The sequence below is a fragment of the Schistocerca nitens genome, chromosome 1, assembly GCF_023898315.1.
Source record: "Schistocerca nitens isolate TAMUIC-IGC-003100 chromosome 1, iqSchNite1.1, whole genome shotgun sequence".
NCBI classification, from domain to species: Eukaryota; Metazoa; Arthropoda; class Insecta; order Orthoptera; family Acrididae; genus Schistocerca; species Schistocerca nitens.
Window position 1 is genome coordinate 1,179,138,024 of NC_064614.1, and position 288,358 is coordinate 1,179,426,381.

A 288,358-nucleotide genomic window follows, 5' to 3' on the forward strand; every position below is an offset into this window, starting at 1 on the left:
AGGGAAGCTGATGCATAAACTCTCAGTAAAGAAAAATGAAGTGACTGGACAAAGAAAAATCATCATAAATATCTAAGACAAAACATGCCTGAATAAAATTTCTGGCCAAAACTCTCCCAGATGCAACATGTGTCAGGCACAGAAATGCAATGAATAAAATAATTTGTTTGGCTCATAACTATTTTAGGTTACACAAAGATATAAATAAAATTTCGCCATGAGGTGTAACTTGTATTATTAATGGTTACCCATATGCATACATACAACTTTGCTAAGAGGTGTTACTTGTGCTATTAGTAGTAAGCGGTGCCAGAGTTTGTGTATACTGACTGAAGTTAGCAATTCCAGCTAAACATGTTATTCCACATTGTTCATGAGCCTTTTGCACCACTTATGGGTTCTGATGGAATGCCCCTTCCCTTCCATATGAGAAGTGAATGAGCAATGTGCTGCTTAAGAGAAATAAATATGTTATGAAATTTTGTTGCTTTAAAACTTGTGTAAAAGACATCCTAAATTTCATGTTTGTAAGACAGAGGTCATGTGTGTGTGTGGGTGGGTGTGTGTGTGTGTGATGTGCCATCCCCATGACATTACTGTGAAAATTTACAAAACTAGTGTGGCAATATAAAAAACAATTGTAACAACGAAAATATTGATAAAGGCCATAAAGACAATGTGTTGTGATTATTGTAGTGAAATATTGTAAAATAATATAGAAAAAGAACAATGAAAATTACAATTAATATGAAAACTATGTATTTCAAGGATAATCTGTGAACAAGGATAAAAATGAACAGACAGTCTTATAATGAGGAAGAAAGAGAAAAAAAAGCTAACTACTCTTCATTTTATTCTTGGTGATTCGTGATGAGAATGATATATATTTGTTACTAATACTGTAAGAAAAAGCATTCTTATGATAATAATAATTAATTCTATAAATGTGTAAACTTGTGTTTTCCTTTCAATAGTGTAGGAAAAGGGAACCCATAATTATTATTGAACAATTTGCAGTTTTCATAGATTGAGCTGATTTTGTTTCAAAGACACCATCACGGGCAAGCACATTATGGCGAGAACATAATTTTAAGTTTTTCATTACGCCACATGGCTTAAAAATAGGAACTCACTCGCTGAGAATTATCTCTTTAAGAGTTTCACTTGAAAGTGAATTAATATTTCATTGCAGAAACAGTTTTTGTGTTAGCCTAGGCCAGTCAGCATGGATCAGGTCTCACACAACCCACTACACACACACACACACACACACACACACACACACACACACACACACACACACACACAAAGAAAAAGAAAAAAGTTGTAACTGATATGTAAATAGAAAATAGCTTTCAAAGAATTTTAATCAGTTCTATAACAAGATCTCAATGCAAACCTCACAGAAAACCCAGAGTCTCTTCTCATTAACAGAACAATGAAGCTGGTTGAATTTTAATGTGCACAACATTTAGCTTCGCTACATTTCATGTCTAATATGTTAAACACAAACATGCCAGACTGCTTAAACTCACAGTGGAAAAGAAATTAACATTACTTGCACAACAATCAAAGCCTTTTATGTAACCATCAAGATTTTGGTGCACCTTCACACAGCATTTCGGCTTCGTGTTGCAGAGCGGCACTGCGCATCTGCAAACGACGAAAGGTACATGAAACATAATATTCTAATAATGATAGGTCCTCAGAAAACTAAAGTGTCTGGGGCCAAAGCGCCCAAGAAAAGTACATTTCTTTTTATTGAAAATAGCACAGCTCAATCAAGGTGGCTTCAATAGTGTTGTACTTTCTAATTTGCAACCTTTCATATCAGAGAACATCATTACGTGTTAGTAGAATTGAGTATTCTGCATTTACAACTACATTTACCATTGATACTGAGAATAAGTCATCTTAATTATTTCTTGTGCTACACAAACATTGACAGTAACCATATGTTAACAATCTTAAAGGGTTGGCTAATGTTTTTTACGTTAATATCCTATTTCTGACAAAATGAGAAAAGCTGCCAAAAATATTAATAATACTTTTGAAAGCAGGATTGGTATGCTGCCTGAATTTGTCAGTATATTTAGTTACATCTACAATGCACAACTAAACTGTCTGTTTTCTTTAATTGTCTGTAAACATATAAAACAAATATATCAACAAGAACATTTTTATTGAAATGTGGTGTTGGGCAAATGAATTTTCCTAAAATTATAAAAATTCTTAAACCTTCCAAATAATGTTACATTCATTCATGATATTCAACTATTTGTACAGTATCTAATGAGATACCCTAAGCAGATGGTAACAGAATTACAACAGCACTTGCATCATTGAGAGAGCAAACCACTTTTCTTTGATTGTTATGCACTATCACAATGCAAAAGGCCTGAGCCATTCTTCTTGGCACATATCTATGATATGTCCAAGTGTACTAGCTTCAGATTTTATACTAGGTTTTTTCATGCATATTATGGTGGGCCTTCCATGTTTAACAAATTTTCTCTATTTCTCTTGCCATAATAGAAGTACAAAATGATAAACCCTGCCTGACAAAAAAAGTGAAGCACCCAGAAGACATGATTTGGTGTCAGTGCAACTTTGTTGACATTCATAGCACTGCTGCATATGTAAATGATTAGAACAGCAATTCTATGTGACAGCTAGACTAGTCATCAGATTGCATTAGGGTTGTTCATGTCTAGTGTTGTTACCACACCTAGTTAGGGTAGAGAAAGGGTGTATCACATGTTGAATGACCACTGCAAAGGACATACAGATGCCGTATACTTATGTGAGACACCATTAGCAGCACCAGACAGAGTTTCATGGGGTCTACATTTGACCAGCTGGTCAAATCATGCAATATCCAGATTTGTGGGGCATTTGGAGATGACGGAGGCCTGATGTTGGACAGCACGGGAACACGACACGCTGCTAAAGGCACCATGTCATAGACTGCGCAGCCCCTCCCACTGGAGGTTCAAATTCTCCCTCGGGCATGGGTGTGTTAGCGTAAGTTAGTTTAAGTAGATGTGTAAGTCTAGGGACTGATGATCTCATCAGTTTGGTCCCTTATAAATTCACACACACACAAAATTGGCAATGTTTTGAGAGGTGCTATGACCAGGAAGCATGGATGACATCACATCACATTAAGAGAAGAATCAAGGTTCTGCTCTACCTCAGATGACCATCATCAATGACATAGAGCAAGGTCCCATTATTCCAATGTTTTAGAGAGGCACAGTGATGGTACTCCTGGTGTCATGGCATCGGAAGCCATTGGGCATGACTTCAGTTCAAGGTTGGTAGTGATTGAGGGAACTCTGATACCACAACGGTACATCATGGCCAACCAGGGCACTCACGTGTTCCCTCCCATGCTGTCGTTTTTCAACAGGACAATATTCATCCACACATGGCACATGTCTCTATGAACATCCTGCATGATGTTGAAGTACTCCTGTGGCCAACAAGATGGCCAGATCTGTCCCCAATAGAACGTTTGTGCAGATAGCTGTAATGCATTTTAACCTCTTCCCTCCCTCTGGAAAAAACTAATAATTCCAAAAGCAAGCACTGTGTCATCACTTTTACTTTTTTATGTGACTAACAACAATACTGAATATTTTGCCTTCTGAATTTCCATCATCAAATAATAACATTATGGTACACCGAAATGAAACCCAGTCATATTGCCATGCATGTTAACATGCCACTTCTGGGATTCAGGAAGATGCACCATGCCCGGTTCAGATCCACTCATTGGATTAATAACACGGGCCAAGGGCTACTGTGCCAGTCAGCCTGGATATGGATTTTACATGGTTGCCAGATGAAACTAGGTGAATACCATGGAGAGGAAGAAGAGGGGGGCAGGGCAGGGGAAGGAGGGAAAGCAACAGAAAGAACATCTGGCAATCCTCTACCACTAACATTGCCAAATCCATATTAACAGGCCTACCCCATGAAGACACAGGACAAGAGCAGGAAAAAGAAGAAAGAAAAGTACATAGAAATGAAATACAGAAAGTAGAAGTGACATTTAGTTAATAAACTGTAATAAATAACCATTTGGTGTGTTACAGCTGAAACTGATTATTAATAATATATTATCATATTGAGAAACAAAGACTTGTTAATAATTTTAGTTTATTACTATACCTTTTTAGTGCTAGCAAATCTCCCATTGCAGCATAAAAGAGTAATTTTATTATACTCATTTCATCTAATCCTGTTTGCAATTTTAGAGGGTGTTTTTTATTGACTATTGCATGTCCAAGTTGCTCATATGGATGAAATGTGTATTCTCTTAGAAGTTCCTGCAAAATGTCACAATAGTAAGTGGTTTGGGACTATTAATGCAAGATATTAACAATCTAGTATTTAACATAGCCAAGCAAAATTTCATGACCTAGAATCAGAAGATAGTATGTATAACTTATGAAATCTGTTCTATTACTGTTACATGTGGCTGCACTCACGTATCAGTAGTTTCATTATAATGAGTGATGGTGTGTAAGTAATCTATTGTACGTGCAACATCAGCTGCCCTTATGTGTCTGCCTGTTCAGGTACGCATAGCTGCATAGCTGACCATGCACCCCCTCCCCCTGTTCAACTGCCTCAAAGCATGATGTAGCAGAACACGCTGCATTGCTCCCAAGTGGTGCATACGGATATGTGGGCAGGAATGTGCATCTATGCATTATGTTATTGAAGTAACTACACAAAATGCAATGTGTAAATTATGCATATGTACAACATATCAACCAATAAAAGCATTTCCACAAATATGATCCAGATCCAAAGTCAAAGAGTACATAGTTTTATCAAAGAGTAACTATGTTTCCCTAATTCGTGTTATAGTCTTCAAATCAATAAATATCTTATACTACACACTTTCTAAGTGGCCAATGATTTTCCCCCAGGCTCACGCTACAGGCTATCTCCATACCAAATTTCATTGAAATGGTTTCAGTAGTTTAGCCACAGAAACATAAGAGAGACAGTTATTTTGCGTTTATAATTTTAGTATGGATGCTTTTTATGGGCATTAACATTTCTTTCTAAATATTCTTGAAGTTTCTGTCATAAATGTAATCAAAATAAAGCTCTGTCACAGCATTCCACATTTTATCTGCAGAAAAACATTGTAACATTCAGAACTACTTTTATTTATAAAACAATTATAATTTGACAGAAACTGAACATATTGAGTATCACATGACACATGTGTGCATTGTAAGACAAGTTTTGCTATTTTTATAACACTGTTAAGTTGTTATGTCCCCCTACCCCATGAACCATGGACCTTGCCCTTGGTGGGGAGGCTTGTGTGCCTCAGCAATACAGAAAGCTGTACCATATGTGCAACCACAACGGAGGGGTATCTGTTGAGAGGCCAGACAAATGTGTGGTTCCTGAAGAGGGGCAGCAGCCTTTTCTGTAGTTGCAGGGGCAACAGTCTGGATGATTGACTGATCTGGCCTTGTAACACTAACCACAACAGCCTTGCTGTGCTGGTACTGCGAACGGTTGAAAGCAAGGGGAAACTACAGCCATAATTTTTCCCGAGGGCATGCAGCTTTACTGTATGGTTAATGATTATTGCATCCTCTTGGGTAAAATATTCCGGAGGTAAAATAGTCCCCCATTCGGATCTCCGGGCAGGGACTACTCAAGAGGATGTCGTTATCAGGAGAAAGAAAACTGGCGTTCTACAGATCGGAGCATGGAAAGTCAGATCCCTTAATCGGGCAGGTAGGTTAGAAAATTTAAAAAGGGAAATGGATAGGTTAAAGATAGATATAGTGGGTTGGTTGGTTGTGTTGGGGAAGGAGACCAGACAGCGAGGTCATCGGTCTCATCGGGTTAGGGAAGGACAGGGAAGGAAGTCGGCCGTGCCCTTTGAAAGGAACCATCCCGGCATTTGCCTGGAGCGATTTAGGGAAATCACTAGATATAGTGGGAATTAGTGAGTTCGGTGTCAGGAGGAACAAGACTTTTGGTCAGGCGAATACAGGGTTATAAATACAAAGTCAAATAGGGGTAATGCAGGAGTAGGTTTAATAATGAATAAAAAATAGGAATGCAGGTAAGCTACTACAAACAGCATAGTGAACGCATTATTGTGGCCAAGATAGACATCAGGCCCACGCCTACTACAGTAGTACAAGTTTATATGCCAACTAGCTCTGCAGATGACAAAGAAATTGAAGAAATGTATGACGAAATAAAAGAAATTATTCAGATAGTGAAGGGAGACGAAAATTTAATAGTCATGGGTGACTGGAATTTGGTAGTAGGAAAAGGGAGAGAAGGAAACGTAGTAGGAGGATATGGATTGGGGCTAAGAAATGAAAGAGGAAACCGCCTGGTAGAATTTTGCACAGAGCACAACTTAATCATAGCTAACACTTGGTTCAAGAATCATAAAAGAAGATTGTATACATGGAAGAAACCTGGAGATACTGGCAGATTTCAGATAGATTATATAATGGTAAGACAGAGGTTTAGGAACCAGGTTTTAAATTGTAAGACATTTCCAGGGGCAGATGTGGACTCTGACCACAATCTATTGGTTATGAACTGTAGATTAAAACTGAAGAAAGTGCAAAAAGGTGGGAATTTAAGGAGATGGGACCTGGATAAACTGACTAAACCAGAGGTTGTACAGAGTTTCAGGGAGAGTGTAAGGGAACAAATGGCAGGAATGGGGGAAATAAATACAGTAGAAGAAGAATGGGTAGCTTTGAGGGATGAAGTAGTGAAGGCAGCAGAGGATCAAGTAGGTAAAAAGACGAGGGCTAGTAGAAATCCTTGTGTAACAGAAGAAATATTGAATTTAATTGATGAAAGAAGAAAATATAAAAATGCAGTAAATGAAGCAGGCAAAAAGGAATACAAACGTCTCAAAAATGAGATCGACAGGAAGTGCAAAATGGCTAAGCAGGGATGGCTAGAGGATAAATGTAAGGATGTAGAGGCTTATCTCACTAGGGGTAAGATAGATACTGCCTACAGGAAAATTAAAGAGACCTTTGGAGAAAAGATAACCACTTGTATGAATATTAAGAGCTCAGATGGCAACCCAGTTCTAAGCTAAGAAGGGAAAGCTGAAAGGTGGAAGGAGTATATAGAGGGTCTATACAAGAGCGATATACTTGAGGAGAATATTATGGAAATGGAAGAGGATGTAGATGAAGATGAAATGGGAGATATGATACTGCGTGAAGAGTTTGACAGAGCACTGAAAGACCTGAGTTGAAACAAGGCCCCGGGAGTCGACAACATTCCATTAGAACTACTGATGGCCTTGGGAGAGCCAGTCATGACAAAACACTACCATCTGGTGAGCAAGATGTATGAGACAGGCGAAATTTCCTCAGACTTCAAGAAGAATATAATAATTCCAATCCCAAAGAAAGCAGGTGTTGACAGATGTGAAAATTACCGAACTATCAGTTTAATAAGCCACGGCTGCAAAATACTAATGCAAATTCTTTACAGACTAATGGAAAAACTAGTAGAAGCCAACCTAGGGGAAGATCAGTTTGGACTCCATAGAAATATTGTGACACGTGAGGCACTACTGACCCTACGACTTATCTTAGAAGCTAGATTAAGGAAAGGTAAACCTACATTTCTAGCATTTGTAGACTTAGAGAAAGCTTTTGACAATGTTGACTGGAATACTCTCTTTCAAATTCTGAAGGTGGCAGGGGTAAAATACAGGGAGCAAAAGGCTATTTACAATTTGTATAGAAACAAAATGGCAGTTATAAGAGTTGAGGGGCATGAAAGGGAAGCAGTGGTTGGGAAGGGAGTGAGACAAGATTGTAGCCTCTCCCTGATGTTATTCAATCTGTATATTGAGCAAGCAGTGAAGGAAACAAAAGAAAAATTCGGAGTAGGTATTAAAATCCATGGAGAAGAAATAAAAACTTTGAGGTTCACCGATGACATTGTAATTCTGTCAGAGACAGCAAAAGACTTGGAAGAGCAGTTGAATGGAATGGATAGTGTCTTGAAAGGAGGATACAAGATGAACATCAACAAAAGCAAAGCGAGGATAATGGAATGTAGTCAAATTAAGTCAGGTCATGCTGAGGGTATTAGATTAGGAAATGAGATACTTAAAGTAGTAAAGGAGTTTTGCTATTTGGGGAGCAAAATAACTGATGATGGTCAAAGTAGAGAGGATATAAATTGTAGACTGGCAATGGCAAGGAAAGCATTTCTGAAGAAGAGAAATTTGTTAACGTCGAGTATAGATTTAAGTGTCAGGAAGTCGTTTCTGAAAGTATTTGTATGGAGTGTAGAAGAGAATAGAAGCTTTCAAAAGGTGGTGCTACAGAAGAATGCTGAAGATTAGATGGGTAGATCACATAACTAATAAGAAGGTGTTGAATAGCATTGGGGAGAAGAGAAGTTTGTGGCACAACTTGACTAGAAGAAGGGACTGGTTGGTAGGACATGTTCTGAGGCATCAAGGGATCACCGATTTGGTACTGGAGGGCAGTGTGGAGGGTAAAAATCGTAGAGGGAGACCAGGATATGAATACACCAAGCAGATTCTGAAAGATGTGGGTTGCATTAGGTACTGGGAGATGAAGAAGCTTGCACAGGATAGAGTAGCATGGAGAGCTGCATCAAACCAGTCTCTGGACTGAAGGCCACAACAACAACAACAAGTTGTTATGTTTACATGAGAGCAGGACACTCTTGTAAGTAGCATAAAAAGATACATAATTTTAATCACTGACAAATACAGTGGCATTTTGTTAGTCACATTTAAAACTGTATCACAAAGATTCAAAATTTTTCATGTTTAACTTGCCCAAGAGAAGGATAAAATTGAGCCATGGAACCAGGAGGAACTCTATGAAATATTGCTATACTCTGACTAAAATTAATTTATGGCTTACAATCTGCAGTGGTGGTGGTGGTGGGAGGCAGTGTTATTGTATCTACAAACCAAGTAACACAGTATGCGCGCGGAGTTGGGAGAAAGAGCTATGATTAGCTGATGGCTGGCCCCTACCATCTGACACACTGGAACAGCAGTCAGAAAGTTATTTTAATCAGAGTTTAACTTGTCTTGCTGACACACTAGCATGAAACTATTTTTAATCAATTACCATATTACAAGGGAATGTTCGGTCAAGTCAGGCACAGGGTATTTGCCCCATGTGGCAATTTCAGGAGGCATCAAAATCATATTCTTGAATAAGAAAAACCTTGTTTCATAAAGTGCCTAGCATCCAGCGCATGTTGGTCTATTGATAATTCATATGATTTTGAAATGCATTCCTGGTGGTTTTTGGACATTTTTGAACATATTCTACATTGATTTTTGAACGAATCATAAGATGATTTTTGAAAGTGTGCATGGGGTATGTGATGTCTCTGGCAAGGGAATACCAATCACATCAGAAATAAAAAAAACTTTCCCGCAGACAAACGGGGATGAGGCTATATGAGATGGATCAAATAAACCCAAATGAGTGAATGTCAAATGCTGTTCGTTTATGTGGTTGATTTGGTGTGTGAATGATAAGTGTTGCTATAATTATTAGTGAAATTCATAGATACAGACTGCCAGAGTGGAAATAAGTAACTAACAGGAATAACAGCTAAGAAAGATAACATATTATCTTCTTGGTGTATCCAAGAAAATGAAATTTTAACAGATAATTTTTGCCAGATTTCTACATTACCAAGGGCTTTTGTTAGAATGAGGAAGAAGAAGAAATATGGACATCATACACATTATATGGAAGAATAAGACAATTCCAAATTTGTATACGAATTTCGTACTACTACTACTTTTTGATCTCATGCTTGAGAAACTGGAGCATACGAATGAAATGTGAAACTATTTCCTAACATAAAACATTTTTCTTGTAGTTGGCCTAATAGGCATTTGATATTGGCACTTCATGAATTATGTTCTGTCATGGTATTTATGTAAATGAGGTAGATAAAAATAAACATTTGTGCCAAAACAGTCTCACTTATTTGGCATGTGTTACAATTGCTGCAGTATTAGAAAGGTCTATTTCATTTTATCTGCAGGCAGTTACAAAATACATGTAAGCAAATCAAGAAACCACACCAGTCTTGGGTACTATTCGTATTAACAGCTTTATTAGATAATGACATTTTGAGTTTTTATGTAGCAAAACGTTTGACGAACTTTGATGAGGTAATAGATTCCTTTGCAGAAAGGAAAGCACACCACATAAAGCTGTAGGAAGATTGGAGAGAAAAAAAAATGCTGGTACCTAAGGATTGAAGAAATATGTCCTGTCTTGCTTGTCTCTTGTCTTGACTAGTTTTATTTTTCCTATATTTAATTTTATGTCACATGAAAAGAAAGTTATCAGCTAATAAACAATAAAGAGTGCAAATTTTCTGAAGAGTTCCTTTTTTCCTGGCCACAAATAATCCCACCCAGTATTAGTTATGAGTTTTTTTTTTTAGAGGGGTAGGATGTAAAACCAGCTGACTGGGAGCTAGACAGGCACCATAGGACATTTTAATTTCCACTGTCCTGAATATAGGTTCAATGGCTTCCATTACAAAATATACATGTTTGAATTCCACAGAGCAAAATAAAGTGATGTGTGATAGGAGAATGATGTGTGAAGAGGCATGGCACTGCACTTTGGCACACTTTAGACAGAATAATGTGTCTTACATTTCCTCAAACATATATGTTTTATGTCTGTGTATCAAACTCTTCAGAGAGATGTGCACTACAAAATTAACATATTTTTGAAACATCTGTGGGGGTGCCACTATCAAGTTTTTGCCCCAGTTAGGAAATGTCTTAGATCTGGGGCTGGGTCAAGTCTAAAAAATATGGTTGAAATTTTGCACAATAATGTTTTCTAGTGAAGTGCTGAGAGAGACAAATGGAAAGGATTACAAATTGTTTGAATGAGCTATAAATGACTTTTCAGTAAGTTATTTTCTATTGATCACTACTAATTCTCTGTTTTGCAATGGTACACCCTCATCTGTCATTCTGTTAATATCAAATATACTCCCCTTGGTGAGCTTTTCAGAACTACATCCTGCCCTGAAGTGATGCATAATGTTCCTTCATTGAGAACAGCTGTGGAAAACCTAGCTACATTAACATGTCAAGAGGAGTGCATGGAATTAACTGTCCCATCATTGTAAAGAGAGTTCATTTTGTTAGGAATAGCTGCCACAGCTACATTCAAAAGACTTTTTGAACAAATTTTGTTCGGAGTAACAGGGCAAGATGATACTGTCCTACTCATTCTTATATGACTTCTGATATCAACGGAATAACAGCAACACCAAAAGCATAGATTCCCCTAGTAGTTATGAATGTATGAGTTGTTGTGCGAATGTGTGAGAGCTTTATTTCTGAGGAAAGACTTTGTCTGAAAGGTTAAATGTTTCAAGTACTATTTTCATTACGCCTGTCTGAGAAGAAATGCCTCCTCTATTTGATGATGAGTGATCCATTGTTTCCATATTGACATAATGTTTTTTTTCTTTGTTCAATGTTGTTTAGTTAAGATCACACATACAATAGTTGCATAAAATAGATAATTTGTTATTCAGGCTTTATTTCACTGAAATTTATTATGTTTATTGTGTTACACATATCTACTAATACTATAATTTATGATGACAATGGGTACCTGAAATAAATGTTCATCTCATTGCTGATCACAGCACAGCAGGCAATTCTAGTATACCATTGCACAAAACTGAATTTAATGAAGAGTGGTACTGCTGTTATCCTGTTCTGAGGTTCATTGATTTTTCTTCTTTTTTGTCATTTGTACAGAATTATGAGGATTCCAATGACTCAAACTGGTTGTAATAAATCATTTTAGAAGACAGCATTGTGTCATGCATTCTTCTGAGTATATATGTGCTGTTAAATTTTTTTCTGCTATTGAGTTGCATTAAAGTGTGTGAGCTCAATATTAACAATTTCCCACAAATGGTGACACTGTAAAAAGCCATGGATCATGAGAACCACATCATCTGTGAAATTACAATGCAAACTAAAACAGGTGCATCTCATTGGAAAACTTATTGCACAATGTGGACAGAGGGCTTACTGATCCTGTTCCTCAGGCATTTCTAGTCACCAGATGTATGCCAGAAAATTTATGTAATACACAGCCTGTGGACTATTTACTGATGAGCTACATCACATCTTCCATGCTGTATAGCAAAATTGTCTTTTTGCCATACATGCCTCAGCAGCCAGACCTGAGGTTCAAAATACTGGAACTTTCATTTTCTCCCTGTGCTGTATGTAATGATAATTTATAGTTTGTGCTTACCAATAGTGTTTCAGAGACTCAAAACTCTTTTGTTTCTGTTGTTGTTCAAGACATTCCCAAAGTGTGCAAGTAAGGATCACATGCTTCACCATGTTTGAAATGAAGACACCTATGCATTCAATAAGTGTTAAAAAGTGGGGTTGTTGGCTTCCTCTAAAAGCAATAATGACTGAATAAGAAGTTTCATGGGCACCCTTAAAACAACTGTGGTTCTGCTGTCTTTCACTATTAAATGTACTGTTGTTTCAAATAGTAGGTTGGTGCATAAGTTTGGAGGGTTTTTCTTTTGCAGATTGAATTTCCTTGTGCTATGGGTTTATTTATTGATTGTGCCAAGTGGAGAACTTGGAACATTTCTTACATATTATTCTGTTTGAGTTGTATAGAAGGACGACAGCAGTGGAGGCAGCGAGATACATTTGGATTATATATTGGGATAATGCTATTACACAGAGCATGGCAAGAAAATGTTTTCTCATTTTGAGGAGGATCATTTTGACATTAGTGACTCTCCATGTTCAGGAAATCACTCAGGGTTTGATGCAGATCATTTAAACACACTAATCCACCATGATCTACATCAGTCTATTCAAGAACTGGAAAATACAATGAACTGTGATCATTTCACCATCATGCGATATTTTCATGCAATGAGGAAGGTTCAAAGATTCAGTCTATAGGTACAGCAGGCTCAAAACCAAAGTTACAAAAATCAGTGATTTTCCTGCTTGCTCATCATCAATTGTCTCATGAATGACATCAACCATTATTGTCCTGTATTATTACTGGTAATAAGATAACCTGATGTCTTTACACAAACCAACAGAAAGGAAAGGAATGGTTGAGCCCAAACAAAGCAACAATTCCCAGTACAAATACCTGCATACATCCACAAAAGTTAATGTTATGCATCTGGTGGAACAGCAACAGAGTGCTTTACTATGAATAGCATCCCCAAGATATAAACATCACTGCTGACATTTATTGTCAATGACCAAGACACCTTCCAGATGCAGTACGAGAGTAACAACCAGGAAGATTGTGTGAAGTGATGTTACTCCACAATAACACACACCAACATTCTGCTGGATTGAAAAAAGCCACTATACAGGAGTTGGTTTGGGAAGTCATTCCACCACACAACTTTTTCATATGATCTTGTGCTCCAGATTTTCACCTTTTTCAATCCCTATCTAACAACCTTCAATGAATTTCCTTTCCAGATGAAAATGTGTTCTGAACATGGCTCAACAAGCTCTTCACCTCAAACCATGTAATTACTGCAGTCACAGTATCAAAAAGTTATGCCAGCTTTGGTAGACTGCTGTAAATAATGAAGGAGAATGCATTATTGATGACTAAAGTCTGTTATGTGTATCTATTGTGCTTATTAAACTTACTGAAAAATGCTATGGACTTATGCACCAGTAACACCAAATAACACTACAGACTTGCATTCTCAGTTGCATGTAGCTGATTAAATGTATAAAATTTGGTTGCACAAACTGGTAATGGCAATGCAGGAATAGTTGCTTCAGACATCACTAAAGGGCAGCAGCTCCCACTATCAGAACATATCTGGATACTCCAGTGTGACCTGAACACTCTCTAGCACAGTTCAAGAAACTATAGAAACAGTGCTAACCTATAACAGCCCAGCATCTGGTGGAATGTTCACCATGATGTCAACAAACAACTGAACAAGTGGTGATGGTATCATTTCCAATTCTGACAATGGGCAAGAAAGTGCATTTCTCCTTGCAGCTACACAAACAACAGCAGTTAGTGGGTGTAGGCATGATCAGTCACTTTGTGAAGAAGTTCCTATCCACCAATTGGTCTATTGCTTCATATAATACAGAAAAAGCTTCTGTCAAACCATCTAAAGAAGCTAAATTCACATCCACCATTGGAAATGTCAAGTTTTGATAACACATTACGGTGGACTTTCCTAATAGTTGATGTCATCAAACCCATTCTTGGTGTGATTTCTTGCACCATTTTAACACAGAGTTTTCCATCTGCCAAGCACATGTATTTATGAATGGTTTATGGATGTATAGGTTCTTGAAACAGCTCTCACACCCTAAACTGTACGTTTCTCCATGATCGGCAACTACACAATATATTCTGTGACACTTCTGCAGCAGGTGCAGTGACAAATAAGTTGGACTCTGATGGCTTGGCCCACAAGATCCAAACTTCTTTGACAGAGGAACTTCATATATTAGTGTGCACTTACAGTGATTTACATGAAAAGTTATCAGCCCTTAGAGAAATGAAAATAAACATTGTCAAGGAGAGCACAGTGTTATGTTCCTGTGAGAGGGGCAAAGAGCTGGAGAAGGCCGAAGCAGAAATTTTGAGAGTAAGTGAAAACATCTCTTAATCCCACCCTCTCTTTGCTACCTTGATCATAAATAGCAACTTGTACCTACCTCTTATGTCACACAAAACACGATCCATCACATTCCAACTGCTCTGGGACCACCGGTCACCTTCAAGGTTCCCAAGTTAGTGCTGCAGCAAACAATGAGTTTGATGAGTTACTAATTGAAGGGATTATCCACCACTTTGCCAGTCCTTGAGCATTGTGCTTACACCTTTTGAAGAAGGAGGATGTGCCTGGATACCTTGCAGTGACTATCATGCTTTGAATGCATGCACAACTTCAGACTGACAGCCTGTTCTCAACATACAGGACATTACACATACATTAGTGAGTGCCAAGATATTCAGCAAGATGGATTTCAAGAAGACGTACTGCCAGGTGTCTGTGGCACTGGCAGACACAACAAAAATGGCCATTTTCACACCATTTTGACTGCTTGAGCAGGCCTGCATACCATTCGGTCAAAAATGCTGCTCAGGTGTGACAGTGCTTTGCTGATAAACTGGCACATGGTGTGCCCTGCTGTTTTGCATATTTTGATGATTTACTAGTGTTCCCAAAATCTCCAGCACAACATAACAGACATTTACAAATGATTTTTGATAGGCTTTCAGATAAACAAAGACAAATATGCTCTTTGGCAGAAGAAAGTGAATTTCTGAGGTCACTTGGTTATTTCTTCTGTCATTGTACATTCACAGCATAAGGCTCACATGATTCAGTCTGCACCATTTACAGATACCTGCAAACACCTATGCCATTTTCTAGGTATGGCAAAAACTTCTATAGATGCCATCTACCTCATGCAGCAACCTCACTGGCAGCCCCTCAGTGTCATGTTGTCAGGACCAGATTTAAAAGAACAATGCCCTGTCACTAGGTACATGTAGTGTTGCATCTATTTGACAAGTTAAAATACAGTTTATGGGATTCCATCCTCTTATTGCACACCACTCATTCTGCACCTCTTGCACTTGATGAATGATAGACAAGCAGCAATAGTGGCAGCTCTTAACCTGAAAACTTTCATGCCTACTGCAGCAAGTCAAGAGATGTGTCTTCAGATTTCATAAGACTCCAGTGTCCTTGCCATCTCTGTACACTAGGGCCTCCAGATGTGTCATATGTTCTCATGTTATGTTACATATAGACTCTGTCAAAGCAGTGTTGTTAACACTGTAAATTACTCCGTATCCCATATTAACAAGGAATGAATGGACTGTAATGATATTAGTGAATCATAAGTCTATTACAGTGTCCTTGGAAGGTGTTGTGAATTGGCAGGAGCCAATTCACGGGGTTTGGAGGAAGCCGAAAGGCACGCGTTTAAGCTCACGCAGGCTGGCGTGAGGTCTGGAAAATGACAAGGAAATTATACTATCAAGAAAAGTACGTAGCTGCTGGAATACTTAACTTTAATCCATAATTGGTGAACATCGGTCTGACTGTACATGCATCCCAAGATAAATAACAAATGATAATGGTGCCTTGCTAGGTCGTAGCAAATGACGTAGCTGAAGGCTATGCTAACTATCATCTCGGCAAATGAGAGCGTAATTTGTCAGTGAACCATCACTAGCAAAGTCGGCTGTACAACTGGGGTGAGTGCTAGGAAGTCTCTCTAGACCTGCCGTGTGGCGGCGCTCGGTCTGCAATCACTGATAGTGGCGACACGCGGGTCCGACGTACACTAACGGACCACGGCCAATTTAAAGGCTACCACCTAGCAAGTGTGGTGTCTGGCGGTGACACCACAGAAGGGATTAAATAATCCTACTTGCTTCAGCAGATGATGCTTGAGGGCAGATCCCCTGCTATCACCTGACAGATTGCAAGATACAGTCACTGGCAAAACTATACTGTCACCAGACCAGACTGTCGGACATGCAACCAGCTTCTCCTTACTAGAGGTGGTAGAGTTGTACATCACAAATACCTCTTTATTCGAGGAGCTTTCCACTGTGGAAAGTGAAGAGGGACAGGGGAAGGCATGTGTGGCAACATGAGTAGTCAAAAGCAATCACTGAAGAACTGAAGTGTAGAATATGTTTCTTTATGATTCTATGGCTTTTGAACCTGGGATGTTGTGTATCAATTGCTTTCATTTGTTTCATATATTTATTACTGAGTTATAATAAAGTGTGTCTTCTTAATGCTAACAAATGCTTACTGTACTGACTGCAGATCAGTGTTTCCCACAGTACCATATTTTTGCAGCTCAGGTTTTCTGATTCAAAAAGTGCCTACTTTCACTACAATAATTTCTCATTTTGTTATTTATTCTATTTGGAAAATTTCATCTTCTCAAAACATTTTGGAGGGGTCTGGAAATTTTTGCATAAACAGAAACCATGTACCATCTATGATTTTTGCCACTTTCTAGTTTTATGATTTTTGTATTGTATTGTATTGTATTTATTGGTCCAGTAAATCTTACATGTACAGTCCAGCACATCAGATATTGGACAGGTCAAAGTATATCTTACAATTAAAACACTTTAGAAACTAGAAAATTATGTTCACAAAATTTTACAGCACTCCATATACTGGGCAAGTCAATGTGTAAGTTATAATTAGACCACATTAGAAACTTGAAGTTTACAACTGAATACACGTATATGCCAATATTAACGATTAAAGTATTTGCATGATCCTCACTTAAGCTCTAAGGATTTTTGAGGAACTCTTCTACACTATGAACTGACATGTACACTAGAGAATTACATTCACAGAATTTTACTTCATATACTGGGCAAGTCGGTATACAACTTATACTTGAACCCCATTAGAAACTTGAGAATTACATGTGAATGTATTTATAGGCCAATATTAATGGTTACAGTATTTGCATATCATCACTTAGACTCTCGAGGATTTTGGAGGAACTCTTCCACACTATAAAAGCATTGTGTCAACAGATATTCTTTTAATGCTGCTTTAAAATTTTTTACATCAGTCGTTACTTTAATTTCTCTTGGCAATTTATTGTAGATAATTTTTCCATGGTGTAATGTTCCTTTTTGGCACAAACTGGTTTTTGTATGGAATACATGAAAGTCAGTTTTCTGTCTTGTATTATGATGATGAACATTTTCATTTTTGGGGAGGGTACTAGGATTTGTTATTGTATATTTCTTTATAAACATTGCACTTTCAAATAGGAAAATACATGGAAGGGGAAGAATCCCCATCCTTTTAAATAATGGGCTACATGGTTTGTTCCTTTTTATTCCAGCCATGATTCTCACTATTCTTTTTTGCATCCTGAAGAGTTTTAGGCAGGATGGCGAGTTACCCCAAAAAGTGATCCCATATTTTAGGACAGAATGTATATTAGAATAGTAAACTGTCATTAGACAGTCCTTATGACAGCAGTTTTCTAGCACTCTCATTAAATAACACATGGTACTTAGCTTCTTTAATATGTTGTCAATGTGAGTTTCCCATCTAAGATTATCCTGTAGCCAGACCCCCAGAAATTTTGTATTAGGCACACTTGCAATATCCGTGTCTGACATCTGAATTCTTATATCCTCTTCAATGTTTCTCTTGACATTTTCATAAATACTTCATAAATAGACTTGATCAACAGTGCCACAGGTAGTCCCTGTTTAGCTACCTAAACATAAACACCATCATACAAGTCAGTCAGATTGTCAACATCTATGTGTCACTATCGGCCAGTCATCGAATAGCTTTCATTATGCAAATATTGTGTCATTAGTTCAAGAACACTTGGTCTATAAGAAATTTTGAAGATTATTATGTTTGTATGCTTTGTCATAATGAACTTTGTGATATGCTTCCAATGAATCTAGTTTTTAAGACAATGTTTAAGATGTGCAAATATAAACATTTAAAGATGGGGTGTACATAAAATGAATGTACTCTCAAAACTGCATGTTTCAAGGCATGTTGGCGTGGCATAACAGGAAAGAGGTGCTATTCAAATCAGTGCATAACCTCATAAACATTAACATCAAATATGTTATAAATCTGACATCAAAAATATTGAAAATGTTAATTGATATTCACCATATAGCAGAGATGCTGAGTTTCAGATAGGCACAACAAAAAGATTGTTGGAAAGTGAGCTTTCACCCAACAATGCCTTCATCAAAAATAGGGGGAGGGGTAGCAGGGTAAGGGTTTGGGACAGTAAACTGTGGCTTGTGGGAGCGTACAGGGATGATGTGGAGAGAGGGCAGAACAGCTAGGTACAGTTGGGAAGTCTGAGAGAGGGAGGGGAAATGGGGATAGTGGAAAAGGAGGCAGTAAAAAGGCTGAAGGTGCACTGGTGGAGTAGAGGGCTGTACAGTGCGGACATGGGAACAGAGAAGGAGCTAGATGGGTAAGGACAATGACTAACAAAGGTTGAGACCAGGAGGGCTATGGACACACAGGATATATTGCAGCATCAGTTCCCAACTGCACAGTTCAGAATATCTGGTGTTGGTGGATATGATCCAGAGGGCAGAGGCTGTGAACCAGTCATTGAAATGAAGAAAATTGTGTTGGGTGGCATGCTCAGCAGCAGGGTGGTTCACATGTTTGAAGGCCACAGTTTCTTGGTGGCCATTTATACTGACAGACAGCCTGATGGTTGTTATGCCCATGTAGAATGCAGCATAGTGGTTGCAGCATAGCTTGTAGATCACATGACGACCTTTGATGGGATAGGTGATACTTGTGACCAGAATGGAGTAGGTGGTGGTGGCAGGATATATGAGACAGGTCTTACATCTAGGTCTGATGCTTGTGACCAGACTGGAGTAGGTGGTGATGGGAGAATGTATGGGACAGGTCTTGCATTTAGTTCTATTGCAGGGATATCAGCCATGAGGCAAGGGGTTAGGAGCTCTTGAGTGGTTCTGAGTCATGAGGGGAATGCTCCCCTCTGGCCAGATGGTGGGACTTTGGGAGGTGGTGTGTGACGGAATGACAAGGCACAAGAGATCTGTCTTTGTACTAGCTTGGGAGGGTAATTATGGTCTGTGAAGACCTTAGTGAGACTCTTGTTATATTTTGAGAGGAACCTCTTGTCACTACAGATATGATACCCACAGATGGCTGGGCTGTATGGAAGGGAATTCTTGGTATGGAGTGGGTGGCAGCTGTCAAAGTGGAAATATATATGGACAGAGGTACTGATGTAGCCATTAGGGGGGGGGGGGGGGGAAGGTATTGGGGTTGTGGGGAATGTGGGGAGGGTGCTCTCACCCTCGATCCAGATCACACAGGTGTCATCAGTGAATCTGACCAGGTGAAGGGTCTAGGATTCTTGGCGTTTAGGAAGGATTCATCCAGATCTCCCATGTCTTACCTCTCCTGTCACCCACCACATTTCAAAGTCCCACCATCTGGCCTGAGAGGAGCATTCTCCTCATGACTCTGTATAACCTGTATAACCCATGGCTGGAGCAACTGAATCACATTCTCTGTGAATCACATCCTCTGCCAGGGTTCTGACTACCTCTCGTAGTGCCCTGAAATGGGGCATGTCTTACCCACTAACCTTCACATCCCTCCCACAGCAGTAATCCACTACCCACCAAAGCTAAACAGTATCCTCATCCATCCATACACAACCCCTGCTCCAAATCCCTTGCCTCAATGCTAATATCCCTGCAATAGAACTAAATGCAAGACCTGTCCTATGCATTCTCCCATCAACACCTACTCCAGTCTGGTCACAAGCATCATCTATCCCATCAAAGGCAGGGCTACCTGTGAAACAAGTCATGTAATCTACAAGCGAAGCTGCAACCACTGTGCTGCATTCTATGTGGGCATAACAACAAACAAGCTGTATGTCTGCATAAATGGCCACCAACAAACTGTGGCCAAGAAACAACTGGGCCATCCCTTTGCTGAGCACACCAGCCAACACCACATTCTTCATTACAATGACTGCTTTACAGCCTGTACCACATGTATTCTTCCCACCAAAACCAGCTGTTCTGAACTGTGCAGGTGGGAACCCTCCCTGAAATATGTCCTAAGTTCTCATAACCCTCCTGGCCTCAACTTTTGTTAGTCATTGTACTTATCCATCTAGCCCCTTCCCTGTTCCCAATCCAGCACTACACAGCCCTTTATTCCATAAGTGTACCCTCAGTCTTTTTACTTCTTCCTTTTCCATTATGCCCCTCCCCCTCCATCCTTCTGACCTCCCAGCTGCACCTAACTGTCCTACCCTCTCTCCACCTCATCCCTGTATGCTCCCACAAGCAGCACTCTACGATCCCTCACCCCTACCCTGCTATCCATCCCCCTCCCTGTCCCAGACTCCTCCTTACCCCCATCACACAGTTGCCTCTCCCATCATGCACTGCTGCTTACAGTCTGGCTTCAACAGGCAGACTGTGGTCATGTGTGAGTTAGTTGCATTTGCATGACTCTGTGTGTGTGTGTGTGTGTGTGTGTGTTGTCTACTTTCAATGAAGGTCTGGTTGACTGAAAGCTTATTCTTTCAGCATCTTTGCTATATGGTGAGTAGTAACTATCCTTTTCAATATTGTTACATTCCATTCTGTATTTTCCATTGTTTGATAGTTTTGACTTCATGTGTGATGTATTTCAGTACATATGCTTGTGTAGAGGAGTTGAGTTTATTTGTAATTTAGTTTCTTAGTATTTCATTATCCCATTTTCATTTCTGTTTAAACACATCACCCGATAATGACTTGTCAGATACTGGTAATGGAACAACTTATGTGACTGGATGTCGAAATACATAATAAAAAGTAATAAAAAAAACAAGGTCACTGTTTGCTTAATCTGGGTAACTTACAGATTATTATTTGTTGTTCCAAGACAATATATTGTTCCAGGACAAATTATCTATGAAACAGAATGTAGTAGTCATATTTACTCGAAGACTCTGATGGACAGGAATAAAAAAAAAGTGTGACCATGTAACTACATAAATTAGAATGGCTGTGTGAAAGACATTTTAACTATAAACAATTCATAAACATATTTTTGTGACCTTTCTAAACTCAGATCATAATTTAAGAGCAAGAGAAATAGCTGTATGTTACTTATCATTAAGCCTTAGATGCAGGTATTATGCTTCAGTATGGCATACACTTACTATGATCCTCATCTAAATCAAAGCAAGAGCTACACCAAAAGCAGTATCAAAGCTTTTCTACCAGCAGTTTTGCATTTGCATTTACTGTGTTGTTTGAAGAGGTGAACAAACAACGAAACCAGAAAAGAAAATGCCCTGTTACAACAGATGCTATTGTAATGTGCAATAAGCTGTTTGGACCACGTATATTCTCAAATTTAAGAGCTTATCCTTTTTTCAATCTTCCTTGAAATGTTTTAAACTCCAACTGTATAATATGTCATGCTAACACAATTAACCCCTGTGATTAAAAAAAATCATAAAATTACTGTACTACAAAAAGATGTATTTTTCTTTATGTGAATATATGTTATCATAATTGTTCTGTGCTATTGAGTGAATTTCACTTTCTGTAAATCTTTCTTGATTTAATGTTCTATGTTTCGATCTTAGTATGACTATAGCTTTACTGATGTACTTTGGAACAATGTTAATTGTGGCCAGTGGGTTGTATGTTGTCTGGCAGGAAGGAAGGAAGGAGAAATGTAAAGTTTTCTGGAGTTGTGTACAAATGGAATGAATTTCACTGACTGAACATTGTAATGATGGCAGCAAGGCATCTAGGATTATTAAAAATGTAAATTATGTATGAATCAATTTGTCGTCTATGTTATTTCAAGAAACACGTCAACCTATAGGATTTCCAGACCTACAAAAGAACCTGGCTTGCAGGCAGAAGAAATTCAAGCAACGGATTGAAGGAGATCCTTAAAAAACAAGATGAATATTTTTTCCTTTAAAACTGCCACCAGATCTGGCCAACAATGTTGTAACTCCATGAATATTTATTACAATTAATGGACTTCCAATTGTGTATAACAAAGGAGGTCATTAAAGTGGTGCCATTGTAACCAGGATACTTTCACATTTGTGTTTTTGACAGTATTTATGTTTCAGGTGATCAAATAGCATATAATTGTGTTGCAAAGTGAACCTATTTTAAACCAAATATAATTTGACATAGTACATGTGGGAAGTTTTGGAATGATACAGCACTATGGGCATACATGGTTGTAAAAGGATGAAGCATTATTACCAAAGTTGACACCACCTAACAAATCCAGGACAATAATAAGCTAAGTACCAATTAAAAGATTTATTTTTATATTTTCTCAGTGTAGTGTTGTGTGAACATTTTGACTGGTTTTTTCTTGCACTGATAATTTACGAACAAATTTTAAAAAAATGGATCGTGACCGAAACAATGAAATAAATATTCTGAGCCCACCAGCTTCAACTAGTGACTATAAACAGAACACAGCTGATAAATACATTTTTCAGGATATATTAAACAATAGTCCACCAAAACAGTTAAATGAAATCAGTGCAGACTTGGGATTTTTAGACAGTAGTGTGCTAGATTTGAGTTCAGATGATGAGAAACAAGAACAGTTGCACGAAAGTGAAACAATGCTGTGTGAAAAACCCAAACAGTTAAATTTATAAGATTTACTGCATTAATGTTATCAACAAAAAAAGTGAAAAACTGTCATCAACAGAAAAAAAATAGTGAAAAGCTTGCAAAGTTGATAGTCTTAGAATGTAATCTCATTAGAGCAGAGCTTAATGCACAAATTTCAAATGTTAGAAAAGACTTAGTTGGTGTATTTTCTCAACATAAAGCTACAGATGAACGTGTGAAAAAGTAGGTAGAGGCTTCAGAATCCAAAATACAATCTTCAGAGACAAACAAAGGGAAGTAGACAAGGACCTCAGACCTGAGATAGGTGCTGTTGAAGTTAGATGTAAAGATGCTCTTGGAGACACTAGTAAGCAAGCTGTAACCTTTATAAATAAGTTAAATGAAAAAATAGACAGTGTTGCCTTAGATGTAGATGAAAAAGTTCATAAGACAGCTGAGATAACAGATTCAAAGGTGTCAGACTTATATAGTGATGCCACTATTATAAAAAAACGAGAACAACAGTTACAAGATGGGCTTATCTAAAAACATTCTGTAATGTAGAACACCCAAGCTATCCTACTACGCCACTAGAGTGTTTCTCTAGTAACAAACATATTCATCCAGTTGATTTTATGCAACATTGCTCTGATAGTTTTCTCCCTGGTATGACTGATGAATTGAAAATTATGTTCATTAAAAGATCATTGGAAGGGGAAGCCTTGTCATGGGCCAACCAACTTGACTGTAGCAATTTATCCATCGATGAAATTGAAAAGTGTTTCTTGAAAAAGTTTTGGTCTGATACTGAACAGGCAAGGATAAAGGGTGAGTTTTTAAATGGTCCAATGTACAGGGAGCAGAGAGGGGGTATGAAAGAGTTTTGCAAATACCAGATCATGAAACTTGCACACTTAGACCAACCATTTGATGAATTAAGTCAAATAGATGCACTTAAGAGAAGGCTACCAGAAAGAATTGAAATTGGGTTAGTTTATAGGCCAGATGATTCCACAGACCAGTTCCTGAAATATGTAGAAAAGTTGGATAGGGCATATGACGGGTTTGATCAACATAGTACTGATTTCAGGAGGCCAAACTGGAGTAACCACAATCATGATAGAAATACTAATAATAATGACAATTTTAACCAAGGACATAACAACAACACCCTAGGGTGGAATGACAGGAATCCAAATAATTTTAGAAGTTATCTGGATGTGGGACCAAACTGTGGAGACCAACAGTTTTATGAGAATAGAAATTCTGGGAACAGAAGTGGTGATAGAAATTTAGAAAATATAGGTGGACAGTGGACAAATAATAAACAGCCCCTCACAACACACACATGTGAGAGATAATGATAGTAGATGTGATAGGCTAAACTGAAACCCTCTCTGTTGGCGGAAACATTAGTGAACAGTCATTTTTTGACGGTAAACAGAAACATAAAACCTACACAACTTTTATGTAAAATTCAGAGAGTTAACATCTACTTGTTTACTTTCTGAGTACAAAAGTACTCAGGAGGATGTTTTTCTGTTTGTTGTGAAAAAAGTTATTCGGTTATACCAAAAAGGTAAGGTATTGGAATTTTACAAAATGTACAAGTATATCAAATTATGTTGAACACCCTAAGTAACTAGTAAACATGAAAGTGTAAAAGGTTATATAATTATAGGAGTAATGAGATTAGTACACAGTGAATACACAATTTTTGGTAAATTTTGAGGAAGTATATGGGATATATGAAACTATTAGTGGAAAAGTACACCTGACAGATTTAGAATCATGAACTAGTTTTTAAGGTGTTTGTATAATGTAACAAGAGAAAATACAGTTGCCTAATGAAGTGTATTTGAAAGTAATGAAGTGATTGTAGGAAGTGTTACCTTTCTGACCCACTAAGTTAAAGTAATATGATTGTATACAGTAATAAGTTGTGCAAGCAATGCAATAATTACAAACAGTAAAATACTAAAACATGTAAATAGTGTAATGTCTGTTTCTTTTGTAAGAGGAAAAGCTATATCAGTTGTGAGGTCTGCTGCTACATAATGTTATTTTGTGAGGTTGATCTACTGTGTAATATGAAGGAGGTGATTTTTCTTAGGTGATTGTTATTACGAAGTATTTAGTGGAGTAATGAGCTGACATTATGTTGCTCCATTGAAGATATATTTGAAGCATTTAATGATGTATTAATGTATTACTGATCTGATGAGGAGAATGATGTTCAGTAGGTGTTGATTAGGGAACATGTTTTTTCTTACTTTGCAGAAAGTTTATGAAAGACACACATAGTCAGCAAGATTTGTAATGCAAGTTGTTTTTGATTTGAAGTAACAGATGCAAGTAAATACTCAGTTATATTTATGCAGGAAGGTTGATTCTATGTTAAGTGTGACATCTTTTGTAATTAGTCAACATGTCAGAAATCTGTACACTGAAAAGTGATTAAGCTTCTTGTTGGTAATTAATGTGAAGAATATGACTCTTGAAAACAGGAAGTAAACTGGAGAATGTTTTAGTGAATTAACAACAGTATCTATAACACTACATATTTGTACATTGTTGAAAGGTAATGAGAAGTGAAAACTGTTTATTTCTGAACTTTGTAAATTTTTTATACTTAACACTGAACCATATAAGGTAAGCCAGGATGACACATCTGAACACTTCATAGCTGATGTATTCAGTACTCAAAAGGCTATATGAATTGAATTACTTATTGTATCAGACTATACACTTGAGACATATAACTGTTTCATTACTATTTCTGAAAATCTAATGAGAGGTAGTAGTCATTTTGTTACTTTTCTGAAAACATGATGAGGCATATACTAAGTTTTTGAAACATTTTACCCCAGTTGGGAAACTATATACTGAACTTGTTTTGTGCTTGATGTGCACCAAGTGTTACAACCATACAGTGACTTATTGAAACATGTAATGATCAACATTTATCTGTACAGATTTCTAACTTTTAAGTGTTTCAACACAACCAGATCACACACAATGATTTGTAAATATCTTAGTGCTGTTACATATTTTCTTTGATGTTTTATTATTTATGTAACTAACTATGAGTATGGGTTGGTGATTCTTGAATAATACTAAGAGGTACAAAGACTACTTTGGGGGGGTGTAATGTTCAATAAGCTGTTTGGACCATGTATATTCTCAAATTTATGATCTTATACTTTTTTTGATTTTATTTGAAATGTTTTAAACTCCAACTGTATAATATGTCATGCTAACACAATTAACTCCTGTGTTTTAAAAAAAATTCATAAAATTACTGTACTACAAAAAGATGTATTCTTGTTTATGTGAATATATGTTGTTCTATTGTGCTGTTGAGTGAATTTCATTTTCTTTAAATATTTTTCGATTTAATATTTTATGTTTTGATCTTAGTATGACTATATCCTTACTGATGTACTTTGGAATGATGTTAACTGTGGGCAGATGGTTGTAAGTTGACTGGTGGGAAGGAAGGAAGGAGAAATGTAAAGTTTTCTGGAGTTGCGTACAAATGGAATATATTTCACTGAGTGAACATTGTAACTGATGGCAGGAAGGCATCTAGGATTATTAAAAATGAAAATTATGTACAGATCAATTTGTCATATATGTTATTTCAAGAAACATGTCAACCTATATGGTTTAAAGACCTACAAAAGAAACTGGCTTACATACAGAAGAAATTCAAGCAACGGATTGAAGGAGATCCTTAAAAAACAAGATGAGTATTTTTTCTTTAAAACTACCACTATACCTGGCCAACAATATTTTATCTCCATGAACTTTTATTACAATTAATGGTCTTCCAATTGTGTGTAACAAAGGAGGTTGTTAAACTATGTGTTCCCATGCCCATTTGTGTGCGTTTTTTCTTCTGATGAAGGACATTTGCAATAGCTGAAAAACATTCCGGAATCTACTTTTAAATGTGCCTCTCCATTGCTCAGTGGTTCCTCCATCTGTAGAACACCAATCTGTGGTGTAATTCAAGGAATGAGGTTTCAGGATGAAGTTGGTATCTCATGACAGAATCACAAGCTAAAGACAATTGCTGCCAGATGCAGCCACAAATGAGAGGTATCAGTGAAGACATGCCCTCAGAAGGTTCCATAAGCTGCTGCTGCTGGAACTCTACTTACCTCAGAGTGCAGCATCATTCAACCTGTTCTGTGGTAGCCAACTATGATAGCAGCTCTGTTGCAACTCAGATCCAGCAGTGAGCTAATATCATTAGTCAGGACTGTGTACTGAAGTTACAGTTAAATGTACATGGATACGTGACTGTCATTCATTAAGTTATAATCAGTTACCATAGTGTTCTGTGAAAATACTAAATACACACTGTCAACAAAACTAAATACATATTGTCATTCATGTGGACAGGTTGCCTCCAAGTTAAGTGTCATATACAAGGCGTGTTTTATAAGTAAGGTCCATTTGAACATAAGTATGCAATGAAAGGTTATTTCAAAAAAATAAATGTATTTTCAGAAAGTACATACCTCACTCTATTTTTCAAGAACGTTGCCACATTTGTTCAAACACGTATCATACCTCTCAACCAATTTTAAAATATCCTGTTCACAAAAACTCGCCACCTGCTCCATTAACCTAGAGTTCACTGCCATTTTCAAGTCGTTGTCATCATTGTGACGATTGCCACTGAGGTGTTGTTTGAGTTGGAGGAACAGATGGTAATCACTTGGCGCAAGATCAGGAGTGGGTGGTCTACAGCTTCCCAGCCAAAACTGTCCAATAAATCACAGGTCTGACTTGCAGTGTGAGGCCTTGTATTGTCATGGAGAAGGACAATTCCCTCTGTCAGCATGCCATGTCTTTTGTTTTGATTCGCTATGCATAGCTTTCTTGGGGTTTGGCAGTATGCTTCTGCATCAATAGTGGTTCCTCGTCCATGATGTCGACCAACAAAACACCATGCATATTCCAAAACACCAATGCATGCATATTCCAAAACACCAATGCCATGATTTTGCACTGGGACAGAGTCTGTTTGGCCTTCACCTTTACAGGCAAGTATGTGTGTCGCCATTCCATGCTCTGTTGTTTTGATTCAGGCATGATATACAAAGCCCATGTTTCGTCTCCAGTTACAATCTGACTCAAGAAGCCTTCACCTTCTTTGTGATAACGAGTCAAGAACTTTATTGCACACTCAAATCTTTGGTTTTTGTGGTCCTCTGTTAGGAGTTTCAAGACCCAGCAGGAGCTCAGTTTCCTAAACTTTAGGTGTTCAGAAACAATGTTGTAAAGCACTGACCTTGACACGTCAGGAAATTTGTTTGAGAGACCTGTTATTGTGAAGCGCCTGTTCTCACAAATCCTCGCTTCAACTGATGCCACCAAACCGTCTGTAATCAAAGAAGGGCGACTGGAGCGGTCCTCATCATGGACGTTGTCATGGCCATCTTTGAATTCTCATACCCACCTACGCAATTTGCTTTCATGCATAACAGTATCACCGTACCCTTTGCAAATCTGTCAATGAATTACTGCAGCAGACAGGTTCCTTGTTGACAAAAACTGTATCACTGAGCAAACCTCACATGTGGCGGGCGAGTTGATAGTCTTAAACATTTTGAAAGCACAGAACAGAACCATACAGGTTACCTACAGAGCAGAAACTGAGCACAGTTGTTCCCAAGGCAAGCTGGTACATGATGCATGTGCTCGTTGTGGTATGCACATGGTCTACTAGTGTCTACAACAAAATGAACCTCACTTAAAAAACATGTCTCATATTAAAGAGTCTTAGATGTGTCATACCTCCTGCTTGACCTCCTCCAGAAGTAAAACTATAGAACTGTCATCCCAGTCTATTCTAATTCATATTGATAATAAAACAGCAGGAGCAGCTTTGTCTTTGTTTTCAAAGTAGCTAGCAGCCTTCCTTCAAATTTACTTTTATGTGGAATAAGGACACATATCAGTAAGCCCTATAGTGACAGTTGACTGTTGACATAGAAAATCTTTGGTGACTTACTTGTCTTTCTTTAATGTATAAGGGATAGTTGTAAAGTTGTGTGTAGAAAAATGACAGTTTACATAATTAATTTTGGTTTCTTTGCAGGTACATGCCTATAGTCCTGGTGTACATTTAAATTTCTGTGTCACAGTACTGTTTGACACCATAGAGAAGCTACAATTAAAGTCCATTAATAAGGTGGAGTATTGTGCAACAATTTCTTTTCCTTCACTTTTAGGAGACCAAACTGTAACAACCCTTGCTAAGAAGGTGGAAGTTTATGGCAACAATACTTCTAGTGTGGTAAAGTAACTCTGTATGATGGAGGACAAAGTGGCAGACCACCTCTCCGTGAAGAGAACAGTAGGCCCTAGTGCTTCAAGACTGGTGTATCAGATTTAGGCAATAGAGAAAAATGTGAAAAACAGTCACTTATTATTGTTAAACATCTTTCATGACATCCCGAGTCCAAAAATGATCTCCACTTGTCAGGTTCCACAACTGCTTACAACCATTAAAAAAGCCTACTGAATCAAGGCACTGCTGGAAATGTTGCAGCTGTGTCTGACCAACCCACATGACTTCTTTAGCCACATAATCACTGAGGAAGGGCACTAGTTGTACCACAATGATCCTGAGACCAAGGAGAAAGAAGTGGAAACTTGTGGATTCCCAACTGCTGAAAAAATTAAGACTGAACCATCATCAGACTGGGTAATGCTGAGTCTTTTTTGGGGCATGTTATGTTCATGAGGGACAAATCATCACAGGAGCATACTATCAAAATTTCATGTTGAGGCTGTGGCCGTCAAGATGGAGCTTTACAGGGAGCTGTCCAAAGGATTGATTTTGCTCCTCAACAACATCCCAGCTCATTCTGCCAAGGATGCAGTTACACATGCCATTTATTCAGATTTTCAAACCTTTCCTCACATCCTGTATTCTCCTGGCATGGCGTCCAGCAACTTCTTCCACTTTCCTCAGCTGGAGAAACCATTACTTGACAGGAATTTCCAGAATGACAACAAGGTGATTGTCAAGTTGGTGCATTTCCTGACTGTCCGAAAAGGCAGATTCCTACAGTCCAGGTCTATGCTAAGTCACCCATCATTAGAGAGGGTGTGTCACTTTGAACAGTGAATATGTACAGAAAGACTAACACCATCACCAATTTCACAGTTGAGACTTTTTTTGTATTATTGTTATTATTATTACTATTATATTGAGACATCTACCTGCTCATATATATTGGTTCATTCCATATCCCTGAACATTCTTCTTCTTGATGAGCTCTACGGAACATGATGAATGAAGCAATGAATGAATGTAAGTGATTCAGAAACAGTTAAGTTCAGTAAACTTTAATGACAACCATGCAGTCATGTACACAGGCAAATCATGTATTGATAGCATGTAAATTTATACATTTCTTATATCTAAAAACAAAGATGATGTGACTTACCAAATGAAAGTGCTGGCAGGTTGATAGACACACAAACAAACACAAACATACACACAAAACTCAAGCTTTCGCAACCAAACGGTTGCTTCATCAGGAAAGAGGGAAGGAGAAGGAAAGACGAAAGGATGTGGGTTTTAAGGGAGAGGGTAAGGAGTCATTCCAATCCCGGGAGCGGAAAGACTTACCTTAGGGGGAAAAAAGGACTCTTTGCCTTTACAAATGTCTGCTTGTGTCTGTGTATGTGCGGATGGATATGTGTGTGTATGCGAGTGTATACCTGTCCTTTTTCCCCCTAAGGTAAGTCTTTCCACTCCCGGGGTTGGAATGATTTCTTACCCTTCTTCCTTAAAAGCCACATCCTTTCATCTTTCCCTCTCCTTCCCTCTTTCCTGGTGAAGCAACTGTTGGTTGCGAAAGCTTGAATTTTGTGTGTATGTTTGTGTTTGTTTGTGTGTCTATCAACCTGCCAGCACTTTCATTTTATACGTATTTTTATAGAAATTCTGCATGTGATCTACAGAACATGGAATTAACTACCTAACTAACTGGTAACAAAGTGTGTCAAAATCAGTATGACAGAGATAGATCCCCCAAAGATGTTCACACAACAAGACTGAAGAGAGTGAGAAGTATGAACAAAGGAATAGTGTGATTTTTCTTAGCTACAAATGTACACGTGGGAATAAGTACAGTTAATGGAAATAGGTTAATAATAGTAATTGGTACACTGAAGAATGATGTCATAATGTTTTCGAAAGAGTTCAAGAAAAATGGCCAAAGATTTGCTTGCTTTAGATTTTGTTCTGTCTCCTCAACATGTCAACTCACAGGATAAGCAAAACGATTGTGTTTCTTTTCCATATTCATCTTACAGCAGAGTTGTGGCTTCAAGTGATTTCTCTCTCCTGTCAGACATACTGCAACATTTCAAGCAGTAGTGAGATGATGGGCTTTCATTTAGGATGAGCAAGATAAACAACTTACAGTTTCTTTGAAAAGGACATGACTGATTTCATTCCTCATCTTTTTGCAATCTGAGCACATACTCTTCCTTCTTCCTTTCTTGTCAAAATTAAAAGACTCTATAAATGAGTATCATTTTCAGTTATCAAAAATGTTATGTATGCCAGTGAAGCATTCCTGAAAAGGACAGAGCCAAAATAGTCCCAACCTATTCTCTGCTGCTTCTTCATATTGCTGTTATTGAGTACAAAAAAGGACTGTTATAATATCGTAGCACCTTGTGTCTGGGGGCAATTCATAGCACATCATAAATGTATGCCTGCTTAGCATCACGATGAAAGTCCCACAACGCTGCCCCTCCTCTTGCTGCACAACATAATCACGACAGTAGTTTACATTTTCCTTTGCTCAAAGAAGGTATATGATGGCTTGCTGACTCTACGTTCAGTTTTACACAGACAAGCTGTTACAATAGAAGCTGAGAACACAGGGCTATACTGTAGGCATGTATATCTACATATCTGCAGATGAAAATGTATCAGTTGAGATGAAAAGGGGAAAAAACGTGAAATTTTAAGGATTAGCAGATATCTTGTAGTAGCCACCAGAAAGATCGCGGGAGGCGCACATTGGCACGGCGCGTCACGGGCGGTAGTTGCCGCGAGTAGAGTCCCGTCCACCAGAGGGCACGCGAGAATTGGGACGGGACCTCTGCCGGCGTAACAACAAGAACAACAACAACAACTCCAGCAGCATGGGCCGTGCCCAGTCAGTCAACATCGGGCATGCCTAGGACACAGTCCCGGTCTACGCTAAGTGAAGTGCGACGTAAACGTGAACAGTGTTACTACACAATTGGCGATGAGTAGGGTCGTTCTTTCGCGTGTTGCGTCATTGTTCTGGTTTCGCAGTTTCTCCACGGCATGGAGGATTTGGTGCAAGTTTTGGTTGCGCAGCAGACGGAACTCATGGCCACCATGAAACAAGTGCTTCCGGCGTTGCTCTCCACGCCGTCTGCTCAGGCGCAGTTCCCTCCTCCCTTTCCCCCGTATGACGAGGCGGCGGAGGATTGGGACGCATATGAACATCACCTTCGGCAGCATTTCCAGGCGTTTCATGTTGCCGATGCGGAGGTATGTCGTGCTCTCTTCTAGTCTTGGATATCTCCCTCGCTGTATCAAGTTTTGCGGCAGCTAGCGCCGTTGCAGGAACCCTCGTCCTTGTCTTTTGACGTATTGTGTTCGTTGCTGTCTTCATATTATCGCCGCCGCACGCATGTTGTGGCGGCTAGGGTCGAGTTCTATCAATGCAAGAAACAGCCCCATCAGTCTTACCGGGCATGGGCCGCTACCCTGCACGGTCTTAGTCGCAAGTGTCATTTTGTCACGGAGCAGTCGCGAGAGTCGTATGCCCACGTTATGGTACGCGACGTCATTGTTCGTTCGGCCCCTGATAGGGAGGTCCGGCAACGGGCCCTGCAGTTAGAAGACCCTTCCCTCGAGGAAGTTCTGTCCATTGCTCAATCGTATGAAGTCTCTCACGCGGCAGGTCAACAGCTGGAAGCGTGGTGCGACGTCGCGGAGGTTCAGGGTGGCGCGGCCACGTCCACTGTGTCCGGGGTGGACGATGTGCGAGCGGTACAATCCAGCCGTTACGGCCGCTCCCGCACGGCGCGTAAACAGAATTCCGGCCGCCGGCCCCTGTTGCTGTCCTGTGCGTCGTGCTATATACATCACGATCGGTCAGAGTGCCCCCAGCGTTGGGCCGTTTGTCGCAAATGTAATAAAAAAGGTCACATTGCTAAAGTTTGCCGCTCAGCCTCAAAGGCATCGAAGGAAGCAAGTACAGAGGACATGGACGTTGACATTCAGGAAGTTTCATCGGGCCAGGCTCCCGACGCATCGGCCCACAAACTCTTTATCGAGGTGTCGGTTCGGTCGCGCCGGTTACAACTGCAAGTAGATACGGGGGCGGCAGTTTCGTTGTTGAATGCACAAACTTATTCCGACCTTGGATCGCCCCTGTTGGCGCCAGTTTACCGGCGTCTACGCGGTTATGGTAAACAGTTCATTCCCCTACTGGGTCAATTCACTACCGACGTGACTTACAAATCAGGGCAGCGTTCTCTTCATGGCCGCCAGCAACACAAGCATGGGAACGTGTTCACATCGATTTTGCGGGCCCGTTTCTCAATGGCTTTTGGCTCATTGTCATTGATGCTTATTCCCGATTCCCATATGTGGTTCGCTGCTCCTCAACCACTTCAGAAGTTGCCATCCAGGCACTAGCAAAAATCTTTTCTGTGGAAGGTCTGCCAATCACCCTGGTCTCAGACAATGGACCGCAGTTTATTTGACCTTCCAGGATTTTTGTAGGCGCTTCGGTATTCGGCACGTTTGCTCTCCCCCCTTCCATCCACAATCGAATGGGGAAGCCGAGCGCATGGTGCGCACATTTAAGACGGAGGTGAAAAAGTATGTGCACGAATTTCCTGCAGAGGAAGCCTCGACGTTTTTCTTGACGGCATACCGGACCACACCAATGGGCGACCGCAGCCCCGCAGAGCTCCTCCATGGGCGTCAACCTAGGACTCTGCTGCACCTCCTCCAGCCTGGTCCTCGCCAGTCTTCACAAAACGAAGTACCTGGCTTTCCACTGGGTATGTCGGTCTGGGCCCGTGGGTTTGGTCGCAATCCACGTTGGATTCCGGTGGTGGTCCTGCGCCGAAATGGCCGCCGGCTCTATACCTTGCAGGCGGGGGATCGGGTGGTACGTCGTCACCAAAATCAGCTACGTCCACGTTCGGGCACCCACCCTCCGACCTCCCGGACACCGGCTTCCCCATTGCCGGCACCTGTATTGGTTTCACAGGGGACGTTACCTCCTCTCCCCGCTGTGACTCTGCTGCACTGCGATGGTTCTCAGCCTTGGCAGCCTCCACTAGCTCCAGCACCGGCATCGCCATCATTCGAGATGCCCCAGCGAGATCCGGCCCCCCTAGCAGGTTCGGTTTCTCAGGGGGCTAGTTCACCTGTGGTTGTCCCTTCCCCTTCGTCCCCACCACTGGGTCTTGCCCCTCCCGAGGTGGAACGGGATCCGGAGTTCGACAGCTTGTCACCCGTTCTGTCCCGAGCTCCGGTTGTGGGATGACGGGGGCCTCTTCGTGTGGGTCACTTCCAGCCGTATTCGAAGGTTCCAGCTCGAGGGTTGGCAGATCCCCTCGACTCCGGCCATCCAATGGATGTGGAGGTCATTGCTCCTGCCCGACGCTCCACCTTCCGACACAGTGGATCACAGTGGCTTCACCCCCCGAAGGAGGACGAGTGTAGTAGCCACCAGAAAGATCGCGGGAGGCGCACATTGGCACGGCGCGTCACAGGCGGTAGTTGCCGCGAGTAGAGTCCCGTCCACCAGAGGGCACGCGAGAATTGGGACGCGACCTCTGCCGGCGTAACAACAAGAACAACAACAACAACTCCAGCAGCACGGGCCGTGCCCAGTCAGTCAACATCGGGCATGCCTAGGACACAGTCCCGGTCTACGCTAAGTGAAGTGCGATGTAAACGTGAACAGTGTTACTACATATCTTCTCTAGAAGATACATGTAATATTATGACTTATTAAGCACTGTATATTGCGGTTAGAAATTGTTTCTCCAGTTGGAACATTTACTCAACAATGTGTCAAAGGGGGGAGATGAGATCTGCCTTAGTTCTGTCCTAGTTTGTTAAAAGTCGATTCTATTGTTTAATTTAAGTATGGTTTTGAGAAATTTCCCATGTTTATCTAGTTGAAAGCTGATACTGAGTTACACTGTATTCATATTACCCAAAATGTCACTTTAAAAGCATATTACGCTCAATTTTAATTATGCAAGTCAACCGTAAATAAACATAGGCATGAAAATAATGCAATAAATTAATTAACATGGTCTAATGCAAAGTTTTATAAGCAAACAAAATTGTTATAGATGACACCACAATTGAAAAAGCATTTTTATTAAATTTTGTTTCCTATTTCTTCAATTCAGGGAGAATTAACATGGCATTTTTGTAGGTTACTTTTGTTGCTATACAGCAGAAGTTTCTCAATCATTCTGTTTCTTTTTCTGTTTTGGATTTTTAATTTTCAGTGTAAATCCTAACATTTTTGATTTATGGATAACTGAAACATGTTTCCAAAGACACACTGTTAGCAGCTGCTAGGTAATTCACACAGTGTCACAGACTATTATGGAAAAAAGATGATGGGTGAAAAGATACTAGAAGAAATAAGCCGCATAACAGTAGAAAAGTTCCCTAAAATCCCACTCCAAATGAGGGCAGAAGCAGAAGAAATGAAAACCTTAACAAGAGCAACATTTGCTGAAGCACTAAAATCATCATCATCTGCTATTGTAAATATTAAAATGTCATCAGATGCCACAGCTAGTATAAACAATCAATCAGCATCATCCACTTCAAGTAAGAAAAGCAACAGAAACAAGAAACCTGTGGTACAACAGGATTTTTGGTATCCAGCCATAATGAAAACTCCAAGATAACAGTGTTAAACGAAAGGAGAAATACCACCAGTGCTCACTCCCCTGTTCTAAAGATTATGACTCTAAATGTGCAGTGCCTCAAGAACAAATATTGTGAACTTGAAATAGCAGTAAGTAGCACCCAACCTGATGTCTTGTGTATTACTGAACATTGGTGTAAGGACCAAGAAATTAGTAGTGTTCATATTAATCCATTTAAACTGGCAAATAACTATAGTAGGAAAATTGCAAAAGGTGGTGGAGTCGGTATTTACCTTAGACAAGAGTTAGAATTTAAAAAGAGATGTGAAGCAGAGAACTTAAGTATTGACAAGTTTTTTTGAAGCATGTGCTGTCCAGCTATATGGCCTGATGAAAAAAGTCATAGTCATAACAGTGTATAGGTCACCATGTGGAAACATAGAAGTCTTTTTTGTTAAATTAGAATTGTTGCTAAATACTATTTACAAAAAAGAAACTGAGTATTCTTTGTGGTGATTTCAATATTAATCTTCTAGTTTAAAGTCAACCGAAAAGGCAATTTTTGGACATATTAAAGAGTTTCAACATGTCACCACACATAAACAATTCAACTAGAATAACAAACACCTCCAATAGCCACATAGATAACATTTTCTCAAATATGTCAGAAACTGACATAGAGGTAACAAACATAGATTTAGGATTGTCTGACCACAATGCTCTCACCATTGAAATCCCTTTAAGGTCAAAGGAAGATAAAGGTGTAAATAATATTTACAAAAGAAACTTCTCTGTGGACAGCTGTCATCAGTTCATAAGTATCTTAGAAAATGAAAATTGGTTAGATGTTATGAAACAGTCAAGTACAGATGAGGCATATAGTGTATTTGCATCGATTTATATAATGAACTTTGAGATGTGTTTTCCAAAGAAACTGACCAGAATCAAGTCTACTGGATACGTACAGTCAAGTTCTTGGATGACTCTTGGAATTAAGAAATCATGTGAAAACATGAAAAAACTGAATTCAGAGTTGAGGGAGTGTACAAATATTGATTTTATAGAATATGTAAAGAGGTACAGGAAAATACACCGCAGAGTAATTGCAAATGCAAAGTTATTAAGTAATAATATGGAAATAAAACAGTCGAGAAATAAAACTAAAATAGCATGGGAAATTGTGAGAAAAGAAACCGGGGTACCTACCAAAGACAAGGAAATTATTCTAAAAGATGAGGAGAATAAAATAGTAGATAAATATGCCATGCCTAATTATATAAATAATTACTTTTTAAATGGACCCCAGACATTAAGCAGGAATCTTGGGGAGCAGATTAAGATGGAAGCACCCAAGGCAGCCAGCAGTATGATGGCAGTTCCAACAAACAAAAAGGAAGTTTTAAAAGTGATTAAAAGTCTGAAGTCCAAGATGTCAGCTGGAGTAGATCAGGTGCCAATAATATTAGTAAAGAAAACAGCTAATCAGATAGCGAAACCATTGGCGCACATAGCAAACTTGTCAATGGCTGAGGGCGTGTTTCCACAAAAACTGAAAATTTCTAAAGTCATTCCCCTGTTGAAAAAGGGTGATAAACTTAAAATAGAAAACTACAGACCTGTCTCACTCCTCTCAACTTTCTCTAAAGTTTTAGAAATACTAATGAAATATAGAGTCACACATTATCTTAATATGCACAATCTGATAAACAGTGATCAGCATAGATTTCAAGCTGGGAGAAGTACCGAAACAGCTGTACTAGAATACACAAAAGAAATAATCACTAAATTGGAAGAGGGAAATAATGTAGTTGGGATAAATCTAGATTTGTCAAAAGCCTTTGACACTGTTGACCACAGCATACTTTTGAAAAAGCTTGAAGCTATAGGTATCAGAGGACCGGTAAAAAAGTGGTTTGAGTCTTATCTGGAAAAGAGGATGCAGGTGGTTGAAATTACAGCACCAAATATTAATCAAAAAATTAAACTAAGATCAGATCCAAGGGAGGTCACAGTAGGAGTACCCCAAGGAAGTGTATTAGGCCCCTTGCTGTTCCTCATTTACATTAATGATATTCAGGTGTCAGAGAGAAAAGCTAGAATCATGTTATTTGCTGATGATACTAGTTTAATAGTTAGTGATATGAAGCAGTCATTGCACAGTACTTTGTACCATGTCCTACAATATATACAAAAATGGTTTAGTGCTAACAAGCTAACACTGAATGCAAAAAAAACTAATTATGTGCAATACGGAAAAATAATTGAACAGGACGACCTAAATCCCACCATGGAGGGCAAACAACTTGAAAGAGTACAGTGTGCAAAATTTCTGGGTATGCACATTGATGAGAAGATTAATTGGAAGGACCATGTGGTGAACTTAGCACTAAAACTAAATTCAGCATGTTTTGTGCTTAGAATAATTTCAAGAGTTTGTAGTAATGACTGTAACAGACTAGTATATTTTGGCTATTTTCAGTCCATTGCATCCTATGGGATAGTATTCTGGGGAAAAACAAATTGTCGTCTAAATGAGATTTTCAAATTACAAAAACGTGCTATTCGGATAATGACCCACAGTCCACCTCAAACACATTGTAGGCCCCTTTTTAAAGCATTGAAAATTTTAACAATTCCATCATTATACATTCTGAGATGTCTGTTGCTGATCAAAAGAAATCAGGACAAAATGAATACCAATGCAGACTTCCGTAATTTCGATACACGGCAATTTAAAGATCACCACATACAAGCTGTAACAAGGACCTGAAGCCAGAAACATGTATGTAATCAAGGCATCAAACTTTTTAATGCACTACCAAAACATATCAAAGAGCTGGAAAATGAGGATAAATTTAAAACTGTTCTAAAGAACCACATGCTTGACAAATGCTATTACAGCATAAGTGAATATCTCTGCGCAACTGTATAAAATATATGTTTAAGTTAATGTGACAAATGAAATTACATCAGTGCATAATAAATTATGTTATAAAAACACTTATTAGTTGTATATTGTATTAAACATAAGATAGATTAATATGAATTCAGCACAGATACAAATTTTGTAAAGATATTATATAGTTGTTAAAATGTATCCTGACAAATCCTATATCACAAATGTGATCATTGGGATGATGATAAATAAATAAATAAATATACTAAATGTGTGAGAAGATATGAAGGCAATTCAGAGAAAAGCAAAAGATTTGCATTCATTTCTTCTAACGTACAGAGTATAACATAAGTAACCAAAATTACACCTTGCAGCAGTTTTTGTTTCAAGTGTTGCATATAGAGGTCACTTCTGTAGCATGCTAAATCTATAGCTTCAAGTACTGTTTACAAACCATATCATAATTAAGAAAGTTTCTTACCTCACAAAATGTTCTACATTTTACACTGTTTCCATAGTGGTCAATAGGTGGAGCAAACATAGAAACACCCATGACATTTGGTACAACAAGTATCATTGCTCCACTCACACTTGATTTAGCTGGTAGTCCAACCTGGAATAAGAAACTGAGTGTACAAACTAACTTTGTAAATACAGGCTGCAACAAAACTAGCGTTATGCAGATAAACCTGAAATTGTGAGTAGACTATCCAAGTAAAATAGAGTTTAATTATATTTCACTGCAGCACACTTTCAGCACCTTATACTGTATATATTAAAAGCATCAGCATCATGTTACCAAAATGTATTGTCTGAATCTCTTAATCTTTCTGCCACTGTAGTCACACAATTTGCAGGGGAGTATATCATAATTATTAGTTTTCATTGTCATTCCATTAAGTATTTTTTTAATAAACATTTTACATCAATTAAAAATTTCTTGTAGCTGTAACAGGATTCTTAAGTACCTGACTTAATATTATAGTTGAGGCTGTGCGAATGGAGCTCAAATATAATGTATGGGTTATCAAGTGAAATTTGTGACTGGACTGATGATTTCTTGGTTGGGAAGATGCAGAATGTTATCTTGAATGGAGTCATTGATAGAGGTGTCAGTAACTTCAGGTGTGTCTCAGAGAAATATGTGACATTTACTGTTCATATTGTATATTAACAACCTTGCAGACCAAAGTAACCTAAGATTTTTGTATATTATGCAGTTAGGTGTAATGAATTACTGTTTTTAAAAATCTGTACAAATATTCAGTCTGATCTCAATAATATTCCAAAGTGGTACAAAGATTGGCATACTGCTTTAAGTGTAAAACTGTGCACTTCACAAAACAAAAACACATTGTATCCTATAACTACAATACTAGTGAGTCATAGTTGGAACTGGTCAACTCATACCTGGATGTAACAATTTGTAGGGGTATGAAATGGAATGATCATACAGGCTCAGTCATAAGTAAAGCATGTGGTGGACTTCAGTTCACTGGTAGAATAATAAAGAAATGCAATCAGTCTACAAAGAAGACTGCTTACAAAACACTCATGTAGGCCATCTTAGAATTTGGGAAATGATAGGATTCCACCAGGCTGGGTTTTCGAAGAAAATATAAAAAAGCATCCTAGAATGTTACTAAGCTATTTGAGAACCACACCAAATATAGGGCCAACAGGGGATACTGAGAGCAGTTTGAGTGTTCACGGGTATGTTTGATCCATGAGATACTGACATGGAGATTCTGAAGAAACTCAACTGGCAGACACTTGAAGACAGATGCAAAATGTTCCAAAAAACCCTATTTATGAAGTTTCAAGAACCAGCTTTAAGTGATAAATGTAGAAATATGCTATAACCCCCCTATATACTGCTCCCATAGGAATTACATAGACAAGGTTAATTGAGTTACAGTGCGCATGAGGTGTGTAAACAATTAGCATTGAAGTTATCCAATCAGATTGTTGCATGAGCAAATTCAAGCAGCCCACCAGAGACATTGACACCAAATCCGTGCTTCATTTGAGTTCCTCAAACTGAATAAATCAGCCATACCGAGACTGGACATGGGTCGGTAGTAAGGATGAAACTCAAGCGCAAGGCTGAGCAATCTCATGCCCATCATGATAACCATTGACACTAATTGTATCTGGCAGGCTGCTTTAGTTTGTGCACATAATGGCTTGACTGGCTAACTTCAATACTAGGTAATACAGAAGTGGAGCAACATATCAATTTTTTTCTGAGCAATTATTTCTCAGCACAACCTAACATGCAACATTTTTACAAGCTTATTTCTGACCACCCTGTATTAGCAAAAACCTCAAAGAGTTCTTGACCAATTGACTTCAAATTTTTTATAATATACTCTAACACATACTCAGATGAACATAGGTTATAATTTTTTAAGCAATGTACAGGTTTTCTGTTAAAACTAGCTGCGAGAAAGAAAGCACTATGCTCTGCTGTGGAAATGTGCAGTTTGGGCCAGTTTTAACTATGACAGTACAAGTAAAACATTTATACCATTAGACAAATCAATTCAGTTGTATATATCCGTTCTCTATATATACAGTTTTTCAGAAAAATGTGTACACAACAATCTGCTGTTTTGTTTGCTTCCATGCAGTAGGCTTCAACCAAAATCAGGAAAGTTGTATTTATGGCTAATTTTGTAGTCCTACCCATTTGAAGCTACTACCCTCACAGATGCAGCAGCTGGAGAGGTTTCTCATACCCCATATATCAATGTTCCCATACCATTCGCCCAACCATTTTAAGCAACTTCAGTTCCCAATCAAGGGTTTATTTGCACTAGTAACCAATAAGTTCAAAGTCAGAGAGAGGAGGAAGAGGAGATGGATAGAGATGTGGGGGGGGGGGGGGGGGAGACAGATGTAGTGGGATGGATGGTGATAAGAGGGGGAGAAGAAGATGGAAACAGAATGTGTGGGAGGAGTAGACGGGCAGGGAGAGGCGGGAGGAGATACTGGGCAGAGATGTGTGAGGAGGAGACAGAGTGAGAAAGGACAAGGTGGAGATGGACAGAGTGAGAGGGGAAGAGGAATTATGACATAAACACAGTTACCATACATATATTTTAGCAATTGTGAAGCATTGCTTGTCTGCTAGTCTACTAAAAAGTTCCCACAAATTCATCTGCTTTGCATGAAAATGTAATAACTTTCTGATGATATTCAGCTAGACTAACAAGAAGAGTCAAATTTTGAATTAATGTGACTTCTGTTAATTAATTCATACCCTAAGGCGCATTTGAATGTTTGTTGTTTGTTGTTACTCCTGTGTTTTCAAAGGCATAGGTCCCGAGTTCAAGTCTTTGTCCAGCACACAGTTTTAACTTGCCAGAAAGTTTCATGTCAGTGCACAAATCACAGAAGAGTGAAAATTTCAGTTATGAGAGGTATTTACACTGTTTTATCAGACTATATCACTTTTATAGTAATCTTACCCGAAGGCAATTGCATTTACTTTGCTTTCAGTTCACTGATTCGAACAGCAGAAGTTTTTTAATTTTATTGAGATAGAAAATGTTTCAGCTCATCTTTCCTGAGAGGAATTACATGCTGATATTTTAATCTACATCACTCCCCACACTTGAAATTCCAGGTCTGTGGCAAGTCAAACATGTGTGGAAATGCAAATTCAAAAAATCATCACTGCCCATGTAAATCTATTTGCCTTTAACTATTTTGGATATCACTTCTAAAGTTTGACTGCTAGTCACCGTACAGCTTCCTACCTCTGTAAGAGCTGTGCTTACACCTTCTCTTATGGACAGCTACTGTGCAAATAGCTTTTGATCTTTGCATTGTGAATGTCCCTTTCTGATCTCTCTATACAAAAAACAGTTCATATCATTCCATCTGTGGATGCACCTGGCCAACGATTATGCTGTCCCTTCCCTGGTTTGCCTATTCTTCCCTTCTCTAATACCTACACAAATATGGGTATGTCCCATCTTAAGTCTTTAACAGTATACGTAGTCTCCAACCCTTGTCATTATGCAACTCAATGATGAAGAGTCTCCAGAGGACATCCACTATATGCAGTTGATCCAAATGTATGTTTCCTGACGCCCTCTTTTGTACCTTTGTACCTTTATTTCTTCTAATGCCATAATTTACATATATTCTATTAAATCATCTAATAATGAGCTTTCTCTCTCATTGTTCCACCTACATTTGTTTTACCATTTATTACTAATACCATTCATGCATGCTTCTCCAAAAAGGTCTTCACCAGCCAATAAATACTCATTGTCAATGACTGTCCACCAGGGATCTATTGATTGTTACTAAATTACAATGCTCATCTTAAGTCTTTATTATTAAAACAGTGACATTTTGCTGATATCGATAACAATTTTAATAATGCAGTAATGACTGTTTACATATATGAAGTGTTCTTTTTTCTTCATTTCTATAGACAAATGCTCATTATTGTTTTAAAAAGTAGCTACCTAAGTTCTATAGAGAATAAGTCTAAGTTTTTAATTTTTATTTAATATTTCCAATAGTTATAGGACAGGACACTTCTACTTACTAACTCATAAATTCTTCAGTCTTATGCTTCATAACATACTATATTAATAGCTATAACCATTTTTATTCAACTTTCTTAAATCATTTATTCATTGGCACTCACTCATCAGAGATAACTTGAGTCTTTTGTATTATTTTCATTCATCAGCTGTTAAACAATACATTAGCACTCTTTTGTCAGAGATAACAATAAATAGTCTTAGCTATTGCAGCAAAATGATTGACTCACCAAATTTTTTGCTTTCTACTTGCATGTCAGTATGTCATACTCCACTTGGGGGATGGCTTCCTTTCCCGTCTTCTTCCTTCTGTGACACTGCTAACATGTCATTTACCTTAAGATTCATAACTGCATTTAAATGACTAAAAAATATTGTATGAAGTAAGTACATCAGAAGTCTGTATGTATTTGTTCACCTGCAGTATCCAACCTCCTTTATAAAATATAATATAAACCCAACCAATATTTTACAAAAGGGAAAGGAAAGGGCAAACTCCCTCATAGAAAATGTACTAATTAATCTTTCAATAAATAAATGAATTTTTTGCAGAACATTTGCTACATTTTACTGTATGTCTCTGTTAATGAGAGCACATAACCATGCTTTAAAAGAAATATTAAATTTTATGTTGCTTTTTTAATAACCATTGACATATATATAACTTCTCTCTCTCTCTCTCTCTCTTTCTCGGAGACATTCGCGTGGGAAAAATATATATCTAAAAAAAAGATGATGTAACTTACCAAACAAAAGTGTTGGTATGTTGATAGAGTCACTAACAAACACAAACACATACCCAAAATTCAAGCTTTTGCAAACCACGGTTGCTTCATCAGGAAAGAGGGAAGGAGAGGGAAAGATGAAAGGATGTGGGTTTTAAGGGAGAGGGTAAGGAGTCATTCCAATCCCGAGAGTGGAAAGACTTACCTAAGGGGGAAAAAAAGGACAAGTATACACTCGCACACACACACATATCCATCCGCACATATACAGACACAAGCAGACATATGTAAAGGCAAAGAGTTTGAGCAGAGATGTCAGTCAAGGCGGAAGTACCGAGGCAAATATGTTGTTGAATGACAGATGAGGTATGAGCGGCGGCAACTTGAAATTAGCAGAGGTTTAGGCCTGGTGGGTACTGGGAAGAGAGGATATATTGAAGGGCAAGTTCCCATCTCCGGAGTTCTGACAGGTTGGTGTTAGTGGGAAGTATCCAGATAACCAGGACGGTGTAACACTATGCCAAGATGTGCTGGCCGTGCACCGAGGCATGTTTAGCCACAGGGTGAGCCTCATTACCAACAAACACTGTCTGTCTGTGTCCATTCATGTGAATCGACAGTTTGTTGCTGGTCATTCCCACATAGAAAGCTTCACAGTGTAGGCAGGTCAGTTGGTAAATCACGTGGGTGCTTTCACACGTGGCTCTGCCTTTGATTGTGTACACCTTCCGGGTTACAGGATTGGAGTAGGTGGTGGTGGGAGGGTGCATGGGACAGGTCTTACACCAGGGGCAGTTACAAGGGTAGGAGCCAGAGGGTAGAGAAGGTGGTTTGGGGATTTCATAGAGATGAACCAAGAGGTTATGAAGGTTAGGTGGACGGCGGAAAGACACTCTTGGTGGAGTGAGGAGGATTTCATGAAGGATGGATCTCATTTCAGGGCAGGATTTGAGGAAGTCGTATCCCTGCTGGAGAGCCACGTCCAGAGTCTGATCCAGTCCCGGAAAGTATCCTGTCACAAGGGGGACCTGGGAGGTTCTGGGTTTGAGGGGATGAGGAAGTGGCTCTGGTTATTTGCTTCTGTACCAGGTCGGGAGGGTAGTTGCAGGATGCGAAAGCTGTTTTCAGGTTGTTGGTGTAATGGTTCAGGGATTCCGGACTGGAGCAGATTCTTTTGCCATGAAGACCTAGGCTGTAGGGAAGGGACCATTTGATGTGGAATGGGTGGCAGCTGTCATAATGGAGGTACTATTGCTTGTTGGTGGGTTTGATGTGGACGGACGTGTGAAGCTGGCCATTGGACAGATGGAGGTCAATGTCAAGGAAAGTGTCATGGGATTTGGAGTAGGACCAGGTGAATCTGATGGAACCAAAGGAGTTGAGGTTGGAAAGGAAATTCTGGAGTTCTTCTTCACTGTGAGTCCAGATCATGAAGATGTCATCAATAAATCTGTAGCAAACTTTGGGTTGGCAGGCCTGGGTAACCAAGAAGGTTCCTCTAAGCGACCCATAAATAGGTTGGCGTACGAGGGGGCCATCCTGGTACCCAAGGCTGTTCCCTTTAATTGTTGGTATGTCTGGCCTTCAAAAGTGAAGAAGTTGTGAGTCAGGATGAAGCTAAGGTAATGAGGAAAGAGGTTTAAGGGAGGGTGGCAGGTGATTGGCGTGAAAGGAAATGCTCCATTTCAGCGAGGCCCTGGATGTGCGGAATATTTGTGTATAAGGAAGTGGCATCAATGGTTACAAGGATGGTTTCAGGGGTAACAGATTTGGTAAGGATTCCAGGCGTTTGAGAAAGTGGTTGTTGTCTTTGATGAAGGATGGGAGACTGCATGTAATGGGTTGAAGGTGTTGATCTACGTAGGCAGAGATACGTTCTGTGGGGGCTTGGTAACCAGCTACAATGGGGCGGCCGGGATGATTGGGTTTGTGGATTTTTGGAAGAAGGTAGAAGGTTGGGGTGCGGGGTGTCGGTGGGGTCAGGAGGTTGATGGAGTCAGGTGAAAGGTTTTGCAGGGGGCCTAAGGTTCTGAGGATTCCTTGAAGCTCCGCCTGTACATCGGGAATGGGGTTACCTTGGCAAACTTTGTATGTGGTGTTGTCTGAAAGCTGACGCAGTCCCTCAGCCACATACTCCCGACGATCAAGTACCACGGTCGTGGAACCCTTGTCCGCTGGAAGAATGACGATGGATCGGTCAGCCTTCAGATCACGGATAGCCTGGGCTTCAGCTGTGGTGACGTTGGGAGTAGGATTAGGGTTTTTCAAGAAGGATTGAGAGGCAAGGCTGGAAGTGAGAAATTCCTGGAAGGTTTGGAGAGGGTGATTTTGAGGAAGAGGAGGTGGGTCCTGCTGTGACGGAGAACGGAACTGTTCCAGGCAGGGTTCAATTTGGATAGTGTCTTGGGGAGTTGGATCATTAGGAGTAGGATTAGGATTATTTTTCTTTGTGGCAAAGTGATATTTCCAGCAGAGAGTATGAGTGTAGGACAGCAAATCTTTGACGAGGGCTGTTTGGTTGAATCTGGGAGTAAGGCTGAAGGTGAGGCCTTTGGATAGGACACAAGTTTTGGATTGGGAGAGAGGTTTGGAGGGAAGGTTAACTACTGAATTAGGGTTTTGTGGTTCCAGATTGTGTTGATTAGAATTTTGAGGTTTTGGGGGGAGTGGAGCTGGAAGTGGGAGATTGAGTAGATTGGAGAGACTGGGTCTGTGTGCAATGAGAGGAGTTTGAGGTTTGCTGGAAAGGTTGTGGAGGGTGAGTGAGTTGCCTTTCCGGAGGTGGGAAACCAGGAGTTTGGATAGTTTTTTGAGGTGGAGGGTGGCATGCTGTTCTAATTTGCGGTTGGCCTGTAGGAGGATGCTCTGAACAGCTGGTGTGGATGTGGGAGAGGAAACATTGAGGACTTTTATTAAGGATAGGAGTTGACGGGTGTGTTCATTGGCTGAGTTGATGTGTAGGTGAAGGATTAGGTGGGTGAAGGCTACGGATTGTTCAGTTTGGAACTGGTATAGGGACTGTAGGGACTGATGGAAAGAAGGGCTACAGCCAGAGATGGGAACTTTAAGAGTGAGGCCTTTGGGGTAATGCCATATGTCAGACAAGCCTGAGAAAATAAAATATGGGAGCGTAATCTGGCTAGGGTGAAGGCATGTTTTAAGTGTGATGCCTTTGGGGTAATGCCATATGTCAGACAAGCCTGAGTAAATAATATATGGGAGCGTAATCTGGCTAGGGTGAAGGCATGTTTGTGGAGGGAATGTAAATAAAACTTAATGGGGTCGTTGTGGGGATGTTGTGAGGGTGACAAGGTGGTAGAAGGTGGAAAGTGTAACATGAGGCTGAAATGAAAATGAAAATAAAAATATATTGGGAGAGATAAAGGTGAACTAGAAAGCAACTGGAGATCTGGTGTGAAGAAAGTCGAAAGAGTGTTGGTTAAAGCTGAGCTACGCTGATCCTGTGGTGAACTTGGGTTGGTAAACAACGATGTGCACAAAGGTTAGGTGGTTGTGTTGCCTCCAAAACACGTTAAAGGATGGAGAAATTCGGGAAAATTTCGAAAAAACTGCGTGTAAATGTATTAAAAGGAGTGGTTTTGTGGTGGTGGATTATGAAAATGAGGCTAACAATTGTCTGACGAAGAAATAATGACGTTAAAACCTGTGGGAAGCGGCTAAAAATGATCAGTGATGTGGGAAAAATGGAAATGGAAATGGAAATAAAGCGAAAGTTGTTAGAACTAGCCGAAATGGTTGTTTAATAGGTAAATGGAACTGTTTGTGAACTGGGAACAGTGAATTTTATAGCAGCGGCAGTGTTGAAAGTGTAAAAAATTTTTTTTGTTATGGTTTGGAAGTAGGTTACATATTATTGAGTATATATAGGCAGGATAAAATTGTATGGTACATTACGGAAAAAAGAAGAAGGTGAATACAAAGTGAAACTACTTGCACAAACAAAAGGAGAAAGTAAGATGACAGAAAAGATTTCAAAATGCAACAGTGACAATAACAAACGTAATTGTTGGGTTCAAATTAATGATATGAATATAATAGATGGAAACATTCCACGTGGGAAAAATATATCTAAAAACAAAGATGATGTAACTTACCAAACGAAAGCATTGGTATGTTGATAGAGACACTAACAAACAGAAACACATACACAAAATTCAAGCTTTTGCAGCCCACGGTTGCTTCATCAGGAAAGAAGGAAGGAGAGGAAAAGATGAAAGGATGTGGGTTTATATATAGAGGGAAACATTCCACGTGGGAAAAATATATCTAAAAACAAAGATGAAGTGACTTACCAAACGAAAGCGCTGGCATGTCGATAGACACACAAACAAACACATACACACAAAATTCAAGCTTTCGCAACCAACGGTTGCTTCGTCAGGAAAGAGGGAAGGAGAGGGAAAGATGAAAGGATGTGGGTTTTAAGGGAGAGGGTAAGGAGTCATTCCAATCCCGGGAGCGGAAAGACTAACCTTATTGGGAGAAAACGACAGGTATACACTCGCACACACACACATATCCATCTGCACATACACAGACACAAGAAGACATTTGTATAGGCAAAGAGTTTGGGCAGAGATGTCAGTCGAGGCGAAAGTACAGAGGCAAAGATGTTGTTGAATGACAGGTGAGGTATGAGCGGCAGCAACTTGAAATTAGCGGAGGTTTGAGGCCTGGTGAGTAACGAGAAGAGAGGATATACTGAAGGGCAAGTTCCCATCTCCGGAGTTCTGACAGGTTGGTGCTAGTGGGAAGTATCCAGATAACCCGTAAGGTGTAACACTGTGCCAAGATGTGCTGGCCGTGCACCGAGGCATGTTTAGCCACAGGGTGAGCCTCATTACCAACAAACACTATCTGCCTGTGTCCATTAATGCGAATGGACAGTTTGTTGCTGGTCATTCCCACATAGAAAGCTTCATAGTGTAGGCAGGTTAGTTGGTAAATCACGTGGGTGCTTTCACATGTGGCTCTGCCTTTGAGCGTGTACACCTTCCGAGTTACACGACTGGAGTAGGTGGTGGTGGAAGGGTGCATGGGACAGGTTTTACACCAGGGGCAGTTACAAGGGTAGGAGCCAGAGGGTAGAGAAGGTGGTTTGGGTATTTCATAGAGATGAACTAAGAGGTTACGAAGGTTAGGTCGATGGCAGAAAGACACTCTTGGTGGAGTGGGGAGGATTTCATGAAGGATGGATCTCACTTCAGGGCAGGATTTGAGGAAGTCGTATCCCTGCTGGAGAGCCACGTTCAGAGTCTGATCCAGTCCCGGAAAGTATCCTGTCACAAGGGGAGGGGGGGGGGGGGAGGGGGGGGCACTTTTGGGGTTGTTCTGTGGGAGGTTCTGGGTTTGAGGGGATGAGGAAGTGGCTCTGGTTATTTGCTTCTGTACCAGGTCGGGAGGGTAGTTGCGGGATGCGAAAGCTGTTTTCAGGTTGTTGGTGTAATGGTTCAGGGATTCCAGACTGGAGCAGATTCTTTTGCCATGAAGACCTAGGCTGTAGGGTAGGGACCATTTGATGTGGAATGGGTGGCAGCTGTCATAATGGAGGTACTGTTGCTTGTTGGTGGGTTTGATGTGGACGGGCGTGTGAAGCTGGCCATTGGACAGATGGAGGTCAATGTCAAGGAAAGTGTCATGGGATTTGGAGTAGGACCAGGTGAATCTGATGGAACCAAAGGAGTTGAGGTTGGAAAGGAAATTCTGGAGTTCTTCTTCACTGTGAGTCCAGATCATGAAGATGTCATCAATAAATCTGCAGCAAACTTTGGGTTGCCAGACCTGGGTAACCAAGAAGGCTTCCTCTAAGTGAACCATAAATAGGTTGGCATACAAGGGGGCCATCCTGGTACCCAAGGCTGTTCCCTTTAATTGTTGGTATGTCTGGCCTTCAAAAGTGAAGAAGTTGTGAGTCAGGATGAAGCTAAGGTAATGAGGAAAGAGGTTTAAGGGAGGGTGGCAGGTGATTGGCGTGAAAGGAAATGCTCCATTTCAGCGAGGCCCTGGATGTGCGGAATATTTGTGTATAAGGAAGTGGCATCAATGGTTACAAGGATGGTTTCAGGGGTAACAGATTTGGTAAGGATTCCAGGCGTTTGAGAAAGTGGTTGTTGTCTTTGATGAAGGATGGGAGACTGCATGTAATGGGTTGAAGGTGTTGATCTACGTAGGCAGAGATACTTTCTGTGGGGGCTTGGTAACCAGCTACAATGGGGCGGCCGGGATGATTGGGTTTGTGAATTTTAGGAAGAAGGTAGAAGGTAGGGGTGCGGGGTGTCGGTGGGGTCAGGAGGTTGATGAAGTCAGGTGAAAGGTTTTGTAGGGGCCAAGGTTCTGAGGATTACTTGAAGTTCCACCTGGACATCAGGAATGGAATTACCTTGGCAACCTTTTTATGTAGTGTTGTTTTTGTTTTAAATATATGACTCATCAGTCTGTTAACTCTAGGATAGAACAGTGGGAGATAGTTTTAGGAAGTATAGTACTCGGTATAGTAGCTATGTATAATAACAACTAATGTTGTTGTTGTTGTGGTCTTCAGTCCTGAGACTGGTTTGATGCAGCTCTCCATGCTACTCTATCCTGTGCAAGCTTCTTCATCCCCCAGTACCTACTGCAAGCTACATCCTTCTGAATCTGCTTAGTGTATTCATCTCTTGGTCTCCCTCTACGATTTTTACCCTCCATGCTGCCCTCCAATACTAAATTGGTGATCCCTTGATGCCTCAGAACATGTCCTATCAACCGATCCCTTCTTCTGGTCAAGTTGTGCCACAATCTTCTCTTCTCCTCAATCCTTTTCAATACTTCCTCACTAGTTATGTGATCTACCCATCTAATCTTCAGCATTCTTCTGTAGCACCACATTTCGAAAGCTTCTATTCTCTTCTTGTCCAAACTATTTATCGTCCATGTTTCACTTCCATACATGGCTACACTCCATACAAATACTTTCAGAAATGACTTGCTGACACTTAAATCTATACTCGGTGTTAACAAATTTCTCTTCTTCAGAAACGCTTTCCTTGCTTTTGCCAGTCTACATATTATATCCTCTCTACTTCGACCATCATCAGTTATTTTGCTCCCCAAATAGCAAAACTCCTTTACTACTTTAAGTGTCTCATTTCCTAATCTAATTCCCTCAGCATCACCCGACTTAATTAGACTACATTCCATGATCCTCGTTTTGCTTTTGTTGATGTTCATCTTATATCCTCCTTTCAAGACGCTATCCATTCCATTCAACTGCTCTTCCAAGTCCTTTGCTGTCTCTGACAGAATAACAATGTCATCGGCGAACCTCAAAGTTTTTATATCTTCTCCATGGATTTTAATACCTACTCCAAATTTTTCTTTTGTTTCCTTTCCTGCTTGCTCAATATACAGACTGAATAACATCGGGGAGAGGCTACAACCCTGTCTTACTCCCTTCCCAACAACTGCTTCCCTTTCATGTCCCTCGACTCTTATAACTGCCATCTGGTTTCTGTACAAATTGTAAATAGCCTTTCGCTCCCTGTATTTTACCCCTGCCACCTTCAGAATTTGAAAGAGAGTATTCCAGTCAACATTGTCAAAAGCTTTCTCTAAGTCTACAAATGCTAGAAACGTTGGTTTGCCTTTCCTTAATCTTTCTTCTAAGATAAGTCGTAAGGTCAGTATTGCCTCACGTGTTCCAGTATTTCTACGGAATCCAAACTGATCTTCCCCGAGGTCGGCTTCTACTAGTTTTTCCATTCGTCTGTAAAGAATTTGCATTAGTATTTTGCAGCTGTGGTTTATTAAACTGACTGTTCGGTAATTTCACATCTGTCAACACCTGCTTTCTTTGGGATTGGAATTATTATATTCTTCTTGAAGTCTGAGGGTGTTTCGCCTGTTTCATACATCTTGCTCACCAGATGGTAGAGTTTTGTCAGGACTGGCTCTCCCAAGGCCGTCAGTAGTTCCAATGGAATGTTGTCTACTCCGGGGGCCTTGTTTCGACTCAGGTCTTTCAGTGCTCTGTCAAACTCTTCACGCAGTATCGTATCTCCCATGTCATCTTCATCTACATCCTCTTCCATTTCCATAATATTGTCCTCAAGTACATTGCCCTTGTATAGACCCTCTATATACTCCTTCCACCTTTCTGCTTTCCCTTCTTTGCTTAGAACTGGGTTTCCATCTGAGCTCTTGATGTTCATACAAATGGTTCTCTTATCTCCAAAGGTCTCTTTGATTTTCCTGTAGGCAGTATCTATCTTACCCCTAGTGAGATAAGCCTCTACATCCTTACATTTGTCGTCTAGCCATCCCCGTTTAGCCATTTTGCACTTCCTGTCGATCTCATTTTTGAGACGTTTGTATTCCTTTTTGCCTGCTTCATTTACTGCATTTTTATATTTTCTCCTTTCATCAATTAAATTCAATATTTCTTCTGTTACCCAAGGATTTCTACTAGCCCTCGTCTTTTTACCTACTTGATCCTCTGCTGCCTTCACTACTTCATCCCTCAAAGCTACCCATTCTTCTTCTACTGTATTTCTTTCCCCCATTCCTGTCAATTGTTCCCTTATGCTCTCCCTGAAACTCTGTAAAACTTCTGGTTCTTTCAGTTTATCCAGGTCCCATCTCCTTAAGTTCCCACCTTTTTGCAGTTTCTTCAGTTTTAATTTACAGGTCAAAACCAATAGATTGTGGTCAGAGTCCACATCTGCCCCTGGAAATGTCTTACATTTTAAAACCTGGTTCCTAAATCTCTGTCTTACCATTATATAATCTATCTGATACCTTTTAGTATCTCCAGGGTTGTTCCATGTATAAAACCTTCTTTCATGATTCTTAAACCAAGTGTTAGCTATGATTAAGTTATGCTCTGTGCAAAATTCTACCAGACGGCTTCCTCTTTCATTTCTCTCCCCCAATCCATATTTACCCACTACGTTTCCTTCTCTCCCTTTTCCTACTCTCGAATTCCAGTCACCCATGACTATTAAATTTTTGTCACCCTTCACTATCTGAATAATTTCTTACCCTTCACTATCTGAATAATTTCTTTTATCTCATCATACATTTCTTCAATTTCTTCGTCATCTGCAGAGCTAGTTGGCATATAAACTTGTACTACTGTAGTAGGTGTGGGCTTCGTAACTATCTTGGCCACATTAATGTGTTCACTATGCTGTTTGTAGTAGCTTACCCGCATTCCTATTTTCCTATTCATTATTAAACCTACTCCTGCATTACCCCTATTTGATTTTGTGTTTATAACCCTGTGGTCACCTGACCAGAAGTCTTGTTCCTCCTGCCACCGAACTTCACTAATTCCCACTATATCTAACTTTAACCTATCCATTTCCCTTTTTAGATTTTCTAACCTACCTGCCCGATTAAGTGATCTGACATGCCACGCTCCGATCCGTAGAATGCCAGTTTTCTTTCTCCAGATAACGACATCCTCTTGAGTAGTCCCCGCCCGGAGATCCAAATGGGGGACTATTTTACCTCTGGAATATTTTACCCAAGAGGACGCCATCATCATTTAATCATACAGTAAAGCAGGATGCCCTCGGAAAAAATTACGGCCGTAGTTTCCCTTTGCTTTCAGCCGTTCGCAGTACCAGCACAGCAAGGCCATTTTGGTTATTGTTACAGGACCAGATCAGTCAATCATCCAGACCGTTGTCCTTGCAACTACTGAAAAGGCTGCTGCCCCTCTTCAGGAACCACATGTTTGTCTGGCCTCTCAACAGATACCCCTCCATTGTGGTTGCACCTACGGTACGGCTATCTGTATCACTGAGGCACGCAAGCCTCCCCACCATCGGCAAGGTCAACTAATAGGTCATACAATACCATACAAATATATTTTATTGTCCTACAATGTACAAAAGGTGTCATCATAGACATCAATCAGAGTGAACCAACTGCCAGTCAAGAGAGCTATCTCAAGGCAGTGATATTGTTCCAGGTGACTCCACGGAGTTATGTCCCCACAAGGCTAAAGACAACAGGATAGAAGGAGTAGAAGAAACTGCTCCAGGGAAAATGAAATGTGGAATATTGAATCAGCTAACTCTGATACCCAATGGATGTCAATCTGGTGAACCTGCAAAGATTGCACATTATGCTGGGTTATCTGAATTTCTTTAATGCATCAGTATTATATTCAGTATTGTATAATCCCACTCCTTGACTGGTCTCTGGGTCTATTAAGAACTTCTTTTAAGGACACACCTTTCGGATGAGGTAGACCCAGCACTATGAAGGCTTCCCTCTAGCATAGCTAAATCTTGCTTATTTACTTCTTCATACCAGAATTAGGCTGTAAATCCTTAACTAATACCACCTCATCATATTAACAATATCTTTGTAGTATTCATCATACTCAGGATATTACACAGTGCTTGGGCATTATGATCGCAGCTCCAGCTATCATTTTTAATTCAGTTAGCCTAATAGCTGACTTCTAACAATTGAAAGTGCTGCTTACTTTATTCATCTCACAATTCAAAACTTCTCCTTTAGCATTTACTACACATTAAATAAGTAGATAATAAGACTATAGAGCCTTAAATAAGTAATAAAATAAGTAAAATCATAAAAATTCAACTTACTTCTCTAAAATCAACCTTAGGTCTTTCTCCAGTTCAACATCTGGTTAACTTGACACACACTGCATCCATAATGATCTTTAGGTGCCCTCAACACAATATACAATAGCCTCCTCCAGAGTCAGGAAAACAAATACACATGAAGTCTCTTCCTACTTTTCTGCCAAACCATTCACTTCTTACAAGTAAATACATCTCACCCACATAGTGTAGAAGGCAAGTCATTACACATCATCTATTACTAATAAACTTCATTGTCCCAACTGACAATAGTTCACATAATAATTGAGACATATATGTCCACAGATTACAGTTTATTTAAATACTCATTGACAGTTACAGTCCTATACTACAAAATTTAAATCCACTACAAAAACAGACATCTCTGCTGGCATGCATACTTCTGTGCCCAACAGCGAACTCCAGTCTTACATCTTCATCTGTGTACTCATTACAAGCTAAATATTTGTCATACATAGGTTTACAAACATCATATACTGCAGTAAGCTCGCTCAGATACCTAATCTCTCTTAAAGTCTCCATTGCAAGGACACAATGTCTTAAAAATGTTCTAGTATTTGGAATCCCATTCTAATTCTTCCCACAACTTCTGAAATTTCTTCTGGTGTTCTAGAGTACCACCCAAACAATTTGTGGTAGCATGATTAGACTCAAACTTCTCCTGTACTTTTTGTTCAAGGCGTTCCTGCACATGTTCCTCGGCACCAGTAAAAGTGTTCAGTGATCAATTACTTCATCAAATTCTCTACTTTGTTCTAACACCTCTACTCAGCTTTTCACATCTGAGATTTGAGTATGTGTACTCTCGAATTCACCTGTACATGTTCCTCAGTACCAGTAAAAGTGTTTCAGTGATTAATTACTTCATCAAATTCTCTACTTTGTTCTACACTCTACTTAGCTTTGCACATCTGAGATTTGAGTATGTGCTCTCGAATACATGAGTTGCAGATTCCTCTGTTTGTTTCATATTATCTTTTATTTCTTTAAACTATTCTTTAACCTCATTCCTGATTAACTTGCATTGTTTAATTATCTCCCTTTGTAACTCCTTAAGTAACTGTAATTAGGTCACATCTATAGTAGAAATTTAATTTACTTTTGTAGCTACAACCACTCCTTGTCTTTTTAAATTTGACAGCACTTTCCCTTGAGTTGTCATGCTATTAGACAACTCTTCTTTGATATTTTTAAAAATATTTCTTGTAAACTGTAGTAACCTGTAGTAGCTGGCATATTGTATATACAAAGATACATAACTTAACAGGATTTAAATAATGTTACTACGTTTTGACACCATTGCACAAAATGAGAGCAATGTGTTTTTACCACACTTCACAGAATAAATAACCAATGAAAAATTTTTCAGGTTGATACTGTTTCCAGTTCTCATATTCAGGCATACAATTAGGTGCAGTGCTCTGGCAATATGTCACACATGAGCTAAGTGATGTAGTGATGACCTGCTGTGTAGTCATCATGCAGGCAGCTGACCAAATGTTGCACTGTTAAGTGCAGCTCTGCTGTTGTCATGCTGGTTGACCACCACAGGGATAATGTCATAGATCATTGTTACAACTGTAGTCTCCAAATCACATTGCAGAATTTTTCCATGTCATTCATAAGATTCTTCTCTCTTAATTTGCTAAAGGTTACTCAAGCACGCAAATATCCTTTACTGCTGATCTCATTGCTATTGTCAACTAGCATTCTTCCTTCACTTATTTGTAGCAGTTAACACTTTTTTGGTCTTAATCAAATTAAACTTATTTCTTCTTGAATATTCAAATCAATTCAGGCAGTACTATTGCATGTAACTGTTTATTTCTTCTTAGTTATTGACTTGGATTGCACTGGGCAACATCTTCCTTTATTTTCATAAAATTCTTGAAAATTCCTTTTATTATTATGAAAGCTTTCTTCTTTTAGGGCCTCTAATTCATGTTTTGTGCTAGGTGTGTAGTGAAACATGTTTTCCATCCAGAAAAAACATATTTCATCTCTTCCTCACAATTACATGTTCATGTAAAAACTTTGTTTAGATAGTTAGTAAGTAGAGAACTTTCCACTGTGAACATGCTGGTTTGATGGATGTGCAGATTTGGAGTGAGATATGTGAGCCCAGAATGTCACCAAGGTGTGACAATGATTGAGCACCTCCACTTGCTGTAAAGGGGTCACTAATGCCTTGAAACTGTGGCTTGGTGGTGTTTTGGAAGAAAGATAATAAGAAGCATTGACAACAATGACATTGCTCAGAAAAACAGTTGAAAGAATCTTTTGAGAAATGTCATTCGATTCTATTTTGAGATTCTATTCGGTCCTGTTCTAAGAGTCATTTGGAGATGTTGTTCTGATATACTGATCAATAAGAAATCTGCCCACCCAACATTGTACATGTTATGTCAGAGCAAAAAAATACAGAAGAGTTACTGAAAGATATTTACATCATTTAATAGCTTGAATACTTTGAAGCTCTCTTCCAGCCCTTGACCCTCTGCAGACAGAGAAGAAGTCACATGGCAAGAGTTTGTTGCACTGCATAGCAAGTCCACTATATAAGGGAAATTCAAGAAAAGGTGACAGTACACGAAAATAATTAAGATAAAAAGTGCCCCGAATAGCATCAGGATGACAGGTTGTTTGGAAAGTAATATGTCTTCTGAGCTTAGTCAGCTGCAGAACAATGTAGTTGCATGCCATTTTGGCAGTAATGACAGGACACTAATAAGAGGTGCAAAGAGAAGTGAGTTTGATCAAAAATAAGAAGAATTTTCAAAAACTAACAGAAGAAAACTAACATTGCCTACAGCAATTGAGATAAACAGTGAAAAAAATATATAGAAAAGCACACACTTGAGTGTCACCCAAAGTAATTACAAAATTTAAGAAGAAATTATTTTCATTTTGTGAGAACCAAGGGAATTTGGAATGTCGAATGAAACTGAATAAAAAGATATACTTGACCATAGCAACAAGGTGAACACCAAGATATATTTCCAGGCTTGAGTGAAAACGTTTGGCAGGTGAGTTAAGAAGCAGTACACTGACTATATAGAAGAATTCTGAGTGCAGATTTTGGAGCTATGAGTGCAGGAGTGATTTCCAGGAGTGTTTCTGTAACAGCCAACCAACACAATGGCAGCACTTCTCCACCTCACAGTGTGGAGGTTGGTCAGCTGTAACTGTAAAGCCACTCATCACGACATCGCTTGCCTATTCACGATGCATCAGCAGTGCAGTACAGCTTGCTGTATGCCCATGTGTCTCAGTAAGTGAGCTGTAAACAGCTCCAACAAGCTAGTTTTGTTTTTTAGTGATCTGCTTGTGAAGTGTTGTAGATAATCATTGTACTGACTCCTTGTGTTACTTTCGAAACAAAATAACAGTATTCCAGTATTCTTGAGAGTATGTGTTGTTGCTGTTATTGTATGCCTGTCATTATACACAAAAGATGGATAGCAATCTGTCTGACATACGAAACAAATTGGAAGAACTGTTAAATAGTATTAAAGCCACTAAACAAGAGCTATATCATAGTATGGAAGCAAATAAACAAGAGTTATCTGATAATATGAAAACCAATAAATAGAAGAGGTATCTAAAGAAGTAGGTAAGATTTCTATCTATCTAAATAAAGTGATCTAAGGATTTTAAGCTGTAAATACAAAAGCACTATGATTTAGTCAGGAAGAAAATTCTAGAACAGTTTTAGGAGGTAAATTGAAAGGGGAATAATATAGAGGAACTATTGACCAAAGAATTCAAATAGATACATTGTCAAATCTCAGATATGGAAAACCGAGTAGAGGCAATAGACCAAAGTAAAGAATTTAGTGAAGTAAGTAGTGCCCCAAATACTTTGAATAGTTTGAAGGAGCACCTACGGGAGATAGCTGAACTAAAAGAACAAAAGAATGTTGTGCCTACTAGTCTCATCACCAATTCTTTGAGTGATATTGTTGTCACCAAAAGGAATTTATATGTTTAAATCAGATGTTTCTATACACCCAATAGCTTTTTTGTAACAATTTGATACAATTCTATAGTAAATGAAAGAAATGAAAATGATGATATAAACATTATGGAAATGAAAGTTGCTACTCACCATATAGCGGAGATGCTGAGTTGCAGATAGCCACAACAAAAAGACTGTCACAGATAAAGCTTTCAGCCATTAAGGCCTTTGTCAACAATAGATGACAGACACACAGACACAAACAAACACACACACACACACACAAAAGCGTGCGCACGCACCGACACCCACACACATACACACACACACACACACACACACACACACACACACACTCTCTCTCTCTCTCTCTCTCTCTCTCTCTCTCTCTCTCTCTCTCTCTCTCTCTCTCTCATGCAAATGCAACTCACACATATGACTGCAGTCATATGTGTGAGTTGCATTTGCATGACTGTGTGTGTGTGTGTGTGTGTGTGTGTGTGTGTGTGTGTGTGTGTGTGTGTGTGTCATACTGACTATTACATTTTCATCTCCCTTCACTACCTGAATAATTTCTTTTATCTCACCATACATTTCATAAACTTCTTCTTCATCATCTGCAGAGCTAGTTGGCATATTAACTTGTACTAGGCATGGGCTTCATGTCAATCTCATTACAAGCTAAATTATTTCTGACAGCAGTGAACAAGCCACCACAAGCTGTATATGATCTACTCTTTATGAACACTGTTAGATTTCAGCTGAGCTTTTCTCTAGCTCTAGCCAGTTTTCAGTACCTATAACAATTTGAGCTTTAACGCTTTCTGTTAGTGCTTAGAGCTCTGTTTCTTTCCCAACACAGTTATGACAATTTACAACTACAATACCAATTGTTGCTAAGTGTAACCTCCTTGTATGATTGCCTTGCACCATTTTAGACTGACACTCTTTCTGTAGTTTCCCAGATACTCTAACCTAAATGGCCACCCAATCACCTCCACACATCTGATTCCTGTGTGTAGTTGACCCCTGACATTTTAAGTGGAATCTGGAAACCCACCACCCTGCAGCACAAGTCAAGGAACCCCTGCCAACATGGTCGCAAAACTGTATGAGCCTCTGATTCTGGCCCTCCACTCAGCTCTGTACTGAAGATCCACATTCAGTCCTGTTGATGATACTACAGACCATGAGCTCTGCCTCCATCATGCAAGCAAGGCTGGCAGTCTTCACTACTTCAGCTAGCCATCCGAAACCAAAGAGCACGTCTATTGACCCAAGGCAATGCATATTGTTATTAATGATATGAGCCACCACCTGCAGTTGGCTGCATCCTGTGCTCTTTATGACAACCAGAAGATCCTCTTCCACATTTGTAATGATCCTCCTGGTATGCACACAGAGGGCACACTGGAGTACTTAACCCGCCATGGCAGTGGTATCCCTAAGCAGGTCCATTATGCACTTAATGTTGGAGCTCTCAACCGCCAATAATCCCACCCCCTGTGACTGCCCATATATAGCAGGCTGAAAGGCTTTCCGTGATAAAGGGCAAGAAAGTTTACTGGATAAAGACAGTGCACGAAACCTGTTTGTTAGATAAACTGGGGAGACCCTCCAATCACCACCCCAGAAAGTCTTCCACTGCCAGATACACCTTGGAATAGTCTCCCACTTGATCACAGGTGATTGGTGATCCTCAGTGTAGACAGTACCTAGGGCAGCCACAGTGGACTGATTGGGGCTGCCTGGAATGTGCTGAATGTCCCTTGGATACCCATGTTCGGCCCCTCACAGTGATGCCCATTGGCAGCAGCCTCATGCTGCATGACAGAAGCCGACAAGGCCTGGAGCTGTGAGCAAAGGATCACCAACTCAGCTCATATCTGAACACAGCAATCATAGTCCTTATACATAATGTTCATTCTATGATGCTATGTACTGTAACTGTAAAGATAATGTTTATATCAAACAATGGAAAATCCAGGATGGAATGTAACAAAGGGGCAGCTCATTTTGTAAGAGTGTGCTAAGGGTATGATGCAACGATTGGGGTGGCAATGATTAAAACAAAGGAATTTTTCATTTTGGCAGGATCTTCTAATAAAATGTCAATCCACAACTTTCTCCTCTAAATGCAAAATACTTCATTGGCGCCAACCTACATAGGGGGAAATGACCATTGTAATAAAACTGAAGTGTTCATTTTTCCCTGTGTTGTTTGAGAACAGAATGATAGACAAATAGCTCGAAAGTAGTTTGATGAACCATCTGCCAGGCACTTAATAGTGAATTGCGGAGTAGTCACATAGCCGTAGAACTTCAGGTGCTACCTGGTAATATATACTGAATACTGTTCTGGAAAGATGAAAAAGAATGTTTGATACATCAGGTACCATTCATTCATACTAAAAGTTTAGAAGTAGGTGAAGACCATCTAGAGAAGTGCATGGATGTTGGTAGTAACAAATAAAGTAACAAACATAGGAGAAATGCCATAATAACACACATATTAGATATTTACGTATGTATAACTTATAACACTGTGAGGATGGCAGGTCAAAACACATATTTGGAATAACTGGACAGAGTCACTATATTAGAATAGAAACTTCATCTTGTGAATGTAGAAGGAAAAGGGATCAGAGGCTGTGTATAGTGTTAAAGATTGAAGATGAGGTGTGCCCAATTTTGTTTAGTTATTGGAGAGTAAAGATTGGTGGACCCATGGAAGGGATGACCTACATCTAGGTCAGCTGAATCCACAAAATGAATGACTTGTACTGTTTCTTCTATGTAGAAGAGTGACAAGAGTGACAGTCACATTGGTGAGATTTAAAAAAATATTTGCCCAGTGTTACATAAAAGTTAGGGAAAATCTACAATGACATTTTTCAACCCTTTTGTGAATGCAATAATTTTTTAATGATCAAAGTATGTTGAATGCCTTTTTGTAGTTTTGCAGAATAGTAATTTGCTATCAGTTCTATTGAACTGTAATAGTTATTTGTGAGTATTCTAGGATTTATTAATATCTAAGTGTTACATCAACTTTTTTAAAAATTTGTTAGTATTTTGATGACATATTGGTAAATATTATTACCCCTTACTTACTTAATTTTTACCTCATTAGAAAGAGGAGATGTTTTTGTACTACAGAAGGTTTTATTTGTCATGCAGCCCCTCCATAGAAGGTTTAAAAAATGAGTTTGAAAAAACTACTTTCAAATATTCACAAATCATTGTTATAACAAGTATATTTTGTATACAAAACCTAGTATTATTTGTATAGAGGTTATTTTCTTTAATTTGATTATGAAATACAGTTTTTGTAAAAAAGTTATATTGGTTTTACACATAATAGCAATTGCATTTTCATTCCCACTAAATCTATTATCCATGAACTAAGCTAAAACCCTTTCTTCTTGCTGGGCATTTTTAATTCAGGTGAGTAAAATAAAACTATTCCAAAAAATATTCACAATGAAACTGACAGAGAGTTGAGCCTTGTTAATGAACATCACAGAAGATGAAATGGAAATGGCCACCATTAATATTGACGCAGCCATAAAGTTTCACATTGTTAACTTTGTTGGAAGTTTGACCAAATGTTTCTGGTCTTAAACTCTTGCACAAACTGTTTTGCACACATTTTCCAGGAATTGGAAAATGTGTGCAAAACAAAGTGTTTGGGACAGAGCATGCAGGAAGTGTGCATGTGTGGGCAGCTGACAGCAACCAATGGTGAATCAAAACAATACTTTCCAGCATTTTTTGTAAGAGGCAGTTCTCTTGTTCAATAATAAGAGCCAATTCGGCATCAATTGTATAAATATTTGCCAGACCAGCTTTAGTTTGTCCACCACTTATAACTACCTACTGTTTTTCTATCTTTCTTTAGCATTCTGGTCAAAACTGTAAATTCAGAATCCATCTATGGTAATGAAGAACTTTTTTGGAACAAATGTTAACACATGCAAATATCAGCATTTGCTTCAACGTACTCACTAGGTCATCATGCTTAACGTAGTAATGGCATTGCTGATCATTATAATTTTGCTTTACAAATGTATTTTGCTTAAATCAACCCAACTGCAATATGCCTACAAATTTCATTTTGTATTTGATAAAACTTTTACTTTATTCAGGTCTTGCAAATATTTGTTTCTAGACTTCTTGATGTCTTAGAAAAAAATAATCAAGACATGCCAAACTTGAACTGACGATTGCAGTTTTATTTTGTTCATGCCATCCGCATGAACTAATCTAATCTAATCTAGCATATGAAATCTTTTCAAGAGGATGACAGAACAGCAAGTTTCTTGTGAAACTCATTCGATCATGTTTGGCAAACTTTTGTGAGTTTTCTTAATTTAGCTTGTCATGCATTATCAAGAACTCTTAAGCCCTTTTTATGGCATGATTTGTTTCCACAAAAGGATTACAGCAGTACTTTTGCTACAACTCTGGGAGAGAAGCAAGGCATCATGATAAAAGCAGAGCACTGAATTGTTCCATGGTCATAAAAAGAGTGTAGATTCAGCAATCCTTTTGATCACACTGGAATTTGTTCAATGACTAGAGTCATTTTTATGATTAAAAAGAGACCTCACAGCACTTTGAACTGTTCAAGCAACTAATGGCTCAATATGGTAAGCCAGAGCCAACATCTGGATCCATCTAACCCACATAAAATAATTTTAAATAGGCACCCTTGTGCTATATAATTCTAAAGCTGCATAGTAATAAAACTACAGTGACACATGCTCGTGCTTTCAAAAGCCCATGCACGCAGCAGTGCTATGTCATCGGCAGACTCATGTGTGTTTGTGTGTGAGTGAGTGAGTGAGAGAGAGAGAGAGAGAGATCATTGTCATGGCCCAGCACAGGCCCCAGTCTATTTAAGGCTATTCAAGCTATGCTCAGCCTCAGATCTCTGTGTGTATTGGTACACCTCTTTGTCTACATAATTGGTTCCTGATGGATGTTCTTTAAATACTAATGCTTTTGTGGAATAAAGCTGTGTTCAGTCTACTAGTCATGTTGTACTTATACCTAACTACAGCACATTTGACGACAAATTTCTGCGCTGGTTGGTCCTCTGTTTAGTCTCACAATGGCTGATGGTATAACAGAGGACATTTTACTTTGGTTAGTCAAACAGCAAGAATTATTTGCCATGGCATTGCACCACCAATCACAGACACTGGACAATCAGACTCAGGTACTTCAATCATTGGTTTCTGTTTTGTCTAGTCAGCATGTGCTTCAGTCTGTGTCACCTGCTGTTTTGCCCTCTGTGACCCATTTGGTCAGTCCATCTCCTTTCTACATACAATGAGTCTGTTGTGGAATGGGATGCATACAAACGGCAACACTTTCAAGCTTTTGGGATTACTGAAACTACTTTATGTGATACCTTGTTCCTTGCATGGATATTCCCAAGAATGTATCAAGTCTTACATCAACTCACTTCTTTGCTGGTTCCATTTTTTTTAATTTTTTTTATTGTTTGACCAAATGTATGAATTTCTTTCAAAATACTACTGTAGGTGTACCCATGTTCTTGGATCTCTGGTTGAGTTTTACCACTGTAGTAAGAAACCACATTAATCCTATTGAGCATGGTTGTCATTGTCATTTTGTGTCCAATGTGCATAATGAGTTGTATGTTGTTGGTGAGTGAGTTGTATGGTGAGAGATGCTATCACTCATTTAGCTCTGGATCATGTGATGTGAGACCATGCCCTCCAGTGTGACAATCCATCCCTCTCCAAGGATTTAGCTGTTGCACATTCGTGCAAGGTGTCGTGAGGTGTGGATAATCAAATAACCAAATTAAATCATGGTGTGAGGCATCAGCAACCCAACTCTCTCCTCCACAACAAGCTTCAAATAATTTGCAGGGGGAGACATGGTCGCAGCAGTCTACAAATGATCACAGCATCAAGGTGGCTGGCCTCATTTCCAGCAGCAGCCACACCAAGAAAGTAAACAGGTCAGTAAACAGCAACATAAGCATTCACACTCCCATTCTATCCTTATTGTTTCATTAACCATGAGCACCTAGAATGCCCAAAATGGTGGACTACCTGTCATAATTGCAACAAGAAAGGTCACATTGCATATGTTTGTAATGCAAAAATTCAGCACAATGATCCTGATGCATATATGGATGTAAACATTGTAACAGCTACTTCTGTTGCACCAAACAAGCTTTTCATTGATGTTATGGCTTTTCATAAAGTTCTGCACATGCAAGTGGATACAGAAGCTGCAGTAATCTTGTTAAATTCACAAACTTATAGGGACTTGGGTTCCCATCCACTTCTCTCTGTGTCACAAAGTTAGCGAATTAGAATAAACAGAGTATTTCTGTTCTCAGCTAATTCTCTGCCCCAGGGACCTACATGTCAGTGGACTGGTCACTTACATTTCTTGTTGTAGATAATGTACACAATGAGAATCTTTTTGGATTAGACGCTTCTAAGCTGTTTCATTTTATCACTTCAGACTAAGTGAATTTAGTGTCTGAACAAGTGTTGTATGCACAGTTAGATGAATTATGTGCTGAGTTTTCCTCTTTGTGGTCCCCTTGATTGGGGTGAGCCAACAATTTTCAAGCACACATTATCATGAAACCTATTGCTTGGCCTTTTTTTTTTTTTTTTTTTTTTTTTTTTGCCCCCCTGGCCTGCTGGCCTGTCCAGTTCCAGGGGCACTCAGGGAACAAGTCAAAGTCGGTATGGTTCAGCCTATTGTATCAATTGAATGATCTACCCCATTAGTTATAGCAAAGACAATGTCAGTCTGGTTATGTCTCTGTGGTGATTTTAAAGTTTCTGTGAAAGCACATCTATAATAAATACACACCTGATACTGTGTCCAGACTGTGTCAGACTGTGTTAGATGCCTATTTACAACTCCCTTTAGATACACAGTCACAAAATATTTTAGTTGGACTGTACCAATACTTTTGGTTGCCTTTTGGAGTTGACAGTGCTCCCACAATTTTTCAATGTTTTTTGGAACAAAGTTATCAGGTGGTAAATATTTCACAAAAATTGACTTGTCAGATGCCTATTTACAACTCCCTTTAGATACACAGTCACAACATATGTTAGTTGGATTGTACCAATACTTGTGGTTGCTTTTTGGAGTTGACAGTTCTCCCACTATTTTTCAATGTTTTTTGGAACAACTTACAGTGTCTGTGCCAGATTGTGCAAACTATTTGGAAGATATTGTAGTTTCCAGTGCCTCCACTGAGGAACAGTTACAAAATCTCCATTCTCTTTTTTCTGTCTGAATTTTTTCATAAGGGTCTCAAACTGCCCAACTTGTTTCTGCTATTGTGGCACTTCCACACCCTATGTCAGTCAAAGAACTTTTCTAGGTAAAGTCGCCTACTACCACAAATTTTTGCCTGAGGCAGCAGCAGTCACACAGCCATACATGCACTGCTGCACAAAAGGACTCAGTTACGCTGGTCGCTTGTGAAACAATATTTACCATCGTTCAGACCCTGCTACAGTCTGTGTCCCGCTTAGTGACACACCAACTAAGCCTCCACATGGCCCTTGCTTTGGATGCTTGACAGTACAGGTTTGAGGCAGTACTGGCTCACAGATATCCTTTGTCTCCAAGCAGCCTATTTCTTATGCCTCAAAAATGCTAACTCCTGCTCAGACCAATGGTTTCCTTATTCAGTCCTTCTACACTTCTACCAGATAAAGTGGCACATCACATTCAGTGTTGGGCTCTTTTCCTGTTGCATTACAACAACAAGATTCATTTCTACTCTACAAAACAACTTACAAATGCTGATACTTCGTCTCACCCGCCGGCGGGTCCGGACACAGAATTTGATGAGGAGGAATTGCTTTGTTTCCTCATTGATGTTGCTGCACAGCAGACAGTTAATGGTTTTCCTGTACGTAGCACACAGATCACGAAGGCTATAGCTTTGGATCCCATTTTGCGGAAGGTCATAACATTTGTAAAACATGGTTGGCTGGATTCAGCACCTTCCTATGTGTCTGACCCCATCTATAATTATGACATCTTTTGACACTGATTCTCTGTTGTGGATGTTGTTCTGCTTTTAGACATGGATCAAATGGCCCCTCAGGTAGTGATCCCTTCAATGCTTCATTCTCCATTCATTACATGCAGATCATTGCGGTGTATCACACACTAAGGCACTGGCCCAACGACCTGTGTTTTGGCCTGGCTTTGATGGTGATGTTACCCACCTGGTTGCCTCCTGTTCACAGTGTGTAATGCACCAAGGAGCCCCCCAGGCATCACTGTCTCCTTGTCCAACTCTGTCACATGCACGGGACCATATACTTGTGGATTTCGCTGGCCCCTTTCTCAGCACTTATTGCCTGTTGGCATATTCATGTTTTCACATTTTCCATACATCATTTGTTGTATTTCCATATCCACTATTGCCAACATTGCAGCCTTGCCCAAAAATTTTTCACTCGAAGGCCTGCCCATAATGATAGTGTCCGATAATGGTCCACAATTCTCATCGCAAGAGTTTGCACCATTTTGCGATTCCTGTGGTGTCTGTAACATCCTTGCCCCATCATTCCATCTACAGTCTAATGAAGAGATGGAATACTAAGATGAAAAAGAATGTTGCCAACACTTTGTCCAATGTTGCCTTGGACTGGTTACTCTCCTCATATTGTTTCATGCTGTTTGGTGAGAAGAGTCCAGTGGAGCTACTCCACAGGGGTCAGCCAATGACATAGCTATGCATCTTGTGTCCTTCACCTGGACATCAATCAATGCAGTCACAACAGCTCTTCCCATTGGGTGTGGTTGTCTGGACGCAGGATTTTGGATGTCATAGTAAATCTATTCCAACTGTCATCAACAGAAGCACTGGGGACAGTGTCACTTTTAATGTCCACATGGAGGGTGACCTCTGCTCAAAGGACCATGATCAGTTTCACATTCACATGGACTGTTGGGAGCCCCTGATGTCACACCAATGCCTCTGAGACCATCCACATTGGGCATCACAACATTTGCTGCTGCCAGTTCTCCACTCACATGCAGGTGAGGGCACCCACCATCAGTAGCCAAACCAGCAGTTCCTCTACTGCTACAGAGTTCTGTCACCTGTTCCTCAGCAACTGCTGATACCAGTACCATCAGCACTGCTAGCAGCCATCACCAGAATCGATGCCTGAGGTTGATATGAAAACAGATCTGGTGTCACCGGTGTTGCTGTATGGTTTGGTATAGGATGTGTCTGTGCCTGAAACATTTCAGACAGCACCCTCCCACAGCAGCACAGCACCTTAGCCAGAGCCCATCAGATGAGGAGAATAGCATGGACATCTCAAGAATCCAAGGAATGCTGTGATGCATGCACATACTTTCAAAAGGCCATGCATGTGGCAGTACTACGTTGTCTGCAGAGGGTACCTTGGACTTTTGTGTGTGTGTGTGTGTGTGTGTGTGTGTGTGTGTGTGTGTGTCATTGTTATGTAAGACCACCGTCAGAGCCTGCCATAAGCCCCAGTCTTTTTAAGCCTAGCCAAGCTTCGCTCGGCCTCAGTTCTCTGTGTGTATTGCTACAGCTCTTTGTGTATGTAATGTTACTTAAATATTGTGTTCAAGTTGTTAATGCTTCCATGAAATAAAGCCACATTCAGTTTCCTGGTGATGTACTGATACCTCACTGCAACAAAACGAATTTTATTTATATTGCAGGCTTGATAACTATGTTGAATAGAAATTTCTCAGTGTGTCCTTTGACCCAAAGTTACTAATTTCCTGCTTATAATTAAAAACTGAGAACAGGCTATCATTCACCTACAGGTTTTTTTTATGTTAGGCACATCCATGAATACTGGTTTACAGTCACCAGACACACTTTGGCTAATATGTGTTAGGTTCAGAAGTTGGCAGCAGCGACCAACAATTATCATCTCAATACTCAGGCTTCCACAAACAGGTAAAAATTAGTACATTTTAGCCAGTGAGCTTCTAGAGACAAATGAATACATATGTGTCCACCATTTGCAGAAGTGCATTTGTACGGACATTTATGAGTAAGTGGTAGCTTGTTCTCCTTTTTTCTAGCTATTCTTAGTCACATAAGAAGACACATCTGCATAGAGAGTGACAATGATAGAGAAGTGTGGAGGGAATGGGGTTTGCTTTACAAAGTGCTGCTGAGGACCACAATAAATAAAATAGTATCACCACTAAAGTACGGCAATTATCACCACTAATGTTTAGCAAACCACAGTCTTGAGGGGAACATTTATTGATGTCCTGTGTTATTCACAGTTATACAACCAGGGGCAAGTGTTCTTAGTGGGATGATGCACAGACCCATTCAAAATTGCACCATCTCCCAATGTGATGCACTCTATAGTCACGTTGTGTCCACAGGACACTGGTTTTTATGGTAGTTATTGTTGGTAGGCTGACGACAACAATTAAAACACAGTGCATGTTTCCTAGTGGGTGTCCTAGATAAAAGTATACATGGATGCGTCTAGAATTCAGGGAGTACATTTATGCAATCAGCTATAGAAGAGTGGTAAACTAGTATTCTTTTGAATTATTTCCATTATCATAATTTACAGTGTCATAACAGAGAGTAAAAATATTAGCCAATATAGTAAATTAAAGCACCTGTAAATAAGAAACCTCTATCAAACATTAAATTTAAGAAAAGTTTGCAAATATCTGACAGAAGCTCATTTTTTACAAGCTCATTTTTTCAAGCAAACCTTATCTACAAGGTCTCCAAAATAAATGAAACCTCTTCTAGTAGAGAAACACATCCTCCTTCTAATGAAACAAAAATATCAAAAATAGGAAGTGATAATGTTTAGCAATATAACATCTAAGTGTGCACAAATTAGATTTTAAAAAGTGGTGACAACTTTTCATATTATTGGTTTCTAGAATACTCACAAATAAATTCTGCAGTTGGTAGTATTGACAGCAAGCAAGCTCTCTGTGAGACTATTAAAGGGCACTTGGAAGATTCTGTCTGGTCAAAAATTACTGCAGACACTAAAAGATTACTACATCATTGCAGTAGGTTTTCCCCAACCCTGATAACATGTGGCACAAAAATGGTCAATGAAGGCATTTGAATTTTAACACTGTGAGGAGCACAAAAATCATTTACATCTGATGTAAATATGTCATTTATATTACTACTAACTATACAGTTTATTTCAGTCAATGCTCACATAAATTGTTTAATGACTGTAACAGGTTTAACCCATTAGTCACAATCAATAAAATTATTATAAAAATAAGAAACAGTAAAGAAGATATTTGGTGAAATTGCATTAATAAAAAGATAAATACTTAACTACAATGCATAAAATTTTAAAAAAATGATACCGTAAACTCTTCTTAGTGAATGACAGCCTCAAGGAATGGAAGAAGTCCACCAAGAGGTCCCAGCTACAGGACTGTCTAAGAAGTGTTTATGGAATCACTTTTAAACTTTATGTAGTGTAGCTAAAATACAATTTGTTAGTCAGGGTGTATACGTGGACAAGGAAAAAAATCCCCAGATTTTTTCCCAGATTTCCCAGTTAAAATACACTTTCTCCCAGATGAAAACACACTTTTTCCATGTTAAGTGACAGTATATTTTCTTTTGGAACTGCAAAATTTATCAATCCTTTGAATGGTTTTGGTTTTGTACATGGGCGTAGAATTTCCCGGCACTTTAGAAAATGAAACTCAGGGAAAAAAGAGGCGTTTTGGAAATATCTTTGATGTGCAGCAACATGCATGCTGTGTATTTTCGTATTACAAAAGTATACATTGGAATTCCACCAGACACCATATGTTACTTTCCGAATCATTGAAATCAAAATTGCAGTGTGCTTTTGTAAGGCAGTCATAGATTATGTCATGTGATCTCACCAACCAATGACAGCAGATATTCAGAGCATAGGACATGTGATGTATTCAGCCAACAGCAACATAACTGTTAAGTAGCACAAACACACAAATACGGAAAGTTAATAGTTTAAATTGATATACATAGTGTTGCTACAACAAAAGCAAAGCTTTTATATATAATATTGGTCTCTAAGGTTAATAAGCTGCAAGAGAAGCTAAGCTTTTGCATATAATATTGATCTTTTTTGCGCATGTTACACTTTAAGATATATCACACAAATGTGCCAGTAAAATTTTTTAATAAAGACATAAATGTCGAATATTCAGCATTTGAAATTCTTCTAAATGGCTCGTCATCAAAGAGTTGATTTTTAAACAAGAGTCAAAACCTCTGTGATTGAAGAAATTCATGGTACATTCTCGCACATAGTTCAACTTATGTAAAAGGATATTTACTTTGAAAGTAACACTTTTCAAACTACCGTTCATAATATTTTCCCATGACCTGTTAGAAATAGGTTAGTTTCAGCAGTTGCCAGAGAGCGCAGATAACAGGCACCACCGTGCTTGCACAGCTATCATGACTTAGGAAGCCTGTAACGTGTGTACGTGTAAAATACTGAAAGATCATACATTGTGTCAGAAAAGAAACAAGGCATCAGAGGATACTCCAAGAGCATCAGAACTTCATGAAACATACTAAAATGTGCCCATATACTACAATGTGCACATTTAAAGTGCATACTTAAAGTGCACATTCGTATGTCCAGATTCCCATTGAAGTGGAGCAGATATTAAGCTTTTCATTGTGATTTCCGGGATGTAAATTTTCTTGGAGCACCGGCACTGCATTACATCATGTTTTGTTCTTTATTATGGCAAAATGTCATACGTGCTAGAAGATGTAAACGTGCACTTGAAATGCAGCGAACAGTTGAAACTAGCCAGTACTGTGGAATTAAACATTTCGTTTCAAATACATTGTCTGCCTCTACAGAAAAGGTTAATAAAAAGCAATTTTCTTTAGCAAACAGACAAAAATATCTTCATTGTTCAGCAAGGTGATTAATGCTTGACTGTCAGAAAGATGGAAGTAAAATAAAATCTGAAACTAATAACATATTTTAGCCTTCTGTAGTTATGTAAATGTATTTTAATTCACTTTATGGCTCCGGGCCACTGATATCCATTTTGTTTTCATTTGACGTGAGCGTAAACGAAGGGGAAACTGCAAGATCACTAAATTGTAAACAAGGATCACGTGGAGACTCTACACTTCCCCACTAAAACTCAGAATGCTCTGCACATCAACCCCGGATCTACGATATTTGCTTATCGGGTCGAATTTTCAAAAATATGTTCACCTTGTAGTGCACATCTTTCTGAAAAGTCTGAAACATAAAACATTTGTGTTTGAGGAAATGTAAGACATGTTATTTGGTCTCAAGTGTGCCAAAGTGCAGTGCCACACCTCTTCATACAGCATTCTTCTATTGCACATCACTGTATTTCGCTCTGTGGAACTGAAACGTGTATATTTTTTAATGGACGCCGTCAAACTATATTCAGAACAGTGTAAACTGAAATGTCCTGTGGTGCCTCTCCTGCTCCCAGTTGGTCAGTTTGACAGCCTGCTCCACCTACAAAAAATCTCACAATTAATAGCGAATGGGATTATTTATAATCGGGAGAACAAGAACTCTTCAGAAAATTTGCAGTCTTTATTGCATATTAGCTAATAACTTGCTGTTTTTTGCGGCATAAAATTAAATATAGGATACATAAAACCAATAAAAACAAGAGACAAGTAAAGAAAGTACACATTTCTTCAATCCTTAGCACCTAGACTTTTTTTCTCTCTAATCTTACTACAGCTTTACATGGAATGCTTTCCTTTCTGCAAAAGAATCTATTACCTCATCAAAGTTCGTCAAACGTTTTGCTACATGAAAAATCGAAATGTCACTATCTAATCCTGGAAAAGCTGTTAATACAAATAATATCCAAGACTGGTGTGGTTTCTCGACCTGATTATGTCTATTTTGTCACTGTCTGCTAGATAAAACAAAATTGGCCTTTCTAATATTGTAGCAATTTTGTAACACCAAATAAACGAGACTGTTTTGGCACAAATGGTCATTTTTATAACATGACAGAATATAATTCACAAAATATCGATATCAAATGCCTATATGGCCTACTACAAGCAAAAAGCTTTATGTTAGGAAATAGTTTCATATTTCATTCATAGACAACAGTTTCTCAAGCATGAGATTGAAAAGTAGTATTACAAAATTTTTATATAAATTTGGAATCTTACTCTTCCATAATTTGTGTGATGTCCCAGTTTCTTCTCCTTCCTCGTTCTAACAAACAATCTAGTCATCACCAATTCTGCAGCTATTCCTTGCATTGTCAACATTTGTTCACTAACCCTGCCAGAATCACAGGTTTAATTATCCCACGATTATTCTCTGGTTAGGCATTGTTACATGTTCGTACAATACATTTTCACTGTTACTTCCAGAATAGAACTTAAGCAACTGCTAGCCGGGGACTGTACAACTGGTCCTTACTAGTGTAGCGATCTGGTCTAAAATTTTCTGTCGAAGTTTCATTTTCTACCAAGAAGATAATACGTAATCTTTCTCATCTGTTATTCCTGTTAGTCATTTATTACCATTCTGGTAGTCTGAATCTATGGATTTTGCTAGTAATTATAACAATGCAGATCATTTGCTAACCCAATCAACCGCATAATCAGACAGTGATTGGCATTCATCCGTTCGGCTTTACTCCACTCACCTGATATAGACCCGTCCCCTTTCTTCTGCAGAAAGTTTATTTCTAGATGCGATTAGGATTAACCTGACAGAGACATCATGTACACTATGCACGCATCCAAAAATCAACTTATGATTCATTCAGAAATCAACTTAAAATGTGTTCAAAAACGTTCAAAAATCAACAGGGATGCGTTTCAAAATCGTATGGACAATTGATAGACCAATGTGCGCTGGGTGCTAGGCGCTTTGTAAGACAAGTTTTTTTTTTCCTCAAGAATATGATTTTGGCACCCCCTTTTCCTAGTAGCATCTAGCCGCTTGCACAGCAAACAGCCACATTCCTGTAGCCAGAAGCAGGAGAATCTACTACTCAAACGCGTCTGAACTGTGCATGCACATGAGCCCGCTCATTACTGCTAAAATGAATCTAATGTAAACAATTGTGACTTCACGCTCATTGGAGGCAATTTGTTTTTATTAAGCACTGCATAGTATTCCTAAAACCTGTGACACATTTTGCTGTTGGCAGATGCTTGCAGGGGCACTGTGTGTCGTTGTTGTATATGGCGCATTTCCTTTGCAATTTAAGTTATTTTCATTTTTTTCTTTCATTTGTGTTTTATTGTTGAAGTGTTATTCTGCAGTAGCAGGATACAGTAATATCCTTTGTTAGACTATTGGTTCTTACCATTAAAATTACAAAAAATTAACAGAAAACTAAAACAATGAAAAATTTCCGGAATTCTAAAAAATTACCGGGTTTTTCCGAGTTTTCTCCCAGATGAAAAAATTCCTGGGTTTTTCCTGGATCTACTGGTTGTCCTGGGTCGTATACACCCTGTTAATGTAATTTTGTTATGTGTCCACTTTACTGTTTCTTATTTTCATAGTGTTATTGATAATGAGTAGTTGGTTGAAACTGTTGTAGCCATCAAACAATTTATGTGAAGACGTAAACTTTAATTAATAATATGGCATATATGAATAAATTATGTCTAGTTACAATATTAAAGCTTTTTAAGCTTGGCCAAAATTGCCATACAGTTCACAACATATTTCAACCCTCCACTGAAAGCCACCTAAAACCTTGAATTTTTCTTTCTTTTCAGTTCAGATTTTGTAATTCTGTAGGATACAAGTGTGTAAAATTTCATTGAAACTGAAGGTGGCCAGCAGGGGTATGATTCCTAAAACTGGCCTGCTTATGTGGAATGACCTACAGGAAGGCATCTTAGTATCACTTATCAGCTTTCTGAGGGAACTGAAGTACTGAGTAACCCCTTTATGTTGGTTGGAACAGTATTATGTGGTGGAAAAACTAAAACCATAGCTTTTGCCTATATCTAAGGATCATCCTTGCTTGCACAGGATAGAGTAGCAAGGAGAGCTGAATCAAACCAGCTTCTGGACTGAAGACCACAACAACAACAACAACAGCAATGACCATCCTACTTAAGTAAATTTACACAGCATGGTTCAGAAAAAAAAGTAAAAATTTTAGGAGATAGCAGTATAATCTAATTTGAATAAAATGTTCTGTATAACACATGTCCACTTTCTATTGGTTACAGAGATAAATTATCATTGTGTGAAGTGGTGTCAAGTACTATCCATTGTATTCTTTAGTTTTTAGTTCAAGTTGTGAAGTTGCACTGCAATTAAATAATTTAATTTTTCAGCTGTGATTCTGCTTGTTACTTGTTGGGCAATTCTACCATGCTTTGTTGTATGCTACACATATTTACAAATGATGAGTTTGCTGATATGTCCTTGTGCAAGGATTTTGTAATGGAAATGCTACTGCTGTGTGAAGAGAATATAGCATACAATTTCCTACCCACAGAGTACCATATTCAGTATTGTTTTCCATAAACCATGCAAGACTGGTGTAGCAACCAGTGGTCATATCTCATTTGAACATGCAAATGAAGATTAGATTAAATTAGATTTACTTTCATTCCAATTGATCCATAGTGAGGAGGTCCTCCAGGATGTGGAACATGTCAGAAAAACAACAATACATGACAAATATTTACAACTAAAACAAATAAGCTAATGTACCATGCCACAGGTCCCAAGTGGAATGACCATCATTTTTTAATGAACACTATATGAAAGAGTCATTTTACAAATACTAATGCACTGAATTTAAAATAAAAAAGTTTTTTATTTATTTATAAGGTAATAAACATGTAATACAACTACTATAATACTTATTTAGAATGAACACATTACTGCACTGAAATGGTGCAGAAGTTAGATTGTACTTACACACACACACACACACACACACACACACACACACACACAAATTTTCAATGAAAACATTACTGCACTGAAATTGTGCAAAAGTTATATTGTATTTATATACAAATTAGTTGGTTTTACTGAGGAATTCATCAATGGAGTAGAAGGAGTTGGCCACCAATAAATCCTTTAGGCTTCTCTTAAACTGAATTTCATTGGTTGTTAAGCTTTTTATGGCTGCTGGCAAGTTATTGAAAATGTGTGTTCCTGAATAATGCACACTTTTTTGTGCAAGACAAAGTGACTTTAAATCCTTGTGAAGATTATTCTTATTTCTAGTATTGATTCCATGAATTGAGCTGTTGGTTTGAAAAAGTGATATATTTTTAATGACAAATTTCATTAAGGAATAAATATATTGGGAAGCAGTAGTTAGTATCCCTAGTTCCCTAAACAGGCTTCTGCAGGATGTTCTTGAGTTCACACCACATATAACTCTTACTGCACATTTTTGTGCCTGGAAAACTTTAGCTTGGCTTGATGAATTACCCCAAAAAATATTCCCATATGACATTATGGAATGAAAGTAAGCATAGTATGCCAGCTTTTTCATTTTTATATCCCCTATGTCTGACAAAATTCGCATTGCAAACAGAGATTTGTTAAGACGCTTCAGCAGTTCTGTGGTGTGCTCCTCCCAGTTGAATTTATTATCAAGCTGTAATCCCAAGAATTTAACACTGTCCACTTCTTCTATCTTCTTGTCATCGTATGTTAGACATATACTCGTGGGACACCCCTTACAAGTTCTGAACTGCATGTAGTGTGTTTTTTCAAAGTTTAGTGACAAATAATTGGCTAGGAACCAGTGATTAATGTCCACAAATATTTTATTGGCTGATCTTTCTAAGACTACATTTGATTTGCTATTTATTGCAATGTTTGTATAATCGGCAGACAAAACGAACTTGGCATCTGGTAATGTTACTGATGAAAGGTCATTGATAAACACAAGAAAAAGTAAGGGCCCCAAAATGGAACCTTGTGGGACCCCACATGTAATTAGTTCCCAGTTGGATGATGCCTGATAACTTGATACGTGTCTCTTTCCTAATAACACCCTTTGTTTCCTGCCAGAGATATAAGATTTGAACCATTCTGTAGCATTTCCTGTTACACTATAATATTCTAATTTACTTAAAAGGATATTGTGATTTACACAGTTAAATGCCTTTGACAGATCACAAAATATACCAGTTGCCTGCAATTTTTTGTCTAATGAATTAAGCACATTTTCACTGTAAGTGTAGATAGCCTTCTCAATATCAGAACCTTTTAGAAATCCAAACTGTGACTTTGACAGTATGTTATTTGAGATAAGATGGTTATAAAGCCAACTGTACATTACTTTTTCAAACATTTTTGAGAATGCTGGCAACAGTGAAATTGGATGGAAATTTGATGCTATTTCTTTATCTCCCTTCTTAAACAGTGACTTAACTTCATCATATTTCAGCCGTTCAGGAAATATTCCACTGATAAACGACTGGTTACACAGATAGCTTAATATGTTACTTAGCTCAGAATCACATTCTTTAATTAACTTTGTTGATATTTCATCATACCCACTAGATGTTTTTGATTTTAAAGATTTTATGATGGATGTTATTTCTGTTGGGGTAGTGAGGGTCAAATTCATATTATGGAAGTTACTTGAAATGTCTGGTCTGAGGTATTCCATAGCAGCATCTACCGAACCTGACAACCCCATCTTTTCAGTAACAGTTATAAAATGTTTGTTAAAAAGTTCTGCAAGACTATACACATCTGTCACCAATGTATCATTTACTCTTAATGCTATTTGTTCCTCTTCATGTCCGGTTCTACCGGTCTCCTCCTTCACTATATCCCATATTGTCTTTATTTTGTTATCTGATATGATTATCTTTTCCTTGTAATATATTTGCTTTGACATCTGTATTACAGTCTTTAATATTTTGCAGTATTTCTTATAATGCACTATAGCATAAACATTGGAAATGTTTTGGATTGACAGATACAGTTTTCTTTTTGTTTTACAAGATACCCCCATTCCTTGAGCAATCCATGGCTTCTTTGTAGACTTTGCTCTAACCGTGGTAAGTTTTGGGGGAAAGCAGTGTTCGAATAAGGTAAGCACTTTATTAGCAAAAGTGTTATATTTTTCATTCATGCCATGAGCACTGTAAATATCAGTCCAGTGAATGTCTCTGAGGAGTGTCCTAAAATAATCAATTTTTGGTTTACTGATTACCCTCTTGAGCTCAGATTTAACAGATTTTATATCCTGTTCAGTATTAACATTTAACAGAAGGAGCTGCATGTCATGGTCTGAGAGGCCATTGACTATTGGTTTTGTAATATAATTTTGTTCATTGGACTTATCTATAAAAATATTATCAATGACTGTTTGTGCGCAAGTGGCTGTCCTAGTGGGGAACTTTACAGTGGGAATTAAGTTGAATGATAGTGTTACTAACTCAAATAAATTCTTATTGGGAGAGTCTTTAAGGAAATCTACATTGAAATCACCAGCAACCACTATTTCTTTGTTTTTGGTTGTTAAATGGGTCAGTACAGCTTCAAGGTGGTTTACAAACAGATTAAAGTTACCTGCAGGTGCTCGATATACACTTAATATTATGAAGGATTTTTTGTGAAATTCTAATTCTGTTGCACATGTTTCCATATGCTGTTCTAGGCAAAATTTATGAATGTCTATGTTCTTAAATTTATGACAGTTCCTGATGAATGTGAACAGACCGTCTATGAAGTAGAAGACATAATTTATACATGAATTCATGAACAGGCATTCCATATATAGGAGCATGGTGCATATTACATATGCAGGTCTCTTTCCTTATTGTATACAGTAGATTAAACATCTTCAAGGAGTAGATTGAGGTAGACAGTTGGAATTTTGTCATTGTTGAAATGCAAATCATCATGTAATCCCATTATACTGTTTCCATGACACTCATTCCTCTCATTGGTGGTCAGATAAATATTCACACACCTTTGTGGGGACACATTTTCAAGAACAGAACTCCATAAAAGTCTGGTGTGGTATGATAAGCAGTAAGTTGACTGGGCCTGTTGTATTATTTCATCTAGAAGTTCTTGTGCATGAGCTTTCAGTATTATTTGAAGAGGTTCCTTTGCCAACATGGATAGGTATGTTCTCTCATGACAGAGACTCATGCATATTCAAGTCATCAGGTGACACATCACCTAAAATTAACATTCCCCGGAAGATATATTGTCAGAAATAGTCGTGATTCTAGAGCACCATGGTCCCCAACCTTACACCTCCAGATTTTTGCCTGTGGGGTTGGTTAAAAGTAAACAAAGAAAAAATAACCAAGATACAAACTGATCATTAAAAACAGTGCTGCTGTATAATTTTATAGTATTAATGACATGCCTCTTGTTTTCTTTGAATTAATAGTTATATTATATGCCTGACATTGTCTATTGCTGTAATGGCCAAATGACAATAAAATTATTATTATTATTATTATTATTATTATTATTATTATTATTATTATTATCATAAAATAATGGCAAATTGACCTCAGAAGAGCTGCAAGTGGTGTTATCAGGAGAATTCAAAATTGCACTGAAGCATGAGTCGGAATTTCTATAAATCAGCTTTGAACTTAATCATTTGCCTCTGCCTAAGACCAGCTGTGAGTATTATTTATTTCAATTACACTGTAATAGCTGCATCTCTGTAAAAAATCAAACTCACAAGGACCTTCTTGAGTGCAAGGTCAAAAAAGGCCAATGTTGTCTACAACGTTTGTCACCACACATATTGTCTACCATAAACCATAATATTGCTGCTAATGAGAACAGTTAGTGACACTGGAGGTATACAATGGGGAGCACAGCTTTAGGCTATGGAGCATAACTGAATGGTTTAATCAATGAGTAACTCATAATGGTCTAAAATGCTAGATGTGTTGACACAAATCGGACCAACAGCAATGATAAACAAAGCAAACATTGCACCACATCTGCTACAACAATTGCTGGAATTTACATTTCACCAGAAAGAAACATAAGGAATTTTGCATAGTGAGAAAGAAGTGGCAGATGAAAAATTAGTGTTTCTGCAAGATGAGTCAGTGTAAGGTGTTATGTTGCATACACGTGACTGTGCTGACAGTGTACATGAGGAGTGCAGTGACAATGATGTGCTTAGCAAGTGAAAGTGACACAGAAACAGATGTTGAGCCATGTAGTTCATCATCCTTGTCAGACAGGGAGCCACAAATACCATATCCAGTGGCACACCGTAAAAGACACCCATAGTCCAAGGAGCAGGTAGTAAACATACACAGAAGGCATGCCCAGCATAGTAAAGTAAGCAATTATGAATAGGTTTTGAATATGTCCACAGCAGTATGACTGTGTAGTGCATAAGAAAAACTATGGACATTCATGGGACAGTAAGGTGCACTTGTTACAAAAACTGATGTTTGTGTGTTACAAGGATACAATTAACAGGACATGCATGATAGTGACCTACTACACTATGCACATCAAATATCACAAAACACAGATTACAATGATTTCAAGGGAAGTGGTGGATGGTTACAAAACTTCAAACAGTGCTACAGAATTGGAATATGTAAGATGAAATTCTAACAAAGCATCAACTTGACGATGCACAGCAAAATGTGGAATCGGCTCAAAAATTTTAGATGAGATAAATTAGCTTATCACATCATTCAGTAAAGAATTTGTTTTCAGCTCTAACCAACTGCGATATGAAGAGGAAATGCATATGAAAGGAACCCTGGAAATTAGAGATACCAAGAGAGTTGTATCAAGATCAACTAACATCAATGCCTTAACATATTTATGTACAATTGTGCTCACTGTTAATCTGGATAGTAAATTGGCTAAAAAGTTAGTCATTATGGTTTGAGAAGTTGGAGGTACTCTGCTCCCTATGATTCTTTCTCATGTATGTGATTTTGCAAGTGCAGTAGGGAATATTTACATCACAGCAAGTAAGAGTGGTAAAATTGCTGTAACAGAACTAAAACTATGGTATGAGTACTGCTTTTGGCCGACAGTTGGTCAAAAAACTTTCTTTTACTTGATCCCTGGTCTGCAAATAAAAATCATACTCCTTTAGTGAAAACTACCCCTCCTGACAAGTGTGTGACATTGCAATTCATACCACCTGGAACCACTGAATAAATTCAGTTTCTGGATGTTTGTTTTTTCTGTGCCTGTAAAACATATTATCACACTGTCTGCCGCTATGCATTAAAGGAAGCCAGTTTCACAATAAGCTCCATGACAGACTGCTTCACATTTGGTTGCATGTCATCAAATTCCATCAGTTCTCATCAACCCATTACACCAACATGATTCTATACACATTCTTTAAGAGGCAATACCTCTCTGAACATCGTGCATGTTTTCTAAATTCCAAGTTCACCTTCATTCTTGATAGTATGAACCTTTGCGACCACTGTGACAGGACATTTTTCATTTGGTGTTTGTGATGCAAGGTTTTTGTTTCTTTTGAACATTTCTTAAATGCTGAAATGCAATACATACATCCCATAGAAGGTTGATTTCTGCACCTCCTGGACACTCATTTTCTGTTGCCCTCCTTATGCACATGGTGAGTCACTAGCAGCTAATATTTTTCCTGTTATAATTGTTAACACAACACTTTAAAACAAGCCTTACTAAATATTGAACTTGCAACCTAGCACTCAAGGTGTTCCTTGTCAGATATCTGTTATATGGACTGTTTAATTTGAATAATACTATACCACTACCTTCTAAAATATTTACTGCTCTGCCCTGTATATTGTTTGGAATATTGATTATCAGGTGAGAGATATTTCAATCCTATTCCTCGATAGATTGTGTGATGTACAACTTCCACTTGTTTTTAATGTTTTTGATTAGATCTGATTTTTATTTATTGTCGTTCCTGTTCTGATAGCATTTTTTCTTATTTCTTTAGAATGTCTGAGGTTTTTTTTGTCTGTCTGTGCATATACCATTGTACTAGAACATATTGCACTAAAATAAGCAGACATAAAAGTTGAACCTTATGAGTGGAGTTAAATAGCTACCAATCCTATGTATATGTTGAATTAGTCAAAAGCACATAAAAGTTATCAAACAATGGAAAGTCCAACTTGGAATATCAACAGTATTAGGAAAAGGATAAATTGGTATTCACCATAAAAATGACCCACTGAATTGCAGACAGGTACAATGAAAAGACTGTTACAAATTAATAGCTATTGGCCAGAACCATCTTCAGCAAAGAAACTACACATGCGCACATTCACACAAGTAAGCACACCTTGTACACATGAGACCACTTCCACCTGGAACTCTGACTGGAATTACACTGCATCTATCTACAGTCGGAGCTGCTGGTGGAAGGAGTCATGTGTGCATGAGGTGTGCTTGCAAGTGTGAATGTGTATGTGTGTTTTCTTTAATGAAGAAGACTTTGGCCAAAAGCTATTAATGTATAACAGCCTTTTCATTGCGCCTGTCTGCAATTCAATGGGTCATCTTTATGATGAGTAGCAATCTATCATTTTCCTAATATTATTGTGCATACAGGAAAAGTGTAATTAATATTAAACATTAGATTTTGCTTTCATGTACAGGCTGTTTCAAAGTCTTTGCAACAAAATATCTGTACTTCCCAGTGACATTAGGAGTCTTTAATAATTGACTATGCTGATGAGAGGTGTAAGGGCATAGACACTCTGCAGCACTCATATACAGTGTGTGTTTCCTGTAATCCAGTCATGAGCTCCATGTGAAAGGCAGTAAGATTAGCACCAAAAATATCTTTCTGCATTTAGAGACAGGTGCAGCACATCTGGTTAGTAGACCCTGGTGAAATCCAGTCTTCCAAAGCTGGCAAATTCAATAAAAATATTCCTGGAATCATCAAGATGTGTCATAAGTTATTTTGACTCTAATAAATGCTGTTCCCACGATGTGATCCATCATCCCTCAATGTTTGTTGCAAAGACTTTGAAACACCATGTATAATTAACTCCTTACTGTCAAATGTCATGAACCCACATTGTACCAACACTCTGCTAATAATTGGAAAGTTAGCTGTTTTTGAGCACTGGTACTGGTAAGTGCTAATTCTGTTTGATGCTATCAACACTTCTGGCAAGTGCTGCATCCTCCTGAGCACTTCAGGTACTTCTAAAAGTGCCACAATTTTTTACTTTTATCGTTCATCTACAAATTTATTCATATATTAAGGGTTAAATATCATTATTTCATAGAGCAATTCATTTTCTTTCCCTCTAACCTAAAACCCTTTAATTTTATGTTAAAATCATTCAACTTTCACAAATATGAAACCAAATTCAGTGTAAATACATCAGATGTATATCTAACTTTGGGAATTCTGCTGTTCATGATGTATACAGGTTGTTGAGAAATTCTTGTTACAAACTTGTAGAGCCTGTAGACAGGGGTATTACACAATATTTTGAATAGAAACCCATGTCGAGTAACATACCGTTTCCTTTCTATGATGGTTTCAATTCAGATATATAACACATCCATGTCTGCTGAGGGACAGATAAAAGTCTCAGAGTTGCTTGTCCCGGTATGCAGTAGGGTAGATAGGTGATGTGTACTATGTTAGATGATCGTCTGACATCACTTAATGTCTGCCTTGTTGTGAGAACTATTCAATGCCTGTGCAGAACTAATACAGTAATCATGGTTTGGTACATATTTTTGGAATACCAGAACACCGAAATATTCAGACATGCTCCTTGTTTTTGGTGAAGAGCTATTAGTCAACCATACCATAAATGTTTTCTGTAATGTAGCATGCCATCGCACATACTTTTTGCCCAAGTTATGTAGTGGCTCAGAGGAAGAGGTACCTTCACTGTGAGGAGGCAGTAGTGTGGTGCTTCATGGCCATGCCACATTCCTGAATTTGAAGAAGATGTACTTCATGATGTAGAAGTTAACCCACAATTAGTACTCAAACCATTGTGCATACAGTGGGTGTTAGTCACAGTATCGTCTGGGATGTTGTGTGTGAGCAACAATAACATCCACACCACTTACAAAGGGTACACGCTAAAGGTCCAGCTGATTTTCCATAGTGTGTAGCTTACTGCATGTTGTTACTGCACTGCTGCATTGACACACTCCTGTTTGCATGCTGAGTTCTGTTCATAGATGAATGTACTCTCACTTTGGACTATGTTCTGAATTTGCAATACAGCCATGTCTGGGCACACGGAAACCCTCATGACACACATGTTCAGAGGTTTCAGCAACAGTTTGGTATTACATGTGGACAGGCATTCTGGACAGTCGTGTGATTAGACCATACCTAGTTCCACTCACCTCCTTCCCCTCAAACTAACTGGTCCTGCAAACCTGATCTTTCTACAGAACATATTGGACCTGTTCTTGGAAGCTGTGCCACTGGATGTCCATCACGAAATGCGGTTTCAGCATGATGGTGCACCACTTAACTTCTCATGAGCATTTCAGAGATATCTCAACAGATATATGGTGAAGGATGGTTAGGCCAAGGTGGTCCAACTGTGTGGCTGCCCCAATCACTGGATTTAATTCCTGTAAACTACTACTTATGGGGTCATATGTAAAGTTTAATATACAAGATTCCTGCAGAGACAGAGAAAGATTTTCTGGCACATGTTGTAGCAATGGCACTAAAAACTGAAGAACACCAGGTGGGATGGAGGGTGTGTGCCAGAACATGCTTCGTAAGTACAATGCGTGTAACGATGTTGGTGGTTGCCACATTGAACCACTCTTGTAGTGCTGTTCTGTACGTACAGTATGCTGGGTTCTTTTTTGTTTTGGAATAATGTAAATATGTAATGTTTAAGTGGTAATATAAACAAATGTGCTTAAGTGATAAACGGATGTTTCGTTATGTCTCCATTGAACTTTATTGTACTGTGTCACACCTAATTCATTTCCTCAAGCAGAAGTGGGTGAGTTAAATCTCTGAATTGAAACATCAACACATACAAACTATTGGGTGTAACAATTTTTAGGGGTGAAAAACGGAACAATCACACAGGCTTATTTGTAGGTAAAGCAGGTAAAGACTTTGGTTCATTGGTAGGCTTCTGAGAAAATCTAATCTGTTTACACAGGCTACAAAACACTCATGCAACAGATCCTAGAATCACAAGCTGCGACATTGTCGGGAATAAAACAGTGACCCGTATATACAATAAGTTTCCTGTAATTTATGTCTATGGTCACATACTTTTTGTTAACAGATTACCATTTTCGGTCTATAATGACTATCATCAGATCTGCAGCAAAAATGGGAAAAAACATAAATACACTGGCAGATTGTCTACAGCTTAAAAACAATAAATATACAATAATGAAAAGTACTACTGACAAATATATGCATTTGTGCACTTTAAGTATGAAGAGGCATATTAGTTTATAAAAACAAAGTCCAATATACTGCAGCCATAGTGGCATTGTCAAATGTTAAATGCAAAATCATCATCAGCATCATCAAATATATATATAAATAACATCATATGCACGAGTCATGTTGTCAGTAGCACTACTATTCAAAACAAGCTGCTGTACAGTAACCAAAAGATGTTTGTGTTGTAAGTTCCCCAGATGTTGCAAATGTAGGCATACAGTAGTTTTCAATAATTAATTGAACAGTGTAAAATAGAGGGGGATGCAATAGTTGAAGTCTGTAATGAGATTATAATGTATAAAAGGCATTACAGTAATTAAAAGCAATGAAATAGAACAGGAGAAACGTCAGATTGTTAAAAAGAGGAAGAGTTAAGAGACAGTAGTTGACATATGCTCTAGTGCTAATATTCTAGATAATGACCTAAGTAATAAACAGTTTTAATAATATTAGAAACCATAAAACAAAATGCTAAAGAATCCACAATAAAAGAAAACATAGTTCTGCACATAATCAGCACGCTCTGTAACCGCTAACACCAGAATTCCACATAGGTGAGAAGTGGTTGGAGGAACGTGACCGCCACAGGGCCCCTCATACCCTGTGGCACTCCATTGCAAGAAAAGAATGATAAAAATTCTGTAAGAGTGCATAACCCACATTATCTAGATAATGCAGTCTATGAAATGAACAGAGAAGGAACAAGAAAATGCTAGAGTCAGGCGTAAAACTAAGGAAAGCGAAGTAAATATATGAGGCACTCAATACTAGGTGAAACTATTAACAAACTATATATAAAAGAGGTGTTCAGTGATTAAAGTAAAACATTGTCAAATAAAGCAAAGTAGGCATTGGGCACAAAGTCACTCTGCCAGTTAAACACTTTATTGGTTCTTTATTTTTTGCTTTATAAATTTCAAGGTCCTCTAACAAATTAAGAGCACGGCCTTTTTCCACTCTGTGGAGACTATACATACAATTCTCAACTGAGAATTGGGAAAGCATTTAACTGAAACTGGTCATTCCATAGGGAGCACTGAGCATGCATACAATTCTCAATTGAGAATTGGGACACCATTTAACTGAAACTGGTCATTCCATAGGGAGCATTGAGAATTTTATGCGTATTCTCCACAGAGTGGAAAAAGGCCATGCTCTTAATTTGTTAGAGGACCTTGAAATTTATAAAGCAAAAAAGAAGAACCAACAAAACTTCTTAACTGGCAGAGCAACTTTATGCCCAATACCTACTTTGCTTTATCTGACAATGTTTTACTTTAATCACTGAACGCCTCTATTATATATAGTTTGTTGATAGTTTCACCTAGTATTGAGTGCCTTACATATTTACTTCGTTTTCCTACATTTTATGCATGACTCTAGTATTTTTTTGTTCCTTCTCTGTACATTTCATAGACTACATTAACTAGATAATGTGGGTCATGTACTGTTACGGAATTTTTATCATTTTTTTCATGCAACGGAGTGCTGCAGGGTATGATGGGCCCTCTGGTGGTCACATTCCTCCAACCACTTCTCACCTATGTGGAATTCTGGCATTAGCGGTTACAGAGGGCACTGATCATGTGCAGAACTATGTTTTCTTTCATTGTGGCTTCTTTAGCATTTTGTTTCATGGTTTTTAATATTATGTTATTATCTAGACTATCAGCACTACAGCATATGTCAACTACTGTCTCTTAACTCTTCCTCTTTTTAACAATCTGACTTTTGTCGTGTTCTATTTCATCGCTTTTTATTACTATAATGCCTTTTATACATTATAAGCTCATTGCACACTTCAACTATTGTATCCCCCTTTATTTTACACTGTTCAATTAATTATTGAAAACTAATGTATGCAGACATTAGCAACATCTGGTGAACTTACAACACACACATCTTGTGGTTACTGTACAGCAGCTTGTTTTGAACAGCAGTGCTACTAATAACATGACTCGTGCATATGATATTATTTATACACTCATGCTCATAAATTGAGGATAATGCTGATACATGGTGAAACAATACTCTGGTGGGTGGTTTACGGGTTTAAATTACATCTGGGTATGACCATGCAGTGCATTTGAGTTGGAGTCATTGCACAGTGGCACTGGCAGCAGTCCACATACGCAGAGGTGTGTTGGGGCATGTCAGAGTATGGCATAGCGAGTAAGTGTGCAGACATTTTCAGATGTGCTAATGGTGACTGTGTGTTGAAAATGGCTCAAAGAACATATATTGATGACATTATGACGAGTAGAATACTATGTCGACTGGATGATGGTCAAACACTGCAGGTCATAGCACGGATCCTCAAGATTATGGCAATGATTCCAGCACACAGGAAATATGTCCAGGTGCTACAGCACGGGACATCCACAGCGTACAACAACACAAGAAGACCAGTATCTCACCATCAGTGTCCGCAGACGGCCACAGAGAACTGCAAGTAGCCTTGCTCGGGACCTTACCGCAGCCACTGGAACAGTTGTCTCCAGACACACATTCTACAGACAACTGAACAGACATGGTTCATTTGCCCAGAGACCTGCAAGGTGTATTCCACTGACCCCTGGTCACAGGAGAGCCCGTAAAAGCTGGTGTCAAGAACACAGTACATGGTCATTGGAACAGTGGTCCCAGTTTATGTTCATGGACGAGTCCAGATATAGTCTGAACAGTGATTCTTGCTGGGTTTTCACCTGGCGTGAACCAGGAACCAGGTACCAACCCCTTAATGTCCTTGAAAGGCACCTGTATGGAGGTCATGGTTTGGTGGTGTGGGGTGGGATTATGATTGGTGCAAGTACACCCTTGCATGTCTTTGATAGAGGAAATGTAACAGGTCATGTGTATTGGAACATCATTTTGCACCAGTATGTCTGCCTTTTCAGGGGTGCTGTGGGTCCCACCTTCCTCCTGATGGATGATAATGCACGGCCCCACTGAGCTCCAATCATGCAGGAGTACCTTGAAACACAAGATATCAGGCGAATGGAGTGGCCTGCCTGTTCTCCAGACCTAAACCCCATCAAGCACATCTGGGATGCTCTCGGTTGATGTATCGCTGCACGTCTTCAAGCCCCCAGGACACTTCAGGAGCTCCAACAGGCACTGGTGCAAGAATGGGAGGCTATACCCCAGCAGCTGCTCAACCACCTGATCCAGAGTATGCCAACCCGTTGAGTGTACATTTGCATGGTGATCATATCCCATATTTATGTTGGGGTACATGCACAGGAAACAGTGGCGTTTTGTAACAGATGTGTTTGAGGATGGTTTTCTCAACTTATCACCAATACTGTGGACTTACAGATCTGTGTCATGTGTTTCCTATGTGCCTATGCTATTAGTGCCAGTCTTGTGTAGTACCACATTGTGTGGCACCACATTCTGCAAGTATCCTTAATTTATGAGCATGAGTGTATATATTTGACGATGCTGGTGCTGATTTTGCATTTAACATTTGATGATGCCACTATGGCTGCAGTACATTGGACTTTGTTTTTATAAACAGGTATGCCTTTTCATACTTAAAGCACACAAATGCATATATTTGTCAGCAGTACTTTTCATTATGGTATATTTATTGTTTTTAAGCTGTAGTCAATCTGCGAGTGTATTTATGTTTTTTTCTCCATTTTTGCTGCAGGTCTGATGATGGTCATTATAGACCGAAACAAGTAATCTGTTAACGAAAAGTTTGTGATCATAAACATAAATCAAAGGAAACTTAGGTCCTAGAATATTGTTGAAGTCTGTACGAGATAAGATCAAGAGATGATATTGAACATATTTATTCATTCATGCTGTACATCTTACTCCATTGCCTTGTGATTTTTAAGGCAGGTCTTACATTCTATACATTTCAGTTTTACATTGAATATGTGGTATTAATATTCACAACTAAATTCTACAGATATTGTCAGGAAACATGTAGGAAAGGGAGAAAGCAATAAGTGTGAAATGAAAGTAAAAGAAAAAGAACATATGCAGAAAAGGGAAAACAAATAGTGACATTTGTTTAACCTATGGGAACAGCATACAAATAGTGGTATACGGAATAACTGTCCCCACTAATATCTGCACATACATATATTTTGACAATTATCATACACGTGCACACAGTTCAAGGTATAAGAACAGATTCAATTAACATGGCACCTCGGATGAGCGATCTGAGTCCCAAAGATTAATGTTATCTATTGTCAATATGACCTATGGATGCCACACAGCCCCCCCCCCCTCTTGCCACCCTCTCACCTGCAGTACAGAGTACCACATGATGTAAGTCTTGAGGGAAGACCATATGGGCATTGACGCTGTTGGTGGTCACACGAGCTGGTAGACGCATGACCGGGACCGGGACCTCCATCCCAACTGGGGTGGGATGTAGAGGCAGAGTGACAGGAGGCAGGTTGACCTCAAAGACGTTGAGCCAGCAAGGATGGGGGATGCAGCGGCCAGCCCAAGAGCAGGTGGGTTGAACAGCCCCAGGGTGTAAGTGTGGCGAGCCCGGATGCTAATCAAGCCGTCTGTCGAGATGAAGGCGCGAATTGTTGTCAGGTAGCACTCATGAGGGAGGGTGAGGCTATGCACAACACTGACGTTTAACTGGTCATTGGGTGGTGGGGCTGCTGTGTCTGTGAGTAGAATGAGAACTCGGTTGTCGAGAGCGATGATTGAAATGTCATCCACGTGGTGTGGGGTTATGTTGCAGAGCACGGTGACTATGGGAGAGGGTGTCTGTGTAGTCAATAAGGTAGCAGAGAAACCCACACATGGGGTGGAGGAGGATGTGTCTGAGAAGCCTACAAAAGGCGTCGGGGAGGTGTCAGGTAAACAAAATGGCGTGGTGGCAAGAGGAGAAACATTGTCGGACTCCATGGCGGGAGGGAGACAGGCAGGAGAGTTGTTAGGAGAATCAGACTGAGCCAGCAGATGGACATCGAGGTCCATGAATGCTGGTTTGAGTCAGTGTAACGAAAAAGTTTGCGGACTGTCTTTGCCGATGATGTCGAAAGTAGTATCGCCCCGCCGGAGGACTTTAAAGGGGCCGAGATAAGGTGGTTACAGAGGTTGTCGGACCAAATTGTCTCTCAGCATTACATGGGAGCAAGTGTTGAGATCGGTTGGCACGTAAGTGTCTGGCGGGGAGTGGCTGATAGGTTGGTGCATGCGTGCATGTTTGAAGTGGGTGTGCTTGCGACTTATGAAATCCAAGGGAGTTGGGTGAAGTCTTCAGGTACTTGAGACTGAATGAGTTCCCCTGGTAGGATGGGGTTCTCCCCAGAAACAAATTCTGAGATAGTTCCCTGTAAGTCGGGCTTGAAAGTTGAACAGAGGCCGAGCAATACCCACGGAAACACTTCGGACCAGAGGCAGTCGTGGCACCTGAGCGCCGTTTTTAGAGTGTGGTGCCAACGTTCCCCTAACCCATTGCTTTGTGGGTGGTAGGCTGTGGTGTGAATTTTCTTTATGCCACAGATGTTACATAAAATTGTGAATAGGGAAGACTCAAACTGCCAACCCTGGTCGGTGGTGACGGTGTTTCAACAACCAAACCTAGCAATCCATAGTGTGCACACAAGATTTGGGAGGCTGTATTCCGCATGTGGAGATGGTGTAACCCAAGAAAGTGACAGTAGGCTGACGCAACTGGAATTATTCTTTGTTGAACTCGACGCCGTTGGAGTTCAAGGTCTGGAGGACCACGGATAAATGATTTTCATGTTCCTCAGCTGACCTGCTGAAAATGAGTATGTCATCCAGATATGCGAAGCAAAACTCGAACTGTTGTAAGATGGAGTCAATGAAACACTGCCATGTTTTAGGCCAAACGGCATGAAGTTGTATTGGAACAAACTGAGTGTTGTGATAATAGCATTTTTAGGGATTTTTAGGAATCTTCTAGTAGGCACGTTTACAGTCAATAACACTGAAGATTGTAGTGCCCAATAGCATATGAGTGAAATCATTTATGTTAGGCACAGGGTAATTGTCCATGACTGTATGAACATTTAAACGTCTGTAGTCACTGCACATTTGGAAAGAACCATCATGTTTGCGGACGAGGTGGATTGGTGAAGACCAGTTGCTGTCTGACAGTTGTAGGGTACCTGCCTCTGAAATTTCGTTAATTTGCTGTCAGGCTGTGCACAACTTAATAGGATTGAGGCATCTAACCTTATGCCTAATAGGAGGGCCGGCAGTGGTAACTATCTTGTGTGTCGTTCCCTCACTGATGGAAGAAACTGAGAACTGCACACGAGCCTGATCAATGTCCTGACGCAAAGTTTTTGGATGGGTAGGGTACAATGAGGCATGGTCGTTAGTGTGAGTTGCAAAAGGCAGCACAAAAGTAACATGCCTAGTATGTGAGAGTGGAGTGTGCTTGTTTGGAGAGGGCGGCTGGGCGTGCAGTGCGGAGCGGTATGGAATGTACAGCAACTGTCTGCTGTCAACCTTGCACTTGGTAACCGGCAAGGGTGAGAGTGGTGTTGGCATCATGTGTGCAACAGCGATGGCTGCCAAGTCACATGGCATGAGAGAGAGGGAATGTTTATCAACACGCGGGGTGGCTGCCCGTGTGGTGGGCGTGGTTGTATTGCGCGCAGAACTGTTATTAGAAGCACTGTCTGACAAAAATGGCAGTGAACGTGGTGAGTGTGTTGGGGATGTGGAGTCTACCGGATGCGAATTGTCGCATGCAATTAATGTTTTTGGACTAACCTGATGAGTGTACTTGAACCCACGTGGTCGAAAAGTTGAGCAACAGGTCTGGGGGGTGAGCAAGGAGAATTTTGTGCATGAAAATGTCCATTGTTAGTCTGCAAATGAGGCAAAACTGAAACAGGTTGTGATTGATAGTGGCCGGGTGTCTTTTGCAAAAATGGCGGCGTTGCACACAGCACAACAGTAACTGTTGTTGGGGCCCGTTGAGAGTCAAAGTACATGTGTGAATGTAGATCACTTTGAACATAATGCAATTGATCAGTAGGTGCACAGTTCTGAATATTATCCACTTCACACTTCACATGTTGGCGAGCACAGTCTAGCAACATGAAACCCAATACCATTGTTTGAGTTAACAGTGTAGCACTCGACTGCTGTAGAACAACAAAGTTTGAGGTTGATGTGCTTGGAGATCACGAATCACTATGGAGTAATGGAGAGCTGGCTGTTGGCAAAGGATTAAAGGGGCCCGGTTGTCTTAGTTGGGCTTCCAAATCTTCGAACAAAGCATTGGGTGAGGTGGCCATGACAGCGTGCACATAACCTGTTGATTTACAACACCCGGCTTGGAAGTCGCAGAAGACATAGAAACTTCAGGTTCACCAGTATGGGAACAGGATACGAATAGCGGTATACAGAATAAACTGTCCCCACTAATATCTGCACATACATATATTTCGACAATAATCATACACGTGCACACAGTACAAGACATAAGAACAGACTGAATTAACATGACGGCTCGAATGAGCAACCTGAGTCCCAAAGATTAATGTTGTCTATAGTCGGCATGACCTATCGATGCCACAAACCCATGGGGGAATATAAGGAAGGCACTGAAAAAACTAAACAGACAGCCCTTGGAGATCAATACAAAGTATCCCATGAAAACTTACTTACAAAATTACAAGAGCCAACTTCAGGTAATCAAACAAGAAAAATAGATGAGAGTAGAGATTTAGGCCAGGACAGCATTTAGATTCATGTTGTTTGTCTTACCTCAAATGCAAATCGTCCAGAGTAATTGTACATACCACAGGTATGCATAATAGAGAGCACATCTCTTACTACATGAGAATCAAGTATTCTCTGATCTGTTATGGGACATATGCCTCCATTGGCCATTGTAGCAGCAATCACTGACAGACTTTCACAGTTCGCTTCTACACAACATGTCTGTAAAATTGCAAAAATAGTTCAAGGTGCAAAGATAAACACTTTTGAGTTTTCTCGAAATTAGTTTTGACACAATGTTCTAATTCATTAAATTAGTAGATAGTATAAGAATCACTTTTAGTTAACCTATTTCCTCATGTATACACACCTACAAGGATAACAAACCATGCAAACAAACAATGGGAAGTCCAGGCTGGAATGTCAAAAACTATGAAAAGCTTAGACTGCTACTCACCTTAAAGATGACATGTTGAGACACAGACAAGACATCAAAAAACTGTTGCGCACTAAGCTTTTGGCCAAAGCTTTCTTCAGAAAAGAAAGGATGAGAAAGGAGAGGAAAACACACAAACATTCACACAAGAAGAAGGCTTTGGCCAAAAGCTGAGTGTGTAATAGTTTTCTCATTGAGCTTGTCTGTAACTCAACATTTCATCTTTACATGAGAAGCAATCTGCCCTTCTCATAATTCATAATAAATCATACAGTCTTACTGACAATGCATTTTCAAATGTAGGGTCTACAGAAGTAGAAAAACCAACTACTGATTTAGGGTCATCACACCATAATGTGTCCCAGAATTCCCTCAGTGTCACTGAAAGCAACAAAAAGACACTTCATGTGCAAATAAACTTTTTCCACAAAAAAACTGCATATTCTTTTATACATCCAGAGCAATATGCCCTTGGTTGATATGCTGCCCTTAAGAAATAACAATGCTACATGTAACTCCTTTGCTTCAAGCTACACGGAATATTTTGAGATGTACTTTACAAAGAAGCTGTCAAGAATCAGATCACATGGTAACACAAAGTCAATTTTCCGGATCAAAACTGGCATTCTTTTAACACTCTTAAAAACACTCATTTCTAAAATGAAAATATCCACAAAACCACAGTTTATAGAATATGTTATGAGTTACAAGAGTGTGTGTATCTAAAAGTAATTGCTACAGCAAACTTCTGACTAATGACAGCTTCATCAGGCAGTCTGATGACAGGTCAAAAGATATTTGGAGGATTGTGAAGACTGAAACATGAAAGAGCTGTAAAGCAAAAATGCAGAAAATGTTAATATTAAAAAAAAAAAAGATTCACAAAAATATACAGGGTGTTTCAAAAAGGACTTTACAACTTTAAAAATTCACATAACTTTATTGAAAGAAGATACAGAGCTGGGTTTAGTGTTACTTTTTAGTGAAACACATCAAGTTTTTTTTTTTTTTTACCTTAAACTAAATATGTTGTATGTGGCTTCCGTTTGTTATCCTACACACATTCCATCGGAAGTCAATTTCTTCCTAAACTCACTGCAGCACTGCAGATGTAACTTGCTCAGTGGCGGCATAAATTCTTGCTCTAAATTCAGGTACAGAAGCCAGCACAGGAGGTACAAATACAATATCTTTGATTAATAACCACAAAAAAATCCGAGTCGTGTCAGGTCTGTGGAACGTGGGGGCCATGCAATTGGCGCATCATGGCCAATACATTTACCTGGAAATCGGTCACTGAGAAAATCCCAGATGGCAGCCAGAAAGAGGGGTGGTGCACCATCTTACATGAAGCAAACATTTCATTCTGCATCATCCTAGTGGACCTGTGGTATCAAAAATTGTTGTAACATATCCAGGTACACTATCCTGTTGATGGTTCTCTCATGGAAAAAAAGGGGCCGTACACTTTGTTCTTGCTCAATGCACAAAAAATGTTCAGTTTAGGGCTATCACAAACATGCTGCACTGTTTGATATTGATTTTCACTGCTCCAAGATTTTGTCCAAGAAATGTTCATCCTCATGTAATCGATTTAATATATTTTCACGGCAGTTCTTACGAGCAATTTTATCAGTGTCTTTTAGTGCTTTTATGACTGTCAATCTGTATGGTTTCAAATGCAAATGGTTTCTCAACATATACCAAACTGTCATATGTGGGACTTGTAGTTCACATGATCCACATCAGGTCAATTTTGTAGGACTGTTGACAAAATGTTGTCTCACTCACTCAACAATGTCATTAGATGTGCTTGGATGACCTGATGATTTCCCATGTAGTACCATTCATCCTGTTTCTACAAAACACTTATGTCACTCATTAATTGTAGGCCTACTAGAAGAATATTTTGCATACTTGGTACAGAAATTATGCTGAACTACTGTCACAGACTTGATTCTTCAAACCAAAACACACAGCTAGCACACTCGGGTCCAGTGAAGGCAGCCATCTTTAATGTAACTGCTGCTAGCACTCCTTACAGTGCAATTTGGCACCAGCAAACTATGGGAGACAAAATTTGATATATTTCCCTACAAATTGACACTACAATCACCTCTGTAGTTACTGTTAATTAATTTATATGACTTTTAAAAGTTGTAAAGTCCTTTTTGAAACATCCTGTAGAAACAATTATTTTATAAATCCAACAACTTAATTAATCTTGAAATTCAGAAGTCAAGAAAAATCAAAATGTTAAAAAGCTTCTTGTAACATGAGAATAAATCTAACAAATGAACATGAAGTACTAAACATTATAAATAGCTTGAAATCTAAAATGTTGGCTGGCATAGATGAACTGATGATGTCTATCATAATCAAGTTATTTCAACAGATTATAAAGCTCCTAGTATACATGACAGAGACCTCCCTGAAAGGTTGAAAAGCTCAAATATGATGCCATTACTTGAAAATGGCGACAAATACAAAGAAGAAAACTACATACCAGCATCACTTCATCAAGCACCCTCCAAAACATTAGAAAAATCAATGAAGCACAGAACCAAAAAATTTCTAAATGACTGTAAGTTAATAAACAATAATCAGTATGGCTTTCAGGCAGGTACAACACAGTAATAGCAGTAATATGATACACTGAAGAAATAATTGGAAATCTAGAAAAATAAATGAAACAATAGCATAATTATATGTCCAATGCTTGGTTCAATGCAAACAGGTTAACAGTAAATGTAAAGAAAACAAATCACACACAATTTGGGGAAATAGGTCAAACTGGAAATCTAGTTCCATTGTTGGGTGCCAAAAGCATAGACAGAGTGACACCTACAAAGCTCCTGGGGCTTCACATTGATGAAAACTTAACTTTTGATGGCCATGTAATAAAGCTTCCTCAGAAACTGAATTCAGTCTCTTTTGCTTTAAGAATTATCGGAAATGTTTGTAGCTCAGAATGTGCCAGAATGGCATACTCTGAATATTTTGAGGATCTTGCAAGATATAAAATACTATTTTTCATTATGGAATATCCAAAATAGCAAAGTACTCCATGCGCAGTGAACAAAAGACCTAACACACAAAGGAATATTAGTCATAGCAGTGATAAATTTTACAACAGATTGCTGTTTACATTTGAAATTTGCAAAGCTTTCAAGTAAAATTACAACAGTTTGTGTTTCAGTATAGTGAGAAAGTATTCTCACCTGCTGTAAAAATATTGTACTGTAAACTGTGTGATGCAGGAGTAACTGCAGAAAAGTCATTTAATGTTCAGCAGCATGTGGCAATAGAAAAACACAAATGTGAAGTACAATAGATTTAAAATGGAAAAACACTACAGCAAATGCTAGTAGGGCAATTCTGTCAGTTTTATGCACTTTGCAGAGCTTTCCTTTGTGCTGATACCCCTTACCTATACTGAACAACCCAAAATTTCATGAATTCTTAGCAGAATACACTTTCCACATTAAGAAACACTATGTCATCCAGAGCTATGAAAAAAGAGAGCAACAAATCAGAAAATGCACTGTAAATAAAAAAAATATGGATGAAACCAGAAACTCGATGAGAAGATATATTGTGAGAACTTTGGAAGAACATGATCCATGCAAGAAGTTTGTAATAAACTGTGAACATTTAGAAAAAATGATTTATTGACATTGTCAGTAAATTGTTTGTCATGTCGGTGGGTACCATATGATCTGAAGACATTAAACATGACATTCTACTCTTCATAATGGATGCTGCTTCTTATATGATAAGCTGCTGATTCACTATGAAATATAACAGGGCATAACAATTAAGTAACAAATATCATCTTAGTTTCTTGGCAATTGCTGATGCTGCAGTAGCTGTAAAAGAACTTTTCAAGTATGCTCTATTAAAATTTGTTGCTTCTTGCTGTGTTATTGACACAGTAGCTAATTATTTGGTAGCGTCAAGAGAAATTTCAAGAAATTCATGTTGACACAATGTTCTCTTTCAGAATTACATATTTATTGTGAAACTTTAACAAAACTGGCTCACAAAATTCTGTTGGTAAACTGAATTGCTGATAGCTGATTTGCCACTACTTATATATATATTTCTAATAATCACTGTTTACATCATCCATCATCAGAAACAGAAAATTTAAGAATTATAATCAAAAACTTGCTGGTGTATATTGACTGGCCACATCCAGTTACTCATTAATTTGTTCCTATCCCATTGTAACATGAGCTTTTACATGGCTTTTAGTGTCCAAATTCATAAAATATGTTTGATACCAATGCTTTTTTTTAAGTTGTTTATATCATGATGATTATTTGTTGGAAAATAAGTTAGAAAAGTTAGTTTCACTTCTTCTAAAAGGTATCCTGGAATTACAAAATGAAAATTTTTATGTTTTGTGCTCAAGTATCAGTCAGTAACAGTCCAACAAACACAGAGATATTTGCATGTTTGCTAAGATCAAAATGAAATTAATGTCAGAATTTGGATGAGTACTGTAAATTGAGTTCTAAAAGACCAGGTGAATGGAATAAGACTGTTACAAAATTTATACATACCTATAAATGTGGCATCCTGACAAATGAGGCCAACACTTCATGCCATACCTATCCTAACGGTCATACATTGGTACATTTCAGCTAAGAGCATTATACAGTAAAATGGAGAATGTGACTGGTTTAGCTCACACCTTAGGTGGAGTTGCAGAGGAGACATAATAAATTCAGTGATGTTGACAGATTTATTGGATATATCAAAAAGGTATTTTTCAAAGCCCCTTCATGTGTTGCAAAATTTAAGTTGATAACCCCAGACGTTTCCTTATCACCACCTTCTATCTTGACAGGACAGGGTTCCTAGAGTGATGCCTGCAACTATTACTGCCAGAACTTCAACATGCAAAAAACATCATTGATTCTTTCAGTAGCAGTGAAGCCACTTCAATTGGACTAGCCAAAGAATTAACATCTAATGCTGAAATTGCAGGTGAGCTTTAGCACGTGAAATCAAATTTTGGATTTATTCATGCTGCCATAAATGCTTTGGAACAATCAGAAATGCCACCAGTGAAGCAGATAGAACAAGTGTAAACAGTTGAGAATAAATTAGAAGCTGTTATTCGTAAAGTGGAAAAAGAAGTGTCAGAGAGAGTGGAAAAGATTTTTCATTTCAATTATTTTTTGCGTTAAAAGTTCTCTCTTAATTACTTAGATTTAGACTCAAATGATATTGTTCATTCTAAATATGCTTCTCTTGTGTCAGCTGAAGCAGAAAGAAGTGTTTTGAAGTACCAGACCTAGGTGGCTGACAACAGGAGATATTTTTTATTTGAAAACTTTCACGAGGTATTCATTATAAATTTCAACTAAGACCACATAAACGGAAGTGAAAATGAGAATGCACAAATAAAAACACTTCATAACTTAACTATGTACTGACAATTTTAATAAAATGCATACTAAAACATCACATGCATTTTATTCTTAAATAAATAGACCATTATCATAAACTGACTTACAAATTTTTTTTACAACAGAAATTTTACCTCATTTTAATATTGTTAGGTTATTTTTTCATGTTATCATACATTTTTTATTTTTGGTCATAACAGCATTTTTTACATGTTGCGGTGATTTAGGTCATAAACATCATACCTCTAGTGAACAATAAAACCTTTGTTTACCACTTGTGATAGACCTATTTGCAAGTATTTATCAAAACCTGGTCAATGATAATTGTAGAAGCTTCTATCTTTTGAGTCAGTGCTGTTACTGTTGGGCTTTTGTTGAACAGCAGTAGTAAATTTATAATATCACCCTGCTGCATATTGACATTAATGATATGGGCCTGTAATTTAGTGGATTACCCATATCGCCCTTCTTGAATATTGGTGTGATGTGTGCAACTTTCCAGGCTTTGGGTATGGATCTTTCATTGAGTGAGCAGTTGTATATGTTTGTTAAGTATGGAGCTATTCCATCAGCATTCTCTGAAAGGAACCTAATTGGTATACAGTCTGGACCAGGAGACATGCTTTAATTAAGTAATTTAAGTTGCTTCACTACTCTGAGGATGTCTGCTTCTAATGTACTGATGTTGGCAGCTGTTCTTGATTCAAATTCTGTAATATTTACTTCATCTTATTTGGTTAAGGAATTTCAGAAGGCAGTCTTTAGTAACTGTGCATTAGCACACTGTCATTGATAGTATTTTCATTTCTATCACAAAGGGAAGGTATTGATTGTATCTTATCACTAGTATATGTTACATCTGATCAAAATCACTTCGCATTTTCTGCAAGGTTTCAACAAAAAGTTAGGTTGTGGGAACTGTTATAAGCATCTCACACTTAAGTCTGTGCCAAATTTCGAGCTTCTGCAGAAGATTGCCAATCTTCGGGATTTTGTGTTCATTAAAATTTGGCATGCATTTTTCATTGTTTCTGCAACAGTGTTACAACCTTTTTTTGTGTATCACAGGTGATCAGCTCCATCATTTGTTAATTTATTTCGTATAAATCTCTCAATTTCTGCCAATACTATTTCTTTTTAATTCAAGCCACATGTGGGCTACACTCACACTGTTAATTTGGAAGGAGTGGACATTATCTCTTAGCTAGGCATCAAGCAAATTTTTATCTGCTTTTCTGAATAGATATATTTTCCATTTGTTTTTTATGGATTTGTAAGTTACAGTATTCAGTCTCACTATGTTAACCCTGTATCCATTTCAAAAAAAATGGCTCTGAGCACTATGGGACTCAACTGCTGAGGTCATTAGTCCCCTAGAACTTAGAACTAGTTAAACCTAACTAACCTAAGGACATCACAAACATCCATGCCCGAGGCAGGATTCGAACCTGCGACCGTAGCGGTCTTGCGGTTCCAGACTGCAGCGCCTTTAACCGCACGGCCACTTCGGCCGGCTGTATCCATTTCGATGCTCATTACTATCTCAGGATTATTTGTTGCTAAGAGGTCATGTACATTTTAACAACTGTTTACTATTGTACTGTCCTCATGAACTAATTGTTCAAAATAATTTTCAGAGAATGCATTTAGCACAATTTTGGATTATATTCTCTGGATGAATCGAGATTTAAACATGTATTTTCGCCAACATACTGAGGGTAAACTGAAGCCACCACCAAATATAATTGTATATGTCAGGTACATCTTTGAAATAACACTCAAGTTTTCTTTGATACATTCAGCAGTTGTTTAATCTTAGTAGGGAGGTCAGTAAAAGGATTCAATTATTATTTTATTCCAGCTGCCAAGAATGACCTCTACTAATTCACAGGAACTATCTCATTCAATTCCACTACAATATAAACTACTTCTAACAGCAACAAACATGCCACCACCAACTGTATTCAGCCTATCCTTTCTGAACACCATTAGGTCTTTCACAAAATTTTCTGCTGAACTTATCTCCTGCTTTAGCCAGCTTTCAGTGCCTATAACGATTTGAGCATCAGTGCTTTCTATTAGCAATCGGAGCTCAGGTACTTTCCCAACACAGTTACGACAATTAATTTACAACTGTTATACTGGTGGTTCCTGTATCTACATTCTTCCTGTGTTTGGCCTGCACCATTTGTGACTGAAGCCCTTTTTGTGTTTTTCCAAGGCCCTCTAACCTAAAAAACCTCCAGTCCATGCCACACAGCCCCCGCTACACCTATAGCTGCCTCTTGCATGTATTGGACTCCTGACCTATTCAGTAGAACACAAAACCCAACCATGCTATGGTGCAAATCAAGGAACTTTCAGCCTACACAGTCAGAGAACTGTCTGAGCCTCTGACTGACACCCTTCACTTGGCACTGTACCAGAGGTCTGCAGTCAGCCTGTCTACTATTCAGCAAATGGTCAGCTTTGCTTTCATCTTTCAAGCAAAACTGGCAGCCACTTGAAAACAGAGAGAGTTTTTTCTGATCCAAAGTGACACACATTGTCAATACAATATAAAAGGAAAGTTGCTACTCACCATATAGTGGAGATGCTGGGTTGCAGAAAGGCACAGCAGAAAGACAGTCACACTATTAGCTTTTGGCCAAGAAGGCCTTGGTCGAAATTAGGCAACATACCCACACGCACATCCACATCCAAAGGCACTCACAAACACATGACCACAATCTCAGTACCATCATTGGTATTGGCATGAGCCACCACCTACAGTTGGTGCACGCTGTGCTCTTCATGGAATCCAAAAGGACCCATTCACCCTCTGAAATGACTCCCTGCAGTATGAAAAGAGTAGACACTGGCATTCTTTCCCTCCCCAGGAAGTCTTTCACAGCCTGCCATGCCACATGGTGACTGCCAACTCAACCACAATTGAGGGATCAACTTCAATGCAAACAGTAATTGGGCTGGCCAGCAGTGTGGACCAATTAGTGGACTTGTGTGTCATGCTGGACATCTGTTGGATCCTCACAGTCAGTCCACAACAATGATGACCATCCATTGCAATCTCAAGCTGTGTAACTGAAGCCAATACAACCTGGAACTGAGAGTGAAGTGTCACAAACTCATTCGCATCCACATACAGCAGTCACAATCTCTATCCATGCTAAAGACAGTAGAAAACTACACTACATAGACAAACAAATGACTAACCATACATGCAACAAAACTCTATTGTAGGCACTGATGAAAACGAAAGAACCGCATCTAATAAAATAGCTTAACCTGCAGAGATTCAACAATTAAGCTGCTAAAGCACACAGGTGAGATTAAATAATTCATTCCTGGTTAGGAACTTGTAAAATATCACAAAATCAGTTACTTTCTGATGCTAATGAAAATGCAAGAACTATGTATATTAAATATAAAATTAACACGCAGAAATTCGAAAACTAAACTACCAAAGCACACAGGTGAGACTAAATAATTTGCTCCCAGCTAGGAACTCATAAAACGTCATAAAATCAGTTAGTTCCCTGTTGCTGCTCCATCTTGGAAAGCGACTGCTGCCTGATTGACTGTAACAGAGGATCTTCATGAAAAAGTTGGTATGAATTTGGATAAGATAACCAAAATTGGTACAAAAGACACACTAGTGGAGCTCTATGAGAAAACAGCTCTGCACTCAAATACACAGTTCAAAAGAGATCCAGATTTGAAATTTGTATGTCAGTAGGTGTGTCAATCTTATACCATTTTACAACCCCCCCCCAATGATTACAGCTTGGTAAAGCGGAGAGCAAAATTTGAAATTTGATCTTATTTTCAGAAGAGCCAAACTCATTAGGTACAAGTCCAATTTCATTTCCTTGGATGATTTCAGAACAAGAAAGGAGAACAACAAATAAAATTAATAAGCACATTTAAAGCTGTAGAAGATGAACAAACTCATAACCCAGACAAAATGTTCTTGGGGTTCCAACTGCATCAAGTGGCTATACTCTGCTGGAAAAAAATAAGAACACCATTTTAGAGGTTACCAATTCATTCACGCTTTATTGTTGCAACTGTGCATGTGGAGAAAACGAAATGATTACATTTACAGATCAATAAGACAAGTGGTACTAGCTATCAACCCATGCTGAAAAACCTATATTAGTATATGGTGTAGCCTCCATGGGCTGCAATGCTGGTCCTTACTCTGGTGTAAAGCGGAGAGCAAAATTTGAAATTTGATCTTATTTTCAGAAGAGCCAAACTCATTAGGTACAAGTCCAATTTCATTTCCTTGGATGATTTCAGAACAAGAAAGGAGAACAACAAATAAAATTAATAAGCACATTTAAAGCTGTAGAAGATGAACAAACTCATAACCCAGACAAAATGTTCTTGGGGTTCCAACTGCATCAAGTGGCTATACTCTGCTGGAAAAAAATAAGAACACCATTTTAGAGGTTACCAATTCATTCACGCTTTATTGTTGCAACTGTGCATGTGGAGAAAACGAAATGATTACATTTACAGATCAATAAGACAAGTGGTACTAGCTATCAACCCATGCTGAAAAACCTATATTAGTATATGGTGTAGCCTCCATGGGCTGCAATGCTGGTCCTTACTCTGGTGTAAAGCGGAGAGCAAAATTTGAAATTTGATCTTATTTTCAGAAGAGCCAAACTCATTAGGTACAAGTCCAATTTCATTTCCTTGGATGATTTCAGAACAAGAAAGGAGAACAACAAATAAAATTAATAAGCACATTTAAAGCTGTAGAAGATGAACAAACTAAATAACCCAGACAAAATGTTCTTGGGGTTCCAACTGCATCAAGTGGCTATACTCTGCTGGAAAAAAATCAGTACACCATTTTAGAGGTTACCAATTCATTCACGCTTTATTGTTGCAACTGTTCATGTGGAGTAAACTAAATGATTACATTTACAGATCAATAAGACAAGTGGTACTAGCTATCAACCCATGCTGAAAAACCTATATTAGTATATGGTGTAGCCTCCATGGGCTGCAATGCTTGTCCTTACTCTGGTGTCCAGCTGATCTTACAGATGGCAAATACTGTCCTGTAAAATGTCATGTCATGCCTGTTCAATCTGTTCACATAGTTCTGCAAGAGTTGTTGGTTGAGGAATCACACTAATCACTTCTTCAGGTCGCACACTTGCTTGACTGGATACAAGTCCAGAGATCACGCTGGCCAGGGAAGTTGCTGCATGTCTCGCAGATCGTATTGATTTTCATAGGCAATTTGTGGGTGAGCATCATCCTGCTGGAACAACACATCACCTTCCTGATGCAAGAATGGGCCTAACAAGATTCTGCATATTGTAACCACTTGTGAATATCCCCTCCAGAAATCCTTAAGATGAACAAGAGTTGTAGTCGAGTTGTAGCCTGGGGTGAGCCAGCGTGTCTTCAGAGATTGCATTCTACAAGAGAGCGCTCACCAGGTTTACATCAAACATGTAAACAACCATCACTTGCATGCAGGAATAATCTGCTTTCTTTGCTGGAGAACATGGTACATCATTCCATCTTCCAAGTAATCCTCTGACAGCATCAGTCAAGCCATGCACATCAATGCTGTGACTTGAGCATGCGTGCCCATAGCCCCACTGCTAACAACTGGATCTCAACAGTTCATGTTGACATGTCCGAGCTGATAAGCCCTCTTACTTGTGGCGTGGTAGCTGTGTGGTCTGCCTCTGCTGCACTTGCAATATGACAATCCTGGCAGGCATCCATGTTACTTGAACATCCAGAATCTCACTTACAGGTGTGAGGACTTTCACATGACCACTGATACCGGCACTGTTGCACAACTGACACAACACATCTAACTTGTGTGGCAGTTTTCTGAAAGGACTATCCCATCACTAAGAAGTCCACAATTTGACTCCCTTCAAACTCACTCAGTTGGCTGTAGGGAGCATGATGCATCAACATGGCATGGTTGCCTGCTTGCTTCACATGTTTGCACCACACTGAGCCTTCTGTCTGTGAGTGTTCCCTAGTGAAGGATTGACACAGATGGCTCTCTGGTAGCTATGCCACTACGCTATCTGTTAACAGCTGATATAGAAACCATTATCAGCAAATCTACTATCCCCCAGGTGGCATATACCGTCATCAGATCAAAACTGACGTTGTCTTCCTGGTTCACTAATTTTTTTTATGACTATATTTCTGCAAGCTTTTGGCTGAGTGCTCCTTAGCCACTGTCAAATGGTAACCGACTGCTGTGTGGTTACTGTCCTCACACTTATACAGCTGTGGTACAGAGTGTTCAGCCTGTTAAATGTAATTTTATGTCACTTTGTCGATGCACATTTTACCATTACAGATTTCTCTGGATAACATAGTCGCAGACATCACTCTTGTTCAATCCTCCATTGTTATCATGTCCATGATCCGTGTGACGTAAAGCTGTCCACACTCACACTTCATTTTGTAAATTCTAGCAGTTCTGAGGCTTAAATTATCTTCCAGAGGCCTCAAAAGTTTGTGTATTTTATCTAGTAGCTTGGTGATTGACTTGGTGTTAAGTCTCTTCAGGAACCAGTTAATCTTCCCTGTCACTGAACCACAAAGTGGCAGTAACACAAACTTTTCACTCTCCTCCTTGGTTACCAATTTAAACTCCTACCATTTGGGTTGCCCTGAAGTGTAGGTGTGTTTATTGCATCATTATACTATAACCACAGTTATTAGTTTGGGAGCATGTTTATGTGGATGCTTTACTGATACCTACTCCTACTTCATAAGAACATTTGCAACTGATAAAAGAGATACTGCAAATTTTTGGATGGCTGTAGAAACAGTAAATCTTAAAATATCAGAAATTCGTAGGGAACTACTAAATTTCTTGCTCATATAATATCAACAGAAGGAATAACACTGAACTCAAGCAGATGGTAGCAGTGAGAATTACTACACTTAATAAAAAACATTTGAGAAAATTCACAGGATTATGTAGCTTTATTGAGGGCTTGTTTCAAAACAGACACCAAAAGTGAAATGCCGCATTGACTGTTAAACAAACACAAAATTTGTGAGTGGACAATAGAAAGGCAATTGGAATTTGATGTAATTAAAGATGAACTGATTAAGACCAACTTGAGTTTCTTTTAGCAATAGATGCATTGTGTGTTGGTTGGGGAGCTCCCGGGATGTGGCAGCGTGGAATACTGCCAAGCCAGGAATTGTTTATCCCTACTTTTCCTATTCTGGTGATAGGTATTGATAGGTGAAACAATTTGTCAGTCATTCTGTAGAATTTTCATAGGTTAATTCTTCAGCTTACTTGTAATATATTTATCGGTCATTGTATTTCTTGTATTGGAAGGATCCTGTTAATCAATGCCCCTTTAACCACAGATAAGCACTTCTCAGGGGATTTCTTCTCCTTTTGTGTTGAAAGGTGCTGAAAGAGACTTCAGTTGTTTTACATATGTACTGGAATAACACACCAAGATAATTTGAACTCAATATATGTAACAAAGCCCATATATACGTTTTACATGATGACAGAATGACTACAACTGTATGTATTCTAGTCAGGTAAGAGAATCTATTGGAGTCAATAACGGCAATAACAATTTGTTCAAATATATTTTAATGTCAGATATTGGCATTTTCTCGTCCAGATGTATTCAGTTCAGTGTTATAGCCCAGTCTCCTTTTGTCTGCGGTGAAGTATTTTATTTCTAGATGTGACAGGAATTTCCCTAGCAGAGACATCACACACACTATGCACATATTCAAAAGTCAACTTATGCTTCATTCAGAAATCAACTTAGAATCAAAAATGTTCAAAAACCAAGAGTTATGTTTTTCAAAATCATATGAATAATCGATAGACAAACTTGTGCTGGATGCTAGGAATTTTGTAAAACAAGGTTTTTCCCTTCAAGAACATGAATTTGGCACCCCCTGAAATGGCTGCCTGGGGTATATACCCCAGTTTGCTCCGCCCCCCTCCCCCCCCCCTCCCCCACCCCTCCCCCACCCTTACAGGTCCAGGCCTGCAACTCATCGATACATGCAGGTTGATCTTTTTCTTTTACATGTTCATTTAGTGTATGTCTGTCTACCACTAACCATACTCCTCCTACAGTTTTTCTTACAACTTCTAGTGGATTGTTGTGAACGTTAAGACCCCTTTCTATAATTTTTATTTTCAACCATTTTATCTATCTCATTTTGAACTGCTGTTCTTAAAACTAAGGGGTCTGAATGTAGGTGACAAAGGAATGGGTCAGTAGGTTTAATTTTAAAATGATGTACATGGTCCCCAATTACTCCCGGTTTATCCAAAAACAAATCTCTAAAAGTTTGTAAGCTATTATGTAGCTCCTCCTTCTGCTTCTCATTTAATAAGTTGGAAGCGTAAGCTTTTTTACATAAGAGATCATCCTTTACCTCACATTCTGTTGCATTTTCTTCCTTGCCAACAATTTCAGTATTTGCTATTAAATAAATATTAATACTTTTTCCTCTTCTGTATTAAGCGAATGATTTATATTAAATTGTACTTCATAATAGTTTGTTATGAAGATCTAATTGTCCTTTATGGGATATCATCCAATCAATCACTAACAATATATGTAAATTTACATTAGATACTACTAATAGAGTTTCCATGAATGTAAAATTATTTATACATATCGTAATTTTGTCTCTTCTCTAATTAGTTTGCTTTTAGTCTCGGTGATCCCAATAACATGTAGTCCATTTACTGGCAACAGAGGGCAACGTCATTTATTTTTAGTAGAGTCTATTAGTTCTTGCAAGACCAAAGAGATTTCACTTCCTGAATCTGTATAGATGTATATTTGTCTATCTCTCACAATTTCTGTTACTACCCATTTAATATGTTCCTCTTCTGTGAATTGATGTTACCTAATCATGACTCTCTCATCGACATTGTTTGCATAAAAGCAATAAGTTTTTTTATATGTGGGCCTCCTGCTGAAACATTACATCCTAGATACTGGCCCCTGTTCCAGGATGCTCTCTGTTTTTTGCCACTATAATAGGGTAACCGGCCTTCCCTATACTTTGATTCAGGTATGACACACTTTGGTTCTTAATGCCATCCATGACATTGGTAATGTTGGAATAAACACTTGTGTTTTTGTTTTTTTGTGGTCCTTTTAGTTATACTGCAGTAATTACTTTCTTTCCTTCTTATGTTTCTCTTTGGGTATCCATTAAATTCACTATTACTATTTACATTGTTGTCTATGGGTGTACTCACATCTCTCCAGGTTCAATGCATACTTAAACAAAAATTAACAGTTAACATTTATCCAATCCCTTTATGAAATGTCCTTGTATACATAATAAGGAAGTCAATTAACTAATATGTTTACTAGACGATTCTCTTCCAATGGATTCTCTAAATATTTTGATCCAGTCAAATGATATTCAGTGTACTTTTTATACTACCCCTCTTCCTACCCCCATGAACTATTATAAAACTTGAAGTCTTAACATATGTAATGTTGTAATGTTAATGCTTCCTGTTTATTTACTAGTGGATCAATACTTTTTTTTTAAACTTCTCTATAATGTCTCCCCCCTCACCACTATTTAAAATCTTCAGAATAGACTGTTCTCAATTCAGCTGCATCTGCCACCAAGTGACAAAATGAAAAAACCTGTTTTCTTATGGTCTTTCCAGTTTTTAGGCAAAGATCTTGAAAACACACATAAAATGTATGAAGGATGTTATTTCCCCACCTGGCTTAAGCATTGGAAACTGTTTTGATGGATGCATTCCTGTCACTAACTGTAATTCTTCCATCCATTAGCCTGGACTACTTTCAATAGTTACATTAGTTTCTCTCTTTAAGCTGCGGGCTTTCCAAAATAACTACACACCCTCAGAGCTGCAATATTAAAAGTTTTGGCTGGTTTCGTTGTCTAGGGGCTGAGATACTTAGTTGCCACATTACAGGCCAAATACTGGTGAGTCTACAGTATACAATAAGAATAGACTTACAAATCGAATGGTCAAAGGTTTCTATCACTCGGCAATTGTGAATTATGGATGTAAAGAAAGAGTGCAATTAAATAAAATCGGCAGGTACTATCTTAACGACTTTAAATGATGAGTACAATAGTAGAACTTTTGAGAATGCGGTATATTTCTTCAAACCACTTATTGGTGTCGATGGTCCAGCAATTAAATAAAATATAAGTTGAATAACAGGGAAACAATAGATACCTACTTCACGTAATTAGTCATCACTCTGAAGTTTCTCTACCTCTCGCGATCACGCACAAACTGCTCCACTCCAAGTCTTTCCTGCAACTCTGAGTCTGTTGCGCCATCGCCTCCCAGACTCCCTTGTCCAGAACTACCTCTGTGTCCTCTCTCAAAATGATGCTCCTCCCCCACTTCCATACAGTCTCACCATTAACGAGCGCTGTGATTGGCTAGAGCTCTCCCGCCATGTCTTACACCCAATGCACACTCACGTACATAAAACACATACAAAATACTGGATTTACATCTAATTACTTGAAATTAAATAAATATTTCTATGGCTGGACCATAAACATGTTGTAACACACATTATAAAATACATGAACAATTAAATAAACATATATCAAAAGAAAAGAAGCAAAAGGTAGGCCAGGAGCCTAATGTGTCTGTGCTTTCTAAAACAGTTGACCAGTTTCTTCATCAATAGCATATATCGGATATTAACAAAGATGTGGATGAATCAATATATTTATATGCATGCTGCTACTATTTTTTCGTGTAACTGTGGAGTACTTAAGGCATGATGTGATTGATAGTAATTGGCCACTTTGACCTCCAATAATTCATGTACTATTTAAGTTACACACCTATAATTCATACCAATTTAGGTTCACACTAATAGCTTTCTTAAGACATGGCGATTGACAAAATCGGATGAAGCATTTATATTTTGGAAATTCGTTGCTGGGTGTTACTTTTATAATTCACCATCAGATACTAAACTTTAAACTAATAAAGATATTGAAAATCTGATTACACCATCAGAATTGTCGTTCAAATAATGGTAATGTACATGTTTCTTTTTGAGGTGTCATGATTCATCTGGCCACTATTAATTTCTAAATGATCTGTGAAATGTCTGCCATTAAGGTTTCACAACATCCGCCATCGTTGGCACTCCTGGCACAGACATCTCCTTCATCGACACAAAGCACCATCCTCGTCACAACAGAAGTCCCAGCCACACAGCTAGACTATGCGCTGGGGTTACGCCTCTCGTCCAGCTAACGTCTGCCACCACGTGGTCAGCCTGCCGAGTGGCCCATGTGTCCAATGCTTCTTCCGAACTTAGAATATTTTCAGGGCACGATGACTCCTCCATTACTTCACAAAGTCTTGTCATGTCTTTTCTAATTATCTCTGTAACTCTTGCCAATTAATACCAGATTCACCTATAGGATTGGGTGTAATACTGAAGGAATCAATCCACTCCTGTCTTTTTGCTGTGCAAATTCCTACAATTGCTCTTCCAAACTAGGCAATGTAGAATATGGGCTCAAAATTTCTTTAAAAGTCCTGCCTTGTTCTAAAATATCTAATCTTTCCTTAGTAGCTGAGATTTCTTTATAAATTGTTTTTAAATCATCACCAGTTTTCTTAAGATTGTGCATTTATTTCAATTTGTAAATTCTTTAGCAAATTATTTATGACATTTTCTAAAATAGTAACCCTAGTGCCTTGTGTCTTGATCATACTTATTGTTTCCTCTAATCTAATACTAATTGTTTCCTCCTGTGCTGTAAGAGTTTCCACTAATTTTTATTATTATTTTCCTCTTGTGCCTTGAGTGTCTTACTGAATTTCACAACTACAGCAGTCATATCAAAGACTTGTGATTCAGTTGCCAATTTACAGGTTGTGACTGGCATAGAATACTAGCAAAAGCACAATCCCACAGATCATTAATACTTAACGATCAGCAATGAATTCTATGTCTAGACATAATTTATCTATGAACAATCTTCACTACAAACACATCATACCATTTGTAACAAATTGTCACTTGTGCAGCCCACCTGATACCATATCTTCTAGCCATGGGGAACTGCATTAGATCTGCCAGAACACTGCACACATGTTGCAGAGATCAGCTGTAATGGGCTGGTGCTGAAACTATTGGGGTGTAGCAGGCAACAGGTAATTGCATGGTACCGTGGACCATATACCAGGTTAAACTGCTTCCAAGGGGGTCAGTCCACTGCTACAAAGTCGGCACTCTTCTTCTTCATACCTGACATTACTTTTTCATGTTTCAGCTCCACACTAGTGTACATGACTCGTGCCTACTATCCATAAACATGCACAATGTTGTAACTGTTGACTCTGTTGATATGGACAACCACAATTTGTATATTCCTATTATTCAAACAATTTCTTCTTTTTCTCATAACAATCAACATATTCGTCTCCTTCTTTAATGTTTTACTGATTTAAATCCAAATACACAGCATGTGCACTGCTCGGCTTTCTGTTGTTACTTTGATTGCCCATGCCAACAACATATCTTCTCACTTAATTTCATTAAAACATTCTTTAAATCTTGTTTTCCTCCCTTTCTTCACACCTTTTATTTTTTTTGTTTCCTGTCATGGTTACCAGCTGAAATTTTTCTTTGGACTTTTCCTATTTTGGTGATGCGGTAGAGGTAAAATAATTCATTAGTCACTCTGTAGAATATTCGTAGGTTAACTCTTCAAATTTCTTACAGTATATTTATTGGTTGCCGTATTTCTTGTGCTGCAAAGGCCCTGCTCATCAGTGCCCCTTTAAACATGGATCAGCTCTTCGCAGTGGACTACTTCTTCCTTTGTCTCAAAAGATGCTGAAAGAGATTTCCGTTCTTGGATGTACCCACCAGAATAACATAACAAGATAGTTTGAACTCAATGTATTCCCTGTAGTACTGTATACAATCCTATGTGATGACAGCTCAACTACATCAGCATATATTCCAGTCAGACAAGAGAATGTATGCCTGTCAGAGTCCATCAAGACAATACAAATTTGTACAAATATGTTTCAACATCGTTTGTTCTCTGGTGAGCATTTCTTCAATCTAATGGAAGTCATATTCTCCATCCCCTTCACTCATGGAATCACAAAGCAAACAACTATACCCAACGGGTAGAAGCATTCATGGCCCACCATGCCAGTAGCATAGGATCAGTACAACTCTGATCTGCACAGACCATAAAGCACCTCCAGAAAGGTGGGTGCACCCTCCTTACTAACTACCTAATCTAATGAACATCTTTTATTGGCCAGTGGAGAGCAGGGAAGTGGGACATCTCCTTCCAAGAATAACATGACACACTTGACCAGCAGGTACTGTGAAGCCCAGTAAATCTGCTATCATTGTCCCACAATGAAGATTCGCAGCATCCATTCATACATTTACATGTAAAAACAATAACAAAACTTCCAAACAGTTTGTGAATTTAAATTTCTTAACTAATAAAAATACTTTTAACTGTCACAACTGTCAACATCAATCAGGTAACACAGAAACTGTTGTTGTTGTTGTGGTCTTCAGTCCTGAGACTGGTTTGATGCAGCTCTCCATGCTACTCTATCCTGTACAAGCTTCTTCATCTCCCAGTACCTACTGCAGCCTACATCCTTCTGAATCTGCTTAGTGTATTCATCTCTTGGTCTCCCTCTATGATGTTTACCCTCCACGCTGCCCTCCAATACTAAATTGGTGATCCCTCGATGTCTCAGAACATGTCCTACCGACTGATCCCTTCTTCTAGTCAAGTTGTGCCACAATCTCCTCTTCTCCCCAATTCTATTCAATATCTCCTCATTAGTTATGTGATCTACCCATCTAATCTTCAGCATTCTTCAGAGAAACTAGTTATTTTTATATTTTTAACTCTTAAACTATACGACCTGAAAGACTTTCCACAAAGTGTAGACTAATATGGTTCTCCTTCAAATTCCCCAAATATGTTACAGACTTCATTTGGTTTCTTCATAATCATTTTGAACATTGTCTTATTTTATTTGCACATGTGGAAGGGTTTCTGCAATGGAAACTATTGAATGTGAAAAGAGTGGGTGGCCAAGGTACTCCTGGCGAAGAAGAAAGAAAGGAAACATAAGACTAGGAATATTACAACCAAAAAGATATACATGACAGACTGCAAAGACAAATACTCTCCCCACTTCCCATCCCCAGAATCCCTCCCTGCAGGTGTACTTTTCCAGTGGGCAGGAGTATAAAAATCTCCAACAATCTACAGAAGATACACCATGAAGAAGAACTCCAAACTTGTGATCTATACCTCTTACTTGGACTTCACTTCCTTTTGGTAAGACAGGGTAGGTAACTAGCTATACTAGTTACACTAAGTAAAGTTCACCTCTCCTAAGACATCTGTACAAACCCAACCATAAAAGACAGTAGATTATCAAATAGTACATATTCCATTGCACAAACTTATATCAACCATTGTTACTATCAACCATTAGAAAGTATACTACCGGTAACCCTCACCAGATACACAAACCCCTTATGAAATATGCTACAGAATTCTTGCACAATATGCTGCTATAATGATTACAGTATATATTTATTCATTGTGTCACAGCCATTAAGCAAGATGAGTTACAATTTTAAGGTGAATGGTAAACTTGTGTAGCACTATATACTGTATTTCCTTACTTATTATTACCTACATTAAGAAAGCACACAGTTCAGACAGCTGCATCCTAATCATTAATTTATTAATCAAGTATACTGATTTGCTCACTGTAGCTCAGGTAGGTTCCCCTATTTTGCAGCTTTTGAGCAAGTCTCCAAATCAACAATATTGTACTTGAATAGCATAGGGTACCATGGTCAGAGTCAGTTGAAATAAAAGTCTTCTTAGCACCTCATCATGACATAAAACTCCACTGGAGAAACCAACATTTTGGCCACAGTTACAGTGGCCTTCTTCTAAGTCTACATCATTAGGCCACTGTAAGCATGGCCAAAACCTTGGTCTCTCCAGCACTGTCTTTCTCATGAAGACATGGTACCGTACAAAAAAAACTTTCACATCATCAGTATTCTACTTCCATAGAAACTGTCCATTACACCTCTTTCCTTAGAAGCAACTTCCTAACAACACCCCCAATCATCACAATGCTAGTGTCTCTACAAATCTCTCCATTTTCCACCATTTGGGTGTAGGTACTCCTTCCTCTGCTATAGCTACCCTATTCATTACACCATTTATATACAATGAAGCGCAGTGAGTTCCTGGTGCTAATAAGGTGAGTAAACTGTTTTTTATTACATTTTTCTATGAGCTTCAAACAGAGCGACTTCTTTTCAGTTATCTTTGTAGCTACCAGTATATTTTTGTAATTTCTTGCATGTTTGAGTGCTTACTCAGAGCAAACTTTCATTTCATTTTAAAAACAGTGTAGCGTACAGTACTGTCGTTGCTATTGACCATTGTATCGACCCTCATATTGTACAGGTTTTCATTTGTTTTGCTTAGAACAGCTTAGTGTTGGTTAGTCCATCAGTGAGAGAGAAACGTGACTTCCTTCTACTAATAAGGTGAGTACACCATTTGTTTATTACGTATCTTTATGAGTTTCAAACAGGAGGGAGTTCAGAAATGGATAGGCACTGTGATTACTGTGTAAAGATATGAGCTGAGATGGTGACCCTTTGTTCACAGCTTCAGGCAGTGTTGGCTTCCATCACACAGCTTGAGGCTGCTGCCAAGGGGCATCATGGTGGGGGGCGGGGGGTCAGACGTGCGGATGCGAGGGAAGTTGAGCATGACCTATGTGCCCCCAATCGATCCACTGCTGTGGCTGCCCCAGGTACTGCCTGCACTGAGGTTGACCCCTCACCCGTGTTCGAGTGGGATGTCATTCCAAAGTCTGGCAGGCAGTGAAACAATTTCCTGGGGGCCGATTGTAGGGCCTCCCCGGTTTGTTTGAAGAACAGGTTTTGGGTGTTATCTGTGGCTATGAAGTCTCTGAGCCTAATGCAGTCATCCACTCTGTTCCATAGGAAGCTTCTCAGCCCACAAGGTCTGGGCATTCACAGAGGGTGTGTTTGCTGGAAGTTGAGGGCTCCAATGTTAGGTGCATAATGGGGCCCCTTAGGAACATGGCTGCCAAGGAGGGGGAGGAAGCCAGTGTACACTCTGTGTGCATACGGGGGGAGAGTCATTCCAGATGTGGAAAGGGTGCTTCCGGATACCATGAAGAGTACAGGGTGCAGCCAACTGCAGGTGGTAGCCCATGTCAGTACCAATCACATGTGTCACTTTGAATTAGAGGAGATTCTCTCTGGTTTCGGGTGGCTAGCAGAAATGGTAAAGACTGCCAGTCTTGCTACCAAGATTAATGCATAGATCACCATCTGCAGCATCGTTGACAGAATCGACTGTGGTCCTTTGGTGCAGAGCCGAGTGGAGGGTCTGAATCAGAGGTTCAGGCAGTTCTGTGACCGTGTAGGCTGCAGATTCCTTGACTTGCACCATTGAGTGGTGGGTTTCCAGGTTCTGCTTAATAGGTCAGGAGTCCACTACACACAGAAAGTGGATACACGGATAGCTGGGGCTGTGTGCAAGGGACTGGGCAGTTTTTTAGGTTAGAGGGTCTCAGGAAACCACAGAAAGGGTGTCCATCTAAAAGGGGGCAGGTAAAACACAGTAAGATAGCTGTAGAAATGATCGGTATTGTAGTTGTAAATTGCCGTAGCTGTGTTGGGAAAGAACCAGAGTTCCAAGCCCTAGTAGAAAGCACTACTGCGCAAATAGTTATAGGTACAGAAAGCTGGCTAAAGTCGGAAATAAGTTCAGCAAAAATTTTTTCAAACAATTTAACAGTGTTCAGAAAGGATAAATTAAATACAGTTGGTGGTGGAGTATTTATTACTGTCAGAAGTAGTTTGCCTTGTAGTTAAATTGAAGTAGATAGTTCCGGCGAAATACTATGGGTATAGGTTATACTTGACAATTAGACTAAACTATTAACTGAGTCTAATTTCAAATAGGTACCCCACTCATACAATTATAGTCGGTGGCAACTTCAATCTACCCTCGAATGCTGGAAAAACTATAAGTTTAAAGCCAGCGGCAGGCATAAAACGTCATCCAAAATTGTACTGAATGCTTTCTCAGAAAATTATTTTGAACAATTAGTTCATGAGCCTACTCAAAGCATAAATGTTTGCAAAAGCATACTTGACCTGTTAGCAACAAATAATCCTGGACAAATAGGGAGTATCATGATGAACACAGGGATTAGTGACCACAAGGCAGTTGCTGCTAGGCTGAATACCATAATACTCACAACTATCAAAAAGAAATGCAAAGTACATAGATTTAAAAAAGCTGTTAAAATGCTCTTAATGCCTTTTTAAGAGACAGTCTCCATTCCTTCTGATCTGATCATGTAATCATAGAAAAGATGTGGAATGATTTCAAAGAGATAGTATCGACGGCAATTGAAAGATAGATACCACATAATTTAAAAAAAGATGGTACTGATCCCCCATGGTACAAAAAATGAGTCAGATTGCTGTTGCAGTAGCAATGAAAAAAGCATGCCAAATTTAAAAGAATGCAAACTCTCCAAGTTTGGCAAAGTTTTGCAGAAGTTTGAAATATAGTGCATGCTTCAGTGTGACATGCTTTTAATAATTTCCACAATGAAACTCTGTCTCAGAATCTGGGAGAAAACCCAAAGAGATTCTGGTCAAATATAAAGCACACCACTGGCAAGACACAATCAATACCTTCACTGCACGATAACAACGGTGAAGTCACTGATCTCAGTGTCACCAAAGCAGAGTTATTATACAAGGTTTTCAAAAACTCCTTCACCAAAGAAGATGAAATAAATATTCCCAAATTCCAGTCAAGAACAACTGCAAAGACGAGAAACATAGAAATATACACTCCTGGAAATTGAAATAAGAACACCGTGAATTCATTGTCCCAGGAAGGGGAAACTTTATTGACACATTCCTGGGGTCAGATACATCACATGATCACACTGACAGAACCACAGGCACATAGACACAGGCAACAGAGCATGCACAATGTCGGCACTAGTACAGTGTATATCCACCTTTCGCAGCAATGCAGGCTGCTATTCTCCCATGGAGACGATCGTAGAGATGCTGGATGTAGTCCTGTGGAACGGCTTGCCATGCCATTTCCACCTGGCGCCTCAGTTGGACCAGCGTTCGTGCTGGACGTGCAGACCGTGTGAGACGACGCTTCATCCAGTCCCAAACATGCTCAATGGGGGACAGATCCGGAGATCTTGCTGGCCAGGGTAGTTGACTTACACCTTCTAGAGCACGTTGGGTGGCACGGGATACATGCGGACGTGCATTGTCCTGTTGGAACAGCAAGTTCCCTTGCCGGTCTAGGAATGGTAGAACAATGGGTTCGATGACGGTTTGGATGTACCGTGCACTATTCAGTGTCCCCTCGACGATCACCAGTGGTGTACGGCCAGTGTAGGAGATCGCTCCCCACACCATGATGCCGGGTGTTGGCCCTGTGTGCCTCAGTCGTATGCAGTCCTGATTGTGGCGCTGACCTGCACGGCGCCAAACACGCATACGACCATCATTGGCACCAAGGCAGAAGCGACTCTCATCGCTGAAGACGACACGTCTCCATTCGTCCCTCCATTCACGCCTGTCGCGACACCACTGGAGGCGGGCTGCACGATGTTGGGGCGTGAGCGGAAGACGGCCTAACGGTGTGCGGGACCGTAGCCCAGCTTCATGGAGACGGTTGCGAATGGTCCTCGCCGATACCCCAGGAGCAACAGTGTCCCTAATTTGCTGGGAAGTGGCGGTGCGGTCCCCTACGGCACTGCGTAGGATCCTACGGTCTTGGCGTGCATCCGTGCGTCGCTGCGGTCCGGTCCCAGGTCGACGGGCACGTGCACCTTCCGCCGACCACTGGCGACAACATCGATGTACTGTGGAGACCTCACGCCCCACGTGTTGAGCAATTCAGTGGTACGTCCACCCGGCCTCCCGCATGCCCACTATACGCCCTCGCTCAAAGTCCGTCAACTGCACATACGGTTCACGTCCACGCTGTCGCGGCATGCTACCAGTGTTAAAGACTGCGATGGAGCTCCGTATGCCACGGCAAACTGGCTGACATTGACGGCGGCGGTGCACAAATGCTGCGCAGCTAGCGCCATTCGACGGCCAACACCGCGGTTCCTGGTGTGTCCGCTGTGCCGTGCGTGTGATCATTGCTTGTACAGCCCTCTCGCAGTGTCCGGAGCAAGTATGGTGGGTCTGACACACCGGTGTCAATGTGTTCTTTTTTCTATTTCCAGGAGTGTATATCCTTGGTGTTGCAAAGCACTGGCCAATGTGGCCAAGCAGTTCTAGGCACTTCAGTTCAGAACCACGCTGGTGCTACGGTCACAGGTTCAAATCCTCCCTCAGGCATGGATGTGTGTGATGTCCATAGGTTGGTTAGGTTTAAGTAGTTCTAAGTCTGGGGACTGATGACCTCAGATGTTAAGTCCCATAGTGCTTAGAGCCATTTGAACCATTTTTGTAGTGAAGCAGCATAAATCACTTAATAAAGGCAAGGCTTCCAGGCCAGATGGTATACCAGTCAGGTTCCTTTCAGAGTATGTAGATGCAATAGCTCCATATTTAGCAATTATATAAAACTGCTCAGTCACAGAAAGTTCTGTGCTTAAAGACTGGAAAGTTGCTCAAGTCACACCAATACACAAAAAGGGAAATAGGAGTAATCTGCTGAATTACAGGTCCATATCACTAACATCGATTTGCAGTAGGGTTTTGGAACATATACTGTGTTCGAAAATTACTAAGTACCTCAAAGAAAATGCTTTACTGACACATAGTCAGCATGGATTCACAAAATATCATTCTTGCAGAACACAACTAGCTCTTTATAATCATGAAGTAATGAGTGCTATCGACAGGGGATGTCAAATTGACTCCATATTTTTAGATTTTCAGAAGGCTTTTGACACTGTTCCTCACAAGCATCTTCTAATCAAACTGTGTGCCTATGGAATATTGCCTCAGTTGTGCAACTGGATTCATGATTTCCTGTCAGAAAGGTCAGAGTTCAAAAGCCATAAAATAAAACAGAAGTAATATCCAGCTTTCCCCAAGGAAGTGTTATAGGCCCTCTATTGTTCCTAAGCTATATTAATGACATAGGAGACAATCTGAGTAGCCCTCTTAGATTATATGTAGATGATGCTGTCATTTACCATCTTACAAAGTCATCAGATGACCAAAATGAATTGAAAAATGATTCAGATAAGATATCTGTGTGGTGAAAAAAGTGACACTTGACCCTGAACAAAGAAAAGTGTGAAGTTATTCACATGGGTAGTAAAAGAAATCCACTAAATTTCGATTACTCGATTAGTCACACAAATCTGAAGGCTGTAAATTCAACTAAATATGTAGGGATTACAATTACAAATAACGTAAGTTGGAACAATCACGTAGATAATGTCATGGGTAGAGCAAACCAAAGACTGTGATTCATTGGCAGAACACTTAGAAGGTGCAACGATTCTACTAAAGAGACTGCGTACACTACACTTGTCCGCCCTATTCTGGAGTAATTCTGTGTGGTGTGGGATCCGTATCAGGTGGAACTGATGGATGATATTGAAAAATTTCAGAGGAGTGTGGCTCGTTTTGTATTATTGCGAAGTAGGGGAGACAGTGCCACAGACATGATACATGAATTGGAGTGGCAATCATTAAAACAAAGGTGTTTTTCATTGTGGTGGGATCTTCTCATGAAATTTCAATCACCAGTTTTCTACTCCGATTGTGAAAACATTCTGTTGGCACCCACCTACATAGGGAGAAATGATCATCACAATAAAATACGCGAAATCAGGGCTCATACAGAAAAATTTAAGTGCTTGTTTTTCCCGCACACCATTTGAGAGTGGAACAGGAGAGAGACAGCTTGAAGGTGGTTCATTGAACCCTCTGCCAGGCACTTAATTGTGAATGGCAGAGTAATCACATAGATGTAGGTATAGGCATATTCAAATACAGTGGTATGTATACAGGCAGAAGACAGCACTGTGTTCGGTAACACCCATATAAGACAAGTGCCTGGCACAGTTGTTAGACCAGCTACTCCTGCTACACTGGTAGGTTATCAAGATTTAAACAAGTTTGAAGATAATGTTATAGTCAGCACATGAGGGATGACACACAGCATCTCTGAGATAGTGATGAAGTGGGGATTTTCCCATATGACCATTTCACGAATTTACTGTGAATATCAGGAATCCAGCAAAACATCGAATGTCTGACACTGCTGCAACCAGAAAAAGATCCTGCAAGAATGGGGGCAATGATGACTGAAGGGAATTGTTCAACGTGACAGAAGTGCAACTCTTCCATAAATTACTGCAGATTTCAATGCTGCACCATCAGCAAGTGTCAGCATGCAAACCATTCAATGAAACATCATCAATACGGGCTTTTGGGGTGCAAAGGCCCACTCATGTACTCTCTATGACTGCATGACACAGAGCTTTACGCCTCTCCTGAGCCCGTCAACACCAAGATTGGACCATTGATGACTGGAAATATGTTGCCTGGTCAGACGAGTCTTATTTCATATTGTATTGAGTGGATGGATGTGAATGGGCATGGAGACAAGCTCATGAATCCATGGATGCTGCATGTCAGCAGGGGACTATTCAAGCTGGTGGAGGCTCTGTAATGGTGTGGGGCATGTGCAGCTGGAGTGATATGGGACCCCTGATACGTCTAGATATGACTCTGACAGGTGACATGAAAGTAAGCATCCTGTCTGATCACCTGCATCCATTCATGTCCATTGTGCATTACAACAGACTTGGGCAATTTCAGCAGGACAATGTGACACCCCACACATGCAGAATTTGTACAGAGTGGCTCTTCTGAGTTTAAACACTTCCACTGGCAACCAAACTCTCCAGACATGAATACTGTTGAGCCTATCTGGAATGCTTTGCAATGTGCTATTCAGAAGAGATCTCCACCCCCTTGTACTCTCACAGATTTATGGACAACCCTGCCGGATTCATGGTGTCAGTTCCCTCCAGCACTACCTCAGACATGAATTACATATGAACACTCTATACCACATCATGCTGTGGCACTTCTGCTTGATCCTGGGTGTCCTACATGATATTAGGTAGGTGTGCCAGTATCACTGACTCTTCAGTGTATATACACAAGGTGAAGAAAAATTCATGCACTAGGACATCGCAGCATGATTCCACACATACTGGCAATACAAAAATGTCTGTCAAAAAATTTCGCCTGTGCATATTTTGGGCAGCAAACGGGCATTAAAGATTGGCAAACTGGCATCACTGTAATCATGTGTACAGTAACTGCCTCTGTCTGCACTCACCAGTAGTGCTGTGCAGTTGGTGCAGTGGATAGCATTTTGGGTAAGGATGCAGGAGGTAAAGAATTTGATTCTGGGTTGAGACTTATATGTTTTTATTTGCTAAAAGTAGTCTATGTGGTATGATATCTGGCATCTTAATCATTACACAGTGATTGCCGTGGGTCTTCCACAAAACATTTGCAGTCACAAACTATGAACACAGAAATGGAAATACAATTGCTTTCATTGGTCTGCTATTATTGAAACCTTTGCATGTTGTGGATGTGAATAGTTTCGCACCACCAAAACTACCAGTTTCCAAACTTTTGTGTGTTCCCTCCCCCAATGGTTTCATCGATTAATACAAACTATTGTTCTTGCCATGTTCAGGTCAATTACATTTGGTTAGGGTCATACATCACCAGTATACTTTTCAAATAATTCCGATGGGACCCTTCGAGGAGGGTACACTGAAAATAGTTTTGGAATTTTGTAGATGAAGTGGCATGAAACAATTTGAGCCCACGGCATGCAACTGGCTTCTTTAAAAGCTGACCAATGAAATCAATTGTACTTCCATTTATGTGTTCGTATCGTGTAGCTGCAAATATTTTGTGGAAGACCCATTGTAATTGGTGTATGATGATAAAGATGCCAGATGCCATACCATGCAGACTATTTTTCATATCTTTGGATAAGATAGTGAAAGAAGTATAATTTAAAGAACATAGAATGCAAGTAGAATGAAAGACTGTTATACAGAAATCAAATGGGAAGTAATATAATGGACTGTGATATCAGTGGCACTTAACTATCATTTCTGTGTGCCTACAACATCAAAAATAGTAATCAAGATGCCATCCTGGATATCCCAGCTGACCCACACAGCTCAGTTACAGGCATGAGGCCACCTACATTCCACGTTAAACCTCCCATTTTGCGCCTTTTTTATTTTCCACAAATATTTTAAATCACTATTTGATGTAACATAAATTTCAAGTAAAATGCACAAATAAATCTGACTCTGTTCTTTTTGTATGTATTGCTTTACTTACTGTTAACACTAAGTCATTTATGCTTAACTTTATGAAAATACCATGCACATCATGTTAATTAACACCAAAAGTTAAAAGACAGCTGAAGGCTACACAGTCATTTTGGAACTGTTGACAAAAATCCATCATACATGTGCTCCAACAGTTCCATTGAAATTACACATTAAATTCAGATAATCTTTCCAATAGTTTGAGTAATTACCACATCTAGAGAAGGAGATGTGTTAATAGCTAACTTTCGGTTCAAATATATCACTACTAGCCAGTCCAAAGTCGACAAAATGGGATAAAAAACATCTACCTTACTAAATTTGTATCTTGTTTTGAACTACTAAAACTGACTTGTGTGTAAGGATCTTGTAAACACTCCTTCATTGGCAACATTCCAAGCATCTATCTTCGTTTTTGATTCACCTTGGCCCCATCATAGCTCTGTTTTGTCAGTGTTTCTACCATATTACCAGATTATTCTATATTTATATTTAACTCATCAATTTTATTACTTTGAGACTTAAATATTGTTTTTAAATCAGCATGATATGCATCTAGCTTGACACTTAAAACATCAAATAGCTGTTTCTTTGAGGTGTATACATATCTGTGCTTACCAATAATGAATCACTAACATTTTCTAACAAATCTTTCATATGTTTGCTCATTTTCCTAATTACCAAACATATACAACTACTACAATATGTACTTTAAACCTAACCTTCTGCAAGTGACTGTCACCATGTATCTACCTCTTCATTAATAAGTCATTTTGGCACTCAAAACACTTTAGTTGCCCCACTACACAAACCATAACAAAAATAAATAAATTCAAGTTGGCTTCAACACAGCTCACTAAAATGATAGTTGCCTTACCACATGGCGACATTAGTGGGAAAAGGGGCCACTATGGTAAGCAAAGTGTGTCGTCGTAGGTAGATAAGTATCAGATGCTATTACCACCAGCTGCTGTGGTGTTCCTTTGGGATTGATGAAACAGCTGTAGTCCTTCACAGTTTCAGTCATCAATCTTCCAAGTTGTAGATGTTAATAAATTCTTCTGCAAAGTAATTGTTATCAATTGATGTGATGTTATTTCACTGGCAAATTAAATCTTCTGAGTATGGTTAATCCTTCTTGGATATAATTAATGAACTGCAACATTTCTGCTGTTAATCATGTTGCTTAGGACAACTGCTCTAATTGACAATGAATTTGTATTTTGAAAGTTGTTAATTTCTTTTTGATGTTCTTTTAGTATATTCTACCTCTCCACATTTCACTGACTCTTGGCAAAGAATTTATTCTGGGTCCTTCAGTGGAGAGCCAGAATAAGGTGTTATCCATTATTGTTTGTATAACATAAGCGGACAGATAAAAAATCTACTCACCAAGTCTTTCCTTCTCATCCTGTCTGGTAAGTCTCCCCTGACCTGGGGTTCTGGGTGACTTTTCTACACTGCACCCCTTTTGCTAAACCTCTCCAGTCCTTTTCCTTCACCCCTCTTCCTTCCCCTTCAACTCTCCTGCCAGAAGAAGGAGCCACTGGCTCCAAAAGTTTGTAAAAGTTAAGTCCTTTTGTGTGTGTGTTCCCCTGCCACAGCTTGGTGAGAATCAAAACAATTGCAAAAGATATTTTATATAGTCCTCAGTTAAAATTTTAAACTTTCAAAATATTCTACTTGAAAAGGTTTGTTTACATTAAAAGATATTGTATTTTTGTGTCAAGAGAAATTTTTTTGGTGAAGTTAACTGTGTTTTGGAGTAGAATCAAAGCTATTTGTTTAATGAGAAATAATTTACAATCTCGCATAACTTATACCAAATGTGGAAATTTGATGAATAGACATGGCATTTGTTATAAATTATATGGATGAAATGAAAGCAAATTATATCTTTCATAGATACAAATTATTCCATAACTTAGGTAATTGTTTATTTATAAAGTAAACTCTATAAGATGACAAACATTTCATATTTTCTTACTGAAATTTATAAAAACGTTTTTATACGTCATAGACATATGTGGAATTAATAACCTCTAAATCTTGGTTTGTTACACGTTCTGCACGCTGTTGAAATTCTCTCTACTGTCTGTTCTCAGTTTCTATCAATACTCACTTACCTCTTTAATGATCCAGTTGGGACTGTTTTGATTTTGCTTGTGGTAACTCTGTCTCAAGATGCAAGTAATTACTGGAGTATCCCTGCAGATGGCTGAGCCAGAGTGTCATCAACCTGTCACTGGGTCCACCAAATGTTGGAATGATGATGGCTGACTGTTGGGGAATAAGAGTCAGAGCACAGATTCTACCTTAGTTGATAGTGAGACATGGTCAACACCCATCAGCTTCATGATGCTAGGCTCAGTGTGTGCTGGATGATTTATAATGAGCTCTAGGGCAATATTACCATCAGTTATGAAGACATGGCCTGTTTGTGGTACCACTTATGTGTGGGTAGGCAAATACTGTTCCACTGCGAGCATCCCATTCATATTGTGGTCCTTAATGGGAGATGCAATCAACACAGTAATCACCGACTATCTGCAGAATGAACTTAACTTCAGCATGTTTCACCATATGAGTCAACTGATGAATCCCTACAAGTAGCTGTGGCTGTGTGCCTCAACCTGCCACAGGGGCCTCTGAGGGCAGTAATGACATCATCAGATCTCTGGAGGAAACAGACAATGGCTGATGTTCTACATCAGCTGATGGCAGAATGTGGTCAATACCTACCAGCCACCATCTAGTTTTGTGGTACCAGGTGTCCACCCTGAGTTATGTCAAAATGTGTGAGTCAAGATGGGGATCTTTGAAGTGAGATGCAATGTACGTAATAGCCTTTGATCAGCTACACTAGAGATTTAACTTCAGCATGTTTCACCTGATGAATTACTCCTCATTCTCTTAATATGCAGATAATTTTTAGCCTGTTCTGTTAACACATTTCTTGACTGATCTCTTATATAACACTGTAATACACAACTGTCAAAGATACTGAAATTTTATAGTGCTGAAATGAATACAAAGGAAACAAAGTTGTGACTTGCTGCTGTTAACTTCTCAGAATCAGTTTAAGACTTTATAACAAAATTATAAATATGTAAAAAGTAAATAAAACTAGTGCATTAGATCTTATTTTAAACAAAAGAACACAATTTTGAAGAACTTTTAAAATGTGATGCAAAGAATAGAGTATGTAGACTTATTTACAGAATCATTGCCTTTCACTGCAGCAGATAGTTTTCCTGCTATTTATTTCTAACAAAACACTTTTCTTTTAATTCAATATTAATTGGTACTGACCCGAAAATATAAAGACATGCACTCTTGCAGATCAGTATTTTCTGGAAAACAGGCATGGTCTTTCATGTAATAACCTAAAGAATAATTTCGGTCTCCTGTCTTCAATTCAGACATGTAAACTGTATTATTGTATCCAATATACTCTCCTCCAGCCATTTTCTGTGAAAATGAAGTACAATTTGAAAGAAAATGTTAAGCAATACTTACTATGCATACCGGTTTGAGTAGTAATACCTACGCGAATATGCTCCATTATAACTCCTAGTTGCTTTTCTGTAGACAAACCAGTTCCAACCATGGTCTGAAATAGTGAACATATTACTATTGCACCAGTGTTGATCATTGGGTTGTGTGGTTTATCTGCAAAGGAGTTACCTCCGAAATAGTTCAGCAGTAGGAAAGTTTCTGATTATAGATTTACATTAGTAGAACTCATAAACAAAAGACTTACTATCTAGATCAAGGCAGACTTCATTGAAATTCCTTCCACTTGGCTCATGACCAACATATTGATGTACAATTTCTGACCCCAATTGCTGCATGGCAATCCCATAAACGAGTGGTTTGCTGAAACATTGAGTTTATTAATTTTATTAGGGAATTAAATATGACAATCAATCCAAACTTTATGTATTTGAGGCACAGATACAGAAACAGGAACCATATATGAGGCTGAGAATGCAAAATTCAAGGCAAGTTAAAGCTGTGAAATATTCTAGGTAGCTCAATCGGCAAATTCTCCCTGTAACAGTTGCTATTTGGATAGAAATCTGAAGCCAGCACACAGTTTGAACTTATGACAATTATCAGATTCAGAGAAAATTTTAAAAGAGAAATAAGAGTATTGCTTGATCAGTTACTATTACTCCATTTTTATATAATCAATTCATGCACTACATTGATATTGAAACGTAATTATAGAAATTGAAAGTGCAAGTTTAAATAATATAGTTTCATGTGACAAGCGTCTTACAGTCTCAGCATAACAATGACAACTAGACTACAAGAACAATATGTCAGCATAGCAGCCTTTGTTTCTTCCTATGTTATTGCAATTGTGTCTACAGATACTCACATTTGGCTGCTTTGTCTTTCTCAAACATTTACCATAAAAGGCCAGATCTACAAGCTTTAGTAACCTGGTGTTTCATGATACATGAAAAAGTAAAGTTCCATCCAAAGTTGCCCTTGTACATATCAGTTGCCTATCATCCCATACTGTTTTCCTCTTAATCTTTTCACCTGTTGTATATTGTACAGCCACCATAATCTAATAAATAAAATTTATCACATCTTTATTTTATACCTATGAAATGAAGTAAAACAGATAGATAATTTCTTCTTGTATGAAATTAATGCGCTGCACAAAATTACAGAAATAATTAAAGAGGTAGAAATTAGTAAATCTGAGTCCTCTATTAGTCGGGGTGTTAAAATATTGAAGATAAGGACAAGTTAATTTTAGTGTTAACTCAGTGATACAATTTCTGCTGTGTTAGTAATCCTTTTTGTGAACTCTTTGAGTTTTTCAGTCTGAATTTCTTGTACAATTGTTGCTGTGTGAATAATCAGTATCTTTGTACCTCTTTTTTGTATCAATACTTTCGTGATTTTTAGTAATAAAAACCCAGATTCATCAATTATGATATTGTTGTTTGTTTTTTTAACATCTAAAAATTATTGGGATTGCACACAACAATATAGACCATGCCCTTAATTATACAAATGAGGAAGACATCAGGCACATTGCTGAGAACTCTCCTCATACTCTTTTTAAGATCAAGTAACTCTTTGAGCAGATGATAAGGCTGAGATGAAGTATTCTATGGAGTGTGTTAACTCAGTAGAGCTTGGAAAATCACAGTCATGTGATTGTCACTGATGCACTGACCCTGCGTGGATGTCACCAATGCATCACATCATCTGCAATATAGTTTGTATATGAATGAAGCTGCTTCATGGCTAATTGCCAGAACCATACAGTCTGATCAAAACAGTATACATCCTACCCCAGTGACTTCCATTATGTTATGACTAAAAGAGCAACCAGCAAAAGCAAATACTGCATCTTGGACAAAGTCAAGGGTATTAAATAAAACACATTTAGTGTCTTTCATAAAAATAAGAAAAGCCTCATTAATAAAAAGGATAAACTTCTCAACCCCACACAGGAAAAAGAGGAGATAGATGAAATATTAGAAGACGTGTTATGCATACTGGAGCAACAGAACATCATAAGGAAATAACTGATATTTAAAAACAATTACCTCAATGAATTTTATTCTGTTAGAGAGTATGTGGATTATTTAAAGAGGTAAACAATCTTTCCACAGTATTGTACATAAGTTTCAATTCAAACTGTACACTCTTCAAAATTACTCCAATATTTAAAGTGAAATTTATTGTCCAGAAGTTTCAAACCCAGGTGTATGCTGCTGAGAATGTAAATGTATTTTTAATCTTGTATTGTAGTGTGCTGTCTTGTCCAATTTTGTGTGATATACTTGTGATGCAGATGTGATCAAATAGGTGAAATAAACAACTATTTCTAATACAACAAGACAGAGATTACTGAGAAAACATCACGCAAAAGTTAATAAGAGTTGAAAGCTAAGTGCATTATATGTGGTAGACATGTCAGGTGGGGCAGAAATAGAAAGATTAGAAAATAAAAGATCCAGAAAACTGAAAGGTAACAAAGACAGGAATTACTGAAAAAAATAGCTGAGACTGAAGGAATTAACAGAAATTTAGGCCACGTGGGTGGTGAGAACCGAGGATGTGTAAGGTCAGTTCCCACCTACGTGGTTCTGAGAAACTGGTGCCAGGAGAGAAATCCAGATGGTATGTGTGGTGAAATAGGCCCCAAGGTCACAAGTGTTATGTTGTAGAGCATGTGTGTTGCCAGTAAACAGCCTCTGCCTATGCCCATTTATCCTAACTGAAAAGTTGGTGGTAGTCTCTACTAATGTAGAAGGCCCCACAGTGTTTACATTACAACTGGTACATGACATGTGTCGTTTCACAGGTGGCTCTCCATCTGATGATATATGTTTTTCCAGTAAATGGCTCGTACAGGTTTGGTGGAGAGTCTTAGAGTGGGTGGTCACAGGAGTAGGAACCACAGGGAAGGGAAATGGGTGCAGAAGGAGCATAGGGTCTGACTAGGATAATGCAGAAATTGGAGAGGGTGGGGGGTGGGTGGGGGGGAAGCAAAGCTATTCTAGGTGTTAGTGGCAAAAATACCAGACACAATGGACCTCACTTCAGGGAATCATTTTTGTAAGTCATAGTGTTGTTGAAGTAACTAATTAATACATTCAAGACTAGGATAATGCTGGGTGACAAGAGGTGTACTCCTAACCTGTTTTCTGGAGGGATCAGCAGTACCAGAACTGAATGTGGCCCAGAAAATCTGCTTTTGAACTAGGCTGGTAGGATAACTAAATCCAGTGGAGGTTTAGGTGAGAATGGTGTATTGCTGTAGAGTATCCATCTGAACAAATACATAAAACCTTGAATGCCATGGCTGTTTGAGAGGGAATGTTTGATATGGAAATGATGGAAACTGTCAAAATGTAAGTAATACATCAAGAAAAGTGGCATCAGATTCAAAGTAGGATTATGTGAAATTTAATTGGGAGAATGTATTTAGAGATTCCAAAAGTTTTAATAAGTCAGCCTTTCTATGAGTCCACATGGCAAAGATGTCATTATTGTATTTAAACCAAATCACCATATTAGGGTTAATGGGTACCAGGAAAGCTCCTTCCAAAAGATTGGCATTAAGGAGCCATCCTGGTTCCCAAGCCTGTACTCTGATCTGTTTATATGTCTGCCTCTCAAAGTGAAAGTGGTTGTATAAAGTTGATTAAAGTGAGCAGGAAGGACACCATAGGTGTGGAATCAGGTGGGCAGTGGCAGTGGTAATGTTCAACAGCTGACAAACCATGTATATGGGAGTAGAGGGAGGTGGCACCATCAATGACTAGTATGATGTAGGAGAGCACACATTTCAGATGATTTACGAAATGGCTGGTGTCTTTAATACAGGAAGGGTGTATTTGTACTACAGGATGTAGGTATTGAACAAATAAGGCAGATACACATTCAGTGGTGCTTTGAGGTCAGCAACTATGGGAGGTCAGGATGAATGCGTTTGTAGAGTTTAGGAAGAAGTTAAATGGTGTTAACTTATGGTCTGGGTAGGGCAGAAGTCATGTGGATTGAGGTTTTTATCCTTGTGAGGGGCCCGAGGTTTTAACGAGAGACTGTAATTCAGTTTGTATCATATGGATGGGATCTTGATGGCTGATGCTGTATGCAGAAATGTCAGGAGGCTGGTGTAGAACCTCACATACATACTCCGACTGGTCAAGTACCACAGCTGTACTTCTCTTGTCTGCTCAGAAGATAATGATGAAGTCATCAGTTTTTAAGGAACAAAGAGCTTGGAATTCTACAGGAGACAAGTTAGGATCACAATGTAGGGACTTGAGTAAGGGTTGTGAAGCAGTGGCGGACATTAGGAATTCTTGGAATGCTTTTTAAGAGAGATTTTGAGGTAATGGTGGTTGGAACTGTTCAAGGCAGGGTTCAGTATAAGGTTTTGAGATTGTGTTGTAAAGTGAAATTTCCAGTTGACATTATGTTTGAAGGAAAATGATCCTTAACCAAAGTAGCATGACTAAATACATATTTATGGGTGCAAGTGAGGCAATTGGCTAATACAGATAATTCAGGAGGGGAGAGGGTCGTAGATGAGAGGTTGAGAATACTGTACTGCTGTGGCTGATTCTTGTGATCATGAGTTACCATCGCTCTGGGAGGCAGTATTGAAGGCTGACAGATATTAAGGTTAGCCAAGGTTAGTTCATAGGAGAGTGGTGGTTGATGGTGTGGCTGTTTAGGGATAAGGAGAGGTTCAGGAATGAAAACACTGCTGTTGATGTCATTTATAAGAAAGCAGGATAGCTTTTAAGATAAATTCTGGCCTGTCACTGCACTTTGAAGTTTGCTTGGCAGAACATACCACCCAAGGAGACATGAGGAGCAGATAACTGCAGGATTTTGTAGAAGGAAATGTCTGGTGGATCAAAAAACAATCAAAGCCAATTTTGATACCTTACTCATCCCATTGGTATTAGAATTGCTAGACTATGGAATCAGCAGTCCTTCTACAATATTTACAAACATAAAATTTGTATAACATTTACAATAATGGATACAGTAGGGCACAATATGTTATGATTCATGATACTTCATAATACATAAACATAAATAAGATACATAAAATAACAAGATAATAGACTTAATATACATATTAGTAATATCTTTATACTTGAAGACCAATATGATATCTTTTACAACAAAAAATTGATGATCTATATGCTTGCACTAATGGGACAATCCAACTATGCAATAAAACTACACATGTGTATATTCATTTATGCTAACAAATACACTAATTACATAAAATGAATTCTGCAACAAATATTCTTTCAATTTGATCTTGAATTTTGATGTTTCAAGAACAATATGTTTGACTTCTCTAGGTAGAACATTGAAAACTCCCTTGTCTGAGCAGTTTACTCCTTTCTGCACAAGGGTGAAGTCTGTCTGCTTACTATGTAGGTTCTATTTCAACCTTGTATTATGGCCAATATATGAACTGTTAGTTTTGAAAAGAGAGTGGTTTTCATTAATGAAACATACAAAGGAAAAAAATAATCACACATGACTGTAAAAACCTGTAGTTTCCAGAATAGATTTCTTCAAGAGTATTTCAAATGATCACCACTCATAACGTGTACATCTCTTCTGAGCTATGAAAATTACCCCAAAAGATAATGCTGTATAGCAGTCCATGGAAATATCCAAAGTCTGTAGCTCTGATAGCATTCATAGTTCTGGCAATTACATGTAAGGCAAAAGTCATGGAATGAAGTCTTCTTGCCAGACCTAGATGTTGCAGGGCCAATTTAATTTGCTATCAATGTACAATTCCAAGAACTTAACAGAGTTTATTTGGTGTATTTGTTGTCCATTACACTTGTGATACTTCAATGTTGACTATACTCCACTTATATGTCTACATCTACATCTAGATCTATACTTTGCAAACTACCATGAGGTGTAGGGCAGAGGGTATGTCCCATTGTACCAGTTGTTAGGGTTTCTTCCCATTCTCTTCCTGAATGGAGCATGGGAAGAATGATTGTCTGAATGCCTTTGTACATGCAGTAATTATTCTAATCTTATCCTCATGATTCCTATGTGAGTGATAAGTAGGGAATTTTAGTATATTCCTAGAGCCATCATTTAAAGCTGGGACTTGAAACTTTGTTAATAGATTTTCTTCAGATAGTTAATGCCTGTCTTCAAGAGGCCGCCAGTTCAGTTCCTTCAGTATCTCTGCGGCACTCTCCCACAGATTAAAAAAACCTCTGACCATTTGTGCTGCCCTACTCTGTATAGATTCAATATCCCCTGTCAGCCCATTTGCTATAGTTCCCACACACTTGAGCAATATCTGGAGTGGGTCACATGAGTGATTTGTAAGCAATCCCCTTTTTAGACTGACAGCACTTCCAGACTGATTGCACTTCCACAGTATTCTACCAATAAACCGAAGACTGCCACCCCCTTTACCCACAACTGAGTCCAAGTGATCATTCCATTTCATATCCCGACAAAGTGTTACAACCAGGTATTTGTATGAATTGGCTGATTCCAACAGCAACTCACTGATAGTATAGTCATAGGATACTACATTTTTTTTCATTTTGTGAAGTTCAAAATGTTACATTACTAAATATTTAAAGCATGTTTCCAATCTTTGCACCACTTTGAAATCTTGTCAAGATCTGACTGAAAATTCATTCAGCTTCTTTCTTACAGAACTGTATTATAGATAGTTCCCTCATCTGCAAAAAGCCTGATTTTACTATTAATATTGTCTGCAAGGTCATTCATACACAACAAGAACCACAAGGGACCCAACACAGCTCCCTGGGGCACACCCGAAGTTACGACTACATCTGATGATGGCTCTCCATCCAAGATAACATGCTGTGTTCACCTGACCAAAAAATCCTCAGTACAGTCACAGCTTTCACTTGATACCCCATATGACTGTACTTTTGACAGTAAGAATAGGTGTGGTATTGATTCAGTTCTTTGGAAATCAAGAAATACTGCATCAACCTGATTGCCTTGATCCAAAGCTTTCAGTATGTCATGTGAGAAAAGTGCAAGTTGGGTTTCACATGATGGGTGTCTCCAGAATCCCTGCTGGTTGGCACTGAGGAGGTCATTCTGGCTTAAGATACCTGCTCATCATGTTTGAGCACCGAATATGTTACAAGATTCTACAACAAACTGATGTAAAGGATTTTGGACGATAGTTTTTTTTAGATCACTTCTACTACCCTTCTTGTAGACGGGTGTGACCTGTACGTTTTTCCAAGAACTAGGCATGGCTTTTTGTTCAAGGGATCTACAAGAGATTATAGTTAGAAGGGAGGCTGACTCAGCCACAAATTCAGCATAGCATCTGACAGGGATTCCATCAGGGCCTGTAGCTTTGTACAATTTTAAGAATTTTGGCTGTTTCCCAACACCACCACACTAGTACTTATTTCATTCATCTTTTCAGTGGTGTGAGTATTAAATTGTGGAAATTTTCTTGGGTTTTCCTTTGTAAAGGAACGTTTGAAAATGAAATTAAGCATTTCAGCTTTTGCTTTTCTACCCTCAGTTTCAGTTCCTGTGTCATTGTCAGGGTCTGCACACTAACTTTGGTGCCACTAACAGGCTTTACATATGACCAGAATTTCTTTGGTTTCTGTGAAAGCTCATTTGACACATTCCTTCTATGGTAGTCATTGAAGGCATCTCACATTGCTCTCGTGACAGCCAAACGTTTCTCTATCTGTAGCCCTACACTTTGTTTTACACTTATTATGCAATAATCACTGTTTCTTTAAAAGTTTGTTTACTGTGGCAAAGTACATGCCATGAAGATTCCCTCCCATTATGGACTGTTCTACTGGGTACATTCTACCCAGTTGTGTTCAAATAAACTTGAGCTGTTGTTCCTTTACATGCTCCTGCCTTGTACTGAAAGTTTCAAGTTCCTCATTGAGAAATCACACTACTGATTTTTTTATCTATACTGTGTTCATAATAGGAATAACCCTGATGTAAACATTACACCGTGTATTCTTCTATGTTTGCTTGAATCACATTGGATTTCATTTCATGTGGAGCAGAAGACTAGTTATGTCCAGTACAGTGAAGTATGATCATAGGGATATATTTTATGCTGTGTTACACGCAAATGGACTGAGCAATAATGCTGCGCAACTTGGACGGCACTGGGCAGCCAGCTGGTCCAACAACACTGCAATTATGTGAGAAGTTGCAGTTCAGATGCAAAAAGACGTGAGCAGACAAATGTCATTTAATTTTTAAAGAGAATGATATAATATTCGGCAAAACTCCAGCACTACCCCATGCTTCTTAGGTGACCAGATGGGAAGCAAAAATACTCTCGTTCTCACCGAACGTAGTATTATAATTACAAACAAGACTGATGAAAACTTAACTTAAATGCAGCATAACTGTTCTGAGCGAGCTATATGTGGTGCAGCACCATACTGCAGGGATTTTACCTTAATGTAGAACAATGAAGCCACTGAAGGTATAATTATAAGCCACTGAAGGTATTAATGATAGTCAGTCGTCTGGTAATCACTTAGCTCTTCCCTTACCCGAATCTGAGAAACACATTTCAATTCTGGAACCATCACCTACTACTTTGATAATTAGTCGATCAACAATAGAACCCATGAAGCCACCCAGGCACTGAATTTTCTCCTCTTCTTTTATGCCATGCTGTTCTATATCCCACCAGCGTTAGGAAGTAACATGTGAAAAAGCTGCATGCATTAGTTTCAGTATGTCTGGCAGCTGAACAGTCTTGTTATTTCTCATGACAAATCCCTCAACTTGGCTCCAGATCAGTTCTGTTGGGTTCATATTGTAGCGGTATAGCACAAATGTAAAAATGCACCATATGTACAGTGTGCTTGATGATGTGAAAATGATTGTTTTTCATGTTTCTACAACACTTACCACTCTGGTTTGTGTGAGACTACATCTGTGGTATAAAATGGTGGACACACAGTCCCTGGCCAAATTGTTAGATGCACTGCACATTTTTAATGTTAAATTACGTGTTGAGTACTATATTTAATGCGATTAATCGGAAAAATTATGACAGTTATTCAGGGCACTTATTGGATTATTGAATTTTTTATCTGTTGTTGTAAGTATCAATGTGCAGAGTACAGCATACAGGAAAGGCCCCGTTTAGTGGCGTTCTCGCGTGTAACTGGTCTAATACTTCGTTCGCTTTGATTATCAATTTCATAATATAAACATCACAACTGATTGTTTAACAGCCAGATATCACTAATTGTGACCTTTAAAAATGGGTAAAAGAGGGGACATTTCACCACATAAAAAAGCTGAGGTCAAAGCCCTCGTAAATAAGAAAATTTACTCGGTTCGTCAAATTTCACGAAGGTTCGAAATATCGGAAGTTAGAAGTTAGCATGAGGCACATAAAGAAGAAAATTGATTCAGGTGTAGAATTGAGCCCCAGAAGGAAGAATAAATGTGGAAGAAAACTAATTTCCACCCCAAGGTCAGAAAGATTTCTCAAAAGAATTTGCCTATAAAACATATTTGCAACAACGAAACGGATAAAATATCAACTGGAAGAGGCTAATGTGAAGAACGCAGTGTTCACAGAAAGTTGAAAGATATTGATTTCAAGGCCTGTCGACCCCTAGAAAAGCAAAGTTAACAGCCACAATGAAAACAAAGCATGTGAAGTGGGCTAAACAGTGGTGTGATAAGGGTGTGGACTTCTGGAGATTGGTAATTTAACTTTAAAATTATTATTTACAATATGATATGACCTATGTACATTTATTCATAGTATATTAATTATGTTTCTTGATTTTTACAGGTATGCTTCAGCGATGAAAACACGTTTGAAATTTTAACTAACAAATCTTAGTATGTGTGCCGGCAAACAGGAGAAAAATTTCATCCCGATTGCATTATTCAGACTGTAAAACATGCATTTAAGTGATGATTTGGTCTGTCATCTGTGGCAAGGGTGTAGGACATCTTTATGTGGTTAAAGGCATAATGAGGAAAGACCAGTACAAGAAGTCCTGCAAAAACAGTTAATATCACAGCTCAGACAATGGTTCCAGACATGAACCCCATAGAAAATGTAAGGGAACAAATGAAGGGGGAGGTGGCAAAAGATGTCAAGACAACAAAAACCCAGCTCTTAGAGAAGATCATCCATGTGTGGTATCATCATCCACAAATGCAGAACACAGTACAGTCCTGCATCGACAGCATACCACGCATATTAAGGCTATCATAGTTACAAAAGGTGGCTCAACAAGATATTAAAACTAATGTTTTCACTTTACAATAGTTTAATTTTAGTTGTAATTATTGAAATAAAATATTTTCAATAAATACTACGTTTTCTTTATTTGATATATCAATCAACTTAGTTATGAGGTAAACTACAAATAATCATTATATCACAATGTATGTCTTAAAAAAAAAAAAGAAATTTCGTTAGACATAAATCAAAATTTGCTTAAAACTGTAGTGCATCAAATAAATTGGCCAGGGACTGTAGTCCAACTAAAGAGTATTTAGTTTTTCATTTTTGTCCTAAAAGTTAAATTGTTATGCTTTCTTAATTTAAGCAAACTTTATTAACAATCTTTCATAAAATATCAATAATTTATATTTGAAATGAAAACAGGAACTTCGCATGCAGAATGTAATTAGAAAAAAGAAGACGTGCATTATTCGTCAAAAAGATGAATTTTACAATTGCGAGATGCAGCTATTTAAAAATGAACGAAAAAAAATGCTGACAAGAGCGAGACTTGAACCAGCGAACCACAAACTGCATTAGATCATCAATTTACTAAGCTACCAATTCTGCTCTACTTGCAGTATGTATTTTTATCTCAGCTGTATAAAATACAGACCCTCAGAAAACTTCAAGGTCAATTTTTTTCTGTAAACTTATGAAAAACATTAAGAACAACCTATTTCTGTGCACTTTTTAACCATGTACCACATGCATTTCACTACAAAGCAGCCTCAGCCATTTTCATAATGTGTATTAACAGTGTGACAATCAGAGCATATCACTGCTGTTTGGCCACAATAACTTGATGATTTCCCGAGTGCCCCTAGAAGTGGAGAAAATCAGCTCTACTTGAAAGATATTCATTCATTTGTTTCCGAGTGCTGTGAATGTCAAGCTGCCCCTATATTTGCAAAGTATTACAAAAGGCTTGTTTCCACTAGCAAATAACTTATGTAAGCACTTGCTCAAGTGTTAGAGAGCAAAATCTTACTCAAGTTTACTTCTTCAAATCACTGGGGCAAGTTTGCTTCAGAAACTCACCGTACATACTCGATACACAAGAGGAATTATTATTAAAAACCAGAGTACATATTGATATTACCAAGAAATAATATTCAGTTAACTGAACTCAGAGGACTTCACTTAGATTAAAAACTCTGAGGAACTTGTACGCATATTTCCAACATCTCTTGTCTATTGTGTAACCAAGTATTTGACAACAGGAAACAAAAATGCAGCCCGGTATCACACCAAGAGACTGACTTTTAATTTTGCAAGCAGTATTTACCACTTTTATCAGTAACGCGATGCACTTATGTTTACAGTATCATTGAAAAATCAGTTAACATTTAAATACGTCTGTACTGCCATTCTACATTGCCTTCTGGTAAAATGAATTGATTGGTAAAACTCATTTTGCAGTTCCTTGACGGATGGTGCCAATTATGTGTGTTTAGGCATTCCAACACTACATTTTTTGATCTGTCTGTCTTTGTGCAACTCTCCTTTTCGACAATACTTTCGCACTGGTACTGAACACAAACACACAACTTCTGTGAGGTAGAGAAGACCTTCCACGAAAAGCAAATTCAGCAATTACTTGCAGCAAGATGCAAGAAAGTAGAACAAATTTTCTCCCTGCAGCGGAGTGTAAGCTGATATGGAACTTTCTTACATCTGGCGAAAATAGCGGACGTACATTTGGGGGGGGGGGGGGGGCAGTTTTGCAGATATAATCGTTCGTAATATTTTGCCCAGTTCTGTGGTTGTATAGATAATGGGCCATATCACAGAAGCTAGTTCAACACAATGCCTAATAAATATGATTTCAGGATTATGACATTAGAGGGGTTGCAATATGGGAAAACAAACTCCAACGACTCAATAAGTAAAGTTGAACTGTTATCTACAATAAAGGAAAACAAACCAGCCATGAAAGTGTACGTGGTGGATGAAATCACTAAGAGCAGGGGCCACAAAGTAGTATGTTTACTGCCCTACAACTAAAATCTAAATCTGATAGAATTGGCATAGGACAAAATAAAGAACAACGTCGCTGGTGACATGTTGATGGGAAGATTGCAGAATCTTGTTAATACATTATTTTCCTTGCAGCTGCTGCACAGGAATGGCAAGGTTACTGCAGGAATGTGCAGCTTCTCAGCCCACAAGGTCTGGGCATTCACAGAGGGTGGGTTTGCTGGTAGTTGGGAGCTCCACCATCAGGCACATAATGGGGCCCCTTAGGAACATAGCGACTGCAGTAATGGATAGAAACTGTGATTGTTGTGTACAGATGCGAGCTAAGTTGGCAACCCTTCACTCACAGCTCCAGGCTGCTTTGGCTTCCATCACACAGCTTGAGGCTGCTGCCAAGGGGTGTCAATGTGGGGTATCGAATGCGTGGATGCAAGGGACGTAGAGCACGTCACGAGATGGAACAATGGAAATGGCCACCGATGAAGTTATCATCAGTACGATGCCCTCAAGCAATGATGATGATAAATGCGATATGCAAACAGGTTCCAAAAATCAGCTTTTTAATTTCTGTTCATAGTGTTGTAAGTCGTATATTCATCTTCATTCATTTTCTTTGTTTTTGATACATAATTAATGAATTAATACACAAGTTACAGGTAAAACTCTCGAGCTTGAATATGTAAACAACTTAGGTGATTTCCGATACGATGGAAGCATCACTTAATTAGGCAGTACTTCTGCAAGTGCCATCTGCGATTTCATGTTAAGCGCCAAATACGGGTAGCAGTGTCTCTCTCCTCAGCAGCCAAAATGCTGGGGCAAAACTGTTCCCAACAGCCATCGTGCCAATAGTCAACTTATCATGGACAAGCAGTACAGAGACTGTGACTGTACATGATTTTTGAAATAAAAGCTACATAGCTAAAGCACAATTAAGAAAAATGTTGATGGCTGTTAATACATTAGAATATCATTAAGTTTCATTCAATAACCCATTAATAAGATTCTAACACATAAGTAGGACCTGTTGTTTGGTTAGAACAGTTCAGTGTCGGTTAGATCGTCAGCGAGAGCAGCGCCGATAGTTCCTGCTACTAATAAGGCGAGTACACCATTCCCTTGTTACATATTTATACGAGCTTCAAACAGGAGTGACTTATTTTCAGTTATCTGGGTAGTTAATAGTTTATTTTTGTAATTTCTTGCATGTTCGAGTGCTTACTAGACACAACCTTTTATTTTAATAACAGTGTAGAGTATAGTACCACCGTTGTTCAGGACGCTTGTATCAACCCTCATATCGTACAGGCTTTTGTTTGTTTGGTTCGAGCAGCTCAATGTCGGTTAGACCATGAGCAAGAGCATCACTGATAGTTCCTGATACTAATAGGGCGAATACACCATTCACTTATTACATATTTTTACGAGGTTCAAACAGGAGCGACTGCAGTAATGGATAGGAACTGTGATTGTTGTGTACAGATGCGAGCTAAGTTGGCAACCCTTCACTCACAGCTCCAGGCTGCTTTGGCTTCCATCACACAGCTTGAGGCTGCTGCCAAGGGGTGTCAATGTGGGGTATCGAATGCGTGGATGCAAGGGACGTAGAGCACTTCACATGTGTCCGAATTGTCCACTACTGTGGTCACCCCGGATACTTTCTGAGGGGCCGATTGTAGGGCCTCCCTGGTTACTTTGATGAACAGGTTTTGGGTGTTATCTGTGGCTGACAATATCTTTGAGCTGGATGCAGTCATCCACACTGTTCCAGAGGAAGCTTCTCAGCCCACAAGGTCTGGGCATTCACAGAGGGTGGGTTTGCTGGTAGTTGGGAGCTCCACCATTAGGCACATAATGGGGCCCCTTAGGAACATAGCTGCCAAGGAGGGGAAGGAAGCCAGTATGCACTCTGTGTGCATTCCAGGGGAAGCATTCTGGATGTGTAAAGGGTGCTTCCGGATGCCATGAAGAGTACAGGGTGCAACCAACTGAAAGTGGTGGCTCATGTCGGTACCAGTGACGTGTGTCACTTTGGATCCGAGCAGATTCTGTCTGGTTTCAGGCAGCTAGCAGAGATGGTAAAGACTGCCAGTCTTGCTTCCAAGATTAAGGCCGAGCTCACCATCTGCAGCATCATTGATAGAACCGACTGTGGTCCTTTGGTGCAGAGCCGAGTGGAGGGTCTGAATCAGAGGCTCAGGCAGTTCTGTGGCCATGTAGGCTGCAGATTCCTTGACTTGCACCATTGGGTGGTGGGTGTCCGGGTTCTGCTTAATAGGTCAGGAGTCCATTACACACAGGAGGTGGCTACACTGGTAGCAGGGGCTGTGTTAGAGGGTCTCAGGGAACCACAGAAGGGATGTCCATCTAAAAGGGGAAGGTAAGACACAGTAAGGTAGTTGTAGAAACGATTGGTGTTGTAGTTGTAAACTGTCGTAGTTGAGTTGGAAAACAACCAGAGCTCCAAGTCCTAATAGAAAGCACTGAAGCTCAAATAGTTGTAGGTACAGAAGAGCTGGCTACAGCTGGAAATAAGTTCATCTGAAATTTTTCCAAACAATCTAACAGTGTTCAGAAACAATAGATTAAATACAGTTGGTGGTGGAGTATTTAATGCTGTCAGAGATAGTTTGCCTTTTAACGAAATTGAAGTAGATAGTTCGTGTGAAATAGTATGGGTAGAGGTTATACCTGACAATTGGACTAAACTATTAATTGGATCATTTTACCAACCCCCCACCATAGAAGATATAGTTGCTCAACAGTTCAAAGAAAACTTGAGACTCATTTCAAGTAAGTGCCGCATTCATACAATTATAGTCAGCGATGACCTTAATCTACCATCAATAAGCTGGAAAAATTATACGTTTAAAGCTGGCGGCAGGCATAAAACGTTATCCAAAATTGTACTGAATGCTTTCTCACAAAATTATTTTGAACAATTAGTTCATGAGCCCACTCAAAGTGTAAATAGTTGCAGAAGCATACTTGACCTTTTAGCAACAAATAATCCTGGACAAATAGTGAGTATTGTGACTAATACAGGGATTAGTGACACAAGGCAGTTGCTGCTAGGCTAAATACCGAAACATCTACAACCATCAAAAAGAAGCGCAAAGTATATCTATTTAAAAAAGCTGATAAAAATGCTCTTAACGCTTTTTTAAGAGACAGTCTTCACTACTTCCGATCCGATCATGTAAGTGTGCAAAAGTTGTGCAACATTTTCAAAGAGATAGTAAAGACAACAATAGAGTAATATTTATTTATTTAGCCATCCTTGGATGTTTTAAAATGTATGGATGTTGTCAGTTAATATATTTAAACAGTTTGTTGTTACATGTACTTAAATATTGTGACATATAAGTTATTTACAATCATTTTTGCTCCTTATTATAAAATTGTGAAACAAATCATTTTTGCTCCTTATCAAAATATGGTGAAACAAAAGCTAGTTACAATCATTTTGTACTAAAGAATTCACTTATAGTGTAAAAGCAGTGTTCCTGCAAAAACAATTTAAGATTTTTTCTAAAGTAGTACATGTTATCTGCTTCATTTATATTCTGCGGCAGTTTATTATACAGTTTTACACCTTCATACAAGAAGCTATTTTGAGTCTTACGTTTAGTCTTCCTGTCTAGGTGAAGACAGTGACTTGTTCTTGTACTATAGTTATGAAAACAGCTATTTGTGCTATAATTTTCTATATTTTTCTTGATGTACACTATGGTTTGGAATATAAATTCACAAGGAACTGTTAGAATTTCTAACATCTTGAAAAGTTCTCTGCAGTGGGCCCACTTACTGCTTTTTGTTATAATTCTTACTGCTCTCTTTTGCATTTTAAACACCATTTGTAGATTCTGAGCACTGTTTCCCCAGGAAATAATACCATAACTGATTACTGAATGAACATAACTAAAGTATACAGTTCTCAAAAATTCACTACTGCATGCGGATACAAGGACCCTAAGTGCATAATGTGTTTTGGATATGTTTTTCGAGAGGTTCGTAGCAAGTTCATTCCACTTCATTTGGCTGTCAGTGTGCAACCCTAAGAATTTTGTTTTAAGTACATCATCTATTGAGATGTTATCTAGTTTTAAATTTAAGTGACTCTGTTTTCTCTTCATTCTAAAGCATATTGTATTCATTTTCTTTACATTGAGAGTTACTTTGTATCCTGAGACCATTTGTGAACATCCCTCAACACTTCAGTAGAATTTTCCAACATTTGTGCTGGTGTCTTAGTGGTGATTACTATGTTGCTGTCATCTGCAAACAATATTTTCTCTCCATGGCTGATATGTTGTGGGAAATCATTTATATACGCCAGAAATAATACAGGGCCCAGTACACTTCCTTGAGGGACCCCAATATTGTTATATTGTGGATCAGTTATATGTTTCTCAATGTACTTTGACTCACTGGAGACATGTGTGATCTCTACTGACTGTACTCTGTTTTCTAGATATGAATGAAACCATTTGAGAACTGCTCCCCTTACTCCTAGTGCCTCTAATTTATGCAACAGCTTCTGGTGCTCAACTGTGTCAAATGCCTTAGACAGGTCTAGGGAAAGGCCAGTTACATAGCTGTTCTCATCTAGTGCTTCTAAAACTGTTTTTGTAAATTGTGCTATTACATATTCTGTACCTCTACCAGGACTGAAACCATGCTGGTCATTGCAGAGGAGGTTGAATTTACTTAGATAGCTCAAAAACCTGTTTTTCATTATTGTTTCTATCACTTTGGAAAAGCATTACAATAGGGTTATTGGTATGTAGTTCTCAACATTTTCTATGTCACCTTTCTTGTGAACTGGTAAAATTTTGGCATGCTTCAGATAGTCAGGGAAGCAACCAGTTTTGAAGGATTCATTTATGATTTCTGTTAGTGGAGCTTTGGTACTGTTTATGCATTTTTTTCAGCACACACATTGGGATTTCATCTAAACCTGCCAAGTTTTTGTTCTTTAATTGCCTTACAACATTGCATACTTTCTCCTCATTAGTTGGAAACAATACCATTGAGTTTGCTATATGCTTCTGTATTGGTTGATTAGCACCTTTTGGAAAAAATTTCTGTAAGTTCATTGCAATGCTGCTAAAGTAGGTATTCACATAATTTGCTAATTCTCTTGGATTACTTTCTAAGTTTTCCTTGTTCCTGTTTTGTGTGTTTGTACCTCTCTGCTTCACAATTCCTGTTTCCTTGTTTCACTACAGCCCCTGTAGATTTACTTTTATTATTGGCTACATTTATGAACCTATTGTTGGCTGACTTTTTTGCAGTGTTGAGTACTTTCCTGTAGATCCTTTTGTAGTTTTTGTAATAGTGCAAAAAACTGGATCACTATTGTCCGTTTTAATGGAGTTTAGGTATTTACAAGTTTGAGCACTTTTCTAATTTCTTTAGTAATCCATTTATTGTTGGTGGGTGTTCCAATGGGAATTAATGCTTTGGGGAATGTTTCTTCAAATTTTAATTTAAACTCAGACATAAAATTGGAGAACTTGCTAGTCACTTTAGTTCCTATGTATACTCCTTCCCAACTTTCTTGTACTAACTTTAAGGAAAACTCTTGCAAAGCTGATGGAGAGTAAACTCTTTTATATACATGCAGTTTTGATTCTTTTTTTACACAAGCTTTTACTTTTATAAGCTGACATAGATGGTCAGATAGTCCCAGATTTCTGACAAGTACATCACAGTTTTCTCTGCCTACATCTGTAGCTACATGGTCAATGGAAGATGGTGAATGTGTGGTTATTCTTGTTGCACAGTTAACTAGTGATGATAGACCAAAACTATGTAAGATATTCATAAATGTGTTACTGGTGTCATCTGTTTTATTTGTATTTATGTTAAAGTCCCCACACAAAAGGATATTATGTTTCAGAGTCAACGCTAGTTCTAGGCTTTGTATAAGTTTTGAAAAGAATATCTCTAAATTACCACCAGGAGAATGATATACACAAAATATAGTTAGTTTCTTGGGCATATTTATAGCAACTGTCTCTATTGCTGACACTTCAATGTCTTTGTCTACACTTAGCATGATAATATCATTTCTGACTTTAAATTCAATGCTGTTCTTAATGTAAATACATTATCCTCCATCTTTCATTGTGTTTCTGCAATAAGAACATGCTTGGACATAAGAGAGTAAATTAATATATAAGATTTCACTTTCTTTACACCAGTACTCTGTAATACAGATAACAGTGCTGTCTAAGATTTGTAACTCTACTTCCAGCTGTTCACTTTGTTTTTTAACACTGAATATTTTGGTGGAGTACTGTTAGACATTTAATGTTACTTATCTTGGTGGCTTCTTTTTCTTCATATCTGCAACTAAAAAATCCTTCAGATGGGAAGTAAGTGTCCTTTTCTGTCTACTTGGTGCCCCATGGATGGTTGTTTCCATGTCTGCTACTGCTCCTGCTATTGCTGGGATTTCTGCTGTCACTGCTGTCTGTGATGCTGCTGTTGATGGTGATGCTGTTGTTGGCATTGATGTTCTGATTATTGTTTGTACTGTATAAATTAATAAGTGATGATACTGATACCCCATGGTACACAAAACGGGTCAGATTGTTGTCGCAGAAGTGAAGAAAAAAGCATGCCAAATTTAAAAGCACGCAAAATCCCCAAGATTGGCAAAGTTCTACAGAAGTTCAAAATATGGTGCATACTTCGATGCAAGATGCTTTTAATAATTTCCACAACGAAATTCTGTCTTGAAATCTGGCAGAACACCCAAAGCACACCAGTGGCAAGACGCAATCAATATCATCACTGCGCGATAACAATGGTGAAGTCACTGATGATAGTACCACTAAAGCAGAGTTATTAAACACGATTTTCCAAAACTCCTTCACCAAAGAAGATGAAGTAAATATTCCTGAATTCCAATCAAGAACAACTGCCAAGATGAGAAACATAGAAGTAGATATCCTCGGAGTAACGAAGCAGCTTAAATCACTTAATAAAGGCAAAGCCTCCGGTCCAGATTGCATACCAGTCAGGTTCCTCTCGGAGTATGCTGATAAAATAGGTCCATATTTAGCAATTATATACAACCACTTGCTCACAGAAAGATCCCTACCTAAAGACTGGAAAATTGCTCAAGTCACACCAATACCCAAAAAGGGAAGTAGGAGTAATCCACTGAATTACAGGCCTATATCACTAATGTCGATTTGCAGTAAGGTTTTGGAACATATACTGTAATTGAACATTAAGAAGTACCTTGAAGAAAACAATTTATTGACACATAGTCAGCACGGTTTCAGAAAATATTGTTCTTGTGAAACATGACTAACTCTTTATACTCATGAAGTAATAAGTGCTATCAACAGGGATGTCAAATTGATTCCATATTTTTATATTTCCAGAAGGCTTTTGACACCGTTCCTCACACGCATCTTCTAACCAAACTGTGTGCCTATGGAGTATTGTCTCAGTTGTGTGACTCGATTCGTGATTTGCTGTCAGAAAGAAAATGTTCAAATGTGTGTGAAATCTTATGGGACTTAACTGCTAAGGTCATCAGGCCCTAAGCTTACACACTACTTAACCTAAATTATCCTAAGGACTAACATACACACCCATGCCCGAGGGAGAACTCGAACCTCCGCCGGGACCAGACGCACAGTCCAAGACAGCAGTGCCTTAGACCACTCGGCCAATCAGGAGCGACTATCAGAAAGGTCACAATTCGTAGTAATAGATGGAAAGTCATCGAGTAAAACAGAAGTAATATCCAGCGTTCCCCAAGGAAGTGTTATAGGCCCTCTATTGCTCCTGATATATATTAATGATATATGAGACAATCTGAGTAGCTGTCTTAGATTGTTTGCAGACGACGGTGTCATTTACAGTTTTGTAAAGTCATCAGATGATCAAAACGACTTGCAAAATGATTTAGATAAGATATCTGTATGGTGCAAAAAGTGGCAGGTGACCCTGAATAAAGAAAAGTGTGAAGTTATTCACATGAGTACTAAAAGAAATCAGCTAAATTTCGATTACGCGATAAGTCAAACAAATCTGAAGGCTGTAAATTAAACTAAATACTTAGGGTTACAACTACAAATAACCTAAATTGGAATTATCACATCGATAATATTGTGAGTAGAGTAAACCAAAGACTGTGATTCATTGGCAGAACACTTAGAAGGTGCAACAGGTCTACTAAAGAGACTGCATACACCACACTTGTCCGCCCTATTCTGGAGTACTGGTGTGTCGTGAAGGATCCACATCAGGCGGGACTGATGGATGACATTGAAAAAGTACAAAGAATGGCAGCTAGTTTTGTATTATCACAAAATAGGTTAGATTGTGTCACAGACACAATATGTGAATTGGAGTGGCAATCATTAAATCAAGCATTTTTTGTTGTGACGGGATCTTCTCATGAAATTTCAATCACCAGTTTTCTCCTCTGATTGCGATAACATTCTGTTAGCACCCACCTACATAGGGAGAAATGATCATCATGATAAAATAAGAGAAATCAGGGCTCACATGGAAAAATTTAAGTGCTTGTTTTTCCCACGTGCCGTGAGAGAGTATAATGGTAGAGAGACAGCTTGAAGGTGGTTCATTGAACCCTCTACCAGGCACTTTATTGTGAATAGCAGAGTAATCATGTAGATTTAGATGTACTACCAACAGTGTAATGTGTGCTATGGCCTCTGACCAGTCATCGTGTTTCTGTTTGTTTACATTAAGTTTATGCTCATGATGAACTGAGTATAGTTTATTGATTATATATACCTTCCTGCTTGTTTTAGTTGTCCTTTGTACTTTGGTAATAATTGTTGCCACAAGCATGTAATGGTCACTGACACCAGTTTCGATGTGAACAACCTCAAAGGAGTCAGGACTATTTGTTGCCAGTAGATCCAATACATTTCTATCATGGGTGGGATTCTGAACTATCTGTTCAAGGTAGTTTTCAGAGAAGGCATTTAGCAATGTTTCATAGGATGTCTTATCATGCCCACCACTAACAAAACAGTAATTTTCTCATTTATTTGTTGGATGATTAAGGTTTCCACCAGTATGATTGGGGAGCTTACGTACAAATGAGCTGAGGTTTTCTCTGAAGTTTTCAGTTACATAAGGAGGTGAGTCTGGCGGGTGACAGAAGGATCCAATTAGCATTTTATGCCCACTCCTGATACTGAGTCTTGAACAAACAATCTCATATGCAGCCTCAATTTCTATCTCAGTGGATTTAAGTTTCTTGTCTACTGTGACAAATACACAACCTCTATTTCCCATTTGCCTATCCTTTCGATATACACTCAAATTTTTGCCTAAAATCTCACTGCTATCAATTTCAGGTTCCAGCCAACCTACTTTGTCACGTATTATGTGAGCTTCAGTGCTTTCCATGAGCGCTTCAAACTCTGGCACTTTGTTGTGAATGCTTCAGTAGCTTACCATTAGGATTTTGATACTCCCACCAGTGGCAGGCATTTCTTTCAGTCTTACACTGATACTTTTTGAATTTCCTGCAGCTATAATTATCTGAATTGGATGGAGACTTGTGTAATCTAAATACCCTTGTGTGCACCCTAAACACAGTCAGCTACCTGAGTAGCAGCCTGTGATGTTAGTGCACACCTGACCCATTTAGAGGAACCCTACAGTTCTCAAACGTACATCGCAGTTCAGAAGTCCCAGCCTAGCGTGTTACAGAACCTTCTAAGTCTCTGGTTCAGTCCTTCCACTTGACTCAGAAGCAAAGGTCCACGATCACTCCTGGGGACAATGTTGCAAATTGTGGGCTTCGTTGAAATTCCATGCAGGAGGCTGGTCTTCTCACCCTTTTCTGCCAGTCACTGGAATGACTCAAGTATGACCTTGGAGCCCATACAACAGGTATCATTTGTTATAATGTGTGTAACAATCTGCTGTTAGTTGCACCTTGTTCCCCCAGTGGCTGCTGGAATAGCCTCTTCAACATTTTAATGAGACCTCCAGGCATACACACTGAGTGCACCTACTGTCCTTTTCTGTCCCTTGCTGTCATTTCCCCAAGGGGTAGCATCATTTGCTGTACGTTTGAAATGCCGATGAGTAATAGACCAGTACCCTTTTCCATTTGCCTCCTCTTGACACCAGACAAAACAGGTTTCCCCAAATGTCTTCCAACAACCCAATTCACAGCCTATCAGTTGACAATAGTCAGGACGATTTCCAGCTACTTATGAACATCAACCAATTCACCACGTGTTCGAGAACAGCATTCACAGTGGGGCTGCATTTTGGATAGTGCAACGCATTACAAGAGAGTGAACAAATAACTGTAAATTAAGCCCCTTGGTTACCTTTTAGTCTAAGTTGATAATTCCCTATAAGAACTGAAGCAAACACATTAACGTGATTTCTATCAAGGCAACACAAAAACCTGTGATAAAAATTCCTAGTTTCCTACAATGTTTTGACGTTAATTGTAGTTGCTAGAAAACTTGAAAGCAGGGTTAATTTACGATAAATGCAGATAGTGTACAAGGCTACTCCTCTTTAAGGAAAAACTAGATAGAACACAAAATGTTAGTTAGAACATCTGCTAAAGTAACTAAATCACAAACACTGATTTGCTGCAGATTGCTCATAGATTACGCAAAGGACCATGGTAGCCTCCTATAATTCGCAAATACGCACATTTATTTGTGTGAATATACAATTAAACTCAGCGGTGATGTGTTCTTTTGCAGAACTGTGAATGACAGACGCTGATTTGCTACGAGATAAATTAGGGTACGCAGCCAAAATGCTTGAACCGGTTACTTACAAAAATAGAGATTTGTGCAGAAGCAACGTGAAAAGTAAAATATGCAAATCTAGTACTTCATACCTGCACGCATGAATCCTGTACACATGGTCTCACACAAAGGAAAATTCCTAAATCGGCTTTTATATACACATAAACATGCAATTTTTCACTTAGCTGATTCTGTGCACACGTCTGCACTGGCGTGCAAAAGAAGCACACGGTAGCATGAGTTCATCTTGGTCAAAATCGCTAAAATCTGCACCACCAACAAAGCACATCTCCTGCCTGCTGCAGCTAACAATGAAGATGAAGCTGGAAATCAATTAGTGTCAGTAATTGTTACCCTCTGCTTCTATCTGCTAGTTAATACTTAACATATACCTCCAATATTCCACAGAATTCTATTATATTAAAAGAATTTTGTGCTTTACTCAGTTGAAAGCCTTGGATAGATAACATACGACTCTGACTGGTGCCAATTTACTGTTATGAGATTGCAGAATTTGATCAGAGAAAGAGAAAATTGCATCATCTATTAATAGACCTTGCTGGAAACCAACTGAAAATGTTGGAGCTGTTCAAGTGATCAACAGTTCTCCTATACTTCAGTTTTTCTAGGACCTTAGAAAAACGTTTTAGCAAGAATGATGGGCAGTAGTTTGTTACATTAGGTTTTCACACCCTTCTTGTAAATTGGTTTCACACAATATATGTTAATCTCAGTGGGACAGTACCTTGATGTTGGGATTCGTTAAATGCATAAAACAGAACTACACTTATGTAAACTTGACAGTGCCCAAGTATTCCAATGGAAATATTATCAACCCCAAGACGACATTTTCTTTTCATCTCTTTGATTCTCTTCTTGATCTCACTAATTTTAACATGACTTACAGTATCTGACTGACTCTGTCACTGTTCGCTTTACAGAGAAGATGTATCATTTCATTCACTAAACCTTTGCACCAGTTTTCTCTGCAGCTGTTAAAAATGTCTGCTGAAAATATTAGCAGTTTCTTCAGTATTTTTTCTGTATTTCCACCATGACTTATTTCTATACCAGATATGCACTCTACTGTTTCACCACTCTCCCTTTCTACAACCTGCTGGTTTTTGCTTTGTTGTTGGAGCTGTCATTTACAGATGTGTGTACAGACTTTTGGTGTTTTTAGTGATTCTTTTCAGAATATTACAGTATAGTCAATAGTTCTGCTTTCTCATGGAATCATCATATAACTGTAGTGATTCACATAACTTTTTTTTTCCTACAGGAAATTCTGATCCCTCTAGTAACCCAGGATTTCTAATAAAACTTCAGACTATAACACAAACTCATCAAAGAACATGTTAAATTTATCATGAAGATTCCTTTCCATATATACAGGGATCAAGTTGTTCTGCTGAAAGGAAATTTTTAAAGGATTATTTAACCTTATCACACAAGTAGGTGTAATTTACTGTAGGCAGTTGTCCATCCTGATCTGATAGTTCATTGAGGATTTTACTTACACTGATACCACTGCTGTTGCCTCTGTCAATGTGCATATGTTGTCAATAGGGTGTGATCACTTGACATTATTGGCCAGAGACCTCATCCGGGTTTGTGTGGCCACTTAGTACAAGTTCTTTTATTTGACACCACTTCAGTGATTCACACATCAATGACAATGATGACAACACAGCACTGAGTCTCCAAGTGGATAAAATCTCCAACCATCTGGGAAGTGAACCTGGGCTCAATGCAAGGCTGTGCTGAGCATTCAGTTATGGAGGTGAGCAGATTTATTGTTAATAAGGCTGTTACGGTTACTTGTTACTCTATCAGGAAAGTTTATTGCTGCAGTTAGGTCGAACAGTTCCATAAGCTGCTGTAGCTCCCTCCCCTCCCCCCTTCCCCACCCCCTGCCCCCCTCCTCCCCCCTCCAATTTCAGTTAAGATCTTTTCTTAAGAAGGCTTTGTCTGAAAGCTCTATGTGTAACAGGCTTTTTGTTGTGGCTGTCTGCAACTAAACATATCCTCATGGTGAGTAGCAGTCAATCCTTTTCACAATATTGTTTGGATTCCAACTTCAACTTTCCAAACTGATAATGAAATCTCTCACAACAACTAAATTCTTGGTTTTGGATTGTATCTGGCTCAAAAGTTGTTCTATCTGGATTAGAAAAATACACATATTCCCTGCAGGAGCCCTGTTAACTGCCAACACAACAATTGACATATCATTTGTGGTAGTTTCAGTTCAATAGACTTAAGAGTGGAGATATACAAACTAGGAATTATGATGAGTAATTTAAATATTATCTTAGTTTTAATGAAAACTGCAGTTCCACTTTTATTCTTAATAATTCTCAATAGCTTGCTGCAAGTGCTAATTTGTGCCTGTCTCTGACTCAACATCTCTTCTGTATGGTAAGTAGGAATCTATCCTTATCATAATACAGTTGTTATTCCATTCTGGATTTTATGTGATCCTCATGTTTACAGAGAAATTACAGAAACAATTCTGGAAAGAGATTTATTGAAGATATGATGCAGATGGAAATTTTCTCTCTTTCTTGAACATATCTGGCAATTTGTGTCTTGTTTTACCCAAAAACAAAGTAGGATAAAATTCAACAGAAGTCTGAGCTCTCCACTGTTTGATTTGACATGGTATTCTGTATTTAAAAGAGCATAACTTGTAAATTCATTGTTATTTATTTCAGCATTTAGAGGTTCCAATTTTCTTCTGACACCACTGATGTTTTGATGGAACACACACAGAGCTTTTGTTATTGGCATTTCTAATCTTTTTGTTGTACTTTGCTAGTTCAATGTCTCCCAATAAACCTGTACTGTTTTTAGCTCTTCTAATAAGTACACTGATACAAGAACTGTTTAACTGGTTATTACTTTTTGGACTGGCACTACTTAAACAGTAGCCTGACCCTGATCTAAGTGGAGAATCATGCTTTGTGAGACATAACTGTTTGTCTTCTGTGAGACACTTAAAAATTTTGGTATGCCCCTTTGGATAATTTGGCACAGCAAAATTCAATATGGTGATTGGCGTACATGGTGCTAAAGCAACTGAAAATTTGTTTTTTAACCCAACAACCTCCAATGATTTAGATACAAAGCCATTATTTAATAGTTTATTTGAGTAAGATGGTCAACAGCTAACAATAAAATTACTGGAAATTTCAGTACAGTACATAGAAGAAAAGTACTGCATCACTGAATCATAAAGAAAGACATGGTCATGTTGACAATATTATGAAAAGGATAGATTACTACTCACCATATAGAGGAGGCACTGAGTTGCAGACTGGCACAACAGAAACAGTGTTATACATTTTAGGGTTTTGGCTGAAAGGCCTTCTCCTGTAGCAGAAAACACAGATACATTCACACAAGCACAACTCACACTGAGCTGTAACTGCACCTGATGGGAACAGCAGTCTTGTGTGGGTGATAGAGGTAAGGAGGAGGCAAGGGGGCAGGGAGGGGGGAAATCAGAGTGGAGTGGGAGGGTTGGAGTGTGCAGGCACTTGGTGGCATGGTACACAGCTGCTAGTTGTAGTCTGGTGTTTAGGAGGAGGGGGGGAGGGGGGAGGGGTTGGAGGCAACAGAGGTGTGGAAATGGTGAGGAGAGAAGAAGAAAAGGACAGTGTTGGCACATTATAAGGGTGGTCAGTGTTGGAGTGAAAGCAGGCAAGGCAATAGGTAAGAGGAGGACAGGAACTAACTAAGGGTAAAGGCTGAGGTCAGGGATGTTGTGGGAAAGTAGGATATATTGCAGGGTGTGTTACTACCTACACAGTTGAGCCAATCGGTCGCTGAACGTGCTGCCCAATACAATGTGCTTAAATTTAATGGGTGCCTCACAGCCTGAGCCATCTGGATCCTTCCTAGCAATGCCAAATTGCAATGCTAAATTGCATAAGTTGGAACTCTCTCCACTATATGTCTTATGTTCCCATAACTGCCCTGTCCTCAAACTTTGCTATTCCCCGTCCCGTTCCCTGCTCCCATTCCAGCACAACACAACCTTCTATTCTGCCAATACATCCACTAGTCCTTTTATCCTTCTTCTCTCCTTTTCCACTCCTCCCCCCTCCCCTCCCCAAACCTCACAGCTGCATCTAGGAGCTCTACCCCATTCCACCATGGCCCTGCAAGGTCCCAAAAGCAGCTCTACACCTTCCCCCAACCCACCTCGCTATTATCCTTGCCCCACCCCTGCCCCATGCCTTTTCCTTACATCCCACCACCAGATTAATGGTCCCATCAGGTGTAGCTATGACTCAGTCCAACCACAGTAGCCAGAGACAGTGACCATGTGTGTGAGAGTTGTGCATGTGTGAATGGTGTGTTTTTTTTTTCTACTTCATCAGAAGGCCTTCTGGCCGAAGTTTAGAATTTATACCAGTCTTTTTGTTGAGTCTTTCCTTCTCATCCCATATGGTAAGTCTCCCCAGCCCCACAGTTCTGGGTGATTTTCCCAAAATCTACCCCTTTTCCTAGACCTCTCAAGTCCTTTTCCTTCACTGTTCTTCCTTACCCTTCAACCCTTCTGCCTGAAGAAGGAGCCACTGGCTCTGAAAGCTTGCCAATCTTAACAGTCTTTTATGTGTTTCTGTGCTCTGCCACTGCTTGGTGAGTATATTTTTTATCCATCCAATTCAATAATTTTATCAATAATTGACAGTCATTTTGTTGTGCCATCTATGACTCAATGTCTCCTCTGTATAGTGAGTAGCAATCTGTCCTTTTCATAACACTTTTCATCTTCTTCAACAGTTATTCATCAAAGATGTGAAAGAAGGATTTTTATTTTGTTCAGGTTTGCTGTTGTAGTTTCCAGATTTTTCGTATTTGCGATGAATAGTAGCCAGTTATTTACCTTTATTCTGTCTTTATAATACACAGAATTAACCATCCAGAAAAAAAGAAATGTATGATAACACTGTTCAAATTCCACGTTTTTCTCATTAGGACACTCAACCTAAGTGCTAACATAAAGGCAAATTTGAAGGCATGTGAAAACTGGAACTTTTAACAGTGACACATAGTAAAACAAAACACCAAATGGAGGGAACCACAGACAGGTGCACAACTGTTGCATGTGTCCAGCATCTGAGATGGGGTACAGTGGCCATTGTTTACAATTCAGAGGTATGCATGACATTGCACTGGTGCATGTGCCTCCTTGAATCTTTGTGCAGTGGCCACATGCACCTAATATGCATGGAAAGTTGCACAGGTGTAAAAAAACCTTTGGGGGCATGTGAGGCTATTGCATGGGGAAATCTATTTGTGAACTAGGTCTGGGGGACAGACCCTGTCTGTGAAGGCAGTACAGAGACCTTCACCACACTGGGCAATGGAATTCTTGTTTCTGAAGATAAGCAATCAATAGGTGGCCGGACTATATAGGAATAATATGTTTGGTGTGGAAGTGATGACAGTTGTAAAAATGCAGGTACTGTCAAAGGTTACTGGGTTTGATACGGACAGAAGTACAGAGGAAACCATTTTTGATTGTTTAATTACTGCCCTTAATACTGTCCAATATTTCTTATTACATAAAATAAAATTTTCATATCTCTTAATTTTAACAATTTCATGCAATTTCCACCTCTATGTAAGACATTTTGATTCATTTTACAGCCTATAGCTTTTTTGATGTTTTTTGGTGTCTTATCATATTGCTTTTTGAAAATAAACAGCTGTCAAAGATGGATAAAATTTCATTTAAAAATATTAAATTCAGGGTTGACATCTGCCACATTATACACATCACTACCACCTGCTCCCCATAAGGTTTCCCTGAAATTTCATACCATCTATTCACTTTATTAAATGTTTCATGATGAAATGACATTGTGACTTGGTTTGTCATTTAGTATGGCTAATTGTGCATCATGATCTGACAATCATTTTCACCCTCTTCATAGTCTCAAATAGAATTCTACTACTTTATATTTCTCTTTGCTGTAAAGTCGTACTTCATAAACAGCTTTACAACCATCTTAAAATGTCTATTTTAAGATGGCTATAAAGCTGTACATGAAGCATGACTGCAAAAGTACTAATATATGTATTTCCCGTGAAGTCAGCAGCCACCAGTTCATTCTCATTTCACTAACCTCATGATATTAATATCACTGCATAATATTGACAAAAGTCACATTTGTATGTAAGGTCATTGTATCCAAATTATTCAAGTCATCCTCAATATTACATTATTCACTTTTTAAGAGGTTCTTCTTTGCTCCTGAATGTTTAATGCCTTGTCCCCTTCTCTGATATCCCTGAGTGTGAATTTGTATCTGTTCTCCTCATATTACAGTCTAGTATTTTTGTACATACCTGCATGACTGGAGAGAGAAAGGTATGGTGCAGTCTCCCAATGAAAATCTTTGTCCATCGACAGTACAGAGACCAATACCCCAGTAATCAGGATTCATTAAGGCAAGTTCTGGAATGTATGTTGCAACCTGTATAAAAAATGTAAGTAGATATAATACATACTTGATGTAACTTAACAAACTGTTTGTACAAATTATATCAGGTTTCATACAAAGTAAAAATATAGATGGTAGTTTCTTCTTCTCAACCATTTTTCTGAACAGCCATCTAAATTTATAATAATTGAATAAACTTTTGTGTTATATAATACTGAAACTCTGCTATGCTGGTCCCAAGTCCCAAAGCCTGGCATGTCATCACGCAAGTGATGAGGAAGGAGAAGGGGGAGAAGTAATAACCATACAAAACAAACAAGTGCTCACTTGGCTCAGGTAAGGGCTCCATGCTAGGATTACAGTGAAGACTTCAATGGTTGTGATGGCGGAAAGAATGAATCTTGGAAAGGCGGAACTAGAAGAAGAAGCAACACAAGGTAAAAAGCCTGTTCACCATAGATGCAGCTGAAAACATAATCCTCAATGCTAACTACCCTGAGCAGCATCTTTGAGACTTGTTCCTCTAACTCAACAAGCAATCAACAATGGAGATGCAGTTTGTAAGAGGTTTTACTCCTCCAAGCACTCAATCAGCCATTTACCAGGAAATAAAAAGGAAGGAAAATATTGTGCAAAAAGTGGGTCAGTGCATTCTGAAATCTGCCTTAAATAACAAATCCATAAATTCAGACAAAGAAACGTAAATTACCTAATCACTTTTAATGTAAATTCATTGTTTAAAAACAAGAAAAGTTCACTTTAATAACAACAATGTAAGGAAATGATAGATTGCTGCTTACCATAAGATAACACATTAATTTGCAGAAAGGCCTCAACCAAAAGACAGTTACACATCCACTTGCGGACTTATCCTTTATCAGAAATGTGAACACACACACACATTCATTCATTCATAGAAGCAAGCACGCCTAATGCACACATGTTCACTATCTCCAGTAGCTCAAACTGGAAAAAAAGGTAATGATAACAGCACTTCAAGAAAGTAGATTTACTGATGAACATCATTTTGGTACAGAAGAGTTCAGGATCCCTAAGAAAAAGACAGCAAAAAGAGTTGTGAATAATGTAAGTCAAGTTGGAACAGATTTGACTCTAAACAAAACATATTAAACTCAATAATAGAATTTATAACAGTTGTGAAAGACTTTCCACACTGTCATTTAAAGCATCAAATAAAGCTTACACTATTTTAAATAAACATACACCGACAAATGAGAAAAACAGGACAGAGAAAGAGGAAACAGAAAAGTTTCAACAAAATGTGTCAAACACCCTGGATCACATTCCATAAAAAACAAAAAAAAAAAACAGTGTTACTAGTTGGAGACTTTAATGCACAAATTGGCAAAAAAGTCAGCACAGATCAACAGGAGAAAATTTCCTGCACATAAAAGGACAAATTCAAATGGAGGAAGACTCTTAAGCTTCTGCGGACAGCATTACATAGTACTAAAACTCATGTTCTTTAATTGTCCATGGACCATTTCTTACAAAGATATGGACAAGTCATGTTTCAATTAAGCTTACATATACATAGCAAAAATACAGTGATATATATCAGTTAATGTATCATTGCATTTATAATCTGACTGTTACATATATTTTCTACATACAAAAGGGTATATAATAGAATGTTTACAAAAAATTTCATTAAAAGTACATTATGAAAGGTACCAATGATAATGTAGTTCATTTTTCTGTAACTCTTCAGTTTTCACTCAGTGCTGCCAAGAAAAACAGAGAAAAAGTAGAGGACAGCAGCAGCGTCATTTTGTCACAATATTTTATATTGTACATCTTACATACCGGAAGCAATTCTATACCCATTTTTATATTTCTTGCAGTTTCCCTTTTCAATGTACACTGAGACACTATTGTTTTTTATTTCAAGATATTCTTTAACACTGTAAGAGTGAATATTGATCAGATGTCTTTTTGATTTTCTTTTAAAAAGAGGCATACTTTCTATCATCTTTATAGACTGCAGTAAACCGTTGTACATTATGCATCCAGAATTTACAGGGTCTTTGTTAATTTTAGCATACTTCCTTCTATGTGATAGTCATTTTTTCTTCATGTATTACGTTCATGATATTCTTCATTTAGCAGTACAGTGCAGTTAGTTTTTAAGTAGATAATTGATACTGATGCTACTGTTAAAATATTTGACTCCCTGAATTAATTTCTACAGGATTCTCTAGATGATATTTTTGCAGTGAATCGTACAGCTCCCTTGTGTAATCTTAATACTCTTTGTGTGTGCACATTTGCAGCATTTTCCCAAACCAGGGTGCCATATGAGAGGTTCGGATGGACTAGTCCACAGTACACTGTTTGTAGAGTGTGTGTATTTACTGACCTATACATTTTTCTCATCAGAAATATGCTTGAACCTATTTTGCTGGAAATGTTCTTTATGTGATTCTCCTATGTCATATACCTATCCATTGTTACACCAAGAAATTTATAGCTGTCTGTCTTCTTCAGCATGGGTCTCCCAAGTCTGACACTAATGTTGTCTACAGTGTGTTTCTTGTTTGCATGTATATTCATATATGTTGTTTTGTTTCCATTTATAAAAAGAGTGTTTCCCCTGAAATAATATCTCACTAAATATTTTATATTTAGTGAAGCCTTCTCTTGCAGATTATCTGTTGTAGAACTGGTAACAACAAATTAAGTGTCATCTGCATACATGACTACACTATCGTATACTGTTTTGGTCATATCATTGACATACAGAATGAAAAGTAGTGGACCAAGGAAGGATCCTTGAGGAATCCCATATTTAACATTTCAAAATTTGAAAAGATATTTGTAAGATTATTTTTCACTTATTGTTTTATTTCTACACACTGCTTTCTATTTTCCAAAAATGATTTAATGATGTCAACTGCTTTCCCCCTTATACCATAACAATGAAGCTTTTCTAACAGGATGTAATGGCATACATAATCAGATGATTTAGGTAGGTCCAGGAACACACCACAGACTTTCTTCTGTTCATCAAGTGCTTTAGTTACAAGTGTCACGAATTCAGCTATGCTGTTTTGGTAGATTTGCTCTTTCTGAACCCATGTTGTTCATCTTGAGAATATTGCATGTTTGTACAAAATTTAATATTCTGTCTTTTATTATGGTTTCTATTATTTTAGAGAGTACAGATGTAATAGTTATAGGATTGTAATTGCCTGGGTCTTATTTGCAGCTTCCTTCATGTACAGGGATTACTTTACACTTTTTCAGACACATTGGAAATATTCCTTTTTTCTATCAATAAGCTTATCAGCTAGGCTAATGGCTTTGCTACACACTCAAAACAGCATTTAATTAGTTTAGTGGATGTACCATATAGTCCCTCAGTGGTTTTATGTTTTTAGACTATGTATTATTTTTACAATTTCTGATTCATTAGTTGGGATAAAGAATAAGCATTTTGTCTCATATGGAGTGTTTATTGTGTTTATTTTGGAATTATAATTTTGATTTATTAATTTTTCCGCAACTTCAATATAATGTTTGTTTAAAGTACTGTTGATATTTTGTGATCCCTGAGTTCCCTCCCATTTACCTCAAGCATTATATTATCAGTGTTTTGCACACCTACACCTTTCCTCTCATCATTTATGAGATACCATATGGTCTTAGTATTATTTGTTGAGATTGCAATCTTGTTTTCATAATATGTCGATTTAGTTTCTTTTATCAGTTTCATGTATGATTTCTTCTTTTCCCTATATGCATCCATATTTTCTTGGGCTGGCCTTAGCCAACAATTTTCATACATACTTTTCAACTCTTCCCTTTTACCTCTACTGTGATACAGTTTTTATTACACTTCTCAATTATTTCCCTACGTACTAATGGACATGCAACATCTATGTAATGGCCTAATGTATTGCAGAATGATTCCCATTCTTTATCTAGGTTTTCTGTGAAGTATACTTCATTAAACTCTTCAGTTTCCAATAGCCTTTTCAGCCTATCTATGTTTCATTACTTAGTTTGTCTAAACTCTTTAAATACTTTTTCTGGTCTTCCTACATTGCCTCTAATTCGACTAATACCCCATAGTGGTCTTCAAGGTTGTGTATATGACCTGTACTGTCTACCTGCTCTGTGGTATATTAGTGGTTACGTGATTTATTAATGTTTCTGTATTTTTACAGCATCTTGTGGGGCTGTCTACTGCTACACTGAGTCCATAAGTTTTAATCAGATCTTGAAAGCTCCTTTTGTATAAGATTTGTCTTTTAGTGTGTTAATATTTAGATCACCAGCTACAATTATGTAAGGAATTCCCTGCTAGCCTTATCTAACAGGAATTCTAACTTTTTAGAAATCCATTTATACACTTTTCCCCATTATATGGTGTCTGTATTGCTGCAGCTTCAAACAGCATTTCTGTACATTTGTTTACAGACCATGGAATGATACCCTATATTTTAGTGTGTACATAGACTGCCACCCCTCCACCCTTATGTTCAGATCTGCAGTTTACATTCTGCAAAAACCGTTCTAGAAAACAAATTAGATCGTGTCACCAAATCCAATTTGTGGTGAAAAACAATTCGACCATGTTGCTTGCTGTAAGCAGACATTTTGACAAGGAGGGTGTCACTGTAAATGTTGCCAAGAGCAACGGTTCAGATTCAGATCACTGGCTATCATTAAATCCAAGGTTAGAGTAATATTTATAAAAAAGAATCAATACCAACCCAAATGGTTTGAAGTGCATAAGTTGTCTAGAGAAAATCATTATAAAATGCAGTTGGAAAAAAGATATCTAAATGTTGGCAACAACTTCAAAAAGATATTATTCAGACTGCAAAAGAAACGATCGCTCTTAAAAGGAAATGGAAGCATGCCTGGTGGAATCATAATTGTAATGAGTTATTTATAAAGAGACAATGAGCTTTGAACATCTGGAATGCAAATAAAAATGATAAGAACAGGAAAAATTTTTATAGAAGCAAGGAAACATGCATCAAAAGGTCTCAAAAAGATCAGCATACAACATATAAAAGAGCAATGAACTTCAATTGAATCACATTTTAACAATGAAAGGAACTTTTATACAGTATTCAAAAATAGTTTAAAGAAGTGCACATCACTAAATTTACAATTCATAAACCCAAAAACATGGAAGACTGCATATAATAACAACAAGGACTGCAGAATACCTGTGGACTACTTTAAAGAACTGCACGGCTGTTATCCACCAAAATGAAGAATTTCATTTTGATAACTTATTCCAGATACAACCAAACTCAAAGCCACCAACAAAAGAGGAAATCATAGAAATCATAAAACAACTTAAAAGTAACAAAGGATCAGGAGAAGACAATATAGTAGCTGAACTGCAGAAAAACTTTAGTGACAACATTTTTCTATGTCTAATGGAAATTATTAACAAAATTTGGACTTCAAACTGTGTACTGTGAGAATGAAAATCAGCATTAATACATGCACTATGTAAAAGTCCAATATCATTTGTACAATGACATGGATGCTAAATAAATAAATAAAAAGAGAGAAGAAAACTGATTGTAACAATTATAGAGGTATCTCCGTCTTTTCAGTGACATATAAGATCTTGTCCATGGCACTTTTGAAGAGAGCTTGTGCCACTTGGTTTCCTCCTCTAGCAATTTGCTTTACACACCATTGTGGTTCTTCCACAGTTCCTATGTACTCCACAGAGTGTTAGTGGTGCCTAGATGTGTGAATTACAGTGCAGTGGCACTAGCAACATGAAAGGAGGCAGTGTAAAGTAGTGTAAGCTAGGACAGGCTCTCAGTTCTTAACTGTGTGTGTTTATGGCCACAGCTTTGCATAGGGGCACTGCAGCAATGAGGCAGAGTTGTGTTGGCCAGGGTCATTGCTGCTGATAGAAAGTGTATCTGTTGGCTTTAAGCTCTATGAAAGTGTTGAAATACATCTGTGGTGTTTAGTTCTATGTTCCTTTCATCATTTCGGTTATTAGTTGGAACCATATAGATCTTCTACACGTGCCTTCCATCTTGTGTTTCCTTTAGTATTCATTGTTACCTTTCCCTGATTTTTATCATTCCATACTTGCAAATTTTTCCTGGTTCTTTCATTGTTATACAATTTGCAGCACTGTACATTTCACTTACCTTACCTTGCCTTTATAATTGTCCTATTTCCTCACATTACCTTTTCCTTCACTCTTCTCTTGCATTGTCAATAGTCCTTCTTGGTTTGTTGTTCAGTTTTCTACACTATCATTTTCCTTTTTCCAAAGAGCCTTTTTTTTCCACTTTATCTACTCATCCACTTTATCTAATATGATCTGTGTGATCCATTTCATTAACAATAGTACAGAAATAAGTCAGATATTTGGGTACACCTGTATTTGGTAGCCTATCACTGAACATTATAGTGGAGATTAAGACCAAATTAAAGAACATTTTGTTGCGAAACTCCTTCTACTCCACTGAAAAGTAACTTCATATAAACTCTTAGATTTAATGTATTAGGATCAATTACTATTACTACTGTTTTTTTCTGCCTTAAGTTTACTGCTGTTATTTTTACACAGCATCTTCTGTGGTCATTGTTGTTTCTGATTCTTGTTTGCATATTGTGCAAATCACTGCTTTTACCTTCATTGTTAGCTGAAGCTGAACTCAAAAGAAACTTGGTTGTACATTCACTTGTGGCATTTATTTTATTATTTTTATTTTTCATTTTTTTTATTTTATAAAGTGAAAAATTGCCAAGAGTGAATGTACAACCAAGTTTCTTTTGACCTCAACCTCTGCTAACAATGAAGGAAGAAGTATTGGTTTGCAGAGTATGTAAACAAGAGGCAGAAACATCAGTAACCACAAAAGATGCCTTGTAAATAAAAGTGGAACATGTCTGTTGTAAAATACTCTTTAATTAATTGCAGTAAGCTTAAGACAGAAAAACCAATAATAATTGATTATAACATTTGCTGCAGAAGATGGCCATACAAGCAAACATATTAATGTATTAGGTTATTGAATTATTTGAGTCAACTGGGGCAGTGTTCAAGTCTACATTGTCCCCTTCCCAATTATGGACTGACTGGAAGCTTAGTCTTAGTCACGGAATGTTTAAGTGCACTGAATCAGAGCTTAGTGTCTTTGTCTCTGCATCCCAACAGCCACCAACATGTACAGTGGTCAGTAAGGGCAGGAGGGGATGTACAACCAGGACATCTGGAGGTACAGATTGACCACGCTCACTAAATAAGAATTAAAAAACAAAGAGTCATCTTAAATTTGTATATTGTAATCAGATATTGAGGTGTTAATGTCAAATGAACCATTTCCATTTACTCGCTTTAACATAATTTGAACTGACAGAAATGATAGATATGAGCATAAGCTTCAGCAGCTATCCTCAATTGGAATGAAAATGAAATAAGCATTATGTGAGTAGACAGATCAAGACAGAGACTGTAGTTAAACAGTAACTGAGTACACTGAGTGGTCAGTAGCAGATCTTAATATCAGGCAACTTCACTGCCCAGCATCCCAGCTGGGGTTCACAATAAGAAAACAGTGTCAGTAAAATTGTATCAGAGACTGTAGCTAGAAATGTCTAAATGTGCTAAATGATGATAACCAATGATTAAACAGAGCAGGCATACTATTTATTTGGTGCACCCTAGCTTAACATAACACATCACATGGAAAGAAGAACTCCCGGATCAGAGTAACAAGTCGACAGATAGCAAGTTGTCTATATGACTGTTACTATAGCAGCAACCAGATGGCAAGTGTGGCCACACTTTTTGTCCTGTACACAGCTGTCATATTGTTCCACTACCTCTGCTGCCACTTATCAGTCAACTATGGATGACAATAGCTGTGATCTCTTCTCATAGACTTTGTTACTCTGTCAGTGTGTGTAATTAACTGTGAAATTTCTTAAGAAAATGATAAGACTATATTAACCCTACAAAGTGAACTCAGTGTTCACAGTAATGGAGAATGTTAAGACATAGTTTGGAACTCGCAGCTGCTGTTACTAGAGACATAGTGTGCTTGCATGTACAAGCAAACTAACAACATCCCCCTTCCAGGCTCAACTGTCAATCACTTTGTTATTTTGGTGGAATGCAGCCCTGTTCCTATTACTCTCAGTTGTAATGTTGAATGTGTGTTTGTCAGCTGCCCAGCCTATCAATGGAATATTAGGAAAGCAGATTGCCACAGCTACATGACCACATTTGTAGGTTGTGTAGAGATGGACGAGGATATTGTGTAGATTCAGTGGGTAGCAAAACACCATTGTGGGTGGGGTGGGAAGAATAATGGGCATGGTGAGAGGTAGTCAAAACACTGGTGAAGAATGTGATTCAGTTGCTCCAGTCCTGGGTGGAACTGAGTCACGAGGGGAATGCTCCTCTTTGGTTGGACAGTGGGAAAGCCACTATAGATGTTTTTGTACAAGATTGTGAGGGTAAATACAGTCTGTGAAGGCCCCAGTGAGACGGTTGGCATATCTCAAGAGGGTCCTCTTGTTGCTGAATATGCAACGGGACAGCCATGGATGGCTAGGCTGTATGGAAGGGATTTCTTGGTATGGAATGGATGGCAGCTGTTCGTGTAAATGTGAACCAGGTGAGGGGTTTGGCATGCTGGGTGGTTAGAAAGAATTCTTCTAGGTGGATTTACTATAGGTGATGCCTTCAAATGAGAAGTAACTGTGGGTGAGGATATACACTCCTGGAAATGGAAAAAAGAACACATTGACACCGGTGTGTCAGACCCACCATACTTGCTCCGGACACTGTGAGAGGGCTGTACAAGCAATGATCACACGCACGGCACAGCGGACACACCAGGAACCGTGGTGTTGGCCGTCGAATGGCGCTAGCTGCGCAGCATTTGTGCACCGCCGCCGTCAGTGTCAGCCAGTTTGCCGTGGCATACGGAGCTCCATCGCAGTCTTTAACACTGGTAGCATGCCGCGACAGCGTGGACGTGAACCGTATGTGCAGTTGATGGACTTTGAGCGAGGGCGTATAGTGGGCATGCGGGAGGCCGGGTGGACATACCGCCGAATTGCTCAACACGTGGGGTGTGAGGTCTCCACAGTACATCGATGTTGTCGCCAGTGGTCGGCGGAAGGTGCACGTGCCCGTCGACCTGGGACCAGAGCGCAGCGACGCACGGATGCACGCCAAGACCGTAGGATCCTACGCAGTGCCGTAGGGGACCGCACCGCCACTTCCCAGCAAATTAGGGACACTGTTGCTCCTGGGGAGCAACCGTCTCCATGAAGCTGCACTACGGTCCCGCACACCGTTAGGCCGTCTTCCGCTCACGCCCCAACATCGTGCAGCCAGCCTCCAGTGGTGTCGTGACAGGCGTGAATGGAGGGATGAATGGAGATGTGTCGTCTTCAGCGATGAGAGTCGCTTCTGCCTTGGTGCCAATGATGGTCGTATGCATGTTTGGCGCCGTGCAGGTGAGCGCCACAATCAGGACTGCATACGACCGAGGCACACAGGGCCAACACCCGGCATCATGGTGTGGGGAGCGATCTCCTACACTGGCCGTACACCACTGGTGATCATCGAGGGGACACTGAATAGTGCACGGTACATCCAAACCATCATCGAACCCATCGTTCTACCATTCCTAGACCGGCAAGGGAGCTTGCTGTTCCAACAGGACAATGCACGTCCGCATGTATCCCGTGCCACCCAACGTGCTCTAGAAGGTGTAAGTCACCTATCCTGGCCAGCAAGATCTCCGGATCTGTCCCCCATTGAGCATGTTTGGGACTGGATGAAGCGTCGTCTCACGCGGTCTGCACGTCCAGCACGAACGCTGGTCCAACTGAGGCGCCAGGTGGAAATGGCATGGCAAGCCGTTCCACAGGACTACATCCAGCATCTCTACGATCATCTCCATGGGAGAATAGCAGCCTGCATTGCTGCGAAAGGTGGATATACACTGTACTAGTGCCGACATTGTGCATGCTCTGTTGCCTGTGTCTAAGTGCCTGTGGTTCTGTCAGTGTGATCATGTGATGTATCTGACCCCAGGAATGTGTCAATAAAGTTTCCCCTTCCTGGGACAATGAATTCACGGTGTTCTTATTTCAATTTCCAGGAGTGTAGTCGGTCATGGTAACTAGGAAGGAGGTTGTAGGTTTGGAATCCACTGCACCTTGGGAAAGGTAATGTTCAATAGCAGCAAGGCCATGGGCATTAGCGATATTAGTGTAAAGTGACGTGGCATCACTAGTGATGCGGAGGGTACCATGTGATGAAGAAACTGTAGAGTGTCAGTGGAGGAAATGTTTGGTATCTTTTATACAGGAGGGTAGGTTGTGAGTAATAATTGAGATTCTCTCAGTGGAGGCACAGTAACCAGTCACAATGGGGTATCCTGAGTGGTTGGGTATATGGACTTTAGAAAGCATGTAGAAGGTTGGAGTGTGGGGGGTGGTAGGAGTGAGGAGATAGACAAATTCCAGGGGAGGTTCTGGGACTGTCCTGAGGATTTGAGGAGAGATTGCAGATCTAGCTAGATTTCGGGAATGGGATCACTGTGGCAGGGTTTGTAGATGGATGAATCTGACAGCTGGCAGAGTCCTTCTGCCATGTAATCCTTGGGTTTGAAACAACAGTAGTGGAGCCTTTGTCTATAGGTAGGATTATAAGGTTGGAATCAGGTTTTAGGTGGTAGACTGGAGTTCTTTTTGTGGATATTATCAAGTCTTGCATGATTGAATTTGGGAGTGGGGGAAAAGGTGAGGCTTTGGGAAAGACTGGTACTTTCATGGAGCTAAGGCTTTTGGAAAAAAGGTTCATGACTGTGTTTTGGGTATGTTTAGGTTCTGGATACTTTACAGAAGTTTTGAGGATGGTGTAAATGTCATAGGTTAGTGAGACAAGGATTGTCAGTTACAAAGCAATGTGGAGGCAGTTTGGAGGTTGTTGTAAAGGTAGCGGATAGTATCTGTCAAAAGTGGGAGCAGGAGCAGGAAGTGAACAGGTTGGAGATTTCTTTGAGTTCACATTGTGCATGCAACTCTAGTTGTTGGAGGGCAAAAGTTTCAGTGCGTGAGATAGGGGCTCAGGAATTTGGGATTGCATAGGAGGAGAATTTAACAGATGGACAAGAGGTACTGCAAGGAGGTTTTGGGCCCAATTGGGATAGTTTTACAGGTCTATGGTGGTGAGCGTTAAGGAATGACAGAATCTGAAGAGATGGAGGAAGGAGGAGGGTCACAGCCGGAGATAACGTCATTTGATGGTAAGGCCATTTGAGGGGATTCCATTAGCCAAGCAACAATGCAGGAACAGCATGTGAAACTGGGTTCTGGCCAGGGATAAGGAAACTTTTCAACATTGATGAATATGGAAGGTGCTTCCTAGTCACCATGTCCAACTATATCCGCACCTGCCCCTTTAAGGCATCACCAACAAGCAAATCTGGGGCACAGCAATGGGCACCCACATGGCACCATCCTATGCCAAACTATTCATCAACCACCTACAGGAATACTTTCTAACCAACCAAAATCCCAAACCCCTCACCTGGTTCTGATTTATTGATAACATCTTCATGATCTGGATTGGGGATGATGACACCATCTCCAGATTCCTCCAGAACCTCAGCACCTACTCGCCCTTTGCTTCACTTGTTCTGCCTCAACCCAACAAGCCACCCAAGCCACCTTCTTTTATGTGAACCTTCACCTCAATGATTGATACATCAATGCCACCATCTATATAAACACACCAAGCACCAGAAATACATCCCTTCAACAGCTGCCACCCTTTTCATATTAAGAAGTTCCTTCCATACACTCTAGCCACCTGTGGCCATCACATCTATAGTGATGATCAGTCCCTTTCAAAATACACAAAGGGTCTCACTAAGGCCTTCACAGACCTTAATTACCCTCCCATCCTTATACAGAAACAGATCTCCCATGCCTTACCTCTTCCACACTCCCCATCTCTCAAAGTCCCACCATCCAGCCACATAGGAGCCTTACCCTCATGACTCAGTACCACCCAGGACTGGAGCAACTGAATTACATTCTCTGCCAAGGTTTTGACTGTGTCATACCCACTAACCTTCCCAGCCCTCCCACAATGGTATTCCACCACCCATCAAACCTACACAATATCCTCATTCATCCCTACACAACCTCTTTTCTCAACCCTTTGCTCGTGGCTCATGTACCTGTAATAGCCCTAGATGCAAGGCCTGACCCATATGTCCTCGCACCATCACCTATTATAGTCCAGTCACAAGCATCACCTATCCCAGCAGAGGCAGGGCTACCTGTGAAATCAGTTACGTGATTTACGAGCAACCAATGTGCTGCATTCTAGTAGGTATGACAACCAATGAGCTCTCTGTCCACATGAAAAACTGGCCAAGAAACAAGTGGACCACCCAGTTGGTGAGCATGCTGCCGAACACAATGTTCTCCACTTTAATAGGTGCTTCACAGCCTGTGCCATCTGGATCCTTCCTATCAACACCAGCTTTTCTGCATCACACTGGTGGGAACTCTGCCTACAGTATATCATATTTTCCCATAACCCTCCTGACATCATGCTTCCTTAATCATTGTCCAACACCAACCTACCCCCTCCCCTGTTCCCCCTCCAGCAAGACACTGTCCTCCATTCCACCAACACACCCACAATATTTTTACTTCTCTCCTTTTCCAGTGCCCCTCACCCCTCCTGCCCTCCGTCTAACCTCTGACTGCACATAGCTGCTCTAACCTCTCTCCACTTGTATGGTCCCACAAACACCACTTTACCATCCACCACCCCTACCCTCCCATTCCCCCCCCCCCCCCCTCCCCAACCCAGCCTCCTCCTTATCCCACCGCTGAGATTGCTTCTTCCATCATGTTCTGCTGCTCGTAGTCTGGCTTCAGCAGCCGGAGACTGTGGCCACGTGTGTGTGAGTTACATTATCATGGATGTCTGTACGTGTGTGTGTGTGTGTGTGTGTTACCTGATTCTGATGTCAGCCTTTTTGATTGAAAGCTTACTTGTTTGACAGTCTTTTTGTTGTGCCCATCTGCGACTCATCATCTCCGCTATATGGTGAGTAGCAATCTATTCTTTTTAGAAAATTTTTGTTTTTTATTGGTCTTTGTAGTGATTGTTGATGAACTGAATTATTCTTGCAAGCAGAAGTTACATAATCCATGGCATACTTTAATTCTCATTTTGTTTCCATAGTATCTTCACTAGTCATGGATGTATGGTTGTTTGGTTGAAGTTATGCTTATTATTGCCATTAATGTCTATTTGCAGTATTGTGCTCATCCTTGTCAAAGTGAATGCCTATGTGTTGGTGACATAAACTGAATTTTTTGAGAGAGTTTTTTAGTGGAGTATCATTTTATTACATGGTGCTTCTAATTTCTAATGTTTTTTGGAATGGATTTCCTGCACTTTTTTCCATCAATACCACCAGTTTTTAGTAGTTCTGTTTATCATCTGTTCTTATTCAATGTTATGAGTAATGATGCCAGGTTTAAGTTATAATTTCCATATAAGATCATCTAGCACAGTAATTTTGTCTCAATTCCATTGTTATTAGGAATTTACTATTACCTTTGTGGCATTCACATCATTTCAGTTTGAAGTCATCATCACAATTACCAGTGCTAGTCTCATTTTGAAACATGTAGTATTGGATATTATGTATTGTATTATCGGAGCTAATTTCATACAATTATTTCTTATCAGAAAGTGGTACCTATGGCCGACAAGGAATATTTACATTGTAAACCAAAATTTTATCAATATGGGATGACCATAATTGTTGTTTTCAAATATTTTATGTCTTAAGATTTATGTCCCCAATGAATTCTGCAGAGACACATACTATCCTGAAGGTAGGGATGCAGGTGAAGTATCTTCAAAGCAAAACATCTCTTCCTACTCCAATTCACTTGGTGCAAAACTGGCGTTGGAGCAAATGTACCCAGCAAAGAAAATTATGTAAAATATGTTGAACAGCTGTGCGTTTCATCAACAGGAGGGAAAATACTATTCTGCTGGAGACCAAGGCAGATGGGAATCTGGAAAAATGAGCAAGCTGACAAAATAGCTAAGGTGAGCTGCAGAGACACAGTGTGCCATTCCCAGTGGCTGCCATTTCATTGTTGACACAGAAAGCCATACACTTGGGAGGGGGAGTAAAGATCTGGCAGTGAGGGAGAGTCAACTGTAATTGGTTAAGCCAACTATCCAGCTGTGGTACTTCGTACCTGTCATATCGTGGGATGAGGTAATGCTGACCTGCCTCAAATAAGACACTGTTCACTACCATATAGCTACACAATTTGGGGAGAGACACTCACTCCCCCTCCCTTATCAGTTTATTATACCTGTGGTAAACAAATCACTACATGTTGTATTTTTATAGAGTGCATTTTACAGTGTGATGAGAGAGCAGAAGCAATTATAAGTGGTGACCCACTCTCAATTTTAATAAATAAAAAGATGAGTGTGATAAAGTTTTTAGAATTTTAAGTACTGAGCGGACTTCAGGTTAAGCTTTTAGGCTGAAGATTTTTGTGTGTTTTTGAGTGGCTGGCTCACCCTTTTTATGCCAGTGATGAACCAACTGTAGGTATGTGCTGTACTATTTTAATTTTTTCAACAGCTTTTCTCCTTTTTATCATAAGCTTTAGAACTGTCTAAAGATAGAATTTTCTTATCTATCATCTTCTCTCCCTCTCCCCCCCCCCCCCCTCTCTCTCTCTCTCTGTGTGTGTGTGAGTGTGTGTGTGTGTGTGTGTGTGTGTGTGTGTGTGTGTGTGTGTGTGTTTTAGATCATTTTCATATTTTAATTCATGTTCAAAGTTCACTATTTTATCACGTTTACCCATATTCATCTCACAAAAGAAATTAGTACAAGCACTTAATACCTTCCAATTGTGTGTCAAACCAACACTATCATCATCTTGTAGCAACACTTTTTATTCCAGAAGTAGCTGCATCAGATACTGTGCTATGCGTAGGAACCAAAGACATTACTCCATGCATAAGAAAAGCAAACATTATCATTGTATTATCTCTAATTTTTATTATCTCTGTTGTTTAATGTAATGTTAGTGACTCTGCTGTGATAAAGATGAAGGGAACTTATAATTGTGAATATTACATATTACAACTTGGTAGTAAAACTTGTATTGAGGAAGAAATAAATGAGTGCTCATCTCTAACAAATAATTAGATAAGACTCGAACTTAAATATTACTTTTTCTAGTCATTGTAATTACTATAGAACATTTCTGCTATAGTATGTTGATGTGGAGTTGGAGAGACATTGGGGAGATTGGCAAATGAACCTGCAAATAAAGACAGCAACTTTCAGTGGATGCAAGAGCATGCAACAGTAAATCTGCCACAGCTTTTTACCAAAATATTATCAGATGACAAAACACACATAAGGCAAGTTTATTTTCAGTGTAAATTTCAATACATTATTTGAAAACCAAAGATTTTATCTATAAAACCAAAAATCTTCTCTATAAAACCATAAAATACAATAAAATAACAATATAGTTACCATCAACTTCCTTTGGACTGTCTTCTATCAACTCATCCTTCTTTCTTGTTCTTTTTTCCTTAGTACAAATATGTAATTCTGGAAGCTGATATAGTCTCTGTATTTTACTCTGGTAAGTGAAGCTACCTCATAACACTAACTGAATTCCCCAATTGCCTTCAACAAAATTTGACATTTATAACAAAAGAGTAATTGCTTCCTTGAAGTCCTGCAGTATTTAATTTTTTCTTCACAGACTGATTTTCGACTTCTAGAGGCAATATGATTTTTTTTAATATGATGCTTTTCTTGATAAAAACTCTCTGCATATATCACTAATATCATTGTTAATCACATGTCATTTTATTTGTGGTTGCAACATTCAGCAGTTATCTGGTGATAGCCTATGAGGCCAAAACTGGTTCGTGAATAAATATATAAATAATTGTGGACCATCAAGGAAGTGTTGCCTCTTTTGTTATCAAAACTACTTTACTGATATTCTCATAGTTTCAATATTCACTGATTACTGGCTTTTCCCACTATTTTGTATTCTTACTTTCCATAAGAGTCGAGGGGCATGAAAGGGAAGCAGTGGTTGAGAAGGGATTGAGACAGGCTTGTAGCTTATCCCCAATGTTATTCAATCTGTATATTGAGCAAGCAGTAAAGGGAACAAAACAACAGTTTGGAGCAGGAATTAAAATCCATGGAGAAGAAATTAAAAGTTGGAGGTTTGCCAGTGACACTGTAATTCTGTCAGAGACAGCAAAGGACCTGGAAGAGCAGCTGAACACAATGAGCAGTGTCTTGAAAGGAGGATATGAGATGAAGCAAACAAAAGCAAAATGAGGATAATGAAAAGTAGTCAAATTAAATCAGGTGATGCTGAGTGTATTAGATTAGGAAATGTGACACTTAATGTAGTACATGAATTTTGCTATTTGGGAAACAAAATAACTGATGATGGTTGAAGTAGAGAGGATAAAAAATGTAGACTTGTAGAGTGGCTATGGCAAGGTAAGCATTTCTGAAAAAGGGAAATTTTTTAACATTGAGTACAGATTTAAGTGTCAGAAAGCCATGTATGGAAGTGAAACATGGATGATAAACAGTTTAGACAAGTACAGAACAGAAGCTTTCAAAATGTGGTGCTACAGAAGAATGCTCAAGATTAGATGGGTAGATCATGTAACTAATGAAGTGGTACTAATTAGAATTCAAGAGAAGAGGAATTTGTGGCACAACTTGACTAGAAGAGGAGGTCAGTTGGCTAGAACATATTCTGAGCCATCAAGGATTCACCAATTTAGTACTGGAGGGAAGCATGGAGCGTAAAAATCGTAGAGGGGGACCAAGAGATGAATACGCTAAGCAGATTCAGAAGGATGTAGGTTGCAGTAGTTATTCAGAGATGAAGAGGCTTGCACAGGATAGAGTAGCATGGCGAGTTGCATCAAAGCAGTCTCTGGACTGAAGACCACAACACACATTCCATATTTATTATTCTTTACACTACAAATATCCTCCATCCTAAATCAGTGTTTCTTTGTCCAATCTGTGATGTTTATTGGTAGAAAGCAAATTTATACTTGTTCAGTGCCTAGATTATCATCAGTTTTGAGTATAGCATCACAGTATTTTCCCAGAAGTGGCAAAAATCGTGGAAGCAAATATTTTTTTCTGTCCCTTAGTTACAATGTACACTTACGTGGCCATCAGTTATTGTTTTACATTTGTAGTATAGTTCTTCCAAATCATTTGTAAAAGCTCTAAATTCTGGTAGAATAAGTTCTTTGTAATAAGCCTTCTTGATCAAGGGAGCACAGGGAGCAACCAACCTGAAAGAAATAGAAACTGATATGTCACATTATAAAACCAAGACTTTTTTATAGATATTGTGAAGCATATAAGAGTAGTCAGAAACAGTCTGAAAAACTTGTTAGGGTTTTTCAGGGTAGTTTATGCAGATAAATAATTGTTAAGAGGAAAAGTCAATATATTCCACCATTTATGAATAAATTAGCATTGAATGTTGACAATCAGGTTGTTACATCATAGCACATGAGACTGCTCAAATTTTGGCGCAGATTTGATCCTTGCTGTCTAATTTATGTATTGTTCTATTGTTCAGTTTTATGAAACCAAAGGAAGGACAAGTTTTGCGACAGTATCTCTGGCAATTTGTGCATGCAACAGCCTGAATGATTAACTTCAATGCTAATTAACTTGGAAATGGTGCAAGTTTTTCCCTTAACAATTATTTCTCAGCACAAAACACTTTGCAACACTTTTATAAGCTCTTCAAACTGTTTCTGACCACCCTGTATATATGTATATGCTATCTGCTTCAAAATAACTATTAAAACAAAGAATGGAGATTGAAATGCACATCTTTTGATTCCATTATTCCTCAAGACTTCTTGCAATGTGAACAAAGACAGCAATTAGAATCAATAGTAGGCAGAATGTAATTTGCAGTTCAATGCAAAATTGTATCCTCCTTGTAATCATTACTCATAATAATAAGAAACTATATTTTGTTTTTATGAACCTAGAACAAAAACTATGTTCCTTTATTATTAGCACAGACTGGGTAAAATGATGTTCCCAATCTCTAAAACTAATTATTACTGTATAAAGGTATAAAGTAACACACTGACATAAATATGTGTTTGGTAGAAAAGTTACCACAAGATATTTTGCCCCATCATCATACACATTTGCGTTCTGTGCTCCACATTCACATGGTACTCACATCAAGTTGATAATATGGCAAAGGCTTAGTGATCCTGTTAGTGAAAAATGCTGTTGTATATAGTGAATTTGTGAGGCCAGAAAGCAGTAGCGAAATGTAAGAAATCCTGTGGATGACCCATGCATGCTGCATGAACTGGCAGTTGACTCTCAAAATATATAAATTAAGCATAATGTACATATTATACTGTGTATTATTCTTTGGTTACAAAACTGACAATCAAACACTGGGAACAGTAACAACCATAAAATGTCTAGGAGCGCTTGTGTGGAAGGGGAAGCCTTTGACTTTAATGCTTTCCTGAAATGTTGTAAATTTCAGGTGTTTAGGGAAAATAACTCAAACCAGCATCGCAGAGCATGGTGAAACAGTTTGATCATTCAGTCCTCCAATCATGGCCTGTTAACTTTTAGCTAGACTTTTTGAGCAGTTTTCTTGAAGTCAAAGCTGTGACAAAGATGCAAACAGTGACATAAAATTGCCTTTCGTACCATGCATTCTGGGAGAAGTTTCTCATGATAAACTGGTTGCAGAAGACTCCAAAAAGTGTTAAAGATGAAATCATGTTGAAAAAAATTTTGCAAACTTAGATACACACAGTACCATCACATTTCTCAAGAAAATGTGTCAAAAGAATCCATTTTTGACACACCTTTCGCACAATCCAATTCAGTACTGTTCTGCCATGGCAAGCTGCCACATTCTTATTAGATGACACTAGTAAGACATTATGGAGGCAAGAAGTAAACATTCAAGACCCTATTACAAGGGCTTGAACCAATTAATAGTGAGACTGGAATGGCAGCCCAACTCCCAGCAATGTACAACACATTGCAAGATGATACTACTTCTACAGTGGGTAAGGGGATGACAGATTCCACTCAGAGATGAGACAGCAATACCACAGTAATCACTGCAACAGGAGAAACTGGTGGAAAGGGCAAGATAACAATAATAATTACAACTGTGGGGATGAAAGAGCACAGGAACACAATCATGGGAGACAAGTGACCAGATTGTGGAGGTGAGGGAACCTGACCCCTTGTCGTGATCAGCCACAAAACAATACAGACCACCAATGATGGCACTCAGCCACATATATGGAGCCCACAGATGAACCTGCGGAAGACATTCATGAAACTGTCTGTGGCAATGAGGAAGAGATAGAGAGGGGCAATCTCTTTTTGCCTGGATACCATGATATTCAGGAAGAGTTCCTAGAAGAAAAAGGAATGATGGAGACAAGGAACCTACATCCAGTCATAGTTGTCACTATAGGTGAGGTTAACTCAAATGTGATCCAGGATTTGATTTGATTTGATTTATTATTGGTCCTGTAGATCATACAATTTGTACAGCAAAGCACATCATGATATAGGACAAGTCAATTTGAAAAATTATGTTAGGATGGTATATGACGAGAGATGACAGTAGTGGTACATAACTCACATAGCAGAATACATACAGGATATATAGACAAAATATAAAAAAGGTGGTGTGTGATGAGAGATGACAGTGGTGCATACTGCACATAGCAGAATACATATAAGAGACACAGACAGAATATGAGTAACAAACAATAATTAAATTATCTTACTAAGTAGAAATATCTACAAGTGAATATACAGCTTATTAGAAGTAATTAAAATATTGTGGTACATAGTTCACATAGCAGAATACATATATGAGATACAGACAGAATATTAGTAACAAAACAATAATTAAATTATCTTACGAAGTAGAAATATCTACAAGTGAATATACAGCTTATTACAAGTAATTAAAATATTGTGGTACATAGTTCACATAGCAGAATATATAGGCCTATATGAGATACATACAGAATATAGGTAAGATACAATAATTAAATTATCTTACTAAGTAGAAACATCTACAACGGAATAAACAGCTTATTGCAAGTAATTAAAATTTTGTTTCAAGAAATTCATGTACGGAATAGAAACAGTGATTTAGTAGCAATTCCTTTCATTTAGTTCTCATTATTTTTTGGTTTTTGCTTGTTTTTATGTCTGTTGGGAGGTGGTTGTATATTTTAATGCCCATACATTTAATGCCATTCGCATATAATTTTGTGTTGTGGGCTATAATTTGTAACTGTGTTTTGTTTCTGGTGTCATGTGCGTGGCGGTCTGCATTTCTGTCGAGGGCATCCAAGTGCTGTACTGTAAAACAAGTTAGTTCCAATATATAGAAGCTTGGCAGTGGCAGGATTTTTAGCTGTTGAAATAGTGGTTTACAGTGTTCAGTTCTTTTTTTACATTTCAATATTCTTACTACTTTTTTTGTAATTTGAAAATTGTGAGAGAATCAGAACACTTTCCCCAGAAGATTAGGCCACAGCTCAAGACAGACTCAAACAGGGCATGGTACGCCAGCTTCAAGATATCTACACTGGTTGTGTAGATAGCAGCAGCCAGGTCTCTACAACAAAGGCACTTGAAAAATGTTTGGAAAAGATCAGTTGGCTAATTCTGCAATTACAGAAGACAAAGGTAAAAGGAGCTATTGCAAGAAAGACCACAGAAATCACAAGGCAGGTCCACCTTGAATTTGAGTGCCAAGATCACACACTCAAATGGAACTTTCTAGCCATTAATAAACTCTGTCAATGTAGTACTGGGCATGAATTTTGTGTGGGAGTTTCAGGCTTCCTTGAATCTATGTCATGGCAAAATTGTCCTGCACAAAGGAGTTTCAGTGAGTATACATTTTGAAACAGCACACCAATAACAAATCAGACAGTGTCAGCTAAGTGAAGAGGAAGTAGGAGCTGCCATCATGGATAAGATTAATGGTGTCAGAGACATCACTGATAATGAGAACATCATACTGATGAATGTACTGAGGGACAATGCTGAGGTGTTCTTATCCTCGCTTGACACAATGAAGGGGGCTTTCAATATAAGTTCAGGATGAAAGATCACAAGCTGTTCTTTATTTGACTGTACTCCATACCAAAGCTTACAAATGCAAGGTGTCTGAATAAACATGGGCAATGCTCAGTCAAGGTGTAAATGAGCCAGTCATAATGCCCTTCAACAATTCCCTCCTCATTGTCCTGAAATGAGATGGTATACTTCACCTGGTACTTGACTTCTGGAAAATAGCTACTATAATCAAACCATAAGGTGTAAATGGGCCAGTCATAACATCCTTCAACAATCCCCTTCTCATTGTTCTGAAATTATATGGTACACTTCACTTGGTACTTGACTCCTGGAAAATAGCTATTATAATCAAACCGTAATGGATAAACCAGAAAGTCCATGGAAAACAAGTGTTCTCCTCAGATGACTTGCAATAAACTATTGGCAAATAGAACTCAATCCATTCTGCTGCAGTTTTACAGCATTTCTTGTGTTTGATCACTGTTACCATTTTTAGTTTTTGCTGTTTGGGCTTACTATTTCTTTAGAAGCCTTCATCAGGGCCCTAGACTATGTACTAAACGAGTCATTATGTGGGAATGCCATGTGTTATATAGACAACATCTTGATAGCAGAAAGCACATGGAAAGACCACTCTGTCATGCTCCACCAGCTATTGACTGAATTCCATATACATGGGCTTATGATGAACTTGAAAAAATCCAAATTTTGGGTTCTAGAGGTAAAATTCTGCAGCCACATCATTTCAAGGAAGCAATCTCACCTGACCCTACAAACAGAGGACATATGAGATTTTCTACAATCCTCTACAAAAGAAACAACCTAGAGGATATTTAGGTCTTGTGAATTTTTATAAGCATTTTGTCTTGGTGGAAAGCATAGTTACACCACACCTTTGTTTACTCATCAGAACGCAGCCACCTGAATCTGGAATGATAAGCAGAAACATAGTTTCAAACATTAAAATCAGCTCTAGTTTCAGCTTTGATATTTGCACATTTGGACATGACTGCTGATTTCTGTATGGTAACAAACAGAGCTTGGGTGGTTCTGTTTCAGGTGGGTGGTGCAGCATGGTCAACTTGTGATGCATTTGGTTGTTACACATTAAAGAAATCTGAGCAAAACAGCTCTGTCACAGAATTGGAAGCCCTGACCACTGTCTGGGGTTTCCAGAAGTTCTCATTCTTTTTATTCATCAGGAAAGCGTGATTCTAATGGATCACACTGCACTGCAGTTTTTACTTACAGTGAAACTTCTGCAGGACAGACTGGCATGCTGGGTGCTTACACTCCAGGAATATGATTTCTCAATATGACATGTTCCTGGCAGTTCCAACATCATCACAGATGCCTTGTCTTGTCACTTTCCCCCATGGGCCTAACAGAAGGAGTCAAGGAAGATCTCAAAGGGAACCACTTTAGTCTATACTACCCAAAAAACATCATTTTGAGAACATGTAGCAACATCACTAATGAACATTGTTGTTTAACAAGACGATGACCCACATTGTGGGAAATCAAAAGCCATTATTTTGATTAAGACAATGCAGAGCTGAGGCAGTTCTGTCTCATCAGAAAAGGGGTGCTACTTAGAGGTAGGACAACAGATGACACATAATGGTTGGTGTGTATCCCAGAAGTATTTATTGAGAAACCAGCTTGGTTGACACACAAGAGTTAAGTGCATTTCAGTGGAAAGAAAGTTTTTCTCAAATGAAAAATGATATGCCATTTTAAGAATATGCAGAGGTGGATTCGCAAGATACTTGCAACATGCAAGGACTGCCAGAAGGAAAAATGGGCATCAACATCAAATCAACCACTTCTTTTTCCCAACTGCCCCTTTAAAATCATGGGACACAGCTGCAACTGACCTTCTCAGCCCACTCCTAAGAATGAGAAGAAGCTATTGCTGAGTGCTCATGATGAGTGAACTGACTTCCAAGAATACAGTGCTATCACCTCTGAAAATAGCAATTGGTAAGACCTTTGCAGATGTGTTGCAAAAGCATTTTCTCAATGATATGGGGCTGGTTTGCAGAATCATTTCGAATAATGGGCTGAAATTTTGGTTGAGTTAATGGGGGTATATTAAGACATCACAGGATAAAACCTGTACATGTAACAATCTGCTACTCTTCTTCCAATCCTACCAAATGTGTGATGTGAAATTTGGCGACCTTATGCACATTATACTAATCCAAACAACATGCCTCCTGGGATGTGTTCTCACACAACTCCAAGGAGGCTAGCAATGAATTCTCACACACCACCACATTTCTGCTGGAAGTCATGGTGCTGCAAAATGTGACTGATTTCCTGCTGCAATGGAAGTTATGGCACCAGGAAATCATGCTGTGAACAATGGACCACATCAAGCTGGCTATTTGTAAGCATTATTGAAGGGCTGATAGCAGAGCAGATCCCAGGTTCTATCATGTGGGGTAATTCATTTAGGGTAAGTTCAGTGTTCTAAATTTTTGTTGCCCATGAAGTGTGTTTCTCATGACAGTAAATACGACATAATTTTCCAATTTCCTTCATTACTCCTTCACATGGATTTGATGATGGGTTATAAGTGGATATTAACACTTGTCGAATACCTTCCCATGCTAGGAATTCTCTAAATTCGTTACTAAAAAATTGTGGTCTGTTATCCATAAGAAACCATTTTGGTTTACCTACTTCTAGAAAGTATTGTTGTAAACAGTGTATAACCGTCTGCATATTTACTCTTTTAATGGGATACGGTTTAACATGATTTGACCAACATTCTATGACAACAAAAATATATGATACTCCTTCCTTTCCTTGTGGAATTGGACCAAAAAATGTGCCCCTGTGAGGTCAAGTAATTACTTAGGAATAATAATATACATTTTGTATTTCATGTGTGTATTATTCTCTGTTACTTTTTGGCAAGTTTCACAAGTTCTAATCAAAGATGCTATTTTATTCCCTAGTTTATTGAAATAATAAAAGTTATTCATATGGGATATACATTTTTTTGTTCCAAAGTGTCCATATCCCGTGTGAACATTCCACACATTCCACACATTCCATTACCTTCAGAGTACATAAGCACCACTGTTGTGATGGTATGCTGTCTCTCCAAAACAAGTTATGACCTATAATTTTCCATTTTCCTAATTGATTACAAGGTAACAAGTTCTGGATACACATAGAAAATATTTATGTGAAATAAGGATCATGATGGATATTTCCTGTTATTCTTTGAGGCATTTCCTTTACAGTGATGTTCGGATATTCTCCTGACATATAAAATTAATGGCAAAAATAACACCAGGCCCTTCCATATGTTTTAATTCTTCCAGTCCTATGGGTAGCCTTGATAAAGCATCAGGTATGAGGGTCACTCCAAAAGAAATGCACACTATTTTTGGAAAAATACAGTTTTCTACATGTGTGAAAGTTTTACAGTGTGTAGATACATCCTTCCCACTTGTTTTAAAATTAGTTCAACCTGTTTCCGTGAGCGGCGCCATCACAGCATGTCTCCAAGATGGCTGCTACACTTGACGTTCATCAGAAGCAACATGCTGTCATAGAATTCCTGTGCTGTGAAAATGAGACAGTGGGGAACATCCACAAGAGGTTGAAAAATGTGTATGGAGATGCTGCTGTTGATCGCAGTACAGTTAGTGGTGGGTAAACAGGTTATGTGATGAAAGCGGGCACGGCAATATTGAGGATTGTCCTCGCAGAGGCAGCCCTCGTACCGCACACACTCCAGACAATGTGCAGAGAGTTAACAAATTGGTGACTGCTGACAGACACATCACAGTAAACGAATTTTCACACTATGTTAGGATAGGGGAAGGAAGTGTTAGCAGAATACTGAAAGTGTTAGTGTTAAAAAAGTTTTGCACCAGGTGGGTTTCCAGGATGTTGTCAGTGGCTCACAAACTCAGATGGACAACACTGAAACACCCACCTAACAGTCCTGATCTGGCTCCATGTGACTATCATCTCTTTGGGAAACTAAAAGACTCTCTTCGTGGAACAAGGTTTGAAGATGATAACTCCCTTATGCACTGTGCCAAACAGTGGCTCGAACAGGTTGGTCCAGAATTTTACCGTGCAGGTATACAGGTGCTGGTTCCTAGATGGCATAAGGCAGTTGAGAGGGATGGAAATTATGTGGAGAAATGAAAATATTGTTCCTAAAGGATGTATCTGCACACTGTAAAATTTTCAAACATGTAGAATAAAAGATGGATTTTAAAAAAATAGTGTGCATTTCTTTTTGAGTATCCCTCGAACAATATTTTTGGAACCTTTTACATATTGTATCTTAATATCATATTCCTGTAGGAAAAACATCCATCACATCAACCTACTGTGTAGTAATCAACTACTCATCAGAAAGGATATAGCTTGATGATCTGTATAAATATGCATTTCTGATCCCCATACTAGTGTTTAAAACTTATGAATACACCACAGAATCGCCAGTAGTTTCTTTTTGGTAGCTGTGTAATTTAGTTCATGCTTATTTAGGCTACAGCCAGCAAAAGCTATGGTTCTGTGTTCTACATCACTTGGATCCCATTCTCCCTGGAAAAGTTCCCCAGCAACACTGTAATCAGATGCATCTGTGGGAAGTTTAAACGGTTCACTCATAACTGGATGATGTAATATGGATGACTCAACAAGCGCTCTTCTAACATTTCAAATGTATCATTTGCACCTTGATCCCAAGTCCACGGTACTCCCTTTTTTAATAGGTATAAAATTCTTGGGTCATTTAACTCTTGTACTCGTACAACTGTCGATAGTATCCAGCCATACCTATAAATCCTTTTAATAGTCTTACATTTCTGGGTTGTGGACATCCTTCGACAGCTTTTATTTGTTCAGGGTCTGGTCTAATATCCTTTACCCATATAATATGATCTAAGAACTTTAGTTACTGGCGTGCAAAAAATTATTTTGACAGCTTCATCGTAAAACCTTTCTTTTTAAATTTTTTCAGAGTCTTGCACAAAGTTAGACAATGTTCCTCCCAAGTAGCTGATATTATTAGGATATTGTCTACGAATATTATCAAACCCTTCAATAAGTCTCTCCCTAGTGCTTCATCTAACGCACGTATAAATACGGACACAGAGATATTAAGGCCGAATGGCAGTACATTGAAATGATATGATTTTCCATCAAACGAAAAGGCTGTCTACTTTTTGGATTCTAGATGCAATTTTATCTGCCAGTATCCCATGGTCAAGTCCATTGTGCTAAAGAATCTTGCCTTTTCAAATTTGGATAACAATTCGTCGATATTAATCAGTTGATCTCTCCATTTCTGTATGTTGATTCAATGTATGATCGTCTAAGACTAATTGTACCCCACCTGTAGCTTTCTCCACCATGACCAGAGGATTATTCATTACAACTGGAACTTCATTCTATAATATTATTATCAATCATTTTGTTAATCTTACCCTGAACTGCTTCCTTCAAACTCACTGGTAATGGATATGGTTTGCAAAGGAATATAGTGTCATCTTTGATTTTGAACTTACAGATATAGTCACTGATGTTACCTGGACAATCAGAAAACACCATTTCATAATCCATTAAAATTTTATATAAATCTCACCTTTGTTGATTGGTTAATATTAAGGATTTATTAACTTTGTCTTGTATATCAGTTCAATGTGTTCCTTGATCCATGCTATTGATTTTTGGTGGTAATGGAGCTGTAGCTGTTAATCCCAGATACTGACACTCAGTTGTTTGTCCCTCAATGTGACCATTTGTCACAAATGGTATCCAGCATCTACTGTCCTCTCTACCAAAACAAAGACGATGTTCGTCAAAGTTTAAGATGACTTTAAACTCTAACAACCAATCTAAACTGAACAGTAAATCTCTATTAATATTCTCTACTATTAATAGCGTTTGACGAAATAACATATTTCCAATACTGCAGTTCATTGGAGTTTCATATTTTACAAGTTTACTTTTTGTTCCCATTATCCCGATTATGTATACTCCAGTCACTGTCAATAACGGTAAGTATGTTTATTCTGTAGCAAGTTAAAAAATGCATTTGAGATGAGTAATACCTCACTACCTGAATGTTAACCTCGGAATTTTCCACTGTCCCTGCTATTATAGGTTGTGGGCTATTAGTGGCTAAGCTTGGTTCTTCTAGCAGCAACCATTCCTTTGTGGGTGTTTTGTGTGTAAAGTTAACATATTTATTTGGAATAAGGCCTCCTAATGCATCTCTATGACCTGGGCCCTGGCCCTGGATCCAGGTCCAACAACGTTTTTCTCACTACTACCAATTATGGGTTGGTTACCAAAATGAGATACTACATTCCCATTCTGTGTTTTATGAATGAATGAATGAACTTTTATTGTCATTTAGCTATTACAGCAATTGACAAAGTCAAGTTACATATATACAAATTATACAGCATATAATCATGAAGATCAATATGTCACTATTGGTTTTCCATAAAATACAATATTTAAAATCAAATAATATGAAAACATTGCATCATAAATTATCCAGTTAAAGAAATTATGCTGTACTCTCCAAACTGGTACCACTATGATATGTTACAGTCATAAAATTCCTGAAGTGAGTAGCAAGGATTTGCAGCTAACCAACTGAATAATTTGTCTTTAAATAAATCAAATGGAGCTTCTACCCATTCTAGTGGCAGTTTGTTAAACATCTTCATACCCACCACTTCATAGCTGTTCATTGACTTGGATAACCTGTAATAAGGTATGTCAAGATGGCTACTACTTTTGGTTCCATGAGAGTGTGTATCTCTTCTACGCTGGTATTCTGATAAGTTGCTCTTTGTATGCAGTAGGGCAGTGTAAATATACAAGTTTATAACAGTTAATATTTTTAAGTTGATAAATAGTGGTTTGCAGTGGTCCAGTTTATCACTGTTTGTGATAATTCGAATTACTTTCTTCTGAAGTACCAAAATGTCCTGAAGGAGTGAGCTATTGCCTCATATTAAAAGCCCTTTAAAAAAAAGCAAAGTACGCCGATCTTACATAGGCCGCAGGTACATGGTTTTTTAAATTCCTTAACAAATACACCGCTAATATGTGGCTCCCAAGTCTATATATTATCTATAACAATACCTAAGAACTTAACACTATCCATGAAGTCTGCTATTGGCAGATCTCATAAACTAAATACAATCTTTTGAGTTTTACTCTCATTAAGCAGGAACCCATTAGCTCAAAACCAGACTGATGCTTGTGATATTGTGTCATTTGCCACAGTTTGGAACATATCCAAATCTGAGCTGATATTGAAAAAAGTGGTATCATCTGCATAGAGAATGGAGTGAGTATTTATGTAAGATGGTAGATCGTTTGTCATTAGGATAAATAGCAGAGGTCCTAATACTGAGCCTTGTGGCACACCACACTTAACTTCAGCTAGCTGTGATCTCTGTTTACCAATACAAACAATTTGTTTACAGTTGCTAAGGAAAGGTTTGAAGATGTTGTCAACTTCACTGTTTGTGATTCCATAATTAACTAGTTTGTTGAGAAGTGAAATATGCTCCACACAATCGAAGGCTTTGCTGAGATCACAAAAGGTAGCCTGAGCAAATTTTTTTCCTTCATAAGCATTAAGCATTTTTTTAATCAGGGAGTCAATGGCATGGACTGTGGATTTGCCCTTCCTAAAGCCAAATTGTACCACAGTAATAATGTTATTACATGTCAGATAATCACTCAACTGGGAGTTGATGATGGATTCCAAAACTTTAGATAAAATAGGTGTCAGAGATATAGGGCAATAGCTAGATGGGCAATTTTTGTCTCCTTTCTTGTAAATGGGCCCTACCCTGGATAATTTTAATACATCTGGGAATAGACATCTGTTTATACATTTAGTAAGAGGATATACTATGTGCCCAATTATCTTTTTTAACATATTACAAGAAATAACATGTATATCTTCACTATCAGAGGGGCTAAAATTATTTACAATAGTTAAAACAACATCTGGTGTGACCTCTGCAAAAGGAATCTGTCTTTCAGGGTGTAGTATACATTATGATATTTAATGAGATCAGCTACAGTTTCTTGTGGCCTCCCAATGATTTCCCTAATTTGGTTAACAGATTTTATACAGTAGTTATTGAATTTATCTGCTGAAATTTCTACCTCAGCTTTCTGCTTGCTTTTGTCCTCTGAATTTATTATAGTCCATGCTTTTTTGCATTTATTCTTTGATGACTAATGCTGACTAGGTTATGTTGTTTTTGGCTTCGTTTAAAGCATACTTATATTCCTTTTGTGCTTTTTAGCCATATCAGTTATCTGAAGTCTGTAAGAATCTCTATACAACAACCACCTCCTTTTCATATTGGCTAGTTAAGCGGTATACGATGGATTCTTATCCCTATGTATATTACTGTTACTTTTAGGGCTAACTTTACATTTATATTGAGGGCAGTTGGTCTCAAATATATTTAAGAAAGACTGAAAAAATCTATTGAACAATGTATTGGCAGAGCCCTGGGCATTATTGTTAAATATATGTGGCCAGTCATAATTACTGAGTGAGAACATGAAATTAGACAATTTTTCTTGCATTCTTAGTCTTGTGATGACTATTTTAGGCTCTTTAAACTCCTTATAGTCCTTATTAGGCCTATCTGTACCTATTTTTACCTAAACTGAGTCATGGTCTGAGAAATGGTTACTTGGTACAAATTCTTGAGAAGCTACCAGATCTAAATTTGAATGTGGATGCTTCTTTTACAGTTGTAATTACAACTTTTCTTATGGTACTGGTGTATTTTTGCTAAGTTTGCCTTATCCTTTTTAAAATAATTTCTGCTATTTCTTTTATAGTTTTAACATTCACCTTGGTATAAAGTTTCATTGTGGTCCTTATTTATTGCATCAAGTGCGTCAACAAAAGACAAAAACTCTTCTATCATTTTCCAACCACTACATAAAATGTCTTTTCTTGCATAGATGGGCAATCGTCTAATTAAAATATGTACTAACCCTTCTTCTTCCATTGGCTTATCTAAATACTTTGCTTATGTTAAATGCCAATCAAAATATTTCCTTATAGTACCCCATGGGTCCCACAGATCTGATATTAACTTTTCTTGAGCACTGGCAGACTTCTCTTTAAATTTTTTTTTTTTTTGAAAGTCTTCCCAAGAGGAAAAATTCTCAATACTTACTGTTCCCCATTCTGAGGCTTCCCCTAGAAGGTACCCCACAGCAAATTTGTTCTTCTTGGAATCTTCCCAATTTTTTGGCAAAGCTTGGTTAAATCTTTTTAAGAAATGGGTCGGACATACATCTCTGTCCGGCTTAAATTTAGGGAATTGTCTAGATAACCCTGAATTAGCTCCCCATTGCAAATCAGTCACCACTTCACTGGTTAACACAACATTAGGTGAAGTTACTGTTTTTTCTAGTATGTCTTGGATAAGCTTAATTTCTCTCCACAGGTCGTCGATATCCTTCCTGATATCATTAAATTCAGAAGAAGGAATAGGTGATACATTCCTGGATGTTATTCTCTAGGTTACCTTTCAGTCTATAACTTCTCCAAATTGTTCCTCGAAACTAATTACATTTATAATATCAGAGTTAGCTATTTTCTCTTTGAAATTCCTTTCTACATTATCTACCCATATATTGACACCTGTAATTTGTGATTGAATGATTGGTATTAATTAATTATGCTTATCTACTCTCTCTTTCAAAGTATTCATTCCCTGTCTTGCATCATTATACTTAATATTGTACATGTTTTCAAAAGATCCTAACTTTTCAATAAGTTCTGATTCTACATTAGTACATTTGTTCTCAATGTCAAGTTCTAACATTTTTGATAAATCTTGAAAAGTGTCATTCTGTTTATGACTAAGGTGGGTAAACGTATGATATGAGTGGTCAAAGAATTTGTCAACTCGTTCTTTAAATCTATGTTTATAAATTCCTTGCTTTAAACTCTGGCATTTAACAAACCTAAATTTGTCATTTGGATATTTAATTGAGAATTTACCAAGTCTAGTTCTTTACTTAGTCGCACTCTGGACATTTAATTGAGAATTTAATGAGTTTAACTTAAGACTCTGAACTTTGATTGAATTTATAAATTCAGCCCAGTCAGGCGCTTCTTTGCTAATCTTCATGGCCACAGCTTGGTCTTGAGTTTCCCCAACATGCTGTATATTTTCCATACTTTTATATGCCTTAGCTCTTGTAAGCATTTTAAACTAATTTTAAATATGATAATTTCATAATAACAGTACACTCAACAGTATCTTGTGCCACTTTGTACTAAAGTAATCAAGTTTTGCTTCACACTCACCCACCATAGAATTCACATTGCATAGGTGAGCACATGTACAGGCAGGTCAGCACTGGTGAACAGCAGCTGGTGCCGGCGGCATCGGATGTATGTTGGTTTGCGCGTCTGCGTCTCCGTGATGTGTCTGAGAGCTGTATACTCCCCGCACTGGATCTTCTTAGCTGAAGCATTCTATGCATACTTCTTCTTAGACAAATAGGTCAAAATCTTCTTTACTATTTTTATTATTGTGAATTCTTCATTTCTTCAATGTTTTTCATTTAAATTTCACTCTATTGTATACTTGAACATATTCCAATGTCTCGGAGTAATTCCCTTGTCTTATTATGTTTGGTTGCTATGGCAACACATAACAGCTTCTTCTCTTGTTTTTGACTTGAAATTCCTGTTTTCTCATTCCTTTCACACAGGTCGCCATGTTCCAACGTTCTATGTCTTAAAGAGTGAGTGTGGATCTGCGTTATATTGGCTTATTCCCCCAAACCACCTTCCACTTCTTTATGGGGTGACTTACTTGGAATTTGCAGTCACTCTTCTTTACTGAATAGCCGGCTGCTGGAAACCCTCTTGACTTCTTCTCCATTGAATAACGCTAGGTAGAGGAATTTTTAGACTCTTTCTACTTATGAAATAAGTGGACATACAAACTTTACTTTTCGTAAAGTATTTGACATCCATACACAATAAAAATCTCACTTTCCACATGGATTTGTAACTTCCTGCAGTCCCTCGTACAGTCGGACATTAGAAAAAAATTGGGTTACGGTTAAAAGAAAGTTGGCTTGGATATCATGACCTTTCTTAACATGAATCATAAAATGAGTCTTGCTTCTAACAAGGTTGTGTCAAGTGTTTACAAGAGTACTTTTTTCAACTGTTCTTGCTTTAATATCAATAGTTGATGACAGAATAAGCACAGAGCTGCATATAAACTCCATGGTTCTTCCTTACACACTCACTAAAACATCTGTGGATTGCCCGACAGGTACTTGTTAGTGCCATGCAACTGCTGCATCTACTTTCTTCCTGCAACTGATTTTAAACTTACACACACAAACATGTGACACACAGTAGATAGGATTCTACCATATCTACTCATATCCAGAATATCACGTGGTTCCAGAATTTACACAGATATTCTTGAATCACCACTCATGTTGGGGCATAAACTTCTAGTCCATGCACACTTGCTATCCAATAAAGAGAGGAAACAATGCCAAAAGTTTTTATCACTATATGTGGGCCCATTACGGGTGAGAAAGGTTTTGCATCAAATGTCTTATAACTAGAATTTTTCAGAACAGGGAAAATCTATGGGCATCACCATGTGGTGAATGCCAAATTTTATCTGGAGTAGGAAGCGTGTACTTTTAGTATATAGGAAGCTGGTACATTGTTTCTGCCTAGGAAATAAGGAAATTTTTGTAGGGAAATATTATGGGGGGATTCCTCTGTAATTTGTTTTATGGTGTGTCTTTCTTTCAGTTCCTTTCGCATTGTGTATTCTGTTCATCATAACAGGTAATATTTGTGTTAACTTGTCATGATGATCATGTCCTTTGCTTATGTAAAAATTATGGGGGGGGGGGGGGGGGGGGGAATAAATAATGATGTTTTCTGGCAACAATCTGCATGCTATTCTGTGTCACAAATGAATACAGTTAAATTTTTAGTTGAGGAGGTAGGAGGCATTTCAGAGCATCTGAGACAGCACACGGATGTGTGCACTTTCGTATGTTGGAGAGTGAGAGAGGAAGTATTTCTGGAGTCAGCATGCACACAATATACACTCTCACTACAAATATTACAGCATGATGTAAGTTTTGTCCTGCACAATAAGGTAAAAGAAAAGAACATGGTTTCTGTCAAGCTAGATTAGCATGAGTGGGTGAAGTTGACTGGAGTGTTAGGGGGAAAAGGTCGTATTTTTATCACCATTGTAGATGACATATAAGGAAGACTTTTTGTGTGTCCAAGTCATAGGGGGTGCTAACTGCCAACAGGGTTTGTAAAGCTTTATCACCAGTTTTGTAAAGGCCTCATCGCTGTTGCTGTGGAGGCTGAGTTGCCACTGTTGTTATGGTAGGCTGAGTTTGTGAGCTCATGAAATGGTTTTTGGTGCAGTACACTGCTAAGACAATTTCTCCCTACCATTATTACACAGCTACGCCATAGAGTCAGGTAACAGAACAGGTGAACAAAGGTTTTACAACACTCCAACTACTTATCTTTGTGACTTGTTGAAATATGACACTGTGACACTGCTTGTAATATAACACAAAAGAGGCCCTCAAAGGCTAAGTGCAAATATTCATAGGTAAACTTCACAGTACATAGCAAATGCAATTTACAACAACTGTCTGTTCACTTCTAGGAGTCCACTAAACAACGTTCCCTGTCTAAGTCAGTCCTGGACGATGATCTATAACCAAGTGGGTGAGAACTGCTCTTCTACCTTCCAAGTTGGCTTCTGTATGTTGTCGTCTGGTCATTGGCAGATTGTACTCAGCCAGCAATTGGCTGAGGCAAAGCTGATATCTTCATCCTCAGTGGTGCCTGTGGCATTGTTGGAACTCGTGCAAATGTCAAGTTTCTATGGCACTGGCACCAGCTCGCATCTTTGGACCTGTGGTGCTTTTGCAATGGCTGTGTCTTGTTCAGATGATACAGCAAGAGGTGTTAGGGTTGATTTTTGTTCATGTCAAAGTACACTGGACCGTTAAGATATTAATGAGGATGATGTTTATGTGCCGTCCATGCCACCATGGATTTGGTGTTCATTCTGTGGTTGTCTGATCCTACTGCATGGGAGAAATGATGAGAGTCCATTATCACTATCTCCAACAGACATTAGGCACAACACCTAGCCATAAGGAATCTATTATTTAAATGATAACTTTGCTGATTGCACAACTAACTCTTTCTGTTAAAGTGTTTTCTTCCCATTTGCATTTTAGAAGTTCATTACAAGGCCACATACAGCACGACATTATTGGAAATAATTGTAGGCAGTAGTAAGAAAGACCCCAAAAAAGCCATGACATTAATCCTGGTGGTATCCAGGGATGTGTTATTCACATGACACAGAGCTAAGGAGCTACCACATGACAACAGAGATGGGTATCAAAAGCACATAAATTTTCTTTTTTCCAGAACTTATTAAATCTCTTCAAGGATTCTGAATGCAGATATTATGTCCTATTGGTGTTTGTGCTAATCATTCTTTTTAGGGGTTATTATAAATGTCACCAATGTACCACTTTACTGTTGTTACTTTTGTAAATACACTGGAGCACCAAAGAAACTGGTATAGGCATATGCATTCAAATACAGAGATATGTAAACAGGCAGAACACAGCGGTGCAGTTGGCAACATATAGATAAGACAACAAGTGACTGGCGCAGTTATTAGATCAGTTACTGCAGTTACAATGGCATGTTATCAAGATTTAAGTGAGTTTGCACATGGTGTTATAGTCAGCACATGAGTGATGGGACACAGCATCTCCGAAGTGGCAATGAAGTGGGGATTTTCATATACAACCATTTCACAGGTGTACCGTGAATATCAGGAATCCGGTAAAACATCAAATCTCCAACATCAACATCTCTGTGGCCAGAAAAAGATCCTTCAAGAACAGGACCAATCAAGACTGAAAACAATCATTCAACATGAAAGAAGTGCAACTCTTCTCCAAATTGCTGCAGATTTCAATGCTGGGCCATCAACAAGTGTCAGTGTGTGAACCATTCAATGAAACATCGTCGATATGGGCTTTCAGAGCTGAAGGCCCATTCATGTACCCTTCATGACTGCATGACACAAAGCTTTACACCTCGCCTGGGCCCATCAACACAGACAATGGACTTTTGATGTTTGGAATCATGGTCCTGGTTGGACGAGTCTTGCTTCAAATTGTATTGAGTGGATAGACTTGTACAGGTATGCAGACAACCTCATGAATTCATGGACCCTGCATGTCAGCAGGGGACTGTTCAAGCTGGTGGAGGCTCTGTAATGGTGTGGGGCATGTGCAGTTGGAGTGATATGGGGCCACTGATGCATCAAGATACAACTCTGACAGGTGACACATATATGAGCATCCTCTCTGATCACCTGCATCCATTCATGTCCATTATGCATTCCAATGGCCTTGGGCAATTCCATCAGGCCAATGCGACACCCCACACATCCAGAATTGCTACAGAGTGGCTCCAGGAACATTCTTCTGAGTTTAAACACTTCTGCTGGCCACCAAACTCACCAGACATGAACATTATTGAGCATATCTGCAACGTGCTCTTCAGAAGCGATCTCCACCCCAACATGCTCTTATGGATTTTTGGACAGCCCTGCAAGATGCTCCCATGTTGTGTTGTGACACTTTTGCATGCCTGCGGGGGCCCTACATGATAATAGGCATGTGTACCAGTTTCTTTGGCTCTCCAGTGTATTATGCAGATGTGCTTTTGTGCATGTTTTACTTTTTGTTCCAGTTGCAGAGGAGAACATGAATATACACCATTGATGGTTGATATTGCTCACAACAATGTAGGAGGACAAGGGAATTGTACATAATTGACACTGGCCAACCGATTTCATTTCATTTCTTATGATGTTTTATTTCGGTTCAAAGGGTGTATCAGATGAGGAAATATGCCAACCACTCAAAGAAAGTGATGATGAAGTCTATCCAGACTTTTCAGACCTGAAAGAAAGTGAAGTGTATTTGAGTAATGAAAAGTGAATATGAGGACCACGGCAGTGAATCTGAACTTGAGGGTGGGCATGGCGATGATCTCAAAGAGATAGCAAATGTGCGAGAATTTTTTATTGGAAAACACAAAGTTTAGTATTGGTGTAAAAGCATGTGTTAGAACATCAAAAACCAAGAGAAAAAAATATTGTGCAAATTCTACCACATCCAAAGAGAAATGTGAAGGATATAACTGTTAAAGATGGTGTTTTGCTGAAAATAATTCAAACTGACATTAATGATGAAATCATAAACTTTACAAATATGTATATAAATACAGGGTGAAAAGTATTTAAACTGACAAACTCTAGGAGGTTGTAGGAGACATCATAACAAATATTTTTCCCTGATGTCATTTTTTCCTGTGAGAAGTATTTAAACCAGTAGAGGAAGATTTCTCTGGGAGCAAATTAATTTAACCAACAAACACTTTTCCATTTTTTTATGATAAAGAGACAACACAACCCAATTTCAATTACAGTAGATTTTCAAAAATGCCTCCATTGACAAGCAAACAAATGTTACACCATCGGATCATGTTCTGTCTGACACGGGCAAAAACCCCAGGAGTATCCTGAATTGTTCCTGCTGCTCTTACTATCCAGGCAACCAGATGCTATTCTGATGCAACAGGAGTTGTGTAAAAAGTCCAGAGGGGACTGGGGATCGAGCAGGCCATGGTACAGGACCAACTCTGCCAATCCACATTTCTGGGAACCGTAGGTCCAGGAATCCACACACATGACAACTGAAATGTGCCAGCTCCCTGTCATGTTGGAACCACATGCGTTGTCTTGTAGGGAGCAAGACGTCTTCTAGCAATTCCAGCAACGCTCTGGTGAGAAAATTGTAATAGTGTCTGCCATTTAATGGCCTAGGTAGCAGATACAGCCCAATTAAACAGTCTCCAACAACACCGACCCACACATTAACGAAGAACCGCACTTGAAGAGTGCTAGTAATTGTGGCATGTGAGTTCTCCTCACTCCAAACATGCAAATTGTGCATGTTGAAGACTCTATCACCCCCGAACGTTGCTTCTTCGGTAAACAACACACAGGATGGAAATGTAGGCTGCATTTCACACTGTTTCAGGAACCACTGCGAAAACTGTGCTCTGGGTGGATAATCAATTGGTTACAGGTTGTGGACACGCTGTAAGTGAAATGGACGTAACATTTTCTCTCGAAGGACTGTACTTACATTCATCTGATTTGTCCCCATGTTAGTGCAGTTGCACGAGTACTGATTGAAGGATCCCGCTCCACATGCTACAAGACAGCTTCCTCAAATTGCAGCGTTCTTACCGTGCGACGACGTCCCTGTCCAGGTAATCTGCTAAATGACCCGGTCTCACGCAGACGTTGGTACACAACAACAAAGGTCGTATGATGCGGGATATGGCGATTAGGATATTGTTGTTGATAAACCCACTGTGCAGCTCGTCTGTTGTGGTGCGCTACGTAGTACACACGAACCATATCAGTGTACTCACTACAGGTGTATCGCTCAATTAGTAAACAGAGACAATGCACTACTACACTGGTGGACAGCAGTTGCCTACAACTGAGAAGCATAATACACCCTCTAACAACTGAAGATCGTAATATGGCATCCACCGGTTTAAATAATCCTCATAGGAAAAAATGACATTAGGGAAAAATATTTGTTCTGATGTCCCCTACAACCTCCCAGAGTTTGTCGGTTTAAATACTTTTCACCCTGTAGACAGCGAGACACTCATCAATTCTCACACAAAAGAGATGATAAAGTGACATTAAGATAGAAAATAATGCCCTTTTTTGAAAAACAAGAAAAGGCCATCATATTAATGTACTGGAACTCTAAGCAGCAGATGAAACAGAAATGCAACTGCTTAGGGCTTCTATGAGGTCCAAAAGGTTTCTGTTTCTTCTATGTTGCATACAGTTTGAAGACATGGAAAAAAGGAATGCAGGAGAAAAACTGATAAATTGGCTGTAGTTCATACAGTATTGGAAGCTTTTATTGGCAGCGGTCAAAGTTCTTACAGACTGAGTTAATTCACCACAATAGATGAAATGCAACATCCTTTCAGAGGCCACTGTGGATGCATTCAGTACATACCCAGCAAACCAGCTAAATACAGGATAAAAATATTTGCAACATGTGATGCAAAACCATTTTATTGCAGTAATCTGGAGGTTTACTGTGGCATGCAACCTGAAGGGAAATATCAGGTTTCTAACGCTCCTTAGGACATAGTGGAAAGACTTGTGGTGCCTGTAGAAAACCCTAACAGGAACCTTTCAGCTGACAATCAGTATAGAAGCTACCTCATTTCTGAATATTTGTAGCAGAAGAAAATCACTTGGATTGGTACAATGTAGAAGAAAAGACATGAAATTCATCCAAAATTTCCCCCAAACTAAAAATAAATAAATTGGAATTGCAATGTCCAGCAGGATATGACCTTAGTTTCATATGTTCCTCATAAAAACCATGCTGTCATACTTTTATCTGCTATGCATGACATGACAACAGTTGATGAAGAAACACACAAACCTGAAATCATCACAAAGCCAGAGATAACTCCACAAAGATGTATATATCACAATAAGCTAGAACAAGGTCTTATGAAAGACCAAATTGTATATAGAGTTCAACTCAAATCATTGCCAGCCAATCTGTACTTCTTATTAGGTTTTGTGCAAGAGCATCAACTTCCAAAGATCAGCACCCTGAACCTCCGCAAAAGAACCTGGGACATATATCCTTTGTGGAGATCAAAAAATTTCATCCACATCAATTAAATCAGATAGATGCAATAACTTTCTTTGTAGAAACCACACTAAGAAACAAATTGTCTGTGAAAGATTTTATGAAAGTGAACGTATGTCAGAATAATTGGCTAAATTGTTATTAAATGAGAATGGATGTGAATTGCTTCCTTCAATAAATATAATAGTTTTTTCAGCACATGCTTGTTTGTATTGAAAAATATTCATATTGTAAATTTTACAATGTGTACCCGCTTGTGTGACAACAACAGGTGTGCCTACCTGAAGGTTAAAGTTTTTTGTATACGTTTAGCATTGATGCTGATGAGCAGTATTGTAAATTAGCTTGTTTACTTTAAGATAAGTAGTAACATTCTTATGCATACTTATTTCAGGAGCAGTGCTATCAACTTAGATTTAAAAGCATGAACCGTGGGATACTACACTGAAGAGCCAAAGAAACTGGTACACCTGCCTAATATTATGTAGGATGCCAGCGAGCAAGCAGAAGTGCCGCCACATGACATAGAATGGATTTGACTAATGTCTGAAGTAGTGCTGGAGGGAACTGACACAATGAATCCTGAAGGGTTGTCCATGAATCCATAAGAGTGCAGAGGGTTGGGGGGGAGGGGGGGAGGGGGGGGAAAGGAGGGAGGAGGTTTGAGATCACTTCTGAATCGCACATTGCAAGGCATCCCAGATATGCTCAATAATGTTCATGTCTGGGGAGTTGGGTGGCCAATGGAAGTGTTTAACCTCAGAAAAGTGTTCCTGGAGCCACTCTTTTGCAATTTTGGACATGTGAGGTGTCACATTGTCCTGCTGGAATTGCCCCCATCCGTCAGAATGCATAATGGACATGAATGGATGCAGGTGATCAGATAGGATCCTTCATATGTGTCACCTGTTTGAGTTGTATCTAGATGTATTAGGGGTCCCATATCCCTCCAACTGCACATGCTCCACACTATTACAGAGCCTCCCCCAGCTTGAGCACTCCTATGCTGACATGCAGGGTCCATGGAGTTGTGAGGTTGTCTCCATACCCGTACACATCCATCTGCTCGATACAATCTGAAATGAGATTTGTCTGCCCAGGCAACGCGTTTCCACTCATCAATGGTCCAATGTCAGTGTTGACCAGCTCAGGTGAGGTGTAAACCTTTGTGTTGTGCAGTCATCAAGTGTACACGACTGGGTCTTTGGCTCTGAAAGCCCATATTGATGACGTTTCGTTGAATGTTTCACATGCTGACACTTGTTGATGGCTGACACTTGTTGATGACCTGGTTTTGAAATCTGCAGGAATTTGCAGAAGGGTTGCGTTCTGTCACATTGAATGATTGCCTTCAGTTATCATTGGTCCTGTTCTTGCAGTACCTTTTTCCAGTCACAGTGATGTCAGAGATTTGATGTTTTACCAGATCCCTGATATTCATAGTACACTCATGAAATCCCCACTTCACTGTTACCTCAGAGATGCAGTGTCCCATCATTCATGTGCCAACTATAACACCATGTTCAAACTCACTTAAATCTTCATAACCTACCATTGTAGCAGCAGTAACTGATCTAACAACTGCACCAGACACTTGTTGTCTTATACAGGCATTGCTGACCACAGCACCACATTCTACCTGTTTGCATATCTCTGCATTTGAATACGCATCACTCTACCAGTTTCTTTTGTGCTTCAGTGTATTACTGCATACAACTAATTACACATCTCCTACACTACACAACAAACCATGTGGATGGATATACTGATGAGTTGATAAGAGTGACTTCTTTCCCAAATACTCTCCTTTTTTTCCTTTCACTTTTCTGTATGTGTTTTATAGGAAGGTGGCATTAGTACTGGCACTCATGAATGACAGTGGTATCATGATATGAGGATAGGCATCTGGCTTGGTGAGTGGGGGACCAGTATGTCACCACCTGGGTGCTGACCACCCACTTTCATAGAGACAGGGCTCTCCCAGCCCTGGCCCAGGTAGCATGCTCAGTGGTGCATGCCTTTGCAAGGAGCATCTCATGTCAACAAAGTCAGAAGGACCTGTTTGGTGCCCAGCAGGGGTGAATGTACATTTGTCAAGGAATCATTACGCTGTCAGCAGGACATTCAAATAGCTGCTGTTCAGTACACCTGCAATATCCACAACAGGCATCAAATATCACAATCAATAAATCAACTGAAGTTGCATGCAATGTCACAAAAGAATCCCCTTTCTTACAGATTAAGAAACACTTTCTGTGTTGCTTGTTACACACAAAGGCAAAGCATGTAACAAAGTTAGATTGTTCATTATCACGAGAACTCCTCTTTGGTGTCTGGTTTGCCACAAGAGCTACCAGTAGTACATCCCATATTGCTATCTTCTAGTGAGGCCTCTCAGTAGTAATCACGCATAGTGATGCACAATCACATGCTTGGTTGACAGTTAATGGCCTGATATCAAACCTGGTATTTGTGTCCCATGTTGCACTGTTATCAGACCAAGCAACTGTCCACATAATTGAGCTGCCAGACTCATATCTGACAAAGAAGATTAGATATCTGGGTGTTCCAGTTGATGTTGCAGATGTTTTGCATCAGATGCCCACCTCAGCCACTCACACGACACCACAAACTGTGACCATAATGTTCAACACAACATTGAAATCAGGGTATGTGCATGTGTGGTATTAGTTCAGTCAAATTCATCGTGTGCCCATCTCCAAACACAGCCATATACCTTTTAAAAATTAATATTTTACCTCACTGCAAGGCTTTACAAGTTTTTGTTCTTTTTAATTTTTTTCGTGGTGTTCCATGATTTCTTTCAAAGAAATTTTTGACCTCACTGCAATGCTTTACAAGTTTTTATTCCTTTTGTTTTCATCTTGTTCTACCTGTGTGATCTGTGTTTCAAAGCATTCATGTGATAAATGTTGGACTTCATTGTGATGCATGACAATCTTTTGTTTCTTTTTAAATGTTTTCATACTGTTCAACAAATTGTTTTCAAAACAATCAGATGCTATATTTTTGTCTGTAAATTGTTGCAGAATTGTGTTTTATTTCATCATTTTCACATTTGCACATTTGATGTGTTTTATACTTTTGTTGTTTTTATTGTTGTGTCACATTTTTGTCACAGTTGATGTTTTAGTACAGATACACAAAAGAATGTAAACATTTTAATGAGAGTACTAATTTATCTTTTCACATGGTTTCTCCATGTCTAAACATGTTATGTTCAGTGACACGTCACATCAAGTGTTCATGCTTTATATTTGTAAATGCGCTCAGATTCATATGATTCAGGATTTTTGTTGGCTATTTAAACCATTTTGTGTTTTGTAGTTTCATTTGGTTTTTAAGAATTGATGACTGAGTGCACTGTATATTCATAGTTCATTTTTTGTTGTAAACATGTACTTATAAGCACCTTTTCACATGGCATGGCTGATAAATTATAAGATTTTCATGTATATTTATATATTTCATTTTTGTTGTACATTCATCTTTCACTTGAGAAATTTTTTGATGAAAATGCTCATATCTTTGAGTTAGTCGTAGTCTTTGGAATGAATATGTGGTAATCTGAAGCAATTTTTATATTCTGTTTGGATCATTTTTATATAATAATTCAAACTTACTGTGTAAGAAAATGTTGTAATTTGAACACATCAGAAATTTTGAGGAGACACAACAGATGCTCTGGGTTGGGAGAAATTGCTCTGGGAAAGGTCTCTACATGTTTATCAATGAAACCTCTAGTGCCAACAATTTTGAATCAGAGTAGGGGGTAACATGAGGTTGCAGCCTGTTTCAGGCTTTTCTCCTAATGTTTTATCCGATTTGCACATTGACTTTGCATATGAGACTCTCTGCTTCATTACTTTCTGATTCCATTTTATTTGTTGGCTTTTCACCTGTATTGCATGATGTTTACATGAGTGGCTAGGTGGTAGTGTGTAGCAGTGTAGGTAACCCATCCCTCTAACATATTGTTCTTGTAGTAGATGCATTTTCATTAAATGTATTTGGTCTTGGCCAGGGGAACTCCTCTTCACTTGGGCAAAAACAGGAGAAACTTGCACACATTCTGGAAGTGCTTCCAGGCATTTAGAGTGCAGGATTTAATGCTAGTGGACCACATTGACAGTCAGATGTTCCTTTGGTTAATCTTCCATAATCAATGACTGGCAGAACACAAAATAATAGCAGAACAGGAAATCACTGGTGGAAGGGGTGCAAACTCTGCCTTGTCAATAAACTTCAGGTAGAGTCTTCAGTTGTCCACTTGCCTTTATGCTGCTGTGTGTGGTCTCCAGACATGTTTCCTCAAACAAAATATATAGCACCTCATATGTCTGCTAATTTTAAAACTTTGCACTTGCCAAAGGGATGATGTGCAAAACCCAACAAAATTTCCAGACTTTCCAACAAACAAGTCTGGATGTGGGGACAGGGCAACACACATCTCCCATTTCTGTATACACGTAACTCATTGGTGGATACATTTTAACTTTGTGGTGGGATCTAAGGAATGGGCTTCCAGACCCCTTCTTGGGAGGGCACTTAGGCCCTCTCTGGGACAGCCTAGAAAAGAGGTCTGAGGTCTGAAGGAAGGCTACCAAAAACTGAGAGAGGAATTCAGGGCTGTATTGAGATGTGTGGGTATTCTGATTTGAACTTCTACTTGGTGAGGCTACCCTGAACTCTGTACTTATACATGTTTTTCTTGGCTTTGGTCCTCTGCCAAGTCGTCAGAGGTTTACTTTGAACTTATATGCAGCTGTGGTGAGTAATCAGGAAGATGATGACATCCATGATTCACAGTCTCTTCACATCGGCTCAGCCCAGCAACAGTTAACAGTGGCCACAGTTCAGCACACCTTGCCTTCTTTGGCAACCACCTCATATGCAATGCACACTTCAGGAATCATGATGTATTGGAGGAAGAAGAGTTCATTCCTGGTTTCTATTTTTTAGGATTCCTAACTTGATGTATCTGCTTCATGCACAGAGTAGCACTGTTAGCTGCAGCAGGCTGATGTGCTTTGTTGGTGTTGTACATTTTAGTGATTTTGGCCAAGATAAACTCACGCTGCTGTGTTATTCTTAGACACACCAGTGTAGCAGTGTGCACAAAATCAGCTAAGTGAAAAATCCTTGCAAATCACATGTTTATTTTTATTTATTTATTTTGATGCATCTTTGAGCATTTTTGTGCAATCAATGTTTCATAGGGAGTTTATATACATAGTACAAAAGCAATTTGTACACATAGATAGTGTACACATATTAATAATACAAGGCACATAAAATATACACTAGAGAGCAATTCTTAATTTCATAATACACAGAAGTATCAAATAAACTATTGGCGTACTAAGGTGAATACAAAATAGTTTACATTTGCAAATAATTCAGTATCTCAAGTCATCCTTAGAACAGCTTTGGAATTCTGAAACATTGTAGAAAGCCTTTCAGTTTTTGTTTTATAGTCATTACGTGAGACATGTTGCACCTGTAAAGGTAAAGTATTAAATAATTTTGTGCCACGGTATTCGTTGTGTTTTCATTAATATAGTGGTGGACATATCTATCTGTTTCATTTGCCTAGTTTTATGTTGGTATACAACTTCCCTTAGGATGTAGTTGTACAAGTTTTCTCTAATCTTTAGTACGCAATGGTGTATGAAAAGTTATGGGGCTGTCAATACTTTTAAGTTTTTAAAAGGTGGTCTGCAGAAGATTTTATTGTTTGTAACTCTGGAAATATACCTGATAGCCTATTTTTGCTAGATGAAAATTTTTTTGGTCCCAGCAGAAGTACACCATAAAAGGATATCATATTGCAGGTGTCAGTGAAAGGAGCCATATTAGGAGCTAAGTAACAGGGTGTTGTTATGTGTGTCCACAGTTTAGGCAATAAAAAGGCAACATGTAAAAGCTTTCCACATATGTAATTTGTGTGTTTCTTCCAAGTTAATTTGGAAGTAAGGAATATACCAAGCAGCTTAACAGTTGAGCACTCAGTTTCACTGCTTGATAAACTGAAAATGATGTTCACCATCTTTTCATAGTTGACGGATAGCTCGTTGGTTTTGAACCATGCATTAGGTAGGTTAAGGTACTCTTTGTTTTCCAGTTTCAATTTCTTTTTGTCTTTCCCAGAGCGAATTAATGTTGTATCATCAGCATAAAGCACAAATTTACAGGGCATGTTACTGGGAAGATCATTCACAAATATTATAAACAGTAAAGGCCCAAGCATGGAACCCTTAGGAACACCTGGAGTTATATCTAAGTTTAAAAGGCATGTTCGATAATCAGCTGTTTTTATTTTGAACCCATTTATTTTAAACCCAAATTTCAACTGGTTTCAGTCATGGACCATCTACATGGATAAGGGTTAAAATGGTTTAAGCCACCACATTACATTTGTCATTATGGTGGCTTCAACCATGTTAACCCTTATCCGTGAAGATGGTCCTTGACTGAAACTGGTTGATATTTGGGTTTAGAATAAAAATAGTGGATTGTCAAACACACATTACATTACCTGATGGCTATTGGTAGTCACCTTCCAAAAATGTTTACTATACCTAAGTATTGGGATTTTTGGTTATTGTAAACTACAGTTTGTTTCCTTTCACTGAGATAGGAACTTATGAGGAAAAGTTCTCAGTCTCTGATTCTGTAACGCCAAAGCAGTCTCAAATAGTACTGTATGATTCACTATATCAAACACCTTGCTTTGGCCAATTAGAATGGCTTCAGCAGATAACTTTGATTCAAATGAGGTTTGTATAAATGAAATGGTCTCGTCAACTGCTTTCACTGTTGATAATTTGGGTCTGAAACCATATTGGGATTGAGTCAGAACATTGTTTCAGATAAATGTCTGCAAATATCCTGTTTATGCAGTATTCTATTATTTTGGAGAGAATAACTACCAGTGAAATTGGACGATAATTGTCTGTGCATAGCTTGTTACTGTTTTTATGAATAAGAATGACAACTGTTCTTGTTAGACATTCTGGAAAATGGCCAGTAGCATACATTTAGTTTATTAGTGTACAAAGACGATTTGATATGAGATCCACTATTTTCTTAATCACAAAATTTGATAAGCCATAAATGTCCACAGATTTTGAAACTCCGAATCTTGTTATTAATTTAATTATGTCACATACTGGTATTAGTTGTTCACTTGAAATTTTACGTAGTGATTGCACAATTTTGAAGAAACTAACTTCCAGAAATGGGTTCTAGATTAAGAGCAGACATTGAATTGGAAATATACTGCCAAAACTTGGAGTGGTAGTGGGGCTTGCTGCCTTGACAAAAAATTGATTAAATTCATCTGCTATGATACTGGTAGCACTTGTGGTTTCTTTACAATTTACATTTGTACCCAAATCTACTTTTATAATCCTTCATCCTGCCTTATGTCTATTATTTATAAAAGCTGACTTCAGAATTTTCCCCTGTGTGAGACAGTGTGTAAAAGATTCCTGTGTATTGATCTGATGTTACAGATTTGCATATTTTACTGCTTTCTTCTGTATACTTTCATTGATTGTATCAATAACCGTTTGTATTGTGATATACTGTGAAATTTCAAAGATTCTTGAGTGCCACAATAAACTCGTACTGTTATTGTCAAATACAGGCTTAAACCTGATTGTGTTCTTTTAAAATTTTTGAGAACAATAGGCCCACCCTCATTCAAAACAATCATTGTCTAATTTAACTGCACAACTACATGAGAAATAGGTTATTTTTGAGAATTTTTGGACACTTAAAAAACTATATTTTCATAAGTTACCGGTACGGGTGTTGTTTTGGATATGTAATTTATTTAATAGCAAATCAGTGTTGATGGTTCATAGTTCTGGCAAAGAATAAATCACCCCCGAATTTCATAGTATGTCAATGCAAATAAATATGTGTTTTTGAGAATTTTCAGTTGCTACCACTGTCCTTTGAATAATCTACAAGCAATTTGTAGTAAATGGGCATTTGTGATTACTGTAGCAGATATTCTAACTAAGACACTGTGTTATGTCTAGTTTTCCATTAAAGAAGAGTAGCCTTATATATTATCTGCATTTATTTTAAATTAACACTGTTTTTGAGTTTGCTGACAAATATAATTACCCTCAAAATGTTTTAGGGAGCTAGTAATTTTTACCAAAAGTTTTTGTGTTGCCTTAATAGAAACCTTGTTTTGTGTATTTGCTTCATTTCTTATAGAGAATTAGCAACTTTTTAGCTGAATAGATTAAAAGATAATCAGCAGACTTAATTTAAAATTGTTTGCTCGCTGCCTTGTAATACATTGCACCTGCTGTGTGAATGTTAATCTCAAACACAAGATGAACTGGCTGACATTCATAAGCAGGTGTAAATAACCTTTACTACTGTCAAATGATTGGCAGCTACTGCAAATTGGTGTGTTGAAAGAGCTTTGAAACAAATGGTGCATGTCGTCTTGGATCCAAGGTCAAACGTTGACCAAAGTTGCCAACAGCTGGCAGAGAAGGTTGAGTAGACCAAGCTTGCCCAAGGAGTTTCAACGAAGCTCACAATTTGCAGCACCATCCCCAGAACTGATTGTAGTTTCTTGGTTCTGAGTTGAGTGGAAGGACTGGAGGTTATGTGACAAGCTAGGCTGTGATACTGGTGCTAGTGATACCTCAAGTACTATCTTCTCCTGTGGATGCTGTCTCCTCTGCAGAAAGTAAAGGATCTATCATTTCTTGTCAACTTGACAGTGAGTGTCATGTCAATAGTAGATGTAGACTTCTAGATGTCCTGTACAGTGTGGACTGGGCCGAGGGAGGACTCAGGGTCTTGTGCTATCTCTCACAGAACCTGAAACTGAGCCATGCAAAAATGTAGGGGTCTATTAATTGTCAGCAGTTCAAATGTATGGCAAATGATGCCTGCCTGGAGGCTTTATGCAACTTGTTGAAGAGGCTATTCCAGCTGCCATAGAGGGGTCCAGGTGCAACCAACTGCATATTGTGCAACACACTGGAACAAATGATCCCTGTTGTCTGGCCTCCAAAGCCATAGTTCGGTCATTCCAGTGACTGACAGAGAAGATTGAGAAGACTAGCTCAGCCTTTGCTCCAGTGCTCATCATGGCACTGTGGTTCTGAGTTGAATGGAAGGACTGAACCAAAGATTTTGAAGGTTCTGTAACAAACTAGTAGTTAGCTGACTGTTGTGTGGGGTGCACACAAGGGTTTTTTAGATTAGGCAACTCTCCAGCTAATCAAGATAATGGTAGCTGTAGGAAAACCAGAAATATCAGCATTAAAACAAGATAAGAGATAGAGATTCATTTTTCTCTTGCTCCTTTTGTAAGTGAAAGAAGATATGGAATGAATATAACAGAGGGAAACATTCCACGTGGAAAAAATATATCTAAAAAGAAAGAAAGTGATGAGACTTACCAAACAAAAGCGCTGGCAGGTCGATAGACACACAAACAAACACAAACATGCACACAAAATTCTAGCTTTCGCAACAAACGGTTGCTTCGTCAGGAAAGAGGGAAGGGGAGGGAAAGATGAAAGGAAGTGGGTTTTAAGGGAGAGGGTAAGGAGTCATTCCAATCCCGGGAGCGGAAAGACTTACCTTAGGGGGAAAAAAGGACGGGTATACACTCGCACACACACACATATCCATCCGCATATACACAGACACAAGCTGCTTGTGTCTGTGTATATGCGGATGGATATGTGTGTGTGTGTGAGTGTATACCCGTCCTTTTTTCCCCCTAAGGTAAGTCTTTCTGCTCCCGGGATTGGAATGACTCCTTACCCTCTCCCTTAAAACCCACTTCCTTTCATCTTTCCCTCTCCTTCCCTCTTTCCTGACGAAGCAACCATTTGTTGCGAAAGCTAGAATTTTGTGTGCATGTTTGTGTTTGTTTGTGTGTCTATCGACCTGCCAGCGCTTTTGTTTGGTAAGATATGGAATGATTAATACTGGTACAGAGTATCCTCACCATGCACCTTGTGGTGGCTTACAGAGTATCTTTGTAGATATAGTTCCATGGCTGTCAGGATGTTATGTGATAAAAGTGCAAGTTGGGTTTCTTATGTTTGATAATCCGAATGGAAGAGGTCATTCTGTGTGACATGTCGCTTTATGTTTGATATGTTCTAAAACTGTACAACAAATCAATGTCAAAAATATTTGACAGTAGGTTTGTAGGCAAGTCCTGCTACCTTCCTTGTAGATGGCAATGTTCAGTACTTTGTTTTAATTATTGGGGAGGGTTCTTATTTGAGTGACCTATAGTACAGTATGTTTAAATAAGGGTTAACTTAATTGGAAATTGGTTAAAGAATCTGATAGGGATCCCATGAGGCTCTAGGTTTCTGTTCATTTTCAGAGATTTCTGCTATTTCTCAATACCACAGACAAAGATATCAGTATCACTCATCTTTGCATTGGTGCAAGAGATAAACTGGGGCTACACACCTAAAATTTTCCTTGTAAACAGACATTTGAAGATGGAGTTCAGCATTTGTGCTCTCAGTTTCAGATCTTGGCACATCCATGCGTGTCTGGAGAGTGACTTTTGTACCACTAACATCATTCACATACAACCAGAATTTTTTTGGTTTTTTTTAGAGATCTTGGGACAATATTCTGCTAAGGGAGTAATCAAAGCTTCATGCACTGCCTTCTTGACAGCTAATTATATTTTATTCAGTATCACACTATCTATAGCGCTGTGCTTTTTCACCTAGTTTTTCACCTAGTGTGAAGTAATCTCTGTTTATGGTGACTACCATGCAGTGTCCATCTCATTATGAACTGTTCTACTAGGTACATATTCATGTTCAATTGTTCTTTTTAACTTGAGCCACAGTTCTTCTATGTGCTCCTGTACAGAAGTAAATGTTTCAAACTCCTCATTGAAATATGACACTATTGCCTCTTTATCTAGTTTGCTGAACATATAAATCCTTCTACTTGTTTTAGTTGCCCTTTGACTTTGGCAGTCATTATTGCTATAACTGCTTCATAATCATTGATGCCACTCTCAGTGTGGATGTCACAAAGAATTAAGGTCTGTTTGTTGCTATGAGATCCAATGAATTTCCAACAGGAGTGTTTGCAACTATCTGTTCTAGGTGGTTCTCACAGAACACATTTAGTAATGTTTTGCAGGATGTCTTGTCACATCTGACACTTACAGAACTGTAATTTCCTAATTGATTTTTGGATGATTAAAGTCTCCTATGATGATGACAGCATGACACAATGCATTATAAATCACATTAAACAATTGTTTGAGGGATAAAGCATCAAATTAATGTGTCATCACCCACATTAATTTGATGCTTTTTTCCATCAAACAATTTATCAGTTGATGACATCTTTTTATAACCTTATGTCAAATAAAAATGTAGTTCTCATTACCTCAAGAAGCTGTTGAATTCTTCCAAAAACCTTCATTTTATGTATTAACATTGGAGAGGGAAATTGTTTCCAGGAGTGAATTTAATGCATGCATAAGTGCAAAAGTCTTGAAAATATTTTTGAGAACAATAAAATGATTTGTACCAAAAAATTTATTTTCTTTCAGTGTTTTTGTAAAAACTTTAAAGGTAGTCTTCATATATTTTCCAGTATATTAACTATGTTCCTCGCTGCTGACACTGTTTCTTCCTAGTAAGTTGAATGCCTGTTACAATTTTCATTTAAATAGATTTCCTCTGTAGTTTCGCAATGCCAGGAAACACAGTGCCACTTCCACTGGAGGATTTCTATTATGACGTATTGCAAGCACCACTGCCAGTCATCAATCTTTGCTGACTCATTGTTTTTCTTGTCCACAGTTGGTGCCAGTTTTCAGCACGCATCTTCTGTTTATCTCATCAACTGTCTGTTTCCCAGATAAGAGATTTCTGGGGTAGTAACAAGTTTCTTCTAATTAATCACAAGGCATGATAACATAAACCCACTTGTGAAGCAAAATGAGCAGCCACATTATTTTCAAAGTTTGTGACTTCTAAAGATTTGTCACTTCCCACTGCCAATTGATGGAGTGGTATGCTTGTGTTATGTAGTCCACTGCATCCCAAAGGTGTTATAGTTTCCCAAAAGCTGCCTCTGCATGAGTTTATTTTTCTCTGATATTGTGCCCACTCTCCATGCTCCTGAGTGTCAGAACACCGCCTCCCATCGACTTACGATGATTTTCATATTATAACATAATCTTGTGCGTTGTTCATATATGATTGACAGTACAATGGATTGGGTTGTGTGTCATTATAAATAGAGTGCTATTCCAGTGTTACAATGTTACAGTTGGGAAGCATTGCCAATGTATTTTGCCACGCCATCAATACTTTCTGCTAATTTTACCTAAGAAATAATAAACTATTTGTTTATTGTTTCATGCCACAGTAATGTGAAAAAATTGTTAAACCATTTTTAATTAAACCAACTGATGTTTGTATGTAAAACGATTGTCTCCAAATACATAAAATGTTATTCAAAGTTTCTGGTATGTACAAAATTAGCACAAGTGAACAATCATTGCTAAGACTTGATCCTGTTAAAACCTTTATGTTGAGTTGAACTTTGTGTGATTGTAATGTTCAACACAGTGAGCAACACTAACAAAAAAAATTGGGCCATAATTCTGATGGTACACAGTTATGATCATCTGAAAGTATAGTTTAAACTTTTGCATGAACAGATTGTTTGTTACTCACTCAACCCACTGTAGCCACCTAATACCTGAATGTGAAATATTGTACAGTAAAATGGATATGAGGTCAGTAAAATAGTTTTGGTATTGGTAACAGGTTTTTTTCATTTCTGTCTACATCTACACTCTGCAAATGGCTGTGAAATGTGATACTTGAAAGTTTTCTGATGTAAAGCTCATGTGAAGTGCATGGCAGAGGGTATGTTCCAGTGAACCAGTTATTAGGTTTTCTTCCTGTTCCATTCACATAAGGAGCACATGAGGAATGATTGTTTAAATGCCTGTGTGTGTGTGATGTAATTAATCTAATAGTGTCCTCATGATCCCTACATGAGCGATATGTAGGGGGTTACAGTATATTCCTAGGATCATCATTTAAAGCTGGTTCTTGAAACTTTGTCAGACACTACTTCAATATACTTAAGTGTACCATCTGCAAAAAGTATGAGGTTACTACTAATATTGTCTGCAAGGCCATTAATAATTATAACAAAGTGCATGGTTTCTATTTTATAGCTGGTGCAAAAGATCTCTTTGCTTTGAATATTTGTATGTCGCAGTTCACAAATGCAGTGTATGATGAAACAAATTATTATTACTTTATTATTACTTTATTACTATATCTTCGTTGTTTACCAGCCATGGCTGGACAGACTGCGTCACAAATACAATGTTTATCAACTAACATTTATACAACACCATATACAAAATTTATATTACAAATAAAAGAAAATATTTATGTGGTGCACAAAAACACATAGAACATTGCGGGAATGAAATATAACTAAACAGGAAAGTAAAACTTCATAGCAGCAAATGAAAATACCATAAAGCAAAATGTTTACAAGTCCATGTAGATCACACACACAAAGTTTCATTTTGGCAAAATATGTACTTTAAGTAAAACACAAAATTAGATGTGCAGTTAACATAAAAAGAAGATTAAATTTAGGCAAAATTATATATAAAACATAACAATATTTATTATTTTGTCCATTCACTAGAACCGCTGTTGAAAAACTCTTCCAAGGAATATAGTAGATGTTGTTTCAAGTCCTGAGCAATTTTTTTCCGAAATAATTCAGGTGGCAGGGATTTCACTTCTGGAGGCAGTTGATTGTACATTTTTAGGGCGACTGTTGGAAAGCTGTCTTGTGTACTTGATAGGCGACACCTTGGCACTTCAATGTTCCTCTTACAGCGAGTGTCATGATTATGTATTTCTTGTCTTATGCTAAAATTCCATTGATTTTCTTTTATATACATGAGGCAGAAAAACACATACTGGCTAAAAACAGTCATTATGCCTAGCCTGGTGAAAATAGGCTTACAGTGGTCCAGTCTTTTGATAGAGGATATGATCCTGATGGCTTTTTTTTTGTAATTGCAACACATCTTTGCTGCCTGAGGAGTGTCCCCACAACAACAGTCCATAGCTAATGTGGCTGTGGAAGAGTGCATGGTAGACTATTGTGAGAAACTGGTCAGTTATTACCCTCTTCAGCTTCCTCAGGAGGTATATCACACGAGAAAGTTTGGTGCATACATATGCAGTGTGATCATTCATGGAGAGTTTGCTGTCAATCTTGAAGCCCAGTAGTCTGACAGTCTCCATGTTTTCTTGGTCTTCAATGTTGGTTAGACTGCATATCAAATGTTGGGTTTTTTCTTCATTGACCTTCATTTTGTTTATTACGAACCATTCTTTTATTTCTTCAAACATCAAATTTGATGCACCAAGAGCTTCTGCGGCTGTATGCCCTTTGGCAATAAGGGCAGTGTCATCTGCAAACTGCAACATTTGACTATTACAGCTCATATCATTGACATATATGAGGAATAGGAGAGGTCCTAAGACTGATCCTTGGGGCTCTCCATGTTCCAGTTTTTGTTCAAGAGAAGTTGCTCCGTGCACTGATACTACCTGCTTTCGGTTTTCCAAATAAGATTGGAGTGTTGATAGAACAACACCTCCAACACCATAGCATCTTAACTTGACTATAAGTGTTGTGTGTGAGATGCAGTCAAAGGCTTTGCTGAGGTCACAGAGTGTCAGTGCAACACTCTCTCTCTCTTCAAAACTCTGTCAAATTGTTTTTAATAAGTCCAGTGTGGCTGTCACTGTTGATCTCCCTTTGCGGAATCCGTGCTGTGTGTTTTGGAATAAGTTGTTTTCCTCAAAGTAATTCAGTACCTGGTGGTGCATCACAGACTCAGTAACTCTGGCTAGTACTGGTACCACTGAGATTGGTCTGAAGCTGGACACCTCACAAGGATCCCCCTTCTTATATATTGGTACTGTGCATGCCAGTTTAAGGAAGTCTGGGAAGACACCAGAAGATAGACATTTGTTTATTCCTATGGCTAGTGGCTGAGCTAATTCTGCAATAATTTTCTTTAGCAGTGTGCAGGACATGCCATAGATGTCTACACTTTCTGAGTGTTTGTAGGAGTTCACAATTTTTATCATGTCTTCAGGGTGTACTTCCATCCAGTTTTGAATACTGCAACTGACTGCATTTCTTATGTTTGCAGTCGGATCTAGGTCAGAGTGTGGAATTTCACTCACTGTCTTTTCCACTATTCTGACAAAATATTCATTGAAGTCATCAGGGCTACTACCAACAAACCTTGCCACAGTGACCCCATTCCAGAAATCCACCAGAATCTCAAGTATCTTCTCAAATCCTTAGGCCCATCCCAGAACCTTTCCCCTGAATCCATCTCTCACCTCACCCGTACCACTGCCCACACTTCTATCTTCTACATGCTTCCTAAAGTCCATAAACCCAACTACCCAGGACGCCCCATTGTGGCCAGTTACTGTACCCTAACTGAGAGAATCTCTGTTTTCATAGGCCAACACCTTCAGCCTATTACCCACAACCTACACCCCTAAATAAAAGATACCAAACATTTTCTGCACCAACCCCACATAGTTCCTGTTCTTTTACCACATGGAGCCTTGCTTGTCTCCCTTGCACTAACATCCCTAATGCCCATGGCCTTCTTGCTATTGAAAACTACCTTTGTCAACACCCGATGGATTCCAAACCAACAATCTCCTTCCTAGTCATCATGACCGACTATACCCTCACCCACAATTACTTCTTCTTTGAATTCATTACCTACAAACAAATTCATGGTATGGCTGTGGGCACCCACATGGCACCATCCAGTGTAAACCTATTCATGAGCCATCTAGAGAAATCACAAACCCATCATCTGGTTCAGATTCATGGATGACATCTTCATGATTTGGATTGAGGGTGAGGATACCCTACCCACAATCCTCCACAGTCTTAACACTTTCTCCCCCATTCACTTCACCAGGTCAGTCCTACTCAACTCAACAAGCCACTTTCCTTGACATTGACCTCCACCTTAAGGATGGCTACATCAGTACCTCTTTCCACATCAGATCTACCAACCACCAGCAATATCTCCACTTCAACAGCTTCCACCCATTCCATACCAAGAAGTTCCTTCATACAGCTTAGTCACCCATAGCCATCACATCTGTAGCGCCTTATCTCTCCAGTCACACACCAGCTCCCAAAGTCCCACCATCTGGCCACAAAGGAGCATTCCCCTCATGACTCAAAACCACCCAGGGTTTTGACTACCTCTTGTCATGCTCTGAAATGAGAAATGTCTTACCCACTATCCTTCCCACCACTCCCACAGTGGTATTCCAGCATCCACTGAACCTACACAGTATCCTTGGCTATCCTTAAATGACCCCCACTCCCAATCCCTTGCCTCATGACTCATATCCCTGTAATAGATCTAGATGTAAGACCTGTCCCTTACAGCCTCCAACAATCACCTACTGCAGTCTGGTCACAAACATCACCTATCTCATAAAAGGCAGGGCCACCTGTGAAGCCAGTCAAGTGAACTACAAGCTAAGCTAAGCTAAGCTGCAACCACTGTGCTGCATTCTACATGGGCATGACAGCCAACAGGCTGTCGATCCACATGAATGGCCCCAGACAAACTGTGGCCAAGAAACAGTTGGACCACTCCAATGATGAGCACACTGCCAACGCAATGTTCTTCTTTTAATGATACTTCACAGCCTGTGCCATCTGGATCCTTCCTTCCAACACCAGCTTTTCAGAATTGCACAGATGGGAACTCTCCCTGCAACACATCCTACGTTCCTGTAACCCTCCTTGCCTCAACTTTTGTTAGTCATTGTCCTTACCCATCTAGCCACTTTCCTGTTTCCATTCCATCACTACACAGCCCCCTATTCCACCCATGCACCCTCAGTCATTTTACTTCTCTCCTTTTCTGCTGCCCCCACCATTCGTCTAACCTCCCGACTGCACCTAGGTGCCCTACCCTCTCTCCACCTCATCCAAGCAGCACTTTACCATCTCCCATCCCTACCCTGCTATCCCTGCCCCTCCCCACTTTGGCCTCCTCCTTAACCCCACCACCTGGTTGTCTTTCCCATCATGCGCTGCTACTAGCAGTCTGGCTTAAACTGCCAGACATTGTGGTCATGTATGTGTGTGTGTGTGTGTGTGTGTGTGTGTGTGTGTGTGTGTGTGTGTGTTTTCACTGTCTATTTTCAACAAAGGCCTTGTTGGCCGACGGCTCATTTCCCAATGTTCTGTTTGTGAGTAGCAACTATCATTTCCATAATGTTGTTACATTCCATTCTGGATCTTCCATAGTAAAATAGCACAACTTAGGTATATTAATTTTGATTTTGAGGTGTGTGTGTGTAATGCATGAATACATGCATATCCGCAGAATATCATTACAAGTTGTTAAAATAATATTGAATGTATATGTGCATCAGATTGACTGATTACATACTATTTTTCACACAGAAAGAAAATGTGTTTTCCCTCACCTTCAATATATCGTAAATAGGAGAGCTCTGTTTGTCCCTCCCCTGTACAGTACTTGACATTCAGGCATTAGGCAGCTGTAGTGGGATGGAGCATGTGACAATCAACTGGTGCATGCAGAAGTTTAAAAACTGTACTTTCAGAATGTCATTTGTAAATACTATCAGAATTATATCCCATGGGATCAATTTCTAGTGTTGGTTTCTTTTAAGTGTGTTTCTTTCTGCTTAAAATATGAGGTCAAGTTGGCAATGTGTCTGCCGGCTGTAGTATAACAAATAAATAGGGAGCAAGAAAAGATAAGAGCTTTTTTTATATATATTCATCTGAATTTTTTAAATTATTATTTACATTTCCTTCATCACAGTAAGATTGTACCAATGTAAGTACAGTGGCATAAAGAACAGTATATGTCAATCTGCACTTCTAAATGCTATGTCCGTCACCATATTGCTACAATGAATAAAAAGTAAAATGTGGTCGACAGCCTGTGTGTCATTTGCTAAAATGGCTTATAGCTCAGACAGCACACATATGTGTATGTAAGTGGTTAGAAAAAGGGCATTCAGTCAGGAAATGGTCAACCATCAAAGGTTGATGGCAGTTAGTACAAAGTGGTGGGGGATCACCACTTAAGAAATGGCAATGGTAAAATGACAGTGCCCAAGATGCAACGTAGCTAAAATTACCTCTTCATGGTGAAGGGCCAAGGGGAGGTCAGCCAAGTCACTGGGAAAGATTTAATTCCTCAGAGCCTGTTCCCATGAAGGGTAAACCAGTGGTAATGTCAAAGTGACACCACCTGCTGACAGACAGAAACTTAGCATCGGGAGGAATGGAAGAACTAGCAGGCCAAGATGGAAGACTGTAGTCTTGGCAGCAACATCAGCAGCCTCATTTGCCATCAGACAAATGTGACAAGGGATCAACATAAACATCATAGTGGCTCCCTCAAGACTGGGCAAGTGGAAACTGTCTTGGACCCATTGCATTAAGGGATGGACTGAGTACAGCACACAGAGGGTTTGAAGAGCACTGAGGGAATCGGAGCAGATGGCAGAATTGAAAAGTCTGTGTTGCCAGATGTACTGATACAGAGGGGAGAAGCTCTGCTGTAAATACTGAGTAGTGTTCTGGAAGGTGATACCAAAAATCATTGGTGCCAATGATGGAGACACATCTGACACCATGGTCAGTCTGAGAGCCGTCAGTGTACACAAAGTTACTATCGCTAAGTTCCATGCGAAGATTGTGTAACTTACAGCAATAGATTTAATCTGGAGTAGTTTCCTCAGGAAAAAAATGAAGTCCAAGGTAAACATGGGTTGATGAATGAAGCCAAGGAGGGAGGATGGAATCAGGGTACACTCAGCTTCATGATGCCATTTGAGAAGCTACGTTATTGCGAGGTAGTGGGTCCAAGGTCTAGATGTTGACAACAGCTGGGATGACAGTGTGTTGACCCCATGCTGTTGGTGATGTTTCCTTGTAAGTGCAAAGACTAATAAGAAGTTAACATGTCAGAGTCCGGTCTGCTGATACTGTTGAATTTATTGTGAGTTAGAAACTTATATATCTGTATACAGAATGTTCGTGCTATCATGAGTTTTTGATGGGCGCCCACAACAGAAGCAGTGCCAAATAAACATGATGTTCTATTATCAGTCTGCATCATTCATACAAAAGTTTGCCCTCATTCCTAGTACAAGTCAGCTCTTTGTCTATCTTATATATAGCCAGGGTGCAAAAAGCTTTGGAGTGGACTCCAATTGGTAATTGGTAAGAAACTGTTTGTGGTAGTCACTGACTGGTTCATTCTTAACTGTAACTCTCCCTGGTCTATTAGTTCACCTGAGATATTTTATATAGCACAGTAAGTACAGAAAAGCTCATAATCTGGTAGCAGATTTTACTAGCAGGGAGCTAGGAATGGGAATTTTCCATGTGTACCAATACCACTTTCAAGCATTTGTTAACGTATCCATCAATATTTCTTTAGTATGTATATCAAGAACATGGTACAATGGGAGTAGATTACACAAATACATTAACGGAAAATTCAGTACAAATCTTTAGCTTTAAGAGGTATTAAAGATTTCATTCATCAAAAGAAAGACAGAGTAAAGAACAGAAAGAAAAGACAAAAGAAGGGAAAAGGAAATTGAACTAAATCCAAAGTGTTTTACATTCTGGGTCATGTAACCAATAGGTATGTTTTCCTCATTTCTCTCAAATAAAGTAACAGATTTATATCTGAGGTGTTTGGTGTGAATCAGACCTGGTATTTCTCCTCCCAGCAAGACTACAAGGCTACTATGTTACTATAGAGGTATCTATAGTTGAACTGATTTGTAGCAATAATAAGCAACTTATAATGTAACACATAAGGAAGAGAAAGAAATGTTTATGCTACACACCTTGAAAATGTTTCTTTGTCAATGAAGTCATCTTCAGTATTATCCAAATTATCAGACAATTGTTTCAGTCTTGGATCTGTTTTGAGGAGACCAACATTCTCTAGTGACTGTAATGCAGAGCATGAATTAGGTTCACTGTAATTAAATTTTTGCAACAATGTTATAAGATATTGAACTAAAAAAAAGTAAAGATTGTAGCTACAATAATGGCCTAAGATAATAACTTGTGCTAAGTATCAAATACAACTTTAACTTTTTTCAGTAATAAAATAAAAAAAATATTACTCATTTAGAAATCAGTAACAAAAAGGAATACATTTTGTATCTGTTTCTAAATACAGACGAAAAATTTAAGTGTCAATGGATATAGTCTGAAATGAATAGTAGGATTAGTTGAACAAAACAATAGATAACTTCCTCTTTTTCTTGTAGTGTCTGCAGCTCGTGTTCTAATGGCTAGCATTGCTACCTGGGGATTTTCTCTGCCTGGGAACTGGGTGTTTGTGTTGTCCTCATCATTTCATCATCATTCGTGAATGTGGCAAGATTGGACTGTGTCAAGTTTGGGACTTTGTAGGGGCGCTGATAACCGCGCAGTTGAGCGCCCCACAAATCAATCATCATCATCACCATCATCATCATTTTTATTTCTATGGGTCACGTATAATTTCAAAAATGATTCTTCTTGAAAAGCCTTTTGGGATTGTTATTTCTCCATTAATATTTTTTTAATGTTCTGGTTCTGTCACTTCAGTTTACATGTGGTCATAGCCAAACTAATTTCCAATGTTAAGAAATGGAACCTGGGAGCAAATCTGGGAACCCTGAATTTCTCTTACAGCAAGGCCCATGTACCAATGATTTGATATTCTCTTCCTCCAATCTATAGTGAAATGTGCATTCCTATCCTGGATATGACAGCATGATCCCTTTTGCAAATTATAATGTCCACATCCAGTATGATTGATGTTTTTGAAACCCATGCTGGTTGGCATGGAGGAGATCAAGGAGATACCTCATTATTTTTGATCTCAGAGTGTGTTCCAAGATTCTACAAGTAATGGATGTTGGATGACAGCATTGTGGATCAGTTCTCCTCCCTTCTTGTAGATGGTTAAGATTTGTGCTGTCTTCTGATGATTGGCACAGTCTTTTGTTTGAGAGATCTGTGGCATATTGTGATTAGAAACAGTGGCTAACTCAGTAACATATTCTGTACAAAACCTGATAGGTGTATCTAAGAGTCGCAAGGCCATATCAAGTTTTAGCTATTTCATTCGTTTCTGAACACCACTGATGCTAATGTCTATATTACTCAACGTTCCAGTGATTCTAGGATTAACTGTGATGAACACAACACTGCCCATTCATCCAGAAAATGGAGTGACCTTAAAATTTGCCATTCATAATTTATGTACTAGTACAGTATCTTAAAGTTATCACTGGTAGCAAAATGAGTAGTGTGACCTACTACTAACATGTGAAGATTCTCAGTGTAAATCATAAGGAAACTTTTGTGCTCTTCAAGCCAAATGCTCTCTGAGCCATGGTAAAAATTGCTGTTTTGAAGAGCACGCCACAGCGCGTAGTATGAAGCAGTCGCCCTCTATTTCTGGCGGTGGCGCCGCTGTGGCAATCACTGCTTTGGTGTCTCCCTCTGGTGGGAAAGGGAAAAGGTAGCCTGTTCACGTGCATTTAAGGGACGCTATGAGCTCGCTATGTGGCAAGTCTGATCAGTTGGTCAGCCGGGTCAGTGTGGGGCAGTCAGTGTCTGTCTGTCGTCCGGAGTGCTAGTATGTGTTAGGCCGCCAGTCTGCTCGAGTTTGTTCAGGGAATGGTCATTAGCATTTGGACTTATTGGTTGGTCGGTCATGCACTGGGACACAAGATGACTTGTCCGTCTTGAGCGTTGACGCATGTGAGGTCGCCACGTCAGTCCAGTGGGCCGCGCCGTATAGTGAGGGGTAGTGGCTTCATGGCCGACACAAGAGCAACAGGAGCCAACCCATGACAACGGTCTGGCTGGGGCGAGCTGCGAAGCCATGAGACGGGAGATCGGCGTGCCTTCCTGCGTCCGTTGAAGCGGCTGCTAGCAGACAGTTCGGGAGAGCGTTTTGAGGGTGCTGCACCAAGTCTTCGCCAGACATCGCAGTTTATTAGAAGTTAAGTGATTGGTGATATGTTGTTTCATTTACTTGTTAAATTCTACTGGTTTCTTGGTCAGTCTCTCATCCCCAGCTTGCTCATCTGTCTCCCGTCTGCATTTGTTAGGCAGGTAGTGTCTGTCTGTCGGTCTGCCATACGTTGATAGCTGCCTCTGTCATGTTTGTCAGATTCGGTGTTAACGAATTTATTGCTTGAGGTGTAAAGGGTGAATTTCTGAAATATGTTTTTATCTTGACTATCATCTTGCGAGGTGGTATATGTGTAATATAGAGCATGTTGGTACATTTTATGTAAAACTGCATTTCATGGATTTTATTTAAATTGTCATTTTAGTATATAAAGTTGCCACCCTTCCACCATAAGTGTTCTTTTAAAACAAATTGTACTTTCAGTGGCAAATAATTTTTAATGCGTGTGTTTTGTACCATTTCCACCCCTCTTACAGTGTGCATAGTTTATGTGTTTGTGTGAGTTGTTAAAATTTTTAGTTTAAAGTAATCTGGTGTGTTGCACATTTGCACCAGTGTAGTCTTTCAGAGGTTAAAAGGGAGTGGCAAGCTTCTCAGCCCGAAAGCTCATACTCTTAAAAAAAACTGTTATTGCTGCCTCTGAATAAATTGTAATTTGATATTTACAGGGTACTTTCTGATTATAATTTTAAATCTTAGGGCTTTTTGGAATAAAATTTCCATTTATTAAAAAAAAATTTTGTTTGTTTTGTCAGTTACCTTTGGCAACTACTTCCACGCTCACATAGTGTGATTAAATGTGTTAATGTTCTTGATGAATTGCTAGTAAATAAAGTAAATTCTTAAGAAAAGGTTTTGAAAGTAAAAATTCACAGTTCATTACTGGTAGCAGAGCATGGTTAGCGTTCTTGCTATTACTCTCTGAGTAACTGATGGAATTGTAATTCTGCTTATTTCATAATTTAGTAATATTTCACTTTGGCCAAGTCACTGTTTAGCTGCATGTTTCAGGTTGTCATGGCGACCTGGGAATGTCTGGGATTTGGCCTGTTGCTCAGTTTGTAATATACACAAACAAGGCACTTCCTGAGTTGCTTGCAGACTTAAAAGGTGCCTTGCTCAATCCGGTCCAAATTTCACCAATAGTTATTGGCAGCGGCAGCAGGAGAGGTCAGTGAGTTCCAATAGCATTTAGACTGATTTGTGTGTTGATCAACCGAGTCCATTAGGTTCAGGCATTACCCTCTGGTCTTACACTTCTGGTAGCTCTTTGGGTGTCAGCTTCTAATAGTTCCTCCAACTTTGGTCATCTTGTGAGGCTTAGCTCGGTACCTTCTACTGTGTAGAGATGTCGGATTGCCTGGAGCATGTTTCCCCTGCATGGTTGAAGTCAGAGCGGGTATCTCACTATTTTTGTTGCTGGCTTAGCAATGGCTGTGAATTGCTCATCTTGTTGGTCTTAGGTTAGTCTCTTCCTGGGGCAGGGATGTAGGGTAGCCTGAGGGCATGTTTCCTCTGCAGGAGTGGGTCCAACCGAGTGTATCGTTTGCAGCCTTTCGCGGCCATTGTCTTGTGCCTTTTAGAAGCTGGTAGTTAGTTTATTTTGGGGTATCACACCCCGGGTTCTAGTTTGAGGCGAGGAGGTTGAGCAGTGGTAAAAATTGCTGTGATGAAGAGCACGGCGCAGCGCGTAGTGTGAAGCAGTCGCCCTCCGTTTCTGGCGGTGGGGCCGCTGTATCAATCGCTGCTTTGGTGTCTCCCTCTGGTGGGAAAGGGAAAAGGTAGCCTGTTCACGTGCATTTAAGGGATGCTATGAGCTCGCTAGGTGGCAAGTCTGATCAGTTGGTCAGCCAGGTCAGTGTGGGGCAGTCAGTGTCTGTCTGTCGTCCGGAGTGCTAGTATGTTTTAGGCCGCCAGTCTGCTCAAGTTTGTTCAGGCAATGGTCATTGGTGGTTGGACTGATTGGTTGGTCGGTCATGCACTGGGACACAACATGACTTGTCCATCTTGAGCGTAGGAGCATGTGAGGTCACCACGTCAGTCCAGTGGGCCGCACCGTATAGCGAGGGGTAGTGGCTTCGTGGCCAACACAAGAGCAACAGGAGCCAACCCATGACAACGGTCTGGCTGGGGCGAGCTGCGAAGCCATGAGACGGGAGATCGGCGTGCCTTCCTGCGTCCGTTGAAGCGGCTGCTAGCAGACAGTTCGGGAGAGCGTTTTGAGGGTGCTGCACCAAGTCTTCGCCAGACATCGCAGTTTATTAGAAGTTAAGTGATTGGTGATATTTTGTTTCATTTACTTGTTAAATTCTACTGGTTTCTTGGTCAGTCTCTCATCCCCAGCTTGCTCATCTGTCTCCCGTCTGCATTTGTTAGGCAGGTAGTGTCTGTCTGTCGGTCTGCCATACGTTGTTAGCTGCCTCTGTCATGTTTGTCAGATTCGGTGTTAACGAATTTATTGCTTGAGGTGTAAAGGGTGAATTTCTGAAATATGTTTTTATCTTGACTATCATCTTGCGAGGTGGTACATGTGTAATATAGAGCATGTTGGTACATTTTATGTAAAACTGCATTTCATGGATTTTATTTAAATTGTCATTTTAGTATATAAAGTTGCCACCCTTCCACCGTAAGAGTTCTTTTAAAGCAAGCTGCACTTTCGGTGGCAAATAATTTTTAATGTGAGTGTTTTGTACCATTTCCATCCCTCTTATGGGATGCATAGTTTATGTGTTTCTGTGAGTTGTTAAAATTTTTAGTTTAAAGTAATCTGGTGTGTTGCACATTTGCACCAGTGTAGTGTTTCAGAGATTGTTGTGAACGGTCATGACTACGACCGTGGTAAAAGGGACCGGCAAGCTTCTCAGCCCGAAAGCTCATAGTCTAAAAAAAAAATTGTTACTACTGCCTCTGAATAAATTGTAACTTGATATTTACAGGGTGCTTTCTGATTATAATTTTAAATCTGTTTAAAAAAACAGGGCTTTTTGGAATAAAATTTCCATTTATTAAAAAAAAGTTTAGTTTGTTTTGTCAGTTACCTTTGGCAATTAATTCCACGCTCACATAGTATGATTAAATGTGTTAATGTTCTTGATGGATTGCTAGTGAATAGAGTAAAGTCTTTAAGAACAATTTTGAAAGTAAATTTATGGTTCACTCTCAAAAGTAATTTATCAAAAGTAACATTCAGTTTATGGTGAATGCGTTGGTTTTTGTCTGTTAATGTGCTATCAACTGTGCAAATTAACTTTGCACTGCTTTTATTTAAACCAGAGTTCTACAAAATAAAATATCCCCAAGATATGGCTCCCCTACAATTATACCACTAAACATATAACAAAAGCCACTTCTCATCATATTACAAACAGTGTCAAACAATCACTGGTCAACAAACTGTAGAACATATTTTAAGGTGATTCCCCATGTTTCTGACCCTAAGTGTCTCAGTATCATCTGCATAATGTCTTGAAACACAGGAATACACTGTTGGTGTCTCAAATTTTAGAAAAAGTTGTTTAAAATCTCAATTGTGATTGACCCACACACTCAGAGAGAGAGAGAGAGAGAGAGAGAGAGAGAGAGAGAGAGAGAGAGAGATAGAGAGATAGAGTGATGGATACCGTTTAAGTCCACAGTATCTGCATAGATTTCATCAAATGCTGAAAACATTTCTGTACTTTTTCCCTCTGAAGTTGTGCAGGAGCTCCAACATGTTTACCTTCTGGTAGATTGTTAAAACATGTCTCCCAATGAACTGAACAATTTTGATTAAACTTGTCACAGCATAAGGACTCAGTTCACAGTCAAAAAACATTTGCACACTAATATAAATATTTCCATAAAACTTGTCACAGCATAAGGACACAGTTCATAGTCAAAAAACATTTGCACACTAATATAAATATTTCCATAGTGCTGGAGGGAGTCTTGTTGTTTTAGCAATGTGACATTATTTCAGCTCATTTTGCATAACATCCACATAGTACTCAAAATTTCTAGACATTCACTGCGTGAATCTCTACATCAAATTTTTTATCGTGAAAGACTGCAGATATTTGGCAAATGGCAGAGGCCTTCAGTGTCATCTTGTATGTGACTGAAAAGGGCAGTATTACACCAAGTTCAGTCATTGAATAACTGTCAGTAAAAGTTTAAACATGAAATGAAGTTTCTATATACCTCTATGACATCAAAATGTGCAACATTGGCATATGAGAGTGTGTACATGGCAGGATGATTGGTTGCCAGGAAATGTGTTTGTCAGACTTACATTTTGGCTCATATGGATCATAATGGTACAATGGTAATTTGTGTGTGCAACCAGTGGATAGAATAAGGCAGTATGCAGTGAAAAAAAGGTACTTGATCCTGAAAGGTGAGAAAAGCACATGATAACCATAATTTTGTCATGTAGATATAATAATTTTGACTCATGGCCCCCACTGTCCAGAAACACTAATTACTAAGGACTGCAATGGACATGTGAACAATGTCACTGGAATGCTGTGTGACAAAATGTAGTGTTTAAACAATGTCTCTCCTCAACACATGTCCTACAGTGGTGGTTAGATACAGATTAGTTGCTACTTGACCATCTTTCAACAGAGTAGCAGGTAAACAGATAGTGTGATAATTTGTGCGCTATTGGATACAACATGTAACCTCAACTGTGGTGTATTCAGAGTAATCTGAATAGCAACTTCTATATCAGGGAGGGTTTTGGAGTTGAAGGTACTGAGCCTCCTTTAGGTAACACTGTAAACATGCAATATTTCAGTATGACAATACCCCACCACATGTAGAGAAGAATCTACAAGCCTCCTTTAGACATTGATGGATAATGCTGTTCCCTAGCATCTGATAAGTCACTCACGAAACAAAGCTGAGATACAGTTGGCTAAAACTTGTTTTTCACAGTACTTCAGTGAGAGCCATTGATCTGTTGTTAACTCACACACAAACAATGTAGGAGGAAATTTCTCAATAATCTATTTAAGATCATTTCTGACTCCACACCATGAAGTTCAAATAGTCTTGTTGCACCAAATGGGGGCTTCGTACCATACTTTATCATCATGGTCAGAGATCATATATAGTTCTGTGAACTCAATCATTTGTGTATTATCACAAATCTAATCTGATTTGTAGATCTTATTTCACTCTCACATATCGTTTTTGGTGTTGCAGTTCCAAAAACATGCGTCTATGCCCACATTATTAATGGTTTGTGGTGACTTCCTGTGGGCAGATAAAAAATGTTGTTTTGAGACAATATACAAACAAAGTACGATGATGTAGTTGTGATATTTCCTGAAGGTCTCTTGGCCACAGCGTTGTATTATATTCCAGCACAAATTTTTCATTTGCAGAGGAGTGAATACTGTTATGAAAATTCTTGACAGATTAAAACTGTCTTCTGGACAAAGACTTATACGCAAACTGTTGCATTTCATGGACAGACACTATGTTCCATAATCTCACTGTAATGATAAAAAAAAACATTGTGCACAGCTTACAACAACTTCCTCTTTCACCAAGATGATCAAAGGCTTCTTTCCAGTCCCTCACTGACCATTCTGGTGTGGCAATTGAATACAGCAAAAGAAAAGCTGATGTTTTCAAACATTTAAGAAAATCATTCATGCAGGCAAGCCCTGCAGACATGCTATAATTTGACTCTTGCACAGACTCCTGCATGGCAGACATAGATGTAGGTATCTCTGGCATTCAGAAGCGTCTTGAAAGAGCTGAAGACAAATAAACGCCAGATCTGGATGGCATCCCAATTCAGCTTTACAGAGAGTACTCTTCAGCATTGGCCCTTTACTTAGCTTGTGTTTATCATGAATCTCTCACCCAGTACAAAGTCCCAGCCAACAGGAAAATAGCACAGATGACTCCCAAATATAGGAAGGATGAAAGAACAGATCCACAAAATTACAGACCAATATCCTTAATATCAGTTGGCTACAGAAATTTTGAGTATATTCTAAGTTTGAATGTAATAAATATCCTTGAGACAGAAAAGTATCTGCCCACGAATCAACATGGATTTAGAAATCTTTGCTTATGCAAAAGTCAGCTTACCCCTTTCTCACATGATATCTTGCAAATCTTGGATGAAGGGTGACAAGCAGATTCCATATTCTTACATTTTCATAAAAAGTTTGATACAGTACCCCATTGCAGATTGTTAATGAAGATCTGGGCTTACAGAATGGGTTCATGGATATGTGAATGGCTTGAAGACTTTTTAAGTAAAAGAACTAAGTATAATTTCTTAGATTTTCCTGGCAATTCATTGTCAGCTCATAGAATTCAATATACTGCCAGTGTTCTGTGTCTTCCCAACATGATATTTCAACATCATAACTTAGCCTCTTCATCAAGTCCAGGTTCCATATTTATGCCTGGGCAGTGCCTGGTGTTCACTAGGCTGTCCACACCTGCTGTAGCTGTTTCTAGTGATGCAATCCCTCTCCAGGCATTCCAACTCCCATCCACATCCGTTACAGCTGTCTTCTGTGGTGGCAGCCACTCCCATTCTGTATTAGATCAGCACCCACTAGGCATGTTCCTAGCACTGTCAGGGATGCAGCAGCAAAGAAACCAGTCTCAGGAAACACCCCATGAAGACACTGAGTTATGACATTGGAATATCATGCTGGGAAGAGGTGGAACACCAGTAGTACATCTGATTCTACACGACAATAAATCACCAGAAAGGTCTAAGAAACTATATTGCAAGACTCTATGGGGAGGAAATGTGCATGAATATGAAACTATTGGACAAGCTATGAGAATGCAATGAGGGGATTGTGAGCTCACTCAACTTCCTACAAAAATGCAGAGAAGGAGATGTGGTGCCTGTGTATGATAAAATTAAACATCTTATCACATCTAAGGTAGCTAACAGAATCAAGCATTATGCCGGTATTATTGTAGTAGGTGAAAGTATCTGTGACATGCAGAATAGACTGGACATCACCTCCAGGGAACTACTACATCTACATCTGAACTTGGCGAACAACTTAGCACCAGAGGACTGAGACAGGATGGATGCTACTTTATGGTCACTGACAGAATGCATCAAACACAATGCTACAGCTCATCATCTGGCAAAATTTGAGCCCTTGAGCAACAGAGTGCAACAAATACACAATGCCCGCAAGGTGGTAAATTTGAGTGGTTGCCCATTAGACAGTGCAACCTTAAAGATACTTGGAAGGAGCCTCAATTTTGCAGTCACTCCTAGAGATCTAACAGTTTCTGACTTCATCAGCTCTGTACTCTACCATCAAGTATTGCATAAGAGATCCAGAGAGAGACTGCAATGTGGTAACTAGAGCCAGGGCACCTAAAACAAACATCTCAAGAGAGAAGAGAGTGGTTCTCAAGAGTTCATGGGAAGACGAAAACTTAGTGGCGTACTGGTGAACAAGGGAATTCTGCTGTCATACAGCAGAAAACTGATTATGACCAGAAGACCTGTCAAATTTTAGAGGACACTGCTTACAGTACACTAGAAAATGATCTCACCAACAGAGTGGGCAGGAAACCCAAGGCTCTTCTTAAGGAAACAGGATGGCCTGAGAAAGTTGTTAAGCAACTGAAATCTAAGGCATTTGTATCGCCCAGACTATATGGATTACCCACAATTCATAAAGACAGTGTACCACTTCATCTGATATTGAGCAATATCAGTGCAGCCATCAACCCTACAGCCACCTACCTTAAGAAGTTGTTAACACCATAAGTGGAAAAGTGCATCCACCACATTGACAACTCCTCAGAATTTGTGGAACACCTCGAAAACCTATGAATCTTGAATACAGACGTTTCAGTCAGCTTTGAGATTGTTTCTCTATTCATCTGGGTGCCACTTCAGGATGCACTCAATTTGATCAGTGAGAGACTTGACAAAGCTCTACTGGATCTTTTCAAGCATGTTTTAACACTGATTTACTCCTTGTGTGCAGTCCAATTCTATGAGCAGACTGGAAGGAGTGGTGATGGGTAGCCCCTTACTTCTAGCAGTGGCAAATCTGTTTATGGAGAAATTTGAGGATGAGGGCCTTACAACTGCTGTCCATCAGCTAATGTGTTTCTTCAGATATGTTGATGACATATTTATCATCTGGCCAAATGGATGGAAAAGACTGAACAAGTTCCTGGACCTTCTGAACTTAAGACATCCCAAAATTAAGTTCACCATGGGACTAGAGAATGATAATACTCCTGTTCCTAGATGTCCCGGTAAAGAGAAAGGCAGGTGGCATATTGGTCAAAGTGTGGTAGGAAACCAACACACACTGACTTATACCTAAAAGCTGACAGCTACCACCATCAAGCAGAGTAGAACAGAGTGCTCAGAACACTTGTACACCAAGCCAAGACACTCCGATGCAGACAGCTTGACAAAAAAACTTGGAACATGTACAATGAGTGTTCCAGATAATGGATATTCAATCAGGGGCATCCACAAAGTACTACATCCCACCAGACAACATGATACAATGGAAGACGAACAAGAAGAAGAGTCTAGGAAGGTAGAGTTTCTACAGTATGCAGAGCCTACCTCTACTAAGATTAGCAGAATCCTGAAGAAACATAAAATCAAAATTGTGTTCTGGCCATCCAGTAAGATCAGGGTGCTCCTTGGAACAGTCAAGGACGATCTGGGTTTAATGAAACCTGGTATTTACCATATACCATATTTTGCAGACTGTAAGATGGTACAGACTTAAGACACACCTTAATTTTTAAACAATTTTTTTAAATGAAATTTTTACCATTTTTACTATCAAATTTCAAAGCCAGACTGAAAATAAATTCTTAGTTTATAAAACTGAACTGATCTTTAAAATCCCTGAAAATTGTCATCTGAACTTCCTTCTTCTTCTTCTTCTTCTTCCTCTTCACAGTCATCATTGTCCTCTTCATATATGAGATGGTCTTCACTGTCATTGAGAGTGTTACTTATGCCACACTTCTTGAAAGATTTAACAATAATGTCATCTCTCACCCTAGATCATGACTGTTTTATACACTGCCACACTTGTTTCATTGTAGGTCATTTTAAAGCTCCCTTTCGTGTGAATTCTTGTTGTGTTTCATCCACCAGCCATTGGTTCCAATACTCTCTCATATAAACTTTACATGGTTTATTTATTGAGAGATGAAGAGGTTGCAGTTGTGAAGTAAGTCCTCCCAGAATAACTTTTTTTTTGTCTTTACTAGTCCACCAATCACAAATGGTTTTTTCTATTTTTGGAGGGGTAAAATGCTGCTCAGCTACTCTGTTTCCATGCTCTTCTGCATATGCTATTACTTTCAATTTGTAGCCCACATCATATGAATACCTTTCATTTTTCTCCATTAGCTACTAACAAAGGTATTGTACTGTTACTATTAATACAAATCACTTTCACTGTCACTGTAGACTGCAATGACACATCTTAGCCTACACAGTGTTCTGGGTTTGTGATGGTGAGGTGGGAGGGAGCTAGTGTTAGCAAGCTTGTGAATCCCCGCAACTCATGTTCGTAGCATTGGTGCTCTGTTGCTGCTAGTTGAATCCAATGTTGCCAGATACAGATAGGTTTCCCATGGAATCAAATATAGGGTTATTTTTAAGACTAGCGGGAATTTTAAATCAAACATTTTTATATTAATCTCAGGTATAAGATGCACCTGAATATTGAAGGCAATTTTTCGAAGAGAAAAGGGCATCGTATAGTCTCTAAAATCCAGTACCTTGTGAATGTGGTATGTCTTACATCAGTCAAGATGTAAGGAACACCAAAGACATACCAGGCTATGACAGGCCACAAAATCAGCAATAGCAGAACATTGCCTGGAACTTGAACACACCATGAATTATGACAAAACCAGGATCCTGGCTCAAGATTCTGGGATAGTGTCACCAGTGAATCTATTGAAATCGAGATGGCGGAAAACCTGATCAGTTGAGAAGCAGGATACCAGCCCAGTAAGGCATGGAATCTGGCTTTGGATCTACTGCAGTAACACTGGAAAAAAGTTCCCTTCTCAGGTAATGAATCGCAGACAACTGGATGCATAATATCAGAATCAAACCTCATATGGAGCACTGGTGGCACCCATGTCCTTGGGAAACAGTAACAGCAGTCATGGATAAGATAGGGAATTCATCAACCAACTGAAACCTCAAGCGCTGCACAACTTGGGAGCAGACATAATTGGAACACCAGATGGTGGCTACCACCACAAGAGATTGCTACAACATGGCCAGACATAATATGCAACTTCAACAGCAGCCTGATTCTGCAATAAGTGCACCTTGCTGGCATGTATTGAATTCAGAACTCCAGGAGGATGAAATGGTCTTGAGAGAAACCCACAACAGTTTCAGACAGCAAAAGGGACATCTACAGCATCATAATAGTTCTAGGAACGTGCCTGGCAGTCACGGGCCTAATACAGAATGCCTTGGGATGGCTGCTACTGTGGAAGACAGCTGCAATGAGCATGGACAGAAGATAGAATGCTTGGAGATGGATACCACCAATAGAAACAGCCACAGCAGGTGTGGACAGCATAGTGAACGCCAGGTACTGCTCTGGCATAAATATGGGATGTGGTCAGCAAAGTAACCAGTCTCAGGAAATATTTGATGAAGATGCGAAGTTATGATGTTGAAATATCAAGTTTGGTAGATGCAGACCACTGGCTGTACACTTGATTCTATGAGATGACACAGAACTAAGTATGTTGTCCTTGATGGTGAGTGCCTATCAGAAATGAGGGTGTATAGTTAAGGATGTCTGAGGGAAGTTTGGTAAGTCTGATCTTGTATTCTGCATACATGAATGATCTGAAGCGTAGAGTGAGCAGCACTCTGTGAATTTTTGCTGGTGATGCTACAGTGTAAGGAAAAGTGTTGCAAGATGGCCGCCGAGTAAGTGACGCCAGAAACCATTTCCAGAAAGTTAAGTGATTTAGACAGGAATATAATTTAGTTTAACGCCGACAACAAATTAAATACGTGCATTAGTGTATCGTTTAGTCTTGCCATTAAAGGTTTCACTTTTCTTTGCGTATTTTTTCAGAAAACACGAAGTCGCGCTTAGGCTTAAATTTTGTAAACGTGTTTGTTTATTGTTTCACGGTAATTTAACTAGTTTCTCGGTAACAAATAAGTAAACTACCGTAAATAGCGTATAACTTCATTGTTTTAATACAGATTTCAGAAAAACAGCGTAACTTTATATCAGAAACTTGCCTATATACATTTGTTTATAGTCCTAATTCTCGTAACGTTTTTGGAGAATCAAAGTTAAAGTACCTCGTTTAATTGTCCTTTTTTTCATTCAATCGAGTGAAATATATAATAAATAGCGTATACCTTCATTGTTTTAATACAGATCTCAGAAAAACAGCGGAATTTTAAATCAGAAACTTGCTTATATACATTTGTGAATAGGCTTAATTCTTGTAACGTCTTTTTTGATCTTCGGTAATTTAATTGATTTATTCTAGCTAAAGTATTATTTTTGCCATGAGTGAGAAGTGCCTGACTTGCCGTAGAATTGTTAGTTCTGGGGTTTGGTGTGATGGATGTAGTAGTTTTTTTCACTGGGGGGATTGCAGTGGCGTGGGTGTTGGGAAAGTGGATCAGGCTCATCTGCAGCAGAGATAGGAAGATAGTGGAACAGGAGGGGAAAATTGCTGCCCTTCAGGCTGAGCTAGATCAGGCTAGGGAAGATCTGGACAGGTTAAGGAGGGAGAAGGGCAAAGAGAGTTGGGAAGTGGCAACAGGTAGCAGAAGGAACAGGCCTAGAACTAAGTCTGACAGTTTTGTGGTGAATGTCAAAAATAAGTTTGACCTGTTGCTTCAGTTAGAAACTGATGAGCCTCAAGCAGAGGTAGGTGTAGACAGGACACAACAAACTTTCAATAGGAAATTGAAAAAGAATGTAGGAAAGTCATCTAAAAGGAAGAAAGTTTTGTTGTTAGGCAGTTCTCATGCCAGAGGTGTAGGCCAACTTCTGCAGGAGGATTTAGGACCAGAATACCAGGTCACAAATTTTTTCAAACCAAGTGCTAGTCTGGATCAGGTGACAGAGGATTTAGGTTCACTCTGTAAAGGATTTACCAGGGAAGACACCGTGGTTATTGTGGGAGGGCCAGCGAACAGCATCGACAGAGATCCTGGGTACAGTATATAGTGTGACCTGGTAAAGATTGCATCGGCATCGAGACACACCAATGTTGTATTTGTATCTGTCCTGAGACGCCATGACCGGCCTCATTTGAACTCTTCTGTTGGGAGAGTTAATTTGGAGTTGGAATGGCTGCTTGGGTCGGGTGCGGGGGCTCATATTGGTGTGGTTCCTGTTGATTATCTCAGTAGGTGGGACTATACCAGGCACGGCCTACATCTCAACAGGAAAGGGAAGGGGAAACTGGCTGGGGTAATAGCAGGAAATTTAAGGGGGGGAGGCACTGCCATGAATGGTAAAATACCAGTGGTTACAGGTGTTGGAGCAGCACCTTTTTTAGGATAGGTAAGACAGAAAGATGTCAAGTTCTACGAGAGGTCAGGATTGAAACAAATCTTCAGTTTAGGAAAGAAATTAAACAGCACAATTCTAGCACATTGGATCACCAATCACAGCTATCAATTATAAATTTTTACCAATCACCAGAAATTTTATCTCCACCAAGTTGTATCTCAGTCCTAGGTAATTGCATTGATGAATTAAAGTCACCCAACCCAGTTGACATAATCTGCCTCTCTGAACACTGTGTGACCACTGGTATAGGAACTAGGCCTAAGCACAATGAGAAACTCAGACAGGAGAGTACTGCAAATGTTAGAATAAGGAAAGGTTCTCATAAAAGTATAATTAAAAATAATGTAAGTATATTTCATCAAAATATTGGGAGTTTAAAGAATAAAGTAGATGAGCTTCTGGTTTGTTTAGAAGATTTAGAAGCTGAGAATGAAATAGATATACTATGCCTGTCTGAGCATCACATTGTTACTGATATGGATAAGGTAAATGTAAGTGGATATAAGCTCTCTGCACATGTAATGAGAGAAAATATGGAGAAAGGAGGAGTTGCCATATATGTCAAAAGTTATCATTGTGCAAAAAGTATAGAAACAAAAAAGTTTTGTGTAGAGAAACATATAGAAGCATGTGCCTGTGAGCTTAAATTAAATAAAGGCACATTTATAATTGTAACTGTATATAGGTCCCCATCAGGAAATTTTCATCTATTTCTGAAAAATTTGGACTCCTTGTTGTGCTATCTGTCAGACAGGGGAGCAAATTATTATTTGTGGGGACTTCAATGTAGATTCTCTGAAAGAGGGTAATAGGAAAAATGACCTTGAAGTATTACTCGGTTCTTTCAATTTGACACCCGTTATTGATTTTCCTACTCGGGTGGTAAAGGATAGCAGCTCACTGATAGATAACTTCTTTATAGACCAAGATAAGTTTAACCAGATAAATGCTCAGCCTGTTGAGAATGGTCTTTCTGATCATGGTGCACAGCTAGTTACAATATATGACATAGCTCCATTCAGCAATACTAAACAGTCCTCCAAAGTAGTACGTCCAGTCAACGATTTAACAATTGCAAATTTCAGGGAAAGCTTACAGCAGTTAGACTGGGATGAGGTGTACCGTGAACCTGATGCCAATTTAAAATATAATTTATTTCATGACATTTTTGTAAATGCATTTGAAAACTGCTTCCCCAAGAAAATAGTTAAATATACTCGTAAGAAACCTTGTAACAAACCATGGCTTACTAAGGGTATAAAAATATCTTGTAACCGGAAAAGGGAAATGTATCTGACAGCAAGAAAGAGTAGTGACCCAGAAACTATCAAAAATTATAAAAACTACTGTGTTATATTAAGAAAAGTTATTAAAAAATCCAGGAGTATGTGAATCATGTCTGAAATCAGCAACTCTGATAATAAAATTAAAACAATTTGGAATATTATTAAAAGAGAAACAGGTCAACCAAGAGCAGAGGAAGACAGTATTACCATCAAATTGAATGAAAACTTTACGAACAAAAAGTCAGAAGTTGAAAATATTTTTAATAATCATTTTCTAAATTTTGTGGATATAGTAGGATCCAGGTGTTCATTAGAAGATGCTAGCTGTTAATGGAAGAGGCCATACCTATGCAATTTGATACAATTGAAATCTCACCCACTTCTCCCTCTGAAATTAGGAAAATAATAAACTTGCTTAAAAGCAAAAACTCACATGGAATTGATGGCATTTCCAGCAAAATACTAAAAGCTTGTTCTCAACAGATAAGTAAGATTCTCAGCCACCTGTGTAATAGCTCTCTGGAACAGGGAATTTTCCCTGATAGACTGAAATATGCTATTGTTATACCTTTGCATAAAAAGGGGGATAGATCTGATGTCAACAATTACCGTCCAATCTCCCTTCTAACAGCTTTATCCAAAATTTTTGAGAAAGTAATGTATTCAAGAGTAGCTTCACATATCTGTAAAAATGAAGTACTAACAAAATGTCAGTTTGGTTTCCAGAAAGGTTTTTCAACAGAAAATGCCATATATGCTTTCACCAGTCAAATTTTGAATGATCTGAATAACCGAACACCACCCATTGGGATTTTTTGTGATCTCTCAAAGGCTTTTGATTGTGTAAATCATGAAATTCTGCTAGACAAGCTCAAGTATTGTGGCATGAGTGGGACAGTGCACAAATGGTTTAGTTCGTACCTAACTGGAAGGGTGCAGAAAGTAGAAATAAGTAGTTCTTGTAACATGCAAAGATCAGCACATTCCTCAAACTGGGGAACTATCAAGAATGGGGTTCCACAAGGGTCAGTCTTGGGTCCTTTGTTGTTCTTATTATATATTAATGACTTGCTGATGATACAAGTATAGTAATCACACCTGACAAACAAGAATTAACTGATGAAATTGTCAATACTGTCTTTCAGAAAATTACTAAGTGGTTCCTTGTAAACGGACTCTCACTGAATTTTGATAAGACACAGTACATACAGTTCCGTACAGTGAATGGTATGACGCCATTAATAAATATAGACCTTAATCAGAAGCATATAGCTAAGGTAGAATATTGCAAATTTTTAGGTGTGTCCATTGATGAGAGATTAAATTGGAAGAAACACATTGATGATCTGCTGAAACGTTTGAGTTCAGCTACTTATGCAATAAGGGTCATTGCAAATTTTGGTGATAAACATCTTAGTAAATTAGCTTACTACGCCTATTTTCACTCATTGCTTTCATATGGCATCATATTTTGGGGTAATTCATCACTGAGGAATAAAGTATTTATTGCACAAAAGCGTGTAATCAGAATAATAGCTGGAGTCCACCCAAGATCATCCTGCAGACATTTATTTAAGGATCTAGGGATATTCACAGTAGCTTCTCAGTATATATACTCTCTTATGAAATTTGTTATTAACAACCAAACCCAATTCAAAAGTAATAGCAGTGTGCATAACTACAATACTAGGAGAAAGGATGATCTTCACTATTCTAGATTAAATCTAACTTTGGCACAGAAAGGGGTGAATTATACTGGCACTAAAGTCTTTGGTCACTTACCAAATAGTATCAAAAGTCTGACAGATAACCAACAAGTATTTAAGAAGAAATTAAAAGAATTTCTGAATGACAACTCCTTCTACTCCATAGAGGAATTTTTAGATATAAATTAAGAAAAACAAAAGAAACAAAAAAATATTTTTAAAAAATAAAAATAAAAAATAAAAATAAAAAAATAAAAATAAAAATAAAAATAAAAAAACAAAAAAACACAATAAAATAAAGTTGTTATATTAACTTAAGTATGTTGTTAAATTAACCTAATTATGTCATGTATTGGAAAATTCGACTCGTTCCACATCATTACGAAATATCGTATTCATGATCCATGGAACTAGTATTAATCTAATCTAATCTGATCTATTGTTGTTGAGACACTATAACGGGGTACAGGATGACTTGAGAGAATTTCTGCTTTGCCCAATGAATGGCAGCTTCCTCTTGATGCATAAAAAAGTAAGGGAAAACAATCTTATAATGTTCAAATACAGTATTAATTGTGTGCTGTCTAACACAGTCAGATCAATGAAATATCTAGGCATAACACTGCAAAGCAATATGAAATAGAATGAGCATGTAAGGTTAGTGGTAAGGTGAGTGGTCAACTTTGATTTACTGGGGGAATTCTAGGAAAGTATAGCTCATCTATAAAATAAACAAAGTTATGTACAGAACACCTACCGGTACGTTTGATCAACATGTGAGTATCATGAAAATTCTTAGTGAACTCAAATGGAAGTCCCTACGGGGAAAGTGATGTTCTTTTTGAGAAATACTATTGTGAAAGTTTAGAGAACCAGTACTAGCAACTGACTGCAGAATGATACTACAGCTACCAATATATCTCACTTAAGGATTGCAAAGATTAGATAAGAGAAATCAGGGCTTAGACAAAGACATATAGATAGTCATTATCCCTTCTTTCCATTTGTGACTAGAACAGGTAAGGGAATGACTGGTAGTGGTTCAAGGTACCCTCCATTGTGTACTCTATGGCTGGCTGTGGAGTAAGTAAATAGATGTAGATGCCCAATACACAGAGGTATGGTATAAGTGAAAATATATTAAGTGGTAGATTGGTCTGTGATATTACACTTCCGTACTGTGAAAAAATTATACTCTGTAAAAACTGACTTTCATTGCATAATGGAAGGAGTTTAGGTAAATTAACAGTCAACAAGCAGATAAACAAGACTGAAAATGTTACTGAGCCTTTGGACAATGTCCTTCTTCAGACTTAAGTAACGGAATACACAGATCAGCACACCAGACCATGTAGTTGGGCAGGACAATGTAGCTGTGTGTGTGTGTGTGTGTGTGTGTGTGTGTGTTGTGTGTGTGTGTGTGTGTGTGTGTGTGTGCACATACACGCACATGTGTTTTTTGTTAGTTGACTTCAAAGAAGCATTTTCAGCCTGGATGTTGGCAATAATATAAGCTATTAAATCAACTGAGAAATTTGTGCCACGCATTTAGTCTATGATACACGAACACTGAATTGTGCGTACTTTGCATCTGTAGCTACACTCTTCTCATTTCGGCATGTCACACAAGAAGTTATTTATTATACAGGAAAGAATTATTAAGAAACTGAAATAAGTGCCTCTCACTTCTATAGTCACTTAAGTGTTACAGTTGTAAATTTATCTGTTAATTAGCACGCTTTTTAAATCACATCTGAAAACAATTGTTGGTGAAAATTACAGCACTGCAGTCTTACATTTTACAGTCCAAAAATAAAAATGAGGTTCTGCACAAGCTGTCACAAAGATGTATTAGCCTAAACTTAAGAAAGCAAACAGCAAAAAGGAAATTATTATGACACTGTGTGACAGGATTCATACAATAAAATACGAAAATGAAGACATCCAGCAACAAAGCAGCCAGTTCAAAAAAGAAGCAAATAAACTGAGTGTGCTGTTGAAAGATACCAAGAGTTTGGTAGTTGCATCTGTGAAAAGCACAGAAAGTGGTTGAGTATGACATGAAGTTTCACTTTCAGTGTGGAAAGGTGGATTAGTCATTGGAATTATATGAAAAATCTATGATAGACTGAAAATGTGTTACCTGATGAAATGTATCAAATGGTAGACCTAATATACCTTTAAGAAACCAATATGAAGTGTTCAGCATTGTCAGTGATGAAAGAATTTCTCCACAAGATACTGAAGGGGCATCACCAAGAAATGCTGCAGTACAAAACATCTACATCTACATCCATACTCCGCAAACCACCTGACGGTGTGTGGCGGAGGGTACCTCTATCAGTTCTCCCTTCTATTTCAGTCTCGTATCGTTCATGGAAAGGATTGTCAGTATGCCTCTGTGTAGGCTCTAATCTCTCTGACTTTATCCTCATGGTCTCTTCGCGAGATATACGTAGGAGGGAGCAATATACTGCTTGACTCCTCGGTGAAGGTATGTTCTTGAAACTTCACCAAAAGCCCGCACCAAGCTGCTGAGCGTCTCTCCTGCAGAGTCTTCCACTGGAGTTTATCTATCATCTCCGTAATGCTTTCGCAATTACTAAATGATCCTGTAATGAAGCGCGCTGCTCTCCGTTGGATCTTCTCTATCTCTTCTATCAACCCTATCTGGTACGGATCCCACACCGGTGAGCAGTAGTCAAGCAGTGGGCGAACAAGTGTGCTGTAACCTACTTCCTTTGTTTTCGGATTACATTTCCTTAGGATCTTCCAATGAATCTCAGTCTGGCATCTGCTTTACCGACGATCAACTTTGTATGATCATTCCATTTTAAATCACTCCTAATGCCTACTCCCAGATAATTTATTTTATGGAATTAACTACTTCCAGTTGCTGACCTGCTATATTGTAGCTAAATAATAAATAACCTTTCTTTCTGTGTATTCGCAGCACATTACACTTGTCTACATTGATATTCAATTGCCATTCCCTGCACCATGCGTCAATTCGCTGCAGATCCTCCTGCATTTCAGTACAATTTTTCATTGTTACAACCTCTCAATATACCACACCATCATCCGCAAAATGCCTCAGTGAACTTCCGATGTCATCCACAAGATCATTTATGTATATTGTGAATAGCAACGGTCCTACGACACTCCCCTGCGGCACACCTGAAATCACTCTTACTTTGGAAGACTTCTCTCCATTGAGAATGACATGCTGCGTTCTGTTATCTAGAAACTCTTCAATCCAATCACACAATTAGTCTGATAGTCCATATGCTCTTACTTTGTTCATTAAACGACTGTGGGGAACGGTATCGAACGCCTTGCGGAAGTCAAGAAACATGGCATCTATCTGGGAACCCATGTCTATGGCCCTCTGAGTCTCGTGGATGAATAGCATGAGCTGGGTTTCACACGATCGTCTTTTTCAAAACCCATGCTGATTCCTACAGAATAGATTTCCAGTCTCCAGAAAAGTCATTATACTCGAACATAATACGTGTTCCAAAATTCTACAACTGATCGACATTAGAGATATAGGTCTATAGTTCTGCACATCTGTTCGACGTCCCTTCTTGAAAACGGGAATGACCTGTGCCCTTTTCCAATCCTTTGGAACGCTACACTCTTCTAGAGACCTACGGTACACCGCTGCAAGAAGGGGGGCAAGTTCCTTCGCGTACTGTGTGTAAAATCGAACTGGTATCCCATCAGGTCCAGCGGCCTTTCCTCTGTTGAGCGATTTTAATTGTTTCTCCATCCCTCTATCATCTATTTTGATATCTACCATTTTGTCACCTGTGCGACAATCTAGAGAAGGAACTACTGTGTAGTCTTCCTCTGTGAAACAGCTTTGGAAAAAGACATTTCGTATTTCAGCCTTTAGTTTGTCATCCTCTGTTTCAGTACCATTTTGGCCACAGAGTCTCTGGACATTTTGTTTTGATCCACCTACCGCTTTGACATAAGACCAAAATTTCTTAGGATTTTCTGCCAAGTCAGTACATAGAACATTACTTTCAAATTCATTGAATGCCTCTCGCATAGCCCTCCTCACACTACATTTGGCTTCGCTTCGCTACATCCAAATGTCTCATCAGATCAATAAAAAATTAGAACAGATGCCACAGCTAACACTTTCAAACTGCTAAAGGAACTTGCAGGGTGACAATTACTGAACTATTTGAAAGAAATGTAAATTAGTTACAAACTATGGTGTGTACACACTTTATTCAACGTGTAAACACCACCAAACATATTTGGATCTAGGCTATGACATGTTTGATATGCCTGTCCTCATTGATGATGATGTGGCACAGACAAATAGTGAAATTCTGCATTACTCACTGAAGTGTCGGAACATTGATGCTGTCAGTGACCTCCTGAATGGCTGTTTTCAGCTCAGCAATGGTTTTGGACTTATTGCTGTACACCTTGTCACTAATATTGCCCCTCATCAAGGGGTCACATATGTTCAGGTCTAGAGAATCTAGCGGCCAATTGAGGACCATGCCAGTGGCCTCTGGGTACCCCAGAGCCAGAATGCAGTCCCAAAAGTGCTCCTCCAGGACATCAAACACTCTCCTGCTTCGATGGGGTCGAACTCCGTTTTGCATGAACCGCATCTTGTCAAAGTCAGAGTCAGTTTGGATAATGGCAATGAAATCATCTTCCAAAACCTTCATGTACCCTTCAGTAGTCACTGTGCCATCAAGGAATATTGCATCGATTATTCTGTGACAGGACACTGCACACCACACAGTCACCCATTGAGGGTGAACACACTTCTTGATCATAAAATGCAAAATCTCAGTCCTCTAAATGTGCCAGTTTTGCTTATTGACAAACCCATCCAAATGAAAGTGGGCTTCATCACTAAACCAAAACATACTAGCCATACTAATTCCCATCATGCCCTTGGCCAACTGTACCATTTAAACATCCTAACAAGAACCATTCAGAAGTTATGATAATTTTATTTCATATAGTTCTATAACTGTCACCCTGTATGATTCTTGATAACCACAGATGTGGAACAGCCTTGCATTTTAATGAAACATCAGATGTGAGATCACAAGTTTTGTAATGCCAGGGGCTGCCTCTTGGAAATAAGAAGCACATTTGCTTAGAGGAAATTGGTAAGTTATTATTAAATGACTTCATAGCTGTATTTGGTTGCTCCAATGAAGTATGTAAAAATGAAATGTCTTTAGCTTGCCAGGAGATAAAGAGTTGGTTGTGTCATCTGACTCACACAAACATTCTCTTTGTCAACATTCCACACCATTACAACCTACCACATTGGTTCTACATAAACAAGGAGATTAATACTGATATTGAATATTTTTCAAGTATATTTAAACATGTTAAAAACATTAGTATCCAAAATATCAGTGGGACTAGTTGTAGGTCCCATATCTCACAGAGGTTTCACTTGAATGGTCTTTGAAAGCAATTTGTGAGGCATAAATTACTCAAAGAAACGAAAAGGAACCATCTTATGCCCAATAAAAATAGGATAATGTTGATTTACCAGCAATATTCTGATGATAAAACCTTGTTAGGATATAGAGTCCACTGATCAGGCCAATAACAAGTATGAGTCACCTGAGAAATGATTGTTTGCAGGTGAATCACTGACCAGACCAAGTGAATCGATACAAAAAATCAAATTTTTTTTTTTTCTGGAATGTACAAAACATAAGAAACAAAAGTTTAGACATTCAAACATTTTTAGAAAGCCTCACAGGAAGTATATATTTGATTTGTGCAGCTGAGATGGTGGGGTTGCCCATTTTTCCTTTCCAGGCTTCCAAACAGTTAATCTCTTTTGTAGAAAAAAAAGGGGGGGGGGGGGAAGCGGTTTTCTGATACTTGCCAGAGATAATGTAGAATGTTATCTTGTAGTTAAAACCAAGTGAATGAACGTGAAAAACATTTTGAAGATTTCACAGTACATATTAAATCTCTAATCAAGGCATACTAATATTTGCTCCAAAACCAGACACACAGCTACAGATTTACAATTTAAAATGACCCAATATTTTCTGAGTGGAGACTTAAATGCAGATTTATTAATAGGATCCTCTGCTTCCTGAGAAATAGGGAGTATATTTCACCTTTATAATATGATAAACATAAAAAACCTGTAAGAACAACTACTACTGGCTCCTCTGCAGTTGATGGTGTTTTTGTTAATACTAATATATCACCTGATTACACACTAGAAAAAACATCTCTAGCGATATATGAGGTTATAACTGCTTGGTACCAAGTAGGCTATGGACAAGTGAGGTGCAAGTAAACAGACAGAATCATTGCAGCTCAATACAACAACAATACAGTACACCTCACACATAGGCTATGTTCCATAAAGCTGACTGGAAGGATGTCTCTTATTCTAGGAATGTTGACAATAATGAATTTATGAGTGTTTTGTAACACAATTATGATGTGGCATTTCCAATCAAACTGACATCTAAACAATACACATGCAAAATCTCCAGTGTTAAATAGGTAATCAACAATACAAACCTCATATAGAAATAAGAAGCTGCTATAAACTTACAGTAACACTACAGACAGTGAGCTATCCACACTATTTCAAAGAGTATAAAAATATACCAAACAAGATCATTTGTGAAGACAAGAAAATGTACAATCCAACTCAGGTAATAACTCAAAAGCCATGATGAAAGAAATCAATGAGACAATTGGCAATGCAAGACACACTCAATAATATTCATTAAAAATGAAGATGGAGCTATCTCCGACCATAAACAATTATGTGAAATATTCAATGAAAACTTCACAAACATTGGTGACAGACCGTTGTCCATAAGCAGAACTTCTACACCTACTCATTACCCAGATTTGGTGGTATTCCCAACATCACACTGTCTTGATCCAACCACACCAAGTGAAATCTGCTTTATTTTAACATGTAAACCAAACAAACATTCCCATGGTTTTTATGGTGTATCTAATTATGTTTTAAAGCAAATCTTCCATCATGTGTAACCCCTGTCAGATATAATAAACTGCTCTTTATTGTCAGGTCACTTCCTCAAACTTTTTAAAGCAGCAAACACTGTTACATTTTAAAATGTCCACAGATGGCTAAATACATAAATAAATGTTCCTCCATTTAAAAAAGGGGAAAGGAGTGATGTAAAGAGCTCCATCTTATCAAGCATATCAAAAGTCATTGAGGGAGGAGTATATAACCATGCTATTAACTTCTTGGAAAGTAACTGATTATTGAGTCTCCACCAGTTTGGGGTTTGGAAAGGGAGATCAGTAAATGGAGCATTATATTCATTTTCAGGTGAAATTTATAGTGCATACAGTGCAAGAAAACTCACAACAAGTGTATTCCTCGAACTCACAAAGGCCTTTGATCCTGCTAACTGTGCATTACCTTTGGAGTAACTACTGCATTATGGAATTAGGGAAAAAGTAAATGTCTGGATTAGATCACATCTTTCAGACAGAGTGTAGAAAGTTGTAATGACATCAAAAAATGGTGAAAGCATTCAGTAAAATGGACGAGTAGTAAGACAAGACATTTCCCAAGTTTTCATGCTTGGTCCACTTCTATTTCCATTTATAAGTGATTTGGCCAAAAGCATTCAGGAAAGTCTACCACTAATATTTGCTGGTGACACTAATACATTATTTTCTACTCACGTCTTCATCAGCTCAACAACAAAATTGCTGACACAAACTGCAATCTGGTAAATTTATTAACTAGAAACAAGTTTCTGCTAAATAAAGTCTACATTACTTTCCATTCATCACAAAAGGTATAGGGTGAAGCGCAGTAAATTGCTGATTTAGGAATTAAATAAAAAAATAATAAACACTTACAAACTTACATATTTATTTTTCTCATATTAGACGGTAATGAAGTTTCTAATTACACGCTTTAAACAGTATATCTGGAAAATGTCTGCCTTCACAATCCACTTACTGCCACAGCCATTTTCTGAAGTTCTCATGCACTCTTTCAAGCATGTCTCCTGGTATTCTTGCAATTTCAGCCTAAATATAGTTCTCTACGTCTTCCAGCATGTCGGAATGGTTACAATACACCTCTGACTTCAGGTAATGCCAAAGAAAAAAACTGCAAGGGGCTAAGTCCAGTGATCATATGGGCCAGTTGAGATCCCCCATATGAGGGAAAAGTTTCCTAGGAAACTTTTGTCTCAAAAAATTCGTGGCAATGCCTGCTGTGTATGCAGTCGCACCATCTTGTTGAAACCAGGTATCCTGTAATTGCATTGCCTTGAAAGCCAGCTGGAAAAACTCTTGCAGTATAGTTAAGTAATGGTCCAAATTCCCAGTTACAGCATGATGATTTTCCTGGAAAAAGAAGGGCCAATGATGCCTACTCATGATATGGCAAATGACACAGTGATGTGGTCTGAGTCCAGGGGTCTCTGGTGAATTTTTCTGGGGTTTGTGTACTCCAGTACCACATATTCTGTTTGTTTACACACCGATTGAGATGAAAATGTGCCTCATCAGAAAAGAACCCATTTGTGTCATGGGGTATGGTTATAAGCACGTCTTCACAAAATGTTCTTCGAGTTACATAATCCCGTACTGACAATTGCTGGACCATGCACATTATATAAGGTGAAAATTCAGTTCATCGTGAAGAATATAGTGGAGAGAACATCTTGAAATGCCACAAGCAAGTGAGTGTTTTTGAGATGAGCATTTCGGAGATTGCAGTACTGCTGCTCTAACTCATTCAACATTTTATGCTGTTCTAACGCTTCTCTCAGGTCCTCTTCATACAGATTACTCATCCCTTGTTATTCTGAATATATTTTACCCAATTTAAAACTGAATGCCATCCAGGAACCTGTCCCATTCAGGGTACTGCAAATCACAAACGAAAAGCGTGCTGCACTGTAATGATCAAGTGGGAGTTCGAGCAATGCACTTCAACACAAAATGAGTCCTCTTCATACGTCCACTGCATTATTACAACTGAATAACAATTGAATACAAACTTCCCATTGGTCACTTTAAACCACACCCACTCTCTTTCTGTTCAACGAACAGTGCCGCCACAATATGAATTCTAAAAAAGAAATTTACCATGCTCCACCCTGTACCATCAGTGGTAGATAATATGAACAGAAAATGTGTCCATGCATAGAGAAATAATTACAAAAGTCCTTGTTGTGAGGATGGATGACACACTGCTAGAGGGCATACATAAAAATAAATTGTTAAACAGAATGAGCGGTCTGCATTATGTATTTAGTATTCTAAGTAAAGTTCGTGACTTAAATGAGTCTGCTTAGCACTCAATAATGAAGTACTGCATTCCATTTTGGGGCATTTCCCACAAGAAGATATTAATTATGCAGAAACAAATGACTGGGTTGATGAAACAAGTGACACTTTCTTTCACCACTAGACATTGGTTTAAGGGTCTCAGTACCTTGCCACTGCCTTCTATCTGTATTCATGAAACAGTGTGTTTTTATTCACAAAAATCTGCATGTATTTCCAATTATAGAGATATTCATATCATCAAATTTGATATTCTAATGAGAGTTGATCAATGGCTATGTAAAGCACACTGTACTATGTGGTACAAGGGGTACTTCCGTGCAAGAGGCTACCTGAAGGTTTAAAGTTGTATCACAAAGGATTCAGACCCAAAACAAAATTACTGTTTATGAGAACTAATCTAAAATAACTTTGTTTAATGAAACTTGAATATGTGTGAGCTACCATTTACATCAACCTTCACCTGACTTATATGTCTCATTTGACAGATGTAACTGTTGTTTCTTTGTTGTGACTGTCTGCAAACATGATGTCTAATATAATTAGTGTATACATGTATGATATTGCAATATGTATTTGACTGCCTTATGTAGAAACATGTTCTAAGAATGATAACTGTCTATGAACAGTGTGTGTCTTACATAACCGAACATTTAAAAAAATATTTGTATTTATGCATGTATATAACTGCAGTGTTTTCTATGACTTATCCTATATCTAAGTGTCCTATATCTGTAACAACACAGTAAGATTTCTGGAATCAGTAAAATCAAATCAAAACAAACTCTAAGTCGAATTCCCTAGATCCTGTAGTGAGGGGTACCTGGGTTGTGGAACAAGGTCAAAATGTACATTTAATTTAAAGGCAACATAAGAGCATGAGAATACATAAAATAAGTGAAAGGCAACTAGTTACTTACAGTAGACTGATGTGCGGCACATAGACAAAAATAGCAGAAAATGGTGTTCACTAGCTTTTGAGCTATGGCTCTTTTTCTGGTAGAAAGAACACATATTTACCCACGTAACTACACTGACAGCCAAACGAATGCTATCATGGTGACACTGATCATTGATTTTTGAGTATTGAGAGCAGTTTCCTGGGCTGATAGATGTTGGGTGGGGGGTAGGAAAGGATGCACAAAGCAAGTAGGGAATAGTGGGATAGTGCAAGACAGGAGCAGGAAAGAGAGATGATTCAGTGGTTGCATAAGATGAAAGAAGTTCTGAGGGAGTAGGGCATATAAGAAGTATAGAAAGAAGAAGGGGAAAAGTGAGAAAAGTTGAGTCAGGGAGGGATACAGCGAAGGGAGAGAGAATAGGAGAATGGTGGAAAGGAGGGAGGGAAGGAGAGAGGTATGAAAGGGGTGAGAGAGAGGGAGGAGGGAGGAGGGAGGAAAGGGGGGAGACAGAGAGAAAGAGAGCAAGAGAGAGAGCCTACATGGGCAAGCAGGGGCAAGAATGGTGGAGAAGACAGTGCGGGATCTGGTTCAAATGGCTCTGAGCACTATGGGACTTAACATCTGTGGTCATCAGTCCCCTAGAACTTAGAACTACTTAAACCTAACTAACCTAAGGACAGCACACACAACCATGCCCGAGGCAGGATTCAAACCTGCGACCGTAGCAGTCACACGGTTCCAGATTGTAGTGCCTAGAACCGCACGGCCACACCAGCCGGCTGCGGGATCTGGGCAGGGACTGAGTGGTGTTTACAAAAGCAGAAGAGAAAAAGAAAAGGGAAAAAATAATGTGAAACAGTAGGAAACACATTAGTAAAACTCAAAGCCAGGAGGTTGTGAGACTGCAGAATATGCTGGAGAGACAGTTCCCATCTGTGTAGTTCAGAGAAACTTGTGCCCATTAAAGTAATTTGTGTTGTAGTGTGCAACATGTTCAGCACCTGGATTGCAGGCAGCCACAGTTTGGCAGAGGTCATTCATGCTAGAAGACAGTTGGTTGCCTGTCACACCCACTAACTGCAGCATACACTGATAAGCCAAAATATCATGACCCCTGCCCACCATGATGTTGGATGCTGACTGGTGGCATTGTGGGTGTTTTATGTGGTAACAAAAGTCTGTAAGAGGAGCAGACACAGATGGGGGATCACCCAAGTGAAGATAGGGGTTGCAAATTGACAAGCAACTTTGATAAAGACCAGATTATTATTACACAGAGCCTGTGAAGGAATATCTGGAAAATGGTGAAGCTGGTTGAATGTTCATGTGTTACTGTCATGAGCATCTGTGGGAAGAGGTAGGACAGTGAAACTACCACTAGAAACTAAATCGTTGGACATCCACAACTCTTCACAGAATGTGAGGTTCAGAGGCTTGTCTACTCTGTAAAGTAGAATAGATGGTGATGTGTGGCATCTCAGGTGAAAGAATCCAATGCTGGTGCAAGCACAAGTGTTTCGAAATGCACTGTTCATTGTACATTGCTGAGCATAGAGCTCCTCATCAGACCACCCCTAGGTGTTCACATGTTGACCTGACAACATCATCAATTATGATTGCACTTGGCATGGGACCATCACAATTTGACCCTCAATAAATGGAAACATGTGGGCTCCTCAGGAGTATCACATTATTGCTACACTAGGTCTATGGCAATCTCCACAAACACCGTTGTCAAGATGAATGGCAGCTCAAAACGTGCAATGCGCCAGGGATGTAGGCTGGTGGAAGCAGTATTATGCTACGGGAGACATTCTTCTGGACCTATGGTAGTAACTGAAGACAGGTCAACAGCTGTGAACTACCTGTATCCCTTCATGCTTGATGTCTTCCCTGACAGTGATGTCATCTTCCAGCAGTATAACTGTCTGTGTCTCAGAGCCAGAAACGTAATACAGTGGTTTGAGAAGCATTATAGCAAACTCATGTTGATGTCTTGGTGACCAAATTCACCTGATGTAAATTCTATGGAATCCGTATGGGTTGCTCCATCTGATGCTATCACCATATTTATGTTAATTACATTACCTGTGCATAGACATACCTCCACAAACCTAGCAATAAACTGTCAGATTCCTGATATGCAGCCGGCCGAGGTGGCCGAGCGGTTCTAGGCGCTACAGTCTGGAACCGCACGATCGCTACGGTCGCAGGTTCGAATCCTGCCTCAGGCATGGGTGTGTGTGATGTCCTTAGGTTAGTTAGGTTTAATTAGTTCTAAGTTCTAGGGGACTGATGACCTCAGAAGTTAAGTCCCATAGTGCTCAGAGCCTTTTGAACCTGATATGCAGAATCATGTATTTTGTTCTGAAGATGGAAAAACAAGCTATTAAGCAGATGGTAATAATATTTTGGCTCATCAGTATTTATAACATATTTGCTTTCACAAGTGCCCCACCCTCTCCCCTTTTATACTCAGTAGGAAATGCCTGTGACTGTTCTGCAGTAGCAGCTAGAGGATGAGTGTATGGGACATGACCAAGTTATCCACAAGGGAATGTCCTGTGGATAATGATGTTCTGTAGGCTGGGAAAACCTCAGAACACTGCTTTGAGTGATGTGAAGAGAATTTTAGGTAGGATATCCCTCATCTCAGGGCATGATGAGAGGTAGTCAAAGCCCTGGTGAAGAATGTGGTTGAGCTTTCCATGGCCAGGGTGATACTAGGTGATCAGAGGAGTGCTGGTTGGTTGCTGGTTAACTACTGTCAGAGGAGGAGGCAGCACAGGAGATCTGTTCATGGAAGACCTGGATAGGATATTAGCCTTCAGTCAAGGCTCTGGTAAGGTTACTGGTATACTTAGATAACTCCTGCTACCCATTGCACATGCCATGGGTGGCAAGGCTGTAGGGAGGAGACATCTAGGAAGGTGGCTTGTAGAGCTGAGAAAGACCAGGTTAAGTGAATTAGGGAAAGGGTGTTGTTATGGGGTAAAGAGCAAAGGTTGTCTTTGCTATGTGTTCAAATCATGAAAATGTCATCGATGAATCTGGACCAGACAATGGAGTTTAGGTGTTGCCTTGATAGGAAGGGTTCCTCCAAATGGCCCATAAATAAGTTGGCATTTGATGGTGCCATATGAGTACCCACGGCAGTATCATGGATTTGTTTATAAATTTGGCCTTAAAAAGTGAAACAATTGTGAGTCAAGATGTTTCTGGCCAGGAGTATTAAGAATGAGGTGGTGGGTTTGATATTAGGAGGATGCTGAGAAAAGCAGTATTTCAAAACTGCAAGGAAATGGGAGTGAGTGTGTTGGCAGGCAGAACACTGTGTCCAGAGAGACCAACAAGGAGTCTGGTGGTAATAGGACAAAAACTGTGGAAAGATGAAGGAAGTGAGCAGTGTCTTTGATGCATGATAGGAGGTTACGGGCAACTGTTTAGATGTGTTTGGTGAACAAAGGCAGATGTTGGTTATGAGGGAGCATTGTAACCAGCCACAATTGGAGACCAGTTGGGAAACCTGTGAGGTTGGATTTGCGGAGACTGGGGAGTAGGTAAAATGTAGAAGTGGGGGGTTTTGCTGGTGTGAGGAGGGGTCTGCATTCAGGTATCATGTTTTGGCATGCGCTTAATGCCTTGAGGAGTTGCTGGAGATCATGTTGGATTTCTGGTATGGGGTCATGGTTGTAACGTTTGTATACAGAGGTGTTGGAAAGCTGGCAAAGACCCTCTTTGACATGGTCACTAACATCTATGACCACAGTGGTGGAGTCTTTGTCTGTGGGAAGGATGAACTGTCAGCTGGTACACAGAGTTCCTTATTTAACCTTGGGTGGAAAAGTATTCTGCCTTTACACAGAGTCTCCTTAAAATCATCAAACACATTCTGCACATATCCATGGGACATTGCTGTTAGTTAAATTAAGTATAGCCGCTGCATTTCAGACCTTTTCACCCATTAATTTGTGGTAATTTGTGTTAATGATTAAAGAGACCTAGAAATTACTCTAATTGTTTCTTGGTCCCTGGCTGTGGAAACCCTTTTATACAGAATGGTGCTAGAGAAACTGGCTCGAGTACTAGACTGCTAATTGTGATCCACCAACTTTCTATGATTTCAAAACAGTTACTACATTTTGTACTGTTGGTATGGAAGACATTGCAACTTGGTTGAGATGTGTGCAGTAAATATTTGAGTGAGATGCATCTTATTCCAGAAAGAATCATGTCTACTGGTTCATTTAAGGCAGAGTGGGACACTTTTACAAAGAAGTCTCCTGATGTTCCCATACCAGCAAAGAACAGTATACAGGATTTTGTGACAAAGCTGCATACAGCAGGTGCCTTATAACAAAAAAAAGAAAGAAAGAAATACATACACATGAATGGGAAAAAAATTATTTCAAAGTATATTTCGACTGCATTATTAGAAATGTTGTGGTTGTACAATTTTTGTCTAATCAGACTTCCTCTCTTACATTTCAATTGTAGATCCAGGCAGCAGACTTCAAGGACACCAGTGTGTATCAAAACATAAGAAAATCCTCTTTACTTGTTTTTACCTCACTTCAATAAAAAATACTTAATACTGGTATCAAATCTTCTCTTGTTCCGAAACATATATGATACAAAACACTCGTAGCCCAGCATACTCCAAGCCACACTTCTTAACAGAAACTTCTACATACCAGAGTGAGAAAACAAAATCATGCATAAAGAAAAATGAATGACTTTTTTTTTTCATTTGTCTGCACCTTAACACGCATTCATAATTAACATCTTTGCCAACACTTATGGTCAATTGGTGTTTCATTTTTTGTTTATAATAAATTTGAACTTTACAATATCCTGAGGGTCTTTCACCATGTACCTACACAATTGCCCCCACACTGTATGTTTACATGGTATGGAGATGTACAGTGATTTCTTTATTTTATATACCGATTTACATTTGCTGATAGGGGTTGATGCCCTTTATTTGTCAGCTTCTCTTTTGTTTAATGGAATGGACTGTCAGCTTATCCTATGTATGCTAGAGTTCTACAATAAATTAAAAGATTATATACGTCATATAATTTAGTGTGGTGACAATAATGTTCAGTTCACTTCGGCCTCACTGCTGGGTTTCGTGCTTGCGCACTGGCAGATTTGGTGGCTAAGAACTAGTCACTAACAGTCAGCATGTTAGCTGCTGCCATCACACGTGCATGCACCAACTTTCTTAGTGTTGATTTCGCATTGGGTGTCACACTTTCACCTGAGTACCACATATTAAAGAATTGCCATGGCGTTTGTCCTCATTCTGGGTGGAGTGGGTGTGTGCTTATTATTCAAAATCCGACACTGTGGCTGAAGATCTCCATTTTTATGGCCCGGGCTCCATTATTACCTGTCGTACACACATTTTCAGCGGAGAGAACCCTGGCCAACAGCATCCATCTATGAGGTAAGTACTGGCTCAAACAACTATTGTTTGCTTATTAATGTATCAAGAGTTGTGAGCCATGATACTCAGAAATTATTTCATTGCACACGCATGTTAATGTCACAACACTTGACCATCCACTTGTTGAAAAACACATATAACCATCCAAAACATTGTATAAATTGTTTGTCTTTAAAGTTCATTTCTTCACAAGGAGTTTGGCTTGCAATCTAAATTCATACAAATATTGAGTTACAACAATATAAATAACATGATAGCTTATACTTATGGCTGACATTCTATCCATCACTTATACTACGAACATAAATTTCTTAAGTTTTAAAATGTCATAATTACTCTTTTTTTTTTTTTTTTTTTTTTTTTTTTTTTTTTTTTTTTTTAACTGGGTTCTGTTACTTCAGTTTGTTTCTTAGTTTTAACTTATCCTCGTTCACGTCACATATACTAATTAATTATATGCACATTATTATGATACAATACATGCATATGATACATTTACGCTTCATTTTATAGACAGGCTTTTATCACTTATGGGAGCTCATTTCTTCCTTAGGTAGAGGAGGGAGAAAACCATTGGAAATAGGACTAAAGCATTACACACTGCTGGCCTAACTATGCTTGGCACTGCCTCCTTTGTTTGGGAGAGAAGAAAGAAAATGCTCATCTACTGGTTCAAGGATTTATGAGGAAATGTTATTCATACAGTCATGGACTAGTTGCCAAGGAACTTATTTTTCATGCAAAAAATGTGTACTGACTAATTGTTCACATAGTATCATGTTGTTTCTTCATGTGTTAGTGCTGTTTACTTCAATTCATATGTAACTTAGTGTGAAATATGATGAAGTTTTGACCATTGTAGACTTATCTTTCTTGAATACCTGGAAATGTCAGTATTCATGCTTCCATGTGACATGATAAAAATTAATTGGTTTTTGTAAAATCACATGCTTGAATGGTTATGTGTACTCTGCAGCAAACAGGTACTGATAAATGACACAGAGATATACTACAATGATGCATATTTTTATTTTTCATTGCCTTATGATCTTTGTATAAATATCCTTATAACTAAACTGTTTCCTCGAGGTGTGACCCGTTCCTTCATTTGGTACCTGCTACTCTCGACATAATTCTCTTCTTCTGCACCATGACGATGCACTGGTCACTGAAAGAAAAAAAAAACTTAATACTAACTTAAAACTAATTGCATTATGTAGCTCAATGGCCACTGATACATTTGGTCATTACATCCATCCACAGAGATTTCCATACTTTGTTTAAATTCATAGGCATTCGTTTATCCTGGTACCCTTTATGATTATTTACTCTGCAAAGAAAATTATTTGACATTTCTTACAGTATCTTCTCTTTTGTCCTTAGCCTACACATCTCGTATAATTTTTCATAATGCTTCCTTTCTCTTGTGAATATTTTGTATATAGCTTAGTATTTAATTAAATCTCTGTGTACATATATCAATAGCTTCCTTAATTCTTAGATAGTATATGCAATAGCTTAGTATTTCCATTTACTTTGTATTTAAATTAAGTACTTGTACATATTGCATTCCTATTTGGTTGCGCATTCTGGCAGACTGTTGCGCATGCGCACATGTTAATGCCTCCTGACCTACTACTGATGTCAGTGCATATTGTGAGTGCACACAGTTGGGCCATAAGTTAATTCTTTTTATACTTTTGCTTCACGTGAAGCAGTGTATTATTTCTCATTCCTGTTGATTTTATGCTTACGTGTACAAATCAAAATAATTACTTATGCCTTACACATTACTTTATCTTATAATACACTGCAGAAGAAAAATTACCCTTAGAGTTATGTACACTATGTACAATTATATTGTGGTAGAAAGCAAATTTGCTACCTAGCTTCATCATTCTACACAAGCCTTTGTGAGGGTGGGGACTCTTGTCTCTCCCTCATTTCTTATAGAATAATCTGTACGTCCCAGGGCATGGTATTTTGGAAATTATATATTGTCCTGAATAGAGTACTTGCCATTTCTTATTCAGTTTGCCAAATTTTGTCAATTTAGGGTGCACCCTTAAGAGGACTCGTTGCCTTTCAAAAAATTGCAAAACATGTTTCTGTTTCTTGCTATAAATCTTCTTTCTATACTCGGCCCTGTTTTCTAGTGTGACCATGGCTTGTTTTTGTTTTGTAGTGTCATTTCTTTAGTGGATAGCTTTGGTATGGGCAACTACCACTCATTCGAATGTTTTGACATAACATCAATTCATTAGGTGTACAACCTGTTGAAGAATGTGGAAGGTTATTGACAATTTGCATGAGTCTTTAAAGACTCATTCTACTGGGTGAAAAAAGCTTACCATGGACCTTGCCGTTGGTGGGGAGGCTTGCGTGCCTCAGCGATACAGATGGCCGTACCGTAGGTGCAACCACAACGGAGGGGTATCTGTTGAGAGGCCAGACAAATATGTGGTTCCTGAAGAGGGGCAGCAGCCTTTTCAGTAGTTGCAGGGGCAACAGTCTGGATGATTGACTGATCTGGCCTTGTAACATTAACCAAAACGGCCTTGCTGTGCTGCTACTGCGAACGGCTGAAAGCAAGGGGAAACTACAGCCGTAATTTTTCCCGAGGGCATGCAGCTTTACTGTATGGTTAAATGATGATGGCGTCCTCTTGGATAAAATATTCCGGAGGTAAAATAGTCCCCCATTCGGATCTCCGGGCGGGGACTACTCAAGAGGACGTCGTTATCAGGAGAAAGAAAACTGGCATTCTACGGATCGGAGCGTGGAATGTCAGATCCCTTAATCGGGCAGGTAGGTTAGAAAATTTAAAAAGGAAAATGGATAGGTTAAAGTTAGATATAGTGGGAATTAGTGAAGTTCGGTGGCAGGAGGAACAAGACTTTTGGTCAGGTGATTACAGGGTTATAAATACAAAATCAAATAGGGGTAATGCAGGAGTAGGTTTAATAATGAATAAAAAAATAGGAGTGCGGGTTAGCTACTACAAACAGCATAGTGAACGCATTATTGTGGCCAAGATAGACACAAAGCCCATGCCTACTACAGTAGTACAAGTTTATATGCCAACTAGCTCTGCAGATGATGAAGAAATTGATGAAATGTATGACGAGATAAAAGAAATTATTCAGGTAGTGAAGGGAGACGAAAATTTAATAGTCATGGGTGACTGGAATTCGTCAGTAGGAAAAGGGAGAGAAGGAAACATAGTAGGTGAATATGGATTGGGGGGAAGAAATGAAAGAGGAAGCCGCCTTGTAGAATTTTGCACAGAGCATAACTTAATCATAGCTAACACTTGGTTCAAGAATCATAAAAGAAGGTTGTATACCTGGAAGAATCCTGGAGATACTAATAGGTATCAGATAGATTATATAATGGTAAGACAGAGATTTAGGAACCAGGTTTTAAATTGTAAAACATTTCCAGGGGCAGATGTGGATTCTGACCACAATCTATTGGTTATGAACTGCAGATTGAAACTGAAGAAACTGCAAAAAGGTGGGAATTTAAGGAGATGGGACCTGGATAAACTGAAAGAACCAGAGGTAGTAGAGAGTTTCAGGGAGAGCATAAGGGAACAATTGACAGGAATGGGGGAAAGAAATACAGTAGAAGAAGAATGGGGCTCTGAGGGATGAAGTAGTGAAGGCAGCAGAGGATCAAGTAGGTAAAAAGACGAGGGCTAATAGAAATCCTTGGGTAACAGAAGAAATATTGAATTTAATTGATGAAAGGAGAAAATATAAAAATGCAGTAAATGAAGCAGGCAAAAAGGAATACAAACGTCTCAAAAATGAGATCGACAGAAAGTGCAAAATGGCTAAGCAGGGGTGGCTAGAGGACGAATGTAAGGATGTAGAGGCTTGTCTCACTAGGGGTAAGATAGATACTGCCTACAGGAAAATTAAAGAGACCTTTGGAGAGAAGAGAACCACTTGTATGAATATCAAGAGCTCAGATGGCAACCCAGTTCTAAGCAAAGAAGGGAAGGCAGAAAGGTGGAAGGAGTATATAGAGGGTTTATACAAGGGCGATGTACTTGAGGACAGTATTATGGAAATGGAAGAGGATGTAGATGAAGATGAAATGGGAGATAAGATACTGCGTGAAGAGTTTGACAGAGCACTGAAAGACCTGAGTCGAAACAAGGCCCCGGGAGTAGACAACATTCCATTAGAACTACTGATGGCCTTGGGAGAGCCAGTCATGACAAAACTCTACCATCTGGTGAGCAAGATGTATGAGACAGGCGAAATACCCACAGACTTCAAGAAGAATATAATAATTCCAATACCAAAGAAAGCAGGTGTTGACAGATGTGAAAATTACCGAACTATCAGTTTAATAAGTCACAGCTGCAAAATACTAACGCGAATTCTTTACAGACGAATGGAAAAACTGGTAGAAGCGGACCTCGGGGAAGATCAGTTTGGATTCCACAGAAATGTTGGAACACATGAGGCAATACTAACCTTACGACTTATCTTAGAAGAAAGATTAAGAAAAGGCAAACCTACGTTTCTAGTATTTGTAGACTTAGAGAAAGCTTTTGACAACGTTAACTGGAATACTCTCTTTCAAATTCTGAAGGTGGCAGGGGTAAAATACAGGGAGCGAAAGGCTATTTACAATTTGTACAGAAACCAGATGGCAGTTATAAGAGTCGAGGGGCATGAAAGGGAAGCAGTGGTTGGGAAAGGAGTGAGACAGGGTTGTAGCCTCTCCCTGATGTTATTCAATCTGTATATTGAGCAAGCAGTAAAGGAAACAAAAGAAAAATTCGGAGTAGGTATTAAAATTCATGGAGAAGAAGTAAAAACTTTGAGGTTCGCCGATGACATTGTAATCCTGTCAGAGACAGCAAAGCACTTGGAAGAGCAGTTGAACGGAATTGACAGTGTCTTGAAAGGAGGATATAAGATGAACATCAACAAAAGCAAAACGAGGATAATGGAATGTAGTCAAATTAAATCGGGTGATGCTGAGGGGATTAGATTAGGAAATGAGACACTTAAAGTAGTAAAGGAGTTTTGCTATTTAGGGAGTAAAATAACTGATGATGGTCGAAGTAGAGAGGATATAAAATGTAGACTGGCAATGGCAAGGAACTCGTTTCTGAAGAAGAGAAATTTGTTAACATCGAGTATAGATTTAAGTGTCAGGAAGTCGTTTCTGAAAGTATTTGTATGGAGTGTAGCCATGTATGGAAGTGAAACATGGACGATAACCAGTTTGGACAAGAAGAGAATAGAAGCTTTCGAAATGTGGTGCTACAGAAGAATGCTGAAGATAAGGTGGGTAGATCACGTAACTAATGAGGAGATATTGAATAGGATTGGGGAGAAGAGAAGTTTGTGGCACAACTTGACCAGAAGAAGGGATCGGTTGGTAGGACATGTTTTAAGGCATCAAGGGATCACAAATTTAGCATTGGAGGGCAGCGTGGAGGGTAAAAATCGTAGAGGGAGACCAAGAGATCAATACACTAAGCAGATTCAGAAGGATGTAGGTTGCAGTAGGTACTGGGAGATGAAGAAGCTTGCAAAGGATAGAGTAGCATGGAGAGCTGCATCAAACCAGTCTCAGGACTGAAGACCACAACAACAACATGCTCTGTGAGGCCATAAATTGTTTCCATTTTTGCCCAACAAAATATGAAGCATTATCAGTTAGTAGTACCTTTGGTTTACCTACTCTTCTCAAATAGTCTCCCTCAGTTCTTTTTCTGATATTTGTGGCTGTTGCATTTTTAATGGCATACATTTTAATAGGTTATGAGAAAATATTGTATAGTGTTATTATGTATCTTACTCCTCGTTTCCTTCTTGGATATGGATCAGCTACGTCCAGGGATACTATATCTAGAGTGATTTTTGTGGGTATTTGGCGTAGCTCAGTATATTTTGACGCATTGGACTGTTTTGATTTTCGGCATATTGCACACTTTCTAAATACCTGCAGGACTCACCTTCTCAAATTTGGAAAATAGCAAAGTGCTTCAATTTTTTCAGTACATTTGCCCACTAAATAATGTCCCCATATTTCATGTGTGTGTCTTATAAATTTGTCGATATAAACTTCAGGGATACACACACACGCCATTGATCACATTTTTCATGTTTCCTATGAAACAAAACACCCTTGTACTCCTGATACCATTTACGTATGCCCCACCTTCATCTTGCTTAAGGTTTTGCATGGCTTTACTCCATCTGTGATCTTGTTGCTGTATAATTTTCATTTGCTTACAAAACTTGTGATAATCAGACTGTTGTGTTGTACCTTACATTAATAACGTTTTGATTTCTGCATCTTGCTCTGTTAAGTCACCAGATGCCTCTAAACCTTGTGGTAATCTAGACAAGGCATCTGCAATAACATTCTGACTTCCTTTAATATAAATTATCTCAAAATTGAATTCTTGTAAATATAGGCACCACCTAGCTAAACTACGGTGCAACACTTTACACATTAAAAGAAATGACAGTGAAAATTACCTCGAGCAATTAAACAGAGAACCGACTCGTGGAGATAACATCTTGGACCTACTGATAACAAATAGACCCGAACTTTTCGACTCCGTAAGTGCAGAACAGGGAATCAGTGATCATAAGGCCGTTGTAGCATCCCTGAATATGGAAGTTAATAGGAATATAAAAAAAGGGAGGAAGGTTTATCTGTTTAGCAAGAGTAATAGAAGGCTGATTTCAGACTACCTAACAGATCAAAACGAAAATTTCTGTTCCGACACTGAAAATGTTGAGTGTTTATGGAAAAAGTTCAAGGCAATCGTAAAATGCGTTTTAGACAGGTACGTGCCGAGTAAAACTGTGAGGGACGGGAATAACCCACCGTGGTACAACAACAAAGTTAGGAAACTACTGCGAAAGCAAAGAGAGCTTCACTCCAAGTTTAAACGCAGCCAAAACCTCTCAGACAAACAGAAGCTAAGCGATGTCAAAGTTAGCGTAAGGAGGGCTATGCGAGAAGCGTTCAGTGAATTCGAAAGTAAAATTCTATGTACAGACTTGACAGAAAATCCTAGGAAGTTCTGGTCTTACGTTAAATCAGTAAGTGGCTCGAAACAGCATATCCAGACACTCCGGGATGATGATGGCATTGAAACAGAGGACGACACGCGTAAAGCTGAAATACTAAACACCTTTTTCCAAAGCTGTTTCACAGAGGAAGACCGCACTGCAGTTCCTTCTCTAAATCCTCGCACAAACGAAAAAATGGCTGACATCGAAATAAGTGTCCAAGGAATAGAAAAGCAACTGAAATCACTCAACAGAGGAAAGTCCACTGGACCTGACGGGATACCAATTCGATTCTACACGGAGTACGCGAAAGAACTTGCCCCGCTTCTAACAGCCGTGTACCGCAAGTCTCTAGAGGAACGGAGGGTTCCAAATGATTGGAAAAGAGCACAGGTAGTCCCAGTCTTCAAGAAGGGTCGTCGAGCAGATGCGCAAAACTATAGACCTATATCTCTGACGTCGATCTCTTGTAGAATTTTAGAACATGTTTTTTGCTCGAGTATCATGTCGTTTTTGGAAACCCAGAATCTACTATGTAGGAATCAACATGGATTCCGGAAACAGCGATCGTGTGAGACCCAACTCGCGTTATTTGTTCATGAGACCCAGAAAATATTAGATACAGGCTCCCAGGTAGATGCTATTTTTCTTGACTTCCGGAAGGCGTTCGATACAGTTCCGCACTGTCGCCTGATAAACAAAGTAAGAGCCTACGGAATATCAGACCAGCTGTGTGGCTAGATTGAAGAGTTTTTAGCAAACAGAACACAGCATGTTGTTATCAATGGAGAGACATCTACAGACGTTAAAGTAACCTCTGGCGTGCCACAGGGGAGTGTTATGGGACCATTGCTTTTCACAATATATATAAATGACCTAGTAGATAGTGTCGGAAGTTCCATGCGGCTTTTCGCGGATGATGCTGTAGTATACAGAGAAGTTGCAGCATTAGAAAATTGTAGCGAAATGCAGGAAGATCTGCAGCGGATAGGCACTTGGTGCAGGGAGTGGCAACTGTCCCTTAACATAGACAAATGTAATGTATTGCGAATACATAGAAAGAAGGATCCTTTATTGTATGATTATATGATAGCGGAACAAACACTGGTAGCAGTTACTTCTGTAAAATATCTGGGAGTATGCGTGCGGAACGATTTGAAGTGGAATGATCATATAAAATTAATTGTTGGTAAGGCGGGTGCCAGGTTGAGATTCATTGGGAGAGTGCTTAGAAAATGTAGTCCATCAACAAAGGAGGTGGCTTACAAAACACTCGTTCGACCTGTACTTGAGTATTGCTCATCAGTGTGGGATCCGTACCAGATCGGGTTGACGGAGGAGATAGAGAAGATCCAAAGAAGAGCTGCGCGTTTCGTCACAGGGTTATTTGGTAACCGTGATAGCGTTACGGAGATGTTTAGCAAACTCAAGTGGCAGACTCTGGAAGAGAGGCGCTCTGCATCGCGGTGTAGCTTGCTCGCCAGGTTTCGAGAGGGTGCGTTTCTGGATGAGGTATCGAGTATATTGCTTCCCCCTACTTATACCTCCCGAGGAGATCACGAATGTAAAATTAGAGAGATTAGAGCGCGCACGGAGGCTTTCAGACAGTCGTTCTTCCCGCGAACCATACGCGACTGGAACAGGAAAGGGAGGTAATGACAGTGGCACGTAAAGTGCCCTCCGCCACACACCGTTGGGTGGCTTGCGGAGAATGAATGTAGATGTAGATGTAGATGTAGACTGATGGTCATGTGGTGGCAGCACCATCCAACGCACGAAGGGCTGAACTACGGCATTGCTGACACAAGTAGGGGCAGCTGTACTGTTACGCCAAATTTCAGCAACGGTGTGTGGCACGCCGGACCACAAGGGGACAAAAGCAGGCGGACAGTGTGTGCTAGTCGACGCGATGCGACACACGTCTCTCAGTTCTCCCGCCGCGGACCACGTGCGTCGAGTCAACGTGACTCCATCGTAAATGCGTACGCGTGGTCATAAACGCAGTCGCTTTTCCGCAGTGTGCACCGTACTGTTAAAGTGTCTTTCGCTCCTTCGCGGACGTTACGGTGCCTCCAGTCGCGCCAGGAGCAGAACATTCAGTGACGTGGCCTTTTTTCTCGCTCGGTCCATGCGGTCATGCCACGGCTCCTCACTGGAGTTTATACCCTCCGGGATCGGTGATCGAGCCGTGCCGCCAGTGCAACGCACCTGTATGGGTGGACATTAGCGACGAATGGTATTTGTCATTTATTGTAACGGTAGGAAGAATAAATGTGTCCTGTCCCGAAACTGCTTTAGTCATTTTTGGTCACCAAGCCTCTCCCTTGAGCATAGTGCGTGGGTGCAGTGATAAAGCCAGTTCACTGCACGTGAGTGACTGTAAGCGGAGATACCGCACGTTCCCGCTTCACTGGTGACCCTGACGTGATCTGAGGCAAAAAAAAAAAAAAAAAAAACACGTGGTGACGAACGTTCGTCGGTACGAGAGACATGGAACTGCGAGTAGGCTCGAGCGTATATGCCCGCGCTGAAGAGTGCTCCGTAGTAATTTTTTTTTTAACTAACTTTTTTTTTTATTGTTTTTGTGCGCGTATGTTTGATCGCGGACTGCTTAGTGTTATTCTTTTTTGTGTGTTTCCCTTGTCGTGTTACTTTCACTGTGTACTTTCCTCTTGTACGAGGATTAGACTCTGAACTAAGATGGCGACATTAGTGGAGTTGCAAAAGACCATTGAAGAACTGCTCGCACGCAACACGAGGCTAGAGATTGAGCTACAAGCACGGACTACACACGCGGATGCCACGCAGCCACAGACAGGTCAGGACAATGTTGGCGCGCATATCCCCACCACACCGACGACTCCTACGACCGCCGGAACGCCAACAAGCGCTGGACGGGCATTGATCAGGCTGCCTCCCTTTTGGTCACGCGACCCTGTAATGTGGTTCTGCCAAGTTGAGGCAGTATTTATGAGCAACCACGTGACCTGCAACCTGGCGAAATTTGGGCACATAGTGAGCCAGCTGGACCAGAACTATGCGGCCGAAGTGCTGGATATAATCACCGTCCCGCCGACGCAGTCAAGTTACAAACGGCTCAAGGAAGAGCTGATCCGGCGGATTTCGTCGTCCAAGGAACAACGAGAGCACCAACTACTGTGGCAAGAGGAATGCAGCGATCGGAGGCCCTCGCAGTTTCTGCGCCACTTGCGGAGCCTCGCACAGTCCGATATGGTGCCAGATTCGTTGTTATGCACTATCTGGGTGCGCAGCCTCCCAGCTCAGATGCAGGCAGTGATAGCTGCACAGACGTAGATGCAGTTGGACGCTGTCGCTAACTTGGCCGACAGGGTGCACAACGCGCTGACAACCGCGCCTAGCACCGTGGCTGCGGCAGCTTACGACTCCGTCCCCCCACCTCCGTGGCAGCACACGCCTCCCGCACTCGCATCGGATGCTGACCTGCACCAGCTAGTGAAAACTTGACCGCACAGGTGGCAGCTCTGTCCACGCAAATCGACCGGTTGGCGTGCTCGCAGCAAGATGGCAGAACGCGCCGCAGCGGCAGCAGACCGGGCCACAGGCGGAGCAGCTCACGCAGCCGGCAATGCAGCAACTGCCGCTCCAACGGTACCCCGCAGAGCACGCACAAAGTGGCTACTGCTGGTACCACGCCCGCTTCGGCAACGACGCAACCAGGTGCCGCGCTCCTTGCTCGCACCCAAACGCCAGCTGTGACTGGACCTAGGCGCACCCGGCTGCAGTGTGATATCGAAGCATCTGTTTGTTGCGGAATGGGGGGCAGGCGTGAGGTACCTCGTCGACACGGGTTCAGACCTCTCGATATTCCCCCGTTCTATGTTACGAGACCGCAGGCAGGCCGAGGCACTCTGCCTTACAGCGGCGAACAATTCCGCTATTAAAACTTACGGCACACACAGCCGCAATATAAATCTAGGCCTACATCGCACGTTCTCGTGGACTTTTACTGTGGCCGACGTCGATAAGCCGATCCTGGGCGCAGACTTTCTCGGCCACTACGGGGTGCTAGCCGACATCGCAAACGGCCAGCTCATCGACGCGACAACGAATTTAAAGATAGCGGGACAGCGCCGGCAGGCTGCATACTACAGTGTTAAACCCGTGAAGTGCCCTGGACCATATGCTGACATCCTTGAACAATTCCCTGACCTCACCCGCCCAGCCGGTACACCGAGAGACATCAAACATTCGATGGTGCACCATATAATAACCACACCCGGACCCCCCACATCGTGTCACCCACATCGACTCGCGCCTGACAGACTTGCAGCAGCAAAGGCAGAGTTTGAGGCCATGCTGCAGCAAGGCATCGTGCAACCATCAAGCAGCCCATGGTCATCGGCGTTGCAATTAGTGCCCAAAAAAGACAATTCTTGTAGCCCGTGTGGGGACTATCGCACCCTTAATTCGCGAACGGTGCCGGACCAATACCCAGTCCCACAACTTCAAGACTTCAGCTATGCCTTGGCGGGCTGTGCAGTGTTCAGCAAGATAGACTGCGCAAAGGCGTACACCCAAATTCAGGTGGCGCCCGAAGACATTGAAAAAACAGCCATCGTAACGCCCTTTGGGCTTTTCGAAAGCATGTTTATGACTTTCGGCCTTCGGAATGTTGCCCAGACTTGGCAGCGGTTCCTGGACGGCGTCTTGCGAGGCTTGCCATTTTGTTTCACATACCTCGACGACATCCTGGTGTATTCCAAGTCGCCCAAACTCCACCGCCGCCATTTAACGACCGTCTTTCAGCGCCTGAGTGAAGCCGACATCATTATTAACCCCGCTAAATGCGAGTTCGGTGTGACGGAAATCGAGTTCCTCGGCCACATAATTACGCCCACCAGATTGACACCGCTACCGGAGAAAGTGAAAGCAATACTGATCATACCGCGTCCGCAGTCGAACAAAGAATTATGACGTTACCTCGGCATGTTGAACTTTTATCGTCGACACCTGCCCAACGCCGCAGCCATGCAAGAGCCGCTGACTAAGGCGTTACAAGGTCCTACCTCAAAAGGAAAGACCCTCGTGAATTGGACAGATGCAATGGAGCAGAGCTTCACGGACTCAAAAAGGAATCTCATGGAAGCGATGCTGCTCGCACACCCGGTACATAACGCGGACTTAGCTGTAGTCGTAGACGCCAGCCAGGCCACCATCGGCGCGGCGTTACAACAGCACGTCAGTGGGAGTTGGCAGCCTCTCGGTTTTTTCTCTAAAAAGCTTTCCGATTCGCAATGTGCTTGGAGCGCTTATGACCGAGAGTTGCTTGCGGTGTACGTGGCGGTGAAATACTTCCGACCGTCCATAGAAGTCCGACAATTCGTCATTTTCACCGACCACAAACCCATTACCCACGCGTTCGAGAACAACCACACTAAGTGTTCACCGCGCCAACTCCAGCAGTTAGAGTACGTGTCGCAATTCACGACAGACATCCGACACATTTCGGGGATAGACAATATCATCGCCGATTGTTTGTCCCGAGCGTGTGCCGTTACTGCACCCCCTGTGAACTTTGAGGACGTGGCCCAAGTACAGGAGAGTGACGAAGAACTGCACTGCTTCCATCACGACACTTCCAGCGGCCTGCAACTGGAGCTGGTGCCTGTCCCCGGCTCCGCACGGAAGATTTGGTGTGACATCTCAACCGGCACACACCGACCGTTTCTCCCCAAGAAATTCCGGCACAGTGCCTTCGACTATGTCCACGGACTGTCACACCCCAGCACCAACACCACTGTGACACTCGTGGCTGCGCGTTTCGTCTGGCCCGGGCTTCGGAAGGACTGTCGCGAATGGGCACGCACTTGCACCATATGTCAGGGCGCCAAAGTCGGGAGGCACACCCATGCACCCGTGGGCACCTTCCCGGACGCGACACGCCGATTTGCGCATGTTCATGTGGACCTCGTCGGCCCGCTTCCTCTCTCACAAGGCAAGCGGTACCTCCTAACTATGGTAGACCGCTTCACTCGCTGGCCGGAAGCAACGCCCGTCGCGGACATCACAGCCGAGACCGTCGCCACCGCATTCGTCAACACCTGGGTGTCACGCTTTGGATGTACCAGTCACGTGACAACTGACCACGGCCGCCAGTTTGACTGAGCACTGTTTACGCATGTCGCCAGACTGTGTTGCACCCAGTTACACAGGACAACTAGCTACCATCCGGCGTCAAATGGCTTGGTCGAACGGTTCCACAGGACTCTGAAAGCCGCTCTAACCTGCCACAACACCTCATGGCCAGAGGCACTCCCACTGGTGCTGCTCGGCCTGCGAGTAACGCCGAAGGAGGAGTTCGGCGCGTCACCTGCCAACCTCGTTTACGGGCAATCTCTGACAATCCCGGGCGATTTTGTCTAAGATGTGAGACTCACACGCAATGCCATGGCACCCACTCTGGCAGAACGTCTGCGCACTCACACGGCCGGCCTCCGAGCGCACGCACCGACGCGGCATGGCACCGGGAAGATGTTCATCCACGCCAACCTGCAGTGCTGCACGCACGTCATGTTACGTACCGACGCAGTACAGCCACCTCTCCAATCGCCCTACAGTGGACCGCCTGCGTGATCGCCCAAGGAGACAAAACGCTGGTCATGGAGTGCAACAGGAAGCCAACAACAGTGTCAGTCGACCGCGTCAAACCAGCCAACGTCTTGCCCACTCCATCAGCCACACATTTCTTCGACCCAGCAGAAGATCTGGTCACGGACGACACTCCCTCTGCCAGCGGTCAGACGGAACCCGCACCCGGAGCCTCCGGTGACACACAGCTGCAGCCTGCTGTCATCGCGCCGCCACGTGCGCCTCCCACCACCACGCCCAGGCAGCTGGCACGGCCGCCCGGACCGCGCCCACCACAGGCGCAGCAGTCGCCCCCACCACAGCCGCCAGCGGACTACATCACATGTGCCGGTCGCTGCGTCTGATTCAAACGGCCGTGCTGCGTCGCCAGCGCGCCACGACACCCAAACCAGCAATCACACGCCCGACCCGCCGAACGCCGTCAGAATCCGGCGCCCACGAGCCGCTGTCCGCTGTAGAGACCCGGCCTCCAAATGCCTTTGGCCAGTGACTCCAGTCGAGCCCCGGACACCGTCTCCTGCGTTCGTCACAGCTCGTGGACCCGCGTTCACGTCCCTTTGCCTCCGCCGCGTCTGGCGTTGAGGCCGGATCAGCATCCGCGCTAGTTTACCGCATTCGCTTCACCGTCGAGATCCGGACATCGCGCTCCACACCACCTGGCTTGTCGGTAGCAGCTCCCAGACCTGCGTTCGAGTTCCGACGATAATGCACTCGCGCAAGTGCCTTCGAGACGTCACCACCAATGACCTGCAACGCACGCCGTCACGCGCATTGCTACGGACAGTTGCAGCCAGTGCCTGCTGCCACTGTCACTAGCCGACAGCGCGAGGACTCGCCTGCCGCACGCTCGCCGGTCTGGCGCGCTGCCGTCACGGGCCGCCGCCCTTCCAACGCCGACCGACCCCCACCAATGCTGCCGCACTGCCATCTCGCAGCTCGCGAACTTTAAACACACGCGCGCCACCGAACGATCACCGCGTTTTCGCAGCTACGGAGCTCCGCTCTCCAAGGGGGATCTGTGTGGCGGCAGCACCGTCCAACGCATGAAGGGCTGAACTACAGCACTGCCGACACAAGTAGGGGCAGCTGTACCGTTACGCCGAATTTCGGCAACAGTGCGTGGCACACCGAACCGCACGGGGACAAAAGCAGGCGGACAGTGTGAGCTAGTCGACGCGACGCGACACACGTCTCTCAGTTCTCCCGCCGCGGACCACGTGCATCGAGTCAACGTGACTCCGTCGTAAATGCGTACGCATGGTCATAAACGCAGTCGCTTTTCTGCAGTGTGCACCGTACTGTTAAAGTGTCTTTCGCTCCTTCGCGGACGTTACGGTGCCTCCAGTCGCGCCAGGAGCAGAACATTCAGTGACGTGGCCTTTTGTCTCGCTCGGTCCATGCGGTCATGCCACGGCTCCTCACTGGAGTTTATACCCTCCGGGATCGGTGATCGAGCCGTGCCGCCAGTGCAACGCACCTGTATGGGTGGACATTAGCGACGAATGGTGTTTGTCATTTATTGTAACGGTAGGAAGAATAAATGTGTCCTGTCCCGAAACTGCTTTAGTCGTTTTTGGTCACCAAGCCTCTCCCTTGAGCATAGTGCGTGGGCGCGGCGATAAAGCCAGTTCACTGCACGTGAGTGACTGTAAGCGGAGATACCGCACGTTCCCGCTTCAGTCACAATAAACTTTGGTATTCTTGCCCCACAAAAATATTCAAACTTTTTAAATAACAATATTACAGCTAAACTTTCCAACTCTGACACAGAGTCAGATTTTTCTGCTTCTGATAATGAACGACTAGCAAAACTGATGACTTTGTGTACCTCTTTACCTTCTTCTTTTCGCATCTGGAACAAGCATGCCCCCAACCCCCGAGATAAGGCAACTGTGCATAGACAAAAATCCTTGTACATATCATGGTGGCTAAGAATGTTTGCATTGACTAATGCCTGCTTAATGTTATTTGAGTCCTCCTGACACTTATCATCCCATAGCCAAGGCCTATTTTTTCATAACAAGTTGAGTAATGTATCACTGTTCATCAGTTGCTGTGGTACAAATTTACAAAAAACAGATAATAGTCCTAAAAGGCTTTTAGTTGTTTTTTATTCCTCGGAGCTGGACAATTGCGTATGGCATCACGTTTTATCGGATCATCTAATACACCTTGTTCTGACTCAACACGTCCTAAAAATTTTACTTGCTCCCTAGCCTTTTTTAAATTGGCTGTTACTCCATAATCTGCAAATCATTGAAGCACCTGGTCAATGAGCCTGATATGTTCTAACCAAGCGGGTGCGGGTGTAGCTATTAGCATGTCGTCTACATAAACAGTGGCTATGCTAAGCAAATCTGGTCCTAAAGCCCTGTCCAATGCAGATATAAACACACCTGCACAAATATTCAGCCCAAAAAGTAGAATACGGAATTCGTTACCTCTGCCAACACAAACAAAAGCTGTATATTTTCGACTTTCTTCGTGAAGCTTTATTTGCCAGCAGGGCATCTTCAGATTGAGGATACTGAAATATGTTGTCTTGTAAAACTATAGAAACTGTTCATCCAAATTGTCTGGTCTTATGCGTATTGGTACTATAATCTTATTGATACCTCTAGCATCTAGAAATAATCTTACAGAACCATCTGGTTTGCTTACAGGTAATATTGGACTACAATAGGGTGAAAATGAAGGTTGTATAATTCCCCATTTAATCATATGATTGAGCTCTTCCTTTACTGCCTCTCATTTTGCCCATGAAATAGGATATGACTTTACTCAAAATGTTTCATGTGGATAGACTTCAAATTTACATTCAAAGCGTTTGATTACTCCTGGCTCCTTAGTGAAAACATTGGCATACTTAAATAACAAGTTAGAAAGTTCTTGTTGTTGCATATGATTTAGTATCTGTGATTCACTTAGTTTCTCGTCTACCATTTCGTAACTATCCTCAGTGTTTGCTTCCTGTTCAGCATCAAATTTGTTTGTGAAATATACAGCGGAAATGAATATTGAATTATTACGTATGACTTTGGTCCCCCCCCCCCCACGCTGTGTTTTGACTAAATCGATAGAAAAAAAATCTGATCCTTTACATAAAAGTGGCATTTACTATCACCTATGTCAATCTGTGTTTTGTATGTTCTAAACGTGTCCATGCCAATCAGACAATTAACTATAAGTTCGTCAATTAGAAGAAAATCGCGCTTCACTGTAAAATGTTCAGTTTGTAATGGAATAAATGCCTGATGTTTAACCAATCTAATCTTACTGCCAATTTATGTCGTTAGCTGCCGTGCCGTTATTTTGCTTCCCAGATGTCGGCTGCGGTACAGCGTAAGGCACGGCATTGTTGCCATACGTCAGCCACTGATGCGCCAGACTGTTTCTGTTTATGTTCCGCATAGGGCCTTCTGATGGTGGATTGTAATTCGCTCGTACATTGATATTACTCTTGTTGTTTTGAAAATTTCTTTTAAATCGTTTGTTTTTTTTCCGTTCCCGTTGCCGTACTCGCCTCCGGGTATGCTGATGTGAGTACCACCCTTGCTGTTTGCTTAAATCACGTTTTACTGACTGATTTACATAACTATGTTGTTGTGCCTGATTTTCAGTTGCTCTATTGGGTACAGGTCTTTCCTCATAGATTAAGTCGATAGAATCAAGCACTGACAGAAAATATTCAGTGTCGTGCTCTGACATTGTGACTAATTTTTCTCTAATGTGCGATGGTAAACGACTTTTCAAAAATTTTAACATGTCTACTTGTGATACTGGGTTCTCCCATTTGCGTGTCTGGTTCAAGTATTTTTCAAAGTATCCACGTAGACTACCGTATTTGGCACTGAATGGTACGGAACTGAAAACCTCGCGTCTGAATCTTTCTTGCACTTTTTCAGACCAGTATTTGCCGAGGAAGGCGCTTTCAAATTGGATATAAGTGCTGCAACGTTCATCCAATTCAGTTGTCCATGAAAGAACGTCACCTTGCGTATATCCCACGACAAATCTGTTTTTCTGTGCTTCCGTCCAGTTGCGTAGAAAAACACGACGAAAAGCATTGATAAATACTACTGGATTCATTCTTTTACCTTCGGTAGTTAATGTAGGAAACTGTCTGACGTCTCAGCAAACCTTCGTCTGCAAAAACAGCTGATAGACATGTGGCATTTTTGGTCGTATTTATGTGGTTATGGTAGTTACCTGTCATTCCAGTCGGTAATGGTTCTGGTATTGGAGTTGTGGGTATGTTTACATTTTGCGCTCTAGAACTGTCACTGGTATCTGCTGTGGTACCGGTACTGGTGACAATTTGTGGATAAATATCAACAGATTGTGGTTTGTTCACTCTATCCTATGTATTGTTTACGTGCATATTTCGAGATCCGGTAATATTTTCGTCTAAAAGATTGCAGATCCTATTTTCCGCGGCTTCTAGATTGATGTTTAGCTTGTTCACTATTTCATTTTCTTTTTTCTCAATAGCCTTTTCTACTACATCTGTGTATAACTTACAGTCTGTTACTAAGTTCTGTGCAGTGGTATTACCCTTATCTAACGTACCTGCTTCAGCTTGACTAATGATGCGAGTATCACTCGGATTTTCATTATCTTCTCTCTCTCCTTCTTAGCACATGCTGAGTCAAATTCTAATGTTGCTACCCTTAATGTAAGCTCTTTTACAACTAGAGATTCACCTCCATAGTCTCTATGTAGTTTCTTAACGACAGTGCTTACTTTTCTTACTGTCGAACACAACTGGTTTTGTGTGGCTTCAAAATTTGTGTTTGGGTCTGTAATTTTCCTTATCTGTTGACCTAATCGATCATGATGGTCGTTAAAAGAATCTACCTTCTGTTTTAACTCCGTAATGCTACCGTTAACCTTGCAGAAAGTACTTCATGCATTACTTGTTTTTTCATATCATTCAATTTTTCGTCGATTTCAGTGCGAAAATTTTTGGCCAAGTCATTGAACTTCTGTGAGACCGTATCTTGCAAATCCTTGAATACTTATTTTTCTTCTTGTTCCATTGTATTTAGATCTTGTGTAATGGTGTTCAGATTGTGTGTCAAATTATCAATTTTGGTATTCGTATTTTGTTTTATACCACTGAAACTGGTATTCATATTTGTTTCATATTATCAAATTACGTGTTTATATTAGATAATAACTGCCATAGCTGCGCTTCAGTTGAACTACTGTTGTTGCTGCCAGCTTTGTTTTGTGACCAAGTGGTGTTTAACGTGTTGTCAAGATTCATATTGGAATCGTTCTCCAATGTTTCATTCATGAGCGGGATGCCGCTTCGGGAGATGCATGACATTGTCTCGTCAATTATAAACATAGTGACGTCAAGGTTATTCTCCTGTGGAGCGTCGCTATCATTTGTTACACCTGCAACACTCATCTCTGATCCACTTAAACTTTCTGCAGTAGGCATGCATAGCGCCTGAACTTCAATTGTTCGATAGCACAATTCTACGCCATATTGACTGGTTGTGTATCCGCTGTTGCTATCAACAATGGACATACATTTTTCTGCCATGTTGTATGAATATACAAAAATGAAAATTTTCACAAAAATGTTAAAATTTCATATGTTAATTATTACACTCGATAATTGTAATTTACATGATGTCAAATCCTGTTTTACATCTATTATGATGTGCAAACTACTGTACTGCAATTCTTTATGTTTTACTGACAATGTGTATCACACCGAAAAATTCCTGTTAATTTTTCACAATAAAATTCATAGAAGGGAATAAGAGGTGCTACCAACTTGTATTGCTGTCCTACCTTTGCTGAGCCAAACAAAACAGCTTACTATGGAAAATTTTATACAACCTGTGTCCGATTCTTATTTCTTTCCAAAGTCTTCTCCTCAATTTTTGCCGTTTTCTTTACTGGCTCCCCACTGTGATTCATGCAAACAGAAAATACTGACAATTGGATTTTATGACTAATATCAATGTCATAGAAATTTCTTACAATAACAATTGTTAACAAACCCTACTCACAACCGTTGTCCTGAAGTCCTAGCACTCAGGTCGCCAGTTGTGTTATTAAACAAAGGAAATACATACATATGAATGGAAAAAAATTAATTTAAAGTAAATTACGATTGCATTATTAGCAATGTTGTGGTTGTACGATTTTTGGCTAATCGGACTTCCTCTCTTAGATTTCAATTGTAACTGCAGGCAGCAGTGCATCAAAAATAAGAAAATCCTCCTTACTTGGGTCCACTTCACTTCAATAAAAAATATTTAATTCTGATATCAAATCTTCTCTTATTTCGAAACATATATTATACAAAACACTCGCAGCCCAGCATACTGTGAACCGCACTTCTTAACAGAAACTTCTACGTACCAGAGAGTGAGAAAACAAAATCATGTATAAAGAAAAATAAATGACGGTTTTTTTAATTGTATGTGCCTTACCGTGCATTCATAATTAACATCTTTGCCAATACTTATGGCCGATCAGTCTTTCATTTTTTGTTTGTAATAAATCTTAACTGTACAATATCCTGGAGGTCTTTCACCACGTACCTAGGCCTTGTCAGCATGTTTTACAGTATCTATATTACTGAAACCCTACCATTGCATGTGTTCAAGAACTGAATTTAGAAGATAAGGCAAAATGTATGAATTACTGAATGTGGCTACATGAAACAATTAAGAGGGGAATGTTGGATCTGCTGCTGTATTTCATTAGTGATGAAGTCTGGTTCCACCTGATGGGACATGTGAGCTCCCAGAATGTTAGGTAATAATCAAAAAATGATCTGCATATGATTAATGAGAAATGTCTTCACTGAAAAAATCAGAGTGTGGTGTGCTGCGTCAGCAAGTTGGATTGTGGGTTCCATATATTTAAACAACAGTAAACACTGCTGCATGTTTGTGAATCCTTCAGGAATTTTAAAGTGTTGACTACCCCATGCTTTCAGCAGGACTTGTCACACTTCCTATGAGTCAGTCTCATGAATTCATGACAGATTCACAGGAGAAAGATATGTTGGCAAAGGATTGTGGCTGCCATGTTCCCCAGACCAAACCACTTGTGACTTTCATCTGTGTGTCACACTTAACCCTTTGACTGCTGTTGACGAGTTTACTCGTCATGCTGCGTGCCGCTCCCTGGGTGCTAATGACGAGTATAGGCGCGCCGCTACCTGAGTGCTGATGACGAGATAACTCGGACAGCGGACTTCCTCGTCCCATGTCTCAGTAGCCTTTCGCAGTTCTGGCCGCTTGCTTGTCTGTTGTGAGGCTAGGCTTCGCACTACAGTTCACTGTTCATCGGAATTTACATCAGTGTTCTTCGCATCCTGTATTTTACAAGGAAAATGGCGAGACGTCGTGGTTACACTGAGGAAGAAATCATGGAGATTCTAACGAGGAGCGACAGTGAGGGTGAACTACTTGATTTTGACGAAAGTGATAGCTCTTCCACAGAGTCCAAAAGCTCTATTCATAAACCGCCCACGTCAGCAGGGGTGTCAAAGCAGTCTCATGTTGCAACAAGAGATGTTAGCTGTTCTGAATCTGAAGAATCGGAAAGTGATAGTGAAACGCCTACGAAGAAAGCTCGTCTTAGTGATATATTTGACTGGAAAGAAAATGACTTTCAGCCAGTTAATCACGCATTTGACGATATGCTGTCGGGACATGTGAGTCAAATAGGGAATCAGTGAAGTATTCTGACAGTTTTCATGTTATTCTTTACACAAGAACTGATGAAATACATAGCTGACGAAACGAATCGGTTTTATTTATTCACCAAGGAGAATACTCCCGAATCAGCGCAATCTCGAGTCTCAAAGTGGAAGAATACTGGATATGAAGAAATGTATTGTTTCATAGCTGTTTGTCTTCTGATGCCTCGCGTGAAAAAACTGAAAATTAGCGAATACTGGACCTGAGATGTTCTTCTAAATACGCCAATTTTTAGTGAACTCATGTCAAGAGACCGCTTTTTGTTACTTATGAGAATGTTACATTTCAGTGACAACTCTGCCAATACTGGAGGAGACAGATTATTCAAAATTAGGAACATTGTCAATAAAGTTTGTACAGCTTTCCGTTGTGCATTTAATCCACATCAGAAACTCTGCATTGATGAAAGTTTGTTATTATTCAAAGGACGCTTATCTTTCAGACAATTCATTCCATCGAAACGGAGTAGATTCGGTATAAAAACACTTGTGTTATGTGATTGTAAGACTGGCTATGTCTTGGATTTCATTATTTATACAGGGGCATCAACAGAAACTGAGTTCCACAATTTGGGAAAAAAGTGGTGACATAGTGGCTACACTTATGAAGCCCTATTTAGAACGTGGACATACCCTCTATGTTCATAACTGGTACTCAAGCCCAGACTTGTTTGCCTGGCTTCACAGTCATGGGACGAATGCATGTGGTACTATCCGTAAGAACAGACGCAAGTCGAAACTTCAGAAGAAACTGGAACATGGCGATATTCAGTTTATGTGTACTGATACAATGCTTGCTTTAAAGTGGTGTGACAAAAGGGAAGTGTGGATGTTGACCACATGTAACACCACAGAAATGGTTGACACAGGAAAGATTGGCAGGAATAATGGAGAAAAAAATTAAGAAGCCACAAAGCATTGTAGATTATAACTTGAATATGGGACCGGTTGACCGTTCTGACATGCTGCTTAGCTCTGTCAGATGTATACGGAAAACAATGAAGTGGTATAAAAAGTTCTTTTTTCACGTTCTAGATCTGTGTGTTTTAAATGCTCATGTCCTACACAGATCACTAACAGGTCGTAAAATGACGATAGCAGAGTTTCATCTGTCACTGGTAAGGGAACTTACAGAGCCGTATGCGTTAGAGCGCAGAAAAGTTGGCAGAGGAAGGTGTTGTGATGATAATCCTCTAAGATTTGTGGGAAGGCATTTTCCAGACATTATAACAAGTGAGTAATCCAAGAAAAGTGCGCTATCGCGTAGATGCATTGTTTGCTGGAAACAAAAAGAGCGTCAAGAAAGCAGGTACGAATGTAAAACTTGCAAGATACCATTGTGTGTCGTACCCTGTTCTGAAAAATACCACACAAAACAGAATTACTAATTGCAGCATAGAACGAATACAATAATGCTATTAGAAAAATACTTCGAAAATGAAAAAAAATTATAAAAAGGGAAAAACAAAATAAAAATGTTTTTCACTTCGCCAGTGCCGGTCCAAAGACCGGATCAAAAAGAAGGATGGGAAACATATTCACAAAGTGTAAAAGTAACACCTAACTTTGCAGTTCATGACTTTGAATTTTCTCTATAAGTGAATTTAATGTGCTAACAAAAAGGCAGAGATTTCACAGCTTTCAAATGTTGGAAAATCTGTTGAATACTTATGTGCAACAATCACAAGTATTGTACATATTTCGTCAAAGAAACAAAATTATGCATAATCGGGTAATGACAAAGTGCAACAAATATTCAGGCAATTCAGCGATACAAACAGTAGGCCATGTGAAATTTCTTATCACACCAGAATGTGAATTTAACGACGTGATACAAAATTGTTCTTACCGTTGCTCTCAGTAAACTCCAATGTTGTAGTGCAATATGAAAGATGATCTGTATGTCGCTTTCTCCTATAAACGTTGTAATACGATATTCTGAACAACAAAAATAAGGTACAGTAATCTATAATCTATGGCTTATTTTATTCGTTCTTGAGTTTGTATGGTGAGGAACGCATATTTAAATGCAGACATTATAAACGGGTATCCAAGAAAGAACAATAAACTCTTGATTAAAATCTAATGAATCACGTCGCTTTCGACATAATCTACAAAAATAGTGCAAGAAAACTACAAGCAAGATATCATTCTTGGCGAAGGAAAATAGTTTTACCAGACAGTTTGATTCTGTAGTGATTCATCTGCAGGGGAACTACGTAGTGAGAGCGTTTACGAGTATTCTGTATCAGCTGTGAGAGGACACAATATTTCGTGTGGGGTCGCAGTCACTGCAGAAATATTCAGCACACGACGGGTGGGGCAGCGACGAGCGCTCCGCCCCAGGCGGCAGCTCGAGGGTTAGGCACATTAGCGCAGGTATACGGATGACAGTGCAGACCGCAGCGCTTCGGCGTGCCAAGCGGATCGTGCGCCTCCAGCAGTCAAAGAGTTAAGAAAAAGGTGTACGCAAATAACCCAATATAGTTAGGAAACTTGAAGGACAATATTTTTAATGAAATTTTGAGAACTGATGTGACAGAGTTGTGCAAAGTATATACTAACATGATATGACATGTGAGATAGTGCACTGAAGCACAAGGATGTTATTTTCAGCACTTGATGCAATGCTCTGTAAAAGACAAGATCAGTTCAGTAAATACAGCTTATTTGTTATTTCTTCATTATCTAATTGTTACATAATTTCTATTTGTTGTTACATCTCTTCATGGTGGGCAACAACTCATGGGTAACTGGCAAACAGTCTGTAGTTGGGGTCAGATTTTGTGCACCACACTGTAACTCCCAACATAGCATGATTTGTACTTTGCTAGTATAATATGCCCTGAAAATTGTAGATCACCTTTTCCAAACTCAGATTCAGCTAAACTGACCATAACATCACCCTTTTGGAGAGCTCTTAGCATTTGTTCCAACATCTGATTATGCCCCTGCCAACTCCTGACAGCAATTAAAATATCATCTATGGAAACAGTAATTTAAGAGAATACTTCTACTCCAAGATGGAATACAACAGTGGAGGGGGGGGGGGCAGGGAGCAACTTGAAACAGTTTTCGGGAGAGGGAGCAAGTTGATACTGTATTGGGAGAAGTTGATACAGTCTTGGGGGCAACTTGATATAAATTTGCCACACACAGAAACACACATAGATGCACACACACTCCATAACATTCCACCTCTGTATGTCTGTAAAATTTGAACTGTATTATCATTAAATGTTGGCTTCTACTTATCTACATGACATCAGGAAGTTATGTCCAATATTCCCACATCTGCCTCATCACTGTCATCATGATAGTCAGTAAATTTCATGTCTTCGATTTGTACAACACAATAAATTTCCTCCTCCCCCATCTCTGTCCCTCTGTTATGCCAGCTGTAATGAGACAACAACATTATATTATAGATGGAATGGAAGGAATACAGTTTTTCCCAGTAGCTCACAATTCCCCCACGAGCTGACATTTCCAGTAGCTGAAATCCACAGTAGCTGATTAATACACCACAGTAAATTTCCTCTCCCTTTAATTCTTACATTAATTATAAAAAAGAACATCAAAAATATTACAAAGCAATTGAATAGACTCCCCTTGGTCAGGGTTGCACTACACACTGGAAGCATCTACTTGGGTGACAAGTACTTGTGGTGTGCACAAGGGATTTTTCAGGCCAAGTGATTGATTCAGTCATCTGAGGAACACTCTTGGCTGCCAGCAGCTGTGTCATTCAGGATCAGAACGCACACATCAAAAGACACACATGCAGGTTACAATAACATTGTCCATTGAGTGCATTGCAATCAAAGATTTGGGGGAAGTAAACACATGCAATATTATGCCACCCCACACTATACACCTGAATGACCAAAATTATCATGCTTGTCATAATTCTGGATGTACACTCATATGGCAAGAGGTGGGAACATATAATTAACAAATAGATTGGCCTGCCCATTCCCTTGACTTAAACCCCATCAAGAACATGTGGGATATGTTGGAGATCACATAATGCAGCCTGTCCACATGCAGCAACGACCATCCAGAGCAGTGTCAACTCTGCTGATGGAGGTATGGAATACCCTAGCAAAAGAAGTCCTTATGAACCTGTTGGATAGCACTGGAGAATGTTGCACACTATGCATTGCCATCTGTCGTGATTACACACCCTATTAATAACCATGTTCTGCCTTTCATAATGTCCAGAAAATCGTCATATATCATAGTGTATTTATCGTTTCTGAATAAAAGTGTCATATTTGGTTGTGTCATTGTGTATTAGAATAATATAAATTTATATTCTAGCTCACTTTTCCTAAAACCCGATAAATCACAAAATTGCTTGGAATTTCAAGATTTTTCCAGTTATTGGGAAACATACATTTTTATTATCATAGATGATCATAAAAGTAAATGAAGGTAAATTATCTGTTTTTCAAGTATTTTCAACATTTCTAAGGAATTTTCATCATTTTTCAAGTATTTTCACCAATAATTTTGAAAATTTGTTGCATTTGAAATTTGTTCCAGATATTTCATAGAAAAATAGTCAAATTTCAGTCATCAAATATAGACATAAGAGTTTCATTTCATGTCGTCATTTTAGTCTAAAAATTCTATATCATGATACTTACTAAAAATCTCCTTATTTTTTCTTTCAGTTTAATATTTTAATCTTCAAAAACTTAAAAATCTCATTCACTTATTAGTTTCAGATATCTGTCTGGTAAAATACTTTTAAATTCATTATTGAGTTCCATGCAAAATTTTTCCCCATATTTTGTATTTAGATAATTACATCCAACAATTTTATACAAAATAACTACTTCTGTTGTTGTGCTCTTCAGTCCTGAGACTGGTTCGATGCACATCTCCATGCTACTCTATCCTGTGCAAGTCTCTTCATCTCCCAGTACCTGCTGCAGCCTACATCCTTCTGAATCTGCTTAGTGTACTCATCTCTTGGTCTCCCTCTACGATTTTTACTCTCCATGCTGCCCTCCAATACTAAATTGGTGATCCCTTCATGCCTCAGAACATGTCCTACCAACCGATCCCTTCTTCTTGTCAAGTTGTGCCACAAGCTCCTCTTCTCCCCAATTCTATTCAGTACCTCCTCATTATTTATGTGATCTACCCACCTAATCTCCAGCAATTTTCTGTAGCACCAAATTTCGAAAGCTTCTATTCTCTTCTTGTCTAAACTATTTATCGTCCGTGTTTCACTTCCATACATGGCTACACTCCATACAAATACTTTCAGAAACAACTTACTGACACTTAAATCAATACTCGATTTTAACAAATTTCTCTTCTTCAGAAACGCTTTCCTTGCCATTGCCAGTCTACATTTTATATCCTCTCTACTTCGACCATCATCAGTTATTTTGCTCCCCAAATAGCAAAACTCCTTTACTACTTTAAGTATCTCATTTCCCAATCTAATTCCCTCAGCATCACCCGACTTAATTCGACTACATTCCATTATCTTCGTTTTGCTTTTGTTGATGTTCATCTTATACCCTCCTTCCAAGACACTGTCCATTCCGTTCAACTGCTCTTCCAAGTCCTTTGCTGTCTCTGACAGAATTACAATGTCATTGGCGAACCTCAAAGTTTTTATTTCTCCTCCATGGATTTTAATACCTACTCCAAACTTTTCTTTCGTTTCCTTTACTGCTTGCTCAATATACAGATCGAATAGCATCGGGGAGAGGCTACAACCCTATCTCACTCCCTTCCCAACCACTGCTTCCCTTTCATGTCCCTCGACTCTTATAACTGCCATCTGGTTTCTGTACAGATTGTAAATAGTCTTCGATCCCTCTATTTTACCCCTGCCACTTTCAGAATTTGAAAGAGAGTATTCCAGTCAACATCGTCAAAAGCTTTCTCTAAGTCTACAAATGCTGGAAATGTAGGTTTGCCTTTTCTTAATCTTTCTTCTAAGATAAGTCGTAAGGTTAGTATTGCCTCACGTGTTCCAACATTTCTAGGGAATCCAAACTGATCTTCCCCGAGGTCGGCTTCTACAAGTTTTTCCATTCGTCTTTAAAGAATTCATGTTAGTATTTTGCAGCTGTGACTTATTAAACTGATAGTTCGGTAATTGTCACATCTGTCAACACCTGTCTTCTTTGGGATTGGAATTATTATATTCTTCTCGAAGTCTGAGGGAATTTCGCCTGTCTCATACATCTTCCTCACCAGATGGTAGAGTTTGGTCAGGACTGGCTCTCCCAAGGCTGTCAGTAGTTCTAATGGAATGTTGTCTACTCCCTGGGCCTTGTTTCGATTTAGGTCTTTCAGTGCTCTGTCAATCTCTTCATGCAGTATCATATCTCCCATTTCATCTTCATCTACCTCCTCTTCCATTTCCATAATATTGTCCTCAAGAACATCGCCCCTGTATAGACGCTCTATATACTCCTTCCACCTTTCTGCTTTCCCTTCTTTGCTTAGAACTGGGTTTCCATCTGAGCTCTTGATATTCATGCAAGTGGTTCTCTTTTCTCCAAAGGTCTCTTTAATTTTCCTGTAGGCAGTATTTGTCTTACTCATCATGAGGTAAGCCTCTACATCCTTACATTTGTCCTCTAGCCATCCCCGCTTAGCCATTTTGCACTTCCTGTCGATCTCATTTTTCAGACATTTGTATTCCTTTTTGCCTGTTTCACTTGCTGCATTTTCTCCTTTCATCAATTAAATTCAGTATCTCTTCTGTTACCCAAGGATTTCTACTAGCCCTCGTCTTTTTACCTACTTGATCCTCTGCTGGCTTCACTATTTTTCCTCAAAGCTACCCATTCTTCTTCTACTGTATTTCTTTCCCCCATTCCTGTCAATTGTTCCCTTATGCTCTACCTGAAACTCTGTACAACCTCTGGTTCTTTCAGTTTATCCAGGTCCCATCTCCCTAAATTCCCACCTTTTTGCAGTTTCTTCAGTTTTAATCTACAGTTCATAACCAATAGATTGTGGTCAGAGTCCACATCTGCCCCTGGAAACATCTTACAATTTAAAATCTGGTTCCTAAATCTCTGTCTTACCATTATATAATTTATCTGAAACCTTTTAGTATCTCCAGGGTTCTTCCATGTATACAACCTTCTTTCATGATTCTTGAACCAAGTGTTAGCTATGATTAAGTTATGCTCTGTGCAAAATTCTACCAGGCGGCTTCCTCTTTCATTTCCTAACCCCAATCCATATTCACCTACTACGTTTCCTTCTCTTCCTTTTCCTACTGTCGAGTTCCAGTCACCCATGACTATTAAATTTTCATCTCCCTTCACTACCTGAATAATTTCTTTTATCTCATCATACATTTCATCAATTTCTTCATCTTCTGCAGAGCTAGTTGGCATATAAACTTGTACTAGTGTAGTAGGCATGGGCTTCGTGTCTATCTTGGCCACAATAATGCCAAAAATCTTGTTCCTCCTGCCACCGAACTTCACTAATTCCCACTATATCTAACTTTAACCTATCCATTTCCCGATTAAGGGATCTGACATTGCATGCTCCGATCCATAGAACGCCAGTTTTCTTTCTCCTGATAACGATGTCCTCTTGAGTAGTCCTCTTGAGTAGTCCCCACCCGGAGATCCGAAGGGGGGACTATTTTACCTCCTGAACATTTTACCCAAGAGGACGCCATCATCATTTAATCATACAGTAAAGCTGCATGCACTCGGGAAAAATTACGGCCGTAGTTTCCCCTTGCTTTCAGCCGTTCACAGTACCAAAACAGCAAGGCCATTTTGGTTGGAGTTACAGGGCCAGATCAGTCAATCATCCAGATTGTTGCCCCTGCAACTACTGAAAAGGCTGCTGCCCCTCTTCAGGAACCACACGTTTGTCTGGCCTGTCAACAGATACCCCTCCGTTGCGGTTGCACCTACGGTACGGCTATCTGTATCGTTGAGGCACGCAAGCTTCCCCACCAACGGCAATGTCCTTGGTTCATTAATTTTATTAACTAGTTTATTATTCTTCACATTGTTCACTTTTTAAGTAGAGACTGCATTTATATAGAAAGATATTTAATAAAATTTAAATGTATTTATCATTAAGATCTTCCCCAGAAATTTCGTATATCACTGAAATGAAACTATTTTTTCTACTTAAAATATTATTTCTAGTAAATAGACTTTAAAAATAACAGCAATGAAAAAGCAAAACCAGAAACATAAGCAACTATAGTCGATTTGATATGGAATAATTAAGATATTTTTCAGCTATTTAAAAATGAAAATAAAAGCATAAGAACTCCAACTTTTGGTGATGAAGTACTTTTGGTGATGAGGAACGCAACAGAAAAAATTAAGTGATGATAATTTTAAAAAATATATAAATTAAGAAAAAGTTAAAAATTCTCAGTTAATATCCTATATTGTGCGTCTTTGTAAAATACTTTTTCCATACATAATTACATAAAAAAGCATATCAGCTGGTATTTTGTCATTAGAAGTAGCACCTAACTTCATTCAATTTTTCCTGTTGCTACAATATTTTTTTACCTGTCATGCGTATGAGATAAATAGCATAATATGCGATTCAGGAGTATGGATAATTTGACCAACTGTAACAATTTTAAAATTCATGGACAATTGACCACTATTTGGATGTAGCTATCCATCACTAAAATTAATTGTGTAACTTGTTTAAATTAATAAAATGGATCAAAATTTCAAATAATTATCTGGTGGCTCTAAATTCCACATTTGTAGTGGAAATATGTTATTGCTTCCATTTTTCGAATATAATGTACATAATTTACCATGATCATATAATGATGAATCAATTAACTGATTATTTTCACTATTAGTTTCAGTCACAAGAAAATAAGGCATATCAAACTACATTGAATAAAATAATTTGTTATATCAGTCTCAAAATTTTTTATGAATGCTTAATTTTGCTATTTCTATGATCTGTAATTCGTAAACAGAAATTGGTATCTTATGATTTTATAATATAAATTGTTGTCATTCAAATTTGGGGTTTGTATTTAACAATTGGAAAACGAATTTCCATACTAGAGGAGGAGGACGAGATTAGTATTTTACATCCCATCGACAATGAAGTCATCAGGCATGTAAATCAGTCATGCCATACAGAGGAACCACAATGGCATTTACCAGAAGCCATTTAGGGAAATCAGAGAAAACTTAAATCAGGTTGGCTGGATGCATGTTTGAGGCAGTGTCCTCTCAAATGTGAGTCTATTGTACTAACCACTGAGCTGCCACATTTAGCGAATTTCCATATTCTCAACTATAATTTTTCCTTCTTTTCATGAAATATTTTTTTATTTCTACTCCAGCATCATTAAAAGTGGACCAACAAAAAATAACGTCATTTCAATTTGAGCTCCAAGTAAAAATTACAGTCAAATTTCCTTCCCACTTCCTTGTTATCTTTAAAAAATCAACCAAAATGATTTTCTTCCCCATTACTTTGCCATTATTGATTATATGTCCTTTCATACAAATTTTATCAGCAAGGGACGAAGTTAACCATAATAAGATTCATGTTGAAATAAACGGATGTTCAGTTCTACATGAATGTAGCCTAGTATTTCCTTCCTCTCTGGTTACAAAATGGAATATTTTGCTACATAGCTATCAGTTAATATTTTATAAGATTTTCTGTCATGTGTTGGATAATTTGACCAACTGTAACAATTTTAAAATTCATGGACAATTGACCACTATTTGGATGTAGCTATCCATCACTAAAATTAATTTCCACATCTTTATGAGGAATATTTAGATCATTTATACTTTTTTCATTGACTGGGAAAGAATGAAACTGCTAACATCAAATCTTGTTTATTTGTATGAAATAAAGTTTTTTAATTCAGTTCTAAAATAACTGTTATGGTACTGCAATTAAAATCAATCAAATTATTACTATCATCAGTAATATTTACATCCAAATACTGAATTTTATCAAGAATTTGAATAAATAATGCTAATTCAGTTAAATTAAAAATGACATTAATTAATTCAAACGTAAAATTTTTTGAATATCATTAGCAATAATTTTTTCATATGCCAGAATAATTTGATTTGTAAATCCCAATACACCTATGATAGTATCTTATACACTGAAGTGCCAGAGAAACTAGTACAGGCACTAGTATTTAAATACAGAGATATGTAAACAGGCAATATATGGTGCTGCATTCAACAATGTCTATGTAAGACAATAAATGTCCCGTAGAGTTGTTAGATCAGTTACTGCTGCTACAGTGTGAGATTATCAAGATTTAAATGACTTTGCACTTGGTCTTATAGTCGACGCACAAGCAATGGGATGAAACATCTACGAGATAGTGATGAAGTGGTGATTTTCTCAAATGACCATTTCAGAAGTGTAACATGAATATCAGGAATCTGGAAAAACATCAAATCACCAATGTTGCTGTGGCCAGAAAAAGATCCTGCAAGTGTGGGACCAATGTCAACTAAAGAGAATTGTTCAGTGTGAGAGAAGTGCAAACCTTCCTCAAATTGCTGCAGATTTCAATGCTGTAGCATCAACAAGTTTCAGCATGCGAACCATTCAACAAAACATCATCGATATGAGCTCATGTATCGATGACTGTATGACACATAGCTATACACCAACATGATGACTGGAAATATGTTGCCATGTCAGACGAATCTCATTTCAAATTGTATCAAGCAGATGAATTTGTACGGATGCAGAGACAACCTCATGAATCTATGGACACTGCATTCTGCAGGGTACTGTTCAAGCTGGTGGAGGCTCTGTAACAGTGTGTTGCATCTGCAGTTGGAATGATATGGGTTCCCTGATACCTCTAGATACTACTCTGACAGGTGACACATACATATGTATCCCAATCACCTGCATCCATTCATGTCCATTGTGCATTCTGATAAACTTTGGCTATTCCAGCAGGACAATGTGAAACCCCTCACGTCCATAATTGCTACAGAGTGGCTCTAGGAACACTCTTCTGCGGTTAATCACTTCTGCTGGTGACCAAATGATTTACCATATCTGGGATGCCTTGGAATGTGCTGTTCAGAACAGATCTCAACCCCCTCATACTCTTAACGATTTATGGACAGCCCAGCTGGATTCATAGTATCACTTCCCTCCAGTATTTACTTCTGACATTAGTGAAATCCATCCCACGTCATGTTGCAGCACGCCAGCATGCTCATAGGGGCCCTACACAATATATTAGGCAGATGTACCAGTTTCTTTGTTTCTTCAGTGTATATCCATATATAATTTAACATGTCTTTCAATAAGAATTCTTTTTAAAATTTTATCTGCTGTAATGAATATATTATGTTTTTTGTATGAATAATTATTTTTAATCTTTTCAACTATATTGAACAATTGGAATTTCTACTGTTTCTCCATCAAAATACAGGTCATTTTTATGTAATATTTGCAATTAAAAATGTTGTATAAGAATTAAGTAGTGAAATATTTTTAGAACTATCTCTTATAAGTACATTTAAACTGCTTTTAGAACTGATGATTTACCTCTTAATTGAAATAAGGAACTCATTTATTACTAATTAATTTTCACTAAGTAAATGAGATTGTGATCGAAAAATAAGAATTCGAGAGAAAACATAAAAAATAAAGATGTAAACCTTTAACTAATTCAGTTCAGTCATTACTCCAAGCCGACATGGAAAATCTAGCATAGGTTTCAATAATTATATGTTATCTCCAGGATGCTTAAACTAGAATAAAATCAATCATTTGTATGTTATTGTAAAAGCTTACACCGATCAAAATATCAAGAGTGTAAAACGTTCAAGAGAACATAACCAGAAAATAACGATGAAATTATACCGTTGAATGAATATGAAGGTAATTCGGATTTTAATTGATGATTTCTTTCTTGAAAATCAAGGTGTAATTAGAGAATATTTTACTAGAGGTAGACATAAAGGAATTCATTGTTTCTGTTTAGTCCAAACATATTCAAAATTATCTAAATAATTAGTCAGCAGTGATCTAAATTTTATAAATGTATTCAGACAAGATGATACAAATATAAATCATATTTTCAATGATTTCTTGGTGGTGATTTAAATTTTAATAATTTTAATGAAATATGTAATAAATGTCAGAAGATGTTCAGTTTGCAATTTTAACAACAGATATAACAAGAAATACTAATGATGGAAAATATCTTAATAAGGTTAAAATTTTCCAACAGCTACAAGCCTCTCTAATTAAACATAAGTGTTAAACATAAGCAGAAACATAAACTTATATCTGAAGATAACACTACAGGCTAACAGACAGTTTCTGTTTCTTTTTACTGTATTTTCTTTTACTTCTTTCTGTCTTTACTTTCATCATACATTGTAAAGGAAATTTTAGACTTATATTTGTAAATTTAATTCTTGGTATAATTATGTTTCTGTTTATACACTGTAGTTGTTCTGAATGGAATTGCCATTTTGAGTTATTCTAATGGTGTATACTTCCTTAATTATTAACTTGTTATTTGAATTCATTTTTTATGGACAGAGTAATATGAACTTGTGATTTTATACAAAACAGTTAACAGATGTAATCAAAATTAGTGACAGCATTATTTAAAATAGGTCTACGAGCAGTGTACAATCATACCAATAGGATGTAGGTTCCAGTAAGTACTGGGAGATGAAGAAGCTTGCACAGGATAGAGTAGGATGGAGCGCTGCATGAAACCAGTCTCAGGACTGAAGACCAAAACAACAACAACACTACTAGATGCAAGTGACCCAACTAATAAAATAGATATAGTTACAAAAGATATTGGAATATGAAATAAATCATCTTTCTACATGAACTGTATACACCAGTATTTTCAAACAATTTTATAACTGCATCACATAGTGAGAAAATTAATTATATGGTTAGTAATGATAATTATGTCACAATAAATCTTAATTAAAAAATGAAGAGAGTCTTAGAATCTTGTGCAAAAATTTTTGTTCATAACCTAGAAAGAAATGTTAGAAACATACAACTGAATTTTTATTTTTGACATTAAATGGTCAAAAATGTAAATTTTGAGTATGATTTGACACTGAAAAGCAATATTGTCACTGTTAAAACATTTAATGTTGTTGATATCACATCATCTGTACAAGACAAAATAATTTCTTGCTTTAAAAATATTTTCTTATTTGCTTACGTAATTCATTAATAATTTCTTCACAAATATTAACATAATGAATTTTTAAAACATATTGAAAATTTTATTATTCTTTCTTTTTTTAGAAACTGTAGAAATATGTTGATTTCCCTCTCATCCATTTTTAGTAATTGTTTTTTGGAAGATGTAGATTTCAGTAAATTTTTTGCAACTAAGACACCAAATATGATTGTGATTGTCTGTTTCTATTGATTCAGTTTCACCGAATATAATAATTTTAATGTCATATTTTAAGTATATATAAATGAAGTTATTTTTACACTTGTTGGTAAAAATATTGTAGATGATAAGTGTAAATCAACAAAATATTTAAATAATTTTGGCTACTTAGATCTGCTACACTATGTATTGCAAGAAGCATTAATATTATTTAAGTTAAGATATACTCTTGAAATATATGATGAGTTAAGTGAAGAAAACTTAAATTAAATTAGTTTGACACAATGCAGTGTAAAAGATTCATTTAATAATTACAGAACAAGTATGTATAAAAGAATAACGCAAAAAAATGGCATTATAAATGAGCCAATAAAAATGTTACAACTAGCTGAAGGAGTATTTCATAGAGGCAAAAGTATAATTGTAAGACATAGATTTCACACGCAGGAGAGGCCCCACTAACATGTGTAGCAATTTCGCGAAAATCTGTAGTGTAATTTTTGACATTTGGCGTGGCAACACTTCACTCTGCGCCATCATGTGACAACAGTGTGTTTTTGCATGTTGCTGTGACTGGGGCTTAGTGTTTAGTGTTTAGTGATAATGTATTGGTGTTCTGTTCAAGAGTGCATGTTTCTTATGAAGTAATAGTTCATTACTGGTTCCATTAAGACAAATCAGCTTATGTTTGATAAACGGTTTAGTGACCAGCATATACCGTCTAAATGCTGCATACACAAATTAGTTAACAAGATGGAAAGAAGTGGAATGGGGTTGGATCTTCATGGTGGAGGATAGCCGCCATTATCTGCCTATGTAAAATATTGGAATACACGCTTGACATGTAATGAGAATTCACATGTACTGGTGGAGCAACCCTTGAATTTACTAAAGGTTGGCATGTTCTGTGCACTATCACAGCGTCGTATCATCAGACCAATTTTTGAGTGTCCTGTGACAAAAGCAGTTTATATCAAAATGTTTTGGGAAATGGTGAGCCAGTGGGACGACAAAGAATCTCAACTGGTGCAATACGATGGTGCCACATGCAAAATGTCTCATGTGACCATAGCTGTTGTTGAATCATTTTTCCTCAGCAGAGTGAAAGTTTTGTTGCCCCCAAGATCACCTGATTTGACAAAATCTTTTTCTTATGGAGTGTCCTAAAAGGCAAGATCTACAGGAGCAACCCACACAGCTTGGAAACTCTACAGAGAAAACATCGCATGTTAAATTCAGAAGAGAATCTGAAGTGTCATGTTGAACTACATTTACAAGTCGAGGGCCATCACTTCCAGCACCTATTGTGAGTCAACTTTATTGCCCCATGAACAAGCGATAAAATGTCCATATCTTTACACTTACTGACTTTTATGTGAAGTGTTTAAGTGTAATATAAGCAAATGTTTGTTCGTGGGGCCCTCTTCTGAGAGGGACACCGTTGTACCATGATAATAGTAAGCCTGATCTTTTAGTTACTAAAAAGGGAAGAACACATAAATATGAGACTGACAATAATATTCAATGTCCAAAAATAGTAGGAGGTAGCTCATGCATTTTGCCAACTATGTAATAGTAATCCAGCAGAAATATGTTTACATCAAGGTAAATGCGGGATTTGGAGATCGATATTAGTACACCAAAAATCTTATAAATCTCTTTGTACTATTAGTACATGAACTGGGTCTCTCATTAGCTTTACAACACACAGATGTTTTTGGATCTATAATATACACATATCGTTATGGAACAAATTTAAATTTATCTCAAGAGGACATCACAGCTAATCAAAATACACAGCCAAAAGACAATGCTATGTAAAAAAAAACGACGCCAACTGTATAGATTGAACAGTTTAGCTAGTTGAATTATTATGTAAAATAATATTTGTCATGAATGGATATGGATATTTCAATACAGTTTCGAACCTGCCTTAACTGGTGCTGATGATAAAAACCTTTTAAACCCCAGTTAATTACGAATTTATAAATATTTTTTGGTCAAAATGTACACGAAATTAATGGTGTATATCAAAGACATATTGGTTAAATTGTTTTATTTGTCAATAAGATGATATATATGATAAATTTAAATACATTCTATTTAATCTCAGTTAATCTCAGTGTATCCGAAATCGACAACTAGTAGAGGATTCTGACAAAAATTCAAATCAGCTTTTTTTGTCAACACATATACAGGAAGAACATTTTTATTTTTTAATGATTTTTTTTCCTTTGCAGCGTTGGATGAATGGGATTTTAAATACACTCCTGGAAATGGAAAAAAGAACACATTGACACAGGTGTGTCAGACCCACCATACTTGCTCCGGACACTGCGAGAGGGCTGTACAAGCAATGATCACACGCACGGCACAGCGGACACACCAGGAACCGCGGTGTTGGCCGTCGAATGGCGCTAGCTGCGCAGCATTTGTGCACCGCCGCAGTCAGTGTCAGCCAGTTTGCCGTGGCATACGGAGCTCCATCGCAGTCTTTAACACTGGTAGCATGCCGCGACAGCGTGGAAGTGAACCGTATGTGCAGTTGACGGACTTTGGGCGAGGGCGTATAGTGGGCATGCGGGAGGCCGGGTGGACGTACCGCCGAATTGCTCAACACGTGGGGCGTGAGGTCTCCACAGTACATCGATGTTGTCGCCAGTGGTCGGCGGAAGGTGCACGTGCCCGTCGACCTGGGACCGGACCGCAGCGACGCACGGATGCACGCCAAGACCATAGGATCCTACGCAGTGCCGTAGGGGACCGCACCGCCACTTCCCAGCAAATTAGGGACACTGTTGCTCCTGGGGTATCGGCGAGGACCATTCGCAACCGTCTCCATGAAGCTGGGCTACGGTCCCGCACACCGTTAGGCCGTCTTCCGCTCACGCCCCAACATCGTGCAGCCCGCCTCCAGTGGTGTCGCGACAGGCGTGAATGGAGGGACGAATGGAGACGTGTCGTCTTCAGCGATGAGAGTCGCTTCTGCCTTGGTGCCAATGATGGTCGTATGCGTGTTTGGCGCCGTGCAGGTGAGCGCCACAATCAGGACTGCATATGACCGAGGCACACAGGGCCAACATCCACCATCATGGTGTGGGGAGCGATCTCCTACACTGGCCGTACACCACTGGTGATCGTCGAGGGGACACTGAATAGTGCACGATACATCCAAACCGTTATCGAACCCATCGTTCTACCATTCCTAGACCGGCAAGGGAACTTGCTGTTCCAACAGGACAATGCACGTCCGCATGTATCCCGTGCCACCCAACGTGCTCTAGAAGGTGTAAGTCAACTACCCTGGCCAGCAAGATCTCCGGATCTGTCCCCCATTGAGCATGTTTGGGACTGGATGAAGCGTCGTCTCACGCGGTCTGCACGTCCGGCACGAACGCTGGTCCAACTGAGGCGCCAGGTGGAAATGGCATGGCAAGCCGTTCCACAGGACTACATCCAGCATCTCTACAATCGTCTCCATGGGAGAATAGCAGCCTGCATTGCTGCGAAAGGTGGATATACACTGTACTAGTGCCGGCATTGTGCATGCTCTGTTGCCTGTGTCTATGTGCCTGTGGTTCTGTCAGTGTGATCATGTGATGTATCTGACCCCAGGAATGTGTCAATAAAGTTTCCCCTTCCTGGGACAATGAATTCACGGTGTTCTTATTTCAATTTCCAGGAGTGTATAAAGTATGTATAGTTAAAGAAGTAATTTTTTTCAGATTGTCTACAATAACAATAATTAATCCTGTACTTAGATATATTTATGGAAAGATACATTTTTACACCATAATTTACTTCATGAATAATGTAACAATTAAAAATGAAAAGAGCTCGTACAAGTGATTTATCGATATGTGGTGTAAATTGCTTCAAATCATCTGGATTAATTACTGATACAATAACTGTATTGAAGGATACATTACAGAATGTTTGGATGTAACGTGCACTATTCAGTGTCCCCTCGACGATCACTAGTGGTGTACGGCCAGTGTAGGAGATCACTCCCCACACCATGATGCCGGGTGTTGAACCTGTGTGCCTCGGTCGTATGCAGTCCTGATTGTGGCGCTCACCTGCACGGCGCCAAACACGCATACGACCATCATTGGCACCAAGGCAGAAGCGACTCTCATCACTGAAGACGACACGTCTCCATTCTTCCCTCCATTCACGCCTGTCGCGACACCACTGGAGGCGGGCTGCACGATGTTGTGGCGTGAGCGGAAGACGGCCTAACGGTGTGCGGGACCGTAGCCCAGCTTCATGGAGACGGTTGCGAATGGTCCTCGCCGATACCCCAGGAGCAACAGTGTCCCTAATTTGCTGGGAAGTGGCGGTGCGGTCCCCTACGGCACTGCGTAGGATCCTACGGTCTTGGCGTGCATCCGTGCGTCGCTGCGGTCTGGTCCCAGGTCGATGGGCAGGTGCACCTTCCGCCGACCACTGGCGACAACATCGATGTACTGTGGAGACCTCACGCCCCACGTGTTGAGCAATTCGGCGGTACGTCCACCCGGCCTCCCGCATGCCCACTATACGCCCTCGCTCAAAGTCCGTCAACTGCACATACGGTTCACGTCCACGCTGTCGCGGCATGCTACCAGTGTTAAAGACTGCGATGGAGCTCCGTATGCCACGGCAAACTGGCTGACACTGACGGCGGCGGTGCACAAATGCTGCGCAGCTAGCGCCATTCGACGGCCAACACCGCGGTTCCTGGTGTGTCCGCTGTGCCGTGCGTGTGATCATTGCTTGTACAGCCCTCTCGCAGTGTCCAGAGCAAGTATGGTGGGTCTGACACACCGGTGCCAATGTGTTCTTTTTTCCATTTCCAGGAGTGTACTAAAGTAATCCTCTCTGGTAAGGATCCCAAAACAGGCAGCTGTACTCCAGAAGAGGACCGACAAACGTAGTGTAGGCAGTCTCTTTAGTAGATCTGATACATTTTCTAAGTGTTCTGCTGATAAACCGCAGTCTTTGGTTAGCATTCCTCACAACATTTTCTATGTGTTCCTTCCAATTTAAGTTGTTCATAATAGTAATTCCTAGGTATTTAGTTTAATTTATGGCCTTTTTATTTGACTGATTTATTGTGTAACCGAAGCTTAATGGATTCCTTTTAGCATCCATGAGGATAACCTCAAACTTTTCGTTACTTAGGGTCAATTTCCAATTTTCGCACCATACAGATATCTCTTCTAAATGGTTTTGCAATTTCTTTTGATCTTCTGCTGACTTTATTAGTCGATATACAACAGCATCATCTGCAAACAACCTAAGACAGCTCCTCAGATTGTCTCCCAAATCGTTTATGTAGATAAGGAACAGCAAAGGGCCTATAACACAACCTTGGAGAATGCCAGAAATCACTTCTTTTTTACTCGATGACTTTCCATCAGCTACTACGGATTGTAACCTCTCTGACAGGAAATGACGAATCCAGTCACATAATTAAGACGATATTCCATAACCTCTAG

At 39.1% G+C, this 288,358-nt stretch overlaps 1 protein-coding gene across 1 annotated transcript; it reads right to left on the minus strand.

Annotated features, from left to right (window-relative positions):
* Nucleotides 1–4,127: 4,127 nt before the first annotated feature.
* On the minus strand, nucleotides 4,128–126,376 carry LOC126233266 (glutaminase kidney isoform, mitochondrial-like). Its single transcript, XM_049942853.1, has 6 exons — nucleotides 126,286–126,376; nucleotides 126,073–126,239; nucleotides 125,835–125,993; nucleotides 93,200–93,376; nucleotides 39,602–39,733; nucleotides 4,128–4,334 (listed from the first exon to the last, which is right to left on the minus strand). The coding sequence occupies exons 1-6, from the start codon at nucleotides 126,374–126,376 to the stop codon at nucleotides 4,128–4,130; spliced, it is 933 nt and encodes a 310-aa protein (XP_049798810.1).
* Between the last annotated feature and the right edge of the window lie 161,982 nt (nucleotides 126,377–288,358).

What these genes read in the sequence shown, in the direction of transcription:
- LOC126233266 (XM_049942853.1), bottom strand. Translation starts at nt 126,376, where the DNA reads ATGCAGCAATTGGGGTCAGAAATTGTACATCAATATGTTGGTCATGAG. An exon ending in AGTCTGCCTTGATCTAGATA is followed by an intron (nt 126,240 to 126,285) that starts GTAAGTCTTTTG and finishes ATCTATAATCAG; the next exon opens with AAACTTTCCTACTGCTGAAC. An exon ending in TTATAATGGAGCATATTCGC is followed by an intron (nt 125,994 to 126,072) that starts GTAGGTATTACT and finishes TCATTTTCACAG; the next exon opens with AAAATGGCTGGAGGAGAGTA.